Raw genomic sequence first — 288358 nt, forward strand, 5'->3', positions numbered from 1 at the left:
GGATGGGTTAGTTCTGGACTGACCCAAAATGCTTCATTAATAAACATTAGGAGGGCGGGCCACTATGGCTCAGCAGGTAAGAGTGCTTGCCTGCCATGCCTGAGGACCCGGGTTCGATTCCCGGTGCCTGCCCATGTGAAAAAATAAATAAATAAATAAATAAATAAACATTAGGAGCTGTCTTTAGGGATTACAAGACTCTGAAGTTGAAAAATTGGATAAATGGGTACAAATGAAGGTTAGTCACTAGGTTTTTACAGTCATTGGGCACAAAATAAAGGCTATACAATCATTATCACAGGTCAAGGCAGCTGGATTTTTGTTCAGAGATTTCAGGTATTTCCCTCTGCCTATTTTAGTATACTTAGAAAGTACAGGGGATACCTATATACTGATTTAATAATCATAATCATTTGTTAATTCTTAATTTCATGGTTACAATTCCTTTCTGTCGTTTGAGCATTCCCCCAATCTTATGTATTTATTTGGCTTTTAAAAAGGGTGGGGATTTATTAAGTCCAGTTCCCAATGTCGAGGGACAGCTGGATGATGACCACTCTGGCACTTCCGGCTGACAAAAGGGGCGTCGACCCTAAGGGTTTGTGGAGCGGAACTTCCTAGACTGCAGTTGTATACAGCCTCTAACTTCAGGGTTTTTTCTAGAGTATTAAGGCTCATTCCATATTTCAGTTTTGGCAGGGCTGGAATAAGAGACAGAGACATGTTTTAAAGATGAGCATGCTTGCAATTATTAGTAGTAATATCATCAGTCCTGCTTCCTGTTCCTGTAGGAAGCCAGCTAAATAAATCAAACATGCTGAAGGAAGTGGAGCTAGTGTCCATGGCATTAATTTGATTTTTTCATATATTTTACTACTTTAGTTACATTATCGATTCATCAGGCATATGGGTACAACATTCATTCTTTATTATAGCACACATGTCTCTCCACGTGAAGCTGTTAAGACATCTAAAGCCATTTGAGTTTGTAATACTATTTTACACATTAGGGTCACTTCACTATTTAAAGGAGATTAACTGTTGAGGTTATCATTTAAGGCTTGTTGTGTAAAATTGTTCAGCAGTTCTATCCTTAGTGTAACAACCTCTATACTTAATGAAGGTAGATGTATAGCAGCTAGATGATCATACCAGCGAAACACTGACCAGGTCCATCAAGCTTTTAATAATGATAAATTTGCTTCTGATGGTAGAGTTTTATGAATTCTTCCTTGAGCCCAGGTAATCCTAACATGCATTTGCTTATCCAACCTGGAGGCAATCAAGGTCATAGGTTGGTGCCACATAACCACTGAGTTCCATTCAGAGCTATCCAGCAAATCTTAGATCTATTAACCCAGTCTGTCCCAAACCAGTCACTTTCCTCTAATATTATCCTTTGGAGACATTGCTCCAGAGGCAGCCATCCCATTTTCCCTGTATTGGAAGGATTATGCTATTGTGAATGGTTCCACTGTTCTCAACAGAGGAGCCGTCTAGCTTAATCTACCATACCACGGTGTTAGCCTTCCCAGGCCTTCCCAAAGCTGCAAATGCCCCTCTTCTCTAATAGTTAAATGCTCAGCCTTATCATCTAAACGTTTTGCATGTTGAATAGCCCCTTTCATTGTTATAAGAAAAAGAAATTCGGTATCTTGGGGTTTCTAAATTAACTGACCATCTTTTTGAATCTGCATTAGTTATGTTTCTGGTATTGAGAATCCCTCTTTGTTCTAGCATCTTGTAAATTAATTTTCTTAATTCCTTCCAGTCAGCTCCCTGGAGGGGTGATATCCACCAGGGTAACCTGGAAATACTAGATGTAGGTAATTGGCCACATACCCAGCAATGAGATTGACTCATAGAAGCTGCATAGGAGTGTGCCCATTGTAAGAAAACATTAGTGCTTGATAATATATCAGCTCCTTAGGCTGTGCTGCAGCATAGATATAAAACAGGGGTATGCCAAAAATACATGTTAGGAAGAGTCTAATAAATTTATATAGTAATATATCTATTTTGCTACAAAAAATATTTTAACCTTTGGGCAGCACACACATTTATAAAGTTTTGTATATACTTAATGGTATTCAGAAAAAGTTAATACTGTAATATTTATTTCTTATCTGTTCTCCTGAAGATATATTTTAAATCTTCTAAGGATTCACATTGATACTTGCCCCCATAAGTATGTCTGTTTCCTCTCCTTCTTCAGGATTCTCAGCAGTCTGTTTTTCAATATTTGTCCCATGAAAGAGTCTAGGAGAGAAAGGCTGATTAAAGGGCGCTATTTTTTATTCTATTATGGCATACCCATGGTTTCAGTCCCATCAGTTTGACAGAAGAGTGAGCTGTTAATAAGATTTCATAGGGCCCTTCCCATTTTGGTTCCAACTGTTGGTTCCAACTGTTTGGTTCCAACTGTTGGATGTTGGTTTTTCTGCTTTTTAAAAAAGAACACAGTTCCCAGGTTTAAATTGATGTAACAGAACATCCGTAGGAAAAGAGACCCAACTTGAGACGTATTGGTGAATTGCCTCTAATGTGGCTCCTAGTGACTGAACATATTTCTTAGCTTCTAACTCTTGGACTTGCCCAATCCAGGTATACATAACACCATATTTTAGGAATGGTGTTCCATAAACCATTTTAAATGGGCTCAAATGGAACCTGCTTCTGGGTGCTACTGGGAATTTTTTTTTATTAATTAAAACAAATGAACAACAAACAAACAAACAAAAATATTAACATATCATTCCATTCTACACATACAATCAGCAATTCTCAATATCATCACATATTCATCATTTCTTAGAACATCGGAATTTGTCCAGGAGAGATAAATTTCTTGTCAAAATTTTGCAAGTGTCTTCTTCATGATTCATCTTCTGTTTTCCTAGTAGATTATAGTCTCCAAGGTGCATGGAATCTCCAATGTATGTTCAGAGCTTCTGACAGTTCTTGTGAAATGTTTGACATAAATTCCATCCCCACCCAACCCAACCCCACCCCCCATTATCACTTTGTTGAAAATGGGAGTTCAACTGTGGGATTATTTCCTTCTGGAGTGCCTTAGTTACTTCTAAGGCTCACTCTGTCCTGTATGGAAAGGCCCCTACCCATACTGTACATGTACCTACAAAAACAAGAAGGTTTTTGTAGCTTCTATGTGGTCTTGGCATAGGAGTAAGGTCTATTTGCCAGTCCTTACTTGGTGTTGTGCTCCTGGCTTGCACTCCTTTTACAAGGGATGGAGGCACAGCTTTGGGGTTGTTCTGAGCACAAGTTAAACAGGTTTGTATTATTTTTCTGAATGCTTCTTTACTTCTTCTTAGGCCCTACACTACAATTTTTCAACCATTGATACATGGCATCTCTTCCATAATGAATGCTTTGATGTAAATAAATAAGAACTCTTTCCATTAAGTATTCAGGAATAAGAATTATTTCATCTTCATTATAAATCCATCCTTCCTCCGGTCTCTTGTGTGGAATGTTTAATTGAGAACAAACATCTATTTCTTTTAAGTCAAAGCCCCACTCTTTCATTCTCAACAAATTGTGGGCTGAATGCTGAGGAGAAAAGTTTTTTAGTTTTATATCTGTTTTCAGAGAAAGTACCAATGACAAGGATGATGATTTTAATTTGGCTGCTGCTTTTGCTTCTAGATCTGCTATTCAGTTACCTTTTATATAGTCCATTTCTCCTCTCTGATGACTGTAGCAATGTATTATGGCAACTTCTTTAGGCAGCATCACTGCTTTTAATAATGCTAATATCATGTCTGCATGTTTAATTTCCTTTTTACCAGCTGTTAAGAGTCCTCTTTCTTACCAGATGGCCCCATGAGCATGAACTATACTAAAAGCATATTTAGAGTCTGTATATATGTTTACCTGCTGTCCCTTTCCCAGATTTAGAGCTCTGGTGAGTCCAACATGCTCTGTCCATTGTGCAGATGTACTTGGGGAAAGAGCCCCCCTCTCCAGTACTGTTTGGGGAGTTACCACTACATAACTGGCTTTTTGAAGTCTTCTTTCCATGAAGCTGCTTCCATCAGTGTATATCTCAATGTCTGGATGTTCTAAAATAGGCTTTACCAATTATTTGTATACAGTCAAGCTGTATACTTGCTTACTTCCCACTCAGAAGTAAGGTGGCTGGGTTTAGACTAGATGAAGCTTTTAGAGTGATGTTAGGATTATCTAGTGACCTAGCTTGATATTTACTCAACCGTCCTACAGTGAGCCAATATCCCCTTTCTGTTTTAACAGTAGCCGCATAGAGTGTGGCATGTGCACAGTGGTGGGGAGTCCTAAAGTAAAATTTTAAGCTTCTTTGAGAATGTCACATCCCGGCCATCCTTGGGTAGTACTGTGTAACTATTTAGAAAAATAGGGCAAAGGACATCTGGCATTCCTTAAATTTTGAGTAAGCATCCCTAGTCCAATCCCTTGTCTTTCAAGAATGAAAAGTTCAAAGTGTTTTCTTGGGTCTGGGAAGCCTAAGGCTGAGGCTGTTAAAAGTTCTCTTTTTATTTTCTGGAAGGCATTCTTAACATTCAATCATTGAATTTAGAGGCTCTTGCTCAGATCCTGTTAAGGTTTTATATAAGGGTTTTGCTATGAGTCCAAAGTTAGAAATCCAAACTCTATAGAATCTTGTCATCTCCAGGAATCCTTGAAGCTGCCATTTTGTAAGTGGCTCTGCTACTCAGGCTAAAGCTTCTCTCTGGTCTGGCAGTAGATTTCTCTGTCCTTTGGATAGGTCAAAATGTAACTATTTCACTGATTCTTGTGAAATTTGGGCTTTTTTCTTTGAGACTTCATAACCTTGCTCTGCTACAAAATTCAGAGCTTGAATAGTGCTTTTTATCTGATGGCTTTTGGTACAGCTTGCTATTAATATATCATCTACATACTGTAATAATACTCCTTCATGTACGTGTAAATACTTTAAATCTCTGGCTAACACTTCTCCAAATATTGTGAGAGCATTTTTAAATCCTTGTGGAAGAACCATCCAACAGTATTATGTTGTTTAAAGTTAGTAACTGGGTCTTCTCATTCAAAAGCAAGAAGTTTTTGAGGTTCTGAATCAAGGGGTATGTAGTAAAAGGCATATTTCAAATCAAAGATGGTGAACCAACAGGGATTGTCAGATAATGTAGTAAATAAGGTATGTGGATTTAGCAGCACAGGGCTGATGTCTTCCACAATTTGATTAATAGCCCAAAGATCTTGGTGAAACTGATATTCATTCAGGGTGCCTGGCTTTTGCATAGGCAACGTTGGAGTATTATATGGAGATTGACAAGGTCGTATTAATTAATATTTCAAAAATATCTCTATTAATGGAACAATTTGTTCTCTGGATTCTGGCTTAAGTGGATACTGTTTAACATAACATACAATACCTGGCTTTTGAAGTTTCACTTGATCCAGTCTTACGGTTCTTGCCCATTCAGGTTTTCCAACAGCCCACGCCTCTGATTTCACAGCTTTCAAGATTTCTTCTGAAATCTTTCTTCCAGAAATCCTTCTGGGGTAGACCTGGTCAGCTTATCTCTTTCAGAGAACAGTAAAGCAGTTTGCAACACACAAGCATGTCCTGGACACACCTCTATTGACAAACAATCTGGAGAAAAGCTTATCTGGGCATTTATTTAACTTGATAGCAGGTCTCCTTCCAGCAAGGTTACTGGACTTTCTGATACATACAGGGAACTGTGCTTTAAATTTTTAGTCCCAATTAGATAGTCTAACTGCTGCAAAAATGTTTTATTTGTTTTTCTTACCAGATACGCTGGTTATAGCAACTGACTGGACGGAAATCACATTCAGTTTTTTTATTTAATACCGAGTAGGAAGCTCCTGCATCGACAAGAAAATCACTGTTTTCCCACCAGTATTGTTATGGAGGCTCTTTTTTTTTCTTTTTTTTTTTTGATTTTTTATGCGTTTATTATACCCCTGAGGTGGGGTCCACCATTCCTGGAAGTACTGCAATACCAGGTTGATGCGTGGAGTGGACGGAGCAAGCTCCTATTCCATCTTCCAACTCCAAAAATCCATTTAATATATTGTCCTCAGATAGAGGACGTATCAGATATTAAACTGATAAGAACAGATACTGCACTTGATCTTAGCCAAAAAGCCGGAAGCGATGTTATGGAGGCTCTGGGTGGCAGATTGAAAGAAGTGATATTTCTTCTAATGGAGACCCTGGGCCCCTTCCTTCCAAGTCACTGTTAGCTGCATCATCATCCCCTTGGGGCATCTGGAATCTAGGCCTTCTAGCTTTCCTTGGGGGAAGGCTGGCTAGGACAATCCCTCTTCCAGTGCCCTTCTTCCTTGAAGTACACACATTGGTTGGTTCTTAATTCCTTAGGAATTCCTCCTGACTCAGGGTGGGTCAGGGTTCTTACTTCTTGCTGTTACTCTTGATTGTCCTTGGTTCATTAGAGTCCTGAAAAGTGCCATTTGTCTCCTAAAGTATCACTCTTTAAGTGCTGCTTGCTTTTGAAAGTACCGTTCTTCTTTAACTTGGCCCCTGTTGTTACAAACTTTAAAAGCAAGTTCAATCAACCTAGAGATAGGCAATCCTAGTACATTGTCAATTTTCTGTGGCTGCCTCTTTACATCAGGAAAACTCTGCATAATAAAAGTCATATTTAAATTTCTGGCATTTTCTGGACTTTCTGGATCTATGTCTTTCCACTATTGATAGGTGGTATAAATTCCTTCAAGAAAAGCTGAGGAGCTTTCTTTTGGTCCCTGTCTTACTTCATTTATCTTTTGGTAGTTTATAGCTTTAGGGACCCCTTTTCACAGACCTGCAACAATACACTCTTTATAATGCTCTAATTTAGCCCAGTTGCCTGCTTCATTTGGATTCCACTCAGGATCCTTTATAGGTACTGTTAAATTTGCTCCAGCATACACTGGCTTGCCAGGATTTTCTCCTTATTTCTTATTTGCTTCCTGCATTGCCTTTTCTCTTACCATTCTCCATTCTTCTTCTGTTATCAGGGTATTTAACAAGGCCTGCATATCAACCCAACTTGGGTTACAGGTTGCAAATACTGAAACAATTAAGCTCTCCATTTTCTTTGGGTCCTCTCTATAGAGTGGGGTATTATTTTTCCAGTTACATAAATCCAATGTGGAAAATGGGGCATACACATATACAAATCCTCTTGGACCTGCCCGTTTGTCTACTCCTACAGGCACTTGCTGGAGGGGTAGAAGTTTTCCTGGTGGCTCTGCTGCTGATTTTACAGAGAAGCCCCAGCCAAACTGAGTACCATATCAGGTATGGGAGGGGGAGACTATTCTTATCCTGGGCTCTTTGCCCCCTGATAAAGGGGAATCCTCAAGAAGATGAGGAAGAGGTAGGAGCTCTTCCTCTTTTCCTGATCTGCTAACCCCTTTATTACAGGGTGGAGGTGGAGCAGATAGAAGAGTTAATAAAGATTCTATTGAATCCTCCAGACTGGAGTCAAGGAGGATATTTTTCTTTCTTCCACCTGTCTTTACAGGTAAAATGTTACATTTTCACATCAATATCGATTGCTGGGAGAGACAAATAAAGGGTTGAACATGCTTCATCTCATTCCATTTCTGCTCCTTTTTGCAGAACAGCTCTAACTGTAATATAATGCTCTTAGTGCTAGAGCCATTTTCAGGCCATCTCTCTCTTATATTGTGGCCAAGACGTGTTGCAGAAATAAACTGCTTTGTTTTTTCATAAGCTCCTAACTAAAATTTCCCCAATTATTCAAGCTGCTTAACAATTAAACAAGTATTAACCACTTACTATACCTAGGTAACAAACTGGCTAACACTTAAATAGGCCTACTTAATTGCATTAAACACCAATTAGTTGTTGGATTAGATCAGGGCTTCAAACCCCATATAGCATGGTACCCAAAAAACATAAAGTTGTAGAAGTCAGAGTAAAGGAGTCATTCTGGAAGCAGGACCTGGCCTTAAAGTTAGGTCCAGGGGGACTTGAACTGTCAGGCACAGGGTCACTAAGGATTCCACACAGACAGCGAGTCAAAGAGTAACAGATTTATTGAAGGGATAAAGCAGGGAAGAAGCAGGTGGGAAAGTGAAAGGAAGAAAACATGTTGGAGCCTGAAATTGGCTCCTGCCTGGGGAGCGAGCAGGAAGAAAGAGAAAATGGCTCTGGCTCCTTGTTCTGGGAGCTGTGTTTTAAAGGGACAGTGATGCCAAGAAGGGAGGGTGCTCACCAGGTGACGTGTTGCTTCCTGACTGGATGGGGGCTTATAGCAGGCTTATATCTGGATCCTTGGACTTGCCAAGGACACTGAGGAGGAGGGCTGAGGGGGACTCTGCATGAAGAGTTCCTTTTGTTCTTAGAATTTTCTTTCTGAGACCTAACACCAACCACCCTATTAACTCCCCAATCCATTTATATTCCTTGCAGATTCACTCACCCAGTCAGATGTCCGGACATGGAACTAGAAACATTTTCTGTCTTTGAAGGTTTTTAAGGTGCCAAAGTCTCTGGAGGGCTGGCTGAACAGAGAAACCCCAGTTGTCGAGCCTCTAGATGAAATTCAGTCCCTCAGCCACAAAAGCTCCAGAGCCTCGGGCATCCATCCCTTCATGGTTGCCAAATTATTAACTGGACAAAGGTGGTGGATTCTTTTGCCTGATGAGCTCAAATGACCAATTCCTGAGCCACCAGGGCTTCAAAGAGAGAAAGTTTATTAGTAGGCACATAGCCGGAGATCAGATGGTTTATCAGACCCAAATCTCTCTCCCTGAATGGTAGTAATTATTAGTTTTATAGAATTAAAACAGGGTTTAGAATAAACCTGGGCAGGGTTTAGGATAATGAGCATGATGGCCCTAGCTGATGTAATTAGAAATGATTTAATTATTGAGTATGTGCAGATTGATTGCATGCATAGTCACAGAATATGTGAAAGAAACTGGTGGCCTTAATATGAAGATGGGTGTAATTTTTGGTATTCTAATGACTTTATTTGGTATTCTAATGACTTTTGGTAGTCTAATGACTTTTGGTAGTGTAATGTAGGTAGTCTACTTACATTACCTACATTCTAATGACCTTTGGTAGTCTAATGTAACCTACATGTCATGTAGGTTAAAGTCTAAGGTACTGTGCATGTCAGGCAGGCCCATTTGGCTTAGATCTAGTGTCAGTAAAGGTAACTTTGGACTTCGGGAGGGTTAGTTCTGGACTGACCCAAGACCCTTCATTAATAAACAATTAGGGGCTGTTTTAGTGATTACAAGACTCTGAAGCTTAAAAACTGGATAAATGGGTACAAATGAAGGTCAGTCACAAGGTTTTAACAATCACTGGGCACAAGGCAAAGGTTATACAACCAACAAAGATGAGGGCAACTAGATTATAGTGGGTAAAATGGGTACAAATGAGGGTTAGTCACAAGGTTTTTACAATCCCAAAGGCACAAGATAAAGGCTATACAATCATTATCAGAGATCAAGGATTTCAGTTAAGAGATTTCCGTTATTTCTCTTTATTTTAACACACTTAGAAAGTAAAAGGAAATATCTATATACTGATTTAGTATTCATACTCATTTGTAAATTCCTAACTTCATGGTTACAACTATATCACAAATTATAGATCAATGGATAAAGGAAGAATCAATCAGTGAATGTACTTGGGACACAAGATTAGTAATTAATGGTGGGGTTGGAGATGGAATTGACTTTCAATCTTCACTCTGTACCTTTCATCACCAATAATTTCTAACAGACATGTAATGTGAGCAATAATCAGATCTTTGTTAATTTAAGCCATGAGGTTTAGGGGATGGTTATAACTGCAGCACAATTGGCTTATCCAAACTCATACCACAAGATATATAAATTTTCCAGTAAAGTTTAATGTTGGCTAATAATAGAATCATAGATTTTAAAAATCTGTGCCTATATTAGACAGTTAACAATGGGCTTCAGTGTCTTATGAAACTAAGACACAAAATCCTATATAATCAATTGGTTTCACCATCAACATTAGCCATTGCCAGCTGAACCTGCCTGAACTTAGGATTTCCAAAGGGGTGGGTGCCAAATAAACGAAAGTTAGTAAGATAAAAGTTCCTACTCACTAGGAGTTGACTCCAAGTAATGAGATAAAAAAAAGCTCATTTTCTCAAATCTACAATTTAAAAATTTTGTGCATCAGTTTCCTTCAACAAGGAAATGACAAAAATTAATGTTCAGAGTTGATATTTGATCATCACACCTAATTTAATAATTGGTATGATATTAAAACATAATTATATCAGTTAAGTAATTTATGCATCATTTTCTATAACTGTAGTTTTTATACAGGCCCTCATAATCTCTTAATAGTAATTTCACTTGCAAATAACCAGCGAAATTCCTTTCTAGATGATTTTCTTCCAAGCACTACATTAGGGGCCATTGGAAACCCCTCCAGGATTTATGGTGACCTTACAAATCTTTTAGTCTTCTTTGTTCCATGCATTGTCCATACTTTGTGCTAACTACTTATCAAGTAGCCAGATGGGATCCTGCAAATACAAACCAATAATGATGGAAAGAAAATGAACTGATAACTGTCTGAATGGTGATCATAATAAATAGCATTGAAAAGGCTTTATGCAAGTAGATTTGATCCTGTAGGCACATTCAGGCCAAAATATGGCCTCCTATTTTACAAAACTATACATGGCTCTTGGGAAAAATCTCCTTGAAGACCACTACTCTATACCAATTAACATCAATGGGATCTTTCTCAAGACAAAGTAGATGAGAAGATTTCCCTTCTCAAATACATGTTTTTCTTTTAACCAGATGTGTTTTTCTGAGGGCCTGTTGGTATTGTGTGGTGACAGATGCCAGAGAAATATTTGCTTTTTGGACTAATTAGATGGTTTCAGTTCCCAGAGCTGTCAGTGGGACAGTTTTTACAAGTGGTAAGTTCAAGTGAAATCAAATTTTAAAATTAAACATACGTTCTATAAAACATACAAACCAGACTACAAGTAGCCTTAAAGGTTTGAAGAGTTTCTTTCAAACTATGAGCACCTCCTAAAGGCTGGTTCAAAAAGCAGGGCTATATCATGCCACCTTTAGATTAGATGTTCAGAGCCTTAGGAAAAGTCAACAGTAGGAGCTACTGAGTATCTTTGTGTTCCTTCCCATCTACTCCCTTCCTACTTTTTTTCTTGCTTGCCTGTTTTTAAGATATTATTGTAAGCTGACTCAGACTATAGTTTTTTTTTTAATTGCATCAATCATTGAAAGCTAAGAAATTTTATTAGCTAAGAGTCAAATCAAAGGAAAACAAAGGTGGATAAAATGTTTAATGCAGAAGACTGTGGTCAAAAGGAAATATTTCTAAATGAAAATAGAAATTTGTAAATTTGTAAAATAGTAACTAGGACTATACATGCTTGTTTTTATGTTCAAAGTTTTGCCTAAAGATTTAAGCATTCTATTTCTGGAAAAATATTATGATATTGGTTATTTTAAATAAATGCAAAATCTAGGAGGACAGTGATTTTGTTTTACTTGTAAACACTGAAGATTTTTTTTAAACTCAGATGTTTTTAACATTAACTTGGAAAACTAAACAGCAAATATATCATCTTAAAAATAATCAGATTTTACTATACTGATTATGGGAGATGATGTCAACAATCTAAAATACAAGACTTATAGAGAATACAAAGGAAGAAAGTTTCACAAGTGTAAGAACTGGTGTTATTTGGTGATTGTTAATTCTCTCTCTCTCTCACACACACACACACACACACACACACACGCACACACACATGCAAAGTATCATTAAGGAACACCTCCAAGATTTTAGGTAGGTTGTTACGTTTAACTTTTCTTGGCTCTGCTAATCAAACTAAAGAATTTCCTGTTTTTTTTGACCCAAGGAGGATTATTTTTTTTCCCAATGGAAGCCATATGAACTCATCATTTTTTTCATTGCTAGCTTTTGTCAAGCACACTGAATTAAAAAACTCAAGTCTACATGGCACTCCCTGCCTTTCTAGCCTATTGGTTGCCCCATAGTTTTCCATAAACTCTAAAGAATGCGCACAGCTGCTCTCAAGAGTGTGCTTTTCCTCCATATAGCTAAAGATGAAAAAAAAAGATTTCTGCTCATTGGTATAGTGCTTTGTTCTCACTCTGAAATAAGTTGTCCTATTTGGATGTCTTTTAAAAAATTATCTTTGTTTAGAGAAATTATTTCTTTTGTTAAGTAAAAATGGGCTTTTAGATCCTATATGCTAATAAAAGTGTTACTAGTCAGTTGTCAACTTACCCAACTTTACTCTAAGCTAAAAGTGGATGTGGATATTCCAATCAAGAAAGATATATTTCTTAAAACTGATTATTTGTAAATAAAACTTCTGGTGAAATGGTGACTGATTTTGACGAATCTATTAAAGAGATTTCAATATTCCCTTGAACTCTAGGCCTGAAATCGTCATGCCGATATACTCCTTACAAATCCCTATAAAGTGAAGGCACACTACTGAATAACAAGAGGACAAAACTCAGACACTCTCTGAAGGCTTTATGGGAGAATCTTTCTTTGTCTCTTCTAGTGTCTCGTGGCGGCTGGCACTCCTTGGCACTCCTTGGCTTGCAGGGATATCACACCAGTCTTTGCTTCTGTCATCACATGGCCTTCTTCTCTGTGACTCTCTGTGTCTCCAAATCTTCCTCTTTTTATTAGGACACCAATAGGGATATAGGCCCACCTCAACCCACTAAAGACTTCACCTTAACTTGGTTACATCTGCAAAGACCCTATTTCCAAATAAGGTTGCACACACAAGAACATGGGGTTATGATTTCAGCATATCTTACTGGGCAACACAGTTCAACCCACAATATAGTAACAACACCTATTGATTCATATGTGTCACCTCCCAATTGAAAGATTTTATGGGAATTTTTAACACTCTCATTGTGCTGGTTTGAAATGATGTATGTACCCTAGAAAGGCCATGTTTTAATCCTAATCCCATTTTGTAAAGGTCTTCTAATCCCTATTCAGTACTGTATGTTTGAAACTGTAATTAGATCATCTACCTGGAGATGTGATTTAACCAATAGTGGTTGCTAAACTGGATTAGGTAGACATGTGTCCCCACCCATTTGGGTGGGTCTTGATTAGTTTCTGAAGTCCTATAAAGGAGGTAACATTTTGGAGAATAAAAGAGATTCGGAGAGAGCAGAGAATGCTCCAGCACCACGAAGCAGAGAGTCCACAGCCAGCAATCTTGGGAGATGAAGAAGGAAAATGCCTCCCGGGGAGCCTCATGAAATGGGAAACCATGAGAGAAAGCTAGCAGGTGACACCGTGATTGCTATGTGCCCTTCCAGTTGAAAGAGTTCACCATATGCCTTCTCACTTGAGAGAGAGACTCTGAACTTCATCGGCCTTCTTGAGCCAAGGTATCTTTCCCTGGATACCTTTGATTGGACATTTCTATTGACTTGTTCTAATTGGGACATTTTCTCAGCCTTAGAACTGTAAACTAGCAATTTATTAAATTTCCCTTTTTAAAAGCCATTCCATGTCTGGTATATAGCATTCCGGCAGCTAGCAAACTAGAACACTCATCTTGCGTGCCAAAAAAACACAAAAGCTTAAAGACAATTGTACTAAAAAGTTTAGTTATGAGGTGTTTCTCATCTATTATAAACTCTAGGTTTGGATTACCAATATTGGAAATTTATAATTTATCATTGTCAATTGGAAACATGAATCTATCCACATTATGTAAAAAAAGGACTTCATTTTGCATTAATTTAACTTGTGTGAAAGCAAGCGAACATTTATTGACTGTAACCTCATGGATTACTTCAATACAATGTGGTAAAACCTTGAAAATGATTTCTCTATTATTATGTTTTATTGAAGACAAAACATCTAGAATAAAAGAAGCTGAAAATTATAGACATTAAAACAATATTTAGGACCAAGTAATTTGTGGAGGTGATGCTATTCCTCAAAAAACATGGAAAATGGTGAAGGACATTTATCATGAACTTCAAGAAGGGCTGGGTTACATGAAGGTCCTAAGCTAAAAGCCCACCAGGCTTCTGCCATGGACACAGTTCTTAACTGAGACTGATCTATCTTGCACTTGACAGTGAAAAAGTATAAGCACTCATCCAGCCCCCAGAAACCTCCTAGGGTTCCTTCTTTTCCTTGTGAAGTGATAAATCACAGATTAAATGTTGACATAGATAAGGAAGGTTAAGCCACGAGAAAAGTGTAGCGTTGCTTGAGCCTGTTTCAGCAGTGGAGGTTCTCTATATATTTTAATAGGGCAAAAACTTGTCCCAGGATAAAGATGAGTATGAGATATCTGGTATAAATGAGGGAGTGAGAAGGCAATAGTTCGAAGAGGTTCTAAGAAGAAAATTCTTGAGAAGAAACCTTAGAGACAGACTGAACTGAGAGAATCAAGCAGCTAAGGAAGGGTGAGATGGCTTATTATAAATTGGGATGATTAACTGAAATTCTGTGCATTGAACATAACCTTCTTCCCCCATGCACAAGAAAGTCTTTAACATGAAAGACAGAGACAAAAACAAACACTTTTAGGAAAGCAACTAAGAGGAAACTGAGATAACGTAGTGAGCAGAAGAAAACTTTTCAATCATCACTAAAGAGAAGTTCTCACATCCATGAAACAAAAACAAGTTTCTAAAAAGAAACCATCAAAGAACAATCAAGAGCTCTTGGAAATCAAAAGTATGACCAAATACGTAACAGAATACCTGGAAAAATAAAGCTAAAAAAATCTCCCAGAAAAGTTACTTAAAAGAAAAGAGAATGAGAGAAAGAGAGAGAGAAAAAAGAATCAATCCAGGACATTCTACATTCAAAAAATCTTAAGTTTCAGAAAGTGAGAAAAAAGAAAATTAAACTACTTTCTTCAGTTAAAGTTTATACCATTCCATTGACATAGAGACAATGCTTATTTTTGTCTTAATAAATAGGCTACAAACTACAAAAAGCCATTTTACACCATCCCCATCCTTAAAAAAAAAAAAAAAAAACTTGGGGGAAAGTTTTGAAGTAAAAATTGGTTATTTATTATAAGAGCACTGTAATGGTGGCTCAGTGGCAGAATTCTTACCTGCCATGCCAGAGACCAGGGTTTGATTCCCAGAGCCTGCACATGTAAAAAAAAAAAAAGAAAAGAAAAAATCACATTAAAATTGGTATTTATTATTTATTGAGCTAACAATTTTGGAATTGAGAGTAGCAGTACATACCATAGCAAGCATTTCAGAGTGAAACTTTCTGTTGACTACTCTTTGCCCTTATTAAGAGCCAGGTACATTCTGGGGAGGGGACAGACTGAGCAGCCCTATATGGACAGTTTCATATGAGTTGCTCCATTATATGGCTCTTCCTATAGTTTTGGATGCTGAAACGGTTCCCCCACACTCTTGTCCAAATTACAAGTCCTGCTTTTCTGTGTGACTCACTCCTAAAACTGAGCAAATATTTATTGAGCAATTACTAAGGTTCTAACCTTGCCTATATCCTGTAGTTTGGCCTGACAGTCCACATTCAGTCCAGACCATGAGTCCCTTCTCCCCACTAGACAGCTCAGATTTCAAGTGCTTTAGTCCTTTCTTCTTCTGATGTCCAATCGAGCCCATTTTTCCCTGCCTCTGTCCACCTTCATCTCCAGTACTGATGAGCAGCTCCATAAAGTACACTTACTTCCCTGAATTTTAGACATCTCCTGCCCCAGTGGCACTACATGCTCAACACTAAGCCTCCAAGAATTTGGAATTCCATATAACTTGGATAAATTAATTCTGGAATGCAAACACATGTTTATTATTGGCTGTCATAACAACTTTAGAAGTGAGAATATCCTATCTCCTGCAAATTCATTTTTGAAAAACATTTCTCAAGGAAGACTCAAAATAATAGGCCTCCAAGAAAGACGATGCTTATTTGTGATAATCACTTGGCTCTTTTGAGCTATATAGAGAATGGATCACAGTGACATACCTTCTAATTCATGCAATAACTGCCAATACTGATGCTTTACCTTTATTACTTAAAAGAAACTTGGACCATCTCTTCCCAGCTAGTTCTGCATTCTAAGAAAGAGTAAGCTTAATCATCTATAAGAATGATTAAGGTGTATTTAATTGAATATAATTTTCCCTAACATCTGTGGATGAACATGTGTTGCTTTTGTAATGGATAAGATAAAAATGTTATTTGCAAAATCTGTGGATAAGAAAGGAAAAAGAAAGATTTAACAAGGATGTGGTGACTTGTTGGCTACTCCCCATCATTACAGCATGATTTAAATTTAGGTACCAAAATTCATTCCTCTTATAACAGCCGAATCCACAGACTTAAATAATACTACATATTTACCTACAGTTTCTCTCTAAAGAGCTAAATAGGCTTTACTGACATTATTTCTTGGTCCTCCCAGCATTCCTATGAGGAAAGTCACATTATTTCTGTTCTACAGATGAAAAAACACATAAAAGAATTAAGGGGAATGCTTAAGATTATTCAACCAGCAATAGAGCTGGGAACAGAACACGGGTCTCCTATCAACTGCCTAGATTTTCATTGGAGGAAAGCATACAATTAGGTACTAAACATACTCTACTGTCCTCCAAATACTCAAAATTATATTTCATAACTTTCTGGAAGGCAGGTCTTTGTCTCTAAAAGGACACAAGGACAAAAGTTTAGCACAATTAAATGGTATCAATATCTTCTATAGGATCTTCTATTTTCTCAAGCTTTGTTATCTGACTTTTAAGCAATCCAAAGTGCTGGTGTTATTCCATAAATACCCACACTTCCACTATTTGGAGGATATGCTTTACTATCTTCCAAATACTCACACTTCTGGTGCAGCCTTAGGTTTCTTGAATATCGTGTAAATCATATTTTCTCAAATATAGCTGAAGCAGGACTCTTCAAATCAACTCTGAAGACTCCAAGAAACAACAAAAGCCAGGTTGGCAGGAGAATGGTCCTAAGCAAAATGAGTTTTAGCTCTGGTCTTGCCATTATTGAGTTGTGAGATAATTAACAAATGAATCAATTTTCCTATCTCTAATCAGTAAATTAATATTGAATATATTGTTTCTTATGAGTGACTTCATATGACCTGATTTGGCTTTGCAGAGATTATAAAGGCCCCACCTTTTCATAACTTTCGTCAATCTGTAGATAATTTACTCAGCCTTTACTTTCTAGTCTAGATTTTGTGTTGTTCTGTAAAATTTTAACCAGCCCTCAAAGCTATGATAAAACGTTTCCTTTGGTTTTTAATTGCAGACACTCCTGAAGGGAGGTGGGAGGAACATTCATTGGGGATTTCTGTGTATCTTTGCTCCAAATCCTGTACGGAAGTAAGCATATTTCATACCCATAAAATAAAATATTACCCCAACTGTGTTTCACTGTGTTTATATCAGCTTTCCTAAGAAATACTTGCATTTCTCACGTTTTAGAGACAATGGCAAGGAGCCTTAGGAATATCAAGAAACTCACCCAAGTTTGTAGAGCTAGGTCTACCAGAAGTCGAAGCTTTTAATCTATCTCCCAGAAAGGGAGTCCTCTTCTGGGTGTGTGTGTGCGTGATTCCTCTCATCATGTGGGGGCTGCTTATGAATTACTTTTCTCTGCTGAGAAACTCATCAGGTAATTTACTTGACCATATCGACATCGAGTTGCTTAGTTATATTTTCTACGAAACTAGTAAAGTTTTATTTTTTAATATGAAAAAAAGATGTAAAGAATATCTCCAAGCAAGAGCAGATTAAAATGAAAGCAAACAAACCAATCAACCCCCGCCAGGTTTTTCTTCTAGTATTGGAATAGAGAATAGAGCACTGCTTCTCTGGTTAAGTACCAGATGAACTGCTGACTTGTGCTTAGCAGCCAGGTATTTCAAAGATGGATCTTGAATGCCCAAATCACACTAAACAAGGAGAGAGGATCACACCAAGAAAGGCACATCAGAACTGAGACCAGTGGAAAGAAAAGCAGTGGCATGTCTTCTATTTCACCCATACTTTGGAGAACCTGAGAAAAACAGTGGACAAGTTTAACGTCATTTAAATTTTCTTCTTTTTTTTTTTAAATCTACCTCCCATCCCATATAGTTAAATTTTCAAAAAAAAATTCAGAGGGACTCCCCAGAATAATGTGCAGAGCCTCTGTAAGTTTGGGAGTGTAAGAGAGTGTGGTTCCCTATCTGGGTTCCCTACTTGCCAGCTGGTAGCCTCATGTACCTCTTTAAGCCAAGGTTTCCCTATCTGTAAAATTAATGGGGAGGGGGGGAGGGCATCTAGACCATCTTGAAGTTTCACATAGACTTTCTATGACTGTATGAAAAGGACATTACTCAGGGGAGGTCAAAACCTACAGGAAAGCTAATTGGGAAGAAAAATGCAACTCCAGGGAGAAGCGACAATCCTAGGTTGTCCTGGAGAATTGGGGAGCGAAGAAAGAAGAATGGAGGAGGGTCTTCATTCAATATTTGTGAAGGACATTCTGCTAGGTGCTAGCGATAAAGATAAATGTGGTTCCTGTCCTGGTGTGGGTGGGGGTAAGGTTGCAGACTAAACAAACCAACACTGCTTGGCATCTATTGAAAAAAAAGATGGGAGGGGATCTTTTACATAGACCAAAGGGCAGGAATCAAGGGAATAGGTTGATTTTTTTCTTCTAGGTATGAGCCCACAGTTGCCTTTAAAAATTATTTTCTTGTCTCATTACCCACCCCCACCTCAGACTGCTTCTCTGGTTACTGACAAGGCCCCTGTACTTCCTGAGCTCTGCAGGCCAGGCTGTTGGCAAGCCAGGCCCTTAGATTGGCAACATTTTCAACAGTTGCTAAACATCTGAGGGTTTGCTTACCACCTGCCCAGGGAATGAGTGACCTGGCTAGATAATCCCAAGTATGAAGCAATGCAACGGTCAACTAGAGCTATTCTTACTGCCATCAAATGAATGCACAAAGTCTTCAAAAACAAGATTTCAGATGAGGCCTTCTTGTGATCAAAGGCCAATTAGCAAGATTCCGCTAACCACATGATCAGGATGAAATCACAGGAGATTGCAAAACAATTCACAACTATCGAAGAGTAACAGGCATGCAAGTCAGATTTATAAAAAAACACTGGAAGTGCTTACCTGTGTGACCAAAAGCTGCTGGAATCAGAATTTATTGATTGACAGGCATTCCAAAACAGAATGTGAAGTCATAATTAGAGTTTAATTTATTAAGGGACAGGATTTTTAAAGCTTCAAGCACGCGATACTAATACGTAATAGACTTATTCATGCTGATGTTTGTTCTACCTTTGAATTAATCAGAATGGCAATAAATATGATAGCTAGTGCTGGGAATGGTGAGGATGTAACTAAAATCCTGTATTCAGGATCACAGTTTTATAACTCTTAGACATGGAGAGAAATCTATAAATCCCATTTTGGAATCCAACAATAAACATTATCTCTAGATTGCTACTGAATGATTTACTATTATGAATGTGTCCCTAAAAGTGGAATTTATAAATAACCTATTGCAAAAACAATAATGCAACAATAACAGGTAGTAAAAGAGGAAAAGAAAAAGCACTGTTATTATTACTATATTAGCCAACCCTTTCATTTTTTCAATTTAATTTAATAATTTATTAAATATTATTTAACATAACCCTCCTTTACTTTTGAGATGAAAGAAGACCCAGGAAAATTTTTGAGTTTCTTTAAAAAGTGGTTTACAATATTATATTTTCATTGAAAACTGAATAAACCCATCTATTAATATTAAATTTAAAAAACCTAGCCAGTAGTACTACATTATTAAAAGCTGCATTGCTTATATCAAAGAAATGAGTCATGACGTTTAGAGGTTCATCGTCAAGATTTTCAATGATTAGTACCTACAAATACAAATTCAAATAATGCTGATATTTCACTAATTGAAGCAAAAGAGTAAGCACTAAAGGCAAAAACGTTTATTAGCGGCAGTAAAGTTCAATGACCGCTAAAGCGTTGAAAGGTTTAGATAACACGGGCAATTTTATTTACCCGTAAAACCTAAAAAAAAAAAAAAAAAAGTAGTGGTTCCAGAAAAAAAAAAGTTGCCTTGTCAAAATTAACTGCTTCCGACCCTTCCTCTACCAACAAATACTTGCGACCCAAACTTGTAAAATTTCTCACTTTTTGTGTTCCGCCCCAAGATCGTATTCTGCCTTAAAAGGAGGAAGCAAAACTCCTTTGCTTGGTGCGAACTCTATCAGTCATTTTATCTTTTAGATAATCCCATTATTCCCCTTTGTGTACTTGCGGGTTCTAGCTTTTATTTGGTTTCTTTTGTTTTTCGTTGTTGTTCGGAGGGGGGGTGCAGGGAGGCAAAGTCTCTGACACTGAATGCTATAAAATGGTAAACGCTGTCTCTAACGCGTAGAAACAGAAAACAGGCGGTTTCAAATAAAATAACATGCGCCGCAAACTTCCAGAGGGGACAAAACAAGGACAGAAAAACTTGGGCTGTTCCGGCAAGCCCGTGAGGGCGGCAGCTGGAGAGGAGCAAACACCCAAGAGGCGCCTCGGCCTCGGCGCTCCTCCGGCCCGCAGGTGTCTCGTGGCAAGAGCCTCAGACAACAATGGCCAGAATGGCCTTTGCCTTCGTAGCTAGTTTGCTGTGTCTGCCCCTGCCCGGAAAAACAATCCATCGCGAAAGAATGACAAACAGAAAGAGGAATGCACGTTAGGCGCCCCAGGAGGCAAGTTCCCCCTCCTCCACTCCCTCCTCCCCCAGTCCAATTCTCCAGCAGATTCCCGACAGTGGTCTAAAGACAGCGAACCTGTCACCGATCAAGTTCCTGCGCAAGTTATTTTATTTTCCGCAGCCCCTCCACCTGCCCGGGCGGTGCTCCGCGTACCCCAGGCTTCCCTCCGGCGACCCCCCGCGGGTTGCAGCAGAAACGGGGCGCTCCGGTGAGGCGGGGGCGGGCGGCTGCCGCGGATTCGGCCGGCTACCGCCGCAGCTTGGTGGCCTCCGATTGGCCACGACGCGGGCGGGGAGGCTCAGCGGCGGCGGGAGGCGGGGGCGGGGGCGAGGGCGGCGGCGGGCGGTGAAAGAAGCCGGGAGCCGGCCGCGCAGCCGGGCAGTGCGTGTGGCGAGCCCTCGGAGAGTGGCGGCGGCGGCGGCGGCGGCGACTGGCGGGGGTGCGCGGGCGGCGGCGGGGGACGGCGCAGGGCGGAGGGGTGGGGTGGCGGGCGCCCGCGCGTAGGCAGCGAGAGCGACCGCGTCGGCCCCTAGCCTCCTCCCCGCACGGCCGAGGCCGGAGAACAGTCTCCAACTCGCCGGGAGAGGGGCGACGAGAAGCGGCCCCCAACCCCCAGGCAGTCGAGGCTCTGGGCGGCGGGGCCGCTGCCCTTTGAAGCGCGGCGCAGCGCACGCGGCTTGGCACTGTCCCCGGCGTCTTGGTCGCGCCGAGCAGCCCTGGAGAGGGGACCTGAAAGCAGCCAAACCAGAACCCAAAGCCTTGCTTGGCGGAGCTCCTGGGGCGCGCCATCCTTTCCGCCTCCACCTCCTCATTCTACACCGGCCAAGGTCCCCGCCGCCCGCATCCCTCGCGGCTTCCGCCGGAGCGCTGAGCCTCCTGCGTTGCCACCGCCGCCTACTCTCTCTCTCTCTCTCTCTCTCTCTCTCTCTCTCTCTCTCTTTCTCACACACTCACACGCACGCACGCCCCCCTCCTCCGCCCCCTCTCTCCCCCACCCCCTCCCCAGCCCCTTGATCTCTCAGTCTGTTTTATTACTCCTGGTGCGAGTCCCGCGGAGTCCGCGGCCCGCTATTTGTCATCAGCTCTCTCTCCATTGGCGGGGAGAGGAGAGCAGCGGAGAAGGGGGTGGGGTGGGGAGGGGAGGGGAAGGCAAGGGGTGGAAACTGCCTGGAGCCGTCTCTCCGCGCTGCTGTTGGTGCTGCCGCTGCCGCCGCCGCCGCCGCCGGCTCCTCGCTCGGCCCCTCTCCGCCTCCATGTGCCGGATAGTGGGAGCGCCGCGGACCCTGCTGCCGCTGTTGGCGGCCCTGCTCCAGGTACGTGGCTGTCTCCGCGGGCTGGGTGGGGCGGGTGGTGCCCGGTCCCTTTGTTCCCCGCGCCGCTGCGGGGCTGGGCTGCGCACCCAGGCAGGGAGTGCCGCACCGTGCGGCCGGGAGCTGCGCAAGCACGAGGCTCCGGCAGGCTTCTGGGGCAGGGCTGCCGGGGCCCGGCAGTCTCCCGCGGCTCTCCTGGCGGGGCCGGAGGGGCTCGATCCGGGGCACCCTCTAATCCTCCTTCGGGGCCGGACGAGAGCGCGGTTAGTGTCCCCGGGCAGCAGAAGAGTGAGAAAGGGGATCGTGCAGGTTTTGCAGTTTTGTGCGCTTTTCACTCCCCCCCCCCCCCCCGCATTGCACTTTGCTCCAATTTTTTGTTTATTTCTGCAGCAATGGGTCGCGAGTTTGCCGTAGGAATTCTCACTCTGGCGTCTTAGTTACGGGACTTGCCTCCACCCCACCCCACCCTGGCACCCGCGCGCCTCCCGGTGCCCAAGGGCTCCAGTGTCCTATTGTCTTTATCCCAGGCCAGGATTGCCTCTTATTCTTGCTTTCCTGACTCACAGTTTTCTGCATCAGTCCCACCTGGAAAGAATACATCCCTCCCTTGCCCAAAGGGATCTATGCAGGCTGGCGTCTACGCATCCAATCCCTGGCCCCGCGTGCCCCTTATCTTGCTGGGCCGGGAGAAGTTCCGTTATTCGGGTATAATTCCTTACCTCCGTCGGGCGAGCTCTGCCCTGCCTGCGGCCTGGGAGCGCTTTGGCTAAGAGCCCCCCGCACTTTTCACACCCTGGGAGAGCGCTAAGCCTTTTCATTTTTTGCAGTACTTGGAGGCTGCTCCGCGGAGGAAAGCACCTGCTCAAGTCAGGCTGTACCCGGTGCAGACCCCTCTCCGCGCCGCGGGTCCCCGGCCCTCCTTCCCAACTTTCTCGCGGCATCCAACCCGAGAATGCCCCGAGGTCTCTTCTGGCCCACCAGACGCGGTCCCGGGAGGCGACGCCGCGCAGAGTCGCCCGCCAATCCAGCGGTGGGCGGGGACCGTGCGGGGTCTCCAAATCTACCCCCGCCTGCGGGGGTCCCGGGGCCGCTACGGGAGAGGGGCGTATCCTCCCTCATCGCGGGGCTGGGCCGGGGTGGGGGTGGGGGGAATCCGCCCGAGGATGACCCCTGCGCACTGTGGGAATAGGGTTGGCGAACCGAGTGGGAGCCTAGAAAAGTCCGAGAGTGGCTCGGAAGTGCAGCTGCCCTGGGGGCGGTCCGGGTGGGGACAGATGGTGCGGATCGCTCCCCTTCGTGGTCTTCGTGGGTCAGGGCCTGGGCGCGCTCTCCTGCCTCGGGGGGTACTGCGGGCACAGGGGGCGGGCGGGGGCTTGAGCCCGCGATCTCTGGAGCTTCCTCCCGCCGCCCTCTAGAGGGGTGTGGGCAGCAGCCGCGCCGAGCCCTGTCCATGGTGCGCCATGGTGCAGCGTGTCCGGCCCTGCCCTGCCCAGGCCACCGCGCCGCGCTCTTCTCCGGGTCGCGCTTTCCACTTTGCGGCTTTCTCCCTGCCACTGGCTCCTTGGGCAGCCCAAGCCCTCTCGTTCCTTTCTGCTTTCTTGGGTTTCTCCTTTTGTTCTTTCCTCTCCCGCCGGTCTTTCTCCTACCCTTCCCCCACTGACTAGAACTCCCTAGGCTTTTTCTTGACTGGAATTTCAGAACTATTAGACTAGACATTTTTGGCCTCTGCAGTTTGGGGAGTTGGATGAAATTTCTTCTAACTTGGGGGAGGAGACCTGCCAGTCACTTGCTAACAAAAGTACCTCCTGTTATAAAACCGCCCTTTATTCTTGGAGTGCGCACTCCTCATTCTTTCACCTCTTTCACTTCATTTATTATTTCTTCTTTTAAAAGAGGTTAGACTGAAGGGGAGAAGGAAGAAAAGTGCTTCTTCAAGTGTTTGAAGTTAAGCGGAGGACAAGGGAAACTTAGGAATCCTGTGTATGTCAGATATTTTCTTTATTCTCTTTTTAACAAAGGAGTTGCACAGATCGAAAAATCTTACTTTTTAAAACAATGCTATTCTGATGGCATTGCCTGGACATATTTATTTATGAACCATTTAAAAATCCTCAGAATGTGAATCCAGCAGTAGGTGATTTTCACTAAGTTTTTGATCTGAAAGTAGTTTTAATTGTACACACAGAGTGCAACAACGTTAGGACAGGAGGAGACATTTGTGGGCCATTCATAACATGGGACAGTCTGAGTGGACTGAAGCAGTCACATTTGCCCTGCTCATAATGCACTTAGTCAGATGTGAATTTTGGTGGTCATTTTCTTTTTTTTTCCTTAAGCATGGTTTAAAAATACCAGTCACAAAAGTCAAATACAGCACTCATCTTTTCCATGGTATATTCTTTCTCAGTTTCTTATATATCGATTTTGCCCTTTATAAACCTCCACGAGGGGAAATTTTAACTTTGTCATCAAGTTATTTGGCAGTCTTCTAATTGACCAGCAGTAATATTGAGTGATTTGAAAGGTCAGGAGGAGTGGAAACAGAGCAGTTTATGCAATCTGAGTTTCAGGGTCATGGGCACGATGTGGATTGTACAACTGAGATTAGAAATGACTTTGTACTAATGGTCTGTTTTACACACCAGAGCAACAGCGATCTGTCTGCAAGGGGGAAAGTGCCTCTCTGCAGTTATCTGCTAGAAAACTCTAGTTTTTTCAGGCCAGACTAAGCCAGCCAAGAGTTTTAGAAAAGAGAATGTGCAGGCTATATCTGTAGAGACAAAGCAACCTTGTTTTTTTCAGACTAAAGAGGAATGATTGAATATTGACAGAAGACTCTATAATAACTCTGTATTCCTTGTTTTACTTTGAGAAATTATTCATTAGCTATATTCAGCTGCAAGATTTTTTTCTATATTCTTCCTCATTTTAATTTAAGGTATTAGTAGCATCATTTACAAAAATAAATAAAAGACAATTGAGCATTACACTTTACTGACCGAAGGATAAAATATTTAAATCACTAAGTTAAGGGAAGTTTTCCTTTTAGAATTATACAAGTAGCTTTCAGATCCTTAAATAGGCTTATCATTAGGAGAAAATAGAAAGCAATTTTACTTTTACTACCCATTAGTAAGTACAGGATAGAAACATGTATTATTTTTCTAGTTCACATTTTAATTGCATAGCTCTGTAGTTCTAATTTGAATATACTTATATTGGGTTATGAGGCATCAAGGACATTACGTTAATTAATGTTCATAAAAATTCTAGATTCTTTATCACATAGGTTCTTCTTTCAGCTCTGGATGAAGGGTTTGAAAAAACCTTACATGTGTTTCACCTATTAGGCATAGAAGGTACAGAGAATAATGCTTAGTACAGTAAATGTACCTACAAAGGAGAACTTTTGTTTTAAGATAGTTATCCTGCATATAAAATACATGCATTTGTTCTCAGTATTCGATTTTCATGTGTCTTTGTCATGTAAGTTCTTGTGGAAGGAAAGAGAATTAGACCGTTGGTCTAGGTTTATCTTACTTACTGGATATAGTTTTACATATTTCTGTTTTTTTCTTATCTTATGACATGTGGTCATTAGTAATAGTTGGTGCATTGCAAGTGGTATGTGTGATTTGAAAAATAACAATTCCTATATCCTGAAATATTTTGTAGGTTTATTTCTATATATATATATATATATATATATAAAACCTTAATTGCTAGAATCTGTATTGAGAGCTTTTTACCTTCCAAGCATTCATCCAGCCCTGCCTCTGTCCTTCTAAAAGTTGGGACTGAGATTTTAAGAGAAAATTCTTTTTACATTGTCCTTATTTTTTATATGTGGAGACAGCTTATTTTGGTGACAGAGTATTGCACCAAACTGTCCTTAATTTCCTTTTTCATTAAAAATCTTCAATTCTTAAATCTGTTTTTGTGCTTCATTAAGCTTTAGGATTATTAATCGAGGAATGTCAAGACTCCAAGCAACAGTTAATCTTGCTTTGAAATGTCTTTTTTTTTAGTCTGATGTGACTCAATCTTTATCCTGTTTTCAAGTGGATATTCTCCAGTCAGAAGAATGACTTTTTTAGAAGACAAATCAGAGCTGTTTTTAAAGAAGTGTAGTGTTTGTGTATATACAGTACAGTTTTGCCCAAGCTAACATTGTTCAAATTTGTTCTTTTTGGCTCAAATACAAAAAGTAATCAAGTTAAGCACTTGGCAGTGATTTTCATCAACCATTAAAAAATATGATACATTTGAAATTTGAATTATGTCATTTGAATAAGTATTTCGTATCTGCTTTCAGTACATCTTGTAGTCCTAAGTATTGTCAAGTTGGGTTGAGAATTATAAGGTGAGACAGTTTGTACCAAGGAAACATTATGCGTCACATTTGTTTTTTCCTTCTAAACTCTTATTGTAGTTTTAATTTTTCAACAAATTATAATAGTTAATATGTGCAGGTGCTGGCCTTTGTTTTAATTAAAAATAGAAAAGTGTTAATTGGTATATTCATGCCTGGGAAATAGGTAAATGTAGATTCATGTTTTAATAAATACTGTATCTTCTTTGTCTTCTGTTTTTTGTTTTTGTATGCTGTGCCCTGGGGGTCACATTTCATTCTTTTCCATGTGCAAATCTGGTTATCACAGCACCATATCTTGATTTTTTTTTTTTTTTAATTGCGTGGGCCAGGAATTGAATCCTGGTCTCCCACATGGGGCAGGCAGGAATTCTACCACTGAACTACCTTTGCACCCCAAGAACTATATCTTCTGTGCATATAAAGTGGTGGACTTAAAGTGAGGAGGAATGCCAGTTCAGAAGCTAAATGGGATCTTTTGAAATTTTTGGACTTCGATATTATAATTTTAAAGGGAAGTTGAGGTTATACATACGCCTTGCTCAGTTCTTATTCCTCGATTACTCCCTGTCGTATGCTAAGCGCTCCCCTGTCTGAGCTTCCAACTGAACTTAACCTCATTGTATTGTATTGTCCTTCAATTGATCTGGGTGTGTGTAGGGGGTATATATTTATATATATTTTCTCCATATGTGTGTCTTGCAGCATTCACCACAGTTTGACATGAATTGTCAATAAATAGTTGATTGCTTAATATGTGTTTGTCATCCAAGATGGTTTGGGTACCAGGAGCCACATTGTTCTGTGTAAATGAGTCGCACTGTTAAGGGCGGGAAATCTGGGGTTCATAACTGGTCCAGATGTAGTCTGCTCTCTTAAACTCTCCTGACCTCATTTTCCTCAACAGTAAAATCTCAGTCTTGGTTGGATTAGTTGATCTGTAAGGGATTTTCCAGTACTGTGATTCTTGAGGCTGCTTAAAAATATCTCCAGTATACCTCCTTCTCTTTTATGTTCAAAGGCATTGGAATTACTTTAATTTTCAAACTGAAAAATGTGAAGATTTCCAGAAATTCAGAATAGTAGAATGTGATTTTTGAGACCTTATTAATAGTGGTTTATCATTTATATTAGGTTAGGAGTCGTGTATTTTTTATATGCTGAGCTTTAAACATAATTTTCCTTCATCGGATATGCCTACCTTTACAACTGAAAGTAAACTTTTTTTTTAGTTAGGCTTAAAGGAAAGTAAGTAATATCATTGAAAATAAAAGTCATTCATTTTATTACTTTTACACTCTTGTTTCTTTGAGATCAGAGAGAGAAGATAGCATCTATGAATGCCATTGAATTGAGTGATATAGGCCAGCTTTAAAAATATGGACCTTTGACTTTAGACCTTTAGCTTTTCAGCTTAGGCCAGTATTCCTTATGGATGGATGGATGATAGATGGATAGTTAGGTATTCATTAAAGCATTGTTTGTAATTACAGAAAGTTGGAATAAAGTGAAACTCCATTGGTAGGAACTGATTAGATAGATTATGATGTACTGTGCAGCCAGATTTGAGAATCCCTGGTGTGTGGAACAAAACGTGTTAGTTCTACTGGTTATGGTTCAAGAGAACGATTGCTAAACCTCCCCATGTTAATAGGATAGCCATGTACCTAAAAACACTACAGAAAAGGGTGGACAAAAATAATCAATGGAACTTCAAAGCTTCTGCATGAAGATATATTAGAAAGATCATGGATAAAAGATATAATTTCTAGAAGAGAGGACAGTTATGGAAAAATAGAAAATCCAGCAGATGAAAACTACCTAAACTGTCACAAAACAACCTAAAGTTCTTATGCAAGCTGAGCTATAAATAGGTTGAAAGGAAGATTGGTTAAATTAACAGGTAGCTAACTAATGGATTCATTTCCAGGTTGATATTATGAAAGACTATGTGTGTTATCTTTGCCTGAGAGATTAAACTGGTTAAACCATATTGGTATTTCTTACATTATCTTGACTGATTGAATATTTAGTGTTTCAGTTGTTTTGAAATCGAAAATACAGTCTGAAGTAGACATTGTTGTATCCAGAGTTTGAACATTTAGTACCGGAACTGGGCATACTGGTCTTCCGCCTTGATTGAGTAAGCACTTTAACTTGTGTTTTCCCAGATAACATTGGGAGAATTAATTATGTTTAATTTTAAAATAACTTGAGCTACTTGAAAGAAGCTTCTATAATAAATGTAATATGGCATTCATAATAGAGTAACTTGGAGAGATATATGATCTATGAGGTTTTTCCCACAAAATATGCCTATCTATAATAAAAATAATTTAAAAAACTGGAGTAATAACATATTTTTATACTATCATATATTGTAATTTAAATAGTTTCTTGGTCAAATATACTTAAATATCATAATTTAAACTTTTATATTCAGATTTTTTTCCCCATTCTAATATGTTATTTAAGGTTTTGGTTAGATTATGGAGTTAGTAAAAAAAAGTAAATCAAAAGGGACATAATTGAGAAGCTTTATTCCAGGACTTACTGGAACCAAGTATGTGAATGACTGTTTTTTCCCCTTATTATATAAGAAGAAAATTGAGTTTATTCAACTTTCTTTTGCTGCACTAAATATTGAACTTTTGTGATAACTGTTTTCAGAAAGGACTGTAAGGATTACCCTTTCCAGTTTTTCCCACAACCACAGTTTTATGACATTTCACAGTTTATTTTTGGTGATTGTCATTAGATCATTCCTATAACCCAGAAAAGCACATAGACCAGAGAAAACCAGTGAAACTTCAGATACTTGCTGCCACCTCTTCAAATTTTCTTTTCAAGCTAGTGCTAGTTAATATTAAACAAACCTTAACAATTAAATATTTGTAATTTCAGAGGACCGAAACTGTTTGCAAGGTAGCTGTGTATCAGGCACTGTTCTTGGAGCTTTTCATGTTATCGCAGTTTATTATATCTGTAACCCTGTTAGATAGGTATTTTAATTCCATTTTTGAGATGATGAAACTGGAACTCAGTTATTTTGATTCTTATGCGAGTCTAGAGGAAAACCATATCTACTGGTCAAATTGCACTCGATTCCTAAGCACATGATTGTCTCCCTCTACAAGGCTGCTACCCTTTATAATATGACCCTTAAGGAAGCCTGTAGCATCAGAGAGGAACCTCAACTCCTCGTTAATGAGTTTATATGATGATATTTTTGGCACTTAACTTTTGATTTGCCCTTTCTGTTTAATCCTGGCCTTAAATATTTTACTTGATTTTGGAATCTGATGCCAAAATTTAGTGTTTGGCTAGGGTTTTTATTTATTTATTTTGATATATTCTCTTGGAGAAAGATGAAGAAAAGTCTTGGGGAAATGATTCGTAGTCAGTTCTATAATGTTTTTCAAATGTTCTTGATAGCTAAGTATTATGCTAGTAGTAAGCACTTAAAAAAATAAATTTTTTGCATGCATCCTACAACTTAAAATACCCTGTAAGAGCCTAGCAACTCTGACTACTCATGCTTGCTCTTTTATTGTTATTGTTTTTTGATACTGCATTTTTACCCCATGATCTTTACTGTCAAAATAAATTCAGTAGTCTCCATCACTAAATTTTGAAATGTTTTGATGTCACAATTTCTGTGTTTGAGCATTTTGAATTACTTTTTTTTTCCATAAATGAATTTATTTGGTAACTTTTAAAAATATATATTCCCTGTTACAATAGGACTTACACTACAAACAGGGTTCTGTGAGTATTTTGTAGAGTAATTGAGTACAGGTACTGATTTGTTTGCTGCAGAGAAAGCTTAGAACTATTTTGTTTGTAACTTGACCTGTCATGAGTGGGTGGTTACACTTGGCTTGACTGTAATCTTGAACAAAATGTCTCTTGGTTGGGAAACTGTTAAGTGAGCTCTGAAATAAATGACTAAAAAAAGCTATTAATTTTATTAAGTTTAAAGGGAATATGATATAATCCACTTTCTCGGCTGAGCATAAATCTTTCGTGAACTAGAGACTGTGACCATTTTAATTTTTTTTTTTCTTTTGTTGTCTTAATTGGTTAACTTTTAGAAGTTCTAAGTCTGAAGTTTATTCTTTGTGGCTTTTTGGTCCAGTAAATAAAGAAAAGTGTTTTTTTTTTTTGCAGCCAAAATATTAGCCTTTTGCAGCTCCTTTGGCACCTATCCCCAGTAGAGGCTGTCTGGTGTCAGCTTCTTCGAGGTTAGGTTCTAATGTCCTGCTTTCCCATGTTGTATTTCATGGAATTCAAAATTCAAGTTATGCACGTGCACATGTACACATATCTTAGGAAGTATAAAATGCATACAGGAAAGTACCCGTGTAAGTGGATAACTTGATGAATGTTCAGAAACCCAACATATAATTTAATCAGCAATCAGATCAAAGCACAGCATTGCCAGCTCCCCAGGAGACCCCCTTCTAGTTTTTAACCATCCACTCAATAGTAAGCACTTACTTGACTCCTAAAGGCATGGATTAGTTTTGCTTATTTTTATGTACTTTAAATAATGAAATTTATACAGTGTATTATGTATCTGGCATCTTCTGCTCAATTTGTAGAATCATCCATATATTTGTGTCATAACTATTTAATAATCGTAAAAGTGTGACATACTCATGGACACTATAGATGTGTTAGAGAGGTTAAAGAAGTTCAAAATTGATAACAGTAAAGATTGATTCTTTCACTTCATCTGAAGGTCACTTGAATGTTTATGGGGTCAAGCCTTGGAATGTCTTAAGTGGGTTTTGCTATCCTGATGCCTTTTTTTTTTTTTTGTAATTCTAATAATATTGGGAATATTGCTTCAGCCAAAAACAAAAAACATTTGGGATTCAGTAACTTATAACCTCTCTTGCCCTTACCTTTATCATAAGGAAGGTGAAGTTAAGGAGTTAAGTGTCTTTTGACCTGAACTCTTGAAGGTTTTGTGGGTTAGCAGATTCTAATCTTTTTGGTGAAGCTTATACCTTGTCCGAGCTGAGTAGTGACCTACTTCTCAGTACGGCCTTATACAGATTTTTCTTTTTAATTTAAGAAAGTTTAAATAAAGTTGTTAAATGGAACAAAATGCTAGTTTTCTGGTTGTTTGGTGTATTTTTGGGGTACAGGTGACCCTTGTATTGTGTCTGTGAGTAACATTTTTAAAGATCAGAGATTGTCATGAGTCTTGCCAGCAAGTCCCAAGATCTTTGTTTCAAAAGACCTTTTCTCTCCATTTACAATAGTCGTTTCGTAGATAGACAAACTTGTATACAAGATATAACTTGTAAGTGGAGAATTCCAAGCATAATGATGAGGATTAAGGAAAGAAATTCCATAGGTAATTGCCCACTAAGGATTTGTTTGCTTCAAGGCTACTCTCATTTATTTATGTTCTTACACATGTGAGCTTTATTTTACAATATTTAAAGGAAAAAAGCTCTCTTTGTGTGGCCATAGTTTATTGAGAAGTAATTTGTATCTTACTTGCTTTACTCTCGCCTGTTTTTCTACCCCAAGAGTAATTGTTTATGTACAGTGTTTGTGTTTTCAGTATTAAATTTTATTTACAGCTCTGTCTTTTCTGTTTTACAGATAACTAAGAACATTTGGGGAGAATATCGTAACTGTTGCTTTAATTTACGAATTGATTTAGCTTTAAGTACCTTGTAAAGGAAAATGAGTTAAATCCATGATTGGATTTATGGTCTTTCCCCTAATTTGAATTTGTCTTGATGGAGCTTTGTTTTAAAGGATGATAGTGGTATGTTTAAATATATGATCATGGATTCTTCAGAAGATCCCTTAGAACATTTTAGGTCTGAAAATAAAAGTATTTGGAAAATAGTGAGGTTAGTTTTTTTAAGTATTTGCATATGTAATGGATATTGCCATGATTCTGATTCCTTATTTCCTCAAGTTCAATTCTGCATGAGTAAAAAAAAAAAGAGTATATGATATGTGTCTGAAATATTGCTTTTTGGTAGGAGAGCTAACATACAAATCGACGCCTGTCAATCTCCAAAGACCGTTTTCTCAAGCCTTATGCTGTATTAAATTTTTTTCTTCATGTCCTTGAATTTAGATATTTTACTTATCTGAAATTTATTTTTGTATATGGTGTGAGGCAGGGGGTTTTGCTTTGTCCACCCTCCCCCCATTTTACACACCTACCATGCATACACACACTTAAAGAAGATGTCCATTGTTTGCCAAAAAAAAAGATTTTCCTTATTTGTGAACCAAAATGCTTCCTTTGCCAAATATAACATTTCCATAAATATTTGGCTCTATTTCTCTTCCCTCTTCATTTACACTGATTTATTAGTCTAAAGAGGCAGTGCAGTACTGTGGTTGCAAATGAAGACTCTGAAGCCAGACTGCCTTTGTTTGTTGTGTCCTGACTCTGACATTTGCTTGTTGTGTGAACTTGGACAAACTTGACGTTTCTGTTCCTCAGTATCCCCATTTGTAAAGCAAGGATCATGCATAGTATTTATGTATAAGGTTGTTGTGCAGAATAAGTGTGTTAGTATATATATATATTAATCACTTACAATGCAGGATGCAAGTGCTGCTAGCCTTGCCCAGGCCTTCCTTCCTTCTTTGGTAACAGTAGTTAGTAAATTTTAATGCTTGTGGGAAGTTTTTCTATTACCATTTATTAGAAGATTTGGGTGGGGAGCATAATCATTAACAGTGCCTTATACGAGCACAATCAAAGGATGAGTTGCTTATTTGAATGTGTTTTGAGCACTTGATGTGGGCAAGGCTTTGTTCAATATTGTAGCCAGGCAACATGTAGCTCTCATGTATTCCCTCCACTGCTTCTTAGACCACTCTCAGACACCACAATGGAAGGGCACATATTTTAACATTCCTCCTTAAATTCTAACAGATGTTTGCTAGGCTGATACAATTCCACTGTTTCTTTTCTGAGATTTTCAAACTGCTTTTTTTAAAACTTTTTTTATTGTATGGTATAACACATATACAAAGCAAAGAAAGAAAAAAGCAATAGTTTTCAAAGCACTCTTCAACAAGTGGTTACAGGACAGATCTCAGAGTTTGTCATGGGCTTTTCCAGAATGTAGGAGGCTAGAGGGCTTAAATACTTTTTTATCATCTCAATCGACTGTTTTTCCTTCTTTTTTTGTGAAAAATCACATATATACAAAAAAGCTATACATTTCAAAGCGCAGCACCACAATTAATTGTAGGACATATTTCATTCTTTGACATGGGTTATAATTTCACAGTTTTTAGGTTTTTACTTCTAGCTGCTCTAAAATACTGGAAACTAAGAGAGATATTAATGTAATGATTCAGCATTCATATTCATTTGTTAAGTACTGTCTTCTATGTATGATTCCACCATCACCTTTGATCTTTCCATACCTCTCTTTGGGGTTGTTTGGGCTCTGGCAATTCTAAATTTTTGATGTTGGAAAGGTCTGTCACTAATATGGGGTAGGGAGATGGAACTAGCTGATATCCTGGAGAGGCTGGGCTAGATTTCAGGACTTATCTGGACCAGGGACCCATCTGGAGGTTGTAGGTTTCTGGCAAGTTACTCTAGTGCCTGGAACCCTTGTGGAATCTTATATATTGCCCTAGGTGTTCTTTAGGATTGGCTGGAATGGTCCTGGTTGGGGGGTTGGCAGATTATGACAGGTAGCAAGGTCTACCTGAAGTTTGCAAAAGAGCAACCTCCCGAGTAGCCTATTGACTCTTATTTGAACTCTCTCTGCCACTGATACTTTATTAATTACACTTCTTTTCCCCTTTTTGGTCAGGATGTAACAATTCCACTGTTTTTATAACTAAGAAAAGAGGTTGATGTACATAGATTCTTATGCTGCCAGTGATTTGATTTGGGACTAACAGGGAAACATACAGGAGCTATTCTGGTGTCTTCTCCTAGGTCTGTTCCTTTCTTCTTTGATTTAATTCGTTAATGTCCTGGAGTGAGCCTGTGTGCTCATCTGTTTGTGTGTGTGTATGTACGTGAGTGTTTTGAGACTTGCCTGGAACCAAGATTAGTCTCTGAACACTTTCAACATGATCCTGAAAACTCAGTAGAGGAGAAAGTTGAGCATGATGATATTATATGGCTTGGTACCAACACAGAATCTGCAAAAAGAGAGTGAAGGTAGATTCTTTGTTCTCATAGATGCTGAAGACTTATTGGCAATTTACTGTGGAAAGTGTTGTTTTTAACTTGGCATCCTATTCTAATAATAACTTACTGTCTTTAGCATTTTTTATGTGCCAAGCGCTTTTCTAAGCACTTTCCAGGTATTAACTCATTTAGTTCCTAAAATACTAGGAAAGCTGATCATATGCACGTACACCATACTCTTTTTACACCTGAGGATGTCGGAGCACGGTTGATTAGCTAAGGTGTCCAGTGTTACTTTGGAAGCAGAGGAGCTGGGATTTGCATGTGAGCAGCCTCACGTCAGAGTCTGTGTTCCTAGGTTTGTTTATTTGAATGCAGGTTAAAAAAACTCAGACATGATTGACTTATTTTTCTGTTTGTGTGTGTAAATGATAGGCCTTAAAAAAAAACTTTTATTGTAAAATGTGCTACATATAAATATAAAGAATATTTGTACAGTTAAAGAATAATTAAAGCATATAAAGTGCACCAGTATAACCACCAGCCAGGTTAAGAAATAAAATATTGCCGCTTCATCTCTCTCATTCATCCCCTTCTCCCAGAGATAACCACTATCCTAATTGTTCTAATAATTATATAGTGCTTTTCTTTATAGCTTTAACATGTGTTGCATAATTATATATTCTCTCTATATATGTATTTAGAGACATGTTTCATATATATGTATGTATCATGCGTATATATATATATATATATAAATATACCATGCACGTGTCCTCTTCCTATAGTTTGCTTCTTCTGCTTAGCATTATGTCAAGTAAGATTCGTTCACATTGAGCCAAGCGACTATAATTTGTTCATTTCACCGCTGTAGGGCATTTTGTGCTATCAGTATGGTGTACTTCACTTATTTAATTTATTGTTGATGAACTCGTGTATAGTTTCTGATCTTTGCTGCCAGGGATATTTCTCCATGTGTCCCTTGGAGTGTCAGAGATATTCTAGGGCTCTGCTTCCCAAACCTTAGCTTGCATAACAATCCCTGGGAAGCTTGTTAAAACAGATTACTGGCCCCACCCCCTGATTTAGTTAGTCTGTGAGTGGGGCCTGAGAATTTTCATTTTTAGCAAGCTCCCAGGTGCTGCTGGTCTGCTCTGGGAAGTGTACCACTGAGTCAGACCACAGGCCGGGCTCATGTGCAACTTCACTGGCTCATGTTCAGCTTCACTAGCTCACGCAAGAGTGTTTTCTAAATCAACCAGCACCGTGTACACATTTTGTTTTTTCTTTACTATTAGAATGCATGTTGTAGTTTCATTAAAAAAATTCTAATAATCTGGTAAATGCATAATAATATCTCATTGTGGGTTTTTTTTTTTTTTTTTTGGCATGGACAGGCATCGAGAATCGAACCCAGGTCTCAGGCATGACAGGCGAGAACTCTGCCTGCTGAGCCACCCTGACCCGTCCTCACTGTGGTTTTGATTTGCCTTTCTTTGGTTATTAATGAGGTCGAGAATGTCTTCAAGTGTGTTTTGGCCTTTTCTTCTTCAGCAAAATGTCTGTAGGAAAACTGGCTTTTTCAGGGAGGATTGTCACTTTTCTGTGACTCGGCCTTGCTGTCCACTGCCCATTGCCTTGCCTAACAGTTGGAGTCATGGCTCACACGATGGTGTGTTTCTAAGGATTTTGAGCCTTTCCCAAAAGTGTCGTGTGATCAAATCTAATATTTGGTGAGTGCTTACTGTGTGTCAGGCCAAGTGCTTTACCTGCGTTGTCTCATTTAATCCTCACATCAGTTCCCTGACAGAGCTAGGCATTATCATCATGATCCATTTTGCAAATGTCAGAATGAGCCGGACTTCCACCATTTACCCCAGAGCATATCGCCGTGCTTCTTTGAAAACAGCTTAGCCAGTTCCATGGGATTCTGCAAAACAGTGGTTGCAGGGAGAGCAGAACACCCCTATTCAGTCAAGACTTTGGACTTCAGAGTAAGGATTTCACTCTTCACAGTTGGAGGGAGCAAAATGTGGGCCCTATGATTGGGAAAATCTTAACATTCAGCCAGACATGGAACCTAGGTGATTTCAGTGGCCACATGGCCTCTTGGTGATGACTTTAAGGGAATTCCTCTTGTTGACAGTTCTGTGACTTGTCCTATTTCTCCTGACCTCAGGCCAACTATGCTCCCCTGTGCACTCGAGGGGTCTCCATCATCTGCTCTCAGACCCTCAGCGCAGGGCCGTCCTGATGAGATGGTGGCATTGCTGCCCATGTATCATATTGTTTGGCTTGACTTCTTTTTGATCTTTTCATCTTGGCCTTTGAGTGTTAAATAAGTTTGAGACTTTCTAGGGACTTTTCTTGTCCTTTTAGAGACTTAATAAATAGCACTTCTTACCTGCGTACATTTTGGACAGATATAAAGTAAAACCAAAAAACCATCAGATGGAGAACCCAAACCACCACTTTTATTCCTGATAAAGACTAGGTTGAGGAATGTGGCTTCAAGGGATTGGATCTCAGAATTCTTTCTCCTTCACCCCTCCGTGTTGCTGGATGAGGGCTGGCCTCAGACCTGGGATTCTGCCCCGTAGGATTCACAGCATAACGTATTTGCACCCTGTATGCAGGGAAGAAGTGATGAAGGGACAGGACTTCAAACTCGGCAAGGAGATAGAGATGTCAGGAGTGTTACCGTGTGTAGCTTTTTCTATAGGGAAGAAGGGAATAAGGACTCCACCCTGAGTTTCCCCAGACTAGGGGTTGACCATTGAGTTTGTGTCTCATCTTTAACATCAGCTGTGTGCTCATCTGAAGGTGTGGCGGCCCTCCATGGGGAGATGGGCGTTCTGGCAGGACTGTCTTACTCTCAATCATGGAGACTTAGAAGATCGAAAGCTTTACATTTTAAGGAGTCTGAAAACCTGTAGGGACAAGCTAGATAATTACCGCAGTAGTCGTATACCCTACACATTCAGAATGCAAACCAGTCCCTGCCCCAGAAAGAGTTTTCCCAGGGGCAGTTATCTTCCCAGAGGCTGTCCGTGATGCTCCGAAGACCATAATTAAGTAATAGCCAGTGATATTGGAGTGAAAGACTGCCACGGGGAGGGGTAGTCTCTATTTTAGCCTTTCTCAGATGCCAGTCCATCTAAGCCCCTTGACTATGTATAATCCATGATCTTTAAACTAAACGCAGAGTCCAAAGGGGAGATGAAAATGTAAAGATAGTGAATGCGCTGCATCAGAAAGAAAAGCACCTCAAGAAAGATTGGACTTGGCCCCACTGAACATTTCTGAATCTTGCAAGTAGGTGGCAGTACCTCAAATGCCAGCTTTCTGGGGGAAAAAAAAAAACGAAAACCAAATACAACAATATCCACCTTCTCCCCCCAAGTGATAAATCCATAGAGAGAGCTAAATTTTACCTTCCTTTGGGAATCTCTCCCCATTGGGTTTCAGTTTGAAACCAGTATGTTCAGAACCTCCTGGTCTACACTTGCCTTGGGGCTCCTGTGTCTGTCACTGGGGTGGGCTCTGTCTAGTGGGTGAGCTGGGGACACTGTCTTGGGATCAGGCCTTTCAAACTGTTGCCATGTTGGCTTTTTTTTTTCTTTCTTATGAAAAATAACGTGTACAAAAAAGCAGTACATTTCAAAGCACAGCACAACAATTAGTTGTAGAACAGTTGTCAGAGTTTACTAGGGGTTACAATTCCACAATTCTAGGTTTTTACTTCTAACTGCTCTAAGATACTGGAGATTCAAAGAAATATTTTAATGATTCAGTAGTCATCCTCATTTGTTAAACCCTGCCTGCTCTGTTTAACTCCCCCATCTCTGATCTTTCTCCCACTCTTTAGGGGTATTTGGGCTATGCTTATTCTAACTTTTTCATGTTGGAAGGGGCTGGCGATAATATGGGCTAGGGAGATGGAGCTAGCTGGTGCTGGCTTTTTCCATGCACTCTCTGTGGGGTTCCTGTGACTGAAGGAACCTGTCTCCGAGGGAAGACTTCCCTCATGTATAAAGTCTAGGCCAGAGCACCTGGTGGAGGCTGGTCCCCCCCCTCCCTATGGTCAAGCTGAGAAAATCCAAGATGTGCCCTTCTTGCCTCTGTGGACTCTGAGGCAGCCAAGCTGGTGCCGCCCTCACGGGGCTGTCACTTGTTATTTAAGGTGGGGATGTCAGTCTTGAACTCGATGTTGTTTAGAAATGGCAAGTCTTGTACTGCTCACGAGTCGTTAGGCAGTGTATACTGTACTTCCCTGCTTCTGAGCCTCAGCTGCCTCTGCTTGTTCAGATCTGGGGCCCTGGCACGTCTGAAAGTCCTGGGCTGCCTTGGATTCTTACTAAGAGCAGTGCCTGTGTTGACCCAGGGCAGGATGCACTCTGAAGGGTCTACCTTCTGTGCTAAGGTCTTTGTGAGTTCTGTCTCTTTCCTGGGGTCCACCACCGCCTTTGCTTTGCTTGAGACCCTTTCTCTGTGGAAACACCCACTTTCCCGGAGAAGAAGCTGTCATAAGTTGTGGCCACTCATCAAGATCCAAATACCCTGTGGTTTAGGAGTGAAAACCTCTCGATGTTAAAAGCCATCTGCCCAGTTTAAAATCCGGCTACACTGCGTGATGAAGGGTACAGATCACCTGTGTGGAGTCTGGGAAGAGCTCCCTTTCTGCCCCCGCTGGAATCCCAGTCCCTCTGCAAGTACTTTGTCCCCCAATATTGGACTTCGTTTTATTTCTCAAGGTTCCCAGCTAGAACACCAAATATTTCCATCTCCAAAGGGACCCAATATATAGGACCTCTCTTCCCTGCCTGATTTCTGAACCAAATGAAATAAGCAAGGAAGAGAAAGCAGAAAAGAAAATATCACTATGAAGCCAGTAAGTGCTGAGCTGGAGGTCGTGGCGTTTATATATGGTCACAACTGCTTTCTAATACTGGATTCCAGAGTTCAGACAGACATACCTATCTAGTTGCAGACAGTAATAGACAGCTCCTCCCCACTTTCCCAAATGCTGCAAGGGTCTGCTGACTCCCAGTAGGGGAAATGAAATCACCACACTTGTTTTCTGTGGGCATGACACCTCCCAGGTGGGAAGGGGCCTGGGCCTGGGCATTTGTTCTTTCAAATGCAGGTTTCAGACAAATTCAACTAATCCTTTTTCTATCTAAGGCAATAGTTCAAAGGCTTTTTGGGTCTCAGAACCTTTTGACACTCTTAAAAATTTTTGAAGATCCCAAAGAGCATTTGGAGATGTTGATAATATCTATCCGTGTTCACTGTATTAAAAATTAAACTGAGAATGTAAAAAAAAAGATGTATTTATTCATCTAAAAATAGTAAAATCATTACATGTGTAACATGAGATATGGATTTTTATGAAAAAATAGCTGCATTTTCCAAAAAAAAAAATTGTGGCAAGAATTCCATTGAGTTTTTACATTTTTGCAAATGTCCTTAATGTCTGGCTTAATAGAAGACAGCTGGTTTCTCATATCTGCTTTCGCATTCATTCTGTTGAAATATTACCCATCATGTAACTTCTGGAAAACTGTACTCTTTGCTTATGAGAAAATGAGAGTGTAAAAGGCAATTAATTTTTTGTTATATTGTGAAACTAGTTTTGTGACCCCCTTAATGGTTTTAAGGGTTCCTGGACTACACCTTGGAAATCACGTTTTTGGGGCTGGCTGGTGGAATAGAAAGCTGGCAGGCATTGTAGATAGCGGAGTTCCTTCCACATTGAAAGATTGGAGTGGGGTGAGGGGGGCAGTGGATAACCATCCTGAACCAGACTTAAATCATGGTTGGAAAATGGTAGACTACCCCTTGAGTGGAAGCTGGAACTGACCCTATTAGCTCTATCACCTCTCAGTTTTCTTGCAGGACTTGTATTACTTGATTTATTAGCACACCACTGGACAAAGCATTGCTTCAAGATCAAATTCAGGACTGGCTGCACACTTCTCCATACTGCCATTCCCCTCTGTACACTGCAGCGCTCTTCTGGAAGCTGTCCCATAAATTCTGTTCTCTCACAAGAACAATGTTATAATTGGGTTTGTTGATCTTATCAAGGAATCGGAATTAGATAAATCATTACCATGACCGGCTATTTAAATTAAATCAAAGTATGGGAACTGAAAACAGTATAACCACTTTTAAAAAGTGGAACTGTTTTATAAAAGGACTAGGTGTATATGAGCCCAGGGGACACCAGAGTATGGAAAGTGTGCAAAGAGTTGATTATAGATTATAACTATTTCCTCATCAATATCACCTACTGATATTGCTCCCTTCCCATGTGAACTTAGAACTAGAAGCCTTTGGGGGAGGGGGTTGTTGATTTGGACAAGAAGTTTAAGAAAATTTGCCCTGATAACATTTTCTCTCCAATTTTTCCATAGTGAGCAAAAGCACTGAAATCCCTTCAGTGGCATATCATACCTTATATAACATAACATTTCATCTGTGAGAATTATATTTTAGGAAAATTTACAGTGTTCGCAGGCAAAAGTTTTATGTGGTCTAAATTCATATGGGACAGTTGCTAGCCCTCAGCCAGTTGAGTGTTATATATCATTGCACATGGGTGCTTTGGGATGGCTATTTTGATGGTTGGGCATTGGATAAAGATGGTCTCCAAAACCATTAGGTGCTGGTTTGAATAATTTTGTTAGATTGACTAAACGACTGAAGGCAATTTATTTTCAGGCTCCTTCCTCACCTGCAAAATGGCATCATTAGTACCCACCTTATAAGGTTGTTGTTGTGAGAATTTAATAAGCTAGAATGCATGGAATTTATGGTGGGTAGCACAATTCCTGACACGTGGTAAGCCCTCAATACATACTAGCAATTGCCATCATTCACGATATTTAGTTGAATGAATTCCCAAGTTGATTGTAAATACAGTCCAGTGTCATGTTCCATACTATATGATGACGTCTTGAGCATCACATCAGGCACGTTGCAGTCTCTGGAGAGTGTCATGAGAAGATGAAGCAGGCAAGCTCATCCACGATTGGCCATCCCTCCTGGAATTGCCTTAGGCGCGTCTGGAACTTTTAATGGCCGTTAAATTGCATAGTTGCCTGAGCCACTATCTAATGACAGTGTTGTACTTTTACAAGCCAGCTAAATCCAGAAGTGATTTGTTACTCATTACATTAAACACCCGGTACATTTATTGGGAAGCTCCTGTCTGTCTTTGAGACGCTACTTAGCTTCACCCTAGGAAGCCTCCTCTCACCTGTGGGCTGACACAGGTCTGTCTGAACCACACTTGATGTATGTTTGTGTGCTGTCCTAAACTTGAGGTCAGCTCCTGAGAAGCCCGCGCTGACACTCTGAAGTACGTTTTGTATGCAGTTTTCAGATTTTTGTCCATCAAGCTGCTGTATTGTTGTGCTTCCAGCTAAGAGTTCAGTTTCAGCAGAGTTTTCGGTTTCATGTGCCAGCATCCATGCTGTGAGTTGGCTGTTCTATTTTATTTGTCCCCCCTTGCTTAAAAGAAATGTCAATCAGAAAAATTAAAGTATTGACAGTTAAGATATCTAAAGACATGTCCTAATAATATTTTTGAAGCACAGATGGAGATCATTAGATGGGCCAAAAAAGGGCAAATGTGTGGCCTCAGCGAAGTGGTCATTGCACCCAAGCTGGTCTAGGGTATATTCTGAAGGCAAGAGAGAGTCAGAGAGTCTATGCAAAGGACTGTGCTCTCCCTCCACAATAGTACGTGACACAACAAAAATATCCCAGTACATTGTTCAACTTCTGCACATTTAAAGTGTCTAACCAGGGATATTAATTTTAAAGTGTCATCAATGTCATAACTGACACAGAGAAAATCTTTAAAGAGTGGCAGTAGCTCTTAAATAATCTTCTTAACATAGCCTCCAACGTCTTGAGTGGAATCCTGTGAAATGTAGAGAATCTGGCAAATGTAATTTTATGGTGATAAATTGGATTAAAAAATTAAAAAATTAGTCATGCAGAATTGGTCTTGAACAATTCCATTACTCTATTACCATGTACCCAACTAAGTACTTTAAAAAATGCCTTCATTTATCATTTATACTCACATCGTTTGGAGCACTCAATTGCCTAGTAAAAATATTACCCTAGTTGAACCCTTCCCTCTGCTACCACTATCTACCCCCATCCCACAAGTGCATATTAAAGAGAGCCCGTTTGTGTTTCTTTCTTACATGCTTGCGCAATGATTTTTTTTTTTTTTTAACATGGGCAGGCACCAGGAATCGAACCCGGGTCTTCTGGCATGGCAGGCAAGCATTCCTGCCTGCTGAGCCACCGTGGCCCGCCCAGTGCAATGATTTTTAAAAAAATTCTTGTGGCTTTGCTTTCTCTATGGTATTCCAAGTTCACAAAATTCTTCAGTTACCTTTCTTAAGTACTCACTAAGGAAAAAGAAGTGTCCACAACAAAAGCAAATCAGCATAATAGTAATAACAAACAATAGCTGACCATTGCCTTATGAAGAATCAGGTAATGTTTTTAAGCCCTTTACACTCTTTACAATAATCCTTTGAGGCTGATGCTCTTAACTATATCATTATTATTTTATTTTTATTATTACTATTATTATAACTGAGGCACTGATAAAGTTGTGAACTTGTAAAGGGCACGCAGATAATAGGGGGTGGAGTCAAGGTTTATACCTAAATAGGTTTACTCCAGAGCCTTCCATTTTAACCAATACACGTATAATCTGCCTTTATTTTCCTTAAGATTAAGAAGAATATATGCACTAAGGAGAGTTTGCTGCTTTGTTGACTGTTGTTGAGAATCTCCTTCACCATAATCTAATTGCTATTAGGATTATGACCATACAATGTCTCCTGGGCAGAGGGGAAGAGATGCGTGCTTGGAGGACAACACCTAGCATATACTAGGTTTCAGTTAGGTGGTCTTCAGAGCCAGAAATAAAAGATAATGACTCCATTAACGTTGGACCACTTTCAGATGTGAAATTCTTAGCAAATGATTATAAATGTTCTTGATCAGAAAGTAGATGGAGATTGAAATGTCCAGTGTGGCTCCACATGGAATGTGGAAGAGCTTAAGTTTGGGAGAAAGCTGGAAAGCAGAAACCGTGACGACGGATGACTATAAAAAAAGAACAATAACGGGAACCTTATAGAGTAACACACTCAAGGCTTTAAAGCTCAAAGTATTGAGATAAAGGAAAAATTTTATCTGGAGCAAAAAGAGATATTTCTGTAAGTTCAAAGCCGGGATAGATAGACTAATACTACCAGGCAGGCAGAACTCCTCAACTCCTGTTACACTTATGTCCTTTTTAGACAAGGAGGTCGATCTTCAGCCTAGGAAGAGTAGAACAAGTATTTGTAAGAGGAAATTGAAACTCAAGATAGGTGAGCTGATTGTGTGAGGGCACAGAGCTGCGCTAAATGAGTTCCGATCCGCTGGCCAGCATGAATTTCACCCAGGTGTGCTGAGAAGACTTGCTGACTGCATGTGATCTTTGAGGGATTGTGGAGAAGAAGGGAATTACTAAAGGGTTGGGAAAGGGATGATGTTCCAAGTAAAATCCAAAGAAAACCCGCAAATGAGGAAGATAGAGGTTTCAAACAAAGAATGGGGAGCCCCATGCTAGATTAGGGTGAATTTCTTGAATCAGTAACTATGAAAGGATGGCTTGCAGTTTCCATTTTCCGATGTACACAGAAACTAGGAGACTGCAAGGAATCGTTAAGAACTGGAAAATAATTGTTTTAAATTACTTTTGCTTTTGTTAGTTCCCACCCTTTAAGACCAGAGCAAAAAGGTAGGCACACTATTTCTGGTCTTTAGAAAGGTTTTGGGAGATAGAGAAATAGGGGCTGGATGTGTGGTACTTGTTAAATGTACAGATTTCTCCACCCCATGTCTTGAGATCCTTTTTCAGTGAGTCTGAAGTTGGAACCCAGGAATCTGTATTGTAAACGTACGCCCCAGATTGCTTGCAAGCTGAGCAAGTTTGGGAACCACTGGGCTGTACAACAGACAACCCCATGAGTTGGCTTACTACTAACACTACTGCTTGCTACTACTGCTAGCTTACCGGTCAAATGACCATGTGCCAGGCATTATCCTAAGTGCTGTACACATATTAGCTCATTTCCTCCTCACCAACAACCACCGTGTAAGTAGGGACTTCTTTTTTAGTATGACCGTACAGGTACGAGAACTGTGACTTCTCTGATGCTGCCAGAGACCAGGCCAGGACTGAAACTCATGCACTGCGGCTCACTGCAAGCCACTCTCCTGACCACTCCACATGGCTGTCCCTTCTCAAGAGCTATGGCTCTGGGTCAGTGGAAAGCACTTGTCCTAGCCTGTGACACACCCATCTTTGCCTTCTGAGCAGCTCTCTCCTCTGGGCCTCCCCGCCCTCACCCCTCTGCATTTCTTTCCCTCAGGGTGGCCATTTTTTGGTGGGTAAAACATAAGGGTGTCTCGTTAGACTCCCGAGACAAAAAACTGGGAGGATTGGCTAAAGCTCGCTGAAATTATTAACTTATCAAGATCACATATTGGGGGTGGTGCAACGAGAGTTCTACCTGCTGTGTCAGAGACCCGGGTTCGATTCCTGGAGCCTGCCCATGCCAAAAAAAAAAAAAAAAGATCACATATTGGAGGGTTAAAGGTAAATTGTGCCCCTAGAAGCCCAAAATCAGCAGCAAAGGAACGGGAGGAGGAAGGCATGGCTTAACAGTTGCCTGCTGAAATGGATCAGGGCTGTTTCGGTTGACTAGGAGCTCAATTAAAAATCAGCATGGGCTTTTCCATTTCCAGTTCTTCCTTTTGCATGAAATACCCTTTCCCTTTTCCTCCTCTCGGCAAACTTGTAATCATCTTTAAAGACACAGCCTAAACATCACTTTGGTTCCTGAGTCGTCTTTGACGTCCACAGGCAGATTTATCATCCCATTCTTTCTGCTTCTTAGGCACTTTGTTCCCGACATTGTATTTTTGAGATTATTTTTCTTAGTTTGGGGCGCCCACATCCGCATCACCCAGCTGGAAACGTGGGGAAGGACATCATTTCTTCCCTCCATCCCCTTCCACTGTGAGTCCCTGTCCTCAGTAAGTCCTATCCATTTTAACTCTGAAGATTGGTAAAGTCTGCCCCTTCTTCCTTCCTGCAGCCCCTACCCTGATTCAGGACTGAGCACTAACATGTCTCTCAGCTGTCACTTCCCCTCCCTTCCTCCCTGCCCAACCCCCACTCATATTTCCCACAAAGCTGTCAGAGCATTCACTATCAAACTTAATCTGTCTCTGCTTAAAATCTTTCCCCCAGTTTACCCCGCCCCGGGATAACCCCAAGCTCCCCGACCCTAGGGCCATCTATGATCTAACCCCGTCTAACTCTCCAGCCTCAACTTTTGACTCCTTGCCCTGCTTCCTGGGCTCCAGCAACACTGAACTCATTGTCATTCTCCAGGCGTTGTGCAGTTTCTCGCCGCCTTGTTCTAGCTCAGGCACTGCCCGCCTGGGCTGGCTTTCCCGCCACCCCTTACGGCCTGGCTGCTCTGGGCTCTCCTTGGGAAACACTGGCCTGCTCGCCTGGGGTCTGCCCATGCCCTCTGCATATTTGTCCCTAAGAGTCACCCTTTTCTATTGTGATCGACGCTCTGTCTTGCAACCAGGTTGTGCCGAGAGCTCCTGATGGGTAGGGACTGGGCCTTGATCTCTGTTTCCTGTGGCAAATGGACATGCAGAACGTATTTCTTGAATGAATCATATTGCAATTGTTTGTCCTTGGGACGAGCACAAGGTTAGGATCCGGCTTCTGTCTCTTTCTTGGATGTGAGGTCTTGGGTACTTCAGGGAAACTCTGTGTGTGAACTTGTTTGTAAATGTGCGCAATTTCGTAATTTCACCTTCCTTAGGGGGCACCTGTGAAAATTAAGTGACCCAGCAACGTTTCATTGAACTTTGTACTCTGTTTCGGCACTCTGCAACCCCCACTCCCGTTGCCTGATTTTGTACAGCTGGAAAGTCAAGAATACTCTTCCTGTCTTTAAATGTTGAAATACTTTTAAAAAATCAAAAGAAGAATAAGATTTTATGACACTTGGAAATTGTATGAAATTCAAGTCTCAGTGTCCATAAATAAAGTTTTATTGGAATGAACATAGCCACACTCGTTCGTTTGCCAGTGTTCCATGGCTGCTTTTGCCCTGCCCCAGCGGAGTTGAGTACGTTTCAACAGAGATCCTGTGACCTGCAATGCCTAAAATATTTACTGTCTGGCCTTTCACAGAAAAGTTTGCCAACCCCTGCACTATTCGAATATTAGAAAATGCATGTTATTCTCAACCTCTTCCGTACACATGGTGAGTTTCGTGAGGGGAAGTTTTTCTTTCTCATCTTTCAACTTCCAGAGCCTAGTCTTGGTCTGGCGTCATGGGCAGTTACTGACGTTTACCCACAGGAGCTGGGTTTTCGTTTTAGGACAAGGAACACTTTTTTTTTTTTTTTTTAATGAAATTAATGGGCTATGTGAGTACCTAGAGAGTTCCCTAGTGCTGGGGGCGTTTGAGGGTGGTGGACACCCTTTCCTGGGTGGGTCGCAGTAGAGGGCTTCTCATCCTTGGCACTGCTGACAGTCCGGGCTAGGTTATTCTTTGTTATGGGGCGCTGTATTGTGCAAATGTCAGGTGTTTAGCATGGTTCCTGACTTGTCCCCACTCGATGCCCACTTCTCTACTCTCTCTAGCTGGGATAATCAAAAATGTCTCCAGACTTTTCCAGATTTCCCCTGGTTGAGAACCACTAGGGTAGGACATTCAAGTGTTAGGTGTGGGTTAGAACAGAGAATTTTCAATGTCCTTTAAAAGGCTGTTGCAACCAGGGACTTCCAGGCTGGAGTTAGCCTCCCTAGGTAGACCTAGCTCACCTGTTGGGTCATCTCCCACAGTCTCAGACCTAGTGCCAGCCCCAACCTCTCAGGGGCTCAGGGAGAATCAAATGAGGCACTGATGGTGAAGTACTTACGAGCACAGTGTTTGGCATAAAGTAAGCCTGCGGTGTCTCCAGCTTGGAAACTGTATTCATCGGAATGCTTCCTGTTTATTTTTCTGAGTATGTTAGTTTTATTGACTTTGGACTGAGTGCCAAGAGGGGAAATTAATAAATCAATTATTAATTATTGGTTAGAATGCCTGCCTTTCATGTGGGAGACCTGGGTTCGACTCCCGAATGATGCACCCAAAATAATAATAATAATAATAAGAATATATATTTGTATGTAACTTTAGGGAGTTTTTTTTTAAAGCAAGGCACATGCTCTTTAACTTGATTAGCCAGCTACTGAGCTATGAGAGGCAAATTAATCAAAAACATTAAAGTTACTTGAAACAGATATGTGCAGGTCACTATGCAGAAGAGAAAATCATCTTCCAGTCCCCAAAACCATTCTTGTGAGAAAGGATGGCCTTATCTAGGGGGCAGAGAAGCACAGAAGTTGCAACACTGAGAGTCTCAACCATCCCAGAAGCAGTGAACATCTGTAGCCACATGGGCACCAAAAGGTATTTGTGTTCAGTTTTTAAAGGTTCCACTTAATCCGTATTTTCAAATGAAAACAAGAATCTCTCTTCTGTAGGGTTTCCAGCTCATTACCTAAGAGAGACTTGAGTATGTAAGAGAATTTTTTTTAAGAAAACACATTATACATCAATAAAGCATATTGTCCTGTGGATTCATTTTCTTTGGGGGGGGGGTAGAGTTTATATAAACTTCATCAATTTGCAATGTAATACAGAAATCTCAAAAGATAGTACATGAGCTGCAGGGGATTTTAATATCAGCAGCCATCATTCGTTAGAGATATGCTTTTCCAAACACTGTTTCAGTAATTTGCACAGCCAGTCTGAGTGGGTATGTACCATTTCATACATGAGAAAAATGAGGCACAGAGAGGTTAAGTAAAGGGTAGTGTGTTGAAGACAGAAGTTCCCTTCTCTGAGATAAGAAAGAGACTAAAACTCAGAAATAAATATTCATATGATTCACCTGATGGACCTTACGTAATCTTGAAATTCCATTCCTGTGAGCATGTACCAGGGTATGCTGCTGCTAACTCCCCCATCTTAGGGTAGAGCCCCTGGAAAGCAAGACATTACTGGGGGAGTTAAAGAAAAGTACAGTTTTCATCTAGTCTTTAGACTTCAGTGATCTCTGGGTCCTCACCTGTAAAAATTCACGGCACTTACTCTGAATGTCCTGGCTGAAATACAACCCATTTACTCTGGACCTCCCATTGTTTGTTTCTGGCCTGCTGACCTACCTCCCTGGTTAAACTCTCTCCTGTTAGAAGACTTCATCTGAGGGGAAGAAGCAGCTCCCTGACATACCAGTGGGTCGTAGATTTCAAACCAGTTTGTCAGTTTTATATAGCAAACTGGGGAGTTTCCTTTATTTGCTTTAGTTAGCAATAAACAAAAGCTTTTGTCTGTTGAGTTACTTGCTTTGTGCCAACTAGACCTGTCTAAGTGTCTGGGTGTCTGTGGGTGTCAACTATCATAATATCTCCCAGTGTCCCAAACTTGATGGGTTTTGGAAGTCCAACTTCTTATTTCTCAATTGGTTCCTAATATTTTGTGGTTTTGATTATCCAATATGTGGAGCATATAGGAAGTGTGGGAAATAATGTAATCTGTACTCATGGGCGGACAACACAGATCTTCACGTTTTACCTTGTTTGCCTAAGATACTTTTTGAAAAAAATAAATCATTGCAGATAAAATCAAAGCCATCTACGTGATGCTTCCTGGTGCCGTTGCCAGCTCTCCCTCCCCTGGAGTATCTGCTATCCCAAATTTGATGTTTACCATTACCCTGTACATTTTTATATTCTTATTAGATAGACCTGTATCCATCCATAGCAGTGTATTATCTTTCCCATTTAAACTTTATATGAATGGAATCATCAATCATGCTTTTCATTTTTTGCGAGATTCATAATGCAGCGTGCTTTGTTTTTAATTTGAATTTGGAATGTTGCGCAAACAAGGCTTTCGAGCTTACTAAAAATAAGTCATTCTGTGTTGATTTTATAATTAAATTTCTCATTCAGTCTTACACAGAACTTAAATTGACATTTTTCCCTTGGATGTAGCCATGTGGATAGATGTAGCTCTAATTCTTTCACTTTAATGCTGTCAAGTATTCTCTCTCTCTCTGACTGTATGACACTTTGTTAGTCTTTTCTTATATCAGTGGGCATTTGGTAGTCTTCAGTCGTTCTTGTAAGCCATGCTGCAGTGAGCGTTCCTGTACATGTTTAGTGGAGCACATGTGGGAGTGTTTCCCGAGGAACAAACCTACCGGAGGATACACACACCTTTCAGCTTTACTAGAACTTGCCAATTTGCTCTCCCAGGTGAATGCGTAACATCTCCATAACGGGATGGGTCCTTGACCTGGTACAATCCCTACTTGCATATAATGAACTTCAAACTGTGGGCTAATTTGATGGGCAGGGTTTAATATCTCAGTGTTGGACCTGATCGTATTTTGAGATTAAATATTGTGTGATACTAAATAAAGGTCAATTTTATTATCTCCAGTATTTAGATTTGAAGAGAACAGTTTAGATATTAGGTTAGTCTGGATTTCCGTGTCATTAATATTTGCAAAACTTCACATGTATAATCCACATAGCCCTTTAATTATGAAGCTGCGCCATATTGCTTCATCCAATCAACTGTTGCTCAGTCTCTCTGTTTCTGGGGTTCTCTTTCTCCTCCCAATCTCTGATTGTCCTCACCATTGCAGACTGTGTTTTGAATACTGTCCCAGTGGTTCCTGAAATCCTTCCCTCAGGTGGTGTTTGTCCACTCTTCCTCCTCCTGTTTTCTGGTCCCCATTAGTGCTGAATGGAGTCACCTATAGTTAATATAAATGCTACCCAAGCGCTACTGAGGGCAAATATTCCTGGAATTGTGTCAGTAGATCACAATTCCAGGAACAAGTCATGAAACTGACTTTGAGATTTAAGTGGTAGCACTTGTCCTGATTCCATTTTAAACTCACTGGGTAGATCAACAGTATTTATAATAGATAGACAGAAAGATGGCAAAAGATGCTTGGTTACTTTCTAACATTTAAGTATAAAAAATAAGCATAATTTTATTCATCTTTATCTTTTTAATACATTCCTGTCTTTCAAATGAAGAAATATATGCATTTGATAGTTTGGTTTTACTGTATATGAGATACTATATTGTCTGCATTATATTGCAGTTTTGTTTTTAAAGAACAGGATATATGGAAACATTCTTAAAAACCAGATAATAAATGAGAACATCAGAATTTATTTATAAATTATGTACATGTTTCAGGCTAAGAATTTAAGTTAGTGATAGTGATTTGTGGAGCCTCAAGAATATTTGGCTGCCCCCCACCCCTAACCCCAGTTGGTAACTCTTCAGTCGCAGTGACCATTTTAACTGAAATATTTAGACCTTGGAAGAACCTAGAATGTGTGTTTTACTGGACAAAACAAGTGTGATTTGTTCCTTCTCCGGTGGTTATCAAAAAAGATTAACCCTTTGCCCTGTACACTCTCATTGTAACCATTCAGAAACAAAGGGGGTGTTTGTACAAGATAGTTGAAAAATGAGGCTTTATGCCAAGTGGAATGTTTCTCAGTTGAAGGAGGTAGCAGTCATCGCACACATTTTTTCTTGTGTTACAGGCTTCTGTAGAGGCTTCGGGTGAAATCGCATTATGCAAGACTGGATTTCCTGAAGATGTTTACAGTGCAGTCTTATCCAAGGATGTGCATGAAGGACAGCTTCTTCTCAATGGTAGTGTCTCACAAGATATGTTCCTACATACAGCAGTCTATGCTCTTGAAACACATTAGCCATTAAAGAAGTCTCTAAATCATCTCTACTGTATAACAAGTATGAATTTTTCACAATCACGGTAATGAGACTGTAGGGACTTTATTTTAGGATTCCCGAGGAGCTCCTGGATCTCTTATGTACATAATTGGAAGACTCATGATCTCTTGAAAACTTTAGATTTCTCTCTTTAAATTTGCAGCAGAAACCTTTGCATAAGATTTCTTCCTTGTTAAATTTGCTGTAGAAACCTTTACACGACTGATATTTACTTTTTCTGTGTACATTTACTTATTTTGAGGACTAATATTTACCAGACATCTAGTTTCAGTGGTTTTAACAATTATTTATAGCAAAAATCTGCTTACTATTTTGAAGGAAAAGAAGGAAGTTGCTATAGCATTATCTTTAATAAAATATGTTCAACTTTGCAATTTAACTAAATTATAATGAACAAATGAAATAGTTTCACTGCAGGAGCATGATAATACATATTTTTGGTAAGGCATTGTTTATAGAAGTTACTAGGTAGCTCATTTAAGTTGTAGCATATGTGAATTTCAAATATTGGCTCATTTACCATTTAAATATGGATCAAGTTGATTTTGGTTATCTTAGGAAAACTCTTTTCAGTAAGTCTTGATAAAATCTGAAATAAAACTTGGGTATCAAAAGCAAAATTGAAAGCTCCTTCCTTAGCTCTAATTGAAAGCAAATAAAACTTTGGTTAGCAGTATTTACATAGACTTATTTATTATTACACAAAATGCCATTGAAATGTGAAAGCAAGAAGAATTGATTAGTGAGTTGTGTTTAAATTTTAATTCCCTGCAAATCTTGCATGTATTTGAGTCTGTTTTAGAGAGCTGCTTTTAGAGAATGTGTGCAACCTCAACTAATTAATTTACACAGGGCTCTGCCACACAACCTTAATGAAGTGTTTGCACAGCACTGGCAAACCTTAGTGGCACTATACTTAAGAATACCCCAGCCAGAGGACTTTGAAATGTAAATGACCCCTTAGCTACTAAAGCTCTTTGATGTGGCTATTATTTTACTTTAATTTCTATTCTCATTATGATTTGCTCACACCTGTGTGATCTGTATTAATTTGAATTTTTTTTAAAGGCATCCTCTTGTCCTTGCCTCGTAACATGATATTTTAATGAGTGGTGTTTGAGTTATCAGCCTGTCTCTACTCTGGGTTGCTATCTCAGGTAGTAGGTGATGGTTGACATGATGGAATTTTAATTCAAAGCAAAGTTTAAGGAATTTGTTCACCTTAATATGAGCCTTGCAGTTCTGCATTTGTCGTTTTTTTAAACCTCTAAATTATGATGTGACATCCTGCAAATCTCATTTTAATAGTACAAAATATATTCATAGGCTTCTATAGAGTGATTCAGATAGGTACAAAATGGTCATTGGCATTTGTTGCAATTTTGCAACTTATTTTTGGGATTAATTTTTTAATAGATCGTTCCTTTTCCTCCTATCTTTTCCTCAGAGCTCATAATTTGTTTGGTTGTAAATAAACACATAGTCCAACACTAGAACTTATTGACTTCAGAGTGGTTACATTGGCGTGTTGGAGAGTTTTGAAAATTGAAAGCCCATTTTCTGATTGTTAGATATGATGCTGATGACAGTGGAAAAATTGAGCATAGCAACTTACCAGTGCCTTCTCAGTATAACCTAGAAAGTTGGCATTTCACTAGTGTGGTAAATGTGAAAGATTGAAAATTATTTTGACTTTGTATCCTAGTCATCACTGAGAGAAGTGAGCAAATGGTCTCTGATCAGATTCCTACATATTTGTATATCCACTTGTTACTACCTTTAGCTTTTAACCTTTGTTTTAAAGCTGTTTTCCAACATGACCCATAGTTACCTTACTCTTCTGTTTTGCAGAATGTTATTAGTACGTGATATATTTGATATATTAATGAATATATTAGTTATTCATTAGGTATCATTTAATGAGTGTATTAGAATTTCAGAATATGTTATCTTTTTCAGTATATGTTAAAATAAAAGCTTAAAATATGAAAGTCAAGATATTGATTATTAGAAAGAAAGAAATCCCAGGCAGGAAGAAAACTTAACCCAAGCTTTTGTGAAACATTAACATTCCTTTTTGCGAGAGTGTTGTCACTGGTTAATGTTTCTTTTGAAGTATTGTTACTTTGAAGAATTATAGAATTTCACCTTCTATATCTTTTTGGATTTTTTAACAGGTTGATAATCTAAAATTGTGGCCACACACTGAAGCCGAATAACCCACCGTAATTACACCCATAAATTCTGTGTATTGCCGTAAACCTATTTGATTTAATCTAATGCAGTGGAGAGGGAACTGTGGCCAGGCCAGCCGGAGTGATCACTTTTGCCATGATTGCAGTCTGCTTTTGTGACCTATGGTGCTTAAGGAAAGAAATAATTGCACAGAAGAGGCATTTGCCTTGTGACATGTTCTACTATAGTATGCTTTTTAAAGAGCCAGTTTGGAATCTTAGCTTCTCATTCTTGGTGCTTCCTTTAATTTCCCACTGATGACGTGTGGGAGAACATTTCGGGCCCAGTGTTATGTATAGTGTGGTTTCAGAGGATGTGTCCCTGTTGGTAGACCTTGTACAAAAGCGTTTTGGTGTATAAGCGTCATGAATACTGGTGACTTTTCAAACGATTACATAACTTAACTTTGTGAAAGTGCTAGAAAAACATTAAGCAGTCGATTGAGATAAAATGTGATTTTAGTCATGTTGGAAAAGCTATATAGAAGCATGAAGTGTAAAACTGGGCTATAGTTGAGAGAACATTCCCTTACTTCCAACCCCTTTTTATATTTTTTGTGTGGAATGAATTTTAAAGAAAGAACTCAGTGAACTAGTTATATCCCTCCAGTGTCACCTACGATTTTTGTCACTACGTGGTTTGCATGAATAGAAGGAGGGTGGATATACTTTGTGATTAACCTTTACATTTAAGGTTATGTCATGTGACTATCTCCACTCTGAAAATAGTTAGGGAGGACTGTATAGTCCTTTGTTCCATTTTGTTAGCAAAACCAGGTTTTTCCCGTCCTACATCTATTTTTGAATATGCAGGTTGTTTCCAGTTTTCCTCTCTTCTATATATATACAAAATGTCTCTAAGGAGATTCTTTTCTAGAGAACTTTGATTTTCTTTAGGGTTATTTTCTTTGGGAATTTTGGGATGGAAAGTGTTATAGAACCAAATTAGGGTAATTTTTTTTTTTTTTTTTACATTTTGTAGGCTTTTCTTTAAAAGGCTAAAAGTATGTTATTACTTTTCTACATCCTCATCAACAGTGAATTTTGCTGTTCTCCCTCTGGTGAGAAGTATTTCCTTTTTTTATCATATGGCAGTCTATGTGTTTGCCTTTATCTTTATATGTTTGGATCAATTTCAATATATTTAGGTAGCCTTTTTTTTTTTTTTTGCATGAGCAGGCGCTGGGAATCGAACTCAGGTTTTGGGCATGGCAGGTGAGAATTCTATCACTGAATCCCCGTGGTCTGCTCTAGGTAGCCATTTTTACCTTATCTTTTTCTATTCTGTTCTAAAAGCGTTTATTGCCCTCATTTTAAAGATAAGCAAACTGGAGTTCAAAGAGATTATGGGCTTTTCCCATGATTATACAGCTCTTTAGAGTGCACAGTTCATTAGTGGCAGAAACCAGGATTCCTGATTCATAATCTAGTGCTCATGGTGGCGATGATAAAAATCTTTCAGAGTGAGGGCTGATGGGAGCTGGCCTACCTGTCCAGGTGTCTTGTGGCAAGTTTGTCTGAGATCATTCTTTATTCCCCCACTTAATGCCTTTACTTGTATATTACTAGACATATTTGGGATTTGGTGGCTAGAAGCAAGCAACCTCTCTACAATTAAAAAATCTTTCGCCTGTGGTTCCCATTAGTGTTTTGCACATACCTGTTTACAAGTAGAAAAATCTAGAGCTTTTGAAAATGATAGTCTTTAATATTTGACTGGTACTCCATTGAACTAAGAAAAAAAATCTCTTGTGGTAGCACAGTACTTGAAAATAAAATAACTGCAATCATAAATTTTCATTGTGTCACCAGTAACATATCTGACACTATGAAATAACCACACCGTGACCTGGCAGAAAGGATCCTGGCCTCTTTTTAGTGTGGATGCCAGAAGAGATTTCCTCTATGTTTGCATTGGTGGCCTGCATGTTTAGAGATTTCACTAAGTAAACTCCTTCAAATCTGGTCAATGTAAATAGCAGCCTGCAATTACCGTGAATATTTTCAGTAATCCATTCATACTCATCAGCGCTGGGCAGTACGTGATAATTATTTTCAACTAGATGGAATTTGATTTAGATCAGTTTGCTTACAGATTGAGGCTTGTCTACAGTAACGTGCTTGGAGGAAGCCACAGTATGGAATCTTTAGATAAGAATATTTATTAGCTTCGTAGGATTAAACAACTATGATATTTATATAAAGTGAGTACTTTTGTATAGTATGCATTACTGAATTGGAAGCAATATATACTACAGTAGAGGCTTTTGTTAATCCATTATGAAACCATGACTTTTGTTTTTTTTTGTTTTATTTTAATAAATTTACCTTTGTTATTGAATGGGTATTTGTTTAAAAATATTTGAAATATAGGTTTATAACATCTTGTTTATAAAGTCTGCTGGGCTCCTGCACTTTACACATTTCCAACTGATTGTGGAAAATAGCACTGAGTACTGAAATTCTTCTCTTGGATATTGATAATGATTCTAAGGGGGAAGAAATGAAACAGCCATGCAGATCTTCAGGGGTAGAGAACATTTTTTACAACCTATGGCAGTCGGTTTTGTTGTTGTTTTTGTTTTTTTAAGAGGAATTAAGTGTATAAAAAATCAGTATCAGACCTAAGAATTATTATCCTTATTTTACATTATAATCATTTAGATCTACTTAATACTTAGAATTGTTATATCCCTTTTGATGTACTTTAGGCCCAGCTTTCTTAATACAATACTGCAAACTTAGGGACACAGTTTGGGTGGTCCCATAATTTTTAAGACCTTTTGCAGTTGTTCATAGCCTTTCGTGATTCGGAGTAGCTGAAATCTGCTCCTCCATGATACCACAACCAGGCCGTAGATGCTAGAGAAAGCAGGTCATAGTCTACGTTTGACGCACACACAACAAACGTATTAGTAAGCAGACTCCCAAATAGCTTAAAACCTGTTCTTTTAAAATCAGAGAGGCCCTTGTTCTCTGTCCTTTTAGGCTTTCCCATAAGCAACTAGTGGAGAGTTAGAAAGTAAATACCATAAATAAGTAAAATATGTATATTAGATGGTGGTAAATGCTAAGAGAAAAAATTAGGCAAAGAACGGAAACAGGTAAGTTCCACAGTCTAAATAGAATAGTCAGGGGAGACATTGTAGGATGAACACTTCTAACAGTAAGTGCAAGGGTCCTGAGCAGGAATTCCAGCAGTGTGTCTGGAATATTGAAGGAGCAAAAGGAGCCCACTGTGGCTGGAGTGGAGAGAGGAGGGGCCCAGTAGTAGGGGATGAGATCATCTGAGGTCTGAGGCATCACAGGCCCGTCTGTGGTCTCTGAGGAGTCTTTTAGATCACTGTAAGGACTTTGGCTCCAACTACGAGGAGGTGAAAAGCTGTGGGAAGACTTTTAGCCGAGGAAAGACATGATCTGGCAGACAGAACAGGATTGCTCTGGCTATTGTATGGAGAATAGACCAAAGAGGGACAAGAAGGGCAAGAGGGAACCCCATTTGGAGGCTAGTAGTAATCCAGATGAAAGAGGGTGATGGCTTGGACTGAGGTCGTAGCAGAGGAGGTGGGAGAAGTGGCAAGATGTTGATTTGGTTTTGAAGACAGAGCTGGCAGGATTTAATGGATTTGAAGTTTGGTGCAAGACAAAGGAGTCAAGCATGACCCTTTTTCTGAGAACTGAGAAGGGTTAGAGTGGCTATTGCATGAGATGGGGAAGGCAGGGGAAGGAGCTGAATTGAAGGGAAAATCAGGAACTTGGTTCAGATATGCAAGATGTTGTATCAGAGATGCCAATGATTCATTAAGATGGGAGTCTGGGTTTCAGTGGGGAGGGCTGGGCTGCAAAGTGGAGAAACCTAAAGTTATAAATAATAACTAAGGGAGTGAGAAGAGGACAAAAAAACCCAAACCATAACAAAATAAACGGTCTAACTATTGAGCCCTTGAGCACTCCAGTGTTAGAAAATTAGGATGAAGAGAAGGAACTAGCAACTGAGACTGAAAGAGAGTTACCAACGAGGCAGAGAAATCAGTAGTGTGGGGTCTTGGCAGGCCAGCTATGATGTGTTTTGAACAGGCAGTGGGGTGGGGGGACTTACTGTCTGTGCCAAATGCTGCTGGAGGATGAAGGCCGATGAGGACTGAGAAGTCACCGTTGAATATAAGCAACTTGGTGGCATCTATCTGGTGTCTTTGGCAAGAACTGTTGGATTAAACAAGAGCTTGATTTGAGTGGATTCAATAGAGAGGTAGAGGAGAGAAGCTGGATACAAATTGAATTTTTCATTAAATGGAAGAAGAGAAATTGAGAAAGGAATATTGGATTAATGGGAGGTATTTTTTAAAGACGAGTATTAGCAAGTTTGTATGATGGTGGCAAAGGATCCAGTAGGAAGTGCAGAAGTAACTATGTAGAAGAAAGGGGACAATTGCTGAAACAATATCATGGAGTAGGCAAGAAAAGTAAGATCAAGTGGGACTTGCTTGTATTTTTGACAAGTTCCTGAAATGTTTTCGTGTACCTACACTTGGGAACCACTCTAACGCATTTTGTTGAGTCACTCTTAAAATGGTTTAAAATCCTTCATTTCTGCTTGGGGATTTTATGTCACCATAAAATTTTCTCCACAGATAGGATAAAAATGAAACCCTTGTGGTGTTCATGATGTAAACAGTGTTTTCATCGCTGCAGCATCCTTGACAGATGGTTATCCAGTTTCTGTGCGGATACCACTGCCGTTCCCTGTCTCCAAAGGATGAGAAGATCACTCCTTTTCAAGAGTCTGCTTCATTTTTGGAGAGCTCCAACTGTTAAAGTGATTTTAAAAAAAAGTTTGACTGAAGCATATGTCCCTAAAATTGTTCACCTCTGGTGCCTGTTCCATCCTTTGGCACCACGCACAATAAGTATACTTTCTTATGCTCTGAGGTCATTTACTCCATCATTTCTTCCTTCAAAAGTATGCTTGAACATCTGTCACGTGCTAAGAACTTTTCAAGTAACCAGGATGTTGGAATTCAACAGAACAGACAAATCATACAGTAGGAGCTTGCATTCTATGGATCCTTCAAATATCTGAATCTCATCACTTTGGCTCCTTAAATCTCTGCTCTGGGCTAAACGTCAAATAGTTCGCTAGTGATGTTTGAGCATCCTGGCTTACTCTTTCCTTGTAAATAGAGGAAACTGAGGTTCCCCTGACAACTGACGTCAATACCGTATGTCTCCTAGTTTCATGCTGCAGAGACACTCTTCTTCCTGTGATGGAGATGTACTATTTCTCCTAGTTCTACCCAAGGTAGAATTGGTTTTATGTATAACTGCATCATCTTATTGGTTCCCGTGAAGCTTGTGGTTAACAAAAACTCCAGGGTATTTTTCAAATGAACTACTTATCATCTTGCACTTGTAAAATTGATTTTTGAACACAAACGTTAGGCCTGTAAGCTGATTTTTTTTTTTTAAAGCCCTAGCTTCAACAACATCTGGAGTCCCTGTACTAACCCAAACACAGAGAAACCCTAAGAATCAATGTTGGTACTTATTTTAAATCCACACTTAACAAAGATTTGTACAATAAAATCTACACATTTTAGACAACTTACTACAAAATTGATGGTGTAAAATCGTACCCCTCCCTGCCGCGTTATACACACACATATAGAATCTTTACATTATTAAATGGTCAAAAAGTAGATAATGAATTTCAGCCTACAGCAACTCCAAGACACATGCTCAGACTGTATTTCAACTTATGGCCTATGATATTTTAAAATAAGAAGTTCATAGTATTAGGCAATGGAGAAAAGAACAATTGCAGATATATGAAGGTTTAAGTTTTAGGGATTTAGACCTTGTCAGTTGTTATGATTTCACATCCCTGCTGAAGGTGAATTTAATTCACTTTAACAAAAAATAACAATGATCTTTTTTAGAGAATGCACAAAGCTTATTAACGCACATCTATTGCTGTTTAAAAAGTCTCCATTTCATCTTGTGGACTTTTATGTCAATAGATGGCTGTACCTAAACTAGCAGAACATGGAACAAAGATGAATCCCTTATGGTGTTTGGAAATAGAACTTTTTTTTTCCCTTCTATTCAGTAACTTTGTGTTTTGAACCTTGTCTCTGTCGGAATCTAAAGTTTCCTTCTTTAATTATTCACTATTGAATCTTTTATAGATCATTCTGGTTGGGATTTGCTCAGTTTTAAGAGAAAGATCATTGATACCTTGATCTATTATTTTCCCTTCTGCCAGTGGATTAGGTACCTTTTGTGGATGCTTTGCTTTGCTGTCGTATTGAAAAAATGTCTTTTAAGCTTTTTCTAAATGGAATCATCTTTGATGCTAATATTCATAGTCTGGTTTATGTCAAGAATGAAATTGAGAATGCCAACCGCTTTGGACGAAATTTGTCTTCACCTCAGGATGTGCCCTTCCAGTTCCTCTGCCTGGGTGTCAGTCATTCTTTGTGACCATGCCATCATTCACCTCAATTTAAAAGGTTCATTTGTGTGAGGAAGCATTTCTTTAATGTATGCATTAATGACAGTTCAATTTCCCTGCCTTTTCAATTGACTCTTACCTGATTCTGCACTATTTACATGCTTTTATTCTTTCTTATTCAATTTCTGTTCCTGATGTCTGCATTAAAAACTGCAGAAAATAAACTTTTCCAAAGTTCTCTTATTTAAATTTTTCTTCCAAGTCAATAGCATTGGTTTTTCTGATTTTCTCATTTTAAGGTGCTGCAGAATTATCACAGGTGAGCTTGTTATAATGCAGATTTCTGGATTCCCACCACAGAGCTTCAGATTTTGAGATCTGGATCTGAAAAATATGCATTTAACAAGTGAAATCCAGGAGATTCGGATGCAGGTGGTCTTTGTGCTGCATTGATGTAGTCGGCCTTAAAAACACAAATCCTAGAAGTGTTGTGCTTGGGAGGTTGTATATGCTGCCTCTTCTTTCTTGCCTTTATGTAGTAGCCTACCTCTGTCTTTGGATGGATATAACCAGCTTCTAAAGTACATGTTGATGAAATCTTTGTTCATGTTATTGATTAAATCAGAACATATTTATACATTCACTATTAGATTTTTCCTTGTTTTTAGGCGTCTGGATATGTATTTCTCCAGGTGCTTAAATAGGGAAACTAGTAACTTTTAATTAAAAGTGTTTATAAATTGGGTGTAAAATTTTTACCTAGCTGGTAGTTGAGAAAAGTTACAGCAAAGAACATAGCCTATGAGCTTTACTTTCCAGTTAATTCCCAGGAATGAAAGACTGCCCGTGCCCCCCACCCAACTTACCTCTTCATTTACTTGTTGTGGTCTCACCAAGGGCCTTTGTCAGAGGGAAAACACCTGATAATATATTGCTTTTGATTTGCCCCTGACATTAGCAGACCTTCCCGATGTTCTCCTTTCATATTGTTAATTGTCTTTATTTAGCAGTTTGTTGCATTATGTTTATGCATCTTATGAATGGGGCAGTTTCTGACCTTCTTTTATATAAGTTATAAAGCCATAAAGTTAACTTTAATGATGTATTCTCAGATTTAGCATTTTTTTGTATACAATAAATGTTACAAATAAAATTTGTAAGATTTAGCATGTATTATGAATTTAAGAAAGTGCTGATAGAAAAATTCTCAGTGCCTGGAAAGGTGGGTTTTGCACGTTCATTCAACTAATACTCGTTTTCTCTCACATGCAACAGAGTCACTGGGTATTGCCCAGTGAACACGCACTAGTTGTGGTGGTGGGAAACGTGGTCATCATTTTTGGTAATCATTTAGATTATAAATGTTTCTTTGTAGAATTTCTGCATGGTTTTGAAGGCCAAAAAATAATGGGCCACCTTAATGAAATGATCAGAGGGAAATCTCAAAAGAGCTAAGTATTTGTTCTCCTTATTCCTTTGTGAAATTAAATCCTCCAGATTTTCACATTAGGCAATTATTCTTCAGCTCCGTCAGTTTGATCTGCTGTGGCATCTTTTGTTGACTTGTCATCTTTTCTAATGATGTAAAAGACAAATTTATTAAAACCTCTCACTGCATTTATATTGTAGGAAAATGGTTTCTTTATGGGGTAATATCATATTAGCTACTCAACTGATAAAGCCCCCATTATGGTATGGTCTCTCGCAGGGACCAAACAGCCATTAATGATAAGGAAATTAGTAGATTTCATGAATTCTTGATCAGATTAGTGCCCCATTATCAGAGCTTATTTAGTAGTTTTGTTTGTTTAACCTTTTTCAAATAGTAATTATAATTCATAATAATGATTATAATTATTATTATATTTTAATTATTATAATTTATTGTTTTCCAAGCGGCCACTTCAATAAGTAAGAGACTTATCAGATGCCATCCTTTGTTCTCTTGATTACTGATCAATCTGAAAATAAATGTACATTCACACACATACACACACACATATATACACCTAGACATATACATATATATACACGTATATATGTATGCTTGGTGGTTGTGATGAGGACATTTCAACCATCTGCATTAAAATTTGTAAGAAATGCCTTATGTTCAGCATTTAGATTGATGAAATGCCTTATCGTCAACGTGTAGATTGGTTTTGTAAAATTACATATGCATACCCTTTCATAATTCTTGAGCATCATTAATTTTATTTTAGGTGTCCCGAACTCTCTGAGTCAGGCAGATAGGGGACTATTTTTGTTTTCACTGACACTGAGCCCGCAGAGGTGAAGTGATTTGCTTTGAATCATAATGTTAATAAGTGATTGAACTTGTTCTGGATTGTTTTGTTTTTTTTTCAGATTTTTCTGCATGGCCCAGTGTCATTTCCCTCCACCCCATGAGGCCTGCGCTCCTCTCGGAACATTTTGTGAATCTTCCATCTTCCCGTACTCCACATGCTCATGCCTTGCTTGTTTTGGTTTTGACAATCCATGTTGCTGAACTAGATGTTCATTTTGCCACCTTTTTTTTTCAAGAATGATCACAAAACCTTGGTTGTTTTCCTTGAGATGTCACTAAATGCACCCCGGGTACTTCCCTGCTCTTTGGTCCTGTTGTTCTACCTTTCTGAACTCTCATGGGTTCTCAACACTCTTAGTTCTGGTAGTGTTGAATTTATGTCATCAACTGTTCACCCAACATCTTTAAGACACAAATATTTTCTCCTTAAGACCGGTTTTCTATAGAAGATGATAGAAAACAAATGTAACCCCTGTAAGGCAGCATTTCAGTTTTACCAGTATACAGTGATCAGCAGTTAATTGGGCAAAGATACAAATATAAATCCTCCTGTTTGCCCCAGAGATACTTGTTCTTAATATCTAGCAGTCGTAAGGATTAGTAACAGAAGACTGCATGCAAACAGTGACTACATGTAAACAAACTATATGTAAAAAGTTTGTTTACTATACATAAATAGTTTTTAAGTGATTTACCTGTGACATGCTGTTAGCAAATGGTGGCACTGGTAGTGAAAACTAAGTCTCTGGGATTGCCACTGCTGTGTTCTTTCTGATGTACCAGTGTCTCCACTGAGTGTTGGAAATTCAGGTAAGTGAGGGAGCAGATTAGGTGGGGATGACTTAATGGAAAAAGCTATTGAACTTCACTTTGAAGAATGGCAGTTGGACATATAAGGAGGGGAATGGACTGTGCGTATGTGAGATCATATTGACATAGGAGGAGTATTTTTATTGGGGAATACTCCCCTAAAATATAGAATGTGTGGTGGGACCAAGTCTTGAAGATGCTGGAGTGCAGAGTGAAGAGTTTGAGTGGCTGATGGGATGGGAGCCCTTTAAACCTGGGAAGGAGAATTAGGCAGTGGTGGATTTTTGAAAGAACAGTATGAATGAGGTTGACTTTAAGAGCTGCAGAGTGGAGCTAAGAAAGCTGTGTGAAATCGGTCGCATGGTGGACACTATGGCGGCCTCCCCACGAGCCACCCGTCCATTAGTGTTTGTGCACCTACCCTGTCCCTCCCATATAGTCCATGGGATTTAGGAGAAGCTACGTTCACCTCTGGTGCTGGGCGTGGGGCATCATGGTCTGTTCCTCCAACTGCAGTTGATCAATGAGATCAAGTTTTGGGAAATAATGTCCTTTTCAGGCTGTGTGTCCCCTCTCCCTCCCTTGATGGGGAAAAGGAAATAAATAATCTCAGAAGCTCTTGTCAGTCCTCCACCTCCAGGCAGAGTGGAGGGAGGAGAGAGACTTGGCCCTCAATGAAATTCCTGAACTGCTGAAGTCATACAATTTGGCAGCTTTCCCTTTCCTTGGGCTTCCAGTTGTGTTAGCTGAGAAACCCTATTGTCTGCATAAGGTGTTGTGAGGTAAGTTTCCTGTTACTTGCAGTTAGATGGTAGATTTTACTGAAGGCATCGGGTGATGGAAGCACAGGCCTGATGGCCTCTGGAGGGAGAAAAGCTGGTTCATGGGGCCATGGCTGAAAAGGGGGTGTGTCAACTTAGAGATGTGAAAAGTGTCACTTTGATCAGGGGTCTGTGTTATTGTGCTTCTTTTCTAATAGGGGCCTGAGATGAAAATCAGCTCTTTGAAGCAGGAATTCTGTCTCATTTATTTGCCTGGGATCCACAATACTTGGCAGCAGTGACCTTTTAATACCAGTTGATTGATTAAATGAATGAACAAATGTGAACTAAAGTTTGGAGATTTACTGAGAAATAGGAAATGAGATCTTGGATAGCGTCTATTATAGACTATTATACTATTATAATATAATATAATATATTATAATATATACTTATATATTATAAGTAATAGTATGGAATTTATTTTTTAAATAAGGTAGTTGTTAGTAATTTAGAAATGCTGAAATGAGATCCTAGCTCGTGAGTGGATCTACAGTATTTGGATAAAAGGAAATTTTAACCGAGCAGTGGGGTCACACTGTTTCAGACCCCGAAAGCAGTTTGCTAGAGAAACAACTTCTTCTCCACTTTACCCTTACTATTTTTTTCCCTCTTTAAATGGACTGTTTTTTTTCTTCTAAATGTCTTCCAAAATAGGTTGGTTTTCTTATAAGAATCTATTGTAAGGTAGAGAATATAGAAAAGATTTAAAGATTTTTGTAGGTCACATCTTAATAGAAAATCATCACGGCAGTGATTGATGTGCTTCTGTGAAGATTCTATAAAAGTGTTCCTTTAACTTGCCCAGAGTTGAGGTAAAGTGGTGTCATTAAAAACCCACAGTGTGTTTGCATGAGGACCTTGCTATCGTCGTCTTTTCTCCTGTGACCTCTTTTCTCACAAAGTGGGAGTGCAAAAGGCACTTGGAGTGCTGGATTTTTTTAAAAACTGACAGAAAATTTGCTCCTCGAGAATTTTTAAAATTATAAGACAGTACAACACGTAAATTGTAATATTTCTGGAAAAGTCATAATAGATCATAATATCCTAGATTTGTGAAAAGGGCAGAAGAAATTTAAAAGGAAATTACCACCATTTTCAGGTACTGTAGATCTTAAAATAACTGAGTATTTTGGTGTAGGTCATTTTATCAACAAATTATATGATGTTTATTGGACCTAAGCAACATTTGCGTTCTCAGATTTTGGGAACATTTTTGTTAGTTATATGTCTGATGAGCTATGAAGAGCTGTTTTAAAAAATAAGGTTTCCTTTGGATGGATGAGTGTGTGCTCATATGTGTCAGACTCTAAATTTTTAATTAACTCTTGACGATCTTGAGGTAGCTCTTCAAATTTTGGGATTGCTTAAATCTCATTCTCCCATAGAAATTTAATCATTTTAGTATTCTAGACTGCTTTTAAAAGAGGGGTTATTGCTCTAGCAGGCTCATTCCACTTTGCAAAGTCTTGGCAGCATTACAGCTCTCTGTGACCCTAGGGAGGTAATACAATTTTAGACTTCAATCACTGGGGACAGAGCCCAAATCCTCTCTTGTAGGGCTCACTGGAAGAGGCCTGGTCAGCCGCTATGCTCACATATCTTGATGCTCTCAGTTTTCTCAGGACTAGGCTTATGCCAGTAAATTCTGGCTTATATACTCCAGGTAGGCTTGATTGCAGGTGTCCCATTTTGAGTGGTTGTATACCAGACTTATTAGGGCAGTAGTTTTCAAATTGTTAGATCATGAAACATTGTGGGAAATACAGTTTACATCATGCTCTGTACTGACCTGTAGAAGTATATATATATACCTTAAATATCTATATAGTTTAGTGGGAATGCATGTTTCACAAGAAAATACAGTTGAGTGTGATGTACTCCATTTTTCCAGCCCAGCCCAGCCTATCCCACCCCATACCAGTCTGTTGTTATCTGGAGTTTGAAAAGTACTGCATGCATCTTTATTTCTCCGGTAGAAGGAGTACTCAGCCCCAGTGCATCCAAGAAGTGTTCCTCTCTGTTCTGCAGCAGAAACGGACCTCTGGTCACCAGCCATGACTTATCCATGTTTACTGTCACTATGTTAGGGCTAACACAATCAATAACAAAATGGTAATAATGCTTCTGACCAATATTTATTGAACTCGGTATGTTAAACTTCGAAGTGTTTAGAGTGAATTTACTCCTGTATGCTTCAGTCAACCCAATCATCTGTGTTGTGTGATTACCATGATTTTGTATCTATTTTACATTTGAAAACTGAGACCAAGAGAGGTTCAGTATTTTGCCAAAGAAGAAGCAAAACAGGGACACTGTGCTTAAAGCCTCATGTTCCCCCGAGTTTGCATTCTGCTAGAACACTTTTCTTATGAAGTTCTAGATGTCCTAAAAAAGCATAATAAGAAAGGTATATGAATTGTGATTCTTGAAAATAGTGTCATCCGTCAGCTTTTATAAGTTATTGTTTTAGCTTGCTAAAGCTGCCAGAATACAATGTACCAGGAAGGAACGGCTTTTAGAAGGGGGATTTATTAAGTTACAGGTTTACAGTTCTAAGACCTTAAAAATGTCCAAATTAAGGCATCCAGAGAAAAATACCTTGTCCTCTGAAGAAATGCTGATGTCTGACACATGGGAAGGCATGTGGCTGGCATCTGGCTGCTCCTTTCCTGGTTCTATTGCTTCCAGCTTCTGATTCCAGTGGCATCCTCTCTAAGTGTTTGTGGGCTCTTATTTAGCTTCTCTGGGGCAAAACTCTGGGTTCTGGCTTGCTTAGCATCTCATGGGATGGCATATGACAACATCTGCTGGGCTGCTCTCCCAGCTCTGATTTCAAATAGCTCTCACAGATCGTATGGGTCCTTCTGGTGATTTCCTCTGCATTTCCAAATATCTGCATCTGAGCTTTCTCCAAAATGATTCCCTTTTAAAGGACTCCAGTAAACAATTCAAAACCCACCTTGAATGAATGGGGTCACACTTCAGTAGAAATAATATAATCAAAAGGTCATATCCACATTTATGTGTATCATATCTCCATGGAAACAACTAATCAAAAAATTCCACCCTAAACAATAAGTCTGCTCTCACAAGAGTAGATTAGGATTAAAAGAACATGGCTTTTCTGGGGTTCAGAACAGTTTTAAACCAGTATTGTTATTGATTTATATTTTCTGAGATATTGCCAGAACTAGAGTCTAAATGATGTTCATCTATTTTGCAAATCATAAGCTGGACTTTTGAGATTTTGTTGTTTCATCTTGGCTTATATTTGCTAAATATATCGAGGCAAACTTCTTTCACATAATTTTTTAAAGTTACCATGATTAAACCAAATTTGCTTAAGTTGTAGGTAAATTTTTAAATGCAGGTGATTATGTTTTAAATTTTTTAGTTTGTGAGTTTAAAATTTTTACAGTGTGATTTTGAAAATAAACTGAAGGAAATAAGTTTTTTCAGAGAAAATCTATTTCACGTTGGGGAATGTGACTCAGTGATGCTTTAAAAAGGCAAATTATAATTTTTAGTGGAGTAGCTGGCAACCAGAAGATCATAACCAGAGGATCATAACCAAAACAATGGCAATTCCAAGGTCTGTTTGCAAATAAATATAAGGAGCAAAAATCATGTAATATATGATGTCTAATTGTTTTGCATGGACTGCAATACCTGAAACCTGTATATGAAGGTCTGATGTAATTGAAAATTATGGAAGTGACCTAATGTTGGTTGCATTTGAGATGAATTTGCAAACTGGCTTATTTCAAATATAAGCCAAATGACTATTTAGATAGGCTTTTGGTTTGTATTTCTGGAATATCTACCAGAACCAAATTAATAGTGTGTGTGTGTTCAATATGTGGCCATGTTCATCCCCATTTATTGTATTTTTGTGTCCTTCTATAGGAGGTAGCCTCATTAGTAATGGGTTAATCTGAAACTCTGCATTCACTTTAAATCAAGTACAAATCTAGCTCCTTAATTCACAAATGCCATTGAAACATATTACAATAGAACGTTAGATGTTACAGTTTAGCAGTCAAGCTTTTTTGGAAGGTAGCTACACATTTGAGAAGTAAATTTACATACATTTGATATTTTAGGTACAAACAGTATTTATTATATTGTACATAGAGACTTTTTAATGCATAGTCTATAAATTTACGTAAGGGATGCAATTATGAGACTAGGTTACAATTAAAAGAAGTTTTTTAGAATCTAATTGTGTAGCTTGGTGTGGCCTGTTAATTGATTTTACATTTTATTACAGTAAAACCAAATGAGATATTGACAAATTTTATGGTAAACAATTTTCAGTATTTCAAAAATATAGTGATATATTGCCCCCCAAAATCCCTGTGATTGTTAGTGGCATGCTGACCATATATTTTTTTCTTACTGTTTCCTTTATCACATGCCCTCTGAAGTTGGGAGGTGCCCAGGATGGCAGCCCAGCTGGTCATCGGTCATTTATTATGCATCTTCTTCATTATCTAAAATATTGGTTCACATAGCATTCTTCTGAAATCATAACTTAATATGCAGTCATTTAACTTAGCAGAATTCTGGACCACTTACCATTCTCGGCCAGCATCACCTGTGCAACTTGTATGCTTATGTACTTAGAGTTTCACAGTATGTGAACCATACAGTTAGCTAAATCCTCGTGTGTGAAATGAAAGCAGGAATGTCACACATTTTTGTTTCCTTTTGAAAGAATTTTCATTGCTTTTGTATGAAAATAGCCTTAAAGGGCTTATATACATTAAGTCCAATGGGTCCCTCAAGGTGGAAACCATAATAAACCTCACTTACTTTGGAACTAATTGTATTCACATATTTTTGCAAAAAAAAAAAATTGGGGCTGTCTTAAATTGCTATGTTGTTGTAATTGGCCTTTAATAGAGTTTTTTCCTTATTAAAAAGTGGAATGAGCCATATTTTAATGATGTTAAATGAAATCTTACATGTATTTTTGAATAGTTAAGTAGGTTTGATCATTGCTCACTATGAAGAATGTATTTGTTTTAGCCTTAGGCCCTTACGTTAATGGCTGCTCCTCAAATTTCAGACAGGGCTGGGATAACCTATTTCTGTGGGTACCAGCATGTGAATTGGCTGTTATAAGCGGGAAGCTTCTAAATTCTCAAACTATCCAGAAGTCAAATCTATCAAGTAAATCCATAACTGCTCCCATGGGATCCAGGAGACAAGCCTAGGAGATTTTAGTATTACGTCTCCCACATCAAGTTTTATTTAAATTGGTAGATAGAGTGACTTGACAATTTTTTCTTCTGTACAAAAGAAGAGGATTTAATAAGTGACAAAATCCTTATCTTTTTTTTTTTTGTGGCTGTTCTCCAAGCTATCTGCCTTACTGCGTCTGTAATTCTTTTACAAAGCATGCACTGTGGTTTTTTTTCCTGCTCAGACCTCACCATGTTTCAGAACTCACCTAGTATGCAAAGGCCTTCAGATCTAGCCCAGAACCTCTGCAGTTGCTTCATCCCAAGCCCTGGGGGACAGTCCAGGCTCCTGCCACACGGCACTATTGATGGGTACCTGCCACACGGCACTATTGATGGGTACCTGCCACACGGCACTATTGATGGGTACCTGCCACACCATGTGAGCCTGGGGCCGGATCTCTGCAGTGCTGGTTGGTCTGTCGGAGCCTCCCAGCCCCCTCTGCCCACCTTCAGTTCGGGAAAATCTCTTCCCCACCCCACCCCTGGGCTGGCAGTTCCTCGAGGATGGCCTGCCTTCTCCATATCTGCATCTCCCATGCCATGCACAGCTCATGCAATAAACATTGAAACAAATGGAAGGTTATTAGTCTTATTCTTTGTTTCAGATATTCGAAAACTAGAGAAATGTGCCCCAAATTATGATCTTTGTCAAAATAATTATTTGTAAAGCAGAGATTAGAAGGACTCTGAGTGTGTTTTTTATTTATTTATATGTATGCCAAAATTGCTTGAGTTCCAGATACTGTGCTAGGTGCTTTAGATGCATCACTTATCCTTAATTATCTTAGTGGCCATTTGGGATAGATTCTACACTTATTAGAAGGGATTTGAATATACTGAGATGCAGAGAAGCTAGTGAGTGTGCTCAAGCACCCAACCAGCATGTGGTAGGTTCCATATTCCTTCATTTCCGTATTTTCTATACCGCAAAATATTTCCCAAGTATAACCTAATGTATTATGAATTTTGTAACCGGGAGTTGTGGTCTCTAAATCACAGGTGATACCTGAGCTTTAGCACCTTGTGTTTCCTTATTGAAAACTGGGGCTAACAATTGTCCCTGTCTTACACCCCTGTTAGGATGAGCAAATAACTTTAATACATATAAATTGGCTCAAACAATGCCAAGCTCATACTAAGTGGAGAACTGTGATGCTATAGTTGTTTCTTTTTTCCCAAGTTCCTTTTCAACATGAAGAATTTTGCAGAAATGAAGTTAATTAACCTTTGATGTTTATATTTAATTAATGAATGTATTAGAGTGGATGAGGCCATTCTTGTACAACAAGCTGTTGGGTTCAGTTCCTTGTTCCTCCTCTTCTACAATGTGTTCCATTTAATCAGGGCCCCAGTTTTAAGAGGAAAACTAAGAAAAAAAGATTTTTTTTGGGTTTTACTCCCATCTCATGTTTTCCAGGGAATCACTGCTAGCAAGTATTTGTTTTTGCATTCAATTTGTTAATTGAGGGGAAGCTCCTTTTTTTTTCCTTCTAGGTACTTTGCAGATATTGGTTAAATGAATCAGTGGCTATGCAGTAGTGTAATGGATTTCTGGCTTCTTGACCTTCAGGGAAAAGAACTCAGACTTCATAGACTGAATCCAAAGTATTAAAGTCAAAATAGCTCCCACTGCCCTCTTTTCCCCTTCTGAGAAGACCTTATCATCTGTGTCACTGCTGTGCCATTGTCTTGATACAGTGGACATAAAGTTATTAGAATCTAAATCCCAGGCAATTTTAAAAATGACTTATATTTATATATAAAACAGTTTTCAAATACTTATCTTAAAATTTCAGAGCCGACTTAGCAAATAAATATTAGATGTGCCGTAATGCTAAATCTCAGAGCCATAATCACTGGCCCAAGATGCTCTGTACCCATTTTGTGATTTACCCAGAATTTATATTACATTCAAGTTTCATTTCCAGTTCCTAGGCCGGGTGTTTTTTCTCCTCTGAACTACAGCCGATTGCATTTCCTTCAAGTGAGTCACTTTTAATCGTTATTAGTCAGTGAGATTGAAAAGTGGTAAGAAATACCAGAAAGATTCACGTCATGATTTGATAGGAAATCATTTTCTTCCTCCATTTTAAATACCAAAATATTGGGGTAGTAATGGCAGAGTAATAATGATTAGTAAATATGATAGTAGATGAGAATACTTAACAGTTTGAATATGGAATAGTAGGTGGAAAGGTTTTAGGGAAATATTTCCTTGGCTGATGTTTTGAAAACCAACTAGCCTTTCTTTTTTTTTTTAAGTTGAGAAGTCTTTGAAAGTGTAAAGATGGACGCTAATGAAATTTCTAAACACATTCTTGGCCTGTGTCCTAAAAGCAAGATAAAAGGGTGTGTTTCCCTTTTTCTGAGATTAAAATCTGCTATAAATTTTGGCAGCAATATTTTATTGTAATAAGATGAATTCACAGCACACTCCGGCTTATTTTGAATGAAAATTGGGCTTGACGAAAGAAAATCATGTACTTCTCAAATGAAAATGAAAATGAGCAGATGTACAAAATGAACCTTAAAATTAATCTTGAATTTATCCCTCCTTGCATCCATCAATTCTCAGTAATACTGAAAGTGACAAGGAGGAATAATCATGCTGCATATTTAGAATTTGAAAAAAATCATTGCAGACATAATATTTTGAGGGCTTGAGGGGAGCAATAGTATTGAGACAGAATTGCCTTTATGCTTAGAAATATGCAAAGAAAATATCCATCTTTTTTGATGTCCTTTAACATTTCACTTATTACGTCATTTTTAAAACTAAGAAATCTTTGAATTTAACACAAGACCGGCCTCCCTCCCTGTTCTCTAACTGAATGCTGTCTATTATTTTAATCATGTTAATTTACGTAGTCTAAAACACTGCTCTGTGGCTACCCGAGAACAAAAATGCTTTCTGTTCCTTCCCTCTTCATTGAACCCAGACATCACATCACGAATAGTCTTGCAAACAGTTAGGGGTTAGTTTGAGCTGATCGATACATTCAGAATCTTTATTTAGTGAAATCAATACAGTGTAATGAAGTCTGTGCTCCAATTCCCTTCCAAAGATCACTGCCCAGCCTAGGAAGGTGTCTGTTTATCTTTTCGAAAGCACAATCAAAATTATATTTGAGGTTTTTTCTTATTACCCAGCACAGAGCAGTGCTTTTGATCCCCCTCCAGACAAGCTTGGCAAAATTATCCCCGTGATGTGTCCAACCAAAGACTTGTCCCCTGTAAGAATAAGGAAGGGGTGAAATTAACTTGTCTCAAAAAAGAAAAACTGAGTATTAGAAAAATTCTGCTTTAGTTAGTATGTATGACTTAGTCACATGATTGCTACTAAATGGTTTTGAATAAAACTCTTCCTTTTATGAAAGCAGACCCACAGGTTAGCAGCATGCTTGAGAAAAGTATATGAACAATTGTAGCATCTGAGAGGTGCAGTGTCAACTGTAATTTTTATATAGATATATTTATAGGCAGCATGAATTAAAAAAATCGGAATATATTGTTTTTTCCTTCTGCGTTTTTATGCTTTGGTTAGGACTTCTTCTTGGGAAAACATTTAAATAGTTTTCAACTTAGTTTTAAAAATGTTTATATTTTTTCAGTAGTAGTGTTTTAGAGTATTTGGGATATCAATTTACTCACACTTGGATCAACGTAGACAGAACTGAGGCCTAGCAATTGATCCCTTGTTTAAAGTGCTAAAACAGAATTTGTCCTTTTGTCAGCTACTGTATCTTAATAAGTCTTTTACAAAGCTTCATCGTGACCTACAAATACCCCAAGATGTTTCTGCAGGAAAAACCTCTCTAGAATAGGATGTCCTGTTTATTAGAAATTATTGTTTTAAATATAAGTCAGTGAAATTAATCTGAAGCCCATTGGAGAGTTTCTGTTTTCTAGATTCTATTTAACTAAGTGTTGTGATGAAATGTTTATATTCTTAAGTATTAAATGTTTATATTTTTTAGGCATTAGGCATGAAGTACTTGACTTCTAGCATGCCTACAGATTTGTGTTTGAGAAAGTTTGGAGAAATTGCCTTGTAAGGTATTGTTTTAAAACAGTTTATTTCTCAGTGTTTTATAATTAGAAATCTTAACACTATTTTTAGTTAAACATATTTTATAAGACAGAAGACTAAAATTCTAGACTTGGAAGGAATTTTACAGGTTGCCTAGACCCCTCCTTACATAGAGTCCGTTAATTAAAAAAAGCACATGCACACAAAACTTAGCTAATGTAATTTACATTGACATTGCTAATAGATGAAAATGAAATTGCAGAAATACTCTAAATAACAAGATCCAGTGTAGTGATGAGTGAGGGAAAAACTATTTAGAGAAAAGTCTACGACTTTGAGCAGCTGATATGTGCAAATACTGTAGTGTAAATGTCAATAAAATTTCTTTTGCATTCCATCAGATAGTGAAAGTAAGCACAAATACAGATCATCAGAGTATTAGGAGACTTCTTGAGGAAGTTATTACTTCTCTTTCTAGTGGAAGTTGGAAAAGATGTCCTAGAGACATGGTATTTGAACTAGGCCTTAAAACATAGGAATGATTTAAATAAGAGTAGAGGACCAAGTGGCATTTTCTGCTGGGCATTTGTTGTGTAGGAACACTAGGAAGAGAAGGAGATCCAAGACTATCACCTTTGGTTCTAGTTCTGCTGAAGTAAGGATTTGTAGCTCCCGAGCCCTCTCCACTGTCCGCTTTTGCACATACCACACTTGACCTTCTCACTCTCACCCTCTCATTCTTCCCTGGTAACTTCTGCTTGTGTGGTTTACAAAAACCCAGGTCAGGTGTTGCAGCTTTGTGCACAACCACTGGAATAGGGGCTTTCATGCTTCTTCTTAAACCTTTTGTCATGTGGCACACTAATGTGAGCTTGGTTTTATTTTATAGGATTACAGAGACCTTGTTTTTCTTTAGTAACCCTAATCTCAGTAGATTTCTGTTGAATTAATGAAAGAGGATAAAGAGTACCCGTCAGTGGCCAGAGAACCAAGGGGCTGGCATCCAACAGTTGTGAACAGGGCCTAGAGTTGGAGAGCTGATGCGGTAGAGTTGGTGCTTGGAAGCCAGCATATAGAAGAAAATAAAAAATGACGGGGACAGAATTGTGGGATCCATTCGTGAAGCTGGAGGGAGGCAGGGGAGAAATAGTTTAATGTGAGCTAGGGACAAAGAAAATCTCAAGAAGGACAAAATAACTAAGGAGTTAAAATACTGCAGGGATTCCCAGAAAAATGAGACATAATGAAAAGGTTGTCTTCAAGGAAACGGGTCATCTTTGGGGTCCTTTGAGAGTAGTTTTAAACAGAGTGGTTAAGATGAAAATATGTGTTTCTTTAAGAAAACACTTGCATGTTTTCACTTGTCGTCTGTAATGATGTGTTGTACAATTTAGTTTATTTAGGTGTTTTCAATTGACCCTTCACCCCGGGTTAACCAGAAGGCTAAGAATTTCTTGTGGTCTTTTTAGTTAATTGAAGGCCGGGTATTTGGTAAAACATATTCTAAGTACTGAATACTTATGTGAAACTGCACAGAATAACATTAGTGTTTCACTGCGGTTTCCATGGATTTCTCTATTTATCCTTAACTTGTAATGAGCCTGTTTGCTGTGAGCGATCACAGTGCCAGTGGGCGGAGCCCACATTCAGGAGTTCAAGCTGACACCTCTGGACAAAGGGAATTTCTCTTGAGAAAAGCTGGATCCCATGCCAAACAGTTTAATTTTCTAATCACTTTAAAAAGAAATAAGACCAACAAAACAACTTTTTAATATTTACGGGTGATGTCTGTGACTATGAATGACCCATGAGTATTTCTTCAGTATCATTTCTTTCATGCTCAGGTTTGCAATTTAGGACAGGTTAGATGGCGTCAAAGAATCACCATAGGTTTTCTGTCTGACTTGGGCATACATTGTGCTCTGCTCCCTCTTAGATCACTGTTTATCTGTCTTCTTTGTTACTGGTCATGTGTTGTCTTCTAAATATACACAGACTGTCCAGCCATGTATTATTGGATGAAATACCAATTCTGGTTGTCTATCTGGGCATATATTTTACCTGTAACTATATAACCACAAACTTTTTGTAGAAAATTAAGTGATGTATATACAACCTGCATACTAAAGTCTGTATTCTGCATTTTTCTATTATTGAACTTTCTGATTTCTTGCTCAGGTTCTCATAAATGATTTGTAAAAATATCCAATCCGTATGTATGTAGTGGGGAGAAGGCATAGAAAAAATTTCTTGGGCCCGAAAATGATTGGAAACTATGTAATCACATACACATATAACACAAACTCACTCACATGCATGGGTCCCATTCGTGGGCTCTGTATGTGCCACATGATTTAACTGATACTTTGGAATAAAATAAAAATAGTGGGCTCTGTGCACTTGGTTTATGAGTTAGATAAGATACGGGTTTGGCCATGTGAAGCAGAGACTAAATTAATGAGAAGTTATACAAGAAGGAAGTTTCTGTCATATGTAACTGTTTGGAACTTGGCATTCTGGAGCTGCTATGATGGTTTTGTCCCATGAAGTCATCCAGGGATCCAGGCTCCTTCCCTCTTGCTTTGCCTGCCTGGAGTGTTGCCCGTATGTGCTTAGTCCAAGATGGCTAACCTTCGAGGCTGCATCCTAAAAGCAGAAAGGCAGAGAATGCCCCTTCTTTTAAAAGGTATGACACAAGTTTCACATAACACTTATGCGTGTGTGCCCGTTAGCCAGAGTTTGATTAAATGGGACAACACCCTGCAGAGAGGCAGGGAAATGTTTTTAGCCTGACGGTGCACCCAGGTAAAAATCCTGCTACTACGGAAGAAAGTGAGAATGAATATCAGGTTGTGGTTTCTGTCCCAGGGCACGGTAGAGTTAGTGTATATTATTAAACAGCAAATTGTCATTGTCTCTGTTTGCATTATTATTGATCATTTATTGAATGTCCACTCAATACTGCCCAATATTAAAGCATTATTGAGTGCTTTATAAATTATACATAAGACATCTCCATCATTTGGGAAACATAATGATCTCAAATTCCAGAACCTCAGTCTCTATGGAGTCTGGTTGTGTGGTGGATGGCAGTTAATCCTTGATGGAGATCCAGTTGTTTCCTAGAAGGTTAGGTGTGGTCTGTGTCTAATTGTTTGTTTCTTTGTTCTAGTCACTCATTCATTTCAGCTGTTCATTAGGCTCCCTTCTGTGAAGGTGCAGCTGTGACAAGCACTGCCTAGAGTATGAAGTGAATAGGACCTGGGCTCTGTTACTGATTTTTTTTTTTTTTTTTGCATGGCAGGCACCAGGAATTGAACCCAGGGCTCCGGCATGGCAGGCGGGGACTCTGCCACTGAGCCACCATCACACCACCCTCTGGCATTGATTTTTATAGGTGTGTGAGCGTCCCTGTGAGTCTCTGACCTTGACAGTGGTAGTTGGACCTGGTCAAAATCACAGGGAAAATTGGCAGTAAGACGATTCCTCCCCATTTACTAGAGTCAGTTTTGTACCAGATTCCCATAATATTGCCCACTTTGAACCTAGTTCAAAGTAGAGGTTGTGAGGGAGAATCTTGGAAGGTTGGAGGTCTCCATGTGCCCTGAATTGTTTTGTTTAGGAATTTCCTAATCGATTATGAAGTTGCCCTCACTCTGATCATTTGGATATGTCAGAAAGATGGCAAGGGAAGTAATTTTATTTATATCAACTTAATCAGAAAAAGTTAAGGGTTTGGAAATTTTTTGAATTGAAAAAATATATATTTTGCTTGTAATTATAAATATTCTCTCCTTTCTGAAAAAATCACATTTAAATTTTCCCATTTAGTCAGATGATAACTTCTGGACTTACTAGAATGAACAGCCTTAAAAAATAAAAGGGTGCTTTTGATACATAATAATGGAACACATCACTAACCATTCAGGTATACTGGTCAAGCCTTCCTTAGGTGCTCTGTTTCGTTTTTATCCTTAAAATCCCAAACACAGCAAAACCTGCTGCTTACAACCTGAAGTCAGCACACACATGCACACACACACACACACACACACACACACAACCTGTAATCAAAGCTTAAATGTATGAAACAAAATAGCAAAGAATGCTTGGTTCACCCAATTTTATCTTTATTTTTATTGTTCTCTTTAGTGAAAACTTCGAAACTTGTTCTTTTTGACAGCACTCTTTTTTTTCTTTTTTTTTTTTTACATGGGCAGGCACCGGGAACCGAACCCGGGGCAAGAACTGCCTGCTGAGCCACTGTGGCCTCCCCAACAGCACTCTTTTGAAGTAGGTCGATTATTTTGGTAATTAATCTAATTACATTAAAACAGTGAGGACCAGTATTGAAGTCACTAAGAGCCATATATAATAGAAGATGGAGCCTTTTGCTTGGGCCATAAATAGGCAACAGTACATTTGTGGCAAATTCAGCACAGGTTCCTAATTCCTTTTTTCTTTTTGCACCTCTGTTCCTTCATTTCTTACTCACTTCTTTGGGCCACCTTAGTCTACTCTCTCCTTTAACGTAGATGAATGTGAATATTAATTATCACATTAACTCTTAAAAGATTCTGTTTCACGGTATGGATGAAACCACGTGCTTTGGAAGAAGCAAAAATGAAGAGAGGAAAACAGAAAAGGATTTATGTGTTGCCCTAAACTTGGCAGGGAAGGCAGGTAATATTTAAATAAAGACGGAAAGATCCACCACTATTCTTTGCTTAAGTCAAATGAAGCCCTTAGGTTGGGAGAAATGAAAGCTCTTCTGTTTTTTCCAGGGTCGTGCATTTTATTTAGATGAGAGACAGTTGAAAGAACAGTAACCTAAGCAGTCAGGAAACTCGGGTTTCAGACACGCCTTGACTGCTAACTGCAGAGCGGCCTTACCATGACATGCAGTATCTCTGGGCACCCGTTTTCTCATCTTCTGAAAAGTGCAGAGATTGCACTGTGTGATTGCTAGGAGTCCTCTCAGGTCCACGTCATTTTACCGGTCATGTAAACAGCTTTACTGGTCACATCTTAAAACAACACAACATTTCAAATTATTTTGTTTTCGCATGGGCAGGCACCAGGAACTGAACCCGGGTCTCCAGTATGGCAGGTGAGAACTCTGCCACTGAACCACCATCGCACTGCCCAACACAAAATTTCAGAAAAAACAAAAACCAGAAAAACAACAAATGTTTTTTACAGCCATGCTCTATAAAAACAGTATTTGTGCATACATCTGTGCCATTGATCTTACCTTAAAGGTACATAGCTTTCTTGGTGAAGTGCTTCATGAATACATTTTGTGGCCTAGTGAGATTGGGCTCTAGTCCCTGGCTTGCAGCATGGAATCTTCTTTCCCCTGTCTTCCAGGAGCACTTGTATCAATTCTCTTTGAAACAGCTTGTAAATTAAGCTGCTGGCATGAGTCTGGTGTGGGTGTCTCTCTGCAGCCTCCATGGATAAGGGGCCAGGTGGCCAACCTGCAAGGGATACCTCCAACCTGCTGGTCATGAACATTTGTCTCTGTCATATATTTTCCCTTTAGCCATATTCCCCTGTATCACATGTCTGGTCATATGGATTTAGTTTTCTTAATTTGAGGTTGGTGTTTTTAGTCCCAGGTAATCTTATTTAGAACAGTCTGGTTTTTACAAGTAGGGTGAATGGACTTTTGTGCTGGAAGTTCTCTTTACGTGTCATTGCTTCTACCCCTGTTGGGAGTAGTGATCAATTTTAGTTTGAAGGAAATATTAGGTATCAGCATGGAAAAAATGAGTAAGGTGTAAGCAGGCCACTTCTCAAACTTCAAAAGCTCCAGGATTTATTTCAAATGCATTGTAATTTGTGAGGGAGGAAATACAAAAACCAGTCACATTTGTGGGAGGTGAGGCTGCCTAATGAACCCAACCCGCCTAACAGAATTTGAGTAATCTAATTTTTAAAAAGATGAAATACTGCTTCTGCCCCCTTCATTCCCAAGACACAGGTACTGATGACATCAAACCAGTTGCTACTCTTTCAGTTACAACAGTGTTGACTCTTTGAGGTCCCCGAGTTACTAGAGTAGGTTGTGGTGCAATTCACTAACTCGAGTTCATATGTTGGGGCTTCAGACATTGAGCATCTGTTATATATGTAATGACCTTGTATTCTGGAGCAAGGACAAATGGGGAAAATGGCATGAAAACTAGCACGTAAGAGAATTGTTAGGAAAAGGATGAAACATGTTCTTTGTTATTGATTGGTTTTATATACCCAAGAATGTCAGTGACCTTTGATTTAGTCCCCTGGCTTTTTGGGAGGTTTTCGTAAAATGTACACTTGTGTGGGCATTCACTCTCCACGTGAAATCTTCCAGCAAGCAGGATCTCAATCCCTACTGAAGAAGTTCTTTCTTTGTGAAACTTTGCTGTGTATTAAGCTAAAATCCATGTAGCTTGACCAAAAATGGTTTGTAAAGAGCATTCGTAATGATATGTGGAATCTGATGAGAAAATGTGTCGAAGAATTTAGCAGAATTTAAAACACTATTCAAGTATATCACTGTTACCATCATTTTCATTATTAATGCCTTCAGATTTCTAAATAATCTGGTCCCCAATTTTTCTGATTATTTATTTCTCTTTAGCAACTAGTGATTCTTCCCCACCCCCAAATAGTCAGCAATTTCAGGTCATTCAGATGAAAAAAAAAAAGAAAGAAAATTTTTAAAAATATGCCTTATGCCTTTTGAAGATATTGAACCAAGGTTTCTCAACCACTGTTGGGACATTTTGGGCCAGATTATTAGGTGATGTGGATGTTCAGCCTGCACCTTACAGCATTTTTTAAAAGCAGCATTCTTGGCCTCTACCCACCAGATGCCCCAGCTGTGACAACCAAAATATCTGCCGATCTTGCTCAGTGTCCCCTGGGGGACAAAATCACAATTGCATTAAATAAACACCAACAAAAATTATCATCACTGTTTAACAACAAAACCAAGCCTTCCCAAGAGAAGATAGTGTGGTGAACTTAAGCTGACCTATTAAAATGCAATATTAATATTTTATTATGAGATTTATTGCATTTACTTGTTTTCCTGATACATGTTTGACAGCTCTAGACTAGGTAATACAAGGTGAAGTGGAGTTCAAATGTCTCACTTGTTCTGTCACTTGAAAAAAAAAAATTAGTCATTGTAAGAATTCTAATTCGCACAGGCGTGCTTATATAAATGGAAGTAATAATTTTAATGTTGATTTCCTGACTTTGGAATACCTGGGCAAACTGATGAAAGCTGGGCCTGTCCTGTGATAAGTAGGATGAGCTGCTTTGGGTATGTTCCTAGGGAGGCTGCAGACATCTCCCTGCTTATCTCAGGGTAGTTGCAGCCTGGGACCTGGATGTCAAGAATTTGTTTGAGAAATATAGCAGGAACCTGTTGGAGCTTTGTCATCCACTAGTAGGAAATGGGTGCCCTGCCCTGTGTTTGAGAATCCTTAATGGTTGGTTAGTTGGATTTCCTCTTCCAAGTCACCGATGGGTGAACTGGTCAACCCCAGTACAGAGCGTGGTGATTGGTTATTCACTGGGGACATCTTACATCTGCCAGTTTGGAGGACCAGGGCAGGAAATAAAACGACATGACTCATCCCCCTCCCCACATGGCACTTCTGGCTTGCTGTTTGCTGTGGGACCTTGTAGGGAGGGTTCCTTTGTCCTCAGGAATCTCTTCCCACAAGATCTTTCAGCCGTAAAACTCCAGTTCTTTCCAGGATGTCCCTCTGGTTCCCAGGCTTCAATAAAGGTTGAAGACTCCTGGCACCCCAGGGATCCTGATTCAATGGATTCCTGCAGGCAGAAAATGTTCCCTGGAGTGGGAGTGGGAGGGTGCGGCCCCTTCCCCCATGAGGTCACTGAATCACCGCCTGGAAGCCCCTGTTGCTTTGGGGGATGTGTCAGATTCCTTAGGTGGGTTGGGCAAGAAAAAGGTTGAAGACCACTGGGGGCCTAAAAAATCTTGACAGGCAGAAGCTAAATTTTAATACCGTTCATTGCAAGGTATTTTTCGAATAAATTTTCCTTTATGGAAGAAAGCCTACGATTTAGATGGAGGGTGCTCCATTCACTTTTTTAGGAGATGACAAGTTGAGCCAAAGGTTGCAGTAAGCCTAAGGTCATGGCATATTAATAACAGATTCAAGGTCTCAAAATTTAGAGGCCGTATAACTAAAATCTCTCATGACATAATAACCTAAGTATTTTATTGACACTGAATCCAGTAACTGTCAACTTTTGAGTACAGCTTGATTGTAAGTGTCGTTATTAAAAGCCATTTTTGACACTTCCATGGCATAGACTTAGAGAAGAACACAATTTAAATGAAATTAAGGCCCGTTATTTTACTCATCAACTGTCAGTTCAATTTAGAAATAAATTTAAGTAAAAGCTTGGGTAATTCAGCTATGAAATATTTAGCCATTTTTTTCTTATTGGATATATTTTGGTGTACTGATTGTATGAGAACTAATGGGAAAAACCATTGTGCCTACATTCAAGGCTTGAATAAATTGGAAATATTTTAAGATCCAATTCTCTTGTCCCACCTAATATATTAACTGTTGGAGAATGCCACTGCTAGAAACTAGGAAATCTGATTTCTTTCCAAATGGTGACTAATATTTTAGATAGTGGTTTTCTCCTTTCTCCTTTTCCATATACTATCATTTTTCCTTGTTGTTTTTTAAAAGAAAGATGCATATATACATTATGACTCCTTCGGATTTGTATATATATCACTCAGCCTTATATGGACTCCTATACATTAGGAGTCATCATTAAAAGTGTGAAGGAATATATAGCAGTCATATTGCATATTCCCTGTCCTTTATTCAGAGCTATTTAGAAGTTATTTTTTTAAATCATACTTATTTTTTTACAATGTTCAGAGAAAGAAGATTCTGTACAGATGCCTAGAGTAGGAAAATTTCTGTCCCTGCAATTCTGAAGTTCATTCTAACATTTAACTTTGATCCATTCTTATTTCATTTATGCTTACTCTCTCAGCTCCCCATCTCAGGCAGTGGGGAGAGTATTTGTGCCATCTTTGCTGAACGTATTTCTTCACCTCTCCTTTTTTTTTTCTCCCCCGACTTTATCATTACAGTATTTTTGACACTTCTGCGTTCCAGAAAGTTAACTATGAGTGCATTTACATGCACTGTCTTTTAAACCTGTATTGCCCAATATGGTAGCCAGTAGGCACACAGAGCTGTGAACATTTGTAATGTGGCTAGTCCAGATTTCAGTATGAAAGAAAGAACGTAAAATGTCTCATTTTAAAAATTTTGATTACATGTCGAAATGAGAATTTTTGTGATCTATTGAGTTACATAAGATTATCATTAAAATTAATTTCCACCTGTTTCTTTCTAATGTACCAACTGGAAAGTTTAAAATTAGACATTCAGCTCACATAATATTTGCATTGGGCAGTGCTGCTCTTAAACCTTCAACAGATTCTTTCCACGTTACGCACCAGACGCGATATTTTACTCAAGGCCTGATAAACATTGGTTGTGTTGAAAAAATGTTTACTATCTTCATGGTCTGTGAACCCTCCCCAGTACATTTGCTCACCCTCTTAGCATTCTTAAATTTAAGCAAAAAGAGCTACAGTTTTCACTGTTTTCAGTTCACACATCTGGCTTCCTGGGTCTTTTTTCCTGTGCTATCTCTGTGCTATTGACTTTTCTTACTTAAGCGAATGAGTGTACACTCTTTCAGTGGCTCTGTGCCTTGTTTGCCAGCCAACTTGCAGATAAGGGGTCTTCCATTTGGACTTTGATCTGCATGTTTGATTTCCTTTCTTTTATGTGTTTGTAAAATCTCTTGGTTTGAATGTGGGCAGGGATCCTCAGGAAGTTTTAATTGTTTCCCTTTTGAGTTACCAATCAAAAGATTTTTACGAGGGTAAATATTTTACTTTGTATAAATAAGATTATTGGTTTTTAAGAAATGAGCAAACAAGCACTAAAATATAGTTTCAAGACTTTTTTTTTTTCCAAAGCAGCCTGTTAATCTTGAGCATTTGAAGTTTTAAATGAAATTGTACTTAAATTTAACAGTCTTTTGCTGAATCCATCACCTCAGTGTCTCTTTCAAAGGAATATAAGTCTGGCCCTTTCACAGGCCATTCAGTATCATCTCTGCTAAGAGCAGCTGGGAATGCTTTTCTGCTCGTTAAGATCACCACGCGTGGAATTCTGCAGGCAGACACATCACTAACCCATTTGAGGGACAGTGAATACAGAAAGCCAAAAGGTTTTATTTTGGTTCAGTGAATTTGTCTATGACCATGGAGCTGAAAATATGAAACAAACCAGCTCTGGAGACATGGAGTCTTGCATTTATAGTGGGAGTGATTAGACAAAGTTGTCTGCTGGTGACACGGACATGATTCATGCCTGGTCTTCTGATGACTAAACTTTCCAAATACTTTCAGTGTACTGATAGTGCATTTCTGAAATGCTAAGTATATCTCTAACTGTCCACAGCTAATTGTCAGGCTCATTGTCTGTTACCCTTAAATGTTAAGGTCAGACCGTCCTTCTAGTTATGTAGCTGTAAGTATACTTGTGTTTGCCCGAGGGTAGGACAATAAAATAAATTAAAAAATAAGTGTAAACTTGTTAGACTTTGTTAGCTTAATGAAATGAAAGTAATCTTTTTAACTGCAGTTGAACTGTTTACACTTTATTCTTGCCATTTAATCTTGCTCAATTTAGAACAGAATCCTGGAACTTCAGACCTATAAGAAAAACTTGAGAGATCGTCTGTTTCAGGCTCTTTAACTTTCTATATTGTCTATTAGTAAACCCGGCTGTAAGAAGGTAAATGAGTTTTTCAGGTCTCTGCACTAATTGACAGCATAGGTTGGACCAAAATTTGATTCTCTGTCATTTGAGCTTTGTGTCCTTTTCTGCTAGAGTTCGTCTCACCTCACTCAGAAGGTTTCAGGACCATAAAGACATCGGACAACTCAGTGGTTTTTAATTAAAAGGAAATACCACCTTCCTCTGATCCTAAGTTACTTCATGTATAAAATGATGGGTCTTGGCTAGATGGTTCTAAGATCCTTCGCACTCACACAAATTATGGCACAGCCTTTATTTTTTCTTTTTAATATGGAGAGCGTTGTTAGCTCAAATATATGTGTTTTAAATCTTTTTAAAACCACTTCTATTTAAAGGTTAAGTAACATTTAAAATCCAGATGAAGCCAAAGAGAAAAGAAGGCACATGGGATTTCGCTGCTCCGGGGTGACATATAGGGGTGGGTGCAGCCCTCATGCTCTGACATGCCCCCAGCAAGGTCAGCAGGCAGCTTCGCAAAGGGTGACTGAGGGTAGGCCAGGCTTTCGGATTTGATCATGGAAGTCCTGCTTTGTTGTTTTCTTCCTTTCACAAACAGCGTTTGCCTTACCTGTTTCCAAGGCCTGTGAGTAGCTGGGGCAGGATGCTGGAACGTCAAGTCTCGGGCGCTGATAGGAGAGATGATAGGGGTGCTCCTTGCCTTGCAACCCTAAGCAAGAAGACTCACCCTTGGGCGACTGTGTGCTGACGGATGCTGGGTGGGCACGTGCTTTCTTTTTCATTCTCTTTGATTTCTCTCCCATCTTAACCTCATTTGGGTAATTTACCTTAAGAACTGCTTCTTCTGTGAAATGCACCATGGGAGCAGTGTGGCTGAGTGAAGAGAACCCTTGGTTTGGATGCACCAGCGAGTTGGGTTCTACAGCAGCTGTACCCGGTGCACTGCGTAATCTTGACCAACTCATGCCATCTCTCTCCAACTTCAGCCTCTGTAGGCATAGGTGCCTTTCACTTTGAACTCTGATTACAGTCAATAACATTCCCTTTAGCAAATGACCTTCATTCTGCAATTAAGTTCAAGAATGAATTATGTTACACATTTATTTCCTATACATGGCTTTTTTTCTTTTGATGGCAGAAAGATGTTCTCAGTCTACCTTTAGTTCCCCCATAGCATGTATGTTGATTATCCCCCTCCTAACTCCCACAGTTAACTTAAGTGGGTCCGCCTGCTAGTTTGCAGAGCACATTCATTATTTCAGGCTTGGAGAACAAAAACAAAAGCCTTTTTTTTTTTTTAGCTCTGGTGACTGTTGCTGTGAGCATGTGGCTATCTGACCACTTCTTTTGGTTCTTTCCTCATGGTTGCCCATTTCTTAGCTTTGATTCTGGTCGACTTTCTGGTGGGAGTTGCTGCAGAAATTTTTTATTTCTCTTGCCTAGCCTTAGAGCATCTCAAAAGGGGCTCAGGTTTATTCTTGAGAAATGATTTATGCAGTGAAAGAATGTGGCTGATAGAGGGTCCCATGTAGAAAAACACTGTTTTATTATGTTAGTCCTTGGCTGGAACTAAAAACAAGCAGAATTAACCAGGGGACAATGCTAAACAGTGAAGATAATAGCAGAGGTCCCTGTGTGTAATTACTACAGCCTGAGCATGTTTTCATTTCATGTGTTAACACAGGCAACACCAAGTGCTTAATTCAGAAAGGGAATAAACTCGTAAGTGTGTCAGGTTTATTGCCTTTCGCCTCTTATCTCAAGAAAGGACACCATATGGCCCTGTATTTGTATGCTCTTGCCACGACAATTCCTTCTGTCAAAAATGATTTTCTCCAGAAGTATGGTATGTAAATTCTTGGCTGATCATTCAAAAAAGGAAGGGAATAGCATTTGTTAACCAGCCTTTTTGAAGATACTATTTAGGCATATGAAAGAGAAATTAACAGCCCCTTGTAAGTGTTGACACTTTTTATGTGCTTTCAATTATAATGAGAATACCTAATTTTATAAACTGTAAGGAGAGTTTTCTTCTTGGTTTTCAGATTATCTAAACACGGAAGTTTTTTTGTGTGTGTCTGGGTGTGTGTTTTAAGAGTTTCACATTCCTGGGTAATAGGGGAAAAGCGTCAAAGGGGTTTTGAAATCACCTTGAAGCTAAATCTTGGTTCTGTCTTGAATGATATTGGAAGTTGCAATAATAAACCATTCTCCAGTTCTTGTGAATAACAGCCCGAAGTGTTTTATTTATATGGTCCTTCCAGATCTAGCACCTTAGATTGTTTTGTTATAATGCTTAAAATGTGACTCGGTCAAAGAGTTCAGCTTTAAGTTTTCATAGGCTCAATGAACCTTTCTTTTTAAATCCTTCATGGACAGTTTTTAGAAGAAAGCAGTCAGTACTCTTTACTTCCAGATATACGAATTTCCCAACTTAAAATTGGATGGCATTCTATTTTTCATATATCTGTTAGTTCTTTGTTAATTAGTAAAGCATTTTTCTGTTCCGACAGTGTTAAAAAAAATTTTTTTAAAGGTTGCTTAAGATCACAGGCCAGACTACCAGAAGTATATTTATTTAGCAGTGTAGTTATCTTGTTTCTGTGGAAAAGTTTTCTAATTTATATTGGGCATTCAAGAATGAATTTCTCTTTTGCTCCTTCTTAGCTGCAATAATAGGAGTTCATAGATATAGAATGTTTATGTCATTTGCAGTCTAATTATTTTCCCATCACGTGGCAACCATGGTTCAGATACTGTTTTAATGAGATTAATCACACTGATTTTAGTACAGGAAAAAGTGCTGTAGTGTGGTCTGAAGTATTATTTAATGTTCAGCATGAATGAAACCTGTTGAAAGTATGACAGGACTTTGGTTTTGTTATTCTGTCTTTCCTGACCAAGTAAATGGAACTCTTCAGATAGGAAGGAAGAGAAGGGATGTTTTTAAATTTATTTTGATATTACTGCTTCTGGTTTAAGGTTAAGAAAACTTGGGAAATGCAGTTCTGTTCTAGCTATGGCTTTGTTTTTTTTTAAAGGTTCGTCTCAAGTTTTTGTAACACAAAGTTCACGTAGAGAATGACTGGTTGAAGTCTTAAGTTATCTGCCTAATATCAAATATTACCATAAATGAGCTGAAATTTGTAATTGAGGTGTGCATTTATTGCACATGCACAATGCACTTTGAAAACTTGATTTTTTGAAATTCCACATTGGATGGGTGCCGTGCTTGACTGTTGAAGGACCACAAAAGTGTCTTTTGAGCAACTGCTTGATTAGAAGCTGAGCACCAGCCTGTCAGGGTGAGTTAGAATTGGTGAGGGCTCGAGTGAATGAGATTGCATTTCAGGTATTTGCTGTCTCAACAGATGGATCTATTTCTTTGAGTATTTGTAGTTTGTCCTTCAGCAATGACTAGATAAACCAATGACTGTAGATTCCATTGACCAGAAAGAGTTAATGATGCTTCTCGGTAGAATGATATGTTTCCCATGGTAGTTTTTAAATTTATGGATCAAATAAGCAACTGAGTTTTCAGCACGTTTTTCAGATCTTTGGAAGGTGCCTCACAAGCCTGATCCAAGGAAAATGAGGCCATTTATCTTTCCAGGGGCTTCCATGCCCTTTCAACACCTATGTGTTAATGGGATAAGTAAGAGTGGTTTTCACTCCTTGAAACCTGCAGGCTATCAAATGGAGAGGAAAAAATGGGAAGGTTACTGCTTCCTCTGTCTACCAGGTTTTATTATGGAAACTCTGCCAGATAATTGGGTTTTATTTGTAACAGAGGGGAAGATTTGTATTGTAAACAAGAAAGTTCTTTGAAGATAAATCTTGTCTGTAGCTGTTGGAAGGATGCTGGAGGAAGCCTTTGTGTTTTTTTGTTTTTTTGTTTGTTTGTTTTAATGGCCTGGAGTTGGTGGGTGTTTTTCTTTCTTTTTCATTTTTTTCTTCCTTTTTTGCTAGACTACAAAGTGTTAGTGGGGCTAGAAGGTGATAATTAGCAGTCCTCACCGGATTCCTTTTTTGCAAGTTGGCTAATTAAAATGCATAAAGAACTTTCACTTTTTTCCCAAAGGGAAACATACTTCTTTTGCATCTGCCTTTCTGACCTTCTGCACTCTTCCGTGCCATGCTTTTTGTTTTATTGACTGCTTCTTTGTATAATTGACAAGAACTCTAATATGCTTATTTGTAACTCTTAGATATTAGGGGAATCAGGTCCATTTGTAGATTCAAGGTTTGTACCAATATTTATCAGTACATTGACATACATATTATACTCCTATTAAGTCACTGATCTAGTCCTCATATTTTCTACATTGAATTTTTTATTGTTCAGTGCTGTCATTTTAAATGGCTGTAAATATTTATGTCCCTACAGTTTTCTGTATTACAATATGTCACTGATTCAACAGTTCCCATATTACTATGCATTATCTGTTCTCACTCTATGTCTTACCATCACACCAAGAGCCAACTAATTTTTCAAAATTTTGGTACACAAGGCCCATAGATATTGGATATAGGGTGTTGTCTCAGTTCATTTTTTACTGTTAGGTGTCTTACTTCAGGTAGTATATTATTCTTAAATAAAGGAAAGAGGTATGTTGGATCAGTGAAATGCTGATTGATTTTATAGTCTTAAAATGATCCTAAATTTTTCTGAAATGCTACTATAATTAGTATACCACAGTAAGGCATTCTAGATTTGCCTGCTTTTGTTCATCAAAACTGGGTTGTTGTTTTTTTTTCCAGTTTTACTGTTTGACCATTTTCCATCATCTCACAAAAATATTTGTCATAGACTTAGTAATGAATGTATAATTTTGAGACCTCTTCTTTTTCTAATCACTATTGGATTGTGTGGCCTCTAAGTATGTAATTTTGACTTTTGTGCTTATTATCCCAAATAATTTTACCTAAATAATTGTGTGACTAGAGAAATTGTATAAAATTCTTATCTCTTGCTACCAGTGATATAATTAACACTATTAAAGATGCTAAATCAAAATAATGAATTATATTAAGGACTCAGATTTCATTGCTTTTTTAATGCTGGTGTATATTTGCCACTATATAATGAAATAGTGTTTATTGAATCTAGAAACAAGAGTCTATAATTAAATGGGACAGATACTCTGAAACTCTGAGACAGACCAGGCGCTCATCTGGTGGGCACCTTCACTGTTCAGTAGCTTGGTACATGTTCTAGTTTGCTAGCTGCCAGAATGCAACACACCAGAGATGGATTGGCTTTTAATAAAAGGGGATTTATTTTGTTGGTTCTTCAGAGGAAAGGCAGCTAACTTTCCACTGAGGCTCTTTTCTTACGTGGAAGGCACAGGATGGTCTCTGCTGGTCTTCTCTCCAGTCCCCTGGGTTCCAACAACTTTCCCCGGGGTGACTTCTCCAAAGGCCTGGGCTGAGCTGCAAGTGCTGTGATGAGGAATGCTGAGCTGCTAGACTGTGCTACATTGCGTTCTCTCATTTAAGCACAAGCCAATTAAGTTAAACGTCACTCATTGCAGCAGACACGCCTCCTAGCCGACTGCGGATGCAATTAGCAACAGATGAGATTCACCTACCATTGGCTCATGTCCACAGTAACAGAACTAGGTGCTTTCACCTGGCCAAGTTGACAACTGAATCTAACTACCACAGTACATTACATGATTTTTTTTTTAATCGTATCTAGGAATTTGTAGCTGCGAATGGATAATCTTTTATGGATAGTGTTTTCTTTCTTAGATGAAAAAAATTAAGCAGAAACCATCAACTTAGAGGAAAAGAACTTGGTAAGCAGATGCCCATAATATAGGTATAACACATTCCTATCCCACATTTGCTAACGGTGACTGACTGCTGGCAGGAAATTGGAATTTTCAAGACTCTCACATTCAAAATCTCAGAACAGAGAACTTGTGAACAAGTCCTGTGAGTGAAGTTAGTATCATGAGGATATTATTTAAGAGAATGCATTTTACCCATTTCCCATCTATTACAACATGTAGTTACTGCTTTTATAGTAAAGCCTCAATTAACTAATCCTCATAGTGTTTTTTACCTGGTTAATTAAGTCATGGTGGTAGGGAAGGGGTGTGACCAAAAACCCATTTTAATTTCGGTTTTATATTTAAACATATTTACAAAATGTATTGGGACTCTTTTGACTATTATAATGCCATTAATGAATGCAATTGCATTTTTGAATTTAGGATTGTACCATGACCTGGATGTTTTTGAGAACAGTTTTTCAGAATTCAATTTTCATTTTAGTGTTCAATAACCTAAGCCATGCCCCCACAAGTTAGGGGAGAAGACAGAAGGTTTACAAATCACTGATACAAATGAGATCTATTGTCAGTTTGACCTTTTCTTTTAAGGTGGAAGTCCAAAAATAATTTTTAAATTTTAAACATAAATAATTGGTGGGTTCTGTTTAATAAAGGCTTTACCACATTTCTTTCTTTCTTTTTTTTTTTAACTTTTTTATTGTATAGTATAACATATTTACAAAGCAAAGAAATAAAAAAAAAAACAATAGTTTTCAAAGCACTCTTCAAAAAGTGGTTACAGGATAGATCCCAGAGTTTGTCATGGGCTACCATACGATCCTCATATTTTTCCTTCTAGCTGCTCCAGAATATAGGAGGCTAGAGGACTTAAATACTTTTTTATCATCACAATCGACTTTTTTTCCTTCTTTTATGTGAACAGTAGCATATATACAAAAAAGCTATAAATTTCAAAGCACAGCACCACAATTAGTTGTAGAACACATTTCAGACTTTGGCATGGATTACAATTTCACAATTTTAGGTAAAATACAGGAGACTAAAAGAGATATCAATTTAGGATTTCAGCATTCATATTCATTGGTTAAGTCCTATCTTCTATGTATAATTCCACCATTACCTTTGATCTTTCCACACCTCTCATTAGGGTTGATTGGGCTGTGGCAATTCTAAATTTTCGCTATTGGAAGGGTCTGTCACTAATATGGGGAAGGGAGATGGAACTATCTGACGGTATGGAGAGACTGGGCTAAGTGTCAGAACTTATCTGGACCAGGGACCCATCTGGAGGTTGTAGGTTTCTGGCAAGCTACTCTAGTGGCTGGAACCCTTGTGGAATCTTATATATTGCCCTAGGTATTCTTTAGCATTGGCTGGAATGATCTGGTTGGGGGTTGGCAGGTTATGACAGGTAGCAAGGTCTACCTGAAGTTTGTGTAAGAGCAACCTCCAGAGGCTCTCGACTCTATTTGAACTCTCTCTGCCACTGATACTTTATTAATTACACTTCTTTTCCCCTATTTGGTCAGGATGTAGTTGTTGATCACGCAGTGCCAGGTCTGGATTCATCCCTGGGAGTCCTCTCCCACGTTGCCAGGGAGACTTTAACCCCTGTTGTCATTTCCCACATGGGGGGGTGGGCAATGATTTCACTTGCAGAGTTGGGCTTAGAGAGACTGAGGCCACACCTGAGCAATAACAGAGATCCTCCAGAAGTAACTCTTAGGCATGTCTATAGATAGTCTAAGCTTATCTGCTACCTACATCAGCTTCACAAGAGTAAGTCTGATGATTCAGGGCATGGCCAATTGGTTTAGGTATCCCTAAAGTTTGGCACAGTATCAGGAATTCCCTGATGGTAAGGTTTAATAGTTCCGTAGTCTTTCTTCCCTCTCTCAGGGGATTTTGCTACTACTTTTTGATTATCTGGTTAATATACTCTAGGATGTTTCCAGGCATTACACTAATCTATACAGGATTAAAGTACCACTTTTTTTTATGTGCAGTTTATTTTGAAAGTGATAGAAGGAACTTGGAAGTATTCCAGACTCTCTAAAATTCTTTATAATTTACTTCATTCAGATTTATTTTGATTGGCATGTGATCCCTATGTTGTGTTCTGAAATATCTGAAATCACAACATCTTGATAGAGTCTGCTCTATTTTTGAATTGTTTTAAATAGTAACTTTAAAATTTGCATTAATTGAAAGGTACCTTGTCATAACATTTGCTTTGTGTCATGAAAGGTTATCTATATTTGGAAGTAACATTTTGGTAAAAGAAGGATTATGGAATATTTATGAACTGTCTCTCTCACAGATTCATAGGTTATTAGAACAGGATAGAACTTCGGAGATTTTTAACCACAGGCTTCTCAATTTGCAGTTGAAGGAAGTAAGTTCCAGACATTACACGACTTGTCCAAGGACATACAGCCAGATAGTAGTCAGGAAGGACTGTACCCAGTATTCTTACCTCTAGATTAAGTGGTTTTACTACTAAAAATTGCCTTCAACTAATGAAATGTAATTTATTTTTAAAATCATGGTATGAAGGTAGAAGGGAGTGATTTATATTTTAAGTGTACTTCATTATGGTGAATGTGTTTTTGTATTTCTGTATATGCTTTTATTTTTTAAACTATTGAAGTACATTTATTTCTATTCGTGAATCCATCCCAAAGATGAGGATAATTTTACTTCTTAGCGTCCATTTTTAGCACACTTTCATAAGGTAATTTTCAGGAATAAGGATATTGCATAAAGTCATTAGTTCTAATTCTTGAATTCATGGTTTTTAAAAAATATTTAAGGAGGTTTAAAAATAATGAAAATTAAATATTGCTTTTGTTTAGGACCATTGATTTAGAGTTACCAACAGTTATAATCTCGATTTTCATGTAAACAAATTTTATGATATAGAACAAATACATGTGCAATTTAATTCTTTAGTTAATTCCTTTGGAAGCAAATGCCATGGGACCCTTATAATAATATATATGTGGTACGTATGTCACAGTTAAAATATTTGATACAGTACCAACAGAAACTTTTGATAGTATTGTTTATTACATGTCTTTGTTGTTAATCTGACTTAGTAACCAAAATTGGAAATATAACTAATTGGAATTAATACTGATTGTTTCCTTGGAGAGGCCAACAGGAAAAAGTCACTGCCAGTTGGCTTGCGCAAGGTGCTACAAAAGTTGAGTTTCACCAGCCACAGCTTGTGGAGTTTGCCAGGAAAAGGGCCACTCCAATTTCTCCTGGGCCATTGGTATTCTCAGTGTGCAGATTATTTTCATATGATAGAAACTTTTTTTTTTGTAAATTGCATTTTTAAACCCTGTAGAGTTTTAAAAAGTTTTTTTTTTTTTTGCATATCACTGTATGGTAATAAGAGTTTATTGTTGAGCTCCAGACTCTTATATAATTTCACTTACTTCTTCATCAGCTGTTTACTGAGTCTCTACCTACTATGAGTAACTATTACTAAGTACCCAGTGAAAATAGGGTTTTCCTTACAGGTATATAATATGTGTTGATGATTATAATCAGCTCTGTTATAGGTAAAAAGTATTTAGCCCGACTTCAAATTAACACTCTGTTTTAGTTTGCTAAAGCTGCCAGAATGCAATATACCAGAAATGGAATGGCTTTTAAAAAGGGAATTTATTAGGTTACAACTTCACAGTTCTAAGGCCATAAAATGTCCAAACTAAGGCATCCAGAAAAAAATACCTTGATTTAGGAAATTGAAGTTCAGGTTTTTTCTGTCAGCTGGGAAGGCACGTGTCGAGGTCTGTTCGCTTTCTTTCCTGGCTTCTCATTTCAGAAGCTTCCCTGGGGGCATTTTCTTTCTACACCTCTAGATTTCTCTCTCTGTGTTGGCTCTGAAGTTTTTTCAAAAGCGTTCTTATAAGACCCTAGTAATAGAGCCCACCTTGAATGAGTGGAGATACATCTCCATGGAAAGCACCTAATCAAAAGATCCCACCCACAATTGGGTGGTTCACATGTCCATAGAAGCAACCTAATCAAAAAGATCCCACCCTCAGTATTGGATCAGGATTACAGAACATGTCTCTCCTGGGGATACGCAACAGTTTCAAACTGGCACTTTAAACTTGTTTACAATCTGGAAACCAATTTCCATTTGCAGTGAAGGGATTCTTAGATATTTGGCATTGCTCATCGTATACTGATAGCCTACGCAAAATAAATACTTTGTGTTTCCCTCTCATTTTCATTTTGGTTTCTCAGATAAGTCATTTTGGGCTTCTACTTCCTCCCTGCCCCCACCTCTCCCATAAATAAGCCAAATAAATGAGGCCTCTAATGACAATAATCTGCTTCAAACCACAAGGTAAGTTTTAAGCTTTTCCGTATGTAATTTACATTACGTGCCTCAACTCTTGACTTAAGAAGTCAAGAGAATAATTTGCATATTCATTTTTAAAATAATCTGCTCTGTAATTGCTCTTTCCCCGGGTGCCAACTGCTGTGTCACTCACTGTTGGATCTCAGTCTGGGAACGGGTGTCTTGGCCTGCACAGGGTCACTGCAGGGCTGGTCACACATAACCAGAAAGCAGTGACTTTGGTCTGTGATACTCTACTTTGTTTCTCATTTTCAGAAACTATTTCAAGAAGTGATTCTGCAGTGAAGAGACAGAATCCCCAGACTGCGCTTGAAAATTTCATTTCTTAATTCTTTAGGCATCTTGCAGTCAGTAATCCCAAATAATTGGGATTTTGTTTCTCTATTTGATAAGGGGAGAAAAAAAGACTGCTCTGCTAAAACTAAACTCCACAAAGGGATGGAGAAATCACTCGTTCTTCCTTTCATGCCCAATTAGAAAACTTGGGACACAAGCCTGTTTCATAGGGCGAGCGGTGGGAACTTGTGGGATGTAGGAAGGCTCTGGCCAAAGGCTGTTTGTCCACCAGCAGGTTGGGTTTGTCCTCTTTTCTCACCTTCAACACCCACTGCTGGTTTCTTTTGAGAAGTTTGAGAAATGGGAAGAGGTATTGATGGAAGGGGAGGGGGCAGAGAAAAGCCAAAACAGGTGTGCAAGTGTCTAATTTGGCTTTGATAGGACACTCATTATAACCAAAGAGGTTAGTCTTTGCGGGGTGAGGTAATTTTTCTACTCTTCACTATCTGTAATGCGTCTTAGGCAATCAAGGAAATTAGAAAACCCTTTCATGCTTAGGACAGATTTGTGTAATCTATTGTGTGCTTCTAGCTATGCAATTTAGTTTCCCGGATTCCAGAAAAGTTTATTTTTTTTCCTTTAATCATTGTTTCTCTTTTTTAGAACTCTAAATCTCCGAGAACTGCTATTTCAGGAGAACCTAACATTTGTCTCAAATTAAATAGCACATAGATATTAAATGAGCTTGGTGAGATTAAATTTCCAAATGTGCTATGCTGTATTTGTTTACATATCACAGGTGTGGCTGCAGTCAAGGCTCCAGGTGGCTTTGGAGACATATAAGTGAATAAGGTGCAGTTAAAGAAATGCATACAGGTGCAGGTGACTTTGAAAGGCAGGAAAATTCACCACTAACTTTATTACAATAGATGAAACTTAACTTGTGTTTTGTCAGGAAGGCCATATACATAGCTACAGGGCTCATACAACATTGCTAGGGAGGTGGAGGTTATGTATGAAATCGCAAATTGTGAAACATGGGAAGCTCTGAAACACCCTTGATTAAAAGTTTGTACGTATGAAATATTAAATGAGAAGCAAACCACTAAGGTATTCTGCATGCATTGACTGGAAAGTTATGTAAACCATTATCATAAATTCTGATCATTAATGGAAGCTGTGCTAGTTTAGACACGTTTCAAATCCCCAAATCATCATGTGCACTAGATGGTCAATTCTCTACTGTGGTGCCTGAAAAGTGTGCATTGACATCAGATACGGAATGTCCCTAGTAATAGGATACTAATAATTGTTAAAGTTTGCACCCAGTTTACTTTTCCAAAACATACAATTGAATGGATTCTAGTTTACCCTTCCTCTTGGCATTAGTCTCACTCACTTGCATTCAGACTTGTTTGCTCAGTGGGACAGAAAGGGATTAAGTTTCAGCTGGTGAGCTGGGAAGTGCCCGTATTGCAATGCAACCTTTAGTGAATTATAGTTTCAAATTTGCAGTAATCAAATGGAGAGTCTAATAACTGTAGTTCTTTAATTTCCAACAGAAAGTGTTTAGGCTTTATTAAAAATTTCTTAACACCTGGGAGTGAAATGTGTATGTGAATGACATTGGATTATCTCAGTTTAAAAATCTACCAAGCTAGACTGAAGATCTCAGATAAGTTTGCCATATGCCAGGTTTAGAGGAACTCAGTATCCCTCTGACTTGTTCATACATGCCGAGATAGTTTAGCTCGGTTACTTCCAGTGCCTGGGACAGTACTGTCATTGGTGCTCAACAGGTACTGGATGGATGGATGGATGGATGTATAGATAGATAAATGTATGAATGTTTATTACAGAAGTTAAAGAATCAAATTTCTATATTGTAAGTCTGGAAATACATCTGTTTTTACTGTTTATTGATTTGTTTAAAATATGTTATTTAAGCTGTGTATTTAACATATGAGCCAAACCAAAGGTTATTCTTACTTTTGAATGTACTCAAAAATACTCAAAAGAGATCTCAACTTTTGTTCTTCCCTGAAATTGCACATCTTCTTCCTTGCTATTTGCTTCCGTTAATATCATCACTGCCTCTCATTTTCTTGTATATTTCTCTGGCCTCTTTTTTGCTTATCTAGGTGGGTGCTTAATATTTATTATCTTCTCTCTTTACCGTAACTCACTTTGGTTTGGGTTGGTTTTACCCTTATTAAGTTTCTTTTTAGCAGCTTCTTGCCCATTGCCTTTATTTTTACTGCCTAGATAAAAACTTCGAGGATTTTAATTGATGCAGTAGTATTAATGAAATTTTACAACTGGTAACAACCTTATTCCCATTACCACAAACATAAAAACCGTGGAGCACAGCATCCATATATTGGAAATGCATTATAGATTCTATAAATAAGTTGAGACAGTTTTCTCTCAATCTAGTTATTTTCACCATAAAATTATAAAGTCTTTTGACCTGCATCCCTCTTTGTTCATATGCAGTTGATACTGCCAGAATTTAGGGGGCGTGGTTATTGCCAAATAAATCCCAATATTACAAATGATTCTTGGTTTAAGGTGATCTTTAAAATATGAAAGATGCAACTGTATGCTTAAATACTTTGTTAATATATCTTCCCCTGATAAGAATGTAATATGTGTTTGATACAGAAAATTAGAATAAATATTCATATATGTACATTTATTAAACAAAGTGTACCATATTTACCTTGAAACAACAGATAAGCAAAAGAAATAAAATAAATAATACCTGCAATAAACCCTCTTACCTACCACTTGAAGAGACTCCTATTCCTAGGTTATTAGTGGCCATCCAGTTCTTTCTGATGTGTGCATATGTATTTTTTTTTCTGTTTTCAAAAATTGACTTCACTGTAGATTATGCAATTTTCCTTAATGACAGTATTCACATATACCATTAAATATCTTCAATATCATTTTAATATCTGTGTAGCAGTATAGCATACCGATGCTTTATTAGTTTATTTAAATTTTTTTGAGCTATCCACAGGAGAAATTTATATTTCACTGACCACATCTGATTTACAAAAAAAAACAGTTTTGGGCGGGCCATGGTGGTACAGTGGCAGAGCTCTTGCCTGCCGTGCTGGACACCTGGGTTCGATTCCTGGTGCCTGCACATGTGAAAAAAAAAGACAGTCTTTTACACAGCTCTTAAATAAACTGATAATATAAGTCCTGGACAGATTTCATCTTAAGTACAATATAAGGTATTGAAAGTCACAGTCATATTTTGGACTTCAAAAACTGATTTCTGTTCGTGTATAATTTCTACTTAGTGCAAACCTATCTTAACCTGGAGGTGGCATATCTTGTAAAATTCAAATAGCAGACAACTAAACAATAAAATTGTTTTATTCAATAGAACATCTACTACTTGCCCCCCACCCCAAAACACCCCAAACTTTTTTCTGTTATATGCAGTAATGAGATAAGCATTCTTGTAGCTTAATCTTTATCATCATTTGCGTGATTATTTTCAGAGGATGACTTCTCTGCAAATGAAATCTGTGGTTATAGGTTATGCATATTGAAACTTTATGCAGTTTGCAAGATTCTTTTGTGATCTTTCTAATATGTTTTTTTCAGAATAAAAGGAAGTTAACAAAAATGTCCATTTTAATCAAATTTTGAAAGCGTGTAAGAATAGGAAAAAAGTTTCACAAGAGTTATTTTCATCTCTAATTTCAGTGTCCATTTACAACGTGTTTGTTCTAATGTATTTAAGTTGGAGTGCAGAGAATTGCCAAAGAGTTTTTAGTCCAACCTCCTCCATTTCTTGATAAGGTTGAAAATTGGTTTTAACATTTTTTATGATTTCAATTTTTAGGAAAGAGCAAAAGTACATAACTTGATTTTCTTCTGGATACTATAACCATAGGTGTGGAGGACCCTGTCCATCTTCATTTCCAACCCCTCCTTGCTTTCTTTTTAGCTGTGTTTCAGATATCTAAATCCAGAAAACACAAACCACACATTGGTTCTTTGTAGACACAGATCCAGAATTGAAGAAAGGGAACTACTGCCTGCCATCCAATAAGTCAGAGCTGGTCCACATCAACCCTCTGCTCCATGGCAGATCATGATTAATGCAGTAGGATGAATCTAAGCAGAGGGCATTTGAAATGTAGAGGGTGGAGAAAATAATACTTACTGCTGTGGGAACTGGGCAGCTGGAAGAGGTGGCCTGTGTGCTAGACATTGAAAGATGACTTATGTTGATGGGAAAAATGGTCTAATGTTATAAATTTGCATACTTCTGCTACATTGGCACGTTTTCAATTCTGTGTATGCTCTTTCTGGAGTGGGAGCTTGCTTAGCTTGTCATCTTTTAAGTATAGGAGAGAAAATGTTGATTCATGCTGTTTAGTTCTTATTTGCGAAGAGCACATGGCATTTCAAATTTTATGTATTTCCCCATAACACATCTTTTTTAGTTTTTATTCATGCGGTGCTTTTGTGATTATACAGTATTGGGAACATAATACTAGATTTTGTAAATGCATTTTAATTTGTTAAATTCTTCCCTAATTTGGTAATTTGGAAGCCCACCAACACACACTTTTTTGTTATTATAGATAATGTAAAATGAATACCTTAGTGCTTTGTTGTAGGATTTTGGGAGCATGTATTTCCAGGAGTAGAATACTTGCTACTACCTTATTACTTTGGCTGTATGTTTTCATATTGCCTTCCAAAAATGTGGAATTTTAATAATAATATTTCCTACAATAGGCATGCCATTGTTATGTGTTTTGAGTGCTATTTAAAAAAAAAAAAAAACACTGCTTCTGGAATAGCCATACAATATTATTTCAAGATTGCTTCGATTTATACATTTTTGATTATTAGCAAAGATCAGTCTTTTCCTAGTACTATTTACTGTTGGAATTTTGTCTTGTCTACAATCTTTTCTTTCATATTGCCCACAGTACTTACCTAATAGAGCCTTTTATTTGCCATACTTAAGGCCTTCCATTCTTTATGTAGTTATTGTGTATGTTAAATATTTTATGTATGTGAAATTTAAAGTCTGTAATGTGTATTTTTTACTCAACTAGTATATAATATGCATAGCATCTCATATTATTGGCATCTCAAACATTTTAAGGATAAAATCATCTCTAAGCCACTCTCAGAGGTGGGGCCAGTACAAAATGCATAATTCTCAAATTGTTTATTTTCTGACATTGGAATGCAGCTGGTTAATTTATGCTAACAACTTCTTATGCCTCGCACCAATTCATTCATCCCTTTTCTGTGTGGTTGTTGTACCCTGTATATACTCCCCATTGTGGAACTTTAATCAGAGTACACTGTAATTAATTTTTTTACATGCTTGTCTCCCTTACTCCCTGGGTGCTTCCTGTGAAATGGGAACCCATAGTTATATTCTTTCTTTTTCTTTTTATTCCTCATGCCTAATACATAGCAGTCACTCCTGAGTTTGTTCATTCATTCAGCAAGGATGGATGAATTGAATATCTGAGTATTTTCCTGAGATTTATTGGGCATGGAGTATATAAAGATGAATAAGTCCTGGTCCTGAAGTTTGGCCAGACCATTAGAGGGAGGGAAATGTGAGTCCATAGGTAGTTCATTCACTGATGGTGAAATCTGATTTTACAGCTTTGAGTGAATCTTAAACATTAAAAAACTTATTTAAACAGCAATGAGCAGAAGTTATTGGGAAAAAAATGCTACACCACATTATAAATTCTTTAAAGGCTATTTCCCCAAACTTGATACATTTTTAATTCAATTAGTGTGGCAATTGTGAATTCCCTACCCTCATTCATTAAAACCATAAGCCATAGAAATGTAGTTTTTAGAGCTGGCAGAAACTGTAGAAATCATCCCTATTTATTCCTTCTTTTTTATACTTGAGGAAACTGAATTCAAAAGCAATTGTGATTTTCCCAGACTACCTGGGATTTTGTCCCCCCCCCAAAAAAAACAGTATTCCAAAAATGTGGAAGGATATATATCTTCATAAATTTGTTGAAGAAGCTTATGCACATATTTACACATGTGAGCCTATGGATTTTTCCAAACTTTTTTATTTTGAAATAATTTTAAACTCACAAAACATTGCAAAAACAATACAAAATCCCATACAGAGAAATCTGACATATTCCCAACACCCCTAGCCCCTAAATACCCAGATTCACCAGTTTTAACATTCTGCCGCCCTTGCCATATCGCTGTATCCATCCATCCATCCATCCATCCATCCATCCATTCATCCATGTATCTAGCCGTCTATTTCCTGAACATTTGGAAGCTGATTGTACACACCATACTCCTTGAATACATAGTACTTGCATGTACATTTCCTATGAACAAGCATATTCATCTGTATAATCCCTTGAGCCTAAGAGTTTTTAATCAGAACCAAGAATAATTTAGATTCATTCATATGTGGACTATAGAAGACAGCTTGACACATTTCTGGGTTGCCACCATTCCCCCTCCCCCCCCCACCGGCATTTCTCTCTATACCTCCAAGAATAAGTCCTGGATCTGAATACTGTGATATTTATTTTTCTGCCCTTTGGTTATTTGGAGGGGAGGGGGTTCATGGTCCAAGAAATGAACCCGGGTCTCCCTCATGGAAGGCGAGAATTCTACCACTGAACCACCTGTGATCCTTCTGTTCTTTGCTTTCTAAAATGCGAGATTGAGATTTTCTTTTTGGGTTTAGTTATGGTTCTCTTTGTGACAAATATGTCTATAAATTGTTACTATAGCACTTTGAATGTTAGTTTTAAGGTATAATATATAATATGTAAAGAAACAAAATGGAATAGTCGAGGAAAAATAATTTTAGTATGTAGCTGATTGGCAGAAATAACATTTTCACAATATTTTATTTGAAATAATATCAAGTCTTTCATTGTTTTTTTAGATCACCTCCCCCCCCCCACCTTTTTTTAATGTTACTTAGACTTTAAAAGATAATTACCTTAATCACATCACACATAAAGCTAACACAGTAGCCACCATCTGGGATTGGAAAGTGTAAAGGGCAAAACGAAACCTTTGAAACTCTCTGTTATCTATTCACAGAATTTTAAAAACTTGATATGAATTACCACCTTATTTCTTTATTACGTGGGTACAGTCTTTCAGGGTGGTGAGACTCCATTTTGCAACACTTCTAGCTTCATTAGTTTGTTTTTGATCTGTGTCAGTGGTTTTAATTCTGGATTACTCTTTGCTGGGTTGGTGGTATAATTGAACTCATTGAATTGCCAGATTTTTGTATATCGGATGCATGATTTTCTGGAGAAGGATGAGCAACTGGCAGCTGAATTCTCAAAGGTGTTCTTGAACAAAAAGAAGATGAGCAGAACCATTGCTCCACGTGTTTGTGGGATGCTTGTTAGGTCATGGTGTTTTATGAGACAGAGAGCAACTCTTGTCATTATCCTTTTTAACAAGTCCTTCAGAGTGACAGAAGAGACTGTTCAGTGTTACCTAATATGTGACTTTCTCAGTAATATGAAAAACATTAAAATTCATTGGTTGTCTTTGGAAAGAGCATATAGCAAATGTAGGGGTGATCTACCCTTGAATAGTAACTGCTTCCCTTTGGTTGTCAAGAAAATCATTTATTCTTGATGGGGCTTCAGCCCTTGCTGTTAAAATGAAGGGATGTACTTACGGATTTCTATGATCCAGTCTTTCATTTAGTTACTGTGGGGCTTTTACAGATTTAGATTATTTTCATGTTTTTTTCCCCCTCTCTCGATCAGTATTTTAATCCTATTTCTTGAAATAAGGCTGTTGAAAGCCTTTTGGTCATTGGATTGAGTGCAGTTTAATTACATTGGGCTTCTGAGGTGGACAAGTCCAACTTTATGAGTTCTCCTGTTCCTCTTTGACTTATTTGCATTTCATTTTATATGTGAACATTTCAAATTTATACACAAAAGTAATCATTCTTTCAGTAAAATCCTACCACTATCTAATATGGATTGGTATCTGGGTCAGTAATTTTTCTGACCTACCCAGAGTCTTCTGTTTTTTTGATATTGAAGATAAGAAAGAATATCATTAAATTAAATGTTGGCCTGAGAAAATTAGATATTGTAGAACCATTTGGAAATGAAGGGTTCATCTTCACTTTATGGGGGCAGGGCACTGATTTAAAGAGGGATTAAAAGTAACCAAATTAATCCAAAGGTAAATCTGCCATTTTTCATTGAAAGCAGTGTTTTGTTAGTGTAACTTCTACATAAGCCATATGAGGGTGTGTTAAAACCACCAATATTTTGTTAAATGATTTTCCTATAGTAGGTCCTTCAGTATACTATACCTGTAGGCTGTCTTTAAAGCAGCTCTTTCTGTGAAGCTTCAGAAAACATATACTTTGAAAAATAATTTTAAGTTAATCATAGGATGGATTGCTTCATTCCCATCAAAATATTATTTTATCTTCTTTTATGGTAAGAGAAATGAAGGGCATTTTTTCACTACTTTGCAAAAACTTATTGAAAGAATTGTGAAATACTTGCCAGACAGACTGAAGGACAAACTCTTACTAACTGAACTAAAGGGAATTTGAAACCCAATTAGTTACATAGTAGGTGAAAGGCATTTTAAGTGCCAACGGGTGTCTTTCATTTTCTTCCTGTTTCTCAAAGTAATTTAAGAACAACGAGGGGAAAAAGGAAGGTGAAGGGGGAAAGTACACTAATTTCACCTCTGTACTCAATTTGGTTTATGGTCCCTGGTGTCAGTTTCTAGTAGGGAAAAAACCTCTTTTCTATAGTATAGATATCACAGAAACCGTGACTTTTAAATTTACATTCTTCTTTTGACTTCTTTGTCTTGGAAAATATGGAAAAGTCAGCCTGTGCAATTAAATTCAAAATCAATGTAAAGGACCGAAGGACTAACATATGGGAATTAGCTTGTAGAGACAAATGCTTTTTCAGTCCTCGTGTGATTCTACCACTATTGGAAATATACATTTAAGACTTAATATCTATTGTCTCAATCTGCTAATTGTAGGCAGAGTGAAAAGGAATGAAAGCACTTTTTTTTCCTCCCCAAACAACCAGAAAGATGCATGTTGCATTAGAAATACTGTACTATCTGCTGGGTGTTTTGGGCTATGGTACATACAAAGTTCTACGTTCTACAGTACAATAAAAGAAAATGTGTCTTTCGCTCTGAGATTATATATTAGCTATTTTTTTTTTTTGCCTGGGCAGGCACCGGGAATCCAAACCCAGGTCTCCAGCCGAGAACTCTGCCACTGAACCGCCTTTGCAACGCCCTGTATTAGCTTTTGTTAAGTTATTATCTACTGTAAGTTTTGAAGGTGGAGAAAGCATTTAAAGTATTGACAAGAGTTTTCTGGAATGCAGTAGAAGACACTCTAGTAGATGTAGATAGGATTTATTTTTGAGTTTTGTACCTGAAGGAAAAAGTGTATGAACAGCACCTGAGTGTATGTTTGTAGGTACTACTAGATGGAGGTTAGTAGACCGTTCTCAATTCAGCTATGTTGCCAGCCACTGTTGTATCCTTGGGAAGGTGGCTCTGTCATTTCTGACTTTCAGTTGTTCTTCAACTGTGACATGAAAGAGATGGATGAGATTTTTGTTTTTTTGCCTTCAAGGGGCCTGAGAATTATTGCCCAGTACGTAAATCCATATGTCAGCCAATACCGTACATTTGTCACTGTTCTTCAAATTGATCTACATGTTATTGAGATTAATGAAATACACATTTTAAAAGCATACTGAATGCAGAGTAGTCGTTTCGTAATCTTTTGTCTTAGTCAACAGATACTAAAAAAGGAATAGTTACTAATACAGAGGGGGGACGCATAGTTCTGTACTTTTGTATGGTTTTGGGGTTTTTTGTTTTATTTTGCTTGTACATTATAAATGGGTACTTGTGTTCAAAAAGAAAAGGAACAGCCTGACTAATTGATCTCCAAGGTCCTTAAGGCTATGGCATTCAATAATATTTTGAAGCATGCTAACTACATGTTAGTTTTTTATCTCTGAAACCTCAAAAGGCTGACTAAGAGGATATAAAATCAAAGTATTTAAAAAGCACAGTCCCTTGTGGATATTGAAGATTCTCTGCCAAAGGTAGGTCTGAAGCATGGTGAGCTCCATTAGAGCAGAAATTGGCTCTGTCTGAAGAATCCCTAGCAACTTTCACGTACCTGCAGCTAATATGTGCCCAATAAATATTTGTTGCTGAATATATCACTTGGGATAAGACATGGTAAAAGTACTAAATCATGAATGCAACTAAACTTACTTCCTTTAGTCTTTCTTTAAGAAAACTGATTGCAGATATAACCAATCAGGAAATCAGTAAATTATCATTTACTTGAGAAAAGTTCATCTGACTAGCAAAATCACAATTAAAATTGCTTTACTAATTCAAGTACATATAACATATGACTGTTTACAGAGTGACAATTTATAGACAACTTTTTGGATGAACAGATTGTGAAAAACTAGATAACCTTAAATAGAGTGATGTAATCAGCATTTAATTTGTTTTTCATCCAGGAAATGCGCTATTGACTTTGACTACCTTAATAGTTTTAATGTGAAGATATATAATTATAATGTGAAGATATGTGTATGATTGGTTATCCTTTCTAAGTTGTGACTGAATGTAATGGTTCGGTTTTCTGTGGTAGTTTAAGTTGGGCTTTTGTTGCATTTCTGACTCCTTTATTTGAGGTCCTGAATCTTTTCCTAGAAAGTTGTCAGTGCATTGTGCCCTCAGAGAAGTTTGTTCAGCATTTAGGTCTTCACAAAGTTTCTTTCTTCCATTCCTTATCATAAAAGACCTGTGAAAGCATGGAAAGGTTTGAATAGGAAATAAAGGGAACATACCTCTGATCTGTTGTTAAACTCTGTTCCTTTTTTTTTCTGAATCTGTGCATATTCAGTTATAAGAGAAAGAACAAATGAATAAAACTAAGTCCCAGGCTTGTAGGGTCCTTGTTTCTTTACAGAACTCTTGTAGAATGGCTAATTTGTTCATTATATTTAAAGGTAATTATCTTTTTTTTTTTGAAAGTCTGATTTGATTTGTTGCCTTTTTGAATTTTGCACTGCGATCTTTTACCCAATGCCCAGCATGGAAACTGCCTTCTCTCCTGGCACACAGTATCTGCTCCCACTCATTTGGCACTTACACTGTTTTGTCTCATGGTTATCTTTAGGTAAGTACAGACAGCCCTCAGTTTAGAAACACTTGATGTGTTGGGAAGCTGGCCCACCTCCCCTCACCTCTGCCGCCATGTCGACCCCTTCCCCACCACGGTGTAGCTGTTGGTGCTGGAAACCCTTATTCCTCTGTCTGCCCTCTTTGGGAGGTTCCCAGGTCACCAGAGCCCTCTAAGACACACCTTGCTCCCCAAGACTTCTCATCCCCCATCGCACTAAGGGTCTGCATGTCTTCACATCTGCGGGAGGGTGAGAGCCAGCACTGCGAGGTTCTTTGTGCTTATTAATCCAACTATGCTTTAGGCTAGAAAGTTTTCTCAAGCTAACTTGGAGACGACTGTATGATTTTTTAATGTGGTTTGCAGGGGAAAAAATGTGGCCCAAGTGCAGACTTATAAATTAACTTTCAATCCCATTTGTATGACTCAAGGCTTCTTAATGTATGTCTTATTTCTCATACTAGATATTAAGTCTCAAGGAGTAGGGACAGTTACTTAGAAGTGCCTATGGCAAATTTTATATACTTAAAATGTATTTCATTTTCTGAGAACCCAAATGCTTAAAAAGAAAGAGAATGAAAGAAAGATATTATACTTTAAATCTGATGTGGAAGGCTCTTTTGTAAAAGTTGGTTTTGTCAGTTTAACATAAATTAGTTACTTCTCACCTATTAAGTCTAATTAACCGAGGTAGTGTTTAATTCTCTCTGATTTACTGTCTGCTTTAGTATGCTCACCAAGCAGCCTAGTAACTGCAGAATTATCTTTCCATTTTGACAAATCGAGCATTTTTATTGAAGATCTTGCATTTGTAAGCTCTACTTTCTGAACTCTCTGAGGGGAAGACAAAAAGATAAGGAGACAAACAAGAAAAATCTGAATTATCTGTGGCTTGGGGTTGCCTGTCCTTTTGTGTAACACAGCTCTAATTTCCTAGTACCAGGGCTCCCAAGGTGAAAGTTTGGTCAGCATTGTTTTTCGTTTTATTGTGTTTTTGTTTTTATTAAGTGGCTGACCCAGTAAAGATGGGAGCAGAGGAGAATCTGTATTTCAAGAGAACCCAATGGCAGCTAAATGGTCTTACCCCAATTTTTTCAAATTTTTTATAGAACAGTGTTACATTAAAGGTATTTGTATTGGGTTTTCGAGATATTTGAGGTGTAGGGAGAAAGATTTTTTTTTCTTTTTCTTAAACCAATGTAATTCAAGGCTTAGATAAAGGCAGTTCAGAAGTAAAACCCTAATATATCTCGATGGCGTCGTTGTGGGAAGCCGTGGTGCCAGGGGTGGCCCAGCTCTGTGGTTTGTGTGTGTGCTGGCATGCCGGCACGCAGAGAGGGCATTTTAAAATACCCTGGCATGTGAGAGGGTGAGAAGATGCTTTTAGTACTCTAACACAGTTTCTGTTTCTGGTAGAGCATGTGTGCGTGCTTTCTTTAGGCAGGCTCCTTGTGTTTACATCATTACCTCTTTGTCCCTCATCGTGGCATGGGGGGAGAGCTGCTTTATGCTGCTTTATGCTGCAGCATGCCTCTCGTCACACGGATGCACAGCCCTTTGTGTGTTCTGCATCAAACTTGTCTTTCATCCTGTCTTTTGTGTCTTTTGCGAGGAAATTGATCTCATAAAGAATGCTATCAAATTCATCAACTGGCAGAAGAAATCATTTCAAAGTATAAGTTAGAGACATAAAAACGATGTAATCGTAAGCGTGACGGTTTCAACAGAGCTGCTTAGCAGAAAATATTAAAATCTGCCTGTATGCCGTTAAATCACTTGGGGTAGACCTAGCCAAAGAATTTCACAATGTGGATAACCTCCAGCCCTCTGACTGTGTGCAAAGCAGGAGGCCTGAATAGGAGCACTGTGTTATAAAACCTTAAGCTGGAACTAGACTAAAAAGCCCAATCTCACTGGTTATTTTGGACATTCAAATGCTGTCTAAGAGAAAAGAACTCATTATGACTCAGTTCCGTTAATTAGACGTAAATTACCATCTTTTGTCTGATACAAAAGAAGGTAGAGGGAACTCTGCGAGACCAGAGGATGCAGAAATTCTAATGAGATGAGAGCATAGGCTGGGAAACTCACTGAATACAAGGAGCCATTCAACTTGAGACCAGCCTCCAGTGTGTCCTGTGTATGAGCAAAAGGCAAAAACATACATTTGTGGGTGTCCAGATTCATATACTATTGATAATTGTGGCCAGTGTCCCCACAGAGCCCATGGGCCCTAATTTTGACAGGATGTGAGGCTGACCCCGGAAAATTTCTATTCTTTTCTATTCATGGTTACACGCCGAAGATTTTTGTTATGTACATAGTCTGTTCTCAGTGGGACATGAAAGACTTTAAATGTGATTGAATGATGAGTAAGCGAACCTTTTACTGAAATACAATAAAGGCTTAATAAATAAAGAAATTAACAAAGCTTGACAAGGAGATTTAAGGAATTAAACAGAAATACAGAGATTGATTAAGCCTAACGGTAATTAGAAAATTAAAGAAAGCTGATGTTGTAAAGGACTGCCGATCAGTTCTAGAAATGAAAACCTATTTCATCAGGCCAAGAAAATAGTAACCACAGTAATCCCTTCTTTAGAAATGTCTAAGCACGTTTAAAAAAAATTTGTACCAACTTCTTAATCGCAATCCAGGCTGCTCCAAAATAAATTTAGCCTCATTTGTTCTACTTGCTGGAACGTTGAAATTCCCTGGTGCGTTAGGCATCAATTAACGTGGTCTCAGAGATCCTGTATTCTGGTCGCTGAAAGTCATTAGTTTCTAAAACCTGTTTATACAGTGTTGGACATGTGTCCTGTCATATTATATTTTTATTCCCCTTTTGAGAAGATGGGTGTGTGGGGAGTTTTTAACCTAAATCCTGTGGCACTGACCATCATGGTGTTAGTTCACATAGCATAGGAAATTATATTATTGCAAATAATTAATCGATACATTCATTCTGCACATTAAACACTTAAGTTGAAATACAGAGTTACACATTAAGGATCTAAGAATTGCTGTGACTCCGAGCGCTGTTGAAAAGGATACCAAGTGTCGGGCCAGATTCGGAAGAAAAGCTGAAGACTTCCATCAGAAGTGTGACTGTGAGCAGCTTGTGGGCTGAACAAGTTCGGCCAGTGCTGTTGAGACAGCTGATCGCGGTACCCCGAAGGTGGAGTTTGTCTGGGCGTGGAAAGGTGCACATCTAGATGTCACCAGCCGAGAGTTGTTAGGTGATGGCTTGAGATAATGGATGAAATCAGGCAAGGTGAGCAAGAAGAGTCAGACCACGGAATGACACTGTGGGGAATCAACGTTTAAGGGACAGGCGGGAGGTCAGAAGCCTGAGGTGGAAAATCAAGCCCGATTAGAGAAGCAGGGTAGAACAAACAGTGCAGTGCCATGGTTACTGGGGAAGGAATGTTTCTCAAGAAAATATGTATGAATTGGGTGGTAGGTGTGTGAGAAAGAGAAATCGAGAGCAAGAGCAAGAGAGAGAGAGAGGATGGGAGGGCGAGTTTGAGAAAAGGAAGAAAGGAAGGAGAGAACGAAAGACTGTCAGGTATAGCAGAGAGGTACGTTAAAATAATATACCTGAAAATAAAAGGTCCATTAAACAAGCTATGACCTGTGGAAAAAAACTATAAAGAAAGGAGTTGAAAAAAGGAAGGGGTTGTTAGCCCTATGGCTGGAGATGAAGTCAGGGTTAGGGATGCCATTGGAGCACTGACCCTGAGCAGGAGAAGGGCTTCCAACTGGAGACCTGGAGTTAGGGACCTGCAGAGATGGACAGATTCATACGTAGCAGGTGGGGGATGGGAATTTGACCAGAACCGATGGCCTCCATCTCTTCAGGAGAGTAGGAGACACGTCACCTGTGGGACCAGTCTGAGCCCAGTGAAAGTTCGGAATAGTCCCTAATGGAACTGGAGAAAGAACCATAACAGGGACAGGAAAAAGAATTCATGGCCACTGGTTGCCCAGTTAGGACTCAGGGCATATCTCACAGGAGATGTACAGCTGCAAGGTTTTTTTCCAGAAAGTCTCGATTTTTTGTGTCTGTCAGAGGGATGGTGCTTTGCTGAATTGGTCCTGGTTTGGGGTTTTGTTCGGTGAATGGGGTGACAGGATAGGGCCAACATGGAATAAAGGTTTGTTAAGTTGGCCACTAAACCAGTAAGTATGGGCAGGGGGCTTAGATGTTTTGACCACTCCTTGCCTGTTTGCCTGTGTGTGTTTGTGTCTTTTTTTTTTCTCTGCACTCCTCTGTTGCATCTTCCTCTGTAAAAGAGTGTTGAAACTGGCTTTCTTGCCCATGTGGTTTGGAGAAATTGGGACGAGAGGGAGATTTTCTGGCCATTTCTCAAATGTTTGACAAGAGTGGAATGTATAAATGAAGACACAGAAAGCAACTCCGGAAATTTTGGTGATTCTTACTGTTATTATTCTGTGCTCTTGAATCATCGGGTCAAAACAAAATAAACAACCCAAATGAAATAAGAAAATCCCTTCCTTGTTGTGTGAGAGACCAATGACCTCTCCCCATCCCGTTCCCCCTCCCAGAATCTACTCCATTAGTATCCTTACAACTTCTGAGTAAGGGGTTGAATTTTGTCTTCAGTTTTGCTTGCTAGTTTTCAGGCAGCATAAAAACAATAAGCACTGCCTTTTAGTGATATTTGTAAAAACTTGGAAGCCAAGGTGTATACAGAGAATAACTAGGATTCATGTATATTAGCTTTTAGCACCGAGGCTTGTATTGTTTGGAATTTGGAATTTGAATTCGTCAGACAGACTTCTTTGCGGCTGATTTACTTGCTTATAGGCTGCCCAGGACAGGCTTCAGTTTATGTGTGAACCAGGCCGGACACAGCTCTCCGAGCTCAGCAGCATTGCTCTTTGCTGCATGCAGCAAGAAACTTCACAGAACAAATTAAACAAAAATAATTTCCCTTCCGGGTGGTGCGCCGGTGGCTCAGTGGCAGAATTCTTGCCTGCCATGCTGGAAACTGGGGTTCGATTCCCGGTGCCTGCCCATGCCAATAAATAAATAAATAAAATAAAATAAAAAATAGTTACCCTCCCACCACCACGCGAAAATGTGAATGCTGGGATTTGCTCCCAGAACCGCCTTGCCTGAATCCTACAGATATTGAATTGAGGCCCCTGATTTCCAACCCAGATTTAATGGCATCGATTCCAGTTTGCATTTGCCTCAGCTCACCAACCTGGTTTAATTCATTCTGCTATAGTGTATTTATTTATATTTTCATTCAGTGAGAGAGTGTATTGACACCAAACTTCAGACTTCAGCAACGAGAGAGGAGTGTTGATGGAATGAACCTCGCCCTGAAAATAAGCAAAAACTGGGTTCTAGTTCTTGCTTGGCAGCTGACTTGTTCTGTGACTTTGGGGAAGTAAGTTGCAGTCATAAAAATGACCTCTCAGGTCTTTTCCAGCTCTTCATAATTTGTGCTTCTTTAACATGTATTTGAGAGATTTTTAAAATATCTTTTCTTTGCCTCTTGCTCTACTTGGGCCAAAGTGGTACAGTTTATGTCTTGGTACCGCAGTGCTTATGATCGAACTTCAGGTTAACCAGGTGGTTGGGTTTAAGCCCTTCCTTTCCTTCTCAGGCCTCTGTTTACCACGTGACTTTGTTAGCACCGCCAGCAAGGAGTGGACTATGGCGATAGCCTAAAATGCAGGCAAAGCACTGCTGCAGCCTTTCTTGGTCCTGAGGCTGAAAATGAGTTTCTTGGGGGGTATTATCTTTAGTTACTTAATTATACTATCTGTGTTTCCAGGAGCTAATTGAGGGGAATGACTTTGCAAACAGATCAACAGCAACAAACACGTTTTACTAGACCTTCTCCCTTAGGAAGTACACAGGCAGGAAATTTAATATCAGCATTCTTTTCTGCTCGGTTGGCATAAATTGTTACTTGCTTTTAGGCTGTTTGCAAAGTGTTTTTAGACCCTTTTCGTTTGATTCTCTGGGGAAAAGAAGAACAACAGAAAATCATACTCCTGTGGTCATAGCCCAGAGTTGAAAAGAACTTCTGAGTTGAGTTCTCCAGTCCTCTCGCCCCACGCTGATATATGCTCCTTAAGAGTTGATGTTAACTCACATTAACTCCCTTTGGTGGGTATTGATGATTTTTTTCCCGTACTTTATCCTTATGTCCGAAATATTTTTCGAAAAAAGTCAGCGTTTTCATTAGGTTCAGGAATCTAAAGCTTAAGTATAATTTAGAAAACAACCATTTAAGGAACAACTGTGTGGTCATAAAACAACATGTGTAATGCACCACTTTATAATCTAATATAAAATAGGGTTAGTGAGATGCTAGGAATTACTATGCGAATCTTTGAGCAGTTGCAAAAAAGTGTCATTTAAGTTTTGGATAGGAAACCCTTTTAAAATCTCTGATGTTTGCCTCAACCTTTGTTATAAAGTCTCTAGTGAAGAAATATAACTATGCCTGTAAATATTAGGTTCCCATTTTTAAAACTTTTTAAAAACCCTTGATGTCTGTGATGTTTAGAAAACTAAGAAGGAAATATTCGAATCAGTTATTAGTCGCGATAAACTTATCAATAGTTCATAGCAAGATTTTACTAGGCTGTCAATTTAGTCTTGCACTTGGTAAACTTATATGAGGAGCTGATATTTCAAAAGATGTTATTCAAGAGAGACAATGAGGGAAATGCTAAACTTTTGCCTTTTTACCTGCTTCTGCTACCCTTTGATCAAATTAAATACTCTGTTCTAAAATATTTTACGTTTGGCAAACATATACTTGTTTTTCATTACCTTAGTTCTAAATTATATCTGAGGCTCGGCAAGCATTAAGCTAACCATTTAACTATTGTCAGACTTTTGCTAATGCTTGTAACATAGAAAATGTTAAATTACATAAATGCAGCTTAACTGTTATTGAGCAAAGTCTTGTGAACAGTCATGAAGCCACAAGGTAAATATTTTCCCCATGGAAGCATTGTTATAGTTGATCGGTGAAATAACACAATTAATATTGTGCTTGTATTTGGAGAAATTTGCTTTCATAGGATGCTCTTATAACTTACAGATTTATAATATCACAACTTGCAAAGCATTATCAGATAAAATATGACACCTCGTTTGTAAAATACTTTTTAAATAGCCTTTTTGTAAGGGATTGCTTGTATCTTATAACTTTTCTAAAAGTTAGTATCTAGCTCTAAATTACCTGTTTAAAAAAAAAATACTGCTCTTCTCAGAGCTTCAGCAATAAATAACTTGATAGATATTTTGACTAGTACTTTACTATGTACTTCAGGGTACAAGATGGAACATGCTTTAATGGCTCCAGGTAGACCTGGGAAGAGTTACTAACATAAGTAAATGATTAGAAAGCAATTAAATATGGAAAACTGGATGGGGTTATATGGGAACTGTATTCTACATTATTTTTCTGTAAACCTACAACTTCTCTAATAAAAACAATTATAGCAGTTAAATGCCAAATAAACTGAGAAATCAAAGGCATTCAGAAAAGTAGATATTATCTAATGAAGTGTAGTGTCTTGGGCTGGATCTTAAATGATAGCATGGTAGCTAATTCTGGTTGTATACAAAAAAATCATGCTAGGCCCTTTGCAGATGATTAAGTCTCACAGTGGCTTTTTCACAGATGAGGAATCTAAGGCTCAGCGTTTATAATTTATCCTTCACCACATAGAGGGCTGCTAGCTTTTGGGGAAAGAAGACGTTCAAGATGGAAAGAATGCTTGACAAATGGCAGGAAGAATCGTGTGTGAATGTGGTTGATTGGGAAAATTCAGAATTGTGTATGCCCCAGCAGGAAAGCCAGAGGTTAAAACAGGGAACCGTGTAACACAGTAAGTCTTGTGGTGTGCAATGACTGTTGTTAATAGTGCAGATATAAAAAAGTTCTCCCATGAACTTGAACAATTATAAAAACTACTACAAGGTGTTAATAATAGAGGGACACATGGGGTAAAAGACACCTGCTGTAAACCTTGGGCTGTAGTTAACAGTTTTATCTTAATTTCTTTAATCAGTAGAAACAAATGTACCACATTAATGTTAGGGATCAATGATGGGGTGATAAGGAGTATGAATGCCTTGGTTTGTTTTTTCTTTTTCCTTCTCTCTTTTTTTTAAGTAATGAAAATTGTTCTAAAGTTGATTGGGTGATGAATGCACAACTGTGTTATCATACTGTGAACTATTTATTGCGTACTTCGGATGGATTGTATGGTGTGTGACTATATCTCAATAAAATTGCGTTTTTTCTTTTTTTAAAAGCCAATGAGAAAAGCATGGCTGTGCTTTCCAGAGTTGGTAAGTGAAGTCCGTGTGTGACGGTAAATTTGATCTAAGTATGAAGCATGGAACCATTTCGAATATTGCTGTTTTGCATTGTGTCACAAGGTGCGAAATATCCTAGGTACTAGTTCATATTAGCCAACAGAATAAAGGAGAATTACCTTTTTCCTAATTTGTAGTATAATACAATCTAATTGGTCATTTGCTTAAATTTAAGTGTGAGAATGACTTCACAAATAACCTTAATTACTGCACAAAAATAAGTTTAAACTCTGATTAAAATGCATAATAATTAGTTTCAGCGTTTTTTAGTAAGCAGAGGTTTCAGGATTTTCAAAAACTATTTCCTTTTCCTCTGTTGTCTTGTGCTTCATTAATTTTTTCAAAACCTGTTTACTAAATTCATGGTATGTGTTCTAACAATTTCAAAATTTAGAAAGCGATATCTTTAGAGCATCAAAGACTGCAAATTGTGTCTTAACATAATTTCTGTTAAATTCGTGTTTCTTTTTCAATATGAATAAACTTCAAGTTGCCATGTTAAGTAGGAAATGGAAACATAGATTTCTGTATTCTGGTGTTATTGTGGTTTTCAGGGTTTCTCCCTGAGAACCCTCTGGGTTTTGTTAGATTTCAGGTAGTGACTCCCGACATTCATTGCGGTTCTCTCTCTTTGGCCTTAGAGCGAGAGTCTGTTTTTGGGTTTTGCTTTGCCCTCAGGGTCTTTTCTTTCCTCTCCGTTCTGGTAAATTGATTACCAGACCATTCTTCTTTTCTGTTTCAAATAACTTCCCTGCGTCCTCCTCTTCCTTATGCGTCTGTCCTTCGTCACTGTTCAAGGTCCCTGAATCATCCTCTGGGTAATGCTGCTCAAAATTTTCAATTCAAGACTTAGGTGGAAGAAGATATCATTCTGCTCTCACGTTTCTCTTTTGCTAAAATTTTATTTTGCTGTGTGTGTGTTTTTAATTAATTGCTTATAAAATAAAGGGTCAATTTTTAAACCCAGTTAAGTCCCTAAGATGAAATGACACCTCTTCTCAGGGAAAGATTCACTTTTTTAAAAGTCCATTAGAATTAAAATCTCCAACACAGGGTACCTTAGGGCCATGCAAGGCTGTGCGTCCTGCTGCACACACACTCACACATACACACACGCTGCTCTGGGATTGTATCCTCCTGCCTCTGTCTATAGCTCGAAGTTCACTTCTTTTTTTATATGTTTGTTTGTTTAAGTAACTAAAGCCAATGAAGAAGAAAAAAACATAAATGGGATTATGAAAACTTAAAGCTATGATTTCTCAAAAAGCAGAATAATTGGCAGCAAGGGTAAATACACAGCCATGGAATAGCGAAGAGTTGAAGAGACCCAAATACAGCCGAATATGCATTTTGAGTGTGTGCAGACCGTGCTCAGGTCCGCACAGGATCACAACTAATGGAAACCTGCTGAGCCTCTGTTGTAAAAAAAATGGACTTCCGATATATTGGCATGTTTTTTATTAACTTTTTAATTTAAAAAAATATATAACAAACAAATCCAAACATTCTTAATTTATGATCATTCCATTCTACATATATAATCAGTAATTCACAATATCATCACATAGTTGCATATTCATCATCATAATCATTTCTCGGAAAATTTGCATCTATTCAGAAAAAGAAATAAAACAAAAACAGAAAAAAAATTTATACATACCATACCCCTTGCCCCTCCCTTTCATTGATCACTAGCATTTCAATCTAAATTTATTTTAACATTTGTTCCACCTATTATTTATTTTTATTCCATAAGTTTTACTCATCTGTTGATAAGGTTGATAAAAGGAGCATCAGATGCAAGGTTTTCACAATCACACAGTCATATTGTGAAAGCTGTATCATTATACAATCATCTTCAAGAAACATGGCTACTGGAACACAGCTCCACATTTTCAGGCAGCTCCCTCCAGCCTCTCCATTACATCTTGAATAACAGGGTGATATATATTTAATGAGTAAGGATAACCTCCAGGATAACCTCTCGACTCTGTTTGGAATCTCTCAGCCATTGACACTTTATTTTGTCTCATTTCACTCTTCCCTCTTTTGGTCGAGAAGATTTTCTCAATCCCTTGATCCTGAGTCTCAGCTCATTCTAGGGTTTTTCTCAATCCCTTGATGCTGAGTCTCAGCTCATTCTAGGGTTTCTGTCCCACGTTGCCAGAAAGGTCCACACCCCTGGTAGTCATGTCCCACCTAGAGAGGGGGAGGGCAGTGAGTTTGCTTGTTGTGTTGGCTGAGAGAGAGAGGCCACATCTGAGCAACAAAAGAGGTTCTCTTGGGGGTGACTCTTAGGTCTAATTTTAAGTAGGCTTGACCTATCCTTTGTTGGGTTAAGTTTCATATGAACAAACCCAAGTTTGGGAGCTTAGCCTATTGCTTTGGTTGTCCCCACTGCTTGTGAGAATATCAAGAATTCCACTTGGGAAAGTGGAATTTTCCCTCTTTCTTACCATTCCCCCAAGAGAACTTTGCAAATACTTTTTTATTCACTGTTCAGATCACTCTGGAATTTATCAGGGCATCACTCTGGACAAACCAACAAAATCTCATGCCCTACTCAAGGTTCCATGTACTTAAGGTGTTCAATTAAGCTGATTTTGACATATTTGAAGAATGAATGGACAAATTCAAGGAAGAGATAAAAAGAATGATTAGAGTAAGGATTTTTATAAACTGAAGGGGGCTGAGAAATCTGCTTACTGAACGTATATCCATGATACAAAAAGGAGAATTGCTTTTTTTCCAGTTTTCTTGAGATATATTCCCATACCATACAATCCATCCAAAGTGTGCAATCCTTGGTTCACACTATCATCAACATAGTTGTGCATTCCTTACCACATTCAATTTTAGAACATTTTAATTATTCAAAAAAACAAGTTAACATATCCCATACCCCATATCCTACCCTATTGTTGGCCCTTGGCATTGATGTAGTACATTTATTACTATTAATGAAAGAATGATAAAACATCACTGTTAACTATAGTCCATAATTTGCATTAGGTGCATTTTTCTTATATACCAATCTATTAGTAACTTCTTGTAATAGTGACATATGTTTGTTCTAGTTTGTGAAAGATCATTTTTGTATTTCTAATATCAATCACAGTTATCCACCATAGGATTCACTGTTATATAGTCCTCTATTTTATCCTTTAGCTTTCCTTCTAGTGATAGGATTTAGGGATCTAGTGATCTTCTAGCTTTTCCCCAACCACAGTCCCCCTTGTAATTCATTGCTGTTAATTACACTCACCGTACTGTGCTACCATCATCTCTGTTTCCAAACGTCTCAATTCACCCTAGTTACAAATTCTGCGCATTTGAAGTATCTACTCTCCATTCTGTACCCACTGTCTATTTCCTGGTAAAGTATATTCCAGATTATAACTCTATGCATTTGCTTATTATAACTAGCTCATAATTAATGAGATCATACAATATTTGTCTTTTTACATCTGGCTTCTTCCAGTCAATATAACGTACTTAAATTTCATCCATGTTGTTGCATGCTTCAGACTTCATTACTTCTTACTGCCAAATAGTTTTCCATCGTATATAAACACCACATTTTCGTTATCCAGTCATTGGTTGATAGACACTTGGTTTGTTTCCATCTTTTGGTAATTGTTAACAGAGCTGCTTTGAATGTCAGAGTGCAAATGTCTGTTCAAGTCCCTGCTTACAGTTTTTCTGAGTACATACTTCGTAATGGGATAGCCAGATCATAAAACTTTTCTATACTTAAGCAGAATTACTTTTTTAAAAGCATTTTTTTATTGTAAAATATAACATATATATAAAGAAACAAAAGAAAAAGCTATAATTTTCAAGGTACATTTCAACAGATAGTTTCAGAACAGATTTCAGAGTTTTTTATAGGTTACTGGTTCACTATTTCATGTTCCTTCTAGCTGCTCCAGAACAAAATTTTGTACAGCTTCCACTTAACAGAGCGAGAATAAATGTTAGTGATAACCGTTGATCCTTCTCTTTTAGAGCACGATAAATGTTTCCAGTTTCCTTTTTTTTTTCTGTTGATTTTTTGAAGGACCTAGAGTTTTTTTTTTTTTTAAGACATTTCCATGTTTTCAGACAGCACTGATATTTGCTCTAATATAACTAGAAGGTTTTGGATGTTCTTACACTGGTGATTTCCTTTCTTAAGAACTTTGATCGTATTTTAATTGCTGATTCAATAGCACCTTTATAAGTTTTTATTCAGTTTGGAGATTCTGCACATCTCTCATATAGTTCAGTCGCTTAGTATTCCAAAGACTATAACTTCTGTTATTATAAACAAGCAGAATAATATACATTACTTCTTTGTTGCTTTTTAGTAGTGTTAGCAGACCTAAAGCAGCCAACAGTGTGGTCAGTGTACCAGAAACACAATAATTAGTTAAAGCAGGAAAGGTAAAAATGAATGTTATTATCAATTTGGCTACTTGATGCAAACTGGTTAGCACCCAGGTTTCAATCTCAAGTGGGTTATGAAGCTGATGATTAGGATAATGGTGATAATGATGATGGCCAGCCTTTATTGAGGGCTAAGTAACAGGCACCATATAGAGTAATTCCCATGCATTATCTCATGTAATCCTCATAATTCTTTGCTTTTTCATCTCTTAGAGATTGGCAGTACTGTTTGAGTATAATTTTGTGAGAGGGATCTGGTAAGCTGATCAATGTATTCCCTAAAATAAAGTGTTTCTCGACTTGCAGTTATGCTTGAACTTACACCATGCTAGTTATCAATGAGCAAAATAGAAAATTATTAAATGCTTCTTATAATTAACTTTCTTGTATAATTCTAAAAGCAAAGGAATTTAAAACCATGCATATAAACTAAAAAGCATTAAAATTAGAATTAGAATGTAAATTTCCCACCATGGATGTTTTAGTGAAACTAACTTTGCTCAAAATGTGTCTGTGTTGAACTAATGAATTCAGTGATCCTTTGTGTACGTGTGTCATGCAGTGGTGAGCTTCACCGCTTTCCTTATTCAGACTGTTTCCCAACTTCACTTGGCATGGTATGCCATCATTTTAGCCTTTGCTTGAAAAGAAAGTATCTTATTTACAAATCAAGTCCACCCTTTTTAAATATAAACAAAAACATTCGTAGATGCTGAAGTTGACCATCAAGTGTTTTTCTTAACTTTTTATCATGTGAATAGAATCCAAAAGTTAATTTCAAATATTCTTAGAGAGAATTTGCAGTCTCCCAGAATCCCTTGGATACACCTCCCTGCATCCATCCCAAGATGTTAATGAAATGAATGCAGTAGAAATAGCAAGATAATGAGTGACTAGGTTCTGCACTAAACTCTTTTATATATTTTCTTGTGCTATCTTGCAGCAACCCCAAGAGCTGTGTAGTATTGTTATCATTCTTTTGCAGACAAAGACTCTGAACTTTGGAGATACTAAGTAAATACCTCCCAAAGTCACCCGGTTAATAGACAACTTCTTTTGAAGCCAATCCTCCCTTACTCCAGAGTCCATTATACCCCACCAGTAACTTTACTTTCTTCACCAATTCCATAAATATTTATATTGCACCCTTCCTGTGTACCAGGTACAGACCAGATGCTTTGCTTACTCTATAATCTTTACACTCGGCAGAGTAGATACTGCCTCCTTTGGTAAGCTAAGAAGGTTTAAGGTCATTCTTGTAGGAACAATCTCCCCCTCCTAAAAAGATATAAAAATTTAAAGACTCACTATAAGGGAAAGTTTTAAAAGCAGAATTTAAGATAGTGTCTGCATTTCCTAGAACTTTGGGAACTTGATTTATGTTTTCAACAGAAAAATGATTTGAGACTACATTTATATTGATCTTCTTTTAATAAAAACTTTTTAAAAATGTCATTACATAATGGCCTCGTTAAGCTTTTTAAAGGCCTTCATATCATAGTCTATGAACCTTAGAAAGGATATGAATAAATGCCTTGTGAAATGAAGTTCTCTACATTAAAAACATTTTTGGTCAGCAAAGTTTGTGGCAAATTTATTGATGTAGTTAATATTTCATTTACTAATAGGCGGCTGTTTGGGAGAAGATTTGTTTACACCAGAAAACTGAAGGAAACATAATCCAAATTCCCACTGATATTCTTCCAGTACTCTCTGGCTTATGTGTATCTATAAAATTACTATTTTAACGACAATTCTATGTCACCATTTATGTATTTATGTGAGATTACTGACAATTTTCATATACCAAATATATATGTATATATTTATATGGTTGAGACATTGTAGTAATATGAGTATTTATGTGTGTGTGAGTGTGTGTATACACACACTCACACAAATAATCCATAAATCCAACTAGGGTTCATATGCTTTTGAATATTGACAGATTTTTATTTTGAATTCTTGATGCTATTCACGTAAAATATTACTTTGCATAGAACAGAAATTATTGTCTTGTGTGTCAACGTTTCTTAAATGTCTTTTCATTGAATACTTTTGTTTGAAGGATAATGTGTGGTATTTGTCACTTTATTACAAAATTCAGAAAGTCTCCATCCTGTCACATGTAGAAGTTTTGTGGGAAATTGTTATCATTCGGATATTGCCTTCTAGTCCATTTTATCATTCTGAACAATTTATTGTACATACTTTGAGTACTCTCTAAATCCTTAGCTATTGAAGACAGTAGTTAAGAAGAGGGACAACGGCCCCTGACCCAATGGAGCTTCCAGTCTATTGCGATATTCAGCTAATGAGTCAATGATCACAAATTGTGGGAAGGACAGAGAAGGAAGGAACCGTGCCAGGTGGAGTCTTCAAGGTCGAATTGGCTTCTGTCTATTGGGGATAAGGACATTGAAAAAGAAAGAGAAGCCACATGAATGCAAACACTTTGAAGCAACGCAGCACACCACTGCTCAGAATCTACAATGTATGTTTGGAGTCGGCTTATTAGGCTACTGTTGGGACAGGCAGGTGATTAGCTAAGATAGCAAAGGGTCCTTTTTATCATTTAAAGGGTTTCAACTTTGATCTATCGGTGATGATGAGTCTTTGAAGAGTTTTAAGCAAGAGAATGACATGCTTACATTTGTACTTGAGAAGAATCATTCTGAAGGTGCAATGGAGATTAGGTTGGATTAGCTGGGGGGTTGCAGTTATAGTCCAGATGAAAAGACATGTGAGCCTCAATTAAGTTTGTGGCCGCTGAAAAGCAGATGGGAAAATGAACAGGACCTGTGTAAGAAGTTAATGGAGAAGGACAAGCTAAAGGTGTCTCTTGGGTTCTGGCTTGAGTGATGGGCTATTATTTCCTGAGACTGGAAATACGTGGAAAAGGAGAGACATTTTCAGGGAAAACTGAGGAATCCATTGAGGAGATCCAGAAACATTTCACCTGTTCTTTGGTAGCATTTCATTTCACAGTTCGATGCATAGAATGCCTTTTAGCAATTTGATCAGTTTTGATATGACACAGGAGTGGGGCTGTTCGTCTTGGAGAGGGACCAGGCAAAAACTGACTAGAGAATGAGATGAGCGTGATCGTACATAGGCAGCTGATTGCAAGCCAGTAAAGGTGATCTACTGAGGTGATATCACAAGGGGAGCCTTGGGGCACACTCACATTTAGGAGATAAGTAGAAATAAAAAAGAGACTGCTAAAGGAAAACGCAGAAGTGGGAGAGGAAAGGGAGAGAAAGAAAACCTGAGAGCTGGTGGAGGTGGGGGCCATGGTTCAGAGCAGATGCCCACCGTATCAATTGTTGCTGTTTTTCCAAGACAAGTGCTCTAGAGAATCATGGACTTTAGCAATTAAGCAGTCATTGATGACCTTATCAAGAGCAATATCATTATCGTTATTGTGTATTGAATTTCTGGGATCTTAGAAGAGGAATTATATGGTAGGAAAGTCTCCTAAACCAAGTCATTTTAGTCTTCAAATGACTTTGGAATTGTTGTAGTCATCATTATCACTATCTTTAGGGGTAATATTACAATCCCTGAGTATGAAAAGAAACCCAATTAGGGGCTAGAAAGAAGAGCAAATGGGAGAGAGAGCATTGCTCAGGCTATGTCAAGGAAATGGACAGTATACAGGCTGATCCAGAATATTTAAGTGACAGTGTTTAATTTAAGTGGTTTATAAACAAAATTACTTGGGTTGCTGATTACAGGATGCATGCCAACTTGTCAGAATGCCTGTGGTTTTTTTAATTATTTAGCAATCACGGAGGTTGCATTCTTTCTCTGCTTTCTGGCTAATGGGAAGATAAGGAAGGGAAGAGAGGAGGGAAGGTCAGAGCTCACGTGGTCTCAGAAGACGAGGGCTGGCTCAGACTCAGATCTGCAGTGCTCTGTTGTAGAGGCCCCATGATGGGAGTGACAGGTATGGACAGATTGCCCTTCCTGTCTGCTTTCCCTCTGCTGTTTGTACTCACTCACACTTTTCCTTCTTCCGCCTTCGTCCTCCAAGGAACAGAGTGACCTTCCAGCTAGTTCATGCCTGCATTTCTGCTCAGTAGCATTTTTTGTCTGTCTCTTTAGGAACAGTCAGATACATATTTTCTTAACTCCTTCCTCTTATTTAAAGGAAAGAAAAAGAGAGAGAGAGAAGGGGAAAGAGCAAAAATTGGCAGGAAAACCTGAAAGAAAATGAGTTTGACAGATTTGTTCGGTTCTGGATTTCTGTCTTCCTGTTTCCTAAATCTGTCAGGAAAGCTAAGGCCCTGCCCCGGCGATGAATAAAATCCCTAAGGCCACTGTCTGAGAAGAGGGGAGATACATAGCATTTTTTCTCCAAATTATCAGAGGAAAATCATGCAGACAGACCGAAGACACAAATAATTATCTCCAAATTATTGGCGGGAAATCAAATTAATGCTTGAGGCTTTAAAATGGGTGGGCTAATGTAGAGGAGAAAGAAATAATTGAAAAACAGAAGGTCTCATGAATAATAAATAGGTAAAATCTAGTTGTAATTTAATCTGAATCCTACCGCTAATGGATAGCTAGAAATTAGTGGCGTAGCATGCTTTTTACCATTTCCTGACATGTTCACTTACGCTGCCGCTGCCTGTCTCTCCTACAAATGCAGGCTTTTTAATTACTTGTTTACAATTCGTTGTCCCAGTTGGTTGGGAGCCCTCGGAGGACTGGGACCAGGTGTACTGCACTGGCAGTGCCTGGCTCACAGTAGGTATACCAGAAAGGCCCTGCGTGCATCAGAGAAAGTCGAGTGGCTTTTATTTTGAAGAGTTTATCTGATGCAGCAAGAGTTCTAACTCTGAGATGAAGGCCAGGCCAGTGGTGTTTTCTTCTCAGATGCCGCTGCTTTGCTCCGCAGTCTGTCCCTGGCTAACTTTTGTGCTGATTCTCCCCAACTGATTTTTACTGGTAGTCTCATGCGACATGAGGCAACATAGTGTCATGGAATCAGTGAAACACCCATGCAAATCCCTCCAATATGCCACCCTAGAAGGAAATTTGGAAGTTCTTCTCCCCTTTCCAAGCCTCAGCAATTAAATAAAATTAATTATACTTGCCTGTTAGAGTTTTATATGACTCAAATGAAATAATAGCCATGAAAGCACTGTATAAATTACAAAGGATTAATAATTTATAGTTCAAGAAAGGATTGTAAAAGGGCACAGCAATAGCTAAAATACTAAACTTTCGATGCCACCTTTGCTATGGGTGCCTAATATTTGGAAAGTAGTATGTATATGTAAGTTTAATGAAAATTTTCTTGGCCTGAAGAATTCCAGCCCTCTTCAAAGCCATGTTGCCCCCAGGAGTACCCCAGTTTCAACCCTTCAGTGGTCACGTATCTCTTATTCTCTTGAATCTCTGTCCTGTCCACTAGGCTTCTGGAGGAGATTGTCGCACTGGTGGCCTTAAAGTGAGCTTTCACTTTTTTTGTGTTGTTCTCTCTTGGATCACTTTTTTTATGGATTTCCTAGGGAAAGGAGACCTGAAAGCAGTTCATGGTGGGAATAAGGCAATTCCCAACATGCATCCTGGTAAGTTGGAACTTCAGCTCTGAGTACAGTTTAGGCTTGTTGCCATGATGAATCCACCTCCCACATAAAATGTGGTGAGTATCTTCATGTGTCTCAGATTCCCTTGGGGGTGCTATCACACAGGTGTCTTGGATAATCTACATGTAAGATGGAGAGCAAATGCTGCTTTTTATTTTCAAGATCAAGGGAGAAATGCTTACCTGAAATCCCCTGAAAGAAGCTAAGATGCTCTAGAAAGTAATTCTAAAGTGAGTTGGTTGTCATTGAATCTGTTGGTTCTGGGCCCTTGAAAGTGGAAAGAGAAAATGGGGTTAATAGTATAGAAAAAGTACTAAATGAGAAGGATAGTTCCTTTGGGAAGAAAGAAATGTTATTTTCTATATGCTGGGTGATTGTGATATTGGAAGTTCAGAATAATAGTGATATACTTTTTCCACTTAAAGAAGAATCATAGAGACCTTTTTCACCTTGTTGCCTCAGATAATTTTGAAATATAACAAATTCTCAATAAGCAAGCCAAGCAAACATTAGCATTAGTATAATCAGCCTTGCAAAATTGCAAATACTGTAATATAAAAATGCATGTAAAAAATGCATGTGAAGTTTTACTTTATGCAGGAAATTTGAAACAGCGTGTCTGTACAAATTAAAAATGTGTCAACATTACTATAATTTCAAAGTGGTTGTGCTGAATGAATTTTTGTACTAGTTCTATAGCATGATAAAAAAATATCTTCAATTCTTTGTCAGGCTTGGTCTCAAATTATATAACTTTTTAAAAATTTTTTGGTTTTTTTCATAAGTTTTTGAATTAAGCAAGCACCCCAGGAATATGCCCCTTGTGTGAGATGTGAAAAAGTTATGCTTTCCTGTTCTCCAAAAATAACAAAAAAGAGAGAGAAAGAATAAAGATGGTTTATTATCTGCTGGGGAATAACTTGTCCTTTTCTTCCATAATCTAAGGTTTTTATGTTATTTAATAGACATGGAACTACATAGGTTTTCACTAGCACAGTGCTCATTAGGTTGTGTGTCAAGTTGCTCAGCTGGTGAATGAAATAGCAAGAGATCTAGTTCTCCAGGATGCGTTGGCTCAGCAACTCTTCTTTAGCTACAGCCTTCTTAAGTCCAAGCCTAGTCTTGAAACTGCTAGGACTGATTGATAGTAGGTAATGTTACTATCTTCTTTTATGAACATCAGGTGTCACAGCCTCACTGCGAGGTTTAATGAAGCTATTTCAGTCATGCTGTTAACACTTCTTCTACTTCAAAGTCTGCATTACCTGCTGTATGAGCAGATTTCGTGTATTTTTATTTTGTTGATAAGTTTTGTATTGATTAAGAATGTTTATCCGTGTGATCTTTCTCAATATTCAAAGTGGTCTTGACAGTGACATGAGTATGTTTGCAGGTATATATGCATGTTTAATTTAGCTTATGTTGAGCTTCAAGAATACATTCTACTTCTTTTTGGGCTTTCTGGAACATTCTTGGTATTTGAAAATAGTTGTCACGCATACCAGTAATGCAGCGATCCATTGCGGGCAGCTCTGATACTTTTATTCCCTGTGTAGCTTTCAGAGTTTGAAATGCTGTTTGAAATGGTGCAGGGTGGACATGAGAAACATCTACACTCTGGGAGGAAGATGTGGAAACCCCACTCCCCAAGAGGCTTCCCTCCAGATCTCTCTACCCCAGGAGGCCGACCGATATGGATGGCATAAGTGGGGTCCCGTGCCCTCGGGTTTCTGAATGGATTTGGCCAGTGGGATCCTTGGCAGAGATTGGAGGGATAGCAGAGGAGAGGGACATTTAATACTCTCCCTCCCTGTGGAGTTGTTCCAACCTGTGTTACCAGACTAGAGGTGTTTGCACCTCGAGATGGTCTTCTCAAGGCAGCTCTCTTTTTGGGGGACCCTGTGACTATTCTGTTTTCCCCTCTGGCCTAGGGATGATCATTGTTCTCCTGCCTCTAGACCCAGATTATGGCACTCACTTTTTTGGTTCACGTGTATTCCCACCCACACCTTTATAGAGCATCCCCTTATAGAGAAATCCCTTTATAGAGAACTCACCCTTGAATGGTCATAAGCGGAGTGTGTCAATTTATTATTGGGACGCTGACTGCTAACAGCCTTGCTTTTTCCTTTGTACGGTAGAAACACTGAAGCGATACAATCACTTAATTGTATTTAGAAGTTCTAGTTCAAGGCTTGATTCCTCCATTTACTAGTGGTAATTGCAGTCCCAGCCTGGCCACTTAACATTTGGATAACATTGGGCAGTTTGAGGCCAGGTTTCGTACTGTGCAGGTAGAGGTGCAGTGACTAGACCTTTGCGAAAGGCTTTTCCAGCAGTCACTCTCCAGATTCTGCCTGCTGAGCAGCAGGAAGGCGTGGATAAGGATGCAGACTTGGCACTGGGTGCTTGCCTGACTGTACCCTTTCTTGATATTTAACTGCATGCTTCAGTTTTACTTATCTGTAAAATGGGCACCATCGTAGTTTCTGCATCACAGGCTTATTGTCAGGATTAAATGAGTTAAACTTAAATGACTTGGAACAGTGGCTGACATATAGCCTGCCCTCAATAAGTCTTAGCTATTATAATTCTTGTACAGTTTGTCTGTTCGTGATGATAACCAGATGTTTGTGAAAGTGTTTATACAACTCCCTTCTCCTACATTGAAAACTACTGAAGTTTCTGATTTTATGAGATTAAAAGTCAGTTGATGAGACATGGCTGTTTCTTTTACTGTGAGGGATTTGAAAGAATAAAGTGGAGGGAAACATCCAAACCTGCCTTCCAAACCAGGAGACTCTGAGTATTTTATTTAACACTTACTCCCTCTGCATATTCCATTTCAGATAATGAATACCGTAAAGGGTTTAGACTTTGCTACCACGTGGGGCACTTCTACCATACACTACACTCCAACACAGTTCTCCAGAATTTAGCTATTGTTCCTGTAACTTTGTTTTCAAAAACATCTGTAATTACTTTAAGCTAGCAGCACGAATGCCCATTTTGCTTTAGAGTTATTTTTAATGCAGAAATTTAAAGGCATGACATTCATAAAACATGATAAATAAGCTTCGGTGATTGTACTTTCAGAGGTGGGTGATTGCTAGTATCGGTTCAGTTGCTCAGATGCCTTCCTAATCCAGGTGCTTTTCTTTTGTTCTCTGACATCCTTAGACAGATTTGCTTGTGGACTCCTGAAGCTCCAGACAGCATTCTTTTAAAGCACAAAAATGTGGGGAAGGATTATTATGTCTTCTTCGCAAATTCAGGAATATAAAAGAAATTCCCCTTAAATGTCACTGGCAAGATGGGTCACCTCTTTCTGCTTGGAAACTGGAAAACCTGGGATTTCCCAGTCTGTGATTAAATTGGTCCAGTCTGTGATTGAATTGGTCCAGTCGTTATATGTCAATGGTCTGGGCCCACGATAGGAAAAGAATTGGCGTTCTGTTTGCAAGGAGCAGGAGGAAGGGTCCTGAGCAGGCAACTCTGAGTCTGCCACGTAAAGCTATAAGAACTGACCAGTTAACAGGCATGTTCTCTGAACCAGAGGTCAATAAATCTCTTCTGTAAAGGGCCAGATAAAATATTTTAGGCTTTGTCACTCAGTGTCTTACTTCTGCCATTGTAACCTGAGAACAGCCATAGACAATATATAAATGAATGAACATGGCCATCTTCCCATAAGACTTCATTTACAAAAACCAGCGATGGACTGAATTTGGCCCACAGCTGGAGCTTGCCAACCCCTTCTCAATATACACAGATCTGCCTCACTGTGACAGCCTTGGGCACCGGTAGGTAATTTAATGTGTTGCTTCTTCCTTATAAAAACACCACTAACAACAAAATTAAACTTAATATTGAAATCTGTTTCATAACCTTATATAATTAATATATGCCTTGGATTTGTGGGATTTTTATTGGGGATCATTGTGGATTTTGTTTGGCTTTATTTAGATAATTCTTTCCATTGCATTACAAGCATCTATCTTTAGATTTCTTAAACTTTAACATCGAAAACAATCTTAGATTTCATTATAACTAGACAATTCGTCATTTTATAAATGAGGAACCTGAGATTCATCTAAGCTAGTGAACCTACTTTTGATAAGAAATATTGTTTTAAAAGATTAGTCACATGAAACAACCCAAACGTCCAACAACTGTTGAACAAATACACTGCATGTGATAGATCCATACCATGAAATACTGTTTGACAAGAAAACAGAAATGTAAAACTCATCCATGCTGCAGCATGGATGAACCTTGAAAATATCATTTTAAGTGAAATAAGCCAATCACATCATATTATTGAATGATTCCATTTTTATGAAATGTCCAGAATTGGCACATCTGTATAGACAGAAAGTAAGAGTAATGATTGTCTAGAGTTGGTGGAGGAGGTGGTTGTTGGTTGGGAGATTAAAAGATGGGATGGCTAAGAGCTGTGGGGTTTCTTTTTGGGGTAATTCAGATATTGTGAATTTATGATAATGGATACACAACTCTATGAATACATTAAGAGCCACTGAATTGTACACTTTAAATATGCGATTGCCTGCTATGGGAATCAAATCTCAGTGATGGTGCTAAAAGTTACTCAATTGCATTAAAAAATAAGCAAAAACAAAACCACAAAAAATGCTCTGTATACCATGTCACATCAATATAAGTTTGCAAATATTTGCTTTCAGATTTTGTGAAGATTTTTTTTAATTGACTGATGATTACCATTACCAGGAAGTTTATAAAACCACACAGTGAATTTGTTAAGTCGTTTGTAGAGTCTGTTTTCCCTTCCGGTTTATGTAGTTTTGTTTTTATAGGTCTGTTTGTTTATGAGGAAAAAGATCTGAACAGAAAAATTTAACTTCATATAACATTCTTATTTTAGGGTTTTTATTTCAAGTTTTACTTGAAATTTACTTTTGGTTTTTATATTTCGTGGACTTTGCCAGTTCTTTCATATTGGAGGAGTATCTACATAAATGCTGCTAAGAATTGAGTCTGTTACCAAATATGCTAACATTTCGGATTTCAGATTCTAACAATAAATATTTGTGTAACTTACAGATAAAAATGTTTCCATGTGATCCAGTGGTAAAATTGATCTCTGTACAATTCAAATTCAGTTAGACTATAATAGAAATCATTCGAACAATAGAGTAGTATCAGCTTTTCAGTGGCACTTAAACCAAAAAGAGAATTAGTAAAGCGGTTTTAATTACACACTTGTCTCTTTGATAGACAATAAGAAAAGGAGAGTTTTGCTTTTGAAATGTGAAAAGGGTCTATTTGAGAAGGGGGTTGTCAATACAATTCCATGCATCACCCTCAAGATTTACTCTGAAAATTATTGATGCATTAAACATCAGAGCCTTTGTTTGAACTCTTGCTCTAAAGGTGGCAACCTTAAAATCTAAAAATACCCTGATTAGAAACACGTTTTACTTTAATAATGTAAAGTCAATGTTTCTCTTTTTGAAATGTCTGCATTTTGAAATTCAGCTGTAATTAATTGTGCAGAAACATTATTTGATGTTTTGTTAAGTGTCTGCTTCGGCTGGTCTTTCTCCTATGTGTGCAATTGAAACATGCCATTCAGTTCAACCCAGTTGAGTTATAATTTTTCAGATAAAGGCTTTGAATTAAAAAAAAAACTTTTTAAAAGACAAAGGATGGGTACTTTTCAAATGGTTGCTATCGGAGAGAGTTGTGGCATAAACTGACCTGCAAATCTTGACACATAGCAGGCTCTCAAATATTTCTTGAATGAATAGGGGTGGGAGAATCTAACCTGAATGAATGAACCTTCTCACCTCCCACCCCCACGTTAACTGGTGAGCCCTAGGCTGCTTTCTTTGTTAAATTTGGTATGTCATCAGAGTCTAGGGAGAGTGCAGTTTAGTCTGTGATCTTCTCTGACTCCTAGCACTGAAGTTCAGTATTGCCTATAAGAAAAAAATGGGTGATGGTGATCCTCTTTGAGCCCTTAATGACTTTATTAGGATTAAAAGGTCTACTGAGGTGTTCCTATACCAGTCAGATACCCTTGGTTATGGTTTCTACAGTGTGGTGCTGGATAATGATATGATGATGACGACAAAGGAGATGAAGAAGAAGATGATGATGATGTAATATTTCTTATAAGGTCAGCACCCTGGGCAAAGAAGGAGCCAATTCTATCTCTAGTGACCATGGGTTTCCTTAGAGGTTAACAATAACTGGATTATTAGCGTAGCCAACATTTTTGACACTTGAGCCAGTGTCTGAGAATGTAGGACAGTAATCCCTCTTCCATATTAGGAGATAGAATCATATTCAGTTGCAAACAGCAGTCCTTTCTAAAGGTTCCTCTAATACAGTTGCTCTAGAATAAATTCTTCTTAACATATACTCCAAGTGCATTCTTGGTAAGACATCTTCTGTCATTGAAATGCTGCTTTGGATACTCCTTAATCAACCTATTACCTGCATCCTGATATCTGGCTATTATGTTGTATGGATTATCAATTGTGAAGACTAACCAAGTTAGGACCCCGACTTAGATCTTGTCATGCCTTTGAGCAAGGAAATGCCAACAGGTGATAAAACCCCTTGGTGACTGAATTGCAGGCTCAGCTCCCAAGAAGCACCCTTTATAAGAGAGATTGAGGAGCGTTGGCATGGACTACAAACTGGGGTAGTCACTCAAATTATAGTACAAGTTCTTTGCAATGTTCTTGGGTATGAGAAATCTTATGGTAGGTAACTGCTGGGAAAGAGGATACCAGAAAATTCCTGGTTCTTGGAGAGGACAAGTGACTGGAAAACAGAGAGAGTTTTACCATGCAGCTAAGGAGACTGAAGCTTCAGGGCCCTGGACTTTTAGGCCCAGAGTGATAGGTTTTGCTAGGAGTTGAGAAGTGTTCATGGAGGGAAGGAGAAGTCAGGTTGTAAACTGGGAACATTTCTGTTAAGTTGCTTACGGAGATCTGACAAGAAAGTGACCTGAATCTTTCAAGGCTCCAGTATTTCTGGTGATTTGTTTCCTTATTTTAATTAAATATTCACTTTCTTTTGTATTTTGTACTTTTCTTAAGAAGAGTTATCAAATTATATATGGCTTCAGGGCCAAAAAGCCTGAACCCACCCCTGGGGAACAGGTTTACAAATACTTCTGGCTTGGTTACGTGGTCTTTTTTCTGCCTTTTATTTTGCCACCTCTCCCTTCATTTCCTCCTTCTTCACACTCTGGTATGTCCTCATATGCCCTGGTTTGTACCTCATATAAAAGCTAAGTGTTTAGGAAGTCAGTAAAGAGAAAGGGATGGGAACACTGTCCTCAATCTCAGGGCTTGCTTCCTTTCAAATGCCATATTTGAGTATGGGACCCATCTCCAAAGATAAGAGAAAATCTCTTCCTGCCTCCTTTGAGAAATTCAATTTTAAGAGATTTCCAGATTTTTCTCATCCAGACATGTCCTGAGAAATAAGTAAATGAAGGGTAGCATATATTTTTAACTTGTTTTGGTTGTTAACGCCCTTCAGGCAGACAATAAATATTATATTACCTTTTTCCCTGCCTAACAGTATCTTAATGAGAGAATAAATCTACTGAATATCAGTTCGCTAAACCTTGCTGCTAATGAGACTTGAAGACTGTAGAATGTAGATGGTTAACTATAATAATATGAAGCTCCTTTAAGAAGAAAATGTTAGAGAAGTTTTTTTGAAGCATGAAAGAGGATACTTTTATCTACAAATCCCAGGGACATAATGCTTAAATGGTGTGAAGTTTTACATACACAGTTATACTGGCAGATCTGTCCTGTGGAAGTAAATTTGTCTCTGAAGACACCCTGCTGCAGATCATTACTGGGTTCAAGCTTCATTTTATGGCTTCCTGAAGCTATAGGCCTCCTGCTGACATTTAGTTTTGCATGTAGATGAGAAAGGAGCCCTAGTGAAATGTTTTTATTAGGATGTGTTAATGATGCTTTAGTGCTTTATACAATGGGTGAGACCAGTCTGTAGTGGTTGTGGGTGTGTGCCACCATAAATAACTTGCTAGAATTCCCCATTCTTCAGAGGAGAAAGACTGCTCTCTTCACCACTCTGCAATTCCTAAAAGAAGTCTTTGCCTCCTAAACCCCAATCAATGTGACACTGTGTGCTTAACAGTTTTGCTGGTTGTCAACTCACCCATTTGCTGTTGGGAATTGAATCTTCTTCCCCACAGAAGTAAAGTTCAGGTTCCAACTCCTGGTCTTGTGCCTGTGAGGCCATTTGTAAATAAGGCCTTTGGAGATGTTATTGGGTAAGGAGGGCTCAGTCTGAATGGGAGGAGCCTTCCTCTAATATGGCTGAAGTTCTTATAAGCAAAGGAAATTGGACACAGAGAAAGAAGACACAGGGAGCAACCAGGAGCTGAGAACTTGGGAGAGAAAGGAGATGATGCCGCCATGTGCATTGCCAAGTGACAGAAAAGCCAAGGAGCCTCAAGAAAAGGCCAGCCAGAAGCTACTTATCCTGGAAGGAAGGAAGCCTTCTAACCTCTGAAACCCTGAGTCAGTAAATCCCTGTTGCTAAACCAGCACATTATATGGTATTGTTTTAGTTACCACCTGCCCGCTTTATGTGTGTGTGTGTGTTTTATAGTACAAATAAAGGTGAAATGGTTACTATCCAAGGTATGAGGAAAGTAGTATGGACATTGCTGCTGCCCTAAAATAAATTGGGTTATTTGTTTCAAGTAGTTTTTTATGAAACAAGTAAGATTTTAGAAAGTTATATATTTTTATTAGAAATGCTGCTATTTCATGATATTATAATATAGTTTTAACAATTTGGAAGCCTATTAAGCTTTTATAAAAACTGTATTTTATGGATGGTGATGTTTCAGTTCATTTTTCTTAATGATGTGTCATTAAAATTTGGAAAATATCCATATATGCAGCCGCCTGATTTCACGGTTAATATTTTTGTTAGGAGCTCAGTTGCACCATATGCATTACTTGATTTACAGCATCAGGGGCTGTTGTGAAAGTAGCTTCATAATTTAAAAAAGCTTGGAAATAAAGGGAGTTTTCATCTGTACTGTGCTATAAAAATAATGAAGACAGGCAAAACTGAGGCTCTGTTGTTCACTCAAGTTGAATGTGTTAACATATTATAAATTATGGTTAATTAGTTGGATAAGTTACATATTTTCTTTTGAAAAAAATGGTAGATCAGAGCATTTAGTGGATAAGTGAATGAACAGTTACCAAAGTTTTTCTTATTGCATTATATTCTCTTCCTTTTGAAAAACAGTTTAGTTGCATCTTAATCTTTAGAGAAATAGGTAAATGGCTAGATAAAGTATGGAAAGCTATATACACAAAGATTTTCATTACAGCTCTGTTGGTAAATTTTAAAGACTGGAACCAACCAAATGACTACCAGTGGGTGACTAGTTGAATTAATTACATTACATCTAGATAAGGAGGTACTTTCTATGGGGCTGTAAAAAGGAATGAGAGACATCTATATACTACTGTGGAGAGACCTCTAGGATAAAAGTGTTAAGTGAAAATAGCAAAGTGAAGAAAAGTGCATTTAAAGAAACAGTGTTACTGTGTAAGGTGGCATATCTTCTGAGATATGTATTATATATTACATGAGTATAAAACAACAATATAATGAAGATAATCCTTTAAAATCAAATCAGTAGACCTCCTTGTATATTTAGTAACTGGTATAGCCAACCGCTCCAAGAGAACTATTAGCCATGCTATTAAGACAGATATTTGACTGTATATCTCTAGTGGGAAATACCCTGTGGTCAAAAAAAAGGGGCTAAAAATCTTAAACTTTCTCAGAATCATATTTGCTCCTAGTGTTAGTATTGTAACTTGGAAACTGTAACATGAATTGTGGGAATAATCAAGTAGATGGCTATGTTAGTGCCATTGAAACCAAGATTTTGGGGATGGGAGAAAGAAGGTAGAGGTCTAAGATTAGTGTGGTTAAGTAAAACTCCGGAAACCTTGAATTTGAATGTGAAGTATTGAAATGGATGAGTCTAGATTGAGGTCATCAGATAAGAAATCAGGGCTCTTTGGGGAAGTAGCTGATTTCCATGTTTGGGGCAAGAAATATACAAAATGACCAGGAATATCGCATTGTCCTACACAGATATAGCTGGAGAACTAGAAATGATTATTAGTCTTCAAAATCTAGATTGCTTGGCAATTAGCAAGGTCAGTAACTGCAGTGGATTAAAACAAACTTGGTACTTCGAAACAACACCTAGCTGTTACTGGTCACGGGTTTTGAAACTGTTAAAGGTAAAGAATCAAGAGCTTGTCTTGCTTTTTCTATAAAACCTGCATTTCAGGGAAACCATAGAGATGATGAGGGTAACTTTCACTCCATAAAAGCATCCTTGCTAATAAAAGAAGAAGGAATTACCTGTATAGAAATAGCTCATCACCACTTTGCATCTTGTATTAAAATAGTGGATCTAAGCAGGGACCACCAGTGCCCGAAAGAAAGATAATCCGATGTGTCCCTCCCAGTAGGAATTCACAGCATCATCCGTGAACTAGTCTTGCCAAAAAGTTGAACCTGAATCTGGTCAAACTTCTAGATCTAACTCCCAGCTTATAGGAAACACAGAGAGCAGAGGAGCATGTTACATGACATTATAGAATTACGATGGACAAAACCTAGATTGTGGGGAAACACCATAGGGCAAGTGACCCAGTTTTCCTCAACAAAAATTCAAAAAAAAAAAGGAAAAGGGACATAAGTGGGACACACATAGATTTTTAAAGGAAATATAATCAATCTTATTGGAATCTGATTTAAACAAATGATTGTATGTGTGTGCCATATATATATATATGAAACACATGCACACACATATATTTATGACAGAAATTGAAATACTGACTGGATAGTTGATGATTTTGAGAAATATAGTTAAGTTTTTTATGTAATAACAGCATTATTATCTTTAAAATATAGCCCATATCATTTAGAAATACATTCTGAAATATTTACAGTTAGTCGAATGATGTTTAGAATTTGTTTCAAAATAGCCCAGCTAGAATAGTGGAGAGGAGGTAAGGCCATAGAAGAAATAAAGAGTTATGAGTTGATAACTATCAACTATCTTCTTGACTTTTGTAATCATTGAAGTTTTTCATAAAGAAAGATTTAAAAAGTTCATATTAATCTGATTATTAATGCAGTCGGTGACTCAGTTTTATAGTGTGAAGAATATCCCACATCACGTGCAATATACTGTTTTCATGATTCAGGGGGAAAGATTAATTTTTTAAGATTCAAAAAATGTCAGCTAGTTTCAATGAACTGTTTCTTGATGTTGAGTAATTAAATGCAAAAACATCCGGCTGCTTTGTTATGACATATTTTCATTTTCAGTCATTTGCTATTTTGTGCTTTGTTCCCATGCTGCTTTACTCTTCTTTTTCCCAGTATTAATAACTTTTGAGACTTTTGCAACATTGAAGTTATAAGATTATTGAATAACTTTAAAACATTTTCCACAGTTCTCACCTTTCCAAACAAATTTGAATTAATACCTTATAGGTAATGTGGTACTATGCTTACATAAGAAAAGCAAAAGCAAACCTTTAATTTAAATTAACTTTAAGAATAGAGGTACTTCAGAGTTCACTTCTGTATATTCTTTAATGACAGAAGATGCTAAGTTTAAATTTGGTTTTTCTTAATTAGCTGTTATAGCTTTAAATATGAACTAAAATGCAAGTACTGATTTATCTTCCTTCATCTGTTTAATTACAAGTTTTATATACACATAAATCCCACATCTTCCCTTAATTATACCTCACATACACAAATCACTTTTACATGTGTAATAAATTGAAAATGGAAACTGACTTCGTAGTTATTTTTTATCATTTTTCCTTTTGGAAAAGTATTGTAGACCTGGAAAATGCGATAATATATTCCTTAAAATGTATTATGAGGAAAAATAAAATTTAAATGTCAAAAAAGTTTAAATTGGAAAAAAAACCTAAGTCTCTAGGTAACAGATACACTCATCAAGTAAATGTCTGTCTGATGTGAAATGTTAGATAGCATTCTATATTGTACATCTTGAAATGCTTGATTTTAATCATTTTTTGCGTATTAAATGAGTATTGCATATGTTGCTAAGCCTGCCTTTGAATAAAAACAATAAATTGACAGTCTTCTTTCTGTGTAATTTTGATTTGCATTCATTGGCTTTTTTGTCTTCTGCAGGCCTTATTTTCTTTATTATTGCAGCCGTGGGTTTACAGAACAGCCATGCCATTTTAACTACAAGAATCAGGAAGCTGGGTGGTGTTAGTAAAAAGAGCATCACCTTCATAGCTTAGGCACTTGGATTCTAGTCCCAGGATTACCATTTCATTGTTTTTTACATTGTTAACTTTTGGAGGCCCAGTTTTACATAGCTGGGTAATGCAACTTAAAATTTCTTGTAAAATCATGCATACTAAATAAATGTGAGCTTACTGTACAACAATAATGATTAATAAAAGCCCATTTCATCGCAGTTTTCCCTATGTAACAGCAGTTTATACCAAAATACTGAGACACGGGTTTTCTGAAACAACAAAATATGAAGTAGACAGTAGCCCCTGTGAAACATTCTTGTCCCTCAGAACATCGGACCTGGTTCTAATTTAGCCTTTCACCAACTGCTACTGTACGTAAAATATGGAACAGGAGAGACCAGTTAAATGATACCATGAAGAAGCAAGCAGACAGATTTAAAAAACTGACCCATTTTCTTCAACAAATCAAAGGCATGGAGATGGGGCAGGAAGGAGTAGAGGTATTTCCCTGGGCTAGAGGTGAAAAGCCCTAAGGGTTACATTCATTTTATGAACCTTGTTTGGATCCTGCTTCAAACAGGCCAATTTGAGATGTGAAATTTGAATATGGATCGAATATTCCATGATGTCAAGTAATTATCATTAATTGTGTTAGTGCTATAGCAGCATCCTGGTTTTCTAAGAAAGAAAGTACAGTTTTTGAGATGGATATCAACACGATCTTGGATTTCCTTTAAAAATGCTTAACACAGAAACTATGAGAAGGGATGGATAAAGCACTTGGCAAAATTCTGATAATTGTTGAAACTGGTTATAAGTACAGAGGAGTTGGTTGTACTGTTCTCTCCGTTTTTGTGTGTATTTTGCAATTATTCCTAGTAAAAATTAATGTCATCACATAATTATTTGTATTACTTGGTGATTTCATAGAAAAGTGGAGAGCAGTAAACATTTGCCACATTCAGTAGATTGATTCATGTAGACGTCCTGTAAACATAAAGACATTCCTAACAGGCTCACTAGGACATATGGTGGGAAACTTACTAATGAGACATTTGTATATCAAGGGCAGGGAAACTCTGCAGTTAATAGGCATTTTTGAGTATGATCCATTTGCAATGAAGGATTCTCTTGTTTCCTTTTTACTAGAAATGTTTTGAACTTAGTATCTTAATTTTTAAAAACCAAGTGCTCCCGACACATTCATACATAAAGTCTATTATTTTAACATGTAAATCCTTTTCTTTCATTTTATGTATTGCATTCCTGAAGATGAGCAGATGTTTTTGGTTGCAAGCCTAATATTACTGGCTATAGAGATAACATCATCCTATTAGTTATGCAGGGGTTATTTTTAGTACATTTGCTATTTCCCAACTTCATAGTCACTCCTAATCATAATATCCCATTTTTAGTGGTTTTATTACATTTGGAAGTTTTGAAAGATTTTTGACTGGTGTCATCTTAGCTGTGCTAATTTCCCGTGTTATAAACAGAGATATGTTGATTACCCTTCCCGATTAGGAAATATATCTGATAAAAGGCTTATTGAGCTAAGGAAATATTAATAGTATTTTAATGTAATACTTGAGAAGACTTAATCTCTGTATCTGTACTTTTAAAAAGCTACCCCAAGGAAAACATTGATAGAAAATGTTGTAGTCGCCTATTTCTTTTTAATAATATGCCTAACAATTGGAATTGATAAAAAGGAAAATTGAGAGACTTAAGCACTTTCTTTTCTATTTATTAGGAATACATCTGGTTAGGGAAATGCATATTAAAAGAAAAAAACAACTCTGATTTTTCCTTTGTGCAGTCCTTATCAAGACTGAATTGTCTTAATGATCCTAGATGAAAAGAAATAAACTTCCTTTTTCTTTTTTTCCAGGAATCCTCTTGAGCATAAACTTAGGGCTATCTTAGGAATTTTCTAGCCCGTGCTTCTCCTTTGCAAGAGGAGAGCTTTCAGGCGTCCCCAGAGGCCTTTCCTTGTCAAGTGGACCATCTGGGGAGAGGAATGGGGGAGCTATTCCAGTGCTAGATGAGTCCCTCCAGAGCAACAAAAGTGAAAAGGACATTAGATCTCTTCTACGGAGTGTGCTTGTTGCTCTTTAAACATTTTTAAATTAAAAATAAAAAAAAAAACTGTTGAAATATGGGAAGTATTAAGGAAGCACACCTACTTGAAACTAGAGCTGCAGCCTCTTAGCTCTGTGACACAAAACTCTGTGAGTCTTGATTTCTTCATCTGTCAAAGGTTATAGTATTTACATTACAAAATTGTTGTGACACTCAAATGAATACGAAGTCAAGTTTAGAACTATATTCTATCAGCAGTATGGAACTCTATATTTTCATCCCCCCTATGACAATTGTTTAATTTGTAGGCACTGTTTATGATGGTGTGTTAATAATATCAGCATAATTATTTTTACCTCAATTAGCTGTTGCCACAGCAGCAATGCCATGTAACAAATCATCCCAAAACCCAGTGGCTTGAAATAACAGTCGTTATTCTTGCTTGTGCATCTGCAGGCTGGTGGAGCATGGCTGATCTTGGCTGGGTTTGGATCCAAGCTGTGGATTGAGTCTAGGTCTGTTCCATGTGCCCTTCATCTCTCTAAGTCAGTGGGTAGCACGTTCCCTCTCACGGGGATGGCATTCTCAAGCGCTTGCTCATAACACATCCGCAAACATCAAAGTGGCCAAAGCAAGACAGTGTCAATGGAATGGGAACACCTATTCGGCTCATGGTGGAAAGAAGAGATAGTGACTGTTTGCAGTATGCCAATTCAAACTATTTAATTTATCATAATAGTTATTATTTATTGCCACCAGATTAAATTACATTGAAAGTTTCCGTTGAAAGAGGCCTTGGCCAGGATGTCGTTCAGATTTTGTGTTGTTGTTGCTTGTTTGTTTTTTGACATTTACTGTACATGTGGCCTTGTTATAGATATTATTCAGTGATGAGTTAATCCTGTATGTGATTCCTTATGGTCAGTGTGCCATTCCTGATACACAAATGTATATCAAAATTGTAACTCAATTTGGTGCTTTTCTGATATCATTAATAATCTAGTCTAGTTGAGGCTGTTTTTCTACCTGTTTTATCAATCTGTTTTGTTAGATCTGTATTTCTCTTCAGTACTACCACAGTGCATATTTGTGCTGTTCATATCTTCTCTATGGGAAGGGTTGGATCTCTCACAGAAGGTAGGGTTTTGAGAGTGTATTTAGTGTTGTAACACATGAATTGGAAATAACTGGATAGCAACTATTGACTGTTCTCTTGGTACATGCATGGCCATAACATGTTTTTGTGCAGTCATCACAGAGGAACTTTTGAAATGCATTCACCTTGCTGTTTGGATTTGCCACTCACCACTTTTAAGTGCTTATTTTTTTCAAACGTTTGCTTTTACCTCAACATGACCCCAGATAAATCAATCAGAAGTCCTCTGGTTGAAAACTTTGGTAGAAGATGTGACTCCAGCAGAATCTCTTTAAAAATTACTGAGTATATACTCTGGATGTACAATAACTAGGAGTGCCAGGTAGATTCAGGGAGTGAAATGGGGACTAAATTAGGTGGGTGTAGCTGCTATGAATTCCATGCTGGAGTATAGCAAATAGATTGACAAGGTCTGTCCTCCTGCTTACATGCAAATGGTATTGTGTTTTTCTTTTTTTTATTCAGAAGTGGGAGGAGAGGGCTGTTTCAGCTGCCATTGATGAAAGTCAAACTCCCAATGTCTGATGGCAGGCTGCTATTTCACGCTCTACCGTTTTTGTTTCAGCAGAAACTTAGTCTGTTGTCTTTGCTGAGAATATTTGTAGAGTTGCTGCAGTATTTAGTTAGGGGTTCAAGCATTCTTTGATTTCATTTAAATTTGTGTCATGGTTATGGTCTTTGAGTTTTACTAAATAGAAACACCTTCGTGTAGACTGGGAAAATTGCATTGAGAATAACTGATTGTAGTCTTGAAGAAATGCCAGAAATTTTAATGGGAATCTCTGGGTACCAACTTTGTGTGCTTTGGGGGCATTTGACCCACATTACATATCTAGTGGTTATTCTTTTTTAACAGCCAGGCTCATTATCACCCATGTCAGGTATATTTTTACAGGGTTGATTCTGTGTATGCATTTAACAACATAAAATCTCAGCCCATAATTTCAAGTGAAAAACAGAGAAGTGGAGCAGAAATGTAATAGAAAATTTTATTTCCGCTCCTTGTCATGCCTTTTATTTTTGTAGCATTAAACACTAAATAGAGGCAAAAACTTATCACAGTTCAAGCTAAGACCTTTTTCGTCATATGGAAATGATCTGCTTATGTCAGTCTAAAATCGTGTAAGATCAGAAGTTGTATAATCAAATGTAGACTTCAGCTGTTCTTTCCTTTCCTGATGCCTGCTGACCTGGGGCAGTTTTAGAAGATGAGTTGTTTCCTTTCTTTAAAAAGGGTAATCATAAATCCTGCTATCATTATTGACTGAGTGCTCGGCAGGTCAATCTTATCCTCTGGTCTTAAAACATCTAGAGATGTAAAATGAAGAGTATTTTGATGTTTTTTGTTTTGTGTGTGTGTGTGTGTGTGTGTGTGTGTGTGTGTGTGTGTGTGTGTTAAGCCATGAATATAGATAGCTGAGGCTTCCTATGATAGATATTTAACTTTTATCAGTATCTCATTTCTCTTTGGCTTCTAGCAAGCTTCTAGGTATTTAAATCTTAGTGCCTTTTTTATCACAGTTGCTTCTCCAACAGCTAAGAGTCTCTTTCCTTATGCAAGTGATGTTAATTTGTATGTGAACTGCCTGGAGCATGGCAGATCACAAGGTGCTAGAAGATTTGAAAGTGTAAACGAATCCCTCTAGGAATCACATCAAATACAATACTTTGGTTTCTATCACCTCCCAGTAATGCATGAGTTTTTAAATTCATAGTTTTTCTTTTCTGATACTCCTCTTAATTTCACAAAGGTAATATTGTGCCCCTGCCTAAAGACTGCTTTAAAAGGAGAAATTTACTTCTACTTAATCAGTCATGGCTCCTATCACTTTTATCCATTACTCCACTTCAACAAAAGTGAAATCTTAAATGTAAAATTATGATGTTTCCTCTGAGTGAAATTCTTTGGAAAGTCCAAAAGGGACTTTAGAGACTTTATAAAAGATAGGATAGGTAGCACATCTAAAAGTCTATCAAAAGGCGCATTCATTTTCCTTTAGCTTTTTATTAACTGGGCTGAATCTTGATGGATAAATTACATCAATTTTATTCAGGCTTTGACATTTTTTCATAGGAAATCTGTTGCCGAGGATGCATTCTATAAATTTGCAGAGCATTTTCTAAGAACTGAATCCTGTAACTTAATTTGATTCAGTAATGTAAGAATTTCTTCTAAATTGTGAGTTATTTTTATATCCCTTCCCACCTGAATTATTGTACGTGGAAAAATTCCTTCTTGTATTTCTGACCCCATTTTGCATATGCTCTTTCATGACTTGCTTGCTATCTTGCATATGATTTCTGTGGCAAAGCTATCAAAAAAATTTTTAAAGAAAAAATTTGCTATTTGATTAGCTGATGAAAAGATTCTCCCAATGCATTTTTATCTCCAGGTTTCTTTTAAAAGTTAGGAAAGTTATGTGCAAATTTATTAAAGTTGCCTAAATTTCCTGCTAATATTGGAGATGGTCACAAATAACTAGACCATAAAGTAAACTTAATTTTCTGTTTTTTTCTCATTAATGCATATAGTACTACAGGCACCAAGTTTAACTATTTAGACTATGAAGCATTATAAATCTTTCAAATTGTCGCTTAAGGGGCAGTAGCCGTCTTGTAAAAAAGAGCACTTGATTCAACGCCTTTTGGAATGATTTGTTAACTTTATCTCATGTTGACTACCTTAAATAGGGTGGGGGCTCCTAACAATAATGTTATTTTAATGAGTTAAAAGCATAATTATGAGCGGTTACTGTATTCTGTATTGTTGTGGTCTTTTGAGACACTGAACTGAAAGTCTACATGCTCTAAACTTTGCTTTTCATTGTTAAATTCCCTCAATTGTCTTTTCTTTGTTTATATTCATTCCCTGGGCAAGCCTATATTAAGGACCCATGATGTGCCAGGCCTGGACTACACACTAGAGCCCCAAAAGGAATGAGGCAGAGCACTCCTTTTCAGTGTGGGAAATGCATAAAGGACCATGTGAAATACAAGTTTGAGTGTATCCAGTATTTAAGGGATACAGTTGGTGCTCAGAGGTGCAGAAGGGTCATTTCTGCTGGGACTTCATAAAGAATATGACCTTAGAAAGATCAGTTACCACTTTTCAAGTGCTGAAGTAAGGACATTCCACCTAAACAGACCAATATTAACGAGACTGTGGAAGCCTGAACAATCTGATGTGTTCCAGGAATTAGAAGTGATTGAATATGGTTGGAATGGAACTCACCAACAAGGCATGATGAGAGATTGCCTTTAGGCCATGGCCAGATTGCTGAAAACAGTCAAAGGAGGAGAACTTGATCATCTGATCAATGGAGAGCTGTTAGTGGGTTTCAACCTGATTTTGAGTTTTAAAAAGATTTACTCATCAGTTATTGGAAGAGTAAATTTGGTGAGTGTAACAAGACAAGGTGTATCAGGAAGGTATTCCTGGAGGCTGAAGAGAGGCATAGAGGATTTTGTGTGCCACAGAGAAGAGAGAGTAGATCTAGACGATGTTAAAGGGGCAAAATCTACAGGACATGGAGACCAGTTGGATAAGAAAGGAGTTGTTTTCAGTTTGCTAAAGCTGCCAGAATTCAATATACCAGAAATAGGTTAGCTATTACAATGGGGATTTATAAACTTAAAATTTACAGTTCTTAGGCTTTGAAAACGTCCCAGCTCAAGGCATCAGCAGGTTGATACCTGGAATCTGAAGACAGGCTGCTGGCATCTATGGTTCCTCTGTCACATGGCAAGGCACATAATCTGCTGATCCTCTCCCGGGTTTTGTTGCTTTCAGCTTCTGACTTCAGTGGCTCCCCTCTCTGTTTTCTGTGAGTCCTCTCTTAGCTTCTCTGAGGCTTTTCTCCGTACTTCTTTCAGTATCATCTCTTAGTCTTTGTATGTGTTTTATCTTCGTATTAAGGACTCCCAATAAAAGGATTAAGGCCCACCCTGAATGAAGTGAGTCAGATCTCAATTGAAATAATCTAATCAAGGTCCCACCTACAATAGATCTACAGGCAAAGGAATGGATTAAAAGAGCATGACCCTTTCTGGGGTTCATACAGCCTCCAGAGTACCACAGGAGTCTTAAGATTGTGGACATAGACTGTCAGTGGCTGGCTGATGGGTGGATGGTGATATCATTCTTCATTGTAAGGGATGTAAGAAAAGCTAGATTGAAAGGAATGCAGATGTTAATTGTCCCTTTGGACAGATTGAATTTGAGGTCCATCCACATGGAAAGTCAAATAGGCATGTAGATCTGTGGCTCTGAATCTCAAGAGAGAGTTCTGGGCTGGAGATATAGATTTAAGTCATAATGAAACAATAATGGCTCCAATTCATTCTGTGTGTCAGGTCACATGTGCTGGGTGGAAAATATATATACCTGTAACCTTTTAAAAAATCTTTACTCTAACTCCAGGAACCAGGTAGTTGGGTCACAGGTACTGGGTAGAGTATATATAAATGTAACCTTTTTAAAAGTCTTTACTATAACTCCAGGAACCAGGTAGTCATTTTAGTTAAGAAGAACTAAGGTTTAGAGAGGTTCAAAAACTGTGGCAAGCTTCCACATTTAATAATTGACAGCTGCATTGTCTGAACCCAAACTTATCTATAATATTTACTGTCTTTTCCACTATCGTTTTTAGCGGTGTTTTAGGAAGTAAGGTATTGAAGAGATGACAGGCTTTTTGCATTTTGTGTGACAGTGAGTTAGATAGACCTGGATTTTAAAGCCTATAGGAATGTCATAAGGGAAAACTTTGGAATGTTGGTAGATTTGCATTTATCTATTGGAAGTATGAAACATTGAAAGTTTTTAGCAGGATGATCGGAAGAAAGGAAATGAACTCAAATGCAGTATACAAAATGCACCAGTGGGAGGGGGGTAGTATTAATATCTTTTGGTGGCAGTTAGCAGAAACCGACTTAGCAGAAGGGATTGTTTATTGGAAAAATACCAAGAAATCTCAAGGAAACGAAATAAGGGATTATCAGCCAACAATTGGAAGTTTGTGAAACTTCCTCTCCAGGTTACAGCTGGCAATTGGACCCCGCTGTCAACAGGTCCTTGTCTCTATATATGTCTGTTCAGAATTCCAGGAGGCTAAGAAAGAGAGGGGGTTCTTCATTCACTCCTGCAACAAGTCAGCTGTGATCATTGACCCAAAAACACACCATCTCTATCTCCTCCAGATCTCTCATCCAACTTTTGGCCTTAGGAAAGTCATTTCTTCCATCCTGACTTAATTTGTTAACTTCAAATGAAGATGGTATTTTTTAAGAACAGTGATCCTAAAGAATCATGTTGGTGATGTTATTTGAGAAAAAAAATCCATAAAGCTTGCAATGAATGAGATGTAATGAAAACTCAGGGCCATCGACCAATACAGAACTTGTTTAAGTGCCTTAAAAATCACAAGTCTTTGTCAGCTTCTTCAAATCAAATCTGTTTTTCAAATGCCAGCATTTTATCTCCTCAGTAGGAAGGAATTCTGTCTTTCCTTCCAATCCTGTGTCAAACCTCATTCATGCTAGAAGTTACACTGTGGTTTTATTATTATCATTATTAATGAGAAATGAAGAAATCCCTTCATTTCATAGTCTTCAAACAGAAAGAAAGCCAAACTCTACTTTAAATCCTTAATTTCCTGTAATAACTTGCTTTGCTGATGCAAATGTTACCTTGATCTTTCTTAAACTTTGTATCTGAGAGTGTATGTACGTACTTTTGTCTTGTTTTGTTCACTGCCGTATCCCCAGCGCTCAGAACAGTGTATGTAGTAGGTGGTCAGTAGTTCGTGAAATAAGGGATGATTTTAAATGGATATGTTAAAGTGAATTGATTTGTTGGATTGTTGTTTTAGTGTGAAAAATAGAACAGAATTTCTTAAAGTTCAAGATTTGTAAATGCTTTGGGAGTATAATTTTAGGCCATCAGTGTATATACACAATTGTAATACTGTTTCTGTAAAGAGTGAATTTCAGTACCAAATAGCTCACCTTAAATGTCAGTTGAGGAAGGTGTAATGTGGAATTGCGAAAGAACATAATAAAGTATCATTTCAATAATTCCGATGCTGTATCATTGGGTATCATCAAAGCAGAAAAGCTTGTCTGTGAATAAACAAAAAAATCAATTGTTCTGAATATGTTATGGTACCTGCAATTTTAAGTTTCCTTCACACATCTTGTTGAAAAATTGTAAAGATAAAATCGATTAGTAAGATACAAAAATATGTATGTTAATAAAAATGCTGAGCAGCAGGTTGGTATTTCAACTTCGTATTTGCTGTTTTTATGGTGATGGTTCTTCACCTAGTATACACTTATTTCTGAGTTGGGACTACAAATTCCATAATGAAAACCAAAGTCAGCCATTTAAAAGGAAAATAATTTCTCAATTTTAATCCATTTATTTCATGTATAAACTATATTTAAGTGAAATCCAAACTGGTTTAAAATTCTTAAGGGAAGAATGGAATGGTGAGCTTTGGTGCATTCATTTTTAGAAAATAAATTTATAAAGCATTCAGAGTTCGATCATCTGTTCTTATTGTTATTAGGAACTTCATAAATTGTTTATGAATTACAAGAAAATAGTTAAAGTGTAGCATTGTTGGAAAGTGTCAGATGGGCAGAACAGACACGCAGTTTGGGAGCAGGTATAAAATGACCCTGTTGAGACAGGTCTGGGCTTCCCACAGTGTTTCTTACTTCTGTTTAGAAGGGTGCATCTGTAAGAAGGAAAAGAGGGAGATCGATCTTTGGTTAATTCTATTCCTAATCTCTTTGCGTCTGCTGACAGTGTCGCTTACACTGCTGCGGCGTTTTTTCCCTGTTGTCATGGACACTACCCATTGAAAACACACGGACGCCTGCTGATGGTCCATCTTTTCACATTGCCTGGTGAAACTTGAGTTTGATTTCAGAATTGGAGGAAAGTAGAAAGGACTCAGTAGAAGTCCACTCTTCTAATTTCAAGCAAAAGCGATGTGTGATTCCAGATACAAATTAAATAAATTCTAGCTTTAAAAAAAAAAAGGCAAAACTATGTGGGTAGCCCCAATGCCAATGGATACCTTATTTTAAAGTAAATCCGTGGCGTTTCACTTCAGAAAACTGATTTTATAAGTATGTCAAGTCAAAAGAGATTGATTCAAGGATGTAATAAATGATAAAGATTTCATTAGTTTATAAATCTATAATCTAGTGCTGTCCCTAAGGAAAAAGATGCTTTTATTCGAGCAAGATACTAATTTGTAGCTGAGTCCTTTGCTTTGGACTTGGGCTCGCTGTGGATTCCTCCCACAAACAGCAATTCAGCATTTTCAAAGAAATATACCAGCTTTTGGAGTCACAAACTATGTTCAAATTCTAGTTTCAACGTGCATGACCTTAAATCTGATACTTTATCTCCCTATAATTCAGCGTTTTAAAAAAATCTCTAAAGTCACATCTGCCTTTTAGACATGCTTTTAGGGTTGAATGACATAATGTATATAGTGTGCTTTGCACACTCACTAAGTCAGTGGATCTTTCAATATGAGAATAATGAAAATAGTTTGTTTTCTTTTACTACACTGTGAAGCCATACTGTGAGCCTCAGGTGGGCTGAGACTGGGGTTTTTCATGTCGCTATCCTGCATTTAATTTTAACAATTTGTACTTATTTAATATTGCACTTAATCCAGCAATATTTACTGTAGCGAAAGTTTACAGAATTTAACATCAAAGCTCAGCTGGACTCGGTTGCTTTAGCTCCTACCTTATTCTCTTTTCTCTGCTTTCTGCATCTGATATTTTTCAAGCATTTACCCATTTTGCTACCTGTGGATAATTTTGCTGCAGTGCCTTTATTATCTTGATCAGACCATAACGCTGATCTAGCTCCCTTTTCTAAAGAGCAGGTACTCTAAGTTGTAAAGTAAAGCAAATGCGGACCACAGCTTGCCCCACATTTGCCTGCATTCTTAACCCCAACCTCAGACATCTTTCACTCAGCATCATTGGCTCTCATGAAGCAAATGTTTATCCTTCAGTAGAATCATTTTGAGATATTCTCATCACAAAAACTATTTGCTGATTTTGTCGCTGATCAATTAGAAAGGGATTTGTTTTTGCTTTTGGCATGTTCTGTCAGTTGTTAACCGTTGTTAAAGCATGATCTTTACCATGTAGCTGAGAGGAAATTGGCTAATTGTTAGTTGTCTAATACTCCCCTTTTCCTGAATCATAAATGTTGGCTGACCTTAGCTTTTACTTTCTCTGTGTTGACGCTATCACTGTGAAATACCAAGATCTGGTTCATATGCCATACAGGACTCTGAATTGTGTGGGATTGCTTATCTCTACAAATACTGGAATTGGAGGAGCATTAGCCTTTCAAATTAGTGGTGAGAGGAATTTGACTTGACAAAAAAACACATGATACAGACTGTGAATTCCTGACTTGGCACTAGTAGAGCAGAAAATAGGTAATTATAACAAGCTATAAAATAAATGTGAGTTAGCAACCCATCATTATTTGTAGTTCGTTTGTTCCCTAATAATGGCAGTTTGTTCTGTCTGACAGCTGTGGGACCCAGGGCAAATGCTTAATCTCCCTGAGCCATAATTAACTCATTTATAAAATGGAAATATGAAATCCTGCCTTCTTCAGGATGGGGGTATGAGTATCAAAATGTGATCATGTATGTGAAACCATTGAAATATCAATACCAGTCTCCAAAATCCAAGAGCACACTGGAAGGAGCACTGGAAGAACATGGCAGAGCAGAGGGTGCCAGTGTGCCATGCACCCTAACCACAGCGGGCATCCTGGAATCATAGGTCCCTGCCCTTGCCTACGACTCAGGATTCCCAGATGTCAGAATTGCAGACTCATGCGAGAGGTCAGGAGGTGTATGCTGAGGGCTTCCCAGAAGACAACTTGCAGTGGCCTTGGAAAGGAGAGGAATGAAGGGCTCTGAATGACATTAGACCCAAGGCAACAGTCTGAAGGCATTAAGCAAGGGACCAGGAGCCTGAAGGCTGACTCCTAGAAGTTCACCATCCTATGGACAGGACCAGAGGTGAAATGTGGACTGGTCAGTTATCATTAATACTTCTAAGCATCTAAGCTGTTAACAGATTGCCAATTCTATACAGGAGTTAGAAAAACTGAGAAGCATCTCACATTAGGTGGATTCTCAAATGCCACAACAGCAATACTTGACCAGCGATCGAGCTCTTATGGACTTTAGTTTTATATTGAAAAAAGGCAGTAGCAAGTGGAATATGCAGAAGGAAGAAACAAATTATAAAGAAATGCCTATGACTAAAAAATTGAAAGATTTAACGGTGAGTTGGGAGGGAGAGAAAGGCTGATTTCAATCTTTTCTTTTAATCTGTTTGAAGAGATGTCTGCATGTGAGATGGCTATCAGATGATTTCTTCCAATAAGAGAGCAAAACAAGATAATCTCAGCAGGGAAGTTTTAGATTAGACATGACTTTCTACCTAAGAGATTTCACCCCATTCCCAGGATGTCAGCTAGGAAAGTGATTTCGTATCTGTTTTTATAATCAAAGTTGGAGCCTCTCCACGGTAAGGCGTGCATGGTATATATTTATGAATCCTCTACACATAGCCCAATGCCAGTCAAACTCAGAAGATGCACAATTCTTCTATTTTTTAATGTTAAATAACAGTTGTGAAAAATAATCTTTCATAAAACTGTTTTCTCCTTCAAATGTAACCTATTCCCATTAATCTTTTCTAGAAATCATCTAAACAAGATATCGGAATCCTTTTTGACTCCTTAGTTTTCTTCCACAGCATTCTTCAATCCGTGTCTAATTACTTTTCAGCTCCTGTGGATTCTTTCTTCATCAGCTGTTTGCATAGGTTTCTTTTGGAAACCTGTTGCCGAACACTAAAACTAATGTTGCTTTTTTTCAGTCTTTGAGTTTTCACTCATAATTCTAGCCTGCATATTTAAGTTAGGTCACTTGTTCCAAAACACTATTTTGGTACTTTTGTGCTATATTTCCATTTTTCCTGCCCCCAAACTTTCTGCATCTCTACCAAATTTTAGCCAGGCTTGCAAGCCCTCCATGGTTTTCCCATGGTAAAATTACAGACAAATCTTCCACTGTTTCCCTTTATGAATTCTGTACTTTAAGAGTTGGTTGGCTTTGCCTCTCCTTAAGCATGCCATCTGCCTTTTTTCTTCTGCTCTTTTGTTATTCTGCTTGCTGGAATGTGCTTTCTTCCTGTTCTCACCTCTCAAAATCCTTCATGCTTCAGCATTGTCCCAAAGTATTTCCCTAGATGTTCTCACTAGTTGCCACATATTCTTATACCATTCCAAACAATTTAGCCTATGGTATGAACTGGAAAGTTAACTGTTGAAAAGGGGATATTTAAGAACAAGAAAATTGCTGATAAGCCATTGTTAAACGTTCTCCGGGCATGCAGGAAACCTTTCTGAAACCTCAGAAAAGTTTCATAGTGTGTTTAATGTCTACAAAAATCTGGCAGGGAAAAAAAAAGCACTATTTAAGAGTTTTGTATATATCCATTAGCAAAATTATTTTTAAGCAGAGTTTGCCCTGAGAACATCTTTCATTTTACTTGGAGAGCATTTCTTTATGCAATTGTATTTCATTAAGTATTCTCAGATATATACTCCTTTTGATGTTTAATAGTAGAGTCATACCAAGTTTAGGCTATAAAACCAACAACTCCTTACCAATCTTAATTAAGTTATAAGCACTTTGAGAGCTGCTGAGTACACGAAGACATTTATTATTGATTTTTCATCCAACTTGCTTCATTTGGGAAAGCTACGGATTTTACTTAACAGAATGTTAAATAACAAGCGATGGATGGTGACTAGCTAAAAGAACAAGACAGAATGTGCACCTAAGATTACCAAAAGGGAGATATTTGTCCTATTAGAAATGCTGTTTTGCCCCCTAAGAATTTACTCTGATGCTGTATTTTGTTTTGCAAGACAGGCAAAAAGACTGGCCGAGCCCAGAAAGGCTTTGTGTTGCTCCATGGTTGGGGGCAAGAATTTGAAAGGGGTCAGTGAATCAGATGTAATAGGGACTCTGTTTGAGCCACCCAATCTATGTTTTGCTGACGGTCAGTATTCCAGTTATAAAAAACTGCGTAGGCATTTCCGTCAGCTAGAAAGCACTTTATCCCTGTTTTCATTTTGGCATACCTACTATGACTTTGTTCACTAAGCAGAAGGAATTATGGGAAATGGAAACTAGACATGTTTTTATTAGCAAGCTCTGTCTGTATCCTCACTGAGAAATGAAAGGACCAAGCAGAATTGTATGTTTTCCTTTCAGGTATCACAAATTGCCTTATTCATTCCCTCTAATGGTGGTTTAGTTAACCTGGGAAACAAAGTAGCATAAAATGAGAGGCTTATGTGCAAAGCATATTTTATATTTTAACCAAGGAATTCAAGGATTGTAGGAATTTCTGTTATTCTAAAGTCAAACTAAAACCTAACCAACCCCCCCCCCACAAAACTGTGCGAGTATATGGGATAAGTGGTTTATTCATGAAAATATTTTTCTCTTGCCTTCTTTTAAGAGATGTAGGCTTAGAGACTTGCATACCTGTATATCAAAACATGCTCGCCTACCTGTTGCTAGAATAGCAACTACATTTGCCCCTTCCTTTAGAGAGTAGACATTTTCCTGAAAGCTGCAGGTAAATTAAAATTTTGTAAACATATTTTCTTTTGGGGCAAAAATGCCTCTTGTGATACTTCATTTAATTTCTCCATTAAATGGCAATTTTAGCTTTCATAATTCTTGCCCTAATTTCCTTAATCCCGACTAAGTAGATTTTATCTTGCTTTAGTTCACTTAATTTGCTGCAGAAATTTTTAGAGAAAACCATGACTTCCTTGATGGACAAATCCTTGTCCCATTCACTTTTATATTTCCAGCTGCTCTACAGTACCGGCCTTGGATAAGACATTTCCATCAGGCTTGCAAGGGAGTAAGAAGACAAAATATCCTGCAGCTGTAAGAAGAAACCTTAGAAAGCGGACAACTTTTTTCATGTCTATTTAAATTTTAGTTTAAAGGTTCATATTGTCATAAATCTACCTTAAGTGGAATTAACCTATATCTAGTGGCCTAAATGCTTTAAGATTAAGAAAGTGTTGCATACTTTTCTTTTTTGCAGGATCTACTTGAGCATAGGCAATTTTCCTAAAAATAAAGCCAAACTTAAAAGCTCTTAAATATGAGTCTACTTTAAATGAAAGGTTTCTGTTAATATAAAGGAACTTTGAAAGTCTGAAAAATGAAGGTTAACCTTACTAGCTTTGCAAAAATTTGCCAAGCATCAAGGGGCTTGAGTCCACCTAGAAAAACAGTGATATTCAAAAAAAGTTGCTTCTTTTAAAGTCTAAATTGTAATCCATGGAAGAATTATTAAAGCCGAGTGTGTGTTAAATAGGCTGTTGAAGAAGGTGACTTTGAACCTGAGATACAGAATGTTATTCATTAGAAACCAAAATTTGTAGTAGCATATCTATGGCCATTATAAGAAAAATTGATTATAGAATAGCTCCTTTATTAAAAATACTGAGTTTATTTTATTAGAACCTTTTAAGAAGAAAATATTTCGCATAGAAGTTAAAAAAGCACCTTCCTTTCCTGTTGTAATTTAACCCAAAATAGAGTTACATTGGTTTTACTGCCATGTCTCTTTCCAGGAGCTTTAGTTTATCTTTCCTGAAGAGCTTTATATGCCATTGAAACTGTTTACTCCAGAGAAATTATGCATACTTCTGTTTTCCAGATTTACATCTATTTTGTATTCTTACTAAACAGTTCTAAAGAACTGTTCAAAGAAGTTTGAGTTTTACCTTTTGTCATTGACAGCCACTATTTTTAAAGGGGATGAGGCACACAATTTGAATCCTGAAGTTCTGGTAGTCTCATTTATTTTCAAGGATTTATGCTCATTGTCACACCTTGGTGCCACATGAAAAGCTATTTCATGCAAAGAAGGTGACTGATCTAGTCTAGGAAGAGTTATATTTCAAACAGTAGCTTGAGTTTCTTTCACTTTATGGATGACATATGAATTTTAGGGGGAAAAAAGCTAAGCATCTAGAGTATAAGTTACAATTCATTAATGCCAGTGCAGTTTTTAACCTATTGAAATAAAGAGTGCTAATTGAACAATTGCAGTGATTTTTATCACTGCAGTTTTTGCTGCACTTTCATCTATAATTACCTGGAATGTGATATTTGGATTTTAGCTTTGCTCTTGGTAATCAGAGAAAAACAATTAAAACTCCTTTATTCCTGCAGGATTTCTTTCGCTTTTTGTCAAAGGAAAGCTGCTACATTTTCCTTAAAATGTGCTCAACAACAACAACAAATAAAGCTCCTTTAGTAATGGCCTTGAAGCTTGAAGTGGTGATGTTAATTCAGGGATTTGCTAATAGATCAAGCATTAGGCTATATGTATGCATACTTTTAGTTCTGTAAAAAAATATTGTCAATTATCCTGTGAGATTCCTTCATATTACATCTGAAGAAACTAAGATTAAAAGCTGTTTAGAGAATTACTTGGTGTCATCAGACCCACAATGAGAGCCAAGTTTACAGGCTTGTAGCCCAGTGCTTTTAAAATTTTGTCCCACCAAACAGGAACAAAATGATACAAATCTGGTTATCAATTCAGTTTCTTCCAATTCAAAGAAGAGTATACTATGTCAGATCTGTTGAGGTTATAGTTCAACTGAGTAAAAAATGATAGTGATTTATTGAAAATTACTTTAAAATACATGAGATTAGAGTTGGCCTTTATACAAGCAGTGGTTTTTTTTTAGTGTCTTTTAACATTTATTAAGAATTCGTTTCATTAGATAGTGAGGTTACTTCTGTACTGTACTCCAATTAAATGCCTCTATTGGTTGGGCTATAATTTATACAAAGCATGACTATTACATAATGAATCTGATTTTACTTTATGACTTGTAGAATCAATCCCATTTCTTCATAATCACATCTTACATATTATATTGTGTATTTCTGAACAATTCCTGTACTTAAAAAATGCTACTAAAATTCTTCCTTGTATTTTTTTGTAACCCTCAGGCTCAGGAAAACGAGAAATGCTTAGGCTTTTGGTCAAAATTACAATTGTATTTAATTTTTAGCCATCTGTTAAGTATGTATGTTATACACACACACAATCCCTAAATTCTCTGAACCAAGTTGCATGCATCAGTAATAAGATCTTTAATTTATGCCTATATTGGCACTACTTTTTTCAGCCTAATGAATTTCAGTCTACCTGAAGACTGCTTTTCTCAAGAAGAGTCTTTCGTCCATAAAAATCCCTCCCCTGCAAAGATAATGTATCTTAAAAACCCTGCCAAATAACTTTGCTGTAGAAATAAAGCTCCACAAATACTTGGCATTAACAAAGGCCTTGTGTCAGGGAGACTGTGCTGCTACAAGCACTTCCTTTTGTAGTAGTACCGATGTCCTGTGATCGTAGTTTCATTGCCACGCATGCACCTGTGCCCTGATACACGCGGCAGCTTCCACCCTTTGCCTGAACCGGTGAAGCCTACTGGGGTCCTGATGGTACTTTACACTCAGCTCAGAAGCCGCCTGCCTTTTCTGTTGCATCCTCAACGATTGCTTTCCTTCCTCTGAACATAATTGTCAAAACTTAGGCTTTGCCCATCTTGTTTTATTTTATCTTACTTTTCATCGGTTATTAACAGGACTTTTCTCCCTAGATTGAAACCCTTCCCTATTCATTTCTATTTTTAGCTTACGTGCTAGATTAGAAACCGTTTAGTTAATTTTCGTTAAGTTTGGGCAGTCTCACAGAAAACAGGAATTTCCACTAGTCCTGGAATGTAGTGGGTGCCACCCACGATACTCCCAAGAGCTTCTGATTTTAATGCCAATGGTTTCAAAGTGACCAGGTAACTTTATACTCTGTGGCCTCTCATGTCCCTACCTCTAAAGGTGGGGAGCAGCAAATGAGAGCATATGTGAAAGTATCGTAGGTGAAATCCAAATGAGATGTTATATTACAACATTCTAAACCCTGACTTCTTGACTTAGATACGACAGCTATGATAGTCAATATTTGACTACTTTGTTCCATGTACAGCACTCAACACTTTCATACGTAGATAAATGGATGGAGTCACATGCATGTGCAAAGTGAACAGGTTAGAGTCATATGCTAATTGACTCTGCTTATTGCTGTGGGATCTGAGCACGTGGGTACACTCTCTGCTTTGGTTTCCTTATACTGTGAGCATTCCCAGACATGTTCTCATTGAAGCAGGGTTATAAAGGTGGCTGTGCTGGGTTCACAACTCTTTATGTTTGAGGACTACTGAATGTATGTATGGGGACTACTCTTCTAGTCCCAATTTTGAGGAGAATCGGTGCATGTATGAACACTGGATCAACACCAGACGTCGTTGTTGCTGTTTGTCTTCTATGTATGTACTGAGGAGCTCATTGGAACTCCATCATTCTTCCCGCGAGTTTTCAGACGGCACTATCGTTTGAGAAGCTTTACGCTGCAATGAGAGCACAGACACTGGGTGATTTGTGGCCTTTCAGCCAGAGCAGCACCTACACGTTGCGTGCATTAACCAATTACTATATTACAAATGTCGAAACACATTTGCTTTCTGCTTCTCCGTATGCTTAGCACCTACCTTCAAAGTGCATACCCCTCCTCTAAGAATTTTATAATTCATGCCATTCATTTCCAGTCAAACCAGGTAAATTTTTAAAAGTCTCACATTCCTTTTTTGCGATATCTGATTTGACTGGAAAAAAAGCTAGGAAAAAAGTCAACACTAATTATCCTTTAAGTCCTAGTGTCATGTAAGGAAAAGGAACAAAGAAAGTTGGAAAGACTAAGGAAGCCATAACTTTTACAAAAAAGCCTCTAAAAGTGAAACATTAGCATAATAATCTTTTACCTAGGTAACTGATTTAATCTCCTGCTTAGATTTCCAACTTTTCTTGCTTTTTGGTTTTTATTCTTTTCTCTCACCTCTCATTCATTGTGAACATTTTCAAATATACAGAAAAGGACCTGAGGCAGGAACCAATTTGGTTTATTTGAGAAATCACAAGAAAACCTGTATCACAGCAGCCCAGTGACTTAGGAAAGGAAGAAAAGATCAGTGGCAGGGCAGGGTCATGTAGGGTCTTGCATTTTTTGTTAAGGATTTTTGTTCTATGTGTGATAGAGATCTTTGGAAAGCTTTGAGCATGATCTGATTTTATGTTTTAAGGAGTTGACTGCCAGCATCATGAAGAGCAGAACTGGAAGACCAGTTACACGCTATCTCCATGACCCAGCTCAGACAATGACAGATAATAAAGATGGTAGCGGATGAGTATTGGCCAGTGGTGAGGTATTTTCAAGGTAGAACTGACAGGACTTGCAGAGAGCTAAAATTCGGAATCAGAGAGGACTTGAGCTCAGCTCCCAGACTTGTAGTCTAAGCATTTGAGTGAAGGGTAGCACTGTTTACCTTGGAGGGGGTTGTTGGGAGGGGGAGAGTGAATCAGGAGTTGACTTTGGAAACTGTTTGGTTTGAGTCACCTTTTAGATGTCCAAGTGGGCATGTCAAGTAGACAATTTAATGTAGGAATCTAGATCTTAGGAGAACAGTCACGTTTCAGACATTAATTTTCAACATTTACGTTATGTAGATGGTTTTTATGATGGTGGACCTGTCAAAATCGCCTAGGATGTCAGGGTTAGAGAAGTGAGGGCTACAGACTGACTCTGAAGCACCTTACAGAGATGGAGAAGGAGCTGCCCATTGGATGGGGGAAACCAGAAGTGTGTTCCATGAAATTATTTCATTTGAAATGTGTTCAATTCTGAGATTGATTTTGTTGGCTGTCTTTAGCATTGTTTTGATGTATTGTAACTTGGGGGTTTCAGGCTCCTTGTGAGTAGGATTTTAAAAATTTTTATTTTGTGTTCGTCTCTCTTTCATTCTGACCTTGCATGAGCCCAGCCTCAGCACCAACCCCAGCCCCAGCCCCATTCTTTGGCCTCAGGTGGCCATGCCAGCCACTTCTACCCTGTTTCCTGTCCACTACACTCCCTTTTACTCTCCCGAAGCTGAACTTGTGGTGGCCACTGCTTACTTCTATATTGTTTTGTTAAAGCTGCTGGAATGCAAGACACCAGAAATGGAATGGCTTTTATTAAGTTGCAAGTTTACAGTTCTAAGGTTATAAAAAATGTTCGAACTAAGGCGTCCAGAGAAAGATACCATGGCTCAAGAAAGGTTGATGGGTCTGGAACACCTCTGTCAGCCGAAAAGGCACATGGGGATGTTTGCTAGCTTTTTCTCCAGGCCTCTCATTTCGAAGGCTCCCCTGGGGTGTTTTCTTTCTTCATCTCCAAAGTCTCTGATTGTGTGGGCTCTGAAACTTTTTCCAAAAATGCTTCCCACTTAAAGGACTCCAGTAAGCAACCCCATCTTGAATGGGTGGATCACATCTCCATGGAAACAGCTTAATCAAAGAGATCCCACCCAACAATATTGAATTAGGATTAAAGAGAATGGTTTTTTGGGGGGTACCCAACGGTTTCAAACCAGCACGCTTCCTGTGCAAATCACAACTTACATCAGGGTCATTTCTGATCCAAACAGATGTTTATCTTGATTTTGAGTCTGGCTAGGTATTGTCTTATTTTTTTTATTTCTTTGTGTGTTTGCATGTGTGTTGTTTTTGTTTTTAATATTTTTTTCTTTATTTGAGAAGTTATGGGTTTACAAAACAGTCATGCATAAGATACAGGATTCCCATATACCACCCCATCAGCAGCACCTTGCTTCGGTGTGGAACATTTGTTGCAATCGCTAATTGCATATTTTTGTAATTGTGCTATTAAGGAGAGCTCATGGTTTACCTTAGGGTTCACTGTGTGTGTAATGTCCATGTATTTTTTTTTATTCTGTGGCCATACATACAACCTAACATTTCTCCTTCTAATCACATTCAGATATATATTTCAGTGTTGTTAATTACATTCACAGTATTGTGCTACCATTGCCACCATCCGTTACCAAAATAGTTCCATCATTCCAAATAGGAGCCCTATATGTTTTGAGCCTTAATTTCCCATTCCCTATCACCATCCGCATCCCAATCCTTGCTGTCCCTTGGTATCCTATATTCCAGATTCCTATTCTTTGAGTTTGCTTGTTTTAATTATTTCAAATCAGTGAGGTCATACAGTATTTGTCCTTTTGTGTCTGGCTTATTTCACTCAACATGATATCTTCAAGGTTTGTCCGTGTACTCACGTGTATCAGAGCTTCATTTTTTTATAGCTGAATAATATACCATTGTGTGTATATACCACATTTATTTGTCCATTCATTGGTTGATGGACAGTTTGGCTTGCTTACATTTTGGGGCAATTGTGAATAATGCCTCTGTGAACATTGGTGTGGAAATACCTGTTTGAGTCCCTGTTTTCGATTTGTTTATTAGCTCTTTATACTTTGTTATTATTACTATATTTGGAGCAAGACAAATGTATAGAAAAAAATAAACCTGCTGTGCCATACTATGCCATGTGGAAGACTCCGTTATACCTCACATTCTATCTTTGTCCCTGCTTTTACATCCTTCCTTTTAAATAAATGCCTTTTTCCTGATGAAAAATTCACGTTTAATAGTTCTTTCATCATTCCTGCCTAGGTTATTTTTTTTCTATCATTGTCCCAGTTATTCACGTCTGTTGCTCTATTTCATTTTTATGCCACTAGAAGTCAAATATCTGTTTTAAGTTAGTTTTATTTGTTTTTTAAATAAGCAGCGTTTTAAAGATACTGCCCTGAAACATAAGCATTCAGGGCTATTTAGGCAAAAGAGAATATTTCATACTAGTTTGTTTCTTGTATCTACTGGTCAGAACAGGATAAGGATATTGTTTTAACTAACTCAATTATTGTAGCTAATATGTTGAGATTGAGAAATGTAAGTTGGAAGCAAATAATGTGTGCACAGAATATTTGCCTTGACATCATCTTGGTTAACTTAATGAAAATCCTTTAATACATGTCTGTGTGTTTACGTGGGTAAATTAGAGGGGCAGAATCTTTTTATGTATAATATTTTTTAAAGATAACTTGACCCTCCAGAAGTATATGCAACAGCTGGACAAAGAGAGCTAAGGTGGCGTTTTGGGAGGGGAGGGGAGAGGATTAGGGCTCCCAAGCAGAGCACACATTCCCTGAGATGCTTTCCAGATAAATCGCGGTGTGGAGCCTGTGTGAGGTGGCCATAAAGTTATAGTGAGTAGTCATCCCACTCAGTTTGATGTAAGTAATGAGAATGGTGAACTAGAAGTGTAATCATTTCTCCAAGAGGAAATGTCAACCCATGAAGGCGGATAAGGCTTATTATAGCCAGTTAAAGTAGCTGATTTTGCCCAATTATTTGCATTCTTGAGTTGGTATGTTCACAGAGGTAAATGTTGCATTTGGACTGTGATAAAGACAGAGAACCCTTTTGAAGAGGATTGGTTCTTTTAGCTTTGTTTTTTAACCAGTTTTAAGAGCATTTATTTATTTGTTTGTTTGCTTGCTTGCTTTTTGCGTGAGTCGGCACCAGGAATCAAACCCAGGTCTCTGGCAAGGTAGGCAAAAATTCTGCCACTGAGCCACCATTGGACTTCCCTCATTTAATTTTTTATTTAGAAGAAAAATTCAAACTTATAGGACAGTTGCATAAATGATACAACATCTATACAGAGAACTCCAGCATACCCCTCCAGAAACCCAGATCCATCAATTTTTAACATTTGACCACATTTCCCATATCATTCTGTCTGTCCATCTCTCTGTCCATCTATCTGTCTGCCTACTATTTTGTCAACATTTGAGAGTAAGTCATAAACATCAATCTCCTTGGACACTTAATACTGCCATGTATACTTCCTAAGAATAAGGATATTCATATCCGTTACCACCTTAAGTACAGTTATCAAGTACAAGAAATTTAACATGGATATACGTCGTAGCATGTACCAGAACTTCATTCCTTTTTATGGTTGAATAATGTTTGTATACCACATTTTGTTTATCCATTCAACTGCTGATGGACACTTGGGTTGCTCCCACCTTTTGGCTATTATGAACAATGCTGCTAGAGTTCTGGTTGCAAGTATCTGTTTGAGCACCTGCTTTCAATTCTTTTGGGTATACCTAGAAAGCGGGATTACCAGGTCATATAGTAGTTCTGTGTTTAATTTTTTAAGAAATCACCCAACTGTTTTCCACAGTGGCTGCACATTTTTACATTTCAATCATCAGTGTACTAGAGTTCCTATTTGTCTACATCCTTGCCAGCAGTTGTTATCTTCTGTTTATCTTTTTAATGATACCCATTCTAGTGGGTGTGAGGTAGTATCTCCTGGTTTTGATTTGTATTTCCCTGATGGCTAATGATGTTGAGCAGCTTGTCATGTCCTTTTTGACGATTTGTTTATCTTCTTTGGTGAATTGTGTATTCAAGTCCTTTGCCCATTTTTAAATTGTATTGTTTGTCTCTTTATTGTAGAATGGTAAGAGTTCTCTATATATCCTAAATATATTTTCAGATAAATGGTTTCGAAATATTTTCTGCATGCTGTTGATTTCCTGATGGTGACCTTTGAAGCGTGAAAGTTTCTAGTTGTGATGAGGTTCATTTTGTCTTTTTTTGTTGTTGTTATTTATATTTTTTTGAGTAAAGTCTAAGAACCCATTATTTAATGCAAGGTCTTGAAAATATTTCCCTATATTTCCTTTCAAAAGTTTTATAGTTGTAACTCTTATTTTTAGGTCAAAGGATAACATTTTAAAATAACTGCAGTTCTGGGCACTGTTAAAAAAAAAACTAAAAGGCATAAAATATAAATTCTAAATAGGATTAACTGGTATTTTAAAGGAGTATTACCCAATTTAAGCATTCATGCATTGCGTGAAAACAAGTAATCTTTAAGTAGATCTTTATTACTATTTAAAAGCATTATAAATATAGCCCATTTTTTATATGTTATAAATAACTCACTCTTCTTTTCTTTATAATTGTTTGTATTAAACCAAAGTGTATCAGACTGGGACTAATACATCTTTAGACTTCTAGAAGAATACCTACATGCTACTAGAACAACTTTCTAGGGTTTATACAGTAATCTTGGAGAAGGTTGGTAAGTGGTGGACAGAAAGTTGGAAAGAGGGAAACCATGTTTTGTTTTGTTTTATTCAAGTTATATGATGATGGTTCCCAAATAATAATGAATTAATTGAATTTTTATTTTAGTTTGTTAATTGCTTTTGCTGCTTAAATCCATTTTAGCTTAATGTTTGGACATAATTGCTTTGAATACATTCATTATCTTTGGGAAAGACAGTCACACTGATTTTTTTTTCCTTGGAATCCAGTATATATATTAAGTACTTAGTACATATGATGTTGTTCATATTAAAAAACTTTAGGCAGCCTTTAAAACTAATATGCATGATATCATGGTGTTTACAGTTACTTTTATTCAGTGTTTATAGTTTGCTTTCTGCGACAAATCCAAAATTACTATTTATTTTTAAGGTCCCCTTGTTCAGTTACAGAGTTCCTCCCGTCTGCAAAGTGGTTTGGGGTTTACTAGTTTAACGTACATTAATTTTAGTAGCAAAGTTAACAAGATATCATGTCCTATTATTAGGGTGAATTTGCTTCGTGAACATTTGTGTTCTGTATACTTTTTTCTTTTATTTAAATTTCATAAAACCTATTAAAAATCCTTTTCAGTGTGCTTCATATCTCAGTAAGTTGGGCATTCTGGTGGGATCATTTGCTCTCTCTGGTTTATGTACATTTTGAGGCATCATTATTGGACTAGATTTTGACACAAGTGTTTAGTTCTGTTTTCTTTTTTCTTTTACTAATGATGTTTTTTGAAAACTGCAATAAGTAAGAATAACTGTTTCCTATGAAGTTTCTGACGAAACTCTTTTCTTTCAAATTAACAGAAACCTGTCATTTAAAAAAAAATAGAATTAAGATTCCTTCTTTGTTGTCAGAATACCTGGAAAATGAAGCTAACTAAATTGCATCCATCAGCTTTCAGAGGCTAATAACCATACGGCTTGGGAGAAAAGGACTTCTTCACAACCTGTCCTCTGTCAGAGTAATTTAATTGGAAGTACTGATATTTCAGTGTAATTTGTTAATGGGTATGTTCTGCAAAAAAGAGAATCTTTCTGCCTGAGCACTGATAATTTCATATATTTTTAGCTGGATCCTGTCAAAAAAAAAGAGTTTTCACTGAATTTCATAGAGATGCCTGCAGGGAGAATATCAGTGAAGTGAAGCACAGCTTAAAATTTTTGAGTCATTAGGATTCACACAAGGGAGAATGCAATAATAATTGTACTGCCTTTCCAATAGTTTAATATACAAAATTGTATGCATAGCATTATCGGACTATCAAAATCTAAATTTCATATTTTCAATGTCATAATCCTTCTATATCAACCCTCCTGCTGTTATGATCTTTTTTTTCAATTTCATATCAAAGAAGACTACCATAGCTCGTTTTTCCTTTCTTGTGTTTATGGCAATTTATATATAGATGTGAGTTATACATTACATGACTTTCACTAGGAAAAGAAATGAAATAACAGATTCTCTAATAGATTTCATAACTTTTTAGGGAATGTAATAATAAAACTTCTTTTTTAAGTAGGAGAATGCAGGACTTTTTAGAATAAAACATCTTTTTTTTTATGAGGTGAATCTACAGTAAGTTTGATTGTGATTCATTTCATTTATGTAGACGTTTCAATACTAACTTTATGCATTGAGAGGATTTTAGTTCACTCAGGTGGAACTCCTACCAGACATGCTAGGTCAGTTTTCTGTCCTTAACAAACGCAAATTTTTTTTTTTTTCTCTCGTTTGTGCAAAGTTCTCAGGCTTTTTGCAGGGCAGCTCTTCGACTGACTCAGTTCACTCCCCCAGGAGATTTCAATCTCCTGTTACCTCCATCAAAACACATTCTTTCATGATTGCCACTGGAATGCAGGAAGAGGGCAACAGCTTTCATATGCATCTGCCCGGAAGTTGTGCCCTCACTTCATCCCCCCAGATTTCACAGGACAAAATGAGTCATGTGGTTATGTCTCCTATGAAGGAAAATGAGAAGGATCTTTCTGAATGTGTACAAATGGCAGGACAACCAAAAACATTGATGATAGTTATTAACCTCCAAGCAAGGCTTAATCTTACAGGAGTGTGGCAGTTTCAGACCAGAGGGACATGAATAAGCTACAGGTGGGCTACAAGTATTCGTGATTGAACTGTTTTACGATGCTAAAAATGAGAAACCATTTTATAGTAAAGCTAAAAAGGAACTGTAAGTTCCAGAAATTGATTGCTTCGAAGATGATTTTTGGTTATTCAGAAATGTAGTGATTATATTTTGTATTTTATAGACTTCTATTTAATTATTAAATTAAATGAAAGTAAATAATCAGTGATCGTAATTTAGTTTTCTGTATTTTTTCATACTTTCTATAAGTTTTATTTTAATGCATTTTAAAGAATGCGGATGACCTCAAATACGTTTTGAAAACTAGATTTTCTGAAGCTGTATGTGTCTGAAGTCTGTTTTGTCTTTAGATTTCTTTTTGACATGCTAACTTTCCCATCATCATGGATAATTTAGGAATGAGATCTGGAAAGACCTCAGAGTTACTAGACAAAGACCTGGGTACTGACCCAACCCTTTAAATGTTTAGGGTAATTAGGTTATATGATAATGTTTACTTTAAATCTGAATTCATACACCTTTATAATTATTCTCGTACTCGGTCTAAATGCTTTATTCAGCTGCAAAAGTGATCAAGTGAAGCTATTGGTGAGATAAAATTGGGGGGAACAAAATTTTGCAGAGCTTTTGGACTCTCAAGTAGGAAATAAGAAAGTTCCTTTACGAGATTGATTACAGCACTATGCGATCAAGTTCTAAAAGCTGTTTACCAGGTTTCACATTTAATACTTTAAGCCAAAATGCCTCATCCAATTGCAAAATTTCTTACTGAACTCTTTAATACATCATTGGTGGTACACTGTGAACCACTGAAGCAGAAGAAATAGCAAAGGAGCCACTTTTTAATAAAACCGTGGGGACAAGCATTGATGACATGGTATACGTCATAATCCCCAAAAGATCAAAACAGTTATCATTGCACATCAATGGCTTTAGGAGATCAATATATGTGCTAATTAATGGCACTAGTTGGAATGCTTAAAGAGAAATGCTTGGAAGAGCCTTTTTCTGCAAGATAATCATAACAAACTTCTATAGATTATAGTTTTAAGGAGGCAAACGTACACTTTAAAACAAATTAAGGTATTAAACCAAGTGTTACATGAGGCTAATGTTCTTGTCCAAATGGTGTGAAGATATAGACTTTATTTTGCATCAAGAATTTATTGTGAGAGTCCCAAGAACCTATGTGAGTTTTACTCATATGGAAACTCTTGTATATAAAAGTTTGCTCATAAATCCGAATTCCACAGAAGTTGATATTATCAAAATGTGACTCTTTTATGTCAAAATATGACATAAAACTTCTGGCTTTATGTAAAGACATGGAATTATAATACCTCAGTTTGCTGGTATATAGCAAAGCGCATGGGCTGTCTAAAGAACATGTCTTTTTTTTTTTTTTCAAGAGCTTGTTAGCTATTAGAAGAATGGAATTTTTTTTTTGCATGTGTAAACGTTGCTCACAGTAGATTTGTTTAAGGAGAGTTATTCACTTGAAAAAATAGCTTATTTAACTGTTGTTGGGAGCACCTGAATGAACTTAATTGAAAGCAGCAAAGGCCGTGTAAAAATATTACACCCATTCAAAAAATTTGTGGATTTGAAGCAAAACTCCAACTTTGAAAAAGGATAAAAAGGATTCACTTATGACATGTACTTGGTGCTAAATTTTAAATCCTAAAGAAAATTTTAGAAGACTATTAAGCAATACTTGTATGTGCTTGAAGTAAAGTTTCACTGTCTTGAAATACTGAATATGAAAATATTTGGAAAGCATTTTCATTTCTATAAGGAAGATTGTCAACATTATATTTGTTAATATAAGAAAAGGAAGACTCATAAAATTTAAGAAATTATCCCTTCATTAAAATACGATTTGAATAAATCAGAATGCCTGAATTTTGGTTCATGACAAGAAATAAACTTCATCAATTGGAGGAAGAATGATGTGCTACCACCAACTTTTGTGAACCAAGTTTCCTTAATGGTAATTATCAAGAATTTGGTATTCAGCTTCTTATAAAAAAGTTGTTTCAAGAACCCAAGCTCAAATTTTTCATTAAAGATTTCTAAAAAAATTTATTTGGAAGTATATCTATTCAGTACTTAATATCGGCCCTAAAATTTTGTATCTCATTTTTCGTTTAATTATATGTTATAAAGAGCTTAAAATGACTTTTCAACAAGCTCGGTTGAATATTTCCAAATCCTGTTTTATTTCTCGATAAGTGTGTATGCATGAAAAGAAAAGAGTTGGTAGGCCCTGGAATGGCTGCTAACTTGTTCTAGGAATAATTGCTCCTTGAACTGAAATTTTGGAAGGATCTGGCATGGAAAAAGAAAATCTAAGCAGCACTTTCAGACTTCTGAGCAAACTTGACACTTGGAAACCATTCTCCATTGTTTACACCGTGAAAAACTTGGTAATGAGAAAGTTCTTTCCATCCTCCCTCCCTTCTTTCCATTTCTTCATTAATAAATACCTAGTTCATTAATAGATAATGATCTGTACCTATAAAAGGTGAACTTCTTTCAATTGCTGAAATTATTTCTGTTTTCCCAATATGCCTTCAAAAATAGCAGTTAACAGGGCAAAAAAGCATAAAAATTGAAGGCACATTAGGCACTAAAATATTTTATAGTGTCTCTTATAATTGTTTCTAAATATGGTGTGATGTTTTACTTGAGCAAAAATTATAAACATGTGAATATTTGCACATTTCCATTTATATGGTTTTGTATAGTGCTATTAACTATAAATACATTTAGTACATAAGGCCCATAGGTTCTTATTAATATTTTATGAAGACTTTATGGTTTTATGGTTAACATTAAGTTGAAGTTTGCCTTAAGATTACAGAAGTATTTTAAAATAATTATTTTCCCAGATGTTTAATTTGGTATTAATCATGTTAACCAAGCTTTATGCTGGTTAGAGCACAATCACTGCCTATTATGTGTATGAATTATACAATAGGTCTGATAATGAATATCTTGTTGAATATTATGATGTTTTAGCTACAAACATTCAGTCGTGAGTAAAGTTGTTTTAAATCTGAATAATCCAGTTAACAAAGCCTGTTCTTTCAGTTGTCTAAGGAAATGTATTTCCTTTTCTCTGATTCTAAGAAATTCTGGAGTTTCTACTTCAGGTTATCTGAACACTTAAGCAAAATTAATGCTTTGATGTGAGGAAGATTGTCCTGTCAGACAAAGATTTCAAGTCAAGTTCCCTGATTTTTTTTTAAAAATCATAGAATTTCAACTTTTTTATATGTCTTTGGTACAATATTATGACTTTACTTAACAGCATTTCAGTATCTCCACACGTTAGACACTTAGGGCACTGTTGTAAAATTACTGATTCAGTTAAATGATACAGCTCCCATCAATACCAGCTTGAGGTGATTTACTGGAATTCTGTTTGAGAATGACATAGGATATTGACAACTATCCATGTCTTTCAGGTAACTGATAATACAATGAATAGATTAGATCACCACCTGCAAGGATGCATTTTTAATTTAAGATAAATTTGGCATCACCTTTTCTTAAAAAAACTTTTATTAAAATAATAATAGTAAAGCTGCTTCATGTTGAAAACTAAATTTGAAAATCTTGTCCACTATGTTACATGGAGTTCCTTTCATATCATCCATACAGAAAGTATTTCAATAAGAAAAACATGTTGGTTTCAGGTGAATTAATTATGTAGTTCCTCTTAGAAGAGGCAGATATTCATGGGTTACCTGTTTTTCTCATCTTCAAAGCTAAATTCAAAAAACAGTTTTAATAATTAAGCTATATCCCTCGGACATCTCTTTCTCCCAAGGAGCTTCTCATAACTCTCATTTTTTTATGTTAAACCTGGTTTGTTTGTACATGTATTTTGTCATAGGTCTCTTGAAAACCATTTAGAAAAGATAAATCATTATAAATATAACTTATAAGTTATAAATACATACTAGTAGTGTTCTCGTTTGCTAGCTGCCGGAATGCAATATACCAGAAACAGAATGGCTTTTAAAAAAGAGAATTTAATAAGTTGCTAGTTTACAGTTTTAAGGCCAAGAAAATGTCCCAATTACAATAAGTGCATAGAAATGTCCAATCGAAGGCATCCAGGGAAAGATACCTTGATTCAGGGACGCTGATGAAGTTCAGAGTTTCTCAAGTGAGAAGGCACTTGGTGAACACAGTCACAGTTTCTCCCTCCGCTGGAAGGGCACATGACAAGCACAGCATCATCTGCTAGTTTTCTCTCCTGGCTTCCTGTTTCATGAGGCTCCCCCGGAGGCATTTTCCTTCTTCATCACCAAAGCGCTGGCTGGTGGACTCTCTGCTTTGTGGTGCTGCAGCATTCTCTGCTCTCTCTGAATCTCCTTCTTTCTCCAAAATGTTTCCTCTTATATAGGACTTCAGAAACTAATCAAGACCCACCCAGATGGGTGGAGACACATTTTCCCTAATCCAGTTTAACAACCATTCTTGATTGGGTTACATCTCCAGGGAGATGATCTAATTACAGATTCAAACATACAATATTGAATAGGGATTATTCTGCCTTTATGAAATGGGATTTAGATTAAAACGTGACTTTTCTAGGGAACATACATCCCTTTCAAACCAGCACAAGTACTATGACTAAGATTCTATAACTGAGCAGTTTTTCACTGTTCTTTTTTCCAAGTAGACTTCTAAATTGCTGTTAAAAAATTCCTCTTGAGTAAGTTTCAGCCCTTGGTCCCAGGGCAGAAACGACTTGTTAAATTTGAGAAAATATCCTTAGCCATGTCTAAGTCTTGGGTGAAGAGAGCAACAGACAGAAAACATTGCCCAGTGGTTAATGAACGGAATTCACATTTTACCCATAGAAGTCATTTAGCCTTTTATTTTTTGTGATTTAAAAATAATGAATGTGGTTGACATTGGTGAAGCACCTACTGGTGAGCCGGACGCTACCCTCTATTTACTCACCACACAGGAGGAAGTTGGGACCAATATTTCACTGAAGGGAACATTCTCATTTGGCTAATAACTTATTTTTAGCTAAAGCGTTGATCTGCATTTCTTTAAACCTGAAATGTACCAAAAATGTTGCTCCTTTTAATATCAGAGCAAATGACAGTGTTTGCTTTAATTATCTAGAACATTTTCATAACGGATATATTAAACCAGTTCATATCGGTTGTAGGGTACAGGCAGGCGCGGGTAGTAGAAAAGCAAATTGACTTTAAATAATTGGCTTTTATGCAGTTTCTTCCAAAGCGTTTTTCTCCAGTCGTGAGACTTGCTGAGACCAACTGGTTTCTCATTCATGGACTTGCAGTGACCCTATGGGAGAAAAGGCACACTTTTTTTTTTTTTCTAATTTGCAAATGCATTTTTTTCAAAGGCCTCCTTCCTTCCTTCCATACTTCACTGCATCACTCTGACACTTGCATCCAAATAGGTAGCTGAGTACCAGAGTAATGGACAGTCTCCTCCAGAGACAGCCAGTATGAATTCAGTTCTTTCCTGACGTACCCATGCACCCCTCTTTAAGAGACTCCAGCTGCTCCCCTCTTCATTACGTTAGGACGTCCTCCAGTGTAAGAATGCCTTTTTTTTTTTTTGCCTGCGCAGGCACCAGGAATCGAACCTGTGTCTCCGGCATGGTAGGCGAGAACTCTGCCCATGCGCCACAGTCACACCGCCCAAGAATGGCTTTTTTATGTAAGCTTTGCTGTGATGCTATTCAGAATTTAAATTTGATATATTCTGTTCGTGAATACTTAGCAGTGCTCTTTGTTGTTTCCTTACTTTTATTGTTTATTGAAGTTTTTAGGTTTTAATAACTTAAGAAGAATGAGTTCAGAGTCTCTGCCCTTTTGCAGGAGAGAGAATAACTAGGAGTCAAAGTGTCATGGGCATAGATGCCGAAAATGCTAGCTACTAGGAAAGCTGAATAGCCTCTCTGAATTTCCTTTTCCCGTATGTAACATAAGAATAGCCTCTGGATGTTATTGTTAGGTTAAATATATAACATAATCTGAAGTGCCTTGTTCAATGCTTGACATTCAATAAATATCAATTCCTTTTCTCCCCCTGCCAACATCCTAATACGAAGTCAGATCTTCTGAAGTCTCTTATGTTATTTTTGGTTTTTGTTGCTTCTGAGTGTTGCTCTAGGAGACTATGCCTGTTTCTATTTTCATTCTGTTTTCTAGTTTTTTAAAATATTGTAGGAAATTGATACAGGCAGCCTTACATATATGTAATGAGTAATTACACTGTCTCTATCACTGGTGTGTGTCATAGGAAACAACCAAGACGGAAAACAAAAATGAGTTCACAAATCTGTTTAGGGAGAACAGACCTCATTGCACGAAACCCTTGATGAGTGAGGCTTTAGAAATAGAAACAAATTGCTCGTGTTTGCCTAGCAGACAGGAAATGCAAAAGCAAATACAAGTAAAAATTAAAAATTTAATGAAGTCCCATGTGAGGGCGTGGGCTGGCATTTTCCGAAGGGTGCCCGGTGGACTGATGGCTGGAACAGCTGGGTGGCTCTGGAATGGAGTGTGGAGGTGGGAAGGCCCTTCCAGATGAGCAGCGTGGTAGGAGGGCGGTGGAGAAGTCGACCCAACCGGCCGGTGCATGCGTTAGGAAATGGATGGAAGCAAAGCCAAAGAGTTAGGAGAGAATTAAGAATTAAGTGAACTTTCTAAACGGGGTTAAATAATTTACTTATATTACCAGGATGTTAAACAGAGAGGAGAAAATCAAACAGGACTTTGATCTGGCAATGGGTGAATGAGCAAGCGCCTGAAATTGGAAGACGACGGGGCAGGGGGCATGTGGCAGTGATCCAGGTGTGGACTGATGAGGATGAATGCTAAAATGATAAAAGTTTACGCGCGCGCGCACGTGTGTGAGTGTTTGTAGTATATAATTAAGGGTATGTGTGTGTGTGTGTATATATATATATATATATGCTTTTCTGACCTGGGTTCTATACTTTCTAGTATCATGAATTCCTTTGGTAACATCAAGACATTTTTTGTGTAAAAAGATGCTTAAAGTCTCTCATTTTGATTTCTTAGCGGCCTTCCAAAGAACAGTTTTGGTGTTCTTTTTTTGTTTGTTTGCTTTGTTTTCTTTATTTAATAAAAGATAAGCAGGAAACGGCTTTGTTCTGTTAAAAAGATTCCTGTTTTTCACTTTTAAATCTATGGCACCTAAGATGGGGTAATTCAGATACTCACATCCTTTGGGATACTTCTGTTCCAAAGGCAGATGTTTTGGTTACGTAATTTAGTTTGAGAAATGACTTATTGTATTTTCATTTTGAAGTGTTTGAAATATGGAGGATGAAAAAGGTGGGATCATGTGGAAAATAATATATTCAGTGAAGTACTTTATTAGTTCTATCAAGGATTTTGTAGTCACTAAGGGAAGTAAGCAGGCATGTTACTTAGTACGGCTCAGTGAATTTATATTAATGGAAGCGAAAGAACTGTCTTCAGATCATATGTGGGGGAGGAAAGATTTACTTACATCCTTGACAGATGCAAAAAGTATAAATGATTATATTTTGCAACGTGTATCCGTTATTGCTGTCCAAAAGTGTATCCTATGTAATTGTTGTCAGACTACAACATCAGATATTTTCAGAAATGAAAAATTGCTTCTTTTATATGATCCCTTAACTTCTATTCCCCTGAAATCTTTCATCAAAAAGAATGATTAAGGATCTCAAAGTAAGTAATCCTTTCTGAAAAAAAAATATTTTATTTTGGTTTGGATATCTCTAGGTCTACATTGATAAGTTTGACTTCTGTTATTTGATGAGACATGAGCTTTGTTATTTGATAAGACATTGCTTTTTAAAAAGCATTACTATTTTTCACTTTTAAGACATTTCCTGCAAGATAGAGATGATTAAAATTTTGAAATTGTTATTCTTAATGCATAGATCTTTTTATTTAAAATATATTTTGAGATGCACCTTTACTTTTATTTATTTCATTACTGCTTAATAGAACTGCTATAAGTACAATGTAGACTAGAAATTGTAAATTGTTCATCTTTTAATTATCATAATGTCTTGTAATTTCATAATATAGTGGGCTTTCACCATTATTAAATGCTATTCCTTTCTTCCTTTAAGCATTCATTCAAAAATTATATATTGAGGTTATGTGCCAGGAATAAGCTAGGGTATATGAGACATGGAGCAGAGTATAGTAGAGTTCAGATTTTTACATAGAGGCTCAGGTCAGAGACGATTGTTTTACCTTCAGTTGACTTTGAAACAGGGACGTGAAGGGTAAGTAGGAGTTTTTCAGGGGGTGGAGGCAAATATTGGTGAAATGTCAGGGAAATTTCCAGGCTGGAATGCCTGAGGGCCCAAGATCTTGAGGACTGTGAAAAGAAGGCGGCTTTGGAACAAACCAGAACTGCAATCTGGTTTTCTATAGCATGAGAATTCCTTTGATAATGTAAAAATAAAGCTTTTATGTTTCATGTTACTGCATTTTACCCTTTAACCTCAATGGGATAGGTTTAGAAGTTAGTTGTTTTTGCCTTTGAAGCGTAATTGGACTCATGTATTTATTTTTGCAGTGAAATTTAGCAACTGTGATGGAAGGAGGAAAGTACAGTATGAAAGCAGTGAACCAGCAGATTTTAAGGTGGATGAAGATGGCACGGTGTATGCAGTGAGAAGCTTCCCATTGTCTTCTGAGCACGCCAAGTTCTTGATATATGCCCAAGACAAGGAGACCCAGGAAAAGTGGCAAGTGGCAGTAAAATTGAATCTCAGAACGGCTTTGACTAAGGAATCAGTGAAGGTAGAGTGTCCAAATATGGCTTTGAAGTATGTTTTAATCACCCGGAAGCTGTGTTTGTAATGTTTGTTTGTAGTTTGAGATTCATAGCTGAATTTAAATTAAAAATAGTTGTTTCTTTGTTTCAGATTGCTTAGAAGCTTTACAAGCTGTTAAATGTAACTACAAAATAAACAATTCTTTGGGAGATGTCATCAAATTTATTAGATGGGAAATACAGATTTACAGCAGTTAACAGGAAAACATTTCTGGCAAGAAATATTGGTTTTGTCTTGTCCTTTAATAATCAAATTGGGATCTATGAATTATTTGTACTACTAACATGACTTTTAGAAATGATATATTCCCTCTGGTGAAAGTGGTTTTGAGCCAAGATAAAATGAATAAGGTACTTTTCCAAGGATACAGTTCTATACAGTTCCACAAACATTTAGTGAGCACTTATTTTGTATGCCATCATATTATAAATTTTAAAAGAAAAGCAGTAACTGCTTCTGTAAAGGTGTGATAGCATTATTATTTTAAGAATATTCTAATTCTTTTGAGTTAATTTAGAACAGAAGGGCATATATATATACACGCACACACACATACATACATATTCTCAAGTCTATGATGTTATGAATAAGACTATTATGTTTTGCATATTTATTCCGCTGTGAGGAATAGGGATACATATGTTTATTTCTGATGTTTAATGCCTTTGTGATTTATACTTGTCGAATATGAATAAATGTACCAGAGGAAAATATATCATTTTTTCCTGTACCAATGTTGGGGTTTCATGCAGTAAATTTTAACTTGGTAATCTAATAACTATCCAGGGGAATCACGTCATTTGCTTAATATCAAGTGAGAAACTACTAGCTAATGGAGCGAAAGATGCTTTTGTTGTTGTTTGTGATCTGCTGTGTTCCAGCAGACGAGCTGGGATGTTTGCACTGAAGCAGCAAGGGCTAATGGCTAAAATGTCTACAGATAAAAGAGGGAACAGAAGAAAATGTTGACATCCGGCAGAGATTAATACCCGGTGTACAAAGTGGGTCATCTACAGCATCCATCATGGCTGACATAGGTTTAGAATAATTACAGCATTAATTCTGTGGGATTTAATAGGGTCATAAATATTTGAGACATTCCTCACCAGTATGTATTAAACTTCTCTTGGAATTCAAATTATGTTTTAGCACACCAAGATCTAAATTTAATGTACAGTAGCACGTTACCTGAACTGTGGTTTTAAACTAATGAGAAATATTTAAAAGGGCGCTATTAAATTTTGGTCAATATTAACTATTATCGAAGATGGTTTCTAGAAACTGCAGTTGGTTTACACTGCTGAACCACAAGATAAATGGTTTCGAATTCCATTTTTCAATGAACGCTGGAAGCCAAAATAGAATTCTACTATTTTTAGTAGGGGGGGATGAAGAAAAGGGCCCCAGATTTGTTTTCTTGTTCATAGTAAACTCTGATTCCTGTACTTTCTGGGGGTCCATTAATACTGATAGACTTTCAGAAAATGTTCATTCTGGTATCCGTGTGTGTCTTATATTTTAATGCAAAGGAATCGCAAGAAATTGAAGACATAGTGTTTCCAAGACAGTTCACTAAGCACAATGGCTACCTACAAAGGCAAAAGAGAGACTGGGTCATCCCTCCAATCAACTTACCGGAAAACTCCAGAGGCCCTTTTCCTCAAGAGCTCGTCAGGGTAGGTGCTATGCTCTCAGATGTCTCTGTGACACATGGCAAATGTTAGCCATGTTTTTATGTACTTTGCTTAAAAGAAGAGTTTATGATAGGTATATGTTTTAAAATATATGTATTTTTATATAGACAGAATTTCTACAAGTGTAGTAGAAACCTTCTTCTCATTATTATGTAGTCTCTTGTTTATAAACTGGGCTCTCTGCAGTCCTGGACACTGTGGTTGCTAGCGGTGTTCGCTGTGTCTAGCAGATCCCCAACTCCAGCATGTGCATCCAAATGGGCTCTCCCGTGCACACCCCCTGAGCTGCCCCGGAGGGCGCTGGCATCTCCATGATGACCTTTGCCCTCTACAGATAGCTTTCAGCCCAAAGAAAACAGTAAAGGGCCACTCATAGCTTAAAATGCCAGCACCGAATGCTTTTGAGAGATTTCTGAAAAAAAGAACTCTGGTCTTTTACCGTTAACAGATTCCCTAGTGCAGGGGCAAAAAGATTTTTGTAAAATTAGCAACCCATTACTTTTATGACAAAACGAAACTGCAGTGTCATTTTATTCCCATTTATTTAAAGGTGTAAATGTTTCTGTATGTGATTAATTTACCATTCCATCGCATACTTACTGAAAGCTGCGTTTGAGTAAGTCATTTATTTGTGTTGTATATCCTGTTCTAATGCACATTATAATTCAGCTTAATGGTGAACAACACGACCCCCAAATAAATAAAGGTTTTTTATTTTTTTCCACCTCAACAGAGAAAGAGAAAAAAAAAGAATTTCCCCTTTACTTAAAAAATAAGAACACCTAATTTCTATTAATGAATGAAGTGCATATATCTAATGCATTAAGATCTCTTGTTGTCACCTGCCAACAGCGTTGCTCAATCAGCCCTTTCTCCGTGTGTTTCTTCTCCTCCCTCTCCATAGCCTGGTCTGCCTCCTGTGACTACTCATCTGTAATTTAAGTGGGAGTAGTTACATTTGGAGAAGAAGGATGTACGTTATAATGGGTATAAATTTTAAGGGTATCAAATATATCTTAAAGTCACTTTCTTGCATGCTTGTTATTAAGGAATTCGGTGTAGTAGGTGCCATCTTGAAATGATGCGGAATGCTTTGGTTGCAATAAATAATGTCAGTACAATATGTACAGAAATCTAACATCAAGATGCAGCCATAATATCAGAGTTCCCATGTGAGGAGATGCCATGCTACGGTTACAGGACTTAAAACTGATGTAAAAAGGTAACAGAGTTTATTTTAATTAAATGGGGCAACCTGTTACCAGGTTAAATATTCTAACCTAGTAACTCCAGGACAGAACTGGATTCTCTAGAAAAACTGACACTCCTTAATTTTGACTTTTGCCCTGCTCCTACTCAGTGTTCTTTTAGATGTTGATGTGGCCCCAGTCTTTCTGGTGTGATTTTTAAAGCCTGTCATTGCAATGCAAAGATGAACAGGCCCTGTGAGACTTGACGTGTTATGCCTGTTTTCTGGAAAGAGATGGTGTAAGTTTATAACTGAAAAAGGGCAGGAGGTGTGGCATGCCTTCTCGCTGATAATGAGCTCGTTTAGTCTCTCATTGGCTTAATGCGATTGTCTTCTTGATTCTCAGATCAGATCTGATAGAGATAAAAACCTTTCACTGCGGTATAGTGTCACTGGGCCCGGAGCTGACCAGCCTCCAACTGGTATCTTCATTATCAACCCCATCTCAGGTCAGCTGTCAGTGACAAAGCCTCTGGATCGTGAGCTGATAGCCCGGTTTCATGTAAGACTTCAACCAGCTTATCATACAATGTGTTTTCTTCTAATTGTGTGGCAAATTTAGCATTTGCATCTTGTGTCAGTCTTAAAGCTTTAATACTGAGAATTTTAACACCAGTTATGTTATCAGTTTATTTTAATAATTTTATTAGTTTTTACCAAATGAAAAGGCTTATGATAAAAACCAAACCATACGAAAAAGGGCAAAGAAGAAAGTAAAATAACCTAAAATCTCATTATCCTTTATATGTTGATATTTGTCTTCAGATATGTGGCTAAGAACTTAGAAGAAAAAGTTTACCTGAATGTTTCAACAAACAAAACTGTTGCAAAATGTATAGAGATTGCAGCATTTTTACTAGCTGCATAGTATTCCTTTGACTGTATATGCTCCCATTTTCTATAACAATTTTTCATTAATAAACACGTGTCATACTTGATACATTTATCTGCTCCTGCGGTGTGATTATTGCCGTTAACGTGGAGCTCTAGAAAATGGATAGTACATGTTAAGAGGCTTATGTGTTGGCAGTGGTCCCTCCAGAAACATGTACCATTTTGATACTCCTGCAGAAATTGAGATTGCCTTTTCCCTTATAACCATAACCATGCTAACACTTGGTTTTATCACTTTACCAATCTGAGCATTCTTTTCTTAGATATGCTAATTATGTGTACTTCTTATCTTTATTTTTTATTTTATGTTCTTTATTTTTCTTTTGTATTCGTTTTTTTAATGATATACAACAGCTTTTAGTATATTAGATATATATTCATACTTATTAATATACTGGTGGTTGAAATGGGTTTTTCCAATTTAAAAATAATATTATAGTGAGTATTTTAAAAAACAGAAATTATCTAATATTAAAATATAAGTTCAAGGAATACTTTCATTTATTAGGCCATGCTTGCAAATTTTTCTGAAATAAATTTTCAACAATTTTTTGTTAGTCTGATATAGAAACTTAAATTGATCTGTATTATGCCTCCAATTTCTACATGAATAAAACTTTTAATGAAATTTTCCTTTTAGAAACTAATATATGAATACTTTAAAAATTTTTCAAATAATAAGACAGGATATTGAAAGGAAAGTAAAAAAGTCACTATTAATAGCAGTACATAAAAAAAATTCTTCATTTTCTTTTTTTATCATTTGGTGACTCTCTATGATCAGATGTTTCACTGTGCATAAATACATAAATGCACTCTCTTGAGATTTGGGTCATTTTCGTCAACCAGCTTATTTTCACTGAGCAATTATAAGGTTTGGCATCTTTCCATGTCAGTAAATAATTATTTATATCTTCATTTTTGATTGCGCTGAATTACTTTTTTTTGAGTGAATATAACATAGTTTTACTTAGCTAATTGCTTATTAGATATTTAAGTAGTTTAGTTTTTCATTTTCTTTTTCCTCTAAGTAATATTGTGATGAACATCTTTTGTACATTTTCTTATTATATCCTTGCAATAAATTCCTAAAATTTGAATTATTTCCCTGCTGCATTATATGATGCAGTTTCTTCATGCCATTACATTTGCTATTTATTGACAGCATTACTGCAAAAAAAAAAACTTATCCTGATGCCCTAAGTTGAATACTTTGAATATCTATTCAAAGTGAATTCTCTATTCCAGTCTTATATTGGATATTCTTTTGGATTGTTTGTCTTCTCTTACCATTATTAAGAACCTTTTATCTACTAGGGATGTTAATGATTGGTTTGTCATGTATTTTGCTCTTTAAACTTTGTCTATAATTTTTACTATACTGACGCTTACAGTTTTTGCATTATAACGTTTATTTATTTATTTTATCATGCATTTTGACTTTTCAGAGATGTTTATAAAGTCCTTCCCTCCTCCAAGATGCTAATCCCCCAAGTTTTTAATCTGGATTTTTTTTTTTGCATTTAAATTTTTATCCTCTTGTGGAATTTATTTAGTAAAAGGAGGGAGGAATATGGAAACACTTTGTTTTACCTTTATGAGTACTCTGCTGTCCCAATACTCTGTGTTAAATAATTTTCCCCATTGATTTATCAATTATACTTAGCCATTAAAAAACTTTTTTTCCCAGGTATACGTTTGCTAATTTTTTTGATATCTGCTAGGCCAAGGCTCTCTTAGTTCTAAATAGACAAATAAGTATGTGAGAAATTAAAAATATTGTAAATGCTGAGTATTATTCAATACTCCCTTTTCTTAAAGGCCTGGATTACTTTATTGGTCAATTATTTTAAAAGACTTGAAGGAACAGGTATTTTAATGCTTTTGATATTGTTCTTGGACATAAAGAAAGAAAAAAAACTTCTAAACTTTTCACTTAAAGGGAAACCTGGCAAAGATAGCATGCAATAAAGCTGAATCTAATTAGGAAATTCTGTAATTTATGAATATAAATAACACCAATCCAAAACCAGAACCTAAATAGCTTTTCTTATATGAACTCTCAACTATCTGAATTCTTGTGGTTAAAATTCAGGAACTAATAAATATGATTCAGTTGAATTTGGGGACAAACCTTTTGCTCTCCAGATGCTTACTACTTGTATATTTAAGAAACAATACCCATAACAAAATCTGAATTTATTCTAGGATTGTATGGGAGGTATTAAGAAACCTATTTATATAATACAGTGCATTATATAAGGAAGTAAAACAAAACAAAAGGAGTACCTCCATAAGTGTTGAAATGGCAATAATAAGATTTACATTGTTTAATGCATTATATAGCCTCTAAATAAAAGAGGGAAACATTGATGCTTCTGTAACTTGATAAAGCATACACAACACAAACCAACAGCCAGCATCAGGCTTAAATGGAAAACCATAGATGCATTCCCATTTAAAGGAAACAATTCAATGGAACATTACACAGCCATTGAAAAGAATGAAATGGATCTCTTTGTGCTGAATGATTTTCTTTATTTGGATAAAAAGAAGATAAAATTTCTAGAAGTGTACCTATAACTCTGAGAAATGGGACTAGGGGAGGGGAAAAATTCTCATGTGTGTTCATACTTTTAATATTTATGAGGGACTTACACATTTAACGAAAACAAAACCTAGTGTGAAAATTCCCCATATGCACTTAATTTTTTCTAGATTTGCTTCTGATTCCTTGATGTCTATGACTATTCTCTGCCACTACCACATTTTTAATCACTTGAACTCTGTCACATGTATGGATTTAGCAAAAAGAGCTGGACAGAACTGGCTTTAGATCTGGCTGTGTCACCAGGTATAACTATGTGACCTTTGAAAGTCACTGAGCCTTTCTGAAGCTCAACCTTCATCTTAAAATACAGATAATTTCTACCTCACTCTGTCGCATATAAATTAAATAAGTTAAAATCCATAAAGCTCTGAGCGCACGGCCTAGAGTTTGGTAAGTGGTGGCTTTTTGCTACATCTGCTCTAATTAAATGGAGTTGGGCTAACTTAACTTAGATTTTGATGGAATGAGCAACTTTTGCATTGCAGCTTCCCAGTCTATTTTTGTGATTATAGTAACATGGAATTCTATGTTCTGTCTATTCACCTGAGACATAAATCTGTTAAGTGGTTACGTTTTCTGATGACTTTTGCAGTTGAGGGCACATGCTGTGGATATTAATGGAAATCAAGTGGAGAATCCCATTGACATTGTCATCAATGTCATTGATATGAATGATAACAGACCAGAGTTCTTACACCAGGTTTGGAATGGTACAGTTCCGGAGGGATCTAAACCTGGTAAGTTTGAAGATAATAATTTGGAGTGTACTTCAGGAAATGCAATGTAATCCATCACTGTTATATAAGCAAGAAAGGGAGAAGTTGTGTGAGCCTTTTAATGTCATCTTCTTTCATTCATAAAACTTTTAGGGAAAAAGTGGTTGAAAAGAGAAAAATATCCCTCTCACTGTCCTCCATAATATTCCCACTTTTGAAAAATATGTGACAGTATTTGAGTCTGTACTATAGCATCTATAGGACGCTTTCAGTCTAATATAATTAGTGCAGCTAGAAAGTGAGCAGTAGATTTATTACATCAGTCTTAGCAGAAACTAAAAATTGGAAAGCCTGGAGGATCTTTGGTGCTTCTAGGACCAGGTAGTGAATTAAAGCAAAAGGGGAAAGGGGCTTGCTGACAGCTGTGAGTGCTGGCCTCTAGCTACATAGATCTTGACTTTTGGGAATGCCCCAGAATGCCCTTTGCAGACTTCTCTTTCAGACTAGTGTAATTGAAAGTGACCTGGCTTAAAACAGTAGTTGCCAAAAGCATTTTAAACTGATATTCGACTAAGACTCTTGATGTCTTACACAGAAAACACTGCAAACTTCAGTCACAGTAAAATAGCAAAGGCAAAAAACCCTACTTAATTTGAAAATATAGTGGACAAAAAAAACAGTTGGTATAGAGATGAGAAAAGTAAAGTTTTGGCCAGCCTTCCTAAAATTACTTGACCTTTGTGGTGATTTGAGACAGTGTATTATTTTTTTCATATTTATAAAAGCTTTAACATTTAAAATTGTGTTGTATATTACCTTGGTCATCTACACCAGTTTTTGTAGTTCCTTATGCATAAACTGCTTTATAGCAGAATGCTAGATACATGGCCAGCTGTGTCTTAAATTGCTCCTTTCCCTGGTCCCAGAATGCTTGTCTGCCTCCTCAGAAAAGAGGTAGGATTGGGGAGCTGGAGGGGAAGAAAGGGTAGGGATAAGGGGTTGCTACGCAGAAGGTCCACCCATCAACACCAGGTCCCTTGAGCTATATTTTCAGAGTAGCTTTCTTAACTATTTTAAAATACTGTGAAATGAATGCATGTGAAACATATCCTTATTAAAACACAAGTATTGTCCAAATAAAGATATATAAATTTGTGGTTTTTCTGGCTAGGGGGGGTTTCTGTTTTTGTTTTTTTGGTTTTTTTTGGGTTTTTTTGGTAAATCATTAATTTTCATTTTTCCTTGTATTTATAAAAAGTACTGCTTCAAAAAATGTCAAAAAAACTGAACAAAGGTGTATTTATTGTGTGTTCGATGATGATTTTCATCACAAACCTCCCATTAATGATGAACTCTAGAGTGGTCACTAGAAATAAAGACACTTCAGGAGTGTGGTTCTGTAAGATTGAAAACATCCATCTGGGCAAGGCTTAATAATGTGATGAATCTTGAGTTAAACTGCCCTGTAGTAAGTAACTTGGCTGAAGATTTGAAACATACTTTTTGTCTTAACAATTCATTCGTTCAGCATGTATTTATAGAGCACATGTTGTGTGTTTGGCATTGTTCTTACACTATGGATACAGTGACAAGCTAGTTCTGTCCTGTTGGAGCTTGAATTCTAGTGGGGGAGATAAGGAAAAGCAAGCGGACAAGCACATATGCAATATAGTTTTAGATCATAATAACTGATTTGGAAAAACCATCAGAGTATGGAGATGGTGCATGATGAGATAGTGTGGCCTGTTTGGATGAACAGCTCTCTGAAATAGAGATCTGAATGTTGGCATCAATACATGAGTTCATTCTAGGGCAAAAGTGTGCCATGGAGAGAAAACAGTGAATTTAAAGACCCTAACATAGAACCAGGTTTAAATGGCTGAAGTGGAAGTGAAGCTAGAGACAGTAAAACTTATAATTCTGTTTTTAAAAGAAAAACATCTTACAGAACAAATCTTCCTAAATAGAAACTACTCCTCTGTCTCCTTCTAAATTACAGCTTGTCTAGCTAGTTTGAACTTATTTGATGCTAATGCTTTATAGATTTCCTTTCCAAAATGTCTAATAAATTGAAGTCCCTAAGTTGGTTTCAGTGTCCTTTTAATCTCCTAGGAAATAATGAACCACGATGCCAAATCTCTATTCAATGTACCAAAACAGTAATGCATGAAATGGTTCCTTATGACCTGAATAAATGGAGTGTGCCTCGTAATGCACAGAGCTTACTTTCAGAAAGTGACTTCGGCACTGGGGAGAATCATGTTCAGCACGTCCTTTTAGATATTTTTGCAGAATGTAAGAAAATGTGGCAGAGGAACGAATCAATGACCATAAAATAGGTTTCTAACACACATTCTTATTATTTGCATCATTTTATAAATTAGCATCTGAAGTGATCCTTTTTTTTTTAATTCCATAGTAAATTTACCTTCTAAGTTATGGGAAAATTGAGTCTTTACAAATGAATTTTCCTTTCAAGTATCTAAGGCATGTTTTATATTTTTTAAGTGAGTACTGCTCTTATCAGTAGTGTTTTTAATCAAGTTTAAGTGATTAAATGTTTGTTTGGAAAAGTGGAAATAAGATTCATCCAAAAGGTAAATATAGGTTGTCTCTCTCTCTCTCTCTTTTTTTTTTTTGATAGCTTCTTTTTTAAGAGAATCTGAAATGAAGGTTAACCATTCCCTTCCCACTGATATCATCCCTAGGGACATACGTGATGACCGTAACTGCTATTGATGCTGATGACCCCAATGCTCTAAATGGAATGTTGAGGTACAGAATCCTGTCCCAGGCTCCAAGTACCCCTTCACCCAATATGTTTACAATCAACAACGAGACTGGTGACATTATCACGGTGGCAGCTGGACTTGATAGAGAAGTAAGCCAACCCAAAACTGTGTTTCATTTTGTTTTTAATCTTAAAGATGAACGGTATCAATGAGAGAAAAAATATGGAACTATTAAACTTTACCATGGGGGAAACCCTAATACTATGTCAAACATTAGGAACACCCAAATAAAAAAAATGAAAGATGAACGGTGTCACATACACTTATCACCACATAATATATCCAGAATATTATGCACGTTAATTTTTGTTAAAAAAAATCCATTTTATTTTCCCTGCAGAACCTCAGATGGGTTAAATGGTATGTGCATACTGGATAAAATGGTGCTAGCCTGCATAATATTTAATGTGATTATTGGCCAGATTAAGCCAGTATAACTTTTAGGTCCTAATTTTTAATTTTTTAATAGTTTTCCTGATTTTTCTTTATCTCCAGAGGCTTTTTGGTCAAGACTTAAAGTAAAAATCCTACTGAGATGTGTACATTAATTTAGGGTGAATTTTTAGCATTTGTATTTTTAAGAAGCTGCAAAAAACATGGATGTGATTAGTATATTTGTAGCCTCTGTGGAGAGTCTGATTTAGTGCAAAAGAGATTATCTGCTTTATTAGAATTTTTCCCTTAACTCTAAAATTAACTTAGTTTGGACACTAGTAACTGCATCAATTCTATTGATAGACCATTAAAAGTTACAGATGTAGAGAAGCAGACATCTGGCATAGTCGTTTAAATATATATAATAATATCTTGTTGAGAAAGCATAAAATGTTGAAGGCATTGAAGTGTTATCTCATCTGGTCATTTGAGAGGGAATGGGTGTCTCCCTGTGAAAGACCTTAACCCTCACATTTCTTTACTCATCTGTGTTTCTCTGTCTGTGGTTCCTTCTGCCAGAAATACCTGGTACCTTCTTGAGCTTGAACCTTCCAGTTCTTTGCGCTCCCATCCAAGCCCTGCTTATATCCTCTCCTGAAAAGACCACCCCTGATGAATCTTTTACATCCTTTCCCGATTCTGTTCTGGCCAGTTCCTTCCGTATTCTCAAGGTCAATATCTGAACCATCAGTAATCATTGTTTGAGTGCATTTAAAGTGCCTGTGCATAAGGGTTTGTGCTTTGTCAATTTCTGGCTGAGTAACCTTTTACTTTTCTGAGACCTCAGATAAAGTATGTCAAAAAGAAACATTATGTCTAGTACCATATATATTATTGACAAAGATTCTAAGAGTTGGTTTTTTATCATATTTTATTTGCCTTAGTAGCATTCGCTTGAATTGGATCAGAGAAAATGCAGTATTACAGTTGATTATATACACAAAATAGTACTAGAAGTACTGTAATAAGGTAGTATGAGCCAATCAGAGTTACTTTATTCACAACTGAGCTGAGAGCCTTACTTAGGAATTAGACGTATTAACTGCTCAGTGTCAACGATTCTTTTTCTAGAAATGCTTTGGGTCAGTGATTGTTGAAATGCTTTCAGTTCAGTGATATTTGGAACATGCTGATTTCTTTTTGCCTCTTCCATTTCTATATGAAGTACATCTAATTCATCAGTATATGAATTCGTATAATGGAATACATTGCATTATTAGATGAAATAGCACAATATTCTTAAATATTCACAAACTCCATATGAATGTCATATTTTACATGAGAATATAGAATGTTTTTAAATAATCTCTCGAGTGTCAGTTGGGTTTAATTCATCTCATAATCCTATTCACACTCTCTTTGTGAGATAGAAAGATAGGGCTTCATCTTGTTTTCATGCAAGATGTTTTCATACTCCCATCACATTTATTTTGGCTATTTTATGACATAAAACAGACATAGAGAATTAAAGATAGTTTTACTACAGCAGACCAACCATATTTAAAAATGAAAAAGGCCACACAAGTTTAGCAGGTGAAAGTCTAAAGTGAGAATGTAACCATGGTTAAGTATACCTTGCAGTAGTTGGAAGCAGCTATTCACTAACCCCTGATGAAGCCAACGTGGACATGGGTTGGAAACTATAGAATCAGAGGTTAGATACAGTTTGAGAAATAGCTTTTTGACTGTGAAATTATTAAGTACAACAGTGAGTTACCACGGAAAATTATGGAAAACCTTCCTTTTCTGAAAGTCATTTAACATAGCAAAAAAATTGCATCTATCTCGAATGGTTTATGGTAATTCTGCCCAAGGCCTGGGGGATAAATTACTCTGACTTCTTCAGACCTCGTCCAGTCAGATATTTTTTTTATTTCTATTAAAATTCACGGTTTCTCTTCCGTCAAAAGTAATTTCAGTGCTGTTCTCGCAGGATGTATGACATTGTTAAGTAATTGAGCTCCTAATCATTGAAATGCTTACTGAGATTCAGCTTTTTATTTGTCTTTAATCTACAGGTTTAAAAAATATCAACTCTGCAGGTTGTCCAGACCTAAAGCTAGACAGCTACATTTCCCAGTCGTCTTCTTTTTTTTTTTTTTTAAATCTCCATCTGACTTCTTTAGTTCCTTGCTTTTTTTACTTACTCAGTGTGGCCTATTCCTGGCATTTTCTGCTTTTTTCCAAATTCCTTCTCCTAAGTCCGTTTCCATGTATTAACTTGAAACCTCAACTCCTGCATCTATGAAATGGGGATGATAATGTTCCCTCCGTCCTAGAATGGTTGTACCGTTTGTGTAACATACCGCATGAAGCATTCCGCACAGATCAGTAAATATTGGCTATCATTTCCCCTTTTGCCATCATAAATGGTGGCAGCAGCATCTATTGGGTTAGTATACTCCCCTTCACCATTTTTCTGAAAGCTTTTTTTCCAAGCCCAATAGTCCTTTTACTTATACTCCAACTCCTTGTCCTATCCTGAAGGAGTGCTCCCCTGTTTTCTGTTGTGATTCCAGTCTTCCCATATCTACAGGCTCGTTCCTTATAATCTGCAAGCATGATTAAGTCTCTGCTATGGTAAAATGGTGCCCCACAACCCAGATGATGATGCCAGAGATCTTTAACATAACGGAACAGACACTCTGTGACCTTGGGTGCAGAGTCTTTAGTGTAACCGCTCAGAATTCCTGCCTCCCACTTACAAGCATTTAATACCCAGCTACTCATAGAACCACATGCAATTCCTTATAGTCTTCCGTTCCTGCTGTTTGCTCTGCTTCCATATTCCTTCCCCATGTCTGTCTAACAGGCCGATTCTCATTCTTCCAGCAGACTGAGTTGGAAGTCGGCTCAGTACAAAAGCCAGTCCTGAACCCCTCTGGACACAGAGTCTGTGCACACTTGAATATTTACAAAGATAATTTTATATAGAAATTGTGTATAGATTTGTATTCCCAATGTTCAGTGGGGGATATGTATTCCTCATCTTTTTACCCTAAACAAGGACCTTGAAAGAAATGTTCGAGTTTTAAGACTTTCTCCGTCAGGTCAATACCAGACATCTCAAAAGGGCACTTCATACTCATCCTCACCCTTGGAATCTGGCTTTCTGCCTTATTTCCCCGTTCAAGATGCACACAATCCACACGAGTGTTCTGACTTGTTTGAAGAGCCCTAATAGAGTGGAGCAATTGATGGTGCAGACTCTGGTGGATCTGGGGTCAAACTTCATCTCTGCCATTTATGGCTTGATGCCCATGGGCAGGCTTGGTTACCTTCCTATGACTTGGTTTCCTCATCTGTAAAATGGGAAGATGCTCACTTGCCTTATAGGGTTATTGTCAGACCTAAATAAGATAATGTATGATAGCATTTAAGCACTTTGCCTGGTATATTATTAGCGCTCAATAAATTTAGGGGTTATTTTTATGTTGTTGTTATCAGGGTCCTTAGAACAGTGTGAGCATGCAATGAGGATCCAACAAAATTTTAGGCTACAAACTTACAAGATAGACCATCCTTTCTGCCCATCTCACAGGTGAGGAAACTGGAGCCTAGAGGTTAATGATTTGAATAGGCTCACAAAGCTGCCCTTCCCTCCTAAGTTCTGTGGCATTACTGCTTGATCGCCCATCCCCTAACCCAGTGCATCCAACAGCAAACCTGTCATCTCCCTAAATCTATAACTCCTGATGCAATTGCTATTTCATATGACTAGTGTTGCCTTCCCAGGCTCCCATGATTATGTTCTACTTGCCTTTATCATGCACAGCCATCCATCTACCCCCAAATTCTTGAGTGATCAAGTTCCTTTCAGTTTACCCCCAACATGCCCCTTGCGTTCATTCCTCCCTCCAGGTTTAAGGTCTAGGCCAGGCTCTCCTATTAAAGGCTCCTCACATTATTGCTTCTTCCTATCCTTACCACCGTTACATCTTACATTTCTTTGTGTAATTCATTAGTAGCTGTCTCTGACACTTGCTGAAAGCAAGGACATGTCTGGCTTTGTTCATTATTTTAACCAAGTAAAACATTGCCTGGCATCTAGTAGACAGTGTTTGCAAATGAAAAAGCAGTTAGCATTCTCACCTCCTCACTTATATCACCGTAGTTCAGTGTTTCAAAAGTGTGGTGCACATATTGTGATTTTAATTTGTATACACCATTAAAACTTCTGAGACAATCAGAGACCATAACCGTTTAGACGCTGCTGCCTCAAGCAGAGACCACTGGGGTCCAAGAATTTTATTGTGTTTTTTAATAGTTCTTACTTATGGCAAATGATGTTAGTTTTCCATTTATGGTGCATTTATAATAAATTAATTTAGGTTTTAAAAGAATATCATTATCAAAATAAACAGTAAGTGACTCATAGTACAGAAATATAAAAATAGAGCAGAATTTGGAATATATATGAATCCCTGGAGTTTGAGAACCAGTGAGTTAATTTATGTTCCTGTATATGTGCTAATGAATAAATGATAGCTATATATATATGAGATGTTTTTTCCTTAACTTGTAATATTTATATGATAATGCAAGGCCCAGGGTTTGTCATCCATTCACCCAGCCAACCACACGTTCAAAAACAGGTATTACTGCTTTGCTCTGCATCAGGCATTTTGCCGTATACCAGCAACACACGTGTGAATAAAGCAGAAGCGTTTGTATGCGTGTGTATAATGGGGCAAAGAGAGGAATATGGAATAATAACAACTGTGTAAGCTAAGAATAGAGAAGGAGGTAAGTTATGGGAGCACAGTCCTGACGAGGAAAACAGCTCTACCCCAAAGACTCTCAGCTCGTCTCTGAGGTGACATTTAAGCTCCATGATTGTCGGGCTCAAAATGGAGAGGAAGGCATGCCAAGCTAGGGCTTCTCAACTGCGGTGCTATAGACATTCTTTGTTGTGGAGAGCTGTCCTGCGTATTGTAGGTTGTTTAGCAACAACCCTGGCCTCTCCCTACTAGGTGATTCTCAGTCGGAGCAATTTTGCCTCCCATGGTGACAGCCAAAGACTGTCTCTAGACATTGCCAACTGTCTCTTGGGGTGAGGGGTATCACTCCAGTTGAAAACCACTGGTCTAGGCAAAGGGAAATGCCTAATGCTATGGCATAGGGTCATGACAGAGCATTTGAAGAGAAATACAAAGCATTCAAGGTATGGGACAGGTGAGTGAACTGTAGATGTGGTGACGTAAGTGAGTCACAGAGATTGAGGGACTCATCACAAGCTGCGATCTTATCCTGAGAGAACAGGGAGTGAGGGAAAGAATACCTCTTGATTTGATTTGGAAATGTAAGAGTAGGAAGTCAAATCCTTCTGGAATCCAAAGATCAATCTTTCAGAACCAGATGCCAATGGCTAAAATAGACAAAGAAGCTCTAAATAGTTCCCCTAGACTAAAACGTAGGCTGTGGCATGTTCCTTACAAAATGTAAGAAACTTTTTTCAATCAAGCATGTGAAAATGGAGATCATACTAATTACTAAGGTGGATTTTTTTTATTTGAAGAGACATCATATTTTAGAAATAATCAAGTTATTTTGTAACTTAGAGATTTCAAGACTAACTAGCCACTGATCCCAATACTCAGTTCAATGTTAAATTATATTATGCTAATACAATGTTAAAGTTCTTTTAAAGATGTAGAATAGCCATCCAAAGAAGTACTGTATCTCCATATAATATCTACATGGATTTATTTAATTATTAATTAAAATATCTGTTGTTTTTCTGTTTTTGAGAATGTTCATCTGTTTCTGCAAAAAACAACTAACAAACATGGCATTTCAAAGTCATCATGAATTTTTATTTTCATGGTTTTCAAAGGAGAAGTTGAACTGAATGCCCTGCAAAATTTTCTCACTAATCATGAGAACATTAAGCTGAAATGACTCTCTTGATGAAGAAAGAAATCCATTGAGAAATGTTTTAGCATACGTTAGCATTATAGTTCATGTTTGGGCTAAGAAAAATTTAAATTTCACACCCAGCGATATTCCTTTTTTTTTTTCCTTATTCAAAAATATGTGGTCATTTTTCTTTTAGTAAAACAAAACCCTAGAATTAATAACTGCTAGAGATTGACATTTGGGTGGACAGAGTCTTAAAATCTAATGTATGAGGCTTAGTTTGCCCGCCTACTCCTTTCTCTTTCCTTGCCCCTTCCTGCTAACAACTAAATCAAAAGCTACAATTTGTGTCTGTTCTCTCCAAGCCCCAGAAATCCCTTGAGAATGTTCATTCATAATGTTAGCTATAGTTAGAATCAAGGAAAACCACACTCTGCAGCGACAATTTATTTTTGTATGAAGAAGTGAGTTTTGTTTTAATATTTACGAATATGATCTATGTTTTTAATCTGCGCCAATTTCTACAGAGATGTCAAAGGATTTTAGATATGCTTTTTGGGTAGGTTTTCCTATTAAAACGCTGTCAGCTAGTGCCGCAGAACTCTCAAACCAGCTCAAGACTTTATCTTGGATGCATTACAGCTTAATTTGGCTCTCCTTAAAAAATTCAATCTGACATTTGAAAGCCATGAGTGCTTATTTGCTAATAATTATCTACATGTAAATGTAGCCGTATCTGTTATAGGCCTCTGCTCAAAACAGTGGGCACGATGAGTGATGTGTACAAATCGCAGCCCATTAAGTAGGCAGCTATTAAACACCTGTTGTGTTCCAGGACTAACCCTATAAGGGTGAACCCTTTAATTAGATTTCAGCTTTAAGACTATATCACTCACGTGCAATTGCAAACGGTATGTACTTGTGAGAATTAGGAGAAAACATTTTGTCTACCCTATTATAATGGAAAGGATATATATAGAATATACCAAAGGAAAACATTTGTAGCTTGTGGGTTCTATGTGCTTTCTCTCTCTTGAGATTTTTCATTGTCCTTAGCATCCTCAACTGGGTAGAAATTAATAGATGAGGCATTAAATACAAACCAGATAGGTTTTAATGTTTGATCACAACATTGTGAAATTCAGAAGGAAAAGTTGAAAGCAGATGGAAGATGCAGCTTTGCTGTGCATTTCGCACAGCTGCAGAGTGTTCCTTTCTACCAGTAGAGGTGAATATACACAGATAAATCTCTCTCGACAAGCACCAGACCTTTGCTTCATAAGTTAAAATAAACTCCACTTGGGAAATTTCAAGTAATGTTAATCAGAGTGAATGATGCTGTGTTCTCCGTGCGCAATGAAGAGCCATTTACAGAACAACTGTTATGTCTTCTTGAGAAATTAGTTTCATTTAAGTTGTTGTTATCTTTATGTCTGTTTAGAAGGTGCAACAGTACACGTTAATAATTCAAGCTACAGACATGGAAGGGAATCCTACCTACGGCCTTTCGAACACGGCCACTGCTGTCATCACTGTGACAGATGTCAATGACAATCCTCCAGAGTTTACTGCCATGACCGTAAGTACATCTGTCACTCACAGAACTTTGGGTCCATTACTGAGAAGTTTGGTCATGAATAATAAATGTGCTTAGGAGAGGTAGAACTTGCTTAACCTACTGACAGGATGGCTCTAACTGAGGAGTTAAATAAGGGCGTGCCAGTAATTTGTTTTCTAATAGTCTCCAAGTTCACTGTTCTTAAAATACACTGCCTGGAAATGAAGCCCTAAGAAAAAGACTTACAAATATAAATATGCACAGGTACGTGAATTACATGGCTGTCTTCTGCTACTTCCTCAGCATCTAATTATCTCTATCTTGAGTAAAATTATTTCCCACAGGCAACTCCTTTCCCCTGGACCCCACATGAATCACCCAGATTCTCACAAGTGGCCACCAATTTTAATATTCATGAAACTGTAACATTATTTGGTAGAAAAATGGGCCACCGGAAAAAGTCATAGTGTTTTTTAAGTCAAATATAAATACGGCGATTACAGCATGACGGAGCGCCTCGTTTAGTGTAGATAATAAAGGTTTAACGGTGCAGTAAAATCAGGGCGATGTCAAGACATGCTGTCCTTCAGCCGTCCGCACCGCTGCTCTGACTAAGGCTTTTGCCTTCCTTGCAGTTCTATGGCGAAGTTCCTGAAAACAGAGTGGACGTCATAGTAGCTAATCTCACTGTGACCGATAAGGATCAGCCCCACACGCCGGCCTGGAACGCGGTGTACAGGATCAGCGGGGGAGACCCTACCGGGCGCTTTGCCATTCAGACTGACCCCAGCAGCAACGACGGGTTGGTCACCGTGGTCAAAGTAAGTGCCTAGGTAGAGGCCACTTCCTCTCCCATAGCCACTCGGCAGTGACCCGTGTATGCCCCACCCCTTCTTTTGCGGTGGACTTTTTATTCTTATATATTTTATTTTTATATATATATATATATTTTGTTTTGTTGCCGTTAACTTTGTAAGACGTTTTGCTTTCATTCATCTTTAAATCTAAAATAAATTTGTATTTAGGAGGGAAAGCATGCTTGTGATTTTTTTTTTTAATTTAGGTTGAGGCTGAGGCCAACTTAGGTGTTCTCACATTATCACTGGATGTGATGGTTTTTAAATTATTATGAACGGTTCTTACCCATCTATAGACTGGGCTGATCCTAATAACCTGAGCTGTCAGTATAGCTGGGATGGTGCCATATTCCGTTCTGAGGTTTTGACTTCCAGTGGGTGACTTTGGAATGATGCCCCACACTTTTGTGGGTACACATTGTTAATAGAGGATTAGCAGGTTATGAATGAGCCAAAAAATTCCATGGAAATAAAATGGAATGGGCGAGGTTCTGTGCTTTTAGAAGATTTTGAATTTATTATGCGCCTTTTAAATGCTACTTTCAAGACTTTCAGAAATTGGTTTGTTTTAACATTCATTGCCAAATAAAAAAAAGCACTGGAGACAAAGACGATGTTCCAAAAAAATAACTACATATAGCTATAACTTAAAAGTTCTTTAAAGGGAAAGGCCTGCCATTTTGCCCACTCAGGGAAGAGATTTTCTTCTTTGTGCCTGTATTAGTTAGGGTTCTCTAGAGAAACAGAATCAACAGGGAACACTTACAAATATAAAATGTATAAAAGTGTCTCACGTGACCGTGAGAATGCAGAGTCCAAAATCCGCAGAGTAGGCTGTGACACCAGCAATTCCGATGGAGGGTCTGGACGAACTCCACAGGAGAGGCTCACCAGCCAAAACAGGAAGAGCCTGTCTCTTCTGAATCCTCCTTATAAGGCTTTCAGTCGGATTAGATTAAGCATCACTCATTGCAGAACACACGCCGCGTTAGCTGATTACAAATGGAATCAGCTGTGGATGCAGCTGACATGCTCATGATCTAATTTATGAAATGTCCTCATTGCAACAGACAAGCCAACACTTGCCCAACCACCACTTGGCCAAGTTGACACACCTGACCATGACAGTGTCCCACCACCCCAACAATCTTGGTTCAGTAGGAAACCCAAATATTGACCTTGGGTAGGTAGGTACACGAGGTGGCAGTTGCCAAGAATCTTATTTATACCTGAGTGGAAGGACAATCCCCAACCCCTCCCTGGGATGGGAGTTAGGAACTATCTGAATGAACATGTGGAATGAAGAGGCCTGTGAATGGTGTCCAGAGCCCGACTGTCTGTTTGGATGCCACCTTTGCCACTTAGCGGGGTGACTATGGCAAGTTACTTCAGCTTAGTTTCCTCATGCAGGCACAGAGTGGGGATAACGGTACACAAGCAACAGTGCTGTGAGGGACAAATGAGCTTGATACCCATGAAAGGACTTAAGTGTGTGTCACACTTGGCGTAAATAAAATTACGTCAGGGATATTTCGTGTGGCTTAGGAAATCACTCCAAACATTTACTATCTTACAGTCTGGCTTCATTCCGATCATAAAATAATTGAGAAAGGGAAGTTGTATTAGGGATCTTAGTGTGCTTGAACATTGGAGGAGGTGGTTTAGGTTGAGAAAATGGCACAGTTTGTGCAAACAGTTTGGCCTTCTCATTGGCTTCAGCTCTTGATCACTCTTAAACTGCCAATGGTGGCCTTGAAACTCTCCAGGAGCTGTTTCGTTTAATTCCTGCACAGCAATGCTTATCTGCACCTCCACAAGAGGGTCAAGGAAAATTAAGAGCAGAAAGTCCAGTCTGCTCACCTGACTACTAGTAACAATTCTATTGACAACAGAATTCAGTTGAACTTCCCAAGTTAAAATTTACGTTAAGATTTTTTGCACATTGCATTTATATATAGTGTTGTTCTTAGATATGGAATTTTTGCCAACCAGTAAAATATCCAGAATTATTTTGGAAGTCTGCCAAATTTTTGGTTTGCTCTGACAGGACAAAAACGAACCATCCTTCTTACCATAACCCTATCATTTTACAAAGATATGTGGGTGCCTGTAAGTGTGTACTTCAAATTGTGAATACTTTTAAATTGAATAAATTTAGGATTATGAAAAACAAAACACATCACTTTCTCCCTTTTTGTTTTTGTTGTTTACATTTTGTCACAAGTTGGTAAAAGTTTTTCTGAACCCGTAATGCTCTTTGTACCAAAGTTTGAGAGTACATATCTTGACCATTTTATCACTTGATTTCAGTTTACTTGGTTATTTGGTAACCATGTTTTTCTTAAGAATAATCATGTTTTTGGATGTACCTAAATAAATGAATCAGAACAATAGTAATTGCATTATTTTGTGAACATAAACCTTTGAAATACTCAAGATTTGTAAATAGATTACCTAGAAATAAATATAAATGTTAATCATGCATGTGCATGTTTTCCAGAAAGTCGAGAAAATCTCACACAGTGACTGAAAAATTAATGTTTTGGAAACAGGGTTGGTAAATAAACTGCAGAATGAAAATATTACTTCCTACCAAAATATATTTTTTCCTTTTTTTGACTTTTCCAGCCAATCGACTTTGAAACAAATAGAATGTTTGTCCTCACTGTTGCTGCAGAAAATCAAGTGCCATTAGCCAAGGGTATTCAACACCCACCTCAGTCAACTGCAACTGTCTCGGTTACAGTTATTGATGTCAATGAAAACCCTATTTTAATCCAAATCCCAAATCATTCGCCAAGAAAAGGTCTTCACGCTGGCACCATGTTGACGACGTTTACTGCTCAGACCCAGATCGATACATGCAGCAAAACATTAGGTATAAAATGCCATGTATGGTGACTTTATATTCTATTCCATATTGTATATAGAATTTAACTTACTATTTGAGTAAGAAATTTTGAGGAAACTAAAACTACTTATTATCAGATAGTTTTAAATGCTTTGATATTTACTTGTATTATTTTGAAGCAAAAATGGTATCAGCCTCTTTTGTTTTTTCTGCCCCAACTTTTCCTTTTTTAACAGTAATGATTTAGCATGGACTTTTATATCAAACATGACAGAAAGGTGTTCTACAGTGATTAAATAGGGACTCTCAAAAGCATATAACATTCATCTTTTCTCACACATCAGGAAGAAAAGAAAACCCATGCCAAAACCAAAATCTCAGAGCTAATTATTTTCATCCCTCACTGTACAATTGGTATTGCACATAATACTGTAAAAACGTCTAACTGCACCGAAATCGAGTTATCCTTATGGGGAGTATAGTGGCTAAGGATACCCCACAGCTGTTTCCTGACCATTTTTAAAATTAGCTCATATTGTATTTAATTCCTTTCGTTTCCATGTCTAAATAGCTAGTTAATGGATAGATTGAAATCCTGCAATTGATGTAACCGCTGAAAACACTCTATTTTTCCCCTTCTATATATTCGTTGGTCATCCTAGCTTGGAAAGTTCACCCCACCCCACCCCAAAGAAGTTTAAGCTGATAAATCTGCTGCTGGAGACTGAGAGTGTGGGGCTTCCCTAGGGAAGACGTGTGTTTCTGAGCCCAAACTCGGTGTGAGAAACTAACTTCTCAGGAAAGGAGTTCCTGGGCTCTCCACAGCACAGTCTCATCTCTGCCATGATGAGGTGGTAAAACATTTTAAAAGTGTTCTGTGACCAAAAGTTCAACATCTATGATTTCTTCTAAGTTCAGTACATCAGGGCTGCTGCTGATTTAGCAGGTGGCTTTGAGCTGTTTTAGCTCCACCATTGATATCTGCTGAACTAGACGAGAGCTTAAGATAAACCTGTCAGAGCTGCCTGTGCCTCTGCTCTCACCCCTAAAGCGCTGTAGGTTTACCGCAACACCTTTAGGTGCCTCCTGCAATCACTGCCCTGGAAATACTTTTCCACGTGAAAGCTGTGCTTCAACTATAATCCACAAAAATGCAAGTTAATAAGCTGGTTGTTCGTGCAATTAAAGCCTTTAAAATATGCTTTGTTTTTTTTTATAAGTTTCATTTCAGAATAACTAAACTTGCTGTGCTTTCATTTCTTAGATACACAAAATTATCTGATCCTGCCAATTGGCTAAAAATAGATCCTGTGAACGGGCAGATAACTACAATTGCTGTTTTGGACAGAGAATCACCAAATGTGAAAAATAATATATAATGCTACTTTCCTTGCTTCTGACAATGGTACGTAATTTAAATAATCCACTGTATTATCCTGTATGTTGTCGAGGAGAAGAGAGCCTCATCATATATGAATCATCAGGAAATGAGGTTTTCTACAAAATTCATTTGCCTACAAAACTGAGCTTTATTACTCCAAGGGGTTTGTTTTCCATTTCCAGCGGTTTTCTATTGCAAACTCCCTTGTCTCTGTAATGAATCTGCTCAATGTCCGTTCACGTTCTCTGGTAACCTGGTTCCGTGATTACGAATCTTAGTTGTTCTGGGGCCCTGCCGCATGGATGCCTGATTACCACACTTTGAGTCTCTCCTCAGTGGTCCCAGACCTGTGTTTTGTTGAGTTGGTCTTTTTGTATTTCTACTTACCTGTTTGCTGCTGTCAATATGTCTATTTCTAGCAGTCTTTCGCTTTCTAATTCTTTGCCTCAAGTCTGCCATAGGCTAAGAAACTCAATTTTGTTCATGAATCGGCATAAGTAAGCACACAAGCTTCAGTGTTATTGGTTTGGAACATCTAATTTAGTACCTTTTTAAAATGTTTTTTCTGTCTGCAGCTCTGTTGGGTTCTAAATGGTTGAGATTGATAGATAAGCACTTTTTTAGATACGTAAGACAAAAAATGACTTATTAAACCTGGAGACGAACTTCTCTTTTGCTGTGTTAGCTGTCAGTACATGTGTCCAACAGTGCGTGCTCCAGAGTACTCCAGAGCACCTGGGCCGTGTTCCAGCCCCCACTCCTTTCTGACTGCAAGATGCAAGTTTTTAAATCTGTAAATTTTCCTCTTATAATAGGGATAATGATAGCAATCCATAGCTCATAGGATTTGAGGTGATATAAAATGACTTTTGCATACAAAGTGCTCAAATAGTGCCTGGTGCAAACTAAGCATTCAGCTACTTTTTTATTATGTTAATAGTTTCCAAACTGAATCACAACCATTTTTTAAAAATATTATGATATTAAGACTATTAAGTCAGCATTTAATAAAAATAGCAAACTTCAATTTAGCAGTCAAGATGTGCAGTTTGAACATGGCCTATCAACGCTTTTGATAGGAACAATTTCAGTGAATCTTTCCATTTCCTGTATAATGAGATTCAATGGGAATACTATCTGTTGTAAAACTACATGGTGATGAAGTAAAAGCATTATTTCTTATCCTTTCCAATCTATGACAAATGTTCCAATGTTTAGAGTTGGACCTTGGTGGGAACTGCTTGTGCTGTTACACACAAAGTACGGAATCAGTCTGTTTTATACTTTCTCACCTTATGTAAGTAAGCAGCAGCTTTCCTCTGCAGTAAAACGTAAATTAATACATCTTGAACTGTTATGTTGAAATTTAAAGAGCCATAAAATGACGTGTGTATATGTTGGCCTGATGTTCCGTCTTATTTCATTCATCAAGATGGATTGTTTTCTAATTGAAAGGGTATATATGTGAGAGAAATGACCTGTTAAGTGTCCATAGCCATAATGTTTTACAAATGCACTTGACTTTAAATCACAAGGCTGGACTTGGTCCCAGTTCTTGGAGTCCCCATAATTTTCAGTGAGATCCTACCCTCTGGTCGGTTTCATTATTGATAAAGTTTTTTACTTTCGTCCTGTAATGTTGTCATGAGTCAAATAGTATTAAATTGAATAAGAAATTTCATGACCGTGGAGCACCGTCGTGGTTGCAGTGGTATGGGAATATCATCACAGCCACCCCATGCACCACCTTAACTCTCCTTGCTCTCAGAGCCATTTGTATTCCTCAGAGACGTCCCTAGTGGTTTCTCCTTGTTGGAAATTCCTTCAGGGAGTGTGTTGTGTGTTGTGTGTGTGTGTGTGTGGTGTGTGGTGTGTGTGTCTGCATCGCGTGCACTTTCCTAGTTGCCTGACCTTGGGCAGGTCACTTAAACCTCTTGGCGGTGGTCACAGCCTTATTTATAAAAGGTGAGTAATGTAGCAGAAGCCTACGTCCTGGGGATCTTACCTTCTTACAGTGGCCTGGGAGTAGATTGGAGTTAGGCAACCACTCCTTAGTAGCAGCTCCACCTTTTACAAGAGGGTGTGTCCATGAGCATTTGGGGAAACAGGTGTCTCATCTGTTTAAAACTGTTTCATAAGAATGTGATGAAATAATGTATAAAGCATTCTAATGCTTCTCAAGTAGCTTATTGGTGCTCTTTCCCAAGAGGAGATCCATGGTGCTCTGTTATTTGTCTGTAGGCTATTTCAATATGTCATAGTTGTGTTTGAACTTGAAAACATTATTATGAAAAAAAAAAACTACACAAAACATTATTATGGGGTGGGCCATGGTGACTCAGCGGCAGAGTTCTTGCCTGCCATGTTGGAGACCCAGGTTAGCTTCCCGGTGCCTGCCCACGCAAAAAAACACAACAGAACATTATTATGTTCTTTCATGTGCACATCTTGATTCTCCATCAAAGTAGTAGGTCCTACCCATCATAACCTGCCAGACCCCAATCAGGACCATTCCAGCCAATCCTAAAGAATATCTAGGGCAATATATAAGATTCCACAAGGGTTCCATGCACTAGTGTAACTTTCCAGAAACTTGCAACCTCCAGATGGGTCCCTGGTTCAGACAAGTCCTGAAACCTAGAGGGCCCAGACTCTCCAGAACATCAGATAGTTCCATCTCCCTACCCCATATTAGTGACCGCCCCTTCCAACATGAAAAAGTTAGAATGAATCGTAGCCCAAATACCCCTGAAGAGAGGGATAGAAAGACCAAAAGTGATGGTAGAGTTATACAGAGAAGATAGAATTTAACAAATGAATATGACTGCTGAATCATTATATTGATATCCCTTTTAGTCTCCAGTATCTTAGAGCAGCTAGAAGTAAAAACCTAAAATTGTGAAATTGTAACCCATGTCAAACTATAAAATAGGTTCTACAACTAATTGTGGTACTGTGCTTTGCAATTTATTGCTTTTTTATATATGTTTGTTATTTTTCACAAAAAAGGAAGAAAAAAAGTCGATAGTGGTGATAAAAAATATTTAAGCCTTCTAGCTTCCCATATTCTGGAGTAGCTAAAAGGAAAAATCTGAGAGGACCATATGGTAGCCCATGACAAACTGGGATCTGTCCTGAAACTACTTGTTGAAGAGTGCTTTGAAAACTATTGCTTTTTTATTTCTTTGCTTTGTACATATGTTATACTATACAATAAAAAAGTTAAAAAAAAAAAAATAGTAGTGTCCACCACATCAGGAACCCTGTATTCTGCTTCTGGTAGGTTCTCCATAGTATGTAGGGAGCCTGGTGTACACAGGGTCCAGAGTAATGAACAGTGGGGAAAGGACAGCTACAGGGCCACCGAGGGGAGGGACGCATGTTGCAGGGCAGCATTGGCAGCTCAGGGTCATCCTAAGAGGGGAGGCAAGGAGTGCCTCTTTGTTAAAACAGTCTGTCCATATGCTGTGGCCACTAGATTTTTCCAAGGCTACACAACAGTGAAGTCGGGAAAGCTAGAAGCTTTGAGAATTTCACAGTAATCGAAAATTGTTAAATATTGGTTTGTAATGTTTCTCCCTTTTAAGGAATCCCTCCTATGAGCGGAACGGGTACACTGCAAATCTATTTACTTGATATTAATGACAATGCCCCTCAAGTGTTACCTCAAGAGGCAGAGACGTGTGAAACTCCAGACCCCAATTCAATTAACATCACAGCGCTTGATTATGACATTGATCCAAATGCTGGCCCATTTGCTTTTGATCTTCCCTTGTCTCCAGCAACTATTAAGAAAAACTGGACCATCACTCGACTTAACGGTAAACGGGTTAATTATTTGGATGTTTGTGCCACCAAGAGGTCCTGAACCTGTATGAAAAGTTCATTTTATGTGCCCTTAAATCTCCTCCTTAAATATATTTTTAAAGCTACTTAAAAGTTTAGACAAGACGGTTAAGAGCCCTTAAAGCCAAAAAAAAAAGTCTTCCCAACACAGCATAGTTATAATCTGCTTTATATATATACGATGTGCCAGTAAATACATTCTGGTATATGCTAAGTGGTTTTTTTTATCGTGTTACATATTTATCTATGAAACTGTATTTTTCCTTTTCCATATAGGTGATTTTGCTCAGCTGAATTTAAAGATAAAATTTCTTGAAGCTGGTATATATGAGGTTCCGATCATCATCACAGATTCGGGCAATCCTCCGAAATCCAATGTTTCCAGCCTCCGTGTGAAGGTTTGCCAGTGTGACTCCAATGGGGACTGCACAGATGCGGACAGGATTGTAGGTGCAGGGCTTGGCACAGGAGCTATCATCGCCATCCTGCTCTGTATCATCATCCTGCTCAGTAAGTTCTGTCTCTCTTAGATTTTAATTACTTTTTGCTTCTGGGATATTTAGCAGAGCAATTTGCTGCTGTTGCCTTTAAAAGTGATCTGGCAACCCTCTCAGACCTCTGAGCATTTTCTTGCCAATCATGATGAGACAGCCAAGTCCATGTAAATGAAAAAAAAAAATCCTGTGCTCTCTGCACTGAAATTTTTGCAGCAAACCTAGCCAGCATGCCTCTGCCATGCCCTGTTACCGGTTCCTGAGACTGGCTGCTTTGGGGAGCTGTAGCAGTCTCTTTTCACAGTAAAATGTTAAACAATCCTAAGTGTGAGCACTTTTCGTGTGAGTATGAATTTATGGCACGTAGTTGATGATTTAGGAAAATAAGTGTATTGCTTTCCTTCAATTTCCTTCAAATAAAGTACAGTCAGCAACCTGCTCCAGCCATGCAGGGATCAAGGGATTTGTTCTGAAGGGCTGCATAAAATCATGAGAGATTGTACTTCATATACAGCACATTTGATAATAGAAATGATTACACAGCTCAATAAATTATCTGCCTTTAGAGTAAGTGTAGATTAAGGAATTGCTCCTTTTGAAGATACTTTAGCATCTTTGGTTTAGTGGAATGTGAGAAATTAACCACTGGAAAGTACTTTCAGAGGCACTTCTAAGCATGCAGGTTAAAGGAATAAATTGCCCAGGCCCTGTGCTTTATTATGAAATAGCAGCAGGATTTGGTTCATTGCAAGAGCATGCTATGCACCCATCACTTTTTTTAAAAGTTGGCCATTTCTTTTATCTTTTCTCCATTTACAAGTGTTCTGGAATTCAGAATTCTGTCCTTTTATTCTAAGTAATTACTATAGAACCTCAGCATTTTTTACTTCCTGTGTGGAGACTTACTTTGGTTGTAATTTGAAACCTGCATGCTATACTAATAATCCCCTTGCTAGATTTAGTCCTGGAACAATGGCTAATGAGATCATGTATCTGATTTTAAAGGGAGATATTTACTTTAGGCCAATAATAAAAATGTGTTCAGATAGGAGTCATTACATTTTTTGCTTCAGGATGTAAACTGATATCCCCAGATTTTAGAAGGTTGCATTCCTAGATGTGCACTTACAGTTATGTCTCAGTTTCATCTGAAGTGTTGCATACATGCCAAGCTTGTAAAGAAAGACGTAGGTATGATGTATTATGGCATGAAGTGACTAGAACATTTTGAAAGAAAATGAATTAGTGCTGATTTTAGCATCAGCTGCTTGGAACATTGATGGCTCTAGACCTGGCACCAAAGTGTGTAAAACACGAAAGCCTAATGATATTCCAGTGGGCAAAATAAATCTCTGGTCTTCTTAACAGAAACAGCCAATTTGATATGAAAGGGAATGTGCATATGCAATAGAAAAACACTGGCCTTGGGGAGTCCAGGAAACTCGGGATCTAATCCCAATTTATTCCCAAATCATCTTGGCGAGCACGTAAGCCCCTTGAGAGTTGGCATTCTCTCTGAATTTTGGACTTTAATGCTATTGACCAACCTGAATGAAATAGCCATTAAATACTAAGGGACAATTTAACTTGCCATTGTTTTGTTTTCTTAGCAAATATTAAGGTCATATCTGTACTCTAGTAAATTGAAACAAACAAATTGAAAAAGTTATTATCCCAGTTTGTAGATGATGAAACTGAGGACAGAAAACTTCACCCAGTGAGTTTGCAGTCACCAGGAATAAACCCAGGTCTTTGTTCTGTGAATCCAGTGTTCCTACCCCCTGCTTTGTCCCATCTCATTTAAGGGGACACCCGAAATCGATAGCAGATCTCGACCCGAAATCGATAGCAGAGTGGGACACGCATTACAAGCTTTAGACCCACGTAAGGATCAATTATGAGTGTTAAACGTTGAACACTGTGATTGAAGAGGTCGGGGTTTATAAATTATGATATGTTATTTTTTTCCTATTTCCCTGCCCAGTCTTGGTTCTGATGTTTGTGGTATGGATGAAACGCCGCGATAAAGAACGCCAGGCCAAGCAACTTTTGATTGATCCGGAAGATGATGTAAGAGATAATATTTTAAAATATGATGAAGAAGGCGGAGGAGAAGAAGACCAGGTTAGCAATAGTTTAAATCTTTAAAAGGAATTTTTGTGATCATATATATCATTTCAGTGGTGAAAAGAGTTAATAAATGCAGGAAGAGAATGGTACCAAGTTTCCTTTTTGTTATCACATTATCTGGCATACAGTGAATTCTTTCCAGTGTTTCCTACACATTTCTTAAAATTTGTTTTTTTCAAAGTTCCAGGTTAACATTGGACATATTTTGTAAGAGAATCGCTAACATTGTTTCAAAGAGCCTAGGATTTAAACCCAATTCCGACTGTGTACTAATAAAAATACTTTTCTTTATAGTTGTTCTTCATTGGATAGCCAAAATATAAGTAAAAGTTGTTTTCCCATTGGCATCTAAATATTTATTTGGATGATAGAAAGTATTAGCCTGTTGGTTGCACAAATATTTACTGCATACATTCAGTAGTCCCGGTGGACAGAACAAATATCTGCCCTCAAGATTCTTACATTCATGGGAAGTAGTATCAAGACAATACTTAGTGCATGTTTGCACACATTTTTACCATAGTGCCTGGCTCATATTAGTTGCTCAATAACACATGCCCTCTGGCATCTTCTATGGCTGTATACATACAGAATTGCATGCTTGTTCAAGGAGGAAAATTACCACTAGGGGGACAGCGAAGATCTTTATTTGTTCAGAAGCAACATTTCAGATGTTTGAATAATGGCTAACATTTCTCAGGCCCATACCACATACCAAGCATTCTGCTAAATACTTTAAGTGCTGTTATAAAATCTTTAAAACTTGTGATGTTCATACTATAAATGTTCCCACTTTTGTGGTAGAGAACTGAGCCAAAGGGAGTTTGACTTCTGCAAATCATGCAACTGGGAAGGAAAAGTTCAGGATTCGAATCCAGGTCTGTCTGATGTCACAGCCTAAACTTCTAACTACTCTACCTCTCAAAGTTATCTGGAAGATATTAATTAATCCTCAAAAAATTTCTATGGCATGTATTTGCTAGATATATTCGATAGCTCATTTCTACCTACTTCCACCTACTAATGCAAATGTCAGGGATAGCATATCTTAAGTGTATATGTAGCATTAGTGATAAGGCAGTTAACTTGAAAAAGAGCAAGTTTTCATGAATGATATGCTCTCTGTCCTTTCTCTTTAGTCCTTTGAGGAATAACATATATGTATATCGCATTTAGTTTCCAAAGTCCATTCATATCCGCCGTTGTATCTAATCTTTGTGGCAGCCCATAAGAATTTTCGATTTTAACACATCTTCAGATTCCAGTTCAGTGCTTGTTTACAATACCTCATTGAGAAGAGATGCATATTTAAATATTTTGAAAACTTGACTCAAGCGTGGAAAACTGTTTTGAATACTGACTAATTAAAGCGCCTCTATGAATACACCCAGAGTTTCTTGCTTATAATTGTCTTCAAATATTAAAATTCACGTTTAGTTTAGTCCTTAATTCATCTAGCCTTTCACTTTCTCATCGTTATGTTCAAGATCAACAAATGTGTATTGATCACAGTCTCTCATAAATCTTTCAGCATTTTATTTTCATATCTTTGTGCATAATTTTCTAGCATGAACCTAAACCTAACTCAGTGAAGCTTTAGCAAAAGTGCTAATAACTGGAAGACCTGAGGAGGTTGCCCAGAGTTGGAAGATCAGAGTCAAGAACCAAGGCATGGCATTTTAGGGGCTGAACCAGGGGGCTAGATGTCACCTGACCTGGATCTTTCTCCCCATCCTCATTAATCTGTTTAAGAAGTTGTTTGATAAGGTTGCATTGTTGTAGGTTTTAAAGGATGGACTTACTTTCTTTGTTAACTTTATCCATTTAGATTGACGTTTCAGAGCAAATGGTAAAATGCACTATTGTAAGATTTATTAAAATTATCATCATAAATCTTCAACATCTTCTATTCCTGACCTCAGAACTTTTCTTAGCCCCAGATAAACCTTGGGCTTGTATGTGTTGCTCTCTTCTCACTTCTGCCACAGTCCAAGGATCTTTCTGGAACTTTCATTTTATTGTCCTTTCTGGCTAATTTCTTTATTTAGTACTGCTTTTCCTGTAGTGTTTTCTGCAGAAGTAAGAGACTTCTTAGTTCTTGAGTAGCAAAATCACCATAATATCTTTTAGAAAATCCTCCTAATTTTACTTTAAAATGACAGAGAAAAAATGTGTGGTGTAAGAAGCTACACCCAGGGTTCTAGGACCTCTGCTTCTCAAGTGGTTCAGGAAATGCATTCACTGATCTCTATCACCAAGGTCAGTATCATCACTTTCCTTTCAACCTCTTAAGGTGTGTCCTGTCCCTCGGATAAGACTTCTGTTCACTTTTAGAAATGTATCAGATTTCAGACTTCTCATTAGTGTCACAGCGCTCCAGCCCTACACATAACTTGGTGTACCACTCTGGTGCACAGGTAAAGGCCCGTGGGACGTGATTGGTAAGTGGATGCAGACTCCCTCAAGAGGCTTGTCCACCACGCCTGTCTGTATGTGGCTAAAGGTTTGTTCCATCAAAGTTTGCATGGTATGGCCTGATGCCTTTTTTGGGGGGAAGGAGGGGAATGCATGGTCCGGGAATCAAACCCAGATCTCCCACATGGAAGACAAGCATTCTACCACTGAACACCTGTGCACCCCTCCTTTTGCCTTTTAATGGCCAATTCCTTTTTTCTTCCTGTCACTGCTCCTCCAGAAATAAAAGCCACTGGGGGTATCTTTTCTCGTAGGTAGGGCTTCTCAGTTTCTGTATGTTAGTTCAGTTAGGTGTCTCACCATTTCAGAAACTTTGAGTTTTTAACTTCTCTGTCTTGTTCTTGCCTTTAGAGTGTGAATAATAGTCTCATGACTTTCGGTATCCCAGCCAGAAGCAGAAGACTTCCGACAGGTTTTTAGCCAAACCACTGCCCATATCAACAAGCATCCTAGACTCTTCCTCATGACCCCTGCCAGGCAGTATCCCCTCAGTGTGTTTTTTTGTTTTTTGTTTTTGTATGTTGCAGGGGGAGGGGGGGGCACAGTTCATTCCTTTTCCATGTGAATATACCATTATCCAGCACCATTTGTGGAATGTTTCTTTGTTTTTGTTTTGTTTTGTTTTATGCGTGAGTCGGGAATCGAACCCGGGTCTTCCGCATGGCAGTTGAGAATTCTAACCACTGAACCACCCTCACATCCCTGTAATCAGTGTTTTTTATATCTATCCCCGTAGACTATTATTACCTACTTCTGAATGTTATGTACATGGATATCATATAGTAGGTGTGTTTTATGTCTGGCTTCCTTGTCTCAACTTTGTGTCTGAGATTCATCCATATTGCGTATAGAAGTAGTCCATTTTTTGTCTGTGCTGAATACTCTTGCACTGCTAGAATTAACTGTGTTTTATTGATCCATTCTACTATACTTGAACATGTGAGTTTATGCAGTTGAATTATTATGAATAAAGCTGCCCCGAACATTCTCATGTGTGTGTTTTGGGCATTTCTGTTGGTATGTGCACAGAAGCTGAATATCTGGATCATAAGTGTGCATTCGGGCAGGTTTAATACAATTTGGCCAGCTTTCCAAAATGGTGGTTGTACCAGTTTATACCACTCTTCCCCCCAAAGGTTATGAGAATTCCAAATTGCCCCAAAATCTCACTGCAGCTTTTTTCCCCCCAATCTTTTAAAATTTTAGCTGTGTGTTTCGTTAAATTTTAATTGGAATGTTCCTGCTAACTTCCTAACCATTTGGATATATTATATGGTGAAGTTTCTGTCAGCTCATTTGCTGATTTTTCCATCAGGTTGTTTGTCTTTTTCTTATTGATTTGTAAGAGATCTTTACATATTATGGTCCTCTGTCAGATAAATGTATTGTAAATATCTTCTCCCATTCTGTCACTTGCCTTTTTTATTCTCTTAATGGTATTTTATGATGGAAAGAGGTTTTTAATTTTAATGAAGTCTAGTTTATCAGTTTTTTTCCATTATAGTTAGTGCTTTTGTATGCTATTTAAGAAAACTTTGCCTACCCTGAGGTAATAAATCCTTCCCCAACATGTCTTCGTATATATCCTTGAAGCTTGATTTTTTTTTAACCTATCACATAAGATTTGTGATCCACCACAATTGTTTCTTCATTTGGGGTAACGTAGGGATCGAGGCTCTTTTTGGTTGTTTTCCTATATAGATACACCATATACTAAAAAAGAGAACCTTCCCTCTGTGTTGCAGTGGCTTCTTTGTCGTAAAAAAGGTGATTATATATGTGGGTTTCTGGGTCTGTTTCCAGACTCTCTGTTCAGTACTTCTTGTTCTCTTTGTCTATTTGGGGACTGATACCATGCTGGTTTAATTACTGGGGCTTTGTAATATGTCTTAATATCTGATAAGGTCAGTTCTCCAACTATATTCTTCAGAATGTTTTGCAAAATTTTTGGTGGGTTTTATTTTTTACCTGTTCTTTTTTCCTTAAGGAAAGAAACCATTTATTTAATAATCTTACTTTCTAAGTGAATTTAATCCAACTACTTCTCTCTTTGCTTAATAGATGTTGTTGCTTTTAATCTTAAAATCATCATACATTTGTAAGAAATTCAGTTACATGAAATCCACTGTGTTGTGTTTTTCCATAATACACAGTAGAGCCCCGTTAAAAATTTTGTTACCTTGTAATGTGCATTCTGTTTTTGGAGGTGGAATATGATTCGTACTTTTTTAATTTGTTGGAAGGTAGTATCTCCTTACAGCACTAGGCCTCAGAAACAGGTTCGGGGCCATGTTACTTTCTAGACAAGGTTTGGTTGATTTTTTTTTTCCTACGGAGCTATATTTTATTATAGTTCTTCATTTTATTTATAAATATATAATTATATTTTTATATAAAAATATATAAATATATATAATTATATTATCATTATAAAACAGAGTAAAACAGTTCTTCACAAAGGCACTCTTAATATTTTAATATTTTAGATATCTAGAACGAAATATTATTAAAATAATATCTTAATAATATTTAATATTTTATGGAGCCTGTGGGTTTCCTGAAGAAGTGGATAGCGTTTGGGACTGCAGTCTATGGACACGACGTGTGATATCAGGCCTAGATCTGAGTGATGTCTCAGCCTCAAAATCTTAAAGAATCGCCAGCCTGTAAAGGACTGGGTAGTGGGGTTTGGTGTAAATAGTTCACAGATGCAGGTGTGAACAGAAGCCTATAGCATCAAACCTTAAGTATCCTTCTTACCGGGAGCTAGCATATTAGCCAGAGAACAGAGCAAAACAGTTCTTTACAAGGGCACTCTTACTCTTCCCTAATCTTGATTAACATCTCTATTTGTTTAGTTTCTGGGCCAAGATCCAGGTTGCTAATTTCTTTAACAAAATAAGTGAGAGGAACCTAAGAGAAGAAGGGGGGAAAAAACAAAGAAAACCTCTATATGTTTCTTCTTGTCTTGCATATGTTAAGACTTTTATCAGTTCTTTTGGATATTCTACTAGAGTTTTGATTGTAAGGGGACTAGGCTGAGCCTTATTTAAAGTAGCATTAGCTATGTTTTTGACAAAAGCGTTATCTGCTCACAGTGCCCTTGGCTGTTGGACACATTTAGTATAATGCCCAATCTCTTTTCAGAGGGTGAAGTTCTGTCTTTATCTGCCTCACTGCCAGCAATCCGCAGGGGTTTGGGTGGTTATCAAGTCATGTTTAATTACCCTCATTAGTAAATGTCCTTCCATGCCCTTTAGGCCAGAGAGGCTGGTTGCTGATACTGTATCACCTTTAATTTTCTTTGTATCTTGCTCCTATCTTACCAGGGTAATAATAAAATCAGGGAGAATATACAATAAATACAGCCCAAATCTCTCCTTCCTTGGAGCCATGCCCTTTTCAGCCCCAGGATAAGAAACATGAACTGATAGCTTCCTGCTTTTTAAAGCTTAAACTCAATTATAATTGTACTTAAATTAAACAAGCATTTATTGAGTTTATTATGTTCACAGCACTCACTGGCGCTCACTTTAAACAGCCCCTCTCTAAATCCTTTGACATTTTGTGGCGTCTTTCTTCATAATAATAGCAGAAGCTATTGTTTCGGTATCTGCTGTCTCAGGCACTGGGCTAAGTGCCTTAATATATTATTTCATTCCACCCCCACCTTTGGCAAAGTGAACACACAGTGTGAGAAAGTAGTGAAGTGGGAATTAAATCTGGGTCTGAGTAGATCAACAGAAGACGATGCCTCTGCCACCACCCTGCAATGTCCTTGACAAACTCAGGCTCACCAAGGGAAGCAAAACAGTGCCTTTCAGAACATCATTGAACTTCTGAGCAGAAGGCTCTCCCATTCATGAGGCAAACTCTGGGACATCCACCTGCTTCCCCTGCTCCTAAAATTTGACTTTGACAATTTGCCATTCCCAGGGCCCGGGCTTTTATGGGAATTCACAAGAAGGTGCTGCTGTTAATCCCGAGGTCCACAAATGACAGCCCGAAGACCCTGGAATCCTTTGGACCCACGGGTAATGGTTCAGGGCTGCAATGCTGGCTTGTTGTCTCCTCAGGCAGAGTTAACTCATTAGAGATTAAAGCTAGGCAGAGCAGATCTAGGACAGAAATGAGAGTAGTTCTTAAAAGATACCACATCAGTTTTCTCTTTAGTCTTGGAGTCTTGGCCCTTGCTACCTACTCAATCTCAGGTCTGTCTTGCTCAGAGCTGCTGAGTGTGGCATCACAATAGACTACATTTTATTCTCTCATCTTCCTCAGACAAGGCCCAGCACCTCTTGAGCTCAGTGTCGGTGCTGTACGTTTCACGTTCCAGCGTGCCAGAACTGAGATGACTCTAGCTGAGTTCCCAAATTTTGTTTCTTAGGTTCTAGAGATTTGCTCAGGATTCGTTTCTGTTGCATCAGAGTTAGGTCTGAGCTCTCTGATTGTTAGGTGGACATGTCTGAAAATTGAATTCTGTGAAACTCGGAGCCTGTAGGTTTTTTGTGACCCACAGGTGTGTTTTCTTTAGTTTGTGGTGTTTAGAAATTGAAAAGTTCACATAAAATTAGGATTTCCAACTCCTTTCACAAAATGGAAAGCTTTTTGGTACCAGGCCAGCTTTTTTGAGCTACCTTATCAGCCTGTCCTGTATAGATACTCACGTTTGCAAGCCCTGATTAAAGTATAATAATGATACGACTTTGAATTAACAAAACCAGTTTTCTGTGAGGAAGAGGTACTGTAGCGTTCTGAAACTTCAAAGTAGTTTTTTTTAAAAAGGAAACTGGTAAAGATATTTTGCCAGATGTATTGGTTAAAACATGCTACTGTTGTGAAAACTCTCAGATCAGTGACCTAAATGTAGTAGAAATTTGTTCCTTGCTTACATAACTGTAAGAGGTTTTCAGGTCATGGAGATGGGAGGGACCTCTGCTCCACTCGACGTAGGCATTCAGGGACCCAGGGTGCCAGTGGCCTCCCATTGTCCACCTGCAGCTTCTGAGATGCCCCAGATGAGGAAAGGGCATGGAGGATGGCTTGGGGGAGGTTTCTGTGGGCCATGTCAGCATGTGGCACACATCATTTCCAGTCCACTTCATTGAGAATTACCAGTTCATTATGTCTCCTGGTTGGGAACTTCACTGTTGGAGAATCTTTTCTGAGTTTCTATAAGAAAAATTTTTGCCCCACCCACTGCAACTTGCTAGCCCATATGCATCATTGTGATCAATCCAGATATGTCAAAAGGAAGTAAGCCCCTGGACACTGAGGGAGACACTGGAGGTGCAGCAGCTCATAAAAATAAAATACTGTAAAGACCTGAGAAACAGAATGTAAGGCTCTCCAAATACCAGGGAAGATGCTTCCTTTTCTTCTGGAGAAAACTTCCAGTATTCAATGGGATACTAAATTCCTCTTGATCAAGGCCCAACACTTGCACCTGTAAGAATCACATAAAATTTCAGTGTAAAGGGAGTCATCATTAAAGTGCCTTTTAGTGGCCCAGGTCTCCAGAAACCAAAAGGTTCAGATGAAATAGCTCTCTGAGTGGCAACTGACATTTTAAAAAATTTCTTATGTGCGTCGTAGATTTATTATGTCAGTTGTAGAAATTAGTCCCAGCATGTAAGTGGATGAGCTCCTGAGAGTCGCCATGATGCAGAGAGCACATTCAGCAGGGTGCAGGTGCCTGAGATGGGGTAAGGACCCACAATTGCTATGACAACCTGGGAGTTGGCTTTTAGGAATTGGGAGTCTGAGGGCTAATGACCTAGTTTCTCCTCTTATTGCCCCTCCACTTTGCATTTTAAAATGCAATGGAATCGAACCCCTTGTACATCTCTACCAAGCTCATAGTACTTCACTGCCCTGGGGCTTAGCCCATGGTATCCACCTACCTGACTCTATTTAGCCATCAGGATTCAGCTCAAGGCATCTTGTCCTGGGATTCCAAGACTGAATCAAGTGTCCCTGCTAGCATCCTCTGTCCAGCCCTCGTCCTGACTTCAAGCTCTGTGAGGGCGGGGTCTTGGACTTGTCATGTTCATTTTTATTCCAGTACCCAGGGCACTCGGCATGTGGCAGGTACTCACAGAAAAGTGTGTTGAGCTGCATCAGGCCCTTTTCCTCAATCTCTAACTTAGTTTGCAACACTATTTACAGGGTTATTTGAACCAGTAGACCACTGATACCTTCATTTTCATTCTCTGAGATCTCTGATGCCTTCAGGCAGTGGAAATGCCATTCCTAAAGGTTAGCATTGATTGCAGACTTGTTCTGTGTCAGACGATGTGCTGTCCTCTCAGCTTGCACGTCTCACATAAACCTCCCAATACCTCTGTGAAGTAGATTTTGCTATTAGTCTAGTTTAAGTCCATTTGATATGAGAATTTGAGCTGTTGTGCACGGTGCTGGAAGTCATATGATTGGTGTTTTGCTGGTCTGTAGCAGGCAGGCGTTACTGGTTGAGACTAGTGGAGCTGGGTGCTGAACCAGTTTATTAGATGCCCACTGTACTGGCTTTAGAACAGGCAAAGGGTAAAACCCAATTAATTGGTTAAACAGGGCTTGCAAAATTGAGCACGTTTTGACATTAATAAATTTAGAGTCTAGAGAAGCAATCTGAACAGCCAAGATATTAAAAAAAAAAAAATCTAAGAATGCAATCTGGGCAACAGGAACTAAAATCCAGGCACGATGCCTAGAAAGAGATGGTGAAGCACGGGTAACAAGAAAGCTCCTTGGGAACAAGCCAGACACTGCCCTGAGCAAGGAATCGCTGCTTGAACCAGGGGAGTGTTTATGGACTTCTTGCCAAGCTCAGGAAGCAGCCACAATGTGGGCACCCAAGCCCAGTCGTCTGACAAAAAGGGAGAACGACACCTGCATGATTTCAACAGGATATATTTGATTTTACAAAATCATTCTGCCTTAATAAGCAAGCTAACAGATGGCTGAATCTGGACATGACTGGAGACCACTTTCAACATTTTTGTTTTTGGCTAAGACATTCTCTGTTAATGATGTTCCCAAATTATTCATCCATTTATACCCACCTGCATATACTGGTATGTGTTAGTTATTAAAAGAGTGACATCTATTCTCCAAGAGGAAAGTTTCACCAGAGATTGGTTTAATGCATTGTTATTCCCTTTTTGTGTGCTATTCTTAAAACTCTTAGGGCCATTGCTATGCATTGATAGATGTATGGCCATCATACAAAGTGGACTGGTTGATGCCCCTGTCCTACTGATTAATATTTTGAAGGTGCACATGATTTGCAAGCTATTTCCTTATGTGCCTGTCACTTCATGCAAATGTGCACAATGTTTTTTGCAATTTATTTTAATATGCATTCTTTCTAACTATCATAGGCTTACTACATTTAATTTTAGGGAAATGGAAATTATCTATATCCCAATAATAACAATGCAAAGAGGTATGTGTTAGCATTATGCCGAATAAAAAAAGTTAAGGCAGTAAGTATGCTAATGGCCAAAGTTCAGCCACTTGCCAAATCTACCCACTGCCTGTTTTGTGAATAAAGTTACATAGTGTCTGTAGCACCTTTCTTGCTGCACAACAGAGTTGACAGATGATAGAGACTAGAGACTACATGACCCCTAAACCTAAAATATTTACTATTTGGCCATAACAGAAAGTTTTTTGACTCCTACTCTAGATTTATTATATTAATAGAGCCCTCATTAACATTTTTCTCAGCAGATTGAATAATCTTAAAGCTAGCACAGGGCATTTTTATAATCTGCCCAAGGTCCCATAGTTAAGATATGTTCAAGCCAAGATTTGAATCAAGGCTCTCTGATTTCAGAACCCATCTTTTAAAATCATAATGCCATGCTCCCTTTGCTGTATTGAGTTCATGTGTAATTGTGTCTTAAATCAAAGAATAGACTTGTTAAGGAAGTTCCAAAATGACGTGACATAACCTAGAAAAGGATTTTGATGTTCTATCACCACATTCCCAACCAGTTGTCATTTCTTTATTGCCAATTCTTAGGTTTCCTCCAAGGTAGACTAATAGGTCATGCTCAGATAGAACGACTTTGATCTTTGTCCAAGTGGTGACATTTTTTTATTTTTTATGAGGAGAAATTGGAGCTTGGGGTAAGAATGTGGACCTGAAGGTGCATTTTGATGGCTCTACTTTTTGTCTCCCAAAACAAAAAATTTTGTCTTCCAAAATTAATTTGGGAGAATTAATAAATGTTGGTCTTTATAGGGCTGCAGCTGAATCACATGGAAAAGGTGGGAAATTGCAAACATTAAGAGAAAATATAAATTTCAGATTTCACAAGAAAATTCCTCTTTCTGAAGCCCTACTATTTTACTAAATCCTAAAGTCCTCAATTACCTACATCCCTTGTTTCACCAGTGCCTTGTTCACAGCTACTTATACTTTCATTTCTCTCTCTCTTTTTTAATTGCCTGGGTAGAACATTAGGAGCTCATTGCTTTTATGTATGTGAAGCTGGACAGCCCCAGGAGTTCCTGGAGAAATCGAAACCTTAACCAAGGGCTGGTGCCGTGAGAGTTCTTGACTCAGTCACAGGAAAGAACTCAAGGACTGGTCACTGTACACAGCCAAATGGTTTAATAAGCTCCATGCCAGACAGCCCTAGAAGTTCTAGGTTGGATGTCACAGACCTCCAGGAATTCTCTGCTAGATGCCTCAGAGCCCTGAGGTCTGCTCAGATGCCAGAAAGCCCCGAGAATTCTCAGGAAACTCAAGACCTCAGTCAGCAGCTCACACATGAAAGTTCTTGACTCAGCCGCAACAGAGAACTCGAGGATTAGTCAGTGGGTACAGCCAAAGAATCCAAAGACTAGTCAGTGTGTCCAGCACAAAACTTTAATATGTAGCCAAAGTACATGCTGGAAGAAAGATGAGTGCAGGTAGAAGCAGTTTGAGGTGGGGATGCCTGCATTTTAAGGACTTGGAGGTGCCCATCCCCCTCTGGCTGTGTGTATACGGGATTGATGAGCTTGCCCTTTTCGTTGGTTCTTTTCAGGGTCGCTGTCCTGAGTGAGAGCTAGGCCTGTGTGTGCCAAAAGGACCTTTTTGTTACTGGTTTTAGGGTCACTCTCTGCCCCTATCTAGCCTACCTCATATGCATTTTAAAAATTTGAGACAAAACATTCTTTGAGGTCAGTAAGCGAGTTTGTGACCCAAAAGACTCTCAGGAGAAAGTGTCTGTAGAACCAAATCTAATTGAATTGATTTACTGCATTTTTCCAAAAGAATATGCCACACATATTACAATGGAAAATAAGTTGTGAAACAATTTCAACAGTTCCAGTTTGTGAAGCAGCACCATTATTTTTTATAGCACCAAAGAATGAATCTCCAACTCATTCGTAAAGCTGAAAACAAGTAACATTTTAAAAGAAGCTGTGACAGGATAGCATTAGCAGCCACCCAGGGAAGCAGAAGCAATGAATGCATTCCCTTTTAGGGAGATTCAGCTCACCTTCCTTGCAGGAAGTGGAAAACTGGCTATCCAGTGAGATTAAAATATATGTGAAAATAAAAAATGAAGATCCTTCATCTGCCTATTTTAAGTTTCCAAGCTGTTTTATGACTGTTAGGTTTATGATTGAAACCAGAAAGCTTTTAGCAATTTTTTGTTTGTTTTGGGGGGGAGGGGTGAGAGGATATGAAGGGCGGGGTTGTCTTTAATAATACATAGGCTCTTCTCACATCAGTGAGGCTTTCCACATCAGTTGGCCCTGTAGATACTGTTGTCATCATAACTATATTTCACCAGGAAAAGAAAATCAGGTCGTAATGTAATTTACATAAAGCTTGCAAGGGATCTGACTCACTTGTCAGCACTTGTATGGTAATGTGTTGACACCTTATCACTATTTTATTCAATTATTTTAATGCCAGGAGCTATAGAGCTTGAGATAATAATGTTCTATTCCACTTCCTTTCTTTTTTGTGTCTGTGTGAAGGGTTTCTTCCTAGTGTCACAGTCAGCTCTTTTTCCTGATACTTTTTTTGCCTTTAGAATTTTGTCCATTTACTTTCACGTTGGTATTTTTATTTCTCTCAATTACTCAGTCTGGAACAATGAAAAAAATGCTTACCTTATCTATGTGGGAAAATTTTAAGTGACTTGCCTTTGCTACTGTAGGAGGAAAATTTTCGACGCTTTGCCCTGTAAATGTAGTTGTCATAACAAGCACAAAGCAGACCAAAAGCGCTTGAAAGCATTGGACATGATGGTTTGGATGCTCGATGCAGTTTATTTGCTTGCTTAATGGCAAACTGCCAGTACAGGCAGTGTGCGGTAACCAGGTGACAGCACACGTGTAGAGGTGGACAATCCAGGGTTCTGAAAGCCCACTGGCTGGAGGACCAGGAGAAAGCTGGCAGTACGAGACCTCATCCAGGTCTTCCAAAGCCACGTCACCCACAGTGCCAGGAGAGGTGCCAATTCCCACGACTGTGCTGGTCGAGCATCTTGTGGTCCAGCTCAGACCCTGAGGCCCTGAGTCTGTGCCCGAGTGTCCCTCGGCCTCAGTGAAGCAGCACATGTGCTGGGTTTTATAGAAAGTGCCCTTTTGGCATGAGGCCAGTCCATGTCACATTCTCACACAAATGTCTGGTGATCACTTGTTAAAATAAAAATGGTTTTCTCAGTTTGTATGCATTCTAATTGTGGCCAGCATGTTCCTAATGTTTTTTGGGATTCAGAATCAAAATTAGTATCATTTCAATACACAACGTACTTATACCAGTCCTTGCCTAGGAGATAGCATGGCTCTGCGTTTGAGTTTCATCCCTGATTCTAACCAGGGGCTGAGAGAGGACCATGGACTTTTTTTTCACATGGACAGGCACCGGGAATCGAACCCAGGTCCTCTGGCATGGCAGGTGCACATTCTTGCCTGCTGAGCCACCGTGACCCGCCCAGGACCTTGGACTTTTGAGTGCCCACCTTGTGATAGATGCTTGCTGGACCTAATTAGACGTCTTCCTGGCCAAAAAAATAGAAAGAGGGAGGGAGAGTGAGACTTTTTTTAACCACCCGTGCACAGTCCCAGAGACTCAGTCCATCCTGTCAGGAGTGCTAGGACTCAGTGCCTCACCAGCATACCACCGTGAGCTCCCCTTCTAACACTTAAAATCCTGATGTTTTCTCTGTCCACGGACAATTTTGTGAATTTCTTCACTAGCACATGGCAAAAAACTTACTGCTTTTTCTTCCTTTATTTTGTTTTGGGTGTTTGTTTTTTTTGTTTTTGTTTTTTGTCTCTTTGTCCTTTGATACTGATTTGCTGAGTCTGTGACCTTGGACAAACCATTAATCGCACTAAATGCAGTAATTAATAGAGTGAGAACAATAATATCCATTTGGAAGGATTTTTGCTTGGATTTTATGAGTTACCACATAGGAAAGCACCTAATGGAATTCCTGACAGGTGGTGGGCACCTGATATGGGTGGGTTTCCTTCTTTTGTACCCTCAGATACGAAAACAACATCTGGCACCCCGTAAGTACTCTTCAAATATTTGTGGAGTGGTAGAGGAAGGATTTCTCTGATCCATGAATAAGTTCATTGCACAATTTTATGGACTCTATTTGCAATTTGGTTTTCTGAAACTTCTGGCCTGGGATTCCAGAATTTCAATTTATACTGATGGAGCACTTTATTTTATTTAAATATAACCAAATGCCCTAAGGTAGATTTGTGGTATCATTTTCTGAACCAATCATAAATCATTGCAAATCAATGGAATTAGATTAAGAAAACCAGAAGCAGAATTTTTACTGCCGGGGTAACTTCTGAACCTCTCCCGGAATTGTATCACCCTTAAAATCATAGACAAAAAAAAACTTTAATATTCACACATTGTTAATCTTCTAAAACCCCTAATTTTGTACCTACTCCTAATGGTAGTTGCCAAGTTATGCACATTCTAGACAGTTAAAACAAGATTTCCCCGGACTTCATTTGGAAACTAAATTTCTTTGGGGAGTTAACACTGTAAAGGTTGACAATCATAAGAGAATTTTCAGCTCCACTTTTTTCTCTAGAGAGTCTTAGAAGCCAAATACGGATTCCCTCTTGAATTGTTTCTTTATAATCTTCAGATGTAAGGCCATGAACCCAATGACCTTGAGGATATGTCTTCACTCTGTAATTTTCTATATATTTTCATCCTACATGTTGTAATTTATGTGTTAGAGTAGAACTTCATGAGATTTTGAAGTTATATAATTTAGGCGGTTCACTTAGAGCCACCACTTAACAACAGACCTGAAATGGGACCCTCAGGTCAGGACCTGTGCCAGATGGCCGGGATGGACGTCAGCAGAGAAGCCCAGCCCTGTGACCCTAGGAAATTCCATCTGCCCCCTTCCACCAGATTTGGACTTGTAGATCCATATTTTCAACCAGGGGAAACTATCACAGAAAAATGCTAAGCTGTTTTTTTGACCCAGTTTCTAGCGTCTTATAAATCAGCAATCCCTGCCTCATTTTAGGTAGCATTGTAACAGGGAAATGACACATGTCCATTGGTATGGGGACTCGCCAGGGCGGTGGTCCTCAGCAACAGGTCTGAGGTCACTGGGTCTTCCCAGTTCTGGGTCTTCCCTCACTCCCCGTTGTGAATTACTGCGCTGGTGTGTGATCCAAGCCACTTTCCTGGCTGCTCTTTCGGACATGAATACCCTAGCTGAGATTATATTTGATACTTTTTTTAATGCACACTTGCTATAGGCTTGATAAACTGATAGTAGAAAGCACTGAGCAGGATCAAAGAAGGTTTCCTACTCTGGTTCTTAAAAAAAGGATATCAAAAGAAAGAAAAATATCTATAAATTAGTATGCTGTTATTTAAGCACTGTGCATATATTTATAGGCGAAGCAAGTTGGGGTCAGGTAGAGACAGTGTTCTTGTCCAGAGGAAATAGTTGCTACTGCCTGCAGCACATTATGATGTGAGAATGGAAGTTCTGTTTTGCCAGATCATACCATTTTCTCATGTCTACCCCTGTCTGAAGGTTGGCAGCGTAATGCATTTGTGTTTCCAGCCTTTGGATGTAAGAAATCAGGGTGATGAGGTTTGTATTAGTCAGGGGTCTCTAAGAAAACAGAACCAACAAATAGCATTTTCTTGTGAATACCCCTTTGTCCAAAGGTTGACAGCTTAATGCATTTGTGTTTACAGCCTTTGGATGTAAGAAATCAGGGTAAAGAGGTTTGTATTAGTCAGAGGTCTCTAGGAAAACAGAACCAACAGGAGATATCTGTAAATATTATGAGATTTTATAAATATTTTCCTCCACAGCTGTGGGGATGCACAAGACTAATTCTGTAGGGCAGGTTGCAAACTGGGCACTCTGATGAAAGTTTTCAGTGGATTCCCCAGGAGAGGCTTGCTGGCTGAAGTAGAGATGGAAATTCTCTATTCTGACTACTGAAATCAACACTGTCTAGAGCCTTCAACTGATTGGATGATTAAAGCCTTCTCTCATTGTTGAGGTCTGTCTCCTCAGTTGATTGTAGATGTAATCAGTCATAGATGTAATCACCTTACTGATGATTTAAGTCCACTGAATGTCCTCCCAGTAACAACCAAGCCAGTACTTCCTTGACCAGACAATTGGACACCATCACCTGGCCAAGTTGACACATGAACTTAGCCATCGCAAGGTTCTTTCCAGATAAGGAAAAGCATGAATAAACCCCACATAACTCTTCTGTCTTTAGTTATACCAAAGATTTTATTGCACATTCGTACAAATTGTCACCCTGAACTATCATGAAATCTATCAGTGCCAATCAAGGAGTATCTTACCTAGTAAGAGAGTCCTTAAATATAAGATTCAATAACCTATTTTCATACAATTCAGGCTTCTTGTAAAGCATTTTCATCCTGACAGTGGAAATGTTAACTGACTGTCATGAGCATACTTGGAATCTATTTTTTTTCCCTTTCTATGAAAAGCTTCAATAATTGTTAGAATGCACACCTACCCTGGTTTATATAACTGTGTTAGGCTTGGCACTTAGGCAATTAAACATGCCCTGGAAAAATATGCTGTTAGTGTCTAAGTGTTCTAGTTTGCTAGCTGCCGGAAAGCAATATACCAGAAAAGGAATGGCCTTTAAAAAGGGGAAAGTAATAAGTTACAATTTGACAGTTTTTAGGCCATGGAAATGTCCCAATTAAAGTAAGTCTATAGAAAGGTCCAATCTGAGGCATCCAGGAAAAGATACCTTGATTCAAGAAGGCCGGTGAATAAATGTTTTGTTAGTTAATTTTTTTTAATTAATTAAAAAAAAAAAAAAGAAGGTGGCCAGTGAAGTGCAGGGTTTCTCTCTCATCTGAAAAGGCACATGGTGAACACAGTGTCATCTGGTAGCTTCCTCTCCAGCTCCCTGGGAGATGTTTTCCTTCTTCATCTCCAGAAGCCGCTTGCTGGTGGACTCTCTGCTTTGTGCTTCTGCACATTTTGAAGCTTTTTCAAAAATGCTTCTTCTTTTAAAGGATTCCAGTAAACTAACCAAGACCATCTAGAATGGGTGGAGACGCATCTCCACCTAATCAAGTTTCCAATTTATTGTGCTGAATAGGGATTAGAAGAAACCACTGTTCCCATAAGGTTGATTAGGACTAAAACATGGTTTTTCTAGGGTACATAAACCTTTTCAAATCGGCACACTAAGCATTCACTATTCTCTTTCGATTTTGTATAGTATTTTAGCATTTCAAAGCCTTTCACATCTGTTACATAATTTTATGCTTTTGGTTTAAGATATTGTATAAATAACCCATAATTATAAATTCTCTAAAATTTAAATGCTCATTCAGACTTGTATGAATGATTTACAGTATTCACTTCTGGATCAGAGAAAATAACATGAGCCTTTGCTCGTGCTATGGTTTCTCCCAAGGTGATCCTTTTCCCCCAGCCCATGTTTTTGTTCAAGCTTCCCGCCTCTGAGCCATTTCCCACTTCTGAGCATTTTATACCTTTTGATATAATACGAGGTTTATGTCACACCCGGGCTTGTCCTATGGTTTGTGCACTTACCTCCCAGTGCACACTGTATACACTGCTGCAATGAGGACCTTTGAAAGTTGTTCTTCATTTATGAGGTTAGGTAAGTCTCTAGGTAAGGGGTCGTTTGGGGAAGTGTTGTCCAGATCAGAGAGACTCAACCATTATAGTCAAGTGTTAGATCAAACATTTGAAGTCAAAACGTCAAAACTGGCTTTGATTCTCATCTTAATCACATACTAGCTGTGTGGCTTTGGGCAGGATACTCAGTCTCTCTGAATCTTTTTTTTTTTTTTCATCTGTAAAGATGATGATAAAACATTTCCTCGCTGGTTTGTCTGAAAGTATGAGCGAGAAAACATTTGTTGCGAGCCTGGCAAAGTGCCTGGGTGTGAATGCTAGTGCCCATTCCCCCTCTGACTCCTTTGTTTCTTTGTCTTTCATGTTCTTATCCCTTGGCACCCATTGGTCTAGTTTGCTACTCTCTAAATCTATCTCCTAACACAGAGTTGAATGCTCTCTGTATGCCTGGGAAAAGAGCCATGCTTTAGAGTCAAATAGATCATTGAGTCTGTTTCTGTCCCTTACAGCATCTGGAAACAGTGAAAGAGTTACACAGGTTATTTAAGACTCATTTTCCTCATCTCTGAAATGGGAATAATAAAACAATGTCACAGAATTAAATGAACAAACATACGTAAAACACAGAACATTGCCGGAACACAGTCAGTACCCAAGAGTTCAATAAATCAAAAGCACTACAGAATTCTTGTAAGTGGTTTTAGACTGGTTTTGGACAGAAATCCAAAGTCTGGACTAAGAAGAGTACCACAAAATCTGTACTTTCTGTAAATGTCAATGTTAAATTGAAGAATTTTGGTTAAACTGGGGATGTGACATTCTGTGTCACCAGTATTTCGAGGCTTGAAAACTACATAGTATTTGCTCAAACCTAAAATTGTGATGCAGTTCAAAATTGCAGTCTGTTTCTTTAGACATTCCAGTCCAACTGGCTGATGTGAAAGCTGAAAATAGTTCTGAGGGTCCAACCTGTGCTCACAGCACCTTTTGTCTTTTTCACAAGTTACACATTTTTTAAAGTGAACAGGCTATTCTTCCAAGGCATTCCGCAAGGCTGCCTCGGAGGAGAATCCTGACTCACTGACCTAGCATGTCAGGTCCAGGGGTTGGCAAGAAATTGCTGTAAAGGGCCACATAGTGAAGACTTTAGACATATCAGACCATATAGAGTCTCTGTCATATATTATTCTTGATTTTTTTATTTGTTTAAAAGCCCTTTAAAAATGGAAAAAGCCATTCCCAGAGAAAACAGACTTGGTCCACAGGCCATAGTTTTCTGACTCTCTCTTGTCCGTAGAACGGAAGGAAGAATGAAGGAGGGCTTTGAAACCAATTGTCCTGATACACTAATGCCTTCCCTTAGGGAAAAGGCAGCTGCATCAAAAAACATTTTTTAAATATTAAAGATGTTAGGTTAGTATCTTGACTCCTAACGAACAACTATATTTTATCATCAGGTTTTAGTCATTTTGTAGCGGGACCTCATCTTGCCACTGTTTTCCATTGGAAAATGATGAGAACATTGTAAAGCAGATGGAGCACAGACTGTAGCAGTGAAAAATGCAGAAGAAAGAACTGTGTGAAAGAAATATTTAATCATAACATGAAAAAATTGCATTGGCAACTTTTCCATTATGTTAAATTTCACTCATTTCTATGCATTTGGTTGCATGTTTAAAATCAAAGGTTGAAAAAGTTAGCATGGGCATAGCCCAAATATCCCTGAAAATTTGGAGAACGATCAAAAGAGAAAGTGAAGTTATAACAGAGAAGATAGGATTTAACAAATGTGTATGACTGCTGAATCATTTATTAGTATTTCTTTTAGTCTCCAGTGTCTTGGAGCAGCTAGAAGGAAAAACCTAAAATTTTGGAACTGTAGCCCATACCTCTATAATCTGCTTATAAATAATTCATTGTGATGTGCTTTGAACTTTCTGGCTTTTTTGTGTCTGTGTTATTTTTCACAATTAAAAAGCTTTGTCATTTTCCATCTTTGTTCCCATTGGCACTCTCCTCCAAACTCTAGCGGTCATGCTTTCTTCCTTTTGTCTTTTGCAGGACTATGACTTAAGCCAGCTCCAGCAGCCTGATACTGTGGAGCCCGATGCCATTAAACCAGTCGGAATCCGACGATTGGATGAGAGACCCATCCATGCAGAACCCCAGTACCCAGTCCGATCTGCAGCCCCCCACCCTGGGGATATTGGGGACTTCATTAATGAGGTAAAAGGAGGGACTTGATTTCTCTGCAAGGCTTGTCGTTGTGGGCCTCTGCAGGCCCAAGTGGCTGGAATGTGGTTGTGTATTTCATTAAAATGCACTTCGTTTTCTTAAGTTTATCTTTGTGCAGAAGTAAATGTAGCTTTAGCGACTGAGAGAGAGCAAATTTAATTGCTTTTAATCAACCCAAAAGAGATCTATCAGTTAATATTCTGTATGGGTGAAATTACGTTCATCATATATTACCAGTATTAGTCACACTATCTCCAACAAGGATGTTTTCTTAGACTGCAAGTAATAAATAGACTAACAAAATGAGTCTATTCTGATTTCATATATTAGCACTGATAAATGTAATAATAGCTCACTTTGATTTTCCTCACACCCTACCCTCTGAATCCCACAAATGATGAGAATTCAGTGCCTCCCAAGTGACTAGGGAGTTCCATCAAATGAGATTAGTTGGAAGAGCAGCTAAATTAAATATTATGTAAGTGATTTAAATACTTGTCGAGTTGAGGAGTTTTAAGAGCCTCTGGAAGAGGAAGCTAATTCTCTGTTGAATATAACAGATATGATTTTCACTGTCAAAATTATAATGGCATTCTTTTATTTCATTACTGACCAAGAGTTCTGCTATACTTAATACTCAAGTTTTGACGTTAAATGATTTATGCTGTTTCTTTTGATAATGTCTGTAACTCTACTGTAATTGTACTTAAAAATTTTTATGACATGTTTAAGAGAGTGATACATACTGTCTTCATGAGTATACGTCAGGACTTGTGTTCTCTGGCCATATCCTCCCACTCAGTATCTGCAAACTCAGGATTGGTCCCATTGCATTTCTAAGTGAAATGTATCTGTTCCATATAGACTGTAGGCATTCGTTGTGCTGATAAGCCTCTTAGTTCCTGGTCTTCCTTGAAATAGTAATATAATATGATACATTATCTACCTTAGGTTTTTAGATGCACTTACCACTTGCAGAAAAAGTTTTGAAGCACAGTTGGAATATTTCTCTCTCTGCAGCCATCCATTATAGTCCATTCCTAAAATATATGCTGCTTTGTATATTCACTTCTGGTAAAATAGGTAATAGTTTAATTTGTAGTAGAAATATTTTTAAAAACAGATGGAAGCCAGGAAACATGTGAATGCTAGTTGCTCCTTTATCTGCAAAAATATACCACTTCTTTTGCAGTTCTTATAAGTCTGGTTAAGGGAATTTGCAAAAATTATATATGTGTGTGTGTATATATATATAAATATATATGTATGTATGTATGTATGTATATATGAATGTGGCTAGATCTTTTAGAATAAAAGTACCTGATGATTTTATTTCTCATTTAGCTTTTGTCATTATGAGAGGTTATTTAGATAGTCCTACGATTGTCAGGGTTCAAGACATAGTGAATCTTTTGAGCATAGATGTCGTCATTGGCATTTTTCTTTTTGGCGAGGAATTCTGGTTTCAGTGTAATTCACTGAATACCTACTGACTGTTTCTGCCTACTGCTAAAGTGCCAGAATTCTGTGGGATTCCATATTTTCTCATTGAAAAGGTTCAGACTCCTAAACATCATTTGTAAGGCCCTTGACAATCAGATTTCTGCCCCCCACCACCACCACCACCACCGCATTCCCTTCCTGTACTGTTGCCTCACTGAGCTGTGTCTGGTGCCTCCAAGCCATCACACTTCTGAACATACCCTGACTTCTCCGGGGCCCTAAGCTTCTTGACCACCTGGACGACTCTGACTTGGCCTTCAGAATTCAGCTCAACCCCCCTTGTCTTTGAAGCCCCACTGGATACCTCTGGAAGGGGTTAGCGAGATGATGGTTCTGCCATAGCATTTGTAACTGTCAGTACTTGTTTCTCCCGCTTGAAGCATGTCAGTTCTCTCCAGGAAGACACGAATGGTTTTCTGTTCATCTTTGTCCCTTAAACATCTATGTTGCCTCCCTCTAAAGTCTTGTTGTTTTAAGGAGCCCAAGCACTGTGGCAGGTGTGTAGGGCATGTACTACAGGAGCCACCCAATTTGCATTTGCTTGGGATTCAGAGGCACCCAAGCCAGGAGCCCTTGTTCTGTCGTGCTGATTACATCAGAAAACAAAGATCCTGGCTGTTCTGAGTTTGTTTTCAGGTGTGCTCTGTGTGTGTGTGTTTGCTTCTGTAAATGTGCTTGCTGATTTTTTTTTTGCAGTGACTATACTTTCTTCAGTAGATAGAGCATAGAGTTAATAAAATTCAGTTACCCAGTCCTTCTAATGCCGCAGCACAAGAAGTCACAGGAGGAATTTCCATTTGGAATTTCTTTTCCCCCCACAGTGCTCAGGTACACAGTCTAAATAGTGGCTTGAGACCAAAACGAGTGTGTATAATTACTTATATGAAAAGCTTGGTTCCGAACAACTGACTTGCAAATTAACTTCTAGACTATAATTGATTCGTAATTTGAGGACTGTCTGCATATGTTAAAAATGGCTCATTTTGAAACCATCTTGAGCTTGGTTTAGGATCACTCATTCAGCAAATATCTATTGAATGTCTACTGCATGTTAGATAACCTTGCCAGCAACAAATTAGACATAAATTCACTTTGTGTGTGTTCCTATTTTGTTACCTGTACAGTTTGTAAAATGCAAACATCCCCAAGTCTGAAGTTGCCTTGCTTAGGCACAGGAGGCCTGTTGTGGCCTGGTGCTTACCTGACATTCAGTTTTATCTCACACACACACCCCACCCCCAGCTTGCATCCTGCAGAGCAGCGTTAGGGGCCTCCCCTTGTAGTTTGAAGTCTTAGCTGGTAAGTCCATACCAGGCCTGTGGACATGGGATTCTTTTCACCTGGAATGTCCTCCCCTCTTTTGTAGATGTGAGCTTTAGGAAGTCTTTGCAGACCCACATGTGGGGGGAAATACAGAGTATGGGTTAGGCACCACCCAGGGGGACCCATCATAGCAAGAACTCACCTCCTTTCATAACAGCTGTACCAGGGCTGCCTTCTACCCACCCCCTGCTTTCCGCCCCAAGCCGTATGGTTGGGGGAAGAGGCACATATACCTGGAGCCAAAGTGTGGGGCGCATTGGTTTGGTAAGTAGATGAATGGGTGAAAGAATCAGATTTCAGCACCATTTGCAAAAAAGGTGATAACTATATCCAAGAAATTGAGTGCAATTGCAAGGTAAAGAAACACAGAGAAGAAGGTGGACCAAGAGTCTGTATCAAGGAATGCCCTACAGTTGGAGACAGGAAGAAAAGTGAAGGTGTCACGGGAAAAACATTCACGGGAGGAAAAGTTAGGGCTTCAGTTCTTCAGGGAGGTGAAAATTTTCAAAAGACCTAAGCCATTCCTAACTTTCAAAAGCACCACATAGCTTCTTCTTCCAATAAGACACCTATTAAGATTTGTTCAATATCTTTATATAATTAGACAGAAGAAAATAAAGACACATAAAGTATTAAGACCATTGAAGGCACCAAAAAAGACCACAAGCACATTTTATAAGTACACTTAAAATGCACACAGATTTATTTATCTCCAAATCTTATTTGATTTAGCAGAGTACCGAATGTTCCAAAGGAAGAATAATATAGTGGTGATTGTAATTGAAGTGTTTTTATAGATGTAAGGAATAGGTAAGCTCATGAGAACATTTTCTAGTTTGTTTATTTAAATAGTGAATGAAATGTTGCCTTGAATCTTAAAAATGGTAACTTATTTCCAGCCCGGTAGGTAGAATAAAACAAGTCACACATTTCGCAGTTTCAGCTGAAGAATTTCATTCTATTTTGAGGTATTTAAACATGACCTTCAGAGGGTGAAAAGGTGAAACAAATTCATTTCATCTCAACCCAACAGTAGATATTAACATACCTCCAATAATTTTGCTAACCCTATGTATTTCTTTATCTTACAAATACAAAACCAAGTGCACATACTTATGTTAACAGACCAACTTTTTGTCAATATGATTTTAAAACTTTTATGGAAGGTTTTTCAGAGCAGCTTGCTTGAAACTACTACTTTTAAGACGTTTGTCTTTTTCTCCTACTAATTAAATTTAATGTGTCCTTTTAATCTCTATCCACTCTCACAGGAGTTGAGCACATGTTTGTGTTCAAATCCAGCAGCCCCACCTAATAGCTCTGTGGCCTCTTGGATTTCCAGTTTTCTTATTTGTAAAATAAGGATGATAATAGAACCTCCTTTTAAGCTTACAATGAAGATTGAATGGAGTAATCCATGTAAATGTTTGATATAGTGCCTGGCACGCAATAAAATCTCTTCATTTTCAGTAGCATGCTAATTATTATTAGAAGTCAGTTATCTCTCAGAATTAAAATATTGCCCACTTTTTTGTAATTGTGAGTAAAACATCTAAAATCCTCTTCTTCCGAGAAACCTGCTTTAAGTGAAATGAAATTTCCAGAAAGGAGAGTGGTAATTTTAGGCTTGATCAGCTACAGAATTCCACTGTAATAAATGGACATCCGCGCATTCTGTGAATCAGCCATGAATTTTCACTGTAAACATGGTATAATTTTTTCCATAAACATTTTAAGCCTAGATCCTAGCTTTCTCTGAAAGTAATAGATATAAATGTGAACAGGGTACTGGAAGGAGGGGGGATTAAATCCAGGGCAGTAGTACAGAGTTACCATCTAGAATCTACAAAAGCATCCATCATGTAGCAAGTATGTGATACCAACTGTATACCAGGCACTGTGCTGGACGTTAGGATATTACATGAACACCAAACAGCCTCTGCAGAGAGGGATCCAGCAGTCTGGGGTGACATGAACATAATAAAACTATAGGACAGATCTGAAGGGACCACAGAAGACAGGAATGACTTCCGGTCATGAAAAATCTCATTCATCGGAAGTGTATGTAATGTGCTCCAAAGGATGGATGGAAGGATGAATGGCCAATAATCAGATGAAAACAGGAGGGAGCCATTTCCAACAAAGGGAATCACATTTTAGCCAGAAGGTAATTCATGTACAAGTAACACAGGGGCACACAGAAGCATGATATTTGGGGGAATGGTGAATAATCCAGCTATAGTTGCTGGGGCTGAGAAGAGCTGAGATAGAAAATGTATATCAGGCTATATTCACCAACTCTTTTCAGGAGTTTTGACTTTATCCTGTAGATTAGCCAAATGTCAGGCATTTGAGTAACTTTTTTTTTTTTGTCTGCACACCTCTCCTATTATTTCCTTGAGATTTTAAACAATTTTAACTTAATTTTTTAAAGGAATTGTTTTGAAATGCCTTTTGCACTAATTAAAAATCATCTTGCATACCACCAGGGGACATCTTCCCTAAATTGGAAAATGTTACTATAGATGATGAAGAACAATCAGAGGATTTTATCTGGGGGAGGAACTTTGAATATTTGAGAAAGAAACCATCAGCAGCTTGTAGGGAAAAAAGCAGCAGCAATACTGGGTCCAGGAATAACAGCTAGAGAGGCGTTCGCTGAGGCCACGGCAGGATGCAAAGAGGGCCCGGGTGAAAGCAGTGGCCCCGAGCTGGTAGAAAGCACTGGATTCAAAGGAGCCAGTGGGACTCTTTCCTCTTATATCCCTTCTCTGTCCGCTCCATGAAGAACATGGGTTTTTATAGACTCTATAAAAGCATGTCTCCACCCTTAAACCATAAGATCCAAAGTCTATAAATATTAGCTCAGCGAGAATTGAACCAGACCCACAGATCTTTCACTTAGCCGAGAAGACTCAAACTGTAGAAAATAGTTCAGACTTATCCAGAGGTCAAGATGTGCCTCTTCAGGAATGGTGAAACAAGAGCACATTTTCCTATATTGTGACTTAGGTGGTGAGGGATCAGGGATATGGTCTGTGTGTTTAATAGCAAAACGGACACCATGGGAATGGTGTTCTTCCTAAGGAAAGAAAGAATCCCATAAGGGAAGATGGGAAGGTGACACTGCCCCCTGGGTTCCTGCCCATTCACCCTCTGGGCGAATGCACGAGCACTGTCCATATCCCAGGACTTGACTGTGATGTTTTCAGAATTAACAAAATATTGCCAACAATTTATATAATACCTCATCTAGAGGAGCTGCATTTTGTTCTCAGATAAAAATCAATGCTATCCAAGTAGGAGGGACCTAAAGTACTTTACTGTGCACTTAGAAAGGTGACTTTCCTAACAATTCTTGAAAAGTTCAGTGGTGGGATGGTGAGCATGGCACCGAGCTCTCACTAATGGCTTCTACGGCCTTAACTTCTTTTTAAAAAGGAGTAAAGACAACAGATATATTCAAAAACTGCCAGACTGATCAGAAAGCCAAGGCAGGAGCTAAAAAAAAACAGTTGAAAGGAAAGGAAAAGTATTTTTGAGAACCTCAATAATAGGTATAGGAACAGATCCTCTTGTTATATTTCTTTTAAGGAATTGACTGGGTGGCTTAAACATTTGATGAAGAGTCTCGGATCCTTTAACGCAACAGTGAAGACCAGACAGTTTTTCCTATTTATTCTCAGATGACAGTAAGCACAGGCCATCACTCTCCTCTCCACTGAGTCCAGACACAGTTCAGAGCCTGCCATTGACTCTCCAGAGCTAATTTTAGTCTTAACCTTTCCATATTTCCTGTTTGAAGCTGACCTGGTTAAGATTGGTCAGGACCAGGGCTCTGCTGTGTTTTCATTTAAAAATGAATTGTGATCAAGGGCGGGCCACGGTGGCTTAGCAGGCAGAGTTCTCATCTGCCACGCTGGAGACCCAAGTTCGTTTCCCGGTGCCTGCCCGTGCAAAAAAAAAAAGAAGAATTGTGATCAAGCAGATGACCTGAACAAAGTGTCCTTGGCCATTGTCTCTGTTTTCGGTATATAACGTGTTTTTACTGAAGGTTATCATAAAAATTGAGTATTTATTTTTAGTGGCCCATTCATTCTCCTTTAGGAATAGCCCTGATTTTTCTTGGCTTTCCCATAGGTCTCTGTTTTGTGGATCCAGATTTTGTGTGGACCCAAGTTAGACAGTGCTGAACTAGAGGACTCACCTGTTGCTTAAATCTGCGGTTGCTAGACTTTATAGGGAAGAGAGGCACATGCTAATATTGTGAGTGTAAACTCCACAAAGGCAGATACTGGATCTTAACTTAATGGTAGCACTAAGCCAAATACATTGCAGTAGTTGACACGCAACACAAATGTCTTGAATTGAATAAATAAATGCAGTCAAACAGAATGAGGCTGCATCCTTTAGCTTTTACTAGTTAATGCTACAGTAACTAACAACTCCAAAGTATTGCTGAGATAAAATAACAAAGGTTTATTATTTCTTGCCCAAGTAGGTCATCTCAGCTCTGTTCCCGATCCACGTCTTTATTTCAGGATCCACACGTCCTTATTTCAGACCGTTCTCTTAGCAGAAAGGGGAAGGAGAAGAGAACTGGTGGAAGCCCATTAGATAGCGTTCTTAACCTCCTCTTCACTACCTCTTACATTTCACTGGCCAAAGCCAGTACTGCCACTGAGCCCAACAAGGAGTTGGAAAAATGAACTCTGACTCCAGAAAGACCCTCAGCCACAGGTGTGTGTGTGTGTGTGTGTGTGTGTTTGTGTGTGTGTGTGTGTGTGTGTGTGTGTGTGTGTGACCATCTGTGAGCAAAGAGCAGTGAATCACTGAAAACCATAGCACAGTCTACCACACAAGGGAACTTGGAGTTTTGAGACATTGTAGTTTGCAGTGCTCACCCTCAGCAGAATAGCATTGTAGCTTGTCCTAAAAATATGATAAAGAAAATCTTATCAAAAATAGGCTTATATTAAATAGCTTGCTGAAGACTCACTTTATTTTATTCTACACAGGTCTTTCTGGGTTATGAATAATATACCCTGACCTGAGGAAAAGTGGTGCTCAGTTAAATGGTTCAGGGTGTTGAATAGAGATACTTGGACCATGGAAAACATGTACATGTGTGTACTTTCTCATGTTTTATTGAAGTCAAACAGTCACCATTTTGTTGCTTAAAATAAAACGTCTTTGCTTTTTTTTTCCCACAAATTCCAAAACAGGAAAATTTTCTCAAAATCTGAAAGTTAAATATATAGTGATATAATTATTATTTATTCAGCTCTAACCTATGCCAAATACTTTGATGAACCCTTAATACCCTTTATCTCATTTGGTCTGTATCATAATCTTATCTCCATTATCACCGTTTCAGATGTGGACACAGAAGCTGATAGAACTTAGCCAAGGTTGCACAGCTAGTACTGCGTTGAGCCCAATTGTGAACTCAGAGTTTTAATCACTTTTCCCATTGACTGTTACCTTAATTTTCATGCTCTTTTTCCCTGTCCCTCCTCTGTAAACATGTAAGAAAAAAATAAACAGGTGCTCATAAAAAATCACATACATGTGCTCGTAAGTTACATGGATTGGTGGAGGGACCGCCCTATAGTAGGATGGGCTGTGATGCATCTTGGATAAGTGATGCCACAAGAAGCACAGTGGGATTCAAAAAGCCAAGTTGTGTAAAAAGAGAACGATTGTTTGAAGACTCATGTTGGTGTATCTGGGAGTACTAAAACGTAACTGGGAAAAAGTTAAAGATGCCAAAAGAACCGAGTATTAATTAAATCCTTAAAATCTTTGTAGAGCGTAATTATGAATTAGCTGCAGACTTGAATTGTACATTAAAAAGCATCTTTTTTTTTTTTTTTTTGCCAGTCAGGAATAGAGATGATAATTACTTCCTTTGTCCTTATTTTTTTCTTTTAAATAACCAGACACACAAGTTATTTTAGATTGACAGGCTTTCTCCCCGTGTACATTCTACAGATAGCGCCTCATTGCTTTCCTTGGTTCTGTGCAAGCTAAAAGTCACCCTAGTGTTTAAAATAACACCTGCGCACAATTTATCATTTTAATTTCCCATTTTCTATTCTGTTAAGAACATAAATGACTGAGTAACTCCTTATATTGTAATAACATCTGCCTGGTTTTCTTTCTTCTATTGATATCCTTCCAGTTTCAAGTCAAATACATTTCCACCTCCTTGTACTCCTCGCTCTTAATGACAGCCTGACTTAGTTTCAGCACCTTGTTGATTTTGTTATTTTTTACTGTTTTTAGTATTATAACTTACTTACACTTGCTTCTTAGAGTTTTGTTATTTCTTTATCATTTGCTTCATGTCGTTGTAGCACCTATTATACCAGATGTAAACTGACCTCTACCACCTGGCAAACACCAGGTGGTAGCATTTGGATGTCCCTGTGTTGGCCTGGCCTATAATTCCTTTTCGACCTAATCATCACAATTCCCTGACCCTGACTCTGAGTAGGTGAGGGTCCATGTATTGATGCTATAGCTTTCTGTACTAATTCATGTAACCAGTTTCCCCTGTAATTACTCATTCAGAAATGATCTTGCCCAGCGGACTATCACACGGACATGCTTATCAGACTTTCTGGCACTTGTAGCAGTTGTTCCATAAATGTTTGTTGAATGAATGGATGGATTTCTATAGCATTGCCCTACCACAATTTAGCTTGTATTTAAATGGGATCTTAAAAGCAATAGCAGTTTTATTCCGTATATTCTGTTATTTAAGGTCGTCTGTTCTCAACTTCAGGCAGTTGCTCATCCATTCCCACACCTGTCACCCATATACTCTCCCCTCCCAGTGTATATCTTGGAGTCACAGAACCAGAAACCTCAGGGTTGTTTCTTTGCAAAGGCTTAAGTTAGTTTGGGCCTCACTTACTAACTAACATGTTGATAACCTCAGTTGTTGACCATTTTTTTATGCAAAATGTTGCAGTCTGCAAATGAAAATCCACGAACAAGCGTTTGATCCCATGGAATCACTTAGATCGGCTTGTGGTTTTTGCAAATCCTAACTCTCTTCGTTCTTTCTCTCTTTCTTCATCTGCCCACCTTTAGGGCCTTAAAGCTGCTGACAATGACCCCACAGCTCCGCCCTATGACTCGCTCTTAGTCTTTGACTATGAAGGCAGTGGCTCCACCGCTGGGTCCTTGAGCTCCCTTAACTCCTCGAGTAGTGGCGGCGAGCAGGATTATGACTATCTGAACGACTGGGGACCACGATTCAAGAAGCTCGCCGACATGTACGGTGGAGGAGACGACTGAACTTCAGGGTGAACTTGGTTTTCGGACAAGTCCAAACATTTCAACTGATATTCCCAAAAAGCATACAGAAGCTAGGCTTTAACTTTGTAGTCTACTAGCACAGTGCTTGCTGGAGGTTTTGGCATAGGCTGCAAACCAATTTGGGCTCAGAGGGAATATCAGCGATCCAATACTGTTTGGGAAAAAAACAAACAAACACTGAGCTCTCAGTTACACTTGAATTTTACAGTACAGAAGCACTGGGATTTTATGTGCCTTTTTGTACCTTTTTCAGATTGGAATTAGTTTTATGTTTAAGGCTTTAATGGTACTGATTTCTGAAGCGATAAGTAAAAGACAAAATATTTTGTGGTGGGAGCAGTAAGTTAAACCATGATATGCTTCGACACACTTTTGTTACATTGCATTTACTTTTATTGAAACACGGAATTGAGCAAACAAACAGAAGAACTCATGGAGCGATTTTATTATCTTGGGGGATGAGACCATGAGCTGGGGAAAAAATGTACATCACTTCTAGTTTTAGACTTTAGATTTTTTTTTTTTTCACTAAAATCTTAAAACTTACGCAGCTGGTTGCAAATAAAGGGAGTTTTCATATCACCGATTTGTAGCAAAATTGAATTTTTTCATAAACTAGAATGTTAGACACATTTTGGTCTTAATCCATGTACGCTTTTTTATTTACTGTATTTTTTCCACTTCACTGTAAAGATGGGTATGTGTACATAATGTTTTATTGGCATAGTCTATGGAGAAGTACAGAAACTTCAAAACATGTGTATGTATTATTTGGACTATGGATTCAGGTTTTTTGCATGTTTATATCTTTCGTTATGGATAAAGTATTTACAAAACAAAGTGACATTTGATTCAATTGTTGAACTGTAGTTAGAATACTCAATTTTTAATTTTAAATTTTTTTTTTTATATTTTGTTTTCTTTTTTTGTTTGGGGAGGGAGAAAAGTTCTTAGCACAAATGTTTTTTCATAATTTGTACCAAAAAAAAAAAAAAAAAAGGAAAGAAAAGAAAGGGGTGGCCTGACACCGGTGGCACTACTAAGTGTGTTTTTAAAAAAAAAAAATGAAAAAAAAATGCTTTTAAACTGGAGAGACTTCTGACAACAGCTTTGCCTCTGTATTGTGTACCAGAATATAAATGACACACCTCTGACCCCAGCGTTCTGAATAAAATGCTAATTTTGGATCTGGTGACTGGTTTGAACTTCTTCTTTTCTCCCTGGGCTGCTTTAAATGTTGCAGAAATCCAAGTTCTGGAGTTGCATTGAGAATGACGGTGCATACACTTGCATTTGTTCTTGCACTATTCAACATTGAAACCCTTAGCAGGACAGCTGTGTGCGTGCATTGAGCAACAGAGAACCTCAGTGTGGATCTTCCTGCCACCACAGAAGACAAACATCAAGTGCCACAAGAATAGACCATGCTGTGGTGACATAAAAATAACATTCTTTAACTTCAGTGAACTTTGGCGGAATTCTTAAAATAACATGCGTTTTCATTTGTTTCTGCTCAACCTAACGGTTATGCTGACTCTTCACATGCCAGCACAGGGACAACCTCAGTAAAATTACAGGATAGGACCTGGAACATTTTGAATCCTCAGAGAATTCATTGAAGCCATTGTTTTGTCCACTTAGTACAACCCCTTTAGATTTGACTGACTTGTTCACTGACTTGACCATTTGCTATAGTTTGATAGACGCACATGATGAAGACGGAAAATGATCTTTCTAAATTTTGTGAAATTCTTTCTGTGTCTGTGATTCATAAGTGAATTTTATGAGACTCAAAGGCATTGTCACTTTATTTTTCTATTTGCTTCGTAATCATAATCACAGTTTACTTTGAAAAACATCTATACGATAGACCGCCTCTAATGAACTCCAGGCTTTTCGCTTAACATAAAGGTTATTTTTTATTAGATAGTGAAATTTGCTTGTCTTCTGATTCACTCTATAGGAAATACAGTCTTGTTACTTTTCTAATCATTAAATGTCAGAGGTTGCCTCTGGGAATTTCCATAATGAAACTCACTAAATTTGCTAATTGGAATGGTCTTTTCAAAAATTGATTCTTAAACTGTGCCTCAGTATTGTTGTATAACCAAATGAAAATGAGACTATCTGGTTAAATTCAAGCATTGCAAGATTTTAAATTTTAAAATTTAGATAAACACTATCTGAATTATTTTTTATAGGTGATACACCATCACATATCTAGTTTATATAGAAACTTTAAGCATTAATAATATTTTATATATACACAATCAGTAAACGTAAGCATTAATATTTTCCACAGCCTCCCTGGTTTGCAAAGGAACTTCTATTTACGATTTGATGTGTAATTTTTATTCTTTTTCCAAAAAATATTTATGCATATTTGCATAAGAATTTTATTTTGTCTTGTGTTCATGAAAATGGGGTTATACATTATGTATTATTTTGTAACTTACCTTTTTCACTGAGTGTGTCTTAGAAATTTTTCCGCAGTAATATATATATGTAAACTACCTCATTTTTTTAGCTACTAGATAGTATTCCATAATTTGAATATACTCATTCATTTAATTCATATGCTAATTCGTTAATTGTTTTCAGTTTTTTCACTAATAAAAAAAAGTTGCCAGGGTAAATATACCTGTACATGGCTCTTTGCATGAGAATATTTTTGAGATTAGATGCTTGGAGATGGAATTGCTGGTTTAAAGAGTGTGGAGAGAAGTTAATTAATTTTCACTAAAATTATAAATGTTTTAACTTGATTTTAAAGTGCCTTTTAGCTAAAAGAATAGGAGGCTTTCTAAAAGCCAACAATTTCCTCCTTTGGCAAAAGAGTTTATGCAACTCAAAATAGTAACCACAAAATGTAAGACAATCAAATGAAAGCCTTATTCTTTTGGATTTGCAATTTCGCCTTTGAGCCCAGCCACACTACTGGTTTCAAGAACTCTGTAAATGATCTGTAACCATGTCATGTAATAATAATAACGTGAAAACTATATTTACGAAACGTGGTTTCTGAGCCCCATTCTTTTCCTATGCCCTTCCTGGTGATTTGGGGCTCTTCTGTAACTCTGAAAATTAAAAACCTCTTTACAGATTCCCGGAAGCAGTGTGAAATGGGTTGTTTCCCATGATAAAGGTATGTGCATTTTAAATTTCAGTAAGACATTGCCAACAGCCCAAATTAAAGATTAGACCAAATCACACTCCCACCCACACTGTATACAAAATTCTATTCCCCTCACCCTTAACCATCTTGGACATTACCCAATATGATGGACAACAAAAGATACTTAATGTCAATTAGAACTTGCCTGATTACTAAAGAGGTTAATTAATCATTTCAAATTCTTCCAGTTGTCTTTTTTTCATTTCCTGATTGAGTTATTTGCCTTTTGTCAATTAATTAGTACATGCTCTTCATATACATTTTTTCCCTGGTCTGTTGCTAATCCTGTAACTTTCTCTATGGTGTTTGTCTTACTGAAATTTTTATTTTTAGATGGTTTTATACTGTCAGTATTTTCAATGATGGATTTTTAGGTCTTCTCACCTCCAAATTACAAAAGTATTATCCTATACTTTTGTACTCTTCTGTTGTTTTGAATTTAACTCTTCAATTAACCAAGAAATTTTTTCATATGCATTGGAATACTAAGAATTTTTGTAAAAAAAAGTTAGATGCATTATTTTCCAAATGCCACTTCTTAGAAAGTCCGACTTTAACCCAATAATTAGAAATGCACCCTTTATCATATACACAATTCCCAGGTGTGCGTATGCTTGTTTCTGGGTCTTTTATTCTGTTCCATTTTTTCATTTTATACCTACACAATACTGGACTATCATGCTTGAACCGCAGTTCTGACAAGCCACCCCCCACATTGTTATCAGTCAGAATTTCCTACATTATTTTTCCGCATTTTCTCCTGTGGATCAGTTTTAGAAGCATTTTGTCAAGTTTCATAACAAATTTTACTCAGTTGTGAAGAGGTAATAGATTTGTCTGAGATACTTAGACTTCTCATCCAATACTAAGACGTCTCATCTTTTCAGATCTTTTGTGCATTTGGATGAAGTTTCATTCCACATCTCATCTATTAGGCATTTATTACACTCATGTCATCATTTCTGCTGCTAATGTTCACACATTGTTTTTGTTTTACTGCTGTATTGGCAATTTTTCCACTTTTATCCTGTTTCGAACTGCCTTATTTTATTCTTGGATTAGTTGTGATCATTTGTTTGTTGTTGATTCTCCTGGATCTCTTTGACAAATAAGCATACCTGAAAACAATGATAGTTTGTTCCCCTCTTTCCAAGATTCACACCTAGGTTTTTTTCTTTCTGTACAGTTAGTAGAAGTGATGATCGTAAAGCGTTATTTCATTGTTTCTGAATACTGTAGGAAGGCTTTGTATATTTCACTAGTATATATAACATTTTCTATATGCTTCTAGTACTTAATATATGTCGTAGCATACTTTGCTTCTGTGTGTGTGTTTGAAGCTTTTGTAGGGGGTGTCCATTCCTTCATCTCTAAGAGATGACTGATTACCTACTAATTCATTAATACCATTAGGTTACCTAATATTGAATCATACTCACATTACTGGAATAAACCCTATTTGCTCAAAATATTCTTCTTTCAGTGAACTGATGTGTTTGATTGGCTGCTATTTTACTTAGGAATTTTGTATTATAAATGATTCACTTATACTTTTGATTTTTTCCCGATTCTTGCTCAGTTTTAGTCTGAGAGTTATGCTATTCTCAAATAAGGAATTAGGGAAATTGCATTCTTTTCTGTACTCTGGAATAGTTTATACATATTAAGATTATCTATTCCTACAATATTGTCAAGTCAGTCTTTTGTGAAATGATTTGTCAATCCTTTCACTAGGTTTTGGTGTATTTAGGTGTTATGTCCCTTTTGACCAATTTTCACAATTTACATTTTCCTGAAAAATCACCTATATCACCTAGTATTTTAAAAAATTTATCGATAGATTTGAATGCAATCTTATGTTGTAAATTCTGTTCCATGCCTTTAGCTATGTTTCCCTTTCTCACTTGACTTGTTTTTTTCTGCTTTTTTTCTTGATCAGAGTAGTCAAAAGTGTCTATATATTGTCCTGTTAAAAGAATCCAGCGTTTTTATTTGGGGTACAAATTTCTCCAAACCTGTTATCTTTGTTTTTCAGATACATCGTGTTTTACCTATTTTTAGTCTGTCTATTCCTGAGAGATGTTTCTTAATAGTTTTGTAGATTTGTTTATTTCCAGGCTGTATTGAAACATGCTTAAAATTGTTATATCCTCTACTTGCATTGAAACTTTAATCAGTAGGAAATAATCTGCTTGGTCTCTTTCAATGCTTTTGGCTTTAAATTCCATTGTGTTTGTTTTAGCATATGTCCGCCTTTTCTTGGTTCATATCTTTATTGTTAGGCATTTCTGAGTATTTTTCCTTTTACATCTTTGTAAACAACATATACATTTTTAAACTTTATTCCACTTTATTTCACCGTTATTTTCAAAAAGTGTAACAGATTGTCCAAAATAACAGTCTTGATGATTTGGTTTTTACACTTTACCCTCTTTGCAGCCAATCTATCACTTCCAGTCTTGTATTTTTGGAGGTGATATTGAACCGGTCATGTAGACGCTACTCTCACTGATGGTTTCACACAGCCCTCTGGAAACTCCCAGCCACCACCCAATCAACACTGTGAAAAGCAGGGTTGGGGTGGGGAGCAGAGGGGGCATTAAAAATGTCAGGTGTCCTCCTCTCTGTTTACCACATCAAAAGTTCACAACTGGTCATTCAAAATCCACTGTAGTGCTTCCTTGGAAAATAAAAGTATGATTTTTATATTCAAAGGGAAACCTGGAAGAACTAAGATATTATCCTGAACTGCCACTATTTTGAGTCATAAACATGATGAAATTGAGAGAATACAAATACTAAATATCCTACCATTGTGTTGTTACCATGTAATAATCATCTCCCCTTCAAAAGGCAATTGGGGGAAGAATTAGTGAAATCATTTCTTTCTTGATGTAGCCAATTCACTCTACCTGTGGATATTACTTTTTGATTGATCATTAGTGTCTTTGTAAGGTTGGTAGTAAAAGAGCACTTGTCACCATTTTTCTGTTAGCCAATCTGGTCAAGAGTACAATGGATTAAAAGAGATGATGCTATAGTAGCTAAATGAGTTTAAGGATTATTTGTAAATTTTAAATAATTCCAGTTCCCTGAATTTTTTCTACAACAAATGATTGTGCGATTACAGGTTCAATTTAAAGTTTGAGAAATATTTGTTTTTTAAAAAATTTGTTTAAACAAAATATAAGTACATGAGAATTATATGACTGTTATGTAAATACCTACACTTAGATGGGAAAGGCGAAGCAAGTAGTGAAGGCGAATCTCTTCACCAGAGATTTTTTTGTGTGTGAAACAAAAATGGTGACATTGTTGAGGAAGTCTGTTGCTCTAAATCATACATTTAAAATATTAGATTCATTTATTCAGGTTTTAAGTGTGAAACATTGTAACTTCAAGAATAATTCTCAAAGGTATGTATATTTTCAAGACAATTTTTTCAGTTTCTATTTCAGGCAAAAATTATTTTGCATAGTACAATGTTAAGAGTTTTCTACTGATTTATAATGGGGTTTTTAATTGTTTGCAGTAAATTTATATATATGTATATTATGTTAACATCCAGTGTCAATTGAGAAATGAGACTATCGGATGAATTATTTTTGTTTAATTTTAATTTTACATGTTTTCCTTATTTTGGAGCTCTTTCAGATTATATTTTAATAATGCTTTTTTATATCACTAGATATTTTTCTTATCTTCCTCTTTTAATGCCATTTTGCTTTTTAAGCATCAATAAAGCATCAACAACCACAAACTAAGGGGAACTTCTTGCCTCGGAGCCTTTTCAGCACAGATGCTTTGCTTCATACTATTGCACTAAGGATCTCTGCAACCTTAGGAATAATTCACACAGACTCAATTCCCTATTTTCCCAGCCCCCTTTGAACATTATGAATTATTAATTGTAGTTTACTTCTTTTGTGACTGGAGAAACTATGTCCTCATGGACTACAGTGAACAAAACTGCTAGTTTGCACCACACAGAGACAAGTTAACATGGATGGAATTTAATGAGCTCTCTCTATGTGCAAAAGATGCTGTTCTGAGCACTTCACATATTAATTCACTTAATCCTTACAATAATGACCGTATTTTATCATTTCTGATAGACTCGCTATTTTTCCCCACATATTAATGACTGAGAGAAAAAAAAAAAAAGCATGCCCCAATGGATGTATTCCAGCCAGGTGGCTGTGATGATGTGGTTGTGTGAAAACTTTATAGTGACACATTTTGGGACCATCCATGAAGCCGACGGTCTGAATCTATGAAATGCATGTTAAGATCTATAAGGTCAGTTTTATTTTCCCCAGTTTTTTAGTTGAAGAAACTGTAACAGGAGAAGATGAGTGGCTTGCCCACTGACAACAAACTAGTAAGTGGCAGAGCCAAGATTTCGGCCCAAGCTGTCTGGCTCCAGAGCTTATACTCATCTGTGCCACACAGCCTCACCAGCACCCAGTGAAAAAACTAGGGTCCAGAGAACAAAGGAGAAAATAGCTCTATTGCACAATGCCACTTATGTATTAGGGCAAGCCATATAAAATTGCCATGTTTTCATGTTACAGACAGTAGAAAAATCTGTAATTTCATATACCTAGCTTCGATTTCTAATTTAGTTCAGCAGAAATTTTTTTGGAAAACACACACACACAATCATACTTTTATAAAGAAACCTACATAACCTAGTATATACACTAAGCTCATCGGTGTGGCTGTATGGGGAGGGAGGGTGTTGGGAGAGAAGCAAAGGGAAAATGTTTTTTAATTTAAAATTTTCTTATGCTAAGTCTTTTTCTCTCACTGCTCACACCCAGACTGGAATATTCCTACCTTTCTTACTCATTTTGGGCTCTCCCCAAGTTCTGTGCCACCACACACAGGGCCCAGAAGGCTGGCGAACCCCTCCTTCCTCGACGCCATTCACACGGGTGACGGGACCTGCCTGCCATCTCTGGCCCAAGCGTTTTCATTCTCCGGTTGTAAACTGGGCTGTTTTGGAAACCAAAGTAGCATTTCCAGGCTCGGGGGGCACATTTAATCTTCTAGTAGAAACTCATTGTCTTCTCCGTGAAGAAACATGAATCCTTTATTCTGTTTCTTTATCCCATCTTGCTGGCTTGTTTTTCCAATAGACTAACTTGATTCGCTAGAACACTGCGGCATCCGCCCAGTGCCTTGAGGACAAACTAAGCTTTACCAGAAGGCAGAGCCGGGTATGATTCTCGCTGGATTCAAGTCCCACCTCTGCCCAGTAATAGCTGCATAACTTCCAGCAATGTCTAGTCTTTCCATGTCCTTTTCTGTTGTCAGGTCAAAGCCTGGAACAGTACCCACCGCTACCTCTGGTTTTTAAGACGCGGTCCTATTTGTCAACATACTCAGAGTTTTGCTTCATTTCCCCGCCCCCCCCCCCCTTTTTTTGTATGCGGTGTGGCGGGGTCACTTTTCATTCTTTTTCCATATGAGCATCCCATTATTGCAGCACCATTTGTTGAATTTTTGTGGGTTTGGGTTTTTTGGTTTGTTTATTTTGCTTGTTTGCTTTTTGAGAAAGTGTGCGGGCCAGAAATCGAGCCCAGGTCTCTTGCCTGGCAGGTGAGATTTCTACCACCAACCTACCTTTACACTCCCCTTCATTTACTTTTATAATTTACGAGAGAAGAAAACATTTTCACTCTCGAGAAGCTTTTTCACTTGAAGTTTCAGCTAAATCTCTTATTTTTTTTCAAGCACTATTGACAGAGCTTTGGTCAGAACTTTCATGAGAACTTTACAATTCCAGGATACGCATTTTCTTTGCCCCTTCAAGTTACACTTACCTTGGTAAGCTACTTTATTTTATTTCTTGAAATTGAACAAAGTGTCCACCTTAGTTTCTTCATCTCTGTTTTAAATTCTTACTGTTATTGAAAACAGTATTGTATGTTTTGTATAGTATATTTGGCTCTCATAGTCAAGTTTATTGAAGTAAAATAGTGCATGATTCCAGAATGCTATAATACCTTCATCTTTGGCTCCTCTGTCACAAGCTCAAGAAGAATATCCAAGTATATCCAGGAAACTTGGAGCCACAGAAATTCTAAACATCAATTAAAGTGCCTGGCAGTGATAGATCCTAAAGAGATCAAACTTTATTATTTTGGAGATTTTCCAAAATGCAGATTTAATAACTCAGCTATGCTAGCAGAATCATCCATTTCAGACTGGCTCACCTAATTCTATATCCACTTTTTAATATTTCCCTTCTTAATAGGGCCATTTCTCTTAAACCGTTTGACTGCATGCATAGGAAGCTTTCAAAAATTAGGTCATCATGCCACATTAAATTTTAATAACTGGATATACAGGGCATAGAAGCAAACATGCTAAATTGCTTTTTGTTAATTATGATCACATTTTTTACAAGAACTTAATGCTAGTATCACCCAGTTTATTAAATCACTCAGTGCAACTGAAGAATGCCAAATGAAATCATTGGTGCAAAGGTATTTTATAAACTGTAAAGGGATGAACACATGTTAGACTTTAAATATTAAGTCAATAACTTAGAAAAGAATGACTTAAGTTGAAGTCTAAAATACCTCTCTCTTATAAAAGCTAATAGTTATACTAGAATGTACTGATGTTACAACCCACAGAATAGAAAAAGGATAGAGATGGAGCTATTAGTTTATTCATTTGTTTCATGATTGCTTGCATGTTAATTTTGGTGGGATAAAATGATGAAATAGTGTGACACACCCTTCCTTTGAAGGGTACTGGTCTTTTACTGTTTCTCATGTTAAATTAATTCTTCTATTGTCAAATGATAATTATCAAATGACTAATCCTCTAAGAAGGATGCAATATTTTAATAAACCTGGTCATCCTGAGCCCAGGTCGCTTATTAGTCTCAGGCAGGGAAAAACATGATTGCCCAGATGAGCATTAAATAGTTTACTCTCCAGATCCAACACAAGAATTCCAAAGAAGGAGTCAGGCTTTTTAGCAAGAGGGAATACAACCACTGTGAGGTAGAGGGACCAGTTGAAAAATGGTGTCCTTTATTGGTGAATGGTTCCCAAACTTACCTGCGCATTAGGATTTTCAAAAAACATAATGCATGACTCTCACCCAACATACACCAGGCCATAGTCTAAGCAACTGGACCTGCCATGCAGAATTGCCCAAGAAAAGAAATGGTCTGGCATTGTCTACAACTGTTGGGCTCCCATCTGACCTAGACAGCTGGGAACCATAAGCAGGAACACTGATTAAGAGCATGTCCCAGGATTCCAAAGGAAGAGATGGAGATTAGCAGATTAGCAAGCAGAAAGTCTGCCAGAGAGGGTGTTTAGGGCCAGTGCTTGTAAAAGGGAAGGGACAAAAGCTGGATTAAGCAGAAGAAGAAGTTGGGCTGCTGTGTAGTCTCATCAGAGGCCTCAGGTGATGCCTTGGGCAGCTCTAAAGTTGCGATGGTCCTTCTGGGTTGTTCCACGCTGGGATGAGGAGACCCTGCCTTCATAGCCCCATGCAGACCAGCCATTGGCTGTGTGTTTCCTCAGGCATGTTTTTGACTTTGCATGAAAAACTTTCTTTACTCAAGGCAATCTTGGAAGAGGGATCTCTGCCAGCCACACTCTCAGCAGATGGGGAAATAGGTGCCTCAGTTCTCGAGAAGGATTGAGGAGGCATATCCCAGTGTTCACTACCGAACCCTTTTTTTTTTTACTTTGGTTACTTAGCCATTACATTGTGCAATGTAGTGACAACAAAACCAAAATGCCAGCACAGAAATTCCTCTCTCAAGAAGGAAGGCAAGCTTCATTTAGGAAGATAACTTCAGAAGCCTCTTTGCATACAGTCTGAGATCAGAAGGCTTGGTTGCAAACAACGAGGCAGAATAAAGTATGCCACATTCGAAATGCACAGGAGTGGAGAGATGTGGAGAAAGCAAAAAGGAAAAAAGGAGAGAAGATGCATGGTTAAACATTACAGGGAAAGCTTAGTATCAGGGATATGTGATATTCTATTTCAATTTGTTTGCACTGTCGCATATAAAACACCTCTTCAATTTACACCATAAAGATTATGTATGAGGTTTTTGGTTTGGGGGATTTTGTTTTATTCTGTTGTGGTAAAGAATGAGCAGAAATCCTGGTGCGGGGAAGGAGACAGCAGATTGAGATGGAAGTAACTTAGGCCATAGGGACACTGAGATCCTGGGAGACATCAAAAATTGCAGTTATTTTTGTTACTCCCAGGTTTGCCCGCAGCACTGAGCTCATGTACTGGAGGGCCTGTGTGCTTGCTTTGGGTAGCTGCAAGGAAGGGAATGCTACAGGAACTCATTAGGCCCTAATGCACAGCTAAGCTGTGAGAAGAAGAAGCCCAAGAAGGGGGCAGGGAAATGCAGAACAAATTCCCTAAAAGTTTCTGGGGGAAGAAAGAAAAATTTCTTGATCCATAAAACCCACAAACATTCTCCTGACCAATGGAGAGAAGTTACTGTGCATTTATTTCTACAAAATTTAATGGAGTTTCTTCTATCCAGACTGTAAACACCATCATGCCACCTGAATATTTAAATTTCTTCTTAAAAATGTTTTTGCTCTTCTTCAAAAATGTTAATCTAGCAGATAAGATTTGCATGTGTGTGTGTGCATGTTAGTGGACCAATTAATTGGTGTGTAAGCTTTAAATTCTAATAGATTATACATATAAAAGGTTAGAAATGATTTTTACACTATGGTACTCAGTGCTGCCTAGGAGCTTATTTTTAAAAAACATCTTAAGGGTCTAGTTCTTCAAGATAAAAGAAATAGCCAGAAAATAAGAAAGTATAATTTGTTACAGAAACAGGATATAGCATATAATTAATTCCTATTTAATAGATAGAAGCAGCATCTTTTAAAAGAATACACTGAATTTTACTTTAAACACAAAGCTTTGAAAGAAATGCTTTTGTCATGGTCAGGTTCATTTGTCAACTTGGCCAAGTGGTGGTACCTGTTTGTCTGGTTGGGCAAGTGCTGACCACTCTGTTGCAATGAGGACATTTCATAGAATTAAATCATGATCATGTCAGCTGCATCCACAGCTGATTCCATTTGTAATCAGCCAAAGGGGAGTGTCTTCTGCAATGAGTGATGCTTAATCTAATCACTGGAAGCCTTTTAAGGAGGATTCAGAAGAGACAGGCTCTTCCTGTTTCAGCCGGCGAGCCTCTCCTGTGGAGTTCGTCCAGACCCTCCATCGGAATCGTCAGCTTCACAGTCCGCCCTGCGGATTTTGGACTTTGCGTTCCCAAGGTCACATGAAACACTTTTATAAATTTTATATTTGTGAGTGTTCCCTGATGATTCTGTCTCTCTAGAGAATCCTAACTGATACAGCTTTGGACTGGAAAAAGATAATCCAAAGGTTAATTCATCCTATTATTCTCCTACAACATTTTGGTCATCTTAAGAATGTTGACGTCCAAGATAAGAATTATGCATTTTAAAATTCATTAATATACGTCAATATGTGAGGTCAGTCAAACATTGTCTTTAAGTATTGTCTGTATGGTTAAATGGCATATTCAATTTATAAAAACCATATGTATTTTCAAAATGTATGCCAATATTTTTCCAGAAGGCAAAAATATTTACTGATATTTTAAAAATTAAATACAAACTGCAACTCTCCGTTTAAAGCTGATAATTTTCTGACTATCTAGATCTGCATAAACTCTTCCTGAAGCAAAAGAGAAATCATATATTTTCTTGATTAACTGAAGTCCTGGGTCATTAGTTCAATTTATGTTAAGAAAGCTTAAAATGTAGTTCCCACACCTTTGACTCCCTTCTAATCCTCCATTGGATTGTGCACACCATTGGTCTTTGGATAAATAGTGAACAGAATTTTGAGAGAAAATTAGATCAGACAGCTGAGTGTGTAAATCACTTTCATATTATACAGGGATACAGATCAATGATTACTGAATGAATACTAAAAAGGTAGCTTAACAATAACGAAGAGGTGAACTGACCTAATGTCACAGTAGTGATAATATTTATCATGTTTAAATAACACTTTTTTTTGCACAAATCCTATGCTTATCGATGTGCTTTAAATAATCTCAATTGATTCATCATCAATCCAGCTTACAGTTACGTAAACTAAAGTTCAAAAGGACTAAGCAACTTACCCAAAATCACCTGGAGAATTACAGAGTTTGGGAGCAAATTCAGGCGTGTCATTTTCTAAAATCCATATTCTCGTCACTTCATATCCCTTTGATTAAGCTTTTGTTTTAATTATAATAAAATATTTATAAAAACTGATTTTTATCTCCAATATAGCTAATTTTCAGATTTTGCTCATAAGTTTTGAATATTTTGGAGAGATGTCAATATACTTGAAAATTCACCTCATCATTTCAATGCTATTTATGTCTCCAGCAAAGAGAAATAAAATGTGGGACTTCAGAATGTTAGCTATCCTAACAGAAAATTTACTCCGAATGTTGAATTTGAATGACTACACCTACTAAGTTCACACATTTTCTTTATACTAGAACATTAAGTTGGTATTAATGGAGGTTTCCTTCTGAGCTAGAATAGCTTAAAAGTTTGAAGGTGTTTTTATTACTTTGAGTAAAGTTAATAAGTCAGTCTCCTACCCAAAATTTTTCCAGACCAGGCAGAAGTAGCTGCTATAGCTCAAAAGGCAGGAGAGGGGATAAGAAAGACAAACACATTATCTATGGAAGACCGAATGAGACATAGCTTGTTCAGCTCATTAAAAAGAATTTGCAGATAACCAGATTCGTGGAATCAGAGATGCTGTATAGTTTAGTAGAAAGGAAAGGGTTTCTGAGCCAGGAGCCCTTAGTGTCTCAGCATTACCAGTTGCTAGCAACATGACCACATATGAACCACACAAACTCTGTCAACTTCTAAATCCTTATTTGTACCATGGGCATAATAATGCCTGCCATGTACTTAATTTAAGAGGTTATTATGAGAGGCAAGAAAAGAAAATCTATATGAAAGAGCTTTGCAGAATGTAAATGTATATAAATATTAATTGTGATCTTCTAACCTTGACTGGTGATTATCACAGCAGTTGTCCATTACGTATGTGCCTATGAACTGGGCCCTTAACTTCTGCTCCGTGGTCAAAGAGGAGTGAAATTAGAAACATGAAACTAAAAATATCTGAACTGCCCTTGATGATCTATTTTCTGCCAATATTATAGTACCATCGCAGAGAGAGCCCAATTCCCCTGCAGCATATTAAAAGGAGTATCTGACTCCCTTTTGCCCTACTTTCTCATTGAGGCAATGCTTTAGAAGACTGTTTGAAGGATAAGTTTCCCAAATCTAAAGGGTGGAGAAAAAAAAGAACATTCTAAGAGGAAACAGTATGAATAAACACATGGTGTCATCTCAAGGCATATTTTGAGAACGTTCAAGTCATTTGACAAGAATGCAGCAGAATGGTGAAGGATAAGGCTCAAAGTGGGGACATATTGAGATAATCCTCAGCCTTGTGAAGAATGCTTAAGGATTTAGATATTATACCTTAGGTTATGGAAAGCTGTGGAAGGATTTGGAATGAGGGAAAGATATCATCAGATTTACTTTCCCGAGTACTCACACTGGTAGATCTGTGAAGCTTCAGGCTTAAATAAAATCTTTAGAGGTCCTAGACACTGAAAATATTATGGTGACTCTGCCATATTTGAAAAATAAAAACATTTCATTGTAAAACTAAATGTGAAGATATGTGACCAAGTTCTGATTTTTCTCTTACTGATTATCTCAATGCACTTTTGAAATGTTAACTATAAAATCATTTCCACTGTTTCTTCATCTTCCCATATGTTGATACCTAGTCCAGCATAGTAAGAATTAAAAGCGGCTGATTGGGCAGGCCACAGTGACTCAACAGGCAGAGTTCTCGCCTGCCATGACAGAGATCCGGGTTCGATTCCCAGTGCCTGCCTATGCAAACAAACAAAAAAAAGCAGCAGATTGAGACTACAATAGACAGATGACTTAGGTGTCTACTGGGTGAATCCAAACAAGAACACATGAAGACATGGAAGTTTGGTTTTGATTGTGGGGCTTGAGGAAAAGGGAAATATTAGATTTAGGGCATGTTCCAATATGGTCTGAATAAACGAATATAAGGATAAGGAGAAAATATAACAGGGAGACAATTCATGAGTCAGGGTGAGTAGGAGTTAGTGATGCCTGATGCAGAGAGAGAAAGATCGGTCAACAATGAGTTTGGTAACTAGATTTTTTAATTGGCAAATAGAAGTGTGGTGCCATTAGTCAGCCTAGGGAATAGAGGAAATGTATATTGCCGATAGCATAATGGGCTTGCAAGCATACCCAACAGAAATATCCTATAGGTGGTTAGTTTCTTCCTCTCCCTGTCTAAAAGAAGAAAAAGAAGAACGAGAAAGCCACAGAAGAAAAATGTTGGCATCCTTACTAGTCTTTCAAGAGCAATAAAATTATAATCCACCCGTGTGGACAGTGTCAGAATTTGACATGCAAATCTCATCAATCACTAGGAAATCCACAATTCTAGGCCAAGGATCCCAGGTAAGAACTGTTCCCTTCTTACTTCCAGTGCAGATAAGACTCTTCTCCAGACTCTTACCCCAGACCTGATTCTCATATATTCCCATGGTCAATGACCATGGAGAGCACAGTTGTATGCCTAGTTCATTGCATTTTGATGCTATTAGGATAGTTGAGCACTTAGCGTGATTGTGTTATATTGGGAAATGTATAATGAAAATTTTTATATGGACATTTAAGGGAGATGTTGGTTTAGAAAAATAAATGACCTTTAGTGCAGAAAAGGGATATGGTGTTCAAATTGGAAAGAGTCCCTGAAAGAAAGTTCAACAGTATCCAAGAGACAATAGACCACTCTGATTCTGGTAGAAAAAGAAATCTATTCCTCCTGGTTTACAGTAATGGAATCTTCACTGGCTTGAAAGGAAATCTGTACATCAAAGCATAAATGGCACTCAGATTACTCTCAGAATTATGTCAGAAGGCAACAGGGAGTTAACTGACATGACTTCCTGGCTTTCTTGATGGGCACAGATACAGACAACAGCATAAGTCAGATCTAAAATGGAAGTAGAGCAGAACTAGGAAGTGAAACAGACCTCAGAATAGGAATATTTCAACGTAAGTGTGTATTTAATACACCTGAAATAACTAAAAGTAAATGAGATTAATAGAAGAATCATAATATTGCTTACTATATTATGCCCTATTATATATTTCTTTATGGAAATATATATATGCCTGTGCCACTTTGAAAGGATGTATGTACCCTAGAAAAGCCATGTTTTAATCCCAATCCCATTTTGTAAAGGCAGCCATTTCTTCTAATCTGCATTCAATACTGTATGTTTGATTAGATCATCCGGAGATGTGACTCAATCAAGAGTGGGTGCTGAATTTGATTAGATTAGAAGCTAGCCAGGGCCTGTTCGGGTGGGTCTTGATTAGTTTATGGGAATCCTATAAGAGAGGAAACATTTTGGATAATGAGAGAGATTCAGAGAGAGAAGAGAATGCTGCAGCACCGTGAAGCAGAGAGTCCACCAGCCAGTGACCTTTGGAGATGAAGAAGGCCACCTCCCGGGGAACTTCATGAAGCAGGAAATCAGGAGAGAGAGCTAGCAAATGATGCCATGTTCGTTGTGTGCCCTTCCAGCTGAGAGAGAAATCTTGACTTGGGTTCACCATGTGTCTTCACACTTGAGAGAGAAACCCTGAACTTCATCAGCCTTCTTGAACAAAGATATCTTTCCCTGGATGCCTTTGATTGGACATTTCTATAGACTTGTTTTAATTTTCACAGCCTTAAAACTGTAAACTAGCAACTTATTAAATTCCCCTTTTTAAAAGCCATTCCATTTCTGGTATATAGCATTCTGGCAGCTAGCAAACTAGAACAATGCTCTTTGTTAAAAAGGGCATTAGAAGTTTACTCGTCATCTCACCCTTGATAATTGTGGAAGAAGTACTTTAGCTGTGTGTATAAGCTGATAATGTCTTGTCTTTCTTTAATTTATGTTATTCCAGGGAGACTTTACACATGAATCCTGAATAGACCAAGCTCTTCAATCAGAGCTACATAAAATTTGGTACTTGCTAATACATGGTGGCATCAAAATCAACATGTTCTCATAAAATTTTTAACTGAGTTTGGAAAACCTTTGTTAAGAATGACTTCAATTTCCAAGAAAAATATATACTGAAGCATCATGCAATGTTGCTTAAATCCCAGATGCTTCCAGCTTGCTTCTTCTGAAATATCTGACTCATCAGTTTAAGACACTATTGACTTTGGGTATCCAAAATAGGTTAGCATTATGAGAGGATTAACACCTCAAAGTACAAACCAGTATGTTGCACCCTGAGACATATCTTTTATTCTACAATGATCTATCTCATTCTCTTTCTCTCTTCATCCACTTCCCCCTTTTTCTAACTGAAGAACAGGAATTAAGCAAATTCAAGCAGATAGCTATGCTTTTGTAGTAAAATTAAAGCCCTGATGAAATGCCATAGGAATTCCATTAGGAGTGATACACATTTTGATTATCTAGGTTATGTGAATAGCTAAACCCACCCCACACCTGGACATTTTTCAAAACTGATCTTTGAAGGTAAAAAAGTTCTATTTTCATAAAAGCTAGAGTATATGGGTTTGCTTGATTTGCTCTTCAGCAAAGATATTCTGTTGACTAAGAAATTCCTTTTGCATATAAAATTGATATTGCATACAGAAAAGAAGATATGCATTTTTAGTTAAGTAGGGTTTTTTTTTCATTATCACCAGGTTTCCTTGTGTCTAAGGGTAAGTGTTAATAAGAAGAATGGTTGAGGTCAAGGATGCAGACTTTCCATTTTCTCTCTACAGAAATCCTGGCCTACACAGAGCTCACACCCATGACCTCGATCTTGGCTTCTTTGTCACTATGATCTCAGCAATGCATCTATCATCCCTGACTTCTGACCTAATGAGTATGAACCATATTACATCAGAGAAGAGTGTCATAGTGGACAATTAATATTTTAGAGTTACAACTACACATGAACCTATATGCTTGCATTTTCAGCAATATTATAGCCTTTTATTTATTTTGTCTGTTATTTATTTCCTAAAAAGCAAAAGAGAAAGAAAAGAAAGAGGAGCAAATATATTATGAGATTTGCAAGCAATATGATTCCATATGGGCATATACTGTTAATGGTTCTGGGCAATAAGTATTATAGTAGAACTCAATAGTCATGATTGCAAATCAAAGCCAGTTCTAGCTTTCCCTTAGATAAAGCAATAGATTTATTTGAAAGATATCTCAATGATTACTGATGAATGCTAACAATCAATTCATAGAACTGATCAGCCTAATGTTCCACTAACATGTCTGTTTGGCAAGTGTAAATTTTTTGTGAATAATTTGGGAGTTAATATCAAGGCATCCTGTCTTGCCTTCAAAGCCACCCCAACCCCCAATCTGCATATTTAACAGCAAGAACAGCTATGCTTGTGCAACACAAGTCCCAAGTCAGCCTTCTGAGCAAAGGGGACTGGGCTAATTCCAATTCACCTCTAAAAAACATGCCATTGAAAACAAGATTTCAGCTCCATCTTGCACATCTCTCAATATGAGCAATGTAAATGTGGAAGTTACTAAACAGCTACTCTGTCATATGGACTGAGAAACAAGGAGAGCTAATCTACAATGAGGAACCAACCCAGCAGCTGCACACAGAGAGACAGCATTGAAAGTGGACAGCAGGTTCCCTTGGCCAGCCGTCCAGTGCCTCTTTTTCAGGTATTCCTTATGCACTAAATTTGACACTGCTTTGAACAGCTCAAGTGACTTCCTTTTCCTTAAAACGAAAAGTTCTAAGAAACATAAGGGGAACCAAGAAGTCTCAACGATAAATCAGTGAGGGTTAATCAGTACATGATCCCTAAAGAGTCTGACCTAAAAATTCTTGCAAAAAAAAAAAAAAAGGAAATTTCATTTCAATGTTTTATTTAGGACATTATATCAGTCAACTGCCATAAAGAAATAGTAGGAAAATCTCTAGTCAACTTGAATTAAGTTGACTATATTAAGCCCAATAAATAAACATGTCATTTGAAGCAGGCAAAGCCAGATATGATGTTAACAGTTCAAACAAAAGAAGGCATGCCATTCTGCAAGTGGGGCAGGTGGCAGTCATTTCTTAGAATAAGCAGATTAAAATAAAATATGAATTTGATTCTGGTTCATTTAGCCAGAGGAAGATGAGATAGAGTCTAGCTTGAGACAGGGGCACCATATGGAGATAAGCATAGGCAATGAGAAAAAGAGACTACAAGAAGGCACAATGCCAAATATTATGACTTTTAATCTGTTTACAAATCAAGTCCCAGACATCTCTAAAGGCCTTTACTTTTTACCTCTGAGTTTTCAGGCTGCAGCAAGAGTATGAATATGTATAAAGAGGGATAAATGATTCAAGTAAGATTTATTCTGCTAGCTAAGAGAGCCAGAGGCAATTTCATATTTGCATTTTTATCACTACCTTTTTAAACAAGATTACATGAGTTCTAAATTATCAAATTGTTTTTCAAAACTTTTTATGCATCAAATTTTGAATTAAAATTTATATTTGAAATACTTAAAATCATTATTCCTTGGCAACATTACTCTCTTACCCCTATAGGATTTGGGAAAATTTTTAGATTTCTGTTTTTACAATACTTTTTAAAGACTATTGGCCATGAAATGAATATTTTGATTTCCAAGTAGAAGACCCATGGGTGATCAATCTCTATATTTAAAAAAATATAAAGTGACACAATGAGACAAAGTAAGTGAAATGTTTCATACTTTTAGTACTAATGGGTCAAACCTCATAAAACCAAAATTTTAATGAAATTGGATGTCATGCTCTAAAATTATGCTGAATAATTGAGGTGCTTTTATATTTTAATATATTTTTTAAATGCTCTTCATTAAATGTATGTGTAATTTTCATTATTCACATAATTCCATTACTTTCTGGGGCAGCATAGTTTAGAAATATTACCAATAGAAATCTTGGCCTTCTAACATGGGGTTTGAGAATGAAAGAAGGAGAATCACAAAGACATTATCAATTGTTTTGGTCTTTGATCTAGGAAATGACCTTTCAACTGCCCACCCACCCACTCACTCACTATGATTTTTATAAACAAAATGAGGTGGTTATTGCTGATATAATTGTTAGGATGCACTCCAGGGGCTGATATTATTACACAGTGACTAAGGCATTGCATGTAGCACAACTTCAGAACTAGGCAAATACGACACGTTACTTCAAGAACATTTGCAGGGTAGTGCCCTCTTAATGTGAATGACTAACTCCCATCATTGTTAATTGTATTTTCTCATCTAGGCGTCTCAGAGAAGTAAACTGTTTCCCTTTAGTCAGTTTCCATTTTCGTGTTCATTAATGTGTGCCAACTCTTTACAGATTGGACCAAAAATACTGATTTAAATTTAACTAAAATCCTGATTTAAATATATACCCAATCTTCCCATATCAAGATGGTGTGCTAAATAAGAGTCACTAAAACTAGAGCAAAGGTGATGCACAGTGTTGCAATATTGGTGATTATTCAATTGCTCTTTATACAACTGTAAAGAGCACTGCTTTCTTGTGTTCTAGAAAAGACTATGCTTATAAGGGTGCAAAATTTTTTACTCAGTCTTTTATAAAAAGAAAACTTCAAATTCTAAACACCTGATGACCTGATAACCCCCAAAAGAAAGGACTTATCATCCCCATTCATAAGGTCTCAGAACCTAGGACCTTGATGAAATGAGATCAGCAGTGTCAGATCGATCCCTACTAGATAGCAACTTGCATCAGTACATTATTACACACAATTCAACATGGAGGAAGCCGATGAAAGCACGTTGAGGACTGCTGTTTTGGGGATATAAACTTCAGCTTCTTATGACTGGAAAAGATGATTTATTCAAGTCAAAATTATTATTTATGACAGGCAGATGTGCAGTTCAAAAGACAAAATGGAAACTCACTTGTAGTGATGTGGATAAGGAAATATTTGTTAAGATTTGAAACAACTTATAAGCAATAGAAATTTTAGAATTTGGTTAATATTTTTGTACCTTGGCCACTAAAATAAATTCCATATGATGAATTGGCTTTTAAAATAATAGGATTTTTAAAAAAAAAGATTCACAGTTTCAGAGGCTAGAAGGCTTGCTTCTTACCAGGTTGGTATCTTCTGGCTGGCTGACACTCTTTGGGGTTCCTTGGCTTTTCCGTCACATGGCAATACACATGGTAGCGTCTTCTGCTTTATTTTCTGGGTTCCTTTGACTTCCAGTTTCTGGTTGCTCCTTGTGGCTTCTCCCTCCATCTGACTTTCACTCTGTTTATAAAGGACTCCAGTAAATACAGATTAAAGTACCACCTGATTCAATTGGGCCATGCCTTAACTGATGTAAAATCTTGAAGAGATCTTATTTACAATGGATCCACACCCACCAGCATGCAGACCAAGACCAGCAACCCACCCAAACTTGGGTGCACAGTTCAATCCATCACAGTTAACTTTTAAAATAGCGTCATGTGAAATGAATGAAAGGCCAAACCCAAGTTATTGGGAGGAGCAAAGAGTTGGTAAAATAAAGGTAACAGAAATAAATATGAGGAAAGGGATTACAATCAATCCTCACCGAATAGACTCTCATTTAAACACAAACTTCAAAATACCTTAAGCTTATTCTACCTAAGTTTTGATTTCTTCACCCATGAAGAATTACATTACAATGAATAATTGTACGTATACTGTAGCATTGTTTTGAGTATTAAATGAGTTAATATAGGTGAAACACCTTGAACAATACCTTGAATACTGTAAGACCTCAATAAATGTTAGCTCTTGCTATTGTTATTACACTATTTCATGGGAGAGCTCAGAAAGCGATCATTCAATAGAATACCATGTAGTCCCTTAACCTTTGATAGAAAGAGATAATATATCACATTTTTCTTCCCAAAGTATATGTAACAGCATTTGAATTCATCAAATACCTTTTTTTTAAATGAAGGCTTCCTTCTCTTTTACTAACAGATCAGATGAACGTTAATATTTCATTAATTCACAACTAAATATGTGTCTTTAAGTGTCTCTGAATGTAGTGGGGCAAAATGTGTCACTTCACTCAGCCTCCATAGAGGCTGTTTTAGTTTGTTAAAACTTCCAGAATGCCAAATATCAGAAATGGAATGCCTTTTAAAAAGGGGGCAATTATTAAGTTGCATGCTTACAGTTATAAGGCTGAGAAAATGTCCAAACTAAGGCATTCAGGATAGATAACTTGATTCAAGAAAGGATGATGGCTCCAGAACACCTCTTTCAGCTGGAAAGGCAATGATGACATCTGCTAGCTTTCTCTTCTCATTTCCTAAGGCTTCCCCAGGGGCAATTTCCTTCTGCCCCTCCAAAGGTCTCTCACTGTGTGGGCTCTAAACCTTTTTCCAAAATGGTTCCCTCTTAAAGGGCTCCACTAAGCAACCCCACCTTGAATGGGTGCAGACACATCTCCATGGAAACAACAAAAAAGATACCACCCAGCAATACCGAATGAGGGCTAAAGAGCATGGCTTTTCTGGGATACAGGACAGATCCAAATTGGCACAGAGGCCAACCAACAAAGAATTTTAACCTTCTAAGAAGTAAAAGACTTCCCTGTGACAACAGCACCTTTGTTTTCACACACACCCCCAATGATGTAAACATTTGTTCCTTTTGAAATCTTTTTCAACAAATATTTTTTTGACAAAATAATGGGTTAGGCACTAATGGTATAATAAGACAACAGGGAATACATTAGGGGAGACAGGTACATGCAAACCGCTAAAACATTAATTAGATATCAATAACTGATGAGAAAGAAGGAGAAAATAAAATGATTTCAGGGCCCACAGTTAGTGGTGTTAATTTTCGATTGGTTATGACTGGGCAAGGTTTTACAAAGAAAATGCCATTTTCTGAATATGTACAGGGGACAGTTAAAAGTCTGGATCTGGAGCTCAGGAGAATGGTAAGACCCAAAGAAAAAATCAATAAGGAAGATAATAGAGGTTATGGATATTCTTGGGGATTGTTCTAGTCTGCTAGCTGCCAGAAAACAATGTACCAGAAATGGAATGGCTTTTTTTTTTTTTAAACATGGGCAGGCACCGGGAATCGGACCCAGGTCTCTGGCGTGGCAGGCAAGAACTCTGCCAGTGAGCCACAGTGGCCCGGGAATGGCTTTTTTTTTTTTTTTTTTTTTTTTTTTTTTAAAGGAAAGACAGAGAGAAGGAAGGAAGGATAGAAGGAAGGAAGGGAGGAAGAAAGGGAAACATCTTTTAAACATTTTCTTGTTTTATTGTATTTTGTTTCTCCGTTTTTGTTACATGGGCTGGGGCCGGGAATCGAACCGAGGTCCTCCGGCATAGCAGGCAAGCACTTTGCCCGCTGAGCCACCGCGGCCCGCCCCGGGAATGGCTTTTTAAAAGGGAAATTTAGTAGGTTGCAAGTTTACAGAAGGCCGATGAGGCTCAGGGTATCTCTCTCAGATGGAAGGGCACATAGCAAACATGGTGACTGTCTGCTATCTTTTTCTCCAGGCTTTCTGCCTCATGAAGTTTCCCAGGAGGTGCTTTTCTTCTTCATCTCCAAAGATCACTGACTGATGGACTCTCTGCTTCACGGTTCTATGGTGTTCTGAAGCTTTCTCCAAAATGCTTCTTCTTTTAAAGGATTCCAGTAAACTAATCAAGATCCACATAGAATGGGTGGAGACACGTCTCCATCTAATCAAGTTTAATTCCCAGAACTGATTGTGTCACATCTCCATGGAGATAACCTAAATAAAGTTTTGAACCCATAGTGCTGAATAAGGATTAGAAGAAGCCGTTGCTCCCACAAGATTGGTTAGGATTAAAACCTGGCTTTTCTAGGGTATACAAATCCTCTCAAACTGGCACAGGGATTGAATCATGTCCCTACAAAACGCATGTTCGGTTCCTAACCCCTGGTCCTGTGGGTGCAAACCCACTTGTAAATAGGACTTTTGATGATGTTATTAATCAAGGTGTGCCCAAAATGAATGAGGATATGTCTTAATCCAGTGTAACTGAAGTCCATCTATGCAAAGGAAATCAGATATGAAGAGGAAGCCACTGGAGCTGCCAGACACTAGAAATACAGAAAGAGAAAAGACAAGACTCGTCATGTGCATTGCAATGTGACAAGAAAGTCAAGGGCCAAGAATCGCCAGCAGCCAGTCCCAGAATGCCAGTGTCCTAAGAGAAAGCAAAATGCTTCTATTTTACACTTCTTCTCATCTCAAAACTGTGAACCACTCAATTCCCATTGTTTAACGCAAGCCATTGTATGCTATTTGTTACAGTAACCAGGAAACTAAAATTTAGATGAAATTACCCAGAAAGATTATAAGACCAAGAAGAAATCTTGATTCAAACTCTAAAGTTTGGTTTAAATGGGTTGCTGGATCTTTTTCATATTTTGATTAGAAAAAAATATGTGTAAAAATGATTAAGGTCAATTTGGAGGAGTCTACACCTGGCAATAGCAGAAGTTATAGGACTAAACTTCCCAAACATGACAATTATAAACTTTCAGCAAAATCCGAAAACTGACTATTAGAAGACACTGGAGAAAAATCCAGAGCAGCTACAGCAATGTAGATGGGAGCATAGGGCATTTTTAGGGCAGTAAAACAATTCTGCATGATGCTATAATGGTGGATACATTACATTATGCATTTGACAAAACCCATAGAACTGTACAACATAAAAATTGTACCTCAGTATAAACTATGGACTTTCATTAATTATAATGTACCAATAGTGGCTCATCAATTGCAACAAATGCATCAAATGTGTTATAAATCTTATAGTAAATAAGTAATAGGAAGAACTTTGTGTATTGGGGAAGAGACTTTACAGAAACCCACAGTATTTTCTGCCCAATTTTTCTATAAACTTAAAAACTGTGGGGGCTTAAGTGTAGCTAAGTGGTAGAATTCTAGCCTGCCATGTGGGAGACCTGGGTTCAATTCCCAGCCCATGCACTTCTGTGCTGGTTTGAAAGGATATATGTACCTTAGAAAAGCCATGTTTTAATCCTAATCCCATTTTGTAAAGGTAACTGTTCCTTCTAATTCCTATTCAGTACTGTATGTTTGAGACTATAATTAGATCATCACCCTGGAGATGTGACTCAGCCAAGAGTGATTGTTAAACTGGATTAGGCGGAGATGTGCCTCCACCCATTTGGGTGGGTCTTGATTAGTTTATGGGAATCTTATAAAAGATGAAACATTTTGGAGAAAGCCAAGAGATCCTGAGAGAGCAGAAGGACACAGCCATGAGAAGCAGAGAGTCCACCAGCCAGTGACCTTTGGAGATGAAGAAGGAAAATACCTTCCAGGGAGCTTCATGAAACAGGAAGCCAGGAGAGAAAGCTAGCAAATTCCTCCGTGTTCACCACGTGCCTTTCCAGCTGAGAGGGAAACCCTGTGTTCACCATGTGTCTTCTCACTTGAGAGAGAAACCCTGAACTTCATCAGTCTTCTTGAACCAAGGTATCTTTCCCTGGATGCCTTTGATTGGACATTTCTATAGACTTGCTTTAATTGGGACATTTTCTCGGCCTTAAAACCGTAAACAAACAATTTATTAAATTTCCCTTTTTAAAAGCCATTCCCATTCTGGTATATTGTATTCTGGCAACTAGCAAACTAGAACAACTTCCCAAAACAAACAAACAAACAAAAATTCAATAAATGGTGCTGTAATAATGGGATACTTACGTGGAAAAAGAATGCAATGTGACCCCTGCCATACCACATACAAAAAAAAAAAAAAAACTGAGAAATAAAGTCTGTTAAAAATGAAATAAAATTTAAAATCAGGAAGAAACTGGAAGGGAATTAGCTCTTGAAAAAGTTGGCTTTTGAAACTGGAGGGGAGTTGGCACTGGGTGAGATTTGGTTTATATGACATTTCACCCAAAGTCATATCCGGTCTACATGGGATGGAGCAGTTAAAACTTAAGCAGAGATAGTGGATCCAAGATGGCGTCTTAGTAAGGTACATGCGTCTTAGTTCCTCCGACTCCAAATCAACTAATAGGTGAACAGAAACAGTACAAAACAACTCCCGGGGCTACAGCAGGGAATGGACACACAGCGTAACCAAGTCTGGGCTGGCTAGTCTGCCTGCGAAACTCAGCTGCGGTGAGTGAGATCCCCGAGCGGCGGGCGATTTCCCGAGCGGCCGCAGCTGCGGCGGTCCGAGCTAATCCCTCCCTCCTTCCGGGGCTGCCTGAGAGACTCGGAGAGACAAGCTTCCCAGCCAAGGCGGCCGGCGCCACACTTTTGCGGGCGGCTTCGAGTCCGCGACTACAAGTCTCGGATCAGAGGGCTATCCAAAGTCTGGGCTGGCAAGTCTGATTCCGAGTCTTGGCTGCGGCGAGACCCCCGAGCGGCCGCAGCTGCGGCGGTCCGAGCTAATCCCTCCCTCCTTCCCGGGCCGGCTGAGAGTATCGGAGAAGTAAGTTCCCCAAGCCGAGGCAGGCGGCACCCTTCTTTTGCGGGCGGCTTCGAGTCTCGGCTTTAAGTCCGCGGCTACGAGTCCCGGATCAGAGGGCTATCCAAAGTCTGGGCTGGCTAGACTGACTGCGAGACTCGGCTGCAGTGAGACCCCCGAGCGGCGTGCGATCTCCCGATCAGCGGCAGCTGCGGTGGTCCGAGCTACTCCCTCCCCCCTTTCCGGGCCGGCTGAGAGTATTGGAGAAGCAAGTTTCCCAAGCCGAGGTAGGTGGCACCCCTCTTTTGCGGGCGGCTTCGAGTCTCTGCTTCGAGTCCGCAGATACGAGTCTCAGATAGGAGGGCTATCCAAGCCGCGGAAGCCCCCCCCCACGGGAGGCTTCCTGGTCCGGTGGGGAATCCTCCAGGCCCGCTGCGGCCCGCAACCAGCCACAGGGTCCCCTCAAGCCGTGGCAGCTGACGCCCCCACCACGCGCGGCCCCTGAACCAACGGAGAGATTTGGATCCGAAAGCCCCAGGCCACGGAGATCGGTGACTGGGGGAGACCCATTCCAAACACTTGAGACAAACGTGTGCCACGTGCGCCACGTACTGGGCAAGATAAGAAAAACAGATCCCAGAGATTTCACAGAAAAATCTTACAATCTTGCTGGGTCCAACACCCAGAGAAATCTGAATAAATACCCAGACGCCAGCAGCAGAAGATAACTGTCCACGCTCAAAAGATTGAGAATATGGCCCAGTCAAAGGAACAAACCAATAGCTCAAATGAGACACAAGAGCTGAGACAACTAATCCTGAATATACGAACAGAAATGGAAAACCTCTTCAAAAATGAAATCGATAAATTGAGGGAGGACATGAAGAGGACATGGGCTGAACATAAAGAAGAAATAGAAAAACTGAAAAAACAAATCGCAGAACTTATGGAAGTTGTATTAGTTAGGGTTCTCTAGAGAAACAGAATCAACAGGGAACACTTGCAAATATAAAATTTATAAAAGTGTCTCACGTGACCGTAGGAACGCAGAGTCCAAAATCCACAGGGCAGGCTGCGAAGCTGATGACTCCAATGGATGGCCTGGATGAACTCCACAGGAGAGGCTCGCCAGCCAAAGCAGGAATGCAACTTATCTCCTCTGAGTCCTCCTTAAAAGGCTTTCCATGATTGCATTTAGCATCACTAATTGCAGAAGACACTCCCCTTTGGCTGATCACAAATGGAATCAGCTGTGGATGTAGCTAACGTGATCATAACCTAATCCTATGAAATGTCCTCATTGCAACAGACAGGCCAGTGCTTACCCAATCAGACGAACAGGTACCACAACATGGCCAAGTTGACACCTGTCCCTAACCATGACAGTCCACCCCTTGTCAACTTGGCACCTATACCTTAGATTTCCAAATGAAAACAAAAATAAGCACACATTTTTTCTTTTACCTGACAATACTCAACTGCCCTGCATATAACTGGAAACACATTAAATCTCTCCAGAATAGGGTGCAAATCCTTGGACAACATTCATTCTTAAACTTGATATCTTACAACTTAAATAGTATAACACAAACAAAACAGCATTACAGTCCTCGTTTCTGTAACTGATCACGTGGTCGAAGTTCATATTTATCACTACCTTCTTCCACTACCCATTCCATGTTCCCTTTCCCCTCAGCAAGCACTTCAGCTGGCCGTGGTTCTTTGCCTGGTGGGGTGACCCAAACCTTCATTCCTGAAGTCTCAGAGCCATTAGTGGTCCTGCCTGGATTGTGTTGTTGCAGTTTTCCATTGATTTTAATCACAGGGCATGGTAGTACTAATAGACGCCCCAGGGGATCTCCTATATTCCAAGAAAACTCTTCTTTACCTCCATTATGTAGTTGCAGTCCTACTTCCTTCTGATAGTCAGGGTCAATTACCCCAGACAATAATGTAATTCCCTTCTTGGTGTGTTGATCCAGAGGCATAAATAGCCCAAAGTGGCCAGGTGGCAATCTTAACTTCCAATTCAGTGGTATCACTGTTGTTTCTCCTGGAGAAAGCACACCCCGTTTTGGAACTAAAACCTGTAGACCAGCAGAACTCAGGGTAGCAGGGACAGGAAGCAAAAATTTTCCCAGTGGATCACTAGGAGTAATAGTGAGTGGCACCACACCCATTTCCACCCCTTGGTTCCTGGACCCATGGATCCTGGCTATGGGAGAAACAGCACCATACAGTGGACGCTGATTCAGAGCATACACAGCTTCCTGGAGAACATTACCCCAGCCTTTCAAGTTTTTGCCACCTAGTTGGCACTGTAATTGAGTTTTCAAAAGGCCATTCCACCGTTCTATCAATCCAGCTGCTTCTGGATGATGGGGAACATGGTAAGACCAGAGAATTCCATGAGCATGTGCCCATTCCCGCACCTCATTTGCTGTGAAGTGTGTTCCTTGATCCGAAGCAATGCTATGTGGAATACCATGGCGATGGATAAGGCATTCTGTAAGCCCACGGATAGTAGTTTTGGCAGAAGCATTGCGTGCAGGGAAAGCAAACCCATATCCAGAGTATGTGTCTATTCCAGTTAGAACAAATCGCTGCCCCTTCCATGAAGGGAGTGGTCCAATGTAATCAACCTGCCACCATGTAGCTGGCTGGTCACCTCGGGGAATGGTGCCATATCGGGGGCTGAGTGTGGGTCTCTGCTGCTGGCAGATTGGGCACTCAGCAGTGGCTGTAGCCAGGTCAGCCTTGGTGAGTGGAAGTCCATGCTGCTGAGCCCATGCATAACCTCCATCCCTACCACCATGACCACTTTGTTCATGAGCCCATTGGGCAATAACAGGAGTTGCTGGGGAAACAGGCTGACTGGTATCCATAGAACGGGTCATCTTATCCACTTGATTATTAAAATCTTCCTCTGCTGAAGTCACCCTCTGGTGTGCATTCACATGGGACACAAATATCTTCATGTTTTTAGCCCACTCAGAAAGGTCTATCCACATACTTCTTCCCCAGACCTCTTTGTCACCAATTTTCCAATTATGGTCTTTCCAAGTCCCTGACCATCCAGCCAAACCATTAGCAACAGCCCATGAGTCAGTATACAAACGTACCTCTGGCCAGTTTTCCTTCCAAGCAAAATGAACAACCAGGTGCACTGCTCGAAGTTCTGCCCACTGGGAGGATTTCCCCTCACCACTGTCCTTTAAAGACACCCCAGAAAGGGGTTGTAATGCTGCAGCTGTCCACTTTCGGGTGGTACCTGCATATCGTGCTGAACCATCTGTAAACCAGGCCCGAGTTTTCTCTTCCTCAGTCAATTCACTGTAAGAAACTCCCCAAGAGGCCATAGCTCTGGTCTGGGAAAGAGAAGGTAATGTGGCAGCAGGAGTGGAAACCATGGGCATCTGTGCCACTTCTTCATGTAACTTACTTGTGCCTTCAGGACCTGCTCTGGCTCTATCTCGTATATACCATTTCCACTTTACAGTAGAGTGCTGCTGTGCACGCCCAACTTTATGGCTTGGTGGGTCAGACAACACCCAACTCATGATAGGCAACTCAGGTCTCATGGTAACTTGGTGGCCCATGGTTAAGCGTTCAGTCTCTACTAAGGCCCAGTAGCAGGCCAAAAGCTGTTTCTCAAAAGGAGAGTAGTTATCTGCAGCAGATGGTAAGGCTTTGCTCCAAAATCCTAAGGGTCTGCGTTGTGATTCTCCTACTGGGGCCTGCCAAAGGCTCCAGACAGCATCTCTATTTGCCACTGACACTTCCAGCACCATTGGATCTGCTGGATCATATGGCCCAAGTGGCAGAGCAGCTTGCACAGCAGCCTGGACCTGTCGCAGAGCCTCCTCTTGTTCAGGTCCCCACTCAAAATTGGCAGCTTTTCTGGTCACTCGATAAATGGGCCGGAGTAGCACACCCAAATGAGGAATATGTTGTCGCCAAAATCCAAAAAGACCAACTAGGCGTTGTGCCTCTTTTTTGGTTGTGGGAGGGGCCAGATGCAGCAATTTATCCTTCACCTTAGAAGGGATATCTCGACAAGCCCCACACCACTGGACACCTAGAAATTTTACTGAGGTGGAAGGCCCCTGTATTTTTGTTGGATTTATCTCCCATCCTCTGACACGCAAATGCCTTACCAGTAAATCTAGAGTAGTTGCTACTTCTTGTTCACTAGGTCCAATCAACATGATATCATCAATATAATGGACCAGTGTGATGTCTTGTGGGAGGGAGAAACGATCAAGGTCTCTGCGAACAAGATTATGACATAGGGCTGGAGAGTTGATATACCCCTGAGGTAGGACAGTGAAAGTATATTGCTGACCTTGCCAGCTGAAAGCAAACTGTTTCTGGTGGTCCTTACTAATAGCTATTGAGAAAAAAGCATTTGCCAGATCAATAGCTGCATACCAGGTACCAGGGGATGTATTGATTTGCTCAAGCAATGATACTACATCTGGAACAGCAGCTGCAATTGGAGTTACCACCTGGTTGAGTTTACGATAATCCACTGTCATTCTCCAAGACCCATCTGTTTTCTGCACAGGCCAAATAGGAGAGTTGAACGGGGATGTGGTGGGAATCACCACCCCTGCATCTTTCAAGTCCTTAAGAGTGGCAGTAATCTCTGCAATCCCTCCAGGAATACGGTATTGCTTTTGATTTACTATTTTGCTTGGGAGGGGCAGTTCTAGTGGCTTCCACTTGGCCTTTCCCACCATAATAGCCCTCACTGCACGAGTTAGAGAACCAACGTGGGGATTCTGCCAGTTGCTCAGTATGTCTATACCAATTATACATTCCGGAACTGGGGAAATAACTACAGGATGGGTCCGGGGGCCCACTGGACCCACTGTGAGACGGACCTGAGCTAAAACTCCATTGATCACCTGGCCTCCATAAGCCCCCACTCTGACTGGTGGTCCAGAGTGACATTTTGGGTCCCCTGGAATTAATGTCACTTCTGAACCAGTGTCTAATAATCCCCGAAATATCTGATCATTTCCTTTTCCCCAATGCACAGTTACCCTGGTAAAAGGCCGTCGGTCTCCTTGAGGAAGACTTAGAGGAAGGTCAACAGTATAAATTTGTGGCAGTGTAACAGGTTTCTTCCCCATAGGGACCTGGCCTCCCCTTCATTCAAGGGGCTCAGGGTCTGTAAACTGTTTCAAGTCTGGAAATTGATTAAGGGGCCGTGATTCTGTGTTTTTGTAATTCAGGTTAGACTTCTGTTCCCTTGACCTAGAACTCTTTTGTTTATACAGCTCCAACAAGAATTTAGTAGACTGCCCTTCTATTGTATTTCTAGGCACCCCATGATTTACTAGCCAATGCCACAAATCTCTGCGTGTCATATAATTTTGATGCCTCCTTTGAGTTTGTTGTCTATTATAATACCCACGTCTACCCTGTCTTTGGTGATTAAGTGCTGCCACCTGGCTTCTGCCAACTCGGGATCCTGTCATCCCCATTGTGTTTAAGGATTCCAGCTCAGTGACAGCAGTTCCTACAGTAATATCTGACCTACAGAGAATTGCAACCACAGAGCTCTTGAGGGATGATGGTGCTAGTCTCACAAACTTATTTCTCACTGTTCTGGTAAAAGGTGCATCTTCTGGACATTCCTGGGGTGTAAGAGCAGGCTTTGCATGATAAATCCACTCTAACATCCCAATCTCTCTAAGCCTCTGGATCCCCTCATCTACATTATACCAGGGCAGTTCTGGCATTTCAACCTCAGGTAATGTTGGCCACCTTTTGATCCATGTTTCAACCAACCACCCAAACAAGCTGTTAACACCTTTTCTAACTGCTCTAGCTATAACATTGAATGCAGAATCTCTGCTTAGTGGGCCCATATCAATAAATTCAGCCTGATCCAGCCTTATATTCCTCCCACCATTATCCCACACTCTTAAAATCCATTGCTACACATATTCCCCTGATTTCTGTCTATATAAATTGGAAAACTCACACAGTTCTTTTGGAGTATAACGTACCTCCTCATGTGTGATACTTTGTACCTCACCTTTAGGGGCCTGTTGGGACTTTAGTCTAGTTATAGGTCTAGAAGAAATGAGGGGTGGTGGGGGTGGGTCATGAAAAGAATTAGAAATATCTTCCAAGCCATTTGCTTCAGGGCTTTCATTTGCAGTTTCATCTGGTGAAACAGGATTAATAACTCTAGGGCTAATCCCTTCAGGAGGAGGTTGGGTGGCCAATTCCTCAAGGCAGGCTGAAGGTGGGGCGGCTATGTCCTCAGGGCAGACTATTACAGGGTTATCTAAAGAAGGCTCAGCATGGTCTAGGGTTTCAACCTCACCCCCAACATCATTATCAATCCATATGTCACCATCCCATTTTTCAGGGTCCCACTCCTTTCCAATCAATGCCCTCACTTTAACGGCAGACACCATGCAAGACTGAGATTTCAGTTTACGTTGTAAAGTTGCTACTCTAACAATAAGATTCTGAGTCTGATTTTCAGAGATCTCAAGTCTACGGCTACAGGAAATAAAATTTTCCTTGAGGATACTCATAGAAACCTCTACATCTTTCAGACGGCACTTAAGCTTCTTGTTTGAAGCCTTAAGCCCATCCCTTTCACCCTTTAATGCAGACAGTGTATCTAACAACAACCAACCAACATCTCTATAACTCTTATTTCTACAAAACTCTGTAAAGGTGTCAAGAACATTATCCCCCAGAGTCTGGCTTCGTACAAGCGAAGCATTAGGAGAATCAAATGATGATATTTTGACTATCTCCTTTGCCAACTCAGTCCATGGATTGGGAGTGTCATTCTGATTATGGGAATCAGAGTCCTTAGTGTCTCTGAGCCCAGTCAGAGTAGAAAACCATTCATAAAAACCCATTTTTAAGATTCTGTTCCTTAAGAACCACTCCTGGTACCAAGATGTATTAGTTAGGGTTCTCTAGAGAAACAGAATCAACAGGGAACACTTGCAAATATAAAATTTATAAAAGTGTCTCACGTGACCGTAGGAACGCAGAGTCCAAAATCCACAGGGCAGGCTGCGAAGCTGATGACTCCAATGGATGGCCTGGATGAACTCCACAGGAGAGGCTCGCCAGCCAAAGCAGGAATGCAACTTATCTCCTCTGAGTCCTCCTTAAAAGGCTTTCCATGATTGCATTTAGCATCACTAATTGCAGAAGACACTCCCCTTTGGCTGATCACAAATGGAATCAGCTGTGGATGTAGCTAACGTGATCATAACCTAATCCTATGAAATGTCCTCATTGCAACAGACAGGCCAGTGCTTACCCAATCAGACGAACAGGTACCACAACATGGCCAAGTTGACACCTGTCCCTAACCATGACAGAAGTGAAGGATAAAGTAGCAAACATAGAAAAAATAATGGATAGTTACAATGATAGATTTAAAGAGACAGAAGATAGAATTAGTGATTTGGAGGATGGAACATCTGAATTCCAAAAAGAAACAGAAACTATAGGGAAAAGAATGGAGAAATTTGAACAGGGTATCAGGGAACTCAAGGACAATATGAACCGCACAAATATACGTGTTGTGGGTGTCCCAGAAGGAGAAGAGAAGGGAAAAGGAGGAGAAAAACTAATGGAAGAAATTTTCACTGAAAATTTCCCAACTCTTATGAAAGACCTAAAATTACAGATACAAGAAGTGCAGCGCACCCCAAAGAGATTAGACCCAAATAGGCGTTCTCCAAGACACTTACTAGTTAGAATGTCAGAGGTCAATGAGAAAGAGAGGATCTTGAAAGCAGCAAGAGAAAAACAATCCATCACATACAAGGGAAACCCAATAAGACTATGTGTAGATTTCTCAGCAGAAACCATGGAAGCTAGAAGACAGTGGGATGATATATTTAAAATACTAAAAGAGAAAAACTGCCAACCAAGACTCCTATATCCAGCAAAATTATCCTTCAAAAATGAGGGAGAAATTAAAACATTCTCAGGCAAAAAGTCACTGAAAGAATTCGTGACCAAGAGACCAGCTCTGCAAGAAATACTAAAGGGAGCATTAGAGTCAGATACAAAAAGACAGAAGAGAGAGATATGGAAAAGAGTGTAGAAAGAAGGAAAATCAGATATGATATATATAATACAAAAGGCAAAATGTTAGAGGAAAATGTTATCCAAACAGTAATAACACTAAATGTCAATGGACTGAATTCCCCAATCAAAAGACATAGATTGGCAGAATGGATTAAAAAACAGGATCCTTCGATATGCTGTCTACAGGAAACACATCTTAGACCCAAAGATAAACATAGGTTGAAAGTGAAAGGTTGGGAAAAGATATTTCATGCAAATAACAACCAGAAAAGAGCAGGAGTGGCTATACTAATATCCAACAAATTAGACTTCAAATGTAAAGCAGTTAAAAGAGACAAAGAAGGACACTATATACTAATAAAAGGAACAATTAAACATGAAGACATAACAATCATAAATATTTACGCACTGAATCAGAATGCCCCAAAATACGTGAGGAATACACTGCAAACACTGAAAAGGGAAATAGACTCATATACTATAATAGTTGGAGACTTCAACTCACCACTCTCATCAAGGGACAGAACATCTAGACAGAAGATCAACAAAGAAATAGAGAATCTGAATATTACTATAAATGAACTAGACTTAATAGACATTTATAGGACATTACATCCCACAACAGCAGGATACACCTTTTTCTCAAGTGCTCATGGATCATTCTCAAAAATAGACCATATGCTGGGTCACAAAGCAAGTCTTAACAAATTTAAAAAGATTGAAATCTTACACAACACTTTCTCGGACCATAAAGGAATGATGTTGGAAATCAATAATAGGCAGAGTGCCAGAAAATTCACAAATACGTGGAGGCTCAACAACACACTCCTAAACAACGACTGGGTCAAAGAAGAAATTGCTAGAGAAATTAGCAAATACCTCGAGGCGAATGAAAATGAAAACACAACATATCAAAACTTATGGGACGCAGCAAAGGCAGTGCTAAGAGGGAAATTTATTGCTCTAAATGCCTATATCAGAAAAGAAGAAAAGGCAAAAATTCAGGAATTAACTATCCATTTGGAAGAACTGGAGAAAGAACAGCAAGCTAACCCCAAAGCAAGCAAAAGGAAAGAAATAACAAAGATTAGAGCACAAATAAATGAAATTGAAAACATGAAAACAATAGAGAAAATCAATAAGGCCAGAAGTTGGTTCTATGAGAAAATCAATAAGATTGATGGGCCCTTAGCAAGATTGACAAAAAGAAGAAGAGAGAGGATGCATATAAATAAGATCAGAAATGGAAGAGGAGACATAACTACTGACCTCACAGAAATAAAGGAGGTAATAACAGGATACTATGAACAACTTTACGCTAATAAATACAACAATTTAGAGGAAATGGACGGGTTCCTGGAAAGACATGAACAACCAACTTTGACTCAAGAAGAGATAGATGATCTCAACAAACCAATCACAAGTAAAGAAATCGAAGCAGTCATTCAAAAGCTTCCTAAAAAGAAAAGTCCAGGACCAGACGGCTTCACATGTGAATTCTATCAAACATTCCAGAAAGAATTAGTACCAACTCTCCTCAAACTCTTCAAAAAAATCGAAGTGGAGGGAAAACTACCTAACTCATTCTATGAAGCCAACATTACCCTCATACCAAAACCAGGCAAAGATATTACAAGAAAAGAAAACTACAGGCCGATCTCTCTAATGAATATTGATGCAAAAATCCTCAATAAAATTCTAGCAAATCGTATCCAACAACACATTAAAAGAATTATTCATCATGACCAAGTAGGATTCATCCCAGGTATGCAAGGATGGTTCAACATAAGAAAATCAATTAATGTAATACACCATATCAACAAATTAAAGCAGAAAAATCACATGATCATCTCAATTGATGCAGAGAAGGCATTTGACAAGATTCAACATCCTTTCCTGTTGAAAACACTTCAAAGGACAGGAATACAAGGGAACTCCCTTAAAATGATAGAGGGAATATATGAAAAACCCACAGCTAATATCATCCTTAATGGGGAAAAATTGAAAACGTTCCCCCTAAGATCAGGAACAAGACAAGGATGTCCACTATCACCACTATTATTCAACCTTGTGTTGGAGGTTCTAGCCAGAGCAATTAGACAAGAAAAAGAAATACAAGGCATCAAAATTGGAAGGGAAGAAGTAAAACTATCACTGTTTGCAGACGATATGATACTATACGTCGAAAACCCGGAAAAATCCACAACAAAACTACTAGAGCTAATAAATGAGTACAGCAAAGTAGCAGGTTACAAGATCAACATTCAAAAATCTGTAGCATTTCTATACACTAGCAATGAACAAGCGGAGGGGGAAATCAAGAAACGAATCCCATTTACAATTGCAACTAAAAGAATAAAATACCTAGGAATAAATTTAACTAAAGAGACAAAAGACCTATACAAAGAAAACTACAAAAAACTACTAAAAGAAATCACAGAAGACTTAAACAGATGGAAGGGCATACCATGTTCATGGATTGGAAGACTAAATATAGTTAAGATGTCAATCCTACCTAAATTGATTTACAGATTCAATGCAATACCAATCAAAATCCCAACAACTTATTTTCCAGAAATAGAAAAACCAATAAGCAAATTTATCTGGAAAGGCAGGGTGCCCCGAATTGCTAAAAACATCTTGAGGAAAAAAAACGAAGCTGAAGGTCTTGCGCTGCCAGACTTTAAGGCATATTATGAAGCCACAGTGGTCAAAACAGCATGGTATTGGCATAAAGATAGATATATCGACCAATGGAATCGAATAGAGTGCTCAGATATAGACCCTCTCATCTATGGTCATTTGATCTTTGATAAGGGAGTCAAGCCAACTCACCTGGGACAGAACAGTCTCTTCAATAAATGGTGCCTAGAGAACTGGATATCCATATGCAAAAGAATGAAAGAAGACCCATATCTCACACCCTATACAAAAGTTAACTCAAAATGGATCAAAGATCTAAACATTAGGTCTAAGACCATAGAACAGTTAGAGGAAAATGTAGGGAGATATCTTATGAATCTTACAATTGGAGGCGGTTTTATGGACCTTACACCTAAAGCAAGAGCACTGAAGAAGGAAATAAATAAATGGGAACTCCTCAAAATTAAACACTTTTGTGCATCAAAGAACTTCATCAAGAAAGTAGAAAGACAGCCTACACAATGGGAATCAATATTTGGAAACGACATATCAGATAAAGGTCTAGTATCCAGAATTTATAATGAGATTGTTCAACTCAACAACAAAAAGACAGCCAACCCAATTACAAAATGGGAAAAAGACTTGAATAGACACCTCTCAGAGGAGGAAATACAAATGGCCAAAAGACACATGAAGAGATGCTCAATGTCCCTGGCCATTAGAGAAATGCAAATCAAAACCACAATGAGATATCATCTCACACCCACCAGAATGGCCATTATCAACAAAACAGAAAATGACAAGTGCTGGAGAGGATGCGCAGAAAGAGGCACACTTATCCACTGTTGGTGGGAATGTCAAATGGTGCAACCACTGTGGAAAGCAGTTTGGCGGTTCCTCAAAAAGCTGAATATAGAATTGCCATACGATCCAGCAATACCATTGCTGGGAATCTACTCAAAGGAATTAAGGGCAAAAACTCAAACAGACATTTGCACACCAATGTTTATAGCAGCGTTATTTACAATTGCAAAGAGATGGAAACAGCCAAAATGTCCATCAACAGACGAGTGGCTAAACAAACTGTGGTATATGCGTACGATGGAATATTATGCAGCGTTAAGACAGGATAAACTTATGAAGCATGTAATAACATGGATGGACCTAGAAAACATTATGCTGAGTGAGTCTAGCCAAAAGCTAAAAGACAAATACTGTATGGTCCCAATGATGTGAATCGACACTGGAGAATAAACTTGGAATATGTCATTGGTAACAGAGTTCAGCAGGAGTTAGAAACAGGGTAAGATAATGGGTAATCGGAGCTGATGGAATACAGACGGTGCAATAGGACTAGATACAAAAACTCAAAAATGGACAGTACAATAATACCTAATTGTAAAGTAATCATGTTAAAATACTGAACGAAGCTGCATCCGAGCTATAGGTTTTTGTTTTGTTTTGTTTTGTTTGTTTTGTTCTTATTATTATTACTTTTATTTTTTTTCTCTATATTAACATTCTATATCTTTTTCTGTTATAATGCTAGTTCTTCTAAACCGATGCAAATGTACTAAGAAACGATGATCATGCATCTATGTGAGGATGTTAAGAATTACTGATTGCATATGTAGAATGGTATGACGTCTAAAAAAAAAAAAAAAAAAATGGTCAGCACAATACTGCCTAATTGTAATGTAATTATCTTGGAACGCTGAATGAAGCTGCATCTGATCTATAGTTTTTTTTTGTTTGTTTTGTTTTTTTTTCTCTTATATATTTTTGTACTTTTTATTTTTATTTGTGTTTTCTCTCTGTGTTATCACTTTATTTCTTTTTCTGTTGTAGTGCTATTTCTTTCTCTAAATCAATGCATATGTACTGAGAAATGATGACCATACACCTATGTGATGATATTTAGAATTACTGATTGCATATGTAGAATGGATTGATTTCTATTGTTGTGTTAGTTAATTTTTTTAATTAATAAAAAAAAAAGATTATTAAAAAAAAAAAAAAAAAAAAAAACTTAAGCAGAAAGCCTCAGTCTTTCTGACTTGAGGGGTCAGAGATTAGGCTTCAGGACTGCCACAATGGTAGGAAACTCAGAGAAGCAGTCCCAGAATGGAGGAACCTGTCTAAAAGGTTATTCCAGAAACCTGCGTGTAAACTTTTCTCAAATCCTAGCCTAACCTCTGAACTAAGTATACAAAGCAGTGTCTCCAAAGGAGACAGAAGTAACAGCTAGAAGGGTGAAAGAACTGAGCAAAGAATTCAACTGATTCCTGTCAAAGAAGAGAGAGAGTTTAGAGTTAAAGTCAAAGTTGTTTCCCTGGCAGGACAAAAACCAACACATTTCAGTGGATTATAAGAGTCCAGAATCTCTACATGTATCATCCACAATATCACAACATTAAGTATATAGTAAAATACGAGAAATGTCTAAAAAAATCAGAAAAATGTGTCGGGAAGTCTATAGAAAATCAATTAATAGTATGCTTTCCAAGATAAATGACATGTTGAATAAGGACTTTAATGCAGCTATAATATGTTAATGACTTTAAAAAATATGACAGTAATAAATTAACAGAGAGAAACAATGAGAAAGAACTAGCTAGGAATTTTAGAACTAAAGAAAGCAACATATGTTTATCTAATATTAAAAAAAAAAAAAAAGACGAAATCCCAAGAGGCTTAACTACAGATTGGAGATGGCAGAAGAATCAGTGAATTTAAATACAAATTATTAGGAAGTATCAAATCTAAAGAATAGAGATGAAAAAAAAAATCTTTAAAAAAATAAATAGAGCTTCAGTGACCTATAGTACAAAATCGTGTAGTCTAATATATTTATAGTTGAAGTCCTGGATGGAGAGGAGAAAAAGAAAAATTTTTGGAAATTTGGTGAAAACCATAACTTTTAGATCCAAAAAGTTTATGCAGGTTAAATACACATGATAATAAAACCATAATTGTTGGTTTCACATCACAAAAACCAACAATGTACAAGCTGTATCTAATCGTGGGGAGACATCAGACTAACCCAGCTATTGAGGGACATTGTTGTGCAAAATAACTTTTCCTGCATCCTTCAAGTCTCAGGATATAGAAGGATATAGAGAAACTGAGGAACCGTTTCAGATTAAAGAAAACTAAATATGATACCTAAATGAAATAATCCTTGATTGGATTCTGAACTGGATAAAAATAGCTATGAAGAACATTACTGATACAATTGATGACATTGATAAGAGGAAGCGTGGTGGGACTGGGAGTTTTCAAGCAGATGAAACAAAATAAGCAAACGTAAGAAAAAAGATGGCATCTGGCAACCTGCAAATGGTTCAGCATGGGAGTCCACACAGGGCCTGTGAGCCTGGTCGTAAGAATACCAGTTATAAGTGTTTGGAAAGCGAGATTAAATGTTTCCCTGTCTTGTAAATGTAGTTGTGACAACAAACCCAAAGCAGATGGAAATCAAAGTACATTCAGCCCTCGAAAGTAAATTCTGCACTCGAAAGCAGATTCAACACAACAAGGGTTTGGATGCTCAATGGCGTTCATTTGCTTGTTTTATCACAAACTGCCAGTACAACCAATGCATGATAACCAAGTTGAAGGCACAGAACATGTATAAAGATGGAGGATCCCAGAGTCTCAAAAACCCATGGCTCAGGGGCTGAAACAAAGCAGTTGATACGTCTAAGGAGAGGTCCCAGGAGCAAGTTCTACTATTGCACCAGAGCAATTTCCATAGCCTGTGAGAGGAGGCGCTGGTCAGTGCAGTGGTGAGAGGGACAGGGTGGTTCTTTGCACAGCACAGGTATTGAAGCCAGGAGTCAGAGTGACTGGATGTCAATCTGCTTCAATCTAATGCTAACCATGTGGCACCTGCACTGAGTTTTATGGGAAGTGTCCCTTGAGCTGGCATCAGGCCAGTGCATCTCATATACTTGCACAAATGTTCATTATCACTTTTTGCAAAAACATTTTTTTCTCAATTTGCTTGTATTCTAATTGTGGTTGTATTTACAATATTTTGGGGATTCAAGATCAGTATTATTTCAATACACACCACTGCCCTTGTTTGGCAGAGGGAATAAAAGAAGTGCGTGGTCTGGATACATACTATATGTCTCACCAGGATGAGACTTAGGCAAAATCTACTCCCTCTAATATTGCCAGCTTGACATCCTTAAAAACACAACTCAAAATTCATCTCTATGAGGTTTTCTTTCCTGTCTTCTCTCAAAGCAACATTGTAGCTGGCTTTATAGAGTCATGTCACGTCGTATAGCTATTATTTGTTTCCTCATCAAATGAGGAGTACCAAAGGCAGGAGCTCATTAATTTGTTACCAGCTTATAGTGAGAGCCCCGCACCCAGTAGGCATTTAATAATCAAAGCAAGCTTGCTCTTTTGTCCATATCCAGTGTAGGATATCTACAGCAACCAGTTTCCTCTGATTCCTAGGATAGGCATATTTTTTAGTTTTCTGACTTGCAATCGAAATATCCCAGAAATTCCAAATAGGATGTTTCACAAAGCCTTTTGCAATTTGAGCAAACACAACAATTCTTTGTTCTGACCTGGGTACCAATTTTTTCATTCAGAGAATGCATTCACTAAAGTTTATGTCACATTGCCTTCAAGCATTAGTGCCTAAGAGGCAGAAATTAATTGTGAGAATGTTCTGCTCAAATGAGAACTTGCTGTGGTTACTCAATACTTTTTTTTAAAACATCAACAGAACTTGTTTCTTTGCTTTGACATTTGAACCAACTATATAATGTTGGGCAAGCATTTTGATTTCCATATATGTACATGCCAAAGTTGAAAAATAAGGGACCTATTTTCCCCTCAGAATTGTTTCATGCCTGTATCAAAATACAAGTTGCCATGGTGATAGCTACTCTTGTAAATAGGGCAACTCTACCCCCCTATAGAAGCAAATGCAACACAAAGGAGAGGCAAAATAAACTCTGCAATAAGGAACAAAAGTGCCTGGGGAAAATCCCCATGGCGAAAGAGGTAAAGACAGTTCCAGATGAAAGTCTTGGAAGGTGACAGGCATTTGTTCTCCTTCCTTGTCACATCCCTTAGTGCAAGGGGAAAAGGAGACAACCTCAACCATTGTAGCCAGGAGATTGTAAAGCTGTGGTATAGAGAGGCTACGGCAGTGTTTACTGAGAGCTGTGAAAATAAAGTCTTAATGATAATCACTAACAGTCATTGAGGTCCCGTTCTGGGCCAAGCACTGCTCTTCATGCTCTATGTATGGGGACTAAATCTTTCAATCCTAACACCTCTGTGAGTTGGTAACAACACTGAGAAGTTGGCGGTCTGGGATTCAGATTTGGTCCTCTGCTATATTACTGGCAAGCTAATGAGGAAGGAATTTGAAAAGGAAGGAATTTGAATCAAAGAGTTAAGAGGAGAGGAAGCAGAAAATCAGATAAACAGGGTATGACTAATTAGTTATTGCCTTGCAATTGCCCTAAGCACTGTGGGGATCCCAGGAAGGAGCAGGCAGGCTGGAGACGAAAGGAGGCAGGAGAGGTAAGTGAGCAGTGTGAGCTGTGGAGAAAAATTGCAATCAGGACCAGAGAAGAAAAGTTTCTGCCGACTGATTCAGGGCTGAAACTGAGGTCTGCGTACAAAAAATTAGCTTCTTTGGGTGAAAAAAATCCTTGGCTCCCTCCCCAGACATTCTCAACTGTATGCCTTCCTTTAGTGAACTTGTTTTCCATTTCATTTTAATCGGATTTCACCAAATTAGTAGGTTGGGGGGTGGGGATAGAGGTGACCTTGTTTTCACTGTTAGGTGTCATGTACTCCACCTGTTTGAGGCAGTCTTGATTTGAGGTTGCCTCTGGGCTGCCAACTCTGTTTTGTAAAGGGAACCTTCAAAGTTGTGTGTTCCACCCTTTACCCAGGCCAGAGAAGGTGGTGGGAATTCAGGGTAGAGCCCTGTGAATTCCCGTAACTTTCTCTTCCAAACTCAGATATGCTGTCAAAGGGCTAAGATTCATCTCCACTGACGATTTTCCTGAATGTTGTAAGCTCTGAAAGCAATTCCAGATGAGGAACTCCAAAAGCTTTTTGATCAAGGGTCACCATCAGTGGTAAATTCGACCTCCAAAAGTGACTGCTTGGATGTGATCTGTGCTTACACTGATGTATAAACTCTGATAGACTTGGAAAAAAACAGCTACTTTCCTTATCTGGAACACCTACGAGATGAGGGCTAACAATTTGGAATAATGACCTACATAATGAAGACAAAGTTTAGCAAAGTCATGCTTAATTGCTTGTAGTTTCCTTTGGAGTGTGCGTTAATGAGACTTTTGCTTTTGCAAACTATATCCTGGAAGAAAAAATCCTACTAAGAAAATTTAGACTTGCATTAAGCACACTTGTGGAATTAAGCACATTCTCCTACTGAGAAACTCGATCAATTGGGATGAAGTTCCCCAAAGAGTGATTTCAATCAGTGATGAATGTGTAATCGATGACTTTGATCTATGAAATCACAAGTAGTTATTTCCTAGAGATATTCCTACATGCTATTTGGTGCTTATGGCTATTCTCTGGTCCATTGTATGCATTTAGCTCTGTGCAAATCACCTAAAATTGTGTGCATCTTATTCAAACAAAATTGTCAGCTCTTGAGGGTAGGAGCATTATTTATGGTAGTGCTGAACACTTGGGTTAGAATCTGATATTTTAAATGCCATTGGTCATAATAAGCAAAATTGCAAGTCAATAATCAATGCAAGGAATAAAAGTGAAACAAAATGTGTTTTTCTCTATTATTATTATTGTTCACCTGATCGAAAAAAAATAACAATTTCGGCTTTTCCACAATTCTGTGCAATTTGATGCAAAGAAGTTTGACAGATAATAAGACTTACTCCTGGCAAATTTCACTGGATCAATATTTGCATGATTTAATTTTATCTTAATTGGGTATCTTGAGACTCATGGCAGGGGGATTTTTCTCAGTATGTGCCAGTAAGTTCTCTCTTCCATTTGCTCTTAAAATTGTATCCAAAGGCAAATATTCCAACTGCTCCTCTTTCTCCATAGATAGCATATCAGAACCAACCTGCATTAGTGCCAAGATTTTGCTATCCTCACATGCAAGCCAACTCACATCAGGGACCTACAGATGAAGGAATAAATAAACCTAACACTTTAAATTATAACATTGCACGATCTTTATAGGACTATTCAGATTTAATGCAGCCCAACTTCAAGTGGCTACAAATGAGCCTGTTCCTAATGTAAACCATTTATAGTTCTACTAGAATCTCACGTATTTGCATTTATTTAATATCTATTCAAAAAAATTTCAAAAATGTGAAAAGTATAAAATACATTATAGATTGAACACTCATGTATCCACCACTCATTGTGAAAATAACTTTAAAATTACTTTGAAGCCCCCTGAGTGCTCTTCTCATCTATTCCCCATGCTTTTCTTCTCAGATGGTCCCAACTATTTTGCGTTATCTATTTATCATTTCCTCATGATGACTTAAATAATGTTACCGAAAATGTTTGTGACTTAAAATACAGTCGATTTTTGTTATTGGCAGTGGTTATGGCCAAAAAAATCACCGCAAACCCTGAATTACTGAATACTGAGCCACTGCTCCTGGAGGAAATGCAGGGTTGAGTTCTGTGAGCCTCTGATCACAACATTTTCCTATCAGATCAATATGTAGCCATGTTTTATGTGTATTTCTGTTTAAAAACACCTTATTTAAATATATTGTTGACTCCTTAACATTGAACTCATGGCCAACAGCACTTGAACTCATGCCTGACTGCAACATCTAATTGACATATTTTCTTCCCAGGGCAAATCACAGTCTTTCTGTGGTTAAGAATGCTACATAGCACTTAAGCTCTAGGCTTAGGAGCCCTTTTAAACAGTGAAATCGCCAATAAGAAGCATAAAAATGTTTAAAACTTGACACTAAATATACTGTGAAAAGGACACTTGTTTACAGGATAAGATCTGAAACAAGAAGGCAGAGTCTTGTTCCAGCTCAGCCGGTAACGTGCACAGAAGGCGACTCCAATTTTTCTCTGCTCTGTACATGTTCACAAATGACCGTGAAAATGCCACAAGTATTGATTTTGGAGTTACAGATAAATTTTAGCCAGTAGGTGGATTTGTCAATATGGAATCCATGAAGAATGAGGATCAAATGCACGTTTTTTTTTCTTTTAGCTTTTCATTGAGAGATATTTTAGACTCACAGAAGCATTACAGAAGCAGTACAGAGGGCTTGTATAGTCTGTTGATTTTGAAACTATCTTGTTTCTCTTCAAACTTAATGCGCTGTTTTTTTGTATATATTGATGGATCTGCTTGCAATAATGGTTTACAATGTTTGCCAAACGGTGATATTCCTTTTCTCCACATTCCTGTCCATTTATCAATTGGATTTCTTCTGTAAATCCTTTCTTTCCCATTAAAATATTTTTCAATTATTTATATCCGTATGGACTCTGATTACTTATTTTACTGTCTATATTCCAATACTATATTTATTTTGTTGCTCAAATTGTTCCAGTTTTGGCCATTGAGGGTTTCTTTGGGATGGATTCTGTGTGCTTTTAGCGTGCACCCAAACTTCTTTGAGCCTGTCGTCACTTTCTCACACTGCAAGATGTTTCAGGCTCATCAGGTATGTTTTCTGCTCCTGTCCTGGAATCAACCATTTTTTGGAGGAGTTCTAATTCCTTTTGTTGAGGGATGTTATTTAGAAACCAAAATGGTGTGCACATTGCTATTGGACTACTGTGACTTCCGGGTCTTTCAATGACAGAGCTAGGAAATATGTATGTGTATATGTGTGTGTATATATATATATATATATATATATAAACATACATATATATGTGCATGCATATATACACACACATGTTTTCCCATGCATGTACATACACACATATTCACATTACAAATACATATATATTCACACACATATACATATATACACAAATCCATGTGTACACACATCTATTTATTTCTGTACTTATAATGATCTCATACTAATACCTCTGATTCCAATCGAATACCACAGCACACCAGGGTTCATTCTAGTCTTCCGCCTTTCCTTATTCATAACTTATTTCTCCAACAATCAGAAACCTGGCTCTGATTGTTTACAATATGCTAACCTATTTGTTCAAGCCTAGTATAAACAATTAAATAATTTCAGAATCACTAATCCATACCCCTGTGAAAAGCCAATTTACTCCTAAAAGTACATTATATGTGTACCATTCTACTGTTTTCAGCTTTACAGTATAGAGTCAAAATAGTGTTTCCCAAAGTTACTTAGGTAAATGTACCTCTTCCTGCCCCCTTATAACATAAGGGTGGTTATGTTATATATTTATATTGCAGATAGGTTCATTTGTTACTGTTTTTTTTCCATTTTGGTTTCACCAAATCCTGTATGATTTTAATTATTTACTTATTATTGTGCCATATTAAACATCACTATGGTTTTTAGAGTCACAGCTATACAAAAGAGTATACTCAAAAGTGCTATGTCCTTTTCATTTCTGCTTCTCTGTTCCTATTCCACCTTCTTTCAACTGCTTCTCCACCCAGTCCCTATAGATAAGTTTCTTTTGCATAAATGCATTTTTTTGCACAAATGAGAAGATACACATATTTTCTTATATCCTTATTTTTCATAGGTGGAGGAGGACTGGTATAGATACAGAAGACACTCCATATCAGTTCTGAGAAGTCACCTGTTTATAACTACATACTACTCTACAGATGTACTGTAGTTTATTCAACTATACTTTTAGGTATGTGCATTTGGTAATTTCTAATATTTTGCAATTATAAACAATGCTACAATCAATAACCTTGTACACATGTATTTTTGTATTGTTGGAGGTGCATTTCCAAGGTAGACTCCTGGAAAAGGATTGCTCCTAGAAAGTAAGCTCATAGGCAGTTTGCCAAATGCCCCTCTGGAAGGGTTGTAGCAGTTTGCATTCCCTTCAACAATGTATGGGATTGCTTACTTCCCCACAGCCTCCTTACCAACAGATTGTGAACTTATGCCAATCTACTCAACAAATGGGTATATACATACAATGGAATATTATGCAGCAGTAAGACAAAAGTCCTGAAGCACATGATAAGATGGATGAGTCTTGAGGAAATAATGCGGAACAAAATTAGCCAGACAGAAAAGGACAGATACTGTATGATTCCACTTTGACCAGCATAAAGGTATAATTAGGGACTTTTAATGCAGAATACAGGGGACTTAGAGATACATAGAAGCTAGAGATGGGTGAACCATTAGCGAATGAGGTTGAACTCCAACGCAAGGGAATAGATAGGAGCGAAGGTGATTCTTTAGTAGGTGTAGAAGTAATATTACCATATTGAAGATGAACAAGATTAAAAGGAGTTGTATAGTCTTACTATTGACCCCCTGATATACTAGAGATATGAATGAGTTCTTGTAAGAATTACTTCCAAGATATGATTCTTGTATAAAGAGTGTTTAAGTCCAGGGTACAGGGGGAAAACTACCATTGCATGCTATGAGCTATGTTCAAAAGGAAACCATCAGCACTACCACAGAAACAGCACAGGTAAATAACGGGGTGGAGGATGAGAGTTAAGAGGAGGTTCAGATCTCCTATTTGTTGAGGGTGTGTTTGCTGTTTTTCTGTCTCCTGGGAACAACGAAATTATCTAAAATTGAGAATGTTGATGGACTGTGGACTTTGGACCCTCTACATGATGCCCAATTAATGCAGGTGTCTGAAGGAAGCACTGATTGAGAAGTAGATTGGCGAACGATGGTGTATACTTATGAACAAAAGCTGTGCTGCTACCAAAAGGAACAATATCATGAGGCATGCAACGACGTGAATGAACATGTGGGACATTTGGTGAGACAAAATAAGCCAGAAGCAAAAAAAACAATGGTATGGTCATTGATGTTCTAAAGCATCTTTAGAAAATGCTTATAAGAAAACAGGGACCTAGATTGCAAGCTTTTAGAGCAGACACATTAAGTCTGGAGTAGTGATTATTATTTCTGGATTCTGAGAGGCTGTTTTATATGTATAACCTGATGTTTAGAGATAAGAAAGAAGCAGAACAGGTTGGGGTTAAAGTAATTCAGAACATAGGGGTAAGGAAGATAGTGTCTATATTTTAGAACCACACATGCTCTTTGAGACCAATGGAAGAAAGGTTTATTTGATCTGAAACTGAAATTTTCTATAGTGCATAATCTAATTCAACCTATCTGTATAGCTCATTTGAACAACTGAAACAGAGAGCACAGAATGAGAAAGAGGTCCCTTAATCCTGTATAGATTATTATAATGCCTGAAAACATCCTAGAGTATATTAACCAGATAATCGAAAAGTATTGGCAAAGTCCCCTGAGGGAAGGGGGAAAGACTATGGAACTATTAAACCTTACCATCAGGGAATCCCCCGATACTGTGTCAAACTTTAGGACACCTAAATCAATAGGCCATGCACTCGATCATGAGGCTTACTCTTGTGAAGCTTATGTAGGTAGCAGAGAAGCTTAGACTACCTATAGGCATGCCTAAGAGTTACTTCTGGAGGATGTTTGTTGCTCAGATGTGGCCTCAGTTTTTCAAAGTCCAACTCTGCAAGGGAAATCATTTCCCTCCCCCTGATGTGGGACATGACATCCCAGGGTGAAAGTCTCCCTGGTGACATGGGAGAGGACTCCCAGGGATGAATCCAGACCTGGCACCATGGGAACAACAATTCCATCTTGACGAAATTGGGGAAAAGAAGTTTAATTAAAGTATCAGTGGCAGAGAGAGCTCAAATAGAGTCGAGAGGCTACTCTGGAGGTTGCTCTTATGTAAGCTTCAGGTAGATCTTGCTACCTATCATAACCTGCCAACCCCCAACCAGGACCACTCCAGCCAATCCTAAAGAACACCTAAGGCAATTTATAAGATTCAACAAGGGTTCCATGCACTAGAGTAACTTTTCAGAAACCTACCACCTCCAGATGGGTCCCTGGTCCAGATAAGTCTTGAAACCTAGCCCAGCCTCTCCAGAACATCAACTACTTCCATTTTCCTACTCCAAATTGATGACAGACCCTTCCAATAGCAAAAATTTAGAATTTCCATAACCCAAACAACCAATGAAAGGTATGGAATGATAAAAAATGGTGGTGGAATTATACATAGAAGATAGGACTTAACCAATGAATATGAATGCTGAATCTTTAAAATGACATCTCATTTAGTCTGCTGTATTTTAGAGCAGCTGGAAGTAAAAACCTAAAATTGTGAAATTGTAACCCATGTCAAAGTCTGAAACATGTTTTACAACTGATTGTGGTGCTGTACTTAGAAATTTATAACTTTTTTTTTTGTATATGTGTTATTGTTCACATAAAAAGAAGGGAAAAAAAAGTTGATTGTGATAAAAAAGTATTTAAGCCCTCTAGCCTCCTATATTCTGGAGCAGCTAGAAGGAAAAATATGAGAGGATCATGTGGTAGCCAATGACAAACTCTGGGATCTATCTTGTAACCACTTTTTGAAAAATGCTTTGAAACTATTGCTTTTTTATTTCTTTTCTTTGTATATATGTTATACAATTAAAAAAGTAAAACAAAAAAAGGAATTGTGCCAATCTAATATGTGAAATATGGTTATCTCAGTGTTATTTTAATTTGAAAACCTCATTTTGAGTGAATTTAAATAGTTTTCCATATATTTGAGGACTATTTTTATATCTGCTTTTGGTGAATTGTAAATTCAGGTATTTTTTTTTCTTTCCCTCAGGATTTTGGTCCTTTTCCTGTTTTTTTTTTTTTTGGCATGGGCAGGGTCCAGAAATTGAACCTGGGTCTCCAGCATGGCAGATGAGAATTCTGCCCCAGAGCCACCATTGCCCATCCTCCCCTCAATTTCCAAGTTCTTAGTATAGTGGGTCTTTAGCCTTATACTAAAGGCCTAGTTATCTCAGTTCCTTTTACCTGATACAACATGACCAGCTTTCAACAAAAAATTATAAGGCATGCTAAAAGGTAAACAAAGTTTAAAGAGATAAAGCAATCATTGGCACCAGACTCAGATACCACACTGATTCTAAAATTATCAGAAAAGGAATTTAAATGACTATGATTAATACATTAAGGGCCCTAATGAAAAAAAAGAAAGCATGCAAGAACAGATGGGTAATGTAAGCAGAGAGATGGAAACTCAAAGGATGAGTCAAAAGGCGCAATGGTCAATTTCATGTATCAACTTGGCTAATTAATGGTGTCCAGTAGTGCAACCAAACAAGCACTCACCTGTTTGTTACTGTGAGGGTATTTTTAATAGAATAATTTGCATCTAAATTCTGTTGATTGCATCTACAACTGATTGTATCTTCAATCAACAAGGGTGATTGCCCTCAGCAATGTGGAGAGTCTCCTCATCCTATCAGTTGGAGAACTTAAAAGACAGAACTGAGGTTTCAAAAGTCAGAAAGAATAATTACCGCCTCTACTTCAGCAACCCAGCTTCTCTTGGGGAATTCAACCTCACCTTTATTGGAGTTTCCAGCTTGTATCCTGCCTTATGGAATTTGGTCTTGCCAGCCCCCACAGTCACATCAGTCAATTTCTATAATAAATCATATATATTTCTTAGTATAGTGGGTATTTATCATATATATATTCTGTTGGTTCCATTCCTCTGGGGAACCCTGACTATTACCAAAGGAAATGCTGGACATAAAAATCACTTTAATAGAAATGAAGAATATCTCCACTTGTTCCATCAGTAGACTTGACACAGCTAAGGAAAGAATTAGTGTGCTTGACAATAGCACACAATAGCACAACAGAAATTTCCCAAATTGAAATACAAATAGAAAAAAGAAGGAAACAAAAACAAAGCAGAACATCCTAGAACTGTGAGGCACCTGCATTACAAGAATAATTGAAATATCAGAAGAAGAAAGAGGGAGAGGAGCAGAAGAAATATTTGAAGTAATCATGGCTGAGAACTTTAAAAAATTAATGGCAAACACAAAACCACAGGTCCAGAGAACTCTGAAAACACCAATCAGAATAAATACCAAATAAAACACACCTAGACATATCATATTCAAATTTCGGAAAACCAAAGACAAAAAGATAATCTTGTAACAATGGCTGTACAACCCAATTTACTAGACATCAAGAAATTGTCCAATTAAAATGCATGAATTTTATTATATGTAAAGCATCCCTCAATGAAGTTGTTAAAAAATGAGCCAGTGGCTCAGAGAAGTGGTAAAAGCAAGTGTTGAGGCAAAGAAACAACATTTATCTATATCAGAGAATCGCTTCATATTTTTCCTAAGCAATCAAAACTTTCAGCAAGCACACTAAAAATAGAATACCAGCTACAGTGGTGTTCTGTGATAGGTGAATTACAGAGTGGAAATCCTTGACCTTGTTATTCTCTTTATATTTGGCAACTTCTTTGGCCTATATGAGGCTATGTGAAATAAATCCGCATTTTAACTTTTGTTGTCTGATAGCCAAACTTTGGATCTGAGGAATGTTTTATCCATATGTTTTCCTTTATATTAAATTTGATCATGAATTAACATTTACTTTTCTACCTGACTGACGTTTATTTATTGATCTCCTACTTTTCTGAAAAGATAAGGGCAAGCTGCCATGACACAGGAGAAGATAGTTTCCCCAAATGTCCAGAAACTGCACTCCTGGGAAGCCCCAGATGCTCAGGGAAAAGGGACTGCCAGACAGATATACCTTCAATGGGACATCTTTGTATTTAAAATGCACACACATTTTCTATTTCTAATCAGTACTTTCTCCTCTATTCAAGAAGAAGAAGAAAAGCTTCCAGAGACAAAACGCTTCACTGACATTTTCCCTTGGATGCAGTGCTTATTATCTGCTTCCCTCTGCAGGTTTCTCATTGAGTTTCTCTGTCTGAGGTTTTAACAGATTCTGATCTGATTATTACTTTACAGACTTCAAGCCTTTTAATCTCCAAGGGTGGGGATGAATTGTAAGGGTAATTGCTGGAGAAGAACACGATTTCCAAAAAGACTTTTGTCCTCCAAAGGTAACCAGCACACAAGTCAACCTGCTTCTTTCCCCTTTAACCTTCGCTGCCATTGGGGAAGTTTACACGTGCTTACATGTTCTCTAGTCCAGTAATTAGCTAGAATAATGTTATCAGGGAAAAAATACAGACAGGGAGAGAGGATAGGATACAGTTTTAGAAATTAGGAAATCCATTCCAAGTTTAGCCACCGATTCTGTGTAATGCCAGCCTGGCAAATCATACCAAGCAGTTTGGTGTGACAATATAAGCACCCCTGAAGCAGTTGAGGGGTGAACCTGGTAAGATTTAGATCCAGGCAGCAAAGCAGGATATGCAGGAAAGATTAACTGAAGTAATTTCATTTAAATGGATCTGTCCCATCCAGACAAAAGGGGCAAACGAGCAAAGCGAAGTCTAGGGAGTTGGCTTGGCGAGTTCCTCTGGAGGGCCAGTGGCTCTTTCATAGGACCAAAAGGCCCATCTATAGGACCGTTTGCCCGACTTTAATGACTTGCTCAGAACAGACGCAACTTCACTGCTGTCATCACGGAGCAATGGGGCTAGAAATTTTTTTCGTCTTTGTTTTAACAGAGCAGAAAGGGAAAATGGGATGGACAGAGAGTCGGATTCAAAGAATTACCCTGCTCAAGAGAGAAGTTTCTACAAGGAGAGAAGAAGGAATTGTAAACGTCCTCGAGGGGTTCAGCCGGTTTGCTATGTGAATAAATAAATGTGTCATAAATAAATGTTTATGAGCAACTTGATGCTGTTCAGTTTTCTCTCTCCCTCTGTTAGAGCTACTCTTTCATGCATCTCTCTCTAAAGGTGCAGTCCTTAAAACCTAAAATTAAAGGCCCTAGAAAAAAACCTAAAATTTTAGGCCCTGGACCTAAAAATGTGAAATAAAAATATTGAATTTTCTCCAGAAAGTATACATCCATTGTTTTGGTAAAGCAAATTGATTCATGATGTAATCCTTGGATTTGTTTTCATGTTTTTTTTTTTTTTTTGGAGAAAGGCAATTTTAGTGAAATATACTTTTAAAATGTAAGGTAAGTAAATACCCTAGTAAAAGAAACAACGAATAAAATACAAACAAAACGATATCTGACCCAGTCAAAATTTGACACAGAATTGCATAAAATAATTTTATTTTGGCCATAATTTTTAATAACAATTTTGAAGTGCAATTTCTAGTTGTGTTACTTGGGGCAAGTTGCATAATCTTCTTTGAGGCTGAATTGCTTCATCTGTAAAATGGGTATAATAATTCCTAACTTTCTCGGTTGCTGTGATATTAAATTATATAATATATTTAAATGCCGGCATGGTTCCTTATATAAAGTTATGGTGTTCACTTCTCTGTTTTCTGTACCTCAATATACTATATTGCCAACTGGAATTGCTTTGACAACTTGCTTTAAAATTATGATTAGATAAAGGCGTGATAAATAATGGAAAAATGTTGATAAAATTGTTAGAGGACACATTGTATATTAATAGATTGCTTGCATATTTTGAATCCTAGTAAAATTTGTAAATTTTTACTAGTAAAAAATGTGGATAGCTCAAGAGGTCTACTACGTGGGGATGGGTGATTAGACAGGAAGAATACATTTGGCCAGTTTATTTCACTGGCCTGATGGTCAGAAGAACACAGCAAATGGTCACACCAGTATTTTTAGTTCCCCCATGTGATTTACCCTATTGACAAGCTGTGATTATTCAAACGGACCACATTTTACAATCCTGACTTAGACTGATCACCAAATGGTCCAAAGTCAAAGACATAAATCCTTTAAATCTAAGACTCTATAGGTCTTTTCAAAAAAAGGTAGCACACCTGGGCGGTGCAACAGTGTCTTAGTGGCAGAACTCTCACCTGCCATGCCAGAGACCCAGGTTGGATTCCTGGAGCCTGCCTATGCCAAAAAAGATAAAAAAAAAAAGGAAGAAAAAAAGGTAGGAGTGCTTACTAGGGTAGGGTGTGTGTATCTGTGACCAATGTTAGTAAACATCATCAGGGACAGCTCAAGACAATTTTCCAGGCTAATAAGGTGGGCAAATAATATTGAGAAGTGAGGGTATGGGACTGATTGTGCAGGTTTTCAGCACGGTAACAGAGAACAGTTCTGTGTTCTTGGGTAGGACATTCCTTCCTTTCAAAGCCTCTCAGTGTACAGAGTATAGGCTGCTCAATCCCCCAATGGTAAGGCAGAGGATCTTGGAAGCAACCCGCAGGTATTTTAAGCATCTCTACCCCAGCTTTATCCATCATGTTGCATTCCTGCTTATCAAATACTACAGTGTGCCCATGGACCCTTCTTATAGCAATTACATCATTCATTTGGTGTTTATCATTCTTTTCCCATGTGCCAGACACTGTGGGTGATGCTAGATGCTTCCATCGCAATTTCTCACTGTGTACTGTAATTATCCTTGCCATATTTCAGATCATTACCTCAGGTGATTTTGCTGCTCCAGAGAATCTTTTAGGTACTCCCTGAACTCCGTGGAAAGCAATCGTGAGGAGTTTTTGTTTTTTAATCAAAGATGTTTGAAGCAATCAAATATTAGTCAGTATTTATAGAATGATATTGCACACATATGCCATAAACTAGGAAAATAAATCTGCGCTACAGACATTCCTACATCCAGTTAGTGCTTTCTGGGAAAATTATAGTGGTTATAGGAGTATCCCCCCCCCTTTTTTTTTTAGTACTGGAATCTAATTTTTCTTTTTAGCATAGATTTGCTAATGAGACTATTCCTTTCAAACAAGGCTATTCTCTTTTCTCCAGTAAACTATTTCAAATCATCCAGTTTCTCCTGTTGAGGTCTTCAGTCTATCACGTAATGAGTAAATCTTGTCTATCACGTAATGAGTAAATCTTGAAAGTATTATTTTAGTTATAATAAATGTTCTCTGGTAGTAGTTATAATAAATATTATAATAAATGTTATAATAAATGTTATAATAAATGTTATAATAAATGTTCTCTGGCAGTAGACAGAAGTCCAGATCCTTATAAATCCACTCTATGCCCCAAGCCTGTGTGAGATGCAGTAATAATTAGGAAAAGCTTGCTGGCTGAATTAGTACCAAACTCCCATAACAGGCAGCGGTCAATAGTCCAGACATCTGCGTGAGTCTTGCAGAGGCCAAGAAGAAAATTAATTACACATTCTGCAAAACAAACTGCTAAAGAATATTTGTTTTACAAAACCAAAGAATAAATGTTCCATTAAAGGATGTGTAAGATAAATAAAGATAAGAGGATTGGAAAATGTCCACTAGATTAGCTAATCTTTGCTCTCTTTGCTTGAGTTTGCATTATACTGTGAGATTTTCTTTGTACCCCCATTGCCTCACAGAGCCTGGCACAGAGTTGGGGGTGCCATAAAAGACTGTTGAGTGAATGAGTGACAGCACAGCTTTAATCTTAAAGGGACAGAAGGCTGGATTTTCTTGTGTGTTGCTACACTTGTGTGCACTTTAGTAATAAGAGGAGTGTGTCGACGTATGTATGTGTGATGACTTTAAATGAAACAGATCATTTAGTTAAATGATTATGTCCCATACAGTATTTGGGGCATACTTATCCTAAAAATAGTTATTTGCTGGTTATTTGAAATTCAAAATGATTTGGGTGTCCTGTAGTTATGTGTAGTTGTGTATGTGCATGTGTGTGTGCATGGATGTGTGTGTGTGTGCGAAATCCAGCAACCCTACTTATCAGGCCAGCAGAGTTATCGAAATTGTTGCCCCTCCTGCCTCTGGCACATTGTGGAGATGGTACAAATTGTAAAATACTTAAAGGAGAAACCCTGACGATCATTAGGGAGGAAGCAAGGCCGATTATTGGGTAACAATAATTAATAAACAATATCTGCTCAAAATGTTGAAGCCGACCATAGGAGCAGAAGCATTTATTCACTTACTTATTAGTGGAAACATGATGCTGTATTTAGGCTGTGAAGTCAGATCATC

At 38.0% G+C, this 288358-nt stretch overlaps 1 protein-coding gene and 1 non-coding gene across 2 annotated transcripts; one reads left to right on the plus strand and one right to left on the minus strand.

The window, feature by feature from the left end:
• Positions 1-5978: 5978 nt before the first annotated feature.
• LOC143662860 (U2 spliceosomal RNA) lies at positions 5979-6168 on the minus strand. The gene has a single exon (XR_013165627.1). It is a non-coding gene; the product is annotated as a U2 spliceosomal RNA (small nuclear RNA).
• A 15876-nt stretch (positions 6169-22044) lies between these two features.
• On the plus strand, positions 22045-232891 carry CDH2 (cadherin 2). Its single transcript, XM_077135728.1, is given in 18 exon segments — positions 22045-22154; positions 51423-51534; positions 172075-172301; positions 173866-174012; positions 175626-175781; positions 179377-179521; positions 182209-182381; positions 190028-190165; positions 190780-190965; positions 193630-193843; positions 193846-193879; positions 195117-195224; positions 195226-195257; positions 198821-199054; positions 199356-199589; positions 201558-201697; positions 221371-221535; positions 231472-232891. Coding segments are annotated over 18 exon segments (2712 nt in total). The 5' UTR covers positions 22045-22094; the 3' UTR covers positions 231679-232891.
• The last annotated feature ends 55467 nt before the right edge of the window (positions 232892-288358 follow it).

The sequence above is a fragment of the Tamandua tetradactyla genome, chromosome 18 (genome assembly GCF_023851605.1).
Source record: "Tamandua tetradactyla isolate mTamTet1 chromosome 18, mTamTet1.pri, whole genome shotgun sequence".
In the NCBI taxonomy this organism is placed as follows: Eukaryota; Metazoa; Chordata; class Mammalia; order Pilosa; family Myrmecophagidae; genus Tamandua; species Tamandua tetradactyla.